The sequence below is a fragment of the Lacerta agilis genome, chromosome 2 (assembly GCF_009819535.1).
Source record: "Lacerta agilis isolate rLacAgi1 chromosome 2, rLacAgi1.pri, whole genome shotgun sequence".
Taxonomy (NCBI): domain Eukaryota; kingdom Metazoa; phylum Chordata; class Lepidosauria; order Squamata; family Lacertidae; genus Lacerta; species Lacerta agilis.
In genome coordinates this window covers 69,671,096-69,916,778 of record NC_046313.1, presented here as the reverse complement: position 1 = coordinate 69,916,778, position 245,683 = coordinate 69,671,096, and the positions used below count along the sequence as shown (strand labels likewise).

The window sequence follows — 245,683 nt, the reverse complement described above, 5'->3', positions numbered from 1 at the left end:
ATGCAAGCCTTTCACTATCTAATTAATGTACAGTATGTGCTCAATAATATATATATAAAACATAACACCCCTTCTCCCGGTGCTTCAACTCTACTCAAAGTAGGTGCCCTTACAGCTGCTTTAAAAAGGCTGGGGGGAATCTGATATCTATTCACTCATTTGGGCCCCTATTGTGATTTCTGCATAGTTTCCCAAATTCTCCACTCTCCAACAGTTTGACTTCACCCCCAAAGGCACACTCCTCCATTGTCTCCCAAGACACATGGACATCATCAGCCAATAATAATACTTAGTTCTTTGGTTGTGCTTTTTCTAAGCCATCAAAACACTTCTCAGTAAACCTCACAATAACCTTATAAGGTTCAGTTAGCATATTTGCAAAAGCTAAACAAGTATCTTTATTTACAATTTACACCTGAAGTGTGAATATGGATCCTGGATACAGAAGTTCCACTTGAAAATGTAAGGGAGTTTATTAATTCAGATTTTAAGGGAAGTTAGTAGGAAATGTAAATACAGATGGCTTGATTATAAATAAAGGCATTCGTTTAGCTTGAGAAAATATGCTATCTTACATAAAACTATATTTCAAACCCTATAAATATCTCCATCATTATAGTAATGACATAAGACACTCCTGTGCATTTAGTCAATAGGGGGTTTGCACATCTAACCCTCTGCACCTGTTTTCCTCTCCCCTGTGGTTCTGCAATCCCTACTCATGCAGAAAGTATCAAATTGCATTCACATGGTGAGGTTTTATTAAAGAGAATAAGATGGTGGTTGTCACATTGGCTTTCCGCATCAAAATAGTGACCTCCTAAAGAAAAAAAGACAATTAAATCTGATTGGTTTTTCACACACTGATCTTGAAGGGATTTTGTAACTATATCCCTAGTTACTAGACCTTCATATTAGATTACCGTATGCTTCATGAGAAATCCACTGGAGATAATGTCTGTCAAGACTGTTGTTTAAAGTGTTACATAAATGTATAGTGTGTATGAATGTACAATTTACTATGTTGTTATTCAGTCTGTGCCAACTCAACCTGAATGGTTTGTCTGCAGTTTGTTCCCTCCTCCAGGTATTTGGCTGTTTAAACAGTGCAGTTTGTTTAGGCACAAGCAGAAAGGCTCTGGATGATAGGTGTCAACCAATGGATTATGGTCCTACTGTGGCTGGGTGGTGACAAGCTTCAGTATAATTTAGAAGAGTTTATTGGAAAGATCTGTGAGGTATTGAGATCACCCTTTTGGAATACACCAAAGACAAGGGTGTCATCCCCTTTTGTTGTTTTTGTGTTGCTTGGCAATGTGTCTGGGGGAGGAAATGATTTAAAAAAAAATATTTATGCATTTTTACAACTGTTGTAAATACATAATACATTGTCAATCACATATCTATTTCCTAAGGACATCCCAGTCCACCTCTCTGTTGCATCCTATGTAAACCCTGATCAACTGCATATCCTGATCTCCCACCCATTTTTATATCAAATCTTCCTTTATTTGATATTATCTGCTGCTCATATATTTACTCCCAATTGCAGGTTGAATTGAATATTATACCCTCCAAGATAGTCTCCAAAACACTTCCACTCTTCTCTTAACTGTGTCTCGTCTTTATTTCTTATTTTTGTGGTAATAGTTGCTAATACTGTTTGGTCTATCAATTTATTCTGCCATATTGCTTTTGCAGGTACCTCTTTTTCTTTCCATTTTTTTGCATAGACTATTCTAGCTGCAGTGGTTACATACAAAAAGAGGTTGAGTGCCTTCTTTGGTAAGTCATCACTTATTATCCCTAGTAGGAAGACGTCTGGTCTTTTGGGAAATGAGAGTTTAAATATATATTTTTAACTCTATATGGATCATTTCCCAGAACTCTCTAGCATATTTACACAACCACCACATATGCATCAGGGTTCCTTCAACCCTGATGTATATGTGGACCCTTTTCTGTACACTTTCACCAATTTGCAAGGTGTCAGGTACCACCAGTACATCATCTGTAGGTTTTCCTTAATAAGATAACATGCTGGAAAAAATTCATGGGTTTCCCCCATAGTTTCTCCCAAGCAGTCATTTTTATATTGTAACCAATATCTATAGTCCATTTAATCACTGTTGTCTTAACCATCTTGTCTTTACACTCCCACTCCAATAACAGTTTATATATTTTAGAGATTAGGGAGGGAATGATTATGGGTGCTACCTGATGACAACTGAGAGCTCCAAGGGTGAGTAGTACGGTATGTTATTTTGCCCCCTTTTAATGTGAGTTTAATTTGGGGAGGCAGCAGCAGTGAGAATACTGCTACCACCAATAAATACATGCTTGTATATTTTGTAGGTAGGCTGGTTATCTCTTGTTTTTCTGTATTTTGGACATGCAATTATGGGGAGCACGGGTGGCGCTGTGGTGTAAACCACTGAGCCTTGGGCTCCCATTGCTCAGCCCCAGCTCCTGCCAACATAGCAGTTCAAAAGCAAGTCAAAGTTCAAGTAGATAAATAGGTACTGCCCCAGCAGGAAGGTAAACAGTGTTTCTGTGCACTGTTCTGGTTTAGCTAGAAGTGGCTTAGTCATGCTGGCCACATGACCTGGAAAAACTCTGCAGACAAACAACGAAATGAGCCCAGAGATTAACCCCAGAGTCGTTCGCGACTGGACTTAATTGTCAGGGGTCCTTTACCTTTTAACTTTTAGTTTACCTAATAGTTCTTTGTGGCTCTAAAATGTGGAGTTTTTATTGTATTTGGCTTTTATTTGTGACATTTATAGGATGCTGCTAACCACTCAGATGTTTATTCTGTTAATGAAGTGGTGGTATATAAATTGCTTAAATAAATGAAATGAAATTATTCTCCCAGAGGCATGCTGTACTGCCACACACTGTGTGCTTCCTCAAGTAACAGTGAGAAGCAGAAAGGGATTAATGGAAACAGTTGCTCTGGTACTTGTGCTGTGGGATAACATTCTAATGTTCCCAAAGTGTGAATTTTCAGTGGATAATTGCTACCCAGCAAACAAATATCCACCAAGTTTTAAGCTACTTATGCTCCTTATCTGCTTCAGGGTACATTGTCCCAGCACATTTAATACTTGCCCTTAAGGAAAAAAAATACTACCGGTATGTAAATATTTCTTTGACCAGTGGTCCTGCAGCAAGAGGCTATGCTATAGGAAGCACAGCTTAGGTGAGACAGCATCCAAAAGAGGATGGCTGCTGTGATAATCACTAAAAGGACCCTTCCTTTGTCTTGATAGATATACATTTTACTTTGACAGTGGCTTTTATATGCCTGTCAACTACAATATGAGTCAGTATTCAAGACAATATCAATTACAGGCATTAGAGGATGTGAAGGTCATTAAACACAAATTATCTCCCTGTCTGTTAAGCTGTTTAAAAAATGCCAGAAAATGCAGCTGGTGAGTTTTGAGCTATCACTGTCTGGTTCTATGCAGAAGTTAGTTCCAATGATTTCATTGTGAATTGCTCCCAAGTAATTGTAAATTGTGAATTGCTCCCAAGTAAGTAAAAAGCAAAGACATCACCTTGCCGACAAAGGTCCGTATAGTTAAAGCTATGGTTTTCCCAGTAGTAATGTACGGAAGTGAGAGCTGGACCATAAAGAAGGCTGATCGCCGTAGAATTGATGCTTTTGAATTATGGTGCTGGAGGAGACTCTTGAGAGTCCCATGGACTGCAAGAAGATCAAACCTATCCATTCTCAAAGAAATCAGCCCTGAGTACTCACTAGAAGGACAGATCCTGAAGTTGAGGCTCCAGTACTTTGGCCACCTCATGAGAAGAGAAGAATCCCTAGAAAAGACCCTGATGCTGGGAAAGATGGAGGGCACAAGGAGAAGGGGACGACAGAAGATGAGATGGTTGGACAGTGTTCTTGAAGCTACTAACATGAGTTTGGCCAAACTGCGAGAGGCAGTGAAGGATAGGCGTGCCTGGCGTGCTCTGGTCCATGGGGTCACGAAGAGTCGGACACGACTGAACAACTGAACAACAACAATTGTACTTAACAATTTCAGGTTCAGAGTCAGTGGTAATTTACAAGCTAGAATTCAGCCACATTTCCATTTCTGTAAATCATTTCAAATAGCTATATGTGAAACTATAAAGTGTCATTCAAGAGAGAACATTTAAATCACCTGTTCCAAATCGAGATAATCAATGAAGTATCCTCCTGCAGAGAAGTTGTCTGGATGCAGTAAAATGATTGACAAGAATGCACATTTGAAATACTGGAAGTTTGTTTCTGCCCAATAAATTTTATTAAAGTTTGAAATAAATTATACATAGGTTAATATATTTTTTATCAATTTTTAAAATCTAATCTAAATAAAAACACAAACCAAAAGGAGGAAAAGAAATACTGGAAGTTATCTGAAGGCTCAAAGGAAATAGTGAGAACTGCAAATGCCAATTGACATCACTGGGATTCATTGAAATAAATGCAAGCTATAAATAAAGCAAAAAATGGCTCCTAGGAAGGTATCGAATGGGTAAATATGATAGACCCCAGAAATAGGAAGAAATTATGAGGAGTAGCAGTGGCAGAGCTTGAGAGAATGAGAGCTTGGAGAGTCTGGAATAATGGTCCATGTTAGTCAAATTTCAGACATGGGAGTAAAATGATGGCCCCTGGGGCTGCAGTGGCAGGCCTGGACTGGGTCTGGAATGGGGCCACTGGAATGGGGCCTGTTATTCCAGTCCTAGAGCCATCATTGGAGTTCCATGTCATAACAACACAATAACCCTGCTGGATCAGTCTCAGGGGCAGGGGAGAATTGCTGTCTCCCCCCCACTCAGCTTCTGCCCCCGGAACGCCCCAACTCTCACCAAACTCAGTAAGAGCCAGGGCATTCTGTACTAAACTCGGTAAGAGCTAGGGGGCAGGGAAGACAAGTGGCAACACCACGCTCCGGAATGGCCACCCTCTTGGCAGTGGCAGCAGTGGTGGGCTGGGCAGAGTGCCACCTCTTGCATTTCCGCTGCCTGGGGTGGGTGCTTCACCCTGTCTTATGGGCAGGCCAGCCCTGATCAGACCAAAGTCCATCTACTCTAGCACCTGGTTCTCACAACCTCACTCTCACTGGTTGTGCTTTCCAGCAACTGGTGTTTAGAGGCACATTGCCTTCAGTTAAGAGGTAGCACACAGCCATTGTGACTAGTAGCTACTGATAACTGTCCTTATCTGCCATTAGGCTGATGGGAGTTTTATTCAGAAACATCTGGAAGGTCAGAGGTTCCCCACCCTTGATGCAACATCTTGTCTTAAGAAGAGTCTGGAGAATTTGAAAACTTACCACATTTTGGTGATGTTCTGACTGGTACAAGTACAGTATAGCTATTGCCCAGTTATGGAGTTTTATCCTGGTAATACCCTTCATTGGGGCTATATCTAGGGCGATGTTCCATCCCTCAAGATAGTGAACACTGTCACAGAGGTACTTACTTCCCTCTAGAGGCGTTATGGGGAACAGTAACTCTGAGCAGATCTACTTGCGAGAGAGGGAGAAGGAGAGAGAGATGGGCCCTGCTATGTGAGCTGGGGTCCTCCTCCGTATGAATAATAGACATGTTGGCAAAAAAACGGACTACCCTTTCACACAGATCCACTTGCAGGCTCTTCCTCTCCTGCTAGCAGGGCAGGTTTTAATGAAGGGCTGCAACTGGCTGGGTGAAGCAATTCGTTTTTTTCATTGTAAGTTTTTTAAACTGTTTAAAATTATTGTAACCCACCCTGGGACCTTAGGGTGAAGGGTGGGTTAATAATAATAATAATAATAATAATAATAATAATAATAATAATAATAATACAGTGGTACCTCGGGTTACAGACGCTTCAGGTTACAGACTCCGCTAACCCAGAAATGGTACCTTGGGTTAAGAATTTTGCTTCAGGATGAGAACAGAAATTGTGTGGTGGCAGCGCAGCGGCAGCAGGAGGCCCCCTTAGCTAAAGTGGTACCTCAGGTTAAGAACAGTTTCAGGTTAAGAACGGACCTCCGGAACAAATTAAGTTCTTAACTCGAGGTACCACTGTAGTAGTAGTAGTAGTAGTAGTAGTAATAATAGGTTGGCTGAAGTGCAGACTGGAATTACTGATTATTAGTTAAGCTTTGAAGTTCCAGTACTTTGGCCACCTCATGAGAAGAGAAGACTCCCTGGAAAAGACCCTGATGTTGGGAAAGATTGAGGGCACAAGGAGAAGGGGACGACAGAGGACGAGATGGTTGGACAGTGTGCTTGATTGAATCTGCTAACATGAGTTTGACCAAACTGCGGGAGGCAGTGGAGGACAGGAGTGCCTGGTGTGTTCTGGTCCATGGGGTCACAAAGAGTCGGACACAACTAAACGACTAAACAACAACAACAAAGTTAAGCTTTGACCATTGGCCCTTTGGGGAAAGCCCATCACTCTGTGAGGAAAGGGCTGTAGTTGAGTGGAAGAACATCTGCTTGGCATGCAGAAGGATCCAGGTTCAATCCCCGATATCTCCAGAAAGTGCCCCGAGAGACCCTACCTGAAACCCTGTAAAATTGCAGCTAGTCATTATAGATGATACTGACCTAGATGGACCGATGTGTTGGAGATTCATTCCCCGTGTCTACTGCTACACAATGGTCTGACTCAGTACAAGGCACTTTCCTATGCAACTCAGTGCACTTGTATGTTCTCTTCCTATGGTCCTTCGCCAGTTGTGCATTTTGGTTGCCTCAGTTTCTAGTCCTGCTTCTAACCATGGAAACTTAGCTTTCATTCAAAATATACTGAACCATGACTCCATCAATGAGTGCATTCATTTGTTCCATCAGATGCAGACATCATTTTCATTTATCCACCGTACTCCAAAAGTCATAGAACAAATTCCACCTTAGAAAGAAAGTTAATTACATTTGCTTTGTTGTATTTGCAAGGGCAATTTCCAATGGTAACGCTTTTTAGATTATGCCTTTGAGTTTTCAGGTGACTTGTGGATGAGCACATTTTCACCAGTAATAATTTATATAAAAGATTGTTTTACTCATCACTTTAACTCATTGATTTCTTTAACCTCTAGCAATCTGGTAGACTAATGCTTTATTATGTGCTTCTAGATGTATTTATTTACACCCCACATTTTTTCACCATTGCCAAAGGCTAATATAATCAACATTTAATTGAAAATATATGCCGTAAGTCCATACTTAGCTGGGACTCAATGGGGCTGAGTTTGGAGTAGATAAAGTACAGGAATGCAATGTGAAACAGCTAAAATATGAAGGGTATACAATCCATTTAGAAGGTTTCTTATGCAAAGCCCTATTTAAATGGGGGATTGCACATTTGGAATAACTGTGTGTAGTTATACACACTTAAGTCCCATTAAAAAAAATATGGGTATGGCTAGGAGAGAACCCAGTCTGAAATTCTGGAGAGCCTTAGCCTGATTATGCAGACAGTACTGAGCTAGATGGACCACTGGTCTAACTCAATATAAGGTAGATTCCTATATTACAAATACATAATATAAATACTTATCTACAACTCACCTACACCACAAAATATTTATTATTATTATTATTATTATTATTATTATTATTATTATACCACCCTATACCTGGGGGTCTCAGGGCGGTTCACCCAATAGCCCCCCCTCCGTAATTCCTTGCAGGCAGGTTCCAGGTATTGCATATTAAAACAGCTTTATCTCAAACTGTAGGTTAGACCTACTTAAGGGGGCACTTTTATTTTTCATTTCTTAAAGGTTTGTAAGCAGTCAAGGCTCAAGGTTTCTCCCTGCTCCCCCCAAATTAATTGCAATCCGAAGGACTTTGCTAAAAGCAGACATAAATCTACAGGAGCATGACTGCTGCATCCCAGTTTCCTTCAACTGGACAAAATGAAGAACTTCTTCACACACAGCACATTGTTAAACTATGGAATTTGCTCCCATGAGAGGTAGTGATAGCCACCAACTTGGATTACTTTGAAAGAGGATTAGACAAATTAATGGAGGTAATCAATGCCTACTCACCATGACGGATGTGTTCTACGAGTATCAGAGGTCTCAAAACCTTTGAAAGCCAGTTGCTGGGAATCACATGCGAGGAGAGTGCTGTTATACTTAGGCCCTGCTAAATGGTTTTTGTTTAGCCACTTTGAGAACAGGATGCTGCCATAGATGGGTCATTGGTCTAAATTGGCAGGCTCTTCCCATGTTGTGGAGATGAAGTGGCAAAGAGAGGAATATGGGATGAAACCGAGAACAGTTCAAGGATGGGGATGAAATTATGTTGGAGGTACCGTATATAAGAGTGAAATGGAGCCAGGAGACACCATGCATTAGATGTAAAAGTCAGATGTGTATAGCAACGAGAATGAGATTTACTATGGTCTAGTTAGTTTTAAGCACAAGGGTTGGGGGCAAGCATGGTTTTAAATTAGGATAGACATTGCGCTCAGATCCTGCTTGAGGGCTTCTCATAGGCATCTGGTCACTCACTGTGAGAACAGGATGTTGGACTTGGTGGGCCACAGCCCAGATCCAGCAGGCTCTTATTATGTACTTATTGCATTAAATAAACAATATAATATTTTCCAGTAATCTTGCAGGGTTCTTAATGAACCAGTGCAGACAAAGAACTAGAGTGATTGTTGAAAGCCTCTAGCATAGAAGTAAGCACTGCAAACTATGGCAGTCCTAAAATTGAGAGGAAGAATTGTTCTGCAAATCAGTTTTAAACCTACGCAGACATGCTCAAGTTCTCTCATCCAAGCTCCTCAAGAGAACATAATAGAAATAGAAAACATCTAGAGAATAGAAAAATGAATGAAAGTCTTAGGTCATCTTTATATGCTAAGAGGCTGAAAAGATGCAAACTATTTAATTCAGAAGGGACATCAATAAGAGCAGGCATTGCAGATAATAAATGAATAGCACTGAAAAGACAAATTGAGTTCTTTTCCTTCGTTTAACCTTTGCATTAATCAAGAGCATAAGGCACATTCAAAACCAACAATGTGCAAAGTAATAAAAGGAAGTTTTAATGGTGTATTTTATAGTTAACCTGTGGGTTGAATTGGGATATGACATTTCAGGGGAAAGTGTTAGTACAGTATATTGCAGAACTGCTAAAACAAGTTACAGGGGGGAAAATAACTTGGAACCTTGTATTTTAAAACAAACATAGAGAATGCTGCCTGCACAGGGAGAAACCTCATTCTATGGACAATAGCCATATTCACAATAAAGATGTTGCATAAGGTAAGCATTGGTACATTTCAGTTTAAGCTCTCCTTGGTTCTTTGATGATAAACCTATCTGGCAATTTCCCTTCTGCTGTAGAAATCCACTTTGGGACAGTTACATTGTCCTTCATAGTAGATCAGTGTCTTTTGGGTCACCCCTAAAACCTGTTGTATTCAGTGTGATTAGTTAAACTTAGGACTGTAACCTTAGTATTTGTGCTCATGGGCCCAAAAAGATTGGTGAGACCTGGTGCATAACTTTGACTATTCTTCTGGGTCAAACTTTGCTTTGCGCTTATAGTCACATGAGTTGTGTTCTGGCCTTATTGTCAGCTCACATCTCATGGGACTGAAATAAAAAAATAGTCCAGTTGCACCTTAGAGACCAACTAAGTTTGTTCTGGGTATAAGCTTTTGTGTGCATGCACACTTCTTCAGATAAACACAAACTTAGTCTAAGGTGCTACTAGACTATTTTTTTATTTTTTTTATTTCGACTGTGTCAGACCAACACGGCTACCTACCTGAATCTAATATCATGGGACTCTTCATTCTCTGCTATGTTCCTCTCAAGTAAAATGCTCTGTCTTGGCTTCCACTTGCCTACTGAATACAGGATCCTTGGCTGAGTCACGTCTCCACAGCATATATTTGTGACTTCAGCTTGTTTGTAGCACAAGGTATGGGACAGGGCAAACCTAATGCCTATGCTATGCTGGATGAGTCTTTCAGGCTGAGATATACTGTCCAGCAAATCTGAAGCTTATTTGACATTTTCTTGCTCTTTGTTTTCAGGCGAATGCCATTTAAGAATAGTAGAGCATGTGGCAGAATCTGTTTCCTGTTTTGTAGGCTCAACAAAAAAAGAGAGAAAGAAAGAAATTTTACCAATTGGCTTTGAGTTCAGGACAAACCTCTCCATCCTTTGATATTAATGAATCTGTATCACAAAAGAACAGCTAGCAAAAGTGTGCTCTGAATACAGGGCTTTATGATACGCACCCACTGGGATATTCTCCTGCTCTCTTCCTCCTTTCCCTCATTGTTAAATGCATGTGTGGCATTAGTGGGGAAATCCACCTGGAACACTTCAGTGCCCAAAGTTTACAAAAAAAATAATCTCATATCCAGCATAATCATTTAAAAATTCATTGTGCACCAATGTGTCTATTGGGATATAAACAACCTATCCTGCAGTATCTTAATTTTCAATGGCTTCTTGTGAAAACCAAAGAAAGAAACATGCTTACAAGAGAATATCTGGCTGCTTTGTGACATCAGAATGGAATCTGGTGATAAAGCACATGTTTGAAGAAGGCAAGGTGGTTGTAACAGAAGAAAAACCAAATGAAACAAAGTCATCTGCCACCAGAAGAAAACGAGTTGCTGTCTTCTCTTAATGCTGAACCAGCTTCATCAGCGTCAATCAACAGGTTTTTCTCTAAAGGTAAATATAAAGTGTTCTGTGAAATATAGCATTCTGCAAACTAGAAACCTTATGGGAAATGTGTTTTCTGCTGGGTGTACTCTCAATAAGGAATCATAGTGAAACTTAGGTACCGGTATTTATCTGACAAGTGCACCTGTATTATGTGTTTTCAAATGCCTGTTTGATGGAGCCACACACCTTACATTTTTAGGCATAAACTTGAAATCCCTGGGCATCTTTGATCTACTATTTTAAAGGTGTAGAAAAGCCCTAGGAACACAGGAAGCTGCCTTATACTAAGTCAGACCATTGGTTAATTTAGCCCAGTACTGTCTACACTGACGAGCAGTGACTCTTGAGAATTTTAGGCAAGAGTCTCTTCTCAGGCCAGTGATGCTGGAAATTGTGTGACTAGAAAAAGTACTCTACTGCATCTCAGAAAATGTGCAATCTGTATGAACATTTAGAACAGTGGGAGTGTCTAGAGATTTCTGATTTGGGAGACAAATGCTTGCATGCTCTCCTTCCCAAAATAATTTAATCTTCCTCTTTTGATATCTCCTTTGGTAATATCTATTTAACTTAACACTTGTCAATCTGATTACACCTCTAGTACAGTGTATGACCTTTATGCTATTATTTTTGCTTTATTTTGGATTCTTCTTCCATGTTCTGTTGTAGTGATTTTTTTCCAAAACAGAAAATTTTGTGCTTCTTCCCATTTTGCACTCATCTCTTTGATTCTTTCAGTCATACTTCATACTCTTCTATTGTTTCTGGTCTAATTTTCTGCTCAGTCTTGATCTTTTCATAGGTAAGGTGTTGCAGCGGGTGATGGCATCTCGGCTGCAGAAAACTGAATTTATTACCTACTTCAATCTGGCTACCAGTCTGGTATGCTCATAACACTTACCGGTATCCCAAGAAGGGTGTAGACTAAGTACACACTTTACATGGCTTCTTCGCCCAAATACTAATGGGAACTGTAGTTTATTTCTCATGGAATTACAATTCCCACTACTGTTAACAAACTATAATTCTTAGGATTCTTTACTAGAAGTCATGTGCTTTTAAATGTGCCTAAATTGTATGGTGTGTAGGCAGCCCTAGACCAGGTCAGATGACACCTAACAAGTTGAAACAATCCAGGCAGTATGGTGGTTCCTTCTGGCAGCAGGAAGTGTTCCAATCTGGATGACTGGTGTTGGGAGGGGTTGCACACCTTCCGAAAATGCAGGATCACAGCTTGAGGATGCTCTGGACCTGGCCTTTGTACATTATTTAGTTCAAAGACAGGCAGAGTTTAGCTGCCTTGGATCTACTCAGTTAGATCCAAACTCCAAGATCTAGCAACCTGGGCCAGGCACAAAAGATACATAGTGTAATTGGTTTTCAGTACCAGAAGTGAACTCAGCTCTGTCAGTTCACCCCAAAATAAAAGCCTGGTTAACCCTCTTCATTTCAGCAACGATTTAGGAGGAAAAAACACACACACAGTTTTGTCATTGGTAACCTAGCAGTTTGAAAGCATGTCAAAGTGCAAGTAGATAAATAGGCACCACTCCGGCGGGAAGGTAAACGCCGTTTCCGCGTGCTGCTCTGGTTCTCCAGAAGCGGCTTTGTCATGCTGGCCACATGACCCGGAAACTGTCTACAGACAGTAAAGCGAGATGAGCGCCGCAACCCCAGAGTCATTCGCGACTGGACTTAACAGTCAGGGGGGGTCCCTTTACCTTTAACCTTAAACAACCTATTGCAAATCAGCCAGAGATCTACCAGTAGATCCCAATCTACCTTCTGCCCAGCCGTCATTTAGCACATGGTAGGTTGGGCTTAGACTTTACGCATTCAGGTGAGCGTTACATGCAGCTGTGGAGCCAGTGCCCATCTCTTTCCTCCGCATCTCTTTGCTAAGGCAGAAGCACTTTTAAAGCGGAATAACGTTGCACTTGGTTTCCCAGCGCCTGAACATTTTCATCTAGCTTCTGATAAATTTTCAACTGCGGTGACTCTTGATAACTTCTTCAGCAGCTGCTCTTCCAGCTCCCGTTTTCTATTTCAAAATTATTTCCTCGACAGCAGTAAGGGCAAGCAAGCTGTAAATAGCGCGCCTTCATCGGCTCCCTCAAACACGCAGCGAGCGGCCTACCGACGAGAGATGCAGAGATGCGCTTAATGGGGACAGGAGACAGCAACTCCCAACGTGCCTTGCGAGAGGAGGGAGCTTGGCTGGGCTCGGCGGCGCACGCGCAGGTAGCCCGGACTACATTTCCCTGTCGCCAGAGCGCGCGCCGTTTCCCCACCCCTCCGGCGTGCGTGCGTGCGAGCGAGCCGATGAGCGCGTGGGAGAAGGGAGGGGGGTGACGGAGCTCTAGCGCGGTGACGAGCAAAGTGTGTGCCCGCCATAGTGATAGCAGCCGCCGGGCCGCGGTGCGTGGGGGGCCGGGAGGAGGCCGAGAGGGGCAGCAGAGACGCCGGACAGGTACGGCGCGCGGGGGGCCGGGCAGAGGGGGGAAAAGGCAGGCCGGCAAGCCGAGGCCGGTGACAGGCGCAGGCCGGGGTGGGGGCCGCATCGGCAGCCCGCCTGGGCGGACGGCGCGGAGGCTGCTTCCTAGCCCCGGCAGCGAGGCTCCCATGTGTTCCTGGCTCCCTCTCGCCGGTGCCCAGGACCGGGAGGTGGGGAGGGAGGCGGGCGGGCGGCTCGGGCCCTTCTCCGCGTTGCCCTCCCGGGCCAGGAGCTGAAGGAGAGAAGACGGCGCTGGCTCTCGCCTTATCTCCCCGTGTAAAGAAGGGAAGGGAGTTTGAGGGGATTGTGTGCGAGGGGGAAGTGCCCATATGGAGGATACGTAGTGATATACCTAAGCTATTGGTTGCGGTCCTGGGCATGTTTCCCGTAAGCCACGGTGCGACCGAGTTCCGAGTCAACGCGCGCAGGGCTGCCCTGTTAGGCGAGCAACTCACTTTTCTCTCGTCTCCACGCGGATCGCCCTGCATCTTTCGGCTTCTCCCCTCCCCCTCTCCCCAAAAGTGCTGGAGGCGGAGAAGAGGGGGGAGGGCGATGGTGGGGAGGAGGGGGGTCAAAGACCAACATTTTTTTGCAAAGTAGAGGGTAGTTTCTTCCTCTGTCCCCCTTCCCTTCCTCGTTTGTTTGTCCGGCTTCTGGTCCTTGCTGATCCTGCCAGCGCGAGCTTACCTTTTCTGTTTTGTTCTCAACCCGCTTTTTCTCCTCCTCCTCTTTGGCCCCCAGCTGTCACCTCTCAGGGTGGGGGAGGGACGCTGGCGCCGTGGCAGCTTTTATATAAACTCTCGGGGGAGGTTTTGTCTGCCCGAAGCTTATTCTCTTCCCCGCATGTGAACCACCTTTCTCTTTGCGACACCAATTGTAGGGCTTAGTTTGAGTTGGGAGGTAGCAGTTAGGAAACTGTTTTCGATGCCAGGATTCAGCTCTGCGAAGTTGTTCTGTCTTTGTGCGTGTGAATAATTCTTTTCCCCAGACCAGTGGGAAGCTACTACCAACCCGGCTTCATACACGTTGCAGTGGGGAAGAAATTTTAGATTGGCTTGAGTTGTAGTATCTTTAATTTTAGAACTTAGCCGCAGATATTGAATAATACAAGGACCACCTGTGATGCTTCTCTCTTGGAATACAGTACTGTATACTATTTACTGATACACCTGCCCTTATGGGCATTGTGTGTGTGGCAGGGTGACAGTGGCTTGCATATTACAGGGACCTCTGAGGGAGTGGAAATCTACCTTGAAGCCCCTGCATTTGGTTTCTTATATTGGTAGAAGCCAGGCCATCCAGTATCAGGTGTTGCGGGCAGTGTTAGAAACTCAGATATATAAGTAAATTGCCAAATGGCGCCTTAAACCTAGGTTACAGTCACCACAATGGTACGTCTAGGTGTTACCCCCTCCAGCAGAGTTGTTATTGTTATTAATATTATTTTCATTCTATACTGCTTTATATTTTAAAGAAAAAAATCTCCAAGCTGTTTACAACACATTAAAACATCAAATAAGACAATACAGAATAAAACAAATTTAAGCTTCAAGTATAATATTTCAGATCCTTCTCTAAGTAACATTTTACTTGTCCCAGATTTATTTACCTACTTATTTTATATAGCTGTACCACAGCAGAAATACTCTAGGAAGATAGTGTTGTGTATTGGTGGTTAGAGTGTCAGTAGGACCTGGAAGATCAAGGTTCAAATCCCCACTCAGTTATGAAGCTCACTGGGTGACCAGTCTCTTAACCTACCTCACAGCGTTGTTGTAGGGATTAACTGGGGAGGGGGAAGCACTCCCTGGAGAAAAAGGTAGGATATACAGTAAAGGCAGTAAATAAACTCTTCTGCTTAAGATAGTTGGAGGGGCCAGCCAGATGGAGATGTTTAGTCACCAACCTGGCATCCAGAGATTTGAGCGTGGTCGCAATTCGACCTGTGCTAGTTGCAAAATGCTCCTGGGGAACACTGGTTGTGGGCAGGGAAGTGGGTAGATCTGGCATTGGTCTCCTGTAGTGGGGATATGTGTCTTCCCTTGTAACTACATCCTGAAGCACAACTCTCTTTCTTTGTTCCATGAAGCTCAATGTAAACTGTTAAAACTTCCCCAATAAGCCTTATCTGCATAGCCCCACCTAAACACCTGTCAGGTTTGCATAGGGAAAGGGTAATCAGACATGCATCTTCTCCACTCTCCCATTCCATCCATGCCCATGGTGGCTGGGTCATACAGTGTCAGGGGTGGGTGGCAAGATTTGACTTGATCACAACATAATACTGCTCAGGCCTTTACATTTCCCCATGTAAACACATGATAATCATTCAGTATATAATGATTAATAATAATAATAACAGCTGCTGGAGGGCAGGAGCGCATCAGATTAGGATTACTGTGGCCGGTGAGAGGGGTTAATGCTTGCCCCTATTTTTAACAACTTGTCTGCTGAAGCTACAGTGGTACCTCTGGTTATGTACTTAATTCGTTCTGGAGGTCTGTTCTTAACCTGAAGCACCACTTTAGCTAATGGGACCTCCCACTGCCGCTGCACCGCCAGAGCACAATTTCTCTTCTTATCCTGAAGCAAAATTCTTAACCCGAAGCGTTATTTCTGGGTTAGCGGAGTACGTAACCTGAAGCGTATGTAACCTGAGGTATCACTGTATTTGCTCTACAGTGGTACCCTTGGTTTACAGACGCTTCAGGTTACAGACTCCACTAACCCAGAAATAGTACCTCGGGTTAAGAACTTTGCTTCAGGATGAGAACAGAAATCGTGCTCTGGCGGCACAGCGGCAGCGGGAGGCCCCATTAGCTAAAGTGGTGCTTCAGGTTAAGAACAGTTTCAGGTTAAGAACGGACCTCCAGGCCGAATTAAGTTCTTAACCCAAGGTACCACTGTACAGAGGGAAACCATAGGTAGTATTGGGTACGTTTTCCCTCAAAGTAGGAAAATAGCAGGTTTATATGTGTGATTTTAGTTGGTGAAATGATGATGGTGGTGATTTTGGGGCAGGGCAGGGGCTAGACCTGATCTGGTCCTGTCTCAGTTTGCTCCTTCCTTATCAGCTGCTATTAATTACAGAATATACTGATCACATACCTATTCTTATTTGGCCTTCCATGGTAATTGTATTTCTGATATACGGTACAAAATACTTTATTTTTGGACCTTCACACTAATCTTGCAAAGTAGATTACTGTAAAAGTTGTTTTTATTCTAAATAAGGAACTGAGGTTGAACAATAGTTATATTGATAATCAACCAAGTTTTACCAAGAGAAGACCTGCTGAAATTAACGGGCCTAGTGTAGTCATGTTCATTAATTTCCATTGGTATGCTCTGAGTAAAACTTAGCTGAATCCCATCCATATAGTATATTATCACCTAGTGAATCCATGGTGAAGATTTGACCCAGGTCTTGTTGGCCACTCTCCCAGGTTGCCACTGAACCATACAGGTGTGGCTAATCTTTCTTTCTTTCTTTTTTCTTTGGCCAGAGGACAGCATTTCGCCATTGCTGATTTTTTTGGGAGCCACAAGCCAAAAGTGGTTGGGGATTTAGGTTTTTTGAAAAAAGATTATGACAATAATTGTGGATTAAATGAAATGGCTGTAAGGTATGGTTGAGGGAAAGGAATGGCTATAAGTATTTATTCCAAGGTCGGGAAGGAGGGCAGAAACATTCTGCTGTTGGCAAGGCAAAGCTGCTAACAGCAAAAGCAATGTAAGGAAGTTAATACATTAGCAGGATTTTTTTTTTTAAACCCCACTTGTAATGTTATGGAGAATGTTTAAATAAAGAAGTAATTAGAGATAGACTTTTTGTTGACATGCACAAATGAAAATAACACAAAGGAACCAGGGGAGGGAGTCGAGGGATTCGATGAATCCCAAAATATGGATTAATATTAAGAGTGAATATAGATTTTTTTTCTTTTTCAGTGTAATGATTGTTTATTAAGAAAATCAATAAAAACTTTTTTATTTAAAAAAGCTGCTAACAGTCATTTATTCTCTCTTTTACATGCACACACATATGCACTCACAGGTGTATGTAGGCACATACTTGCATTTGCATATGTAACACACAGAGAGGCAGACTTAGTTGAAGTTGTGTTCCTTTGGCTTTCTGTATGGGAAAGATGAGCAGGTGGCGCTGTAGTCTAAACCACAGAGCCTGGGGCTTGCTGATCAGAAGGTTGGCGGTTCGAATCCCTGCGACGGGTTGAGCTCCCATTGCTTGGTCCCAGCTCCTGTCAACCTAGCAGTTCGAAAGCACGTCAAAGTGCAAGTAGATAAATTGATACCGCTCTAGCGGGATGGTAAATGGCGTTTCTGTGCGCTGCTCTGGTTCGCCAGAAGCGGCTTAGTCATGCTGGCCACATGACCCAGAAGCTGTCTGCGGACAAACGCCGGCTCCCTCGGCCTAAAGAGCGAGATTAGCGCGCAACCCCAGGTCATCTGTGACTGGAGCTAACGGTCAGGGGTACCTTTACCTCAGGGGTCAGCAACCTTTTTCAGCCGTGGCTGGGCTGGCCCACCGTCCCTCAGGCCACGTTGTGGGCCGGACTATATTTTGAAAAAAATAATGAACGAATTCCTATGCCCCACAAATAACCCAGAGATGCATTTTAAATAAAAGCACACATTCTACTCATGTAAAAACACCAGGCAGACCCCACAAATAACCCAGAGATGCATTTTAAATAAAAGGACACATTCTACTCATGTAAAAACACGCTGATTCCCGCACCATCCGTGGGCCGGATTGAGAAGGCGATTGGGCCGCATCCGGCCCATGGGCCTTAGGTTGCCTACCCCTGGTTTACCTTTACTTTTTATGGGAAAGATGAAGGAAGCCTTTGGGAACAACCAATGTTAGAAATTAGCCAGGTACCAGACACGTGTCCAAATGCAACCACATGGAGATCTCTGGATGCCAGGTTTGCAACTAGGGAAAGCAAGAAGTCACTTAGAGAAGTATAGAAACGAAATGAATAATAATAATCTCCGGGGGGGGGGGGGGAGGAAATGGTGCCTAAATAATTCATTGTGGCAACTGTAACCTAGGTTTAAAGCGCCATTCAGTGATTAGATTATATAGCTGAGTTTCTAACACTGGAAACAGCTGCCTCACAGCACCCCTGTCTGGTTCCTTTGCCCTGTGCCTTGTTTCAAGGCACTCAGTAAGACTTCTCTTATTCCCACTGTAACTATCCTGGTGATAATTGCCAGCTCTTAGGTAAGTGGCAATTCCATTGGAAACTGCACAAGTAGCCCCATAGAATGCTTTCAAGCAAAACTGTTTTTTTAGAAAAGGAAGATTCAACTTCTTCATTGCTTAAAATAATAACTTATTTAGTGTGGGGATGCTTGCAATTTCATCTAATCAGGTCACGTTGTTGTTCAGTCGTGTTCGACTCTTCGTGACCCCATGGACCAGAGCATGCCAGGCATGCCTATCCTTCACTGCCTCTCGCAATTTGGCCAAACTCATGTTAGTAGCTTCGAGAACACTGTCCAACCATCTCATCCTCTGTCGTCCCCTTCTCCTTGTGCCCTCCCATCTGGTCACATAAAGGTCGTCCCCTTCTCCTTGTGCCCTCCATCAGGTCACATAAATGGACCTAAACACCTCCCACTCATTGCAGTGTATACAGTGGTACCTCGGTTTAAGAACTTAATTCGTTCCGGAGGTCCGTTCTTAACCTGAAACTGTTCTTAACCTGAAGCACCACTTTAGCTAATGGGACCTCCCGCTGCTGCTGCGCCACCAGAGCACGATTTCTGTTCTTATCCTGAAGCAAAGTTCTTAATCTGAAGCATTATTTCTGGGTTAGCAGAGTATGTAACCTGAAGCGTATGTAACCCGAGGTACCACTGTAGTGTTAAATGTACAAACATTGGTGTTTCTCCTGTAGCTGTGAACATCAGCTGTGACTATACTTCATTTGATATTGGAAAACTTGCTGGACTAGAGAGTTTACAGATTAACAAAAGGCACCTGTTACCTGTATAATACTTTGGACAAAACATTGCCTTGGCATGGGATTAATACTTTGATCTCAGGGGTGAGTGGATATGTGTGTGTGCGTTGATTATTGTTGTGTGCTGCTTTTGAGCTCACATTCCCTTGCCACGCTTATTTTTTACAGCTGTATTTGAAGCTAGTCTGTAAAATTGCATGATATTATAATGCAAACTATGTAACAAAATAAATAATTGGTCAAGTATATGGATTGATCCTGTTGTCATTTGCCCTTCCTGTTTTTAGAAAGCAACTTGCTTAGCCCAGGGGTTGCAGGGGGAATGAATTGGCAGAACACAGAAGCAAATACTATAGTGTGCCTTGCACTGTTCAGTGTTCAAAATCTTTCAAATTAAGATTCTTGTCTTCCCTCCTCCCTGGTCTTTACCTAAATGACTCATCAGATATCTAGATATTTATGAGTCTTGGGTTGTGTATACTTACTGCTACTTTCTGATGTATTGCCAATATATTCACAGCTGTCTTCTGATTTTGCACGTAGAATAATGTCTGATAAAGTAGGAAAAGGGATCTGTTTTTCGATGGGAAAAGCTCTAAAAAGTGCAGATTGCCTTTCAGGAAACAGTATATCAGTGAAATAGAAAGCTATGCATTGAGTGTGGTTTATCCACCACTGTGGACTCAAGGCTCACGGAGAATGTATAGGATATGCTTAAATTTCCCAGTATAAATAAGAACAGCACAGTGACGATGTTACTGTTAAGCAGAAGGCAAAGTAAGTAAGACTGATAATCACCTGAAAATAACAACCAAAAGTGAGCCAAATAAATTTGGTGTGTGCTGGAGAGCAATGAGGAATTCTACTGAATATCTTCAAGTACACCAAAGCAAGTATACTTACAAAATATGAAAAGTCCAGGGAGTTTGAAAACAGGAAGAGAACAGTCCTAAAAGTAGGATCCAAGATTATTTACTCCATTGAACAGTGTAGTTTCATAGGTTTGGGAAAGTGGCCAGTTGACTTTGCCATCTGCCAGATGAATACATGTTGTATGTGATCACAGCTGAATACTGTTGGATTCTTCAGCAGACTAGGAAAATATTACTGAATCTGTCCTGATTTTAGACAGTTGTGTGCCTCATATTATGGATAGAATCCAACACTGCATGTAGACTTCCAGTCATGCAATGAAAATTCACCTTCTCTCATCCCAAGCACACTTTAAATCTGCCCACTGCACTTCATGTGTGTGAGGAGTCAGCAGGGTTCTAGTTGAAGAGTCTGCACAGATTTGTTTGGAAGAGGGTGATTCTTAAGGTATCTTGATACAATACATTTTTAAAGCCCCAGGGGTCAACAGTCTGTGGATCATAGTCTAAAACCCTTGGTTTAATTTCATGTATTTGGTGGTGGTGAGGAGAAGCAGAAATGGACAGAGCAATGGAAGGAAAAGCAGGGTATTAGTTAGACTTCTAGGAAGTCTGATGTGTTCCTCCTCCAGCAACCTGCTCTGTGGATTGGAGAGTAGGGGTGGAAGAATGAAAAAGTATGGATGTAGTGAGCATGAATGACTTGCTGGGTCTGATTTTCCAGGAAGGGACAGCTGGCATAAAGTGCTTGATCAAGAAGCACACTCAAGCTATCTCTGAGCCCAGTTTTGGCCGGGGAGGGTGGGATGCAAATAAAAATTTATTATATTATTATTATCTACTTGATTCTGAAAATGGGAGTGCATTCTCATCCAAAACAAGTTGAACATTCAATTCTGGATTAGTGGGGAAACCACCACCCCCCCAGCAGTATTTTTGTTCCGTCTGGGTTTTCATGGTGCTGTTAGTAACACCAGGAGTCCTCTGTAATAAAGCCCCTCTAGGTTTTGGTAGCCCTTTCTGTGTGGCACTTGTCAGAAGAAAGTTCAATAGCTTTGTGATGGGCTGCTTTTTCCAATGGAGTTCGCCTGCAATTTTATGAGAGTTCATTTGAGAGAGGCCTTCATGAATAAATGCAAGCCTAATATGGCAGCTTTTTTTTTTAAAAAAAAAGAATACTTAGTTAAGACTGATTTAAGGGCTCAAGTTTTATTGTAATAAACTCCCTTACTATAATCTATTCTCTTCTATGGGTCCACAGTTTCACTTGCTGACATCACCACCATGGCAAATGTTTCCAGCCTCTGATGAATGTGATGAGCTCCAGATTTCCTCTCTGCTTCGAAGCTAGGGAGCATTTATGTGGGGCTGTCCTGAAAGCCCATTATTTATTTTGTATATTAATAATTAGTTTGTTGTTGTTGTTCAGTCGTGTCCGACTCTTCGTGACCCCATGGACCAGAGCACGCCAGGCACGCCTATCTTTCACTGCCTCCTAATAATAATTAATAACTATTTTTATTTATTAAATTAATATACCACCCTCCACCAGCAGATCACATGGAGGTTTGTAGTATAAAAACACAGAAATACATAATGTAATAACAAATAAACAATAATAAAAATAATAACAAAGAAAACAATCCCCGCCCCACTATAAAAGGCCATAGATTGTTTAATTAGCCAAAGGCCTGGGAGAAGAGGAATGTTTTCTCCTGGTGCCTATAACTGTAGGGGCATTTTTGACTCCCTCCCCAGCTCCAAAATTGGGAGGAAGGTTGGAGATAATTGAGTATGTTTCTTAGGAAAACGGGGGTGGGGGGGAGTAATAGTGGTTTACACATATTAAACGTGACTAGAGTATGTACAGTATTTAGAAAAGACTGGAGATGATTTTGGTGCTATGAGTGCCATGAACATAGGAAGTCAAGCCATTGGCCCATCTCTTTCAGTATTGTATACACCAGGGGTAGGCAACCTAAGGCCCATGGGCCGGATGCAGCCCAATCGCCTCCTCAATCCGGCCCGCAGATGGTCTGGGAATCAGCGTGTTTTTACATGAGTAGAATGTGTCCTTTTATTTAACATGCATCTCTGGGTTATTTGTGGGGCCTGCCTGGTGTTTTTACATGAGCAGAATGTGTGCTTTTATTTAAAATGTATCTCTGGGTTATTTGTGGGGCATAGGAATTTGTTCATATATTTTTTTCCCAAAATATAGTCCGGCCCACCACAAAGTCTGAGGGACGGTGGACACTGACTGGCATTGGCTCTAGGGTTTCAGACAGCACATTACCAGCCCTACCTAGAGATCCCAGGATTTGAACTAAGGACCTTCTGATGTTTTACCACTTTGCCATAGCCCTTCCTCATAGAAACATGGTGACAAACTGATGAACCCTAACCTTACTCTTTTGAAAATAAAAAAATAAATTCTTCCAGTAGCACCTTAGAGACCAACTACCGTAAGTTTGTTCTTGGTATGAGCTTTCGTGTGCATGCTACTGGAAGAATTTTTTTTATTTTTTATTTTGTTTTGACTATGGCAGACCAACATGGCTACCTACCTGTAACTTACTCTTTTGAGTTAGTAAGGGAAGCTGGGGGGTGGTAGGATATTATTATTACCGGTATTATTATTAGCCATTGCTGTTCCAAGTGCCTTGCAAGGTAGTGATGAATCAGCAAGATGCAGTCCTTCTCTAGCTTGAAGCTGCTGTGGGGAATAGGGGTTATCCTCACAATTGCACTGGGCTTCCGAGGTCCTTGGCAGGGAAAATCCCTATATGCTGTCTCCAGCTCCAAGCTGGAGGTGAATGCTGGGGCTTGTTTTTACAGGAAGGGTCCCCTCTCCCCACCTGCTTTCCAAAAGTTTGGAACTGAAGACAAAAGCAGGAAATGGTCTCTGTCGTTTGGCGGCACAGTGAAATGTGGCACAATGGGTCAGTGCTTCTGGCTGTTAACCAGAGGTTTGGTGGTTCAGGCCCACCCAAGGATGGCTGTGAGCAGGATTCCTGCACTGAAGGGCATTGGACTAGATGACCCCGGTGTTCCCTTCCAGCTGTACAATTCTATTATATTTTTATATGTGCTGGAAGCCGCTCTGAGTGGCTGGGGCAACCTAGCCAGATGGGTGAGGTATAAATAATAAAATTATTGTCATTTAATTCTAAGATTTGGGAAAGTCACAAGGTCATGGTCACTGCATATTTTTGACTGGACGCCAAAGCCAGCCTAATGTTGTGCATCTCTGTCCTGCTCTTCTTTGGAAAGCTCAGAGATGTTTACTTGTATCTGCCAAGATACACTGTTCATCCAGACATTTATTAGGTCCGCTCAAACTTAATTTAAATGATGCTTTATTTAGTACTGAATACTCCCAGGCGATTCACATTGCCCTTAAAAAACACCACACTTGGACTTTCTTGAACAGTATTTGAGTCTTCAAAGAAACGATCATTGAACCATTTTACAAGTCCAGTTTCTGTCCTTAACTCAAGGGTCCTTTTGAACTCTTTGTCCGTCATTATACAATGTGTCATCTGCCTAGAGTTGTATAATTTTATTTGCCAGTGGCAGAGAAATTGTGAAAATCACCTCATCTACCCAGCTTAGTTTAGTTGTTCTTAGTAGGAAGTAGACCCCGTTAATTTCAGTGCTATTTGCTTAGGGCTGCAGCATTTGTGTGTAAAAAAATGCTTTTGAAAACTCAGATTTTTAAATTTTTGTTTGAGAAGTAATGCCTTTGAGAGCTGAGCTACTTTCCAGTTGGTGCTGATTGCCTCCCTTCAACCTTTAGGGTGAGTCATGACTTCATGTTCTGAACTTGTGGATTCCAAGGCTGAGCTTACTGCTTTGCTGGAGCAGTGGGAGAAAGAGCATGGCAGTGGGCAAGATATCGTTCCTATCCTTACTCGGTAAGTACAGTTGTCCAGAAGTGCAGTTACACAAGTGATGCTATACTCAGTCCTGCCTTACCCAGTGAGGCTTTTCTGAAACAAGGAGGGGCAGAGTGTCATGAAAAAATTATGGCAGAAAAACAAGGACTTTGAGAGTCCTTAGTTGCAAGTGTCTAGCAATCATCTATAATTTTTGGATGATACTTCCCAACATAGAACCCCAACAAATATTAAAGGATAGCAGATGTTACCATAAATGCTTTTTTACTGTTTTCTGGATTCCTGTGTTGGTGGCTGCCTTGTGAGGGCAGACACCACCCATTTATTACAAGGCAGCATAGACCTTGTTTCAGCAGGGTTTAGCACTCAGAGTCTCATTTATTTCCTTTGCTGAATTACTGCTGTGTGTCTCAGTCATCTGCAGTACAACTGGAACGTGGGTGGGTGAGTGGTTTTTGAAGTTATTTAGCAGCGTTCATTCTGGGGGGGATTTCAAGTGGCTCATGTTTCTTCACCCCCTTTCTAGAATGTCGGAATTGATTGAGAAGGAGACAGAAGAGTACCGCAAGCGAGATCCGGATCCATTTGATGATAGGCACCCTGGTAAGATGCGTTGAGAGCATACAAATCCAATGTGACTTCATTCTTGTTCATGTTGTAAACAATAGAGAGGGTGGGAAAGGCCAAGATCGCAGAGATGTAGCTCCACAAAGTTTATCTGCTAGGACAGCACTCAGACTTCTCTCCAATGCTTGACACATTTCAACAATTCCTTTCAGAATTTGCCCTTCCATCTACTTTAGAAATAATGTATATAAAGGGGGGGGGGATGTGAGCATATTGTATTTTTCGCGCCATAAGACACACCCGACCATAAGACGCACTTAGTTTTTAGAGGAAGAAAACAAGGGAAAAAATATTCTGAATCAAATGTTGTACTAAACTGGTATTTAATAAACAACCTGCCCCATCCTCAATATTTTATTAAAGTTGGAAGAGGGAGGGAGGGAAGGAAGGAAGAGAGGGAGAACTCACATTTGTGGGTGACGCTGGAAATCTGGCGCAAGAGGAGGAGCCGCGCACAGCGTCAAGCAAGCGGAGCAGCAGCCGCTTACATGCTGTACAGTGTGTACAGCATGTACTGGTAAGCGACTGTCGCTTTTCTTGCCGTACAGCGAGCAGGGAGGAGGGACGCACGACAGCCCCGTCCGCTCCTCCTCCCTGCTCGCTGTACGGCAAGAAAAGCGGCAGCCGCTTTGATCGCCGCCACCTCCCCTATCTCCATCCCAGGAAGAGCGAGTGGCGGGCAGGAGGAGGTGGTGGTGGCTCTTCTCCAGGGCTGAGCCAGGCTCACGCGCCTGCTTTGCCTGCCTGCTTTCTGAGTGAGCAAGTGAGGAGACAGGCAGGCAGGCAGGCTGAGATGGGGGCAGAGGGGCTCGCACCGCAGGCTGAGGCCGGGAAGGAAAGGGCCAGGCGCTGTGCCTCTTCCAACCGCAGCCCCGATCCCTGCTCTTGTAAGCGTTGGACGGCGCCGGGGGCGGACGGGCGAGCAGCTGAAAGGGCTTTTGGCCTGCCGCTGCTGCCGCCCGCAAGAGATCGGAGCCTGCAGCTGGAAGAGGTGCAGCGCAGCACCTCTTCCAGCTGCAAGCTCCGATCTCTTGCGGGCGGCGGCAGGGGCAGGGGTGGATGGTCGAGCATCCGAAAGGGCTTTTGGCTGCCTGCCCGTCCGCCCCCATCCCCGACACTGCCCCCGTTGCCCGCAAGAGCAGGAACAGGAGCCCGCGGCCGTGCGATGCGCCAGCTCCAGCGGCAAAGGCATCCCTCTGCTTGCAACTGCAGCGGCAGCCGAGGGATCCCGCTGCCATCCAGTGCCTTCGCTCAGAGACGCACAGACATCTCCCCTTACTTTTTAGGAGGGAAAAAGTGCATCTTATGGAGCGAAAAATACGGTACCTCACACAGTGAAAACCCATAGTCATGTTTTTTTGTTCTGACACTTGCTGAGCTTCTGAATCCTTTTTAGCCGCTCAGTCTGTAAGTAGTGTAGCAAAGGGGTGGGGAACCTTTGCATGCACCCACCCCTCATCAAACACTGCTGGTGGCCAAGGATGATGGGAGTTATAGTTCAACAGCATCTGGATGGTTGCATGTTCCTCACTTTCGGTTTAGTGGTTTCTCAGGCCAGTGATATATCTTTAAACAAATTAGGAATAAAATGAAAGCAGACTTAAATTTATTGTGAGAGACCTGGAATGAAAAATGAGAGAATCGGCTGTCGCAGAGCAAATAGAAGGCAGTTTTCCAGCTCATTTAAACCTTCCTACTTATATCTTGTTAAGGTTGATCAAACAAAATTTACAGATGTGCACATACCAGATACCATGAAGATAATTTGAAAGAAATGTGAGGGATTCTACTTTATACTGGAATGGCACACAGGTCAAGGCAATGATACACCATATGAGGTGGGACTGCCTAGCCATATCTTGCTTTTGGATCAGTGTTACCAAGTGGATTAAGTTAGTGTTGCAATCTTCTCTTCCTTTTTCTGTGTATGCTGTACTTTTTGTCCTTGGGGTTTATTGGGTGGTCAGCAGGTTGGATTAGGAGGTGAGATTTAATATGTTGAGAATTTTTTTTATTAGGTCTAGACATTTCAGTTCTTGGATATTTTAATAAAAAGAATGACAGTACAGTAATAATGCATTACTGTTTCCAGCTCAGTTTTCTAAATACTCCTAACATGTCATCTGCCTTGACTATCTTTTTCTGCTTGATTGTTTATAATTTTGTGAACTATGTGCTTTGCATTAAATGTAAGGTTTGTTTTCTACATACAAAACATTTTAAAAAATGTTACTCAGAATACATTTAGAGAAATGTGACATGAGAAGCATCCTTTGACTTCTAGCTAGAAAATTTAGCCATGCCTTTTAATTTGCATGATACATACTTTGCTGTTTATTATTGCTAATCAAGTGTGGTTGACAAACTGATATTCTTGTCCATCTCTTTCTAGGTCGGGCAGATCCAAAATGTATGCTTGGCCACTTGCTGAGGATACTCTTCAAGAACGACGATTTCATGAACGCAGTGGGTTTGCCCTTTCCTTTTTTCATAGATTTGCACATCAGGACTGCTAGGAACTTTTCATTATTCTTTTACCCAGTCATCTTTTTGCCTTGAGTTAGGGGTACCAGAGTGATCGTTTTCTTTTAACTTTGCTGTGTGCTTAATTAGGAATGTACCTTCCAATAATTGATATAAAATCTTTCTAAGCCTTGCTTGTAAAAGTTATGACAGCAAGAGTATAAAAGAGAGAGCCTTCTGTTTGTTAACTTAATATGCATACCTGCAGCAGCTTCTTAAAAAAAAATAACAAAACAGTCTTCGCACCTTGTCTTGCTTTTCCAGGAAAGTGTAGATTTAGTTTGGCTGTTGGAATTACTGCAGGCTGTGTGGTCTGAAAGGATTTGTAGACAATGACAAATATGTTTAAGATTTATTTTTTATTTAAGCTGCTCCTGCAAGCTAGGGATGTTGGGAGTTGTAGTCCAAAACCAGCTAGAGACCCAAGTTTGGGAAACCCTGTTCTAGGGTAATATGGGAGGTGGTGCTGGGAGAATCAGAGAAAAGGAGGAATTGATGAAAAAGGCCTCACCACTTCCATCAATGGGAGCCAACATTGGATCATAGTTGCTTCCATTCATGGAAGGGTAACTCAGGCTCTAAGCCATAATAAATTGGCTTCATTCAGAGTAAGGGAGGAAATCTTTAATATTTTTTACAATCCAATACTGCATGCTTATGCAACTTCTTTTTCTTGGACCATTTTTAAATAGACAGTACTAATTAATTCCCTTTATCTCTTTTCAGCTGGTGAATGCTTATGTGATGACAAGCAGAGAACCACCTTTAAATACCGCTGCCTGTCGACTCCTTTTGGACATCATGCCTGGGCTGGAAACTGCTGTCGTCTTTCAGGAAAAGGTCTCAGATATAAGATGATGCTGACATAACCTTCCTGTTGACCATTTTAGCAGTCTCCACACTCTCTGCTATTTCTAGAGACTTAGGTAGACAGCAACTATCTTTCAAAGGAGTGAGAAATCAAAAATCTGTTTTAGGGCGCCTTGGAGCCATTATGCCAGCTGTGTAAATTATTTCAAAAAATACAGCGTATAAATTTCACAAAAGTTACCAGCCTAAAAAAAGTTTTTAATAGCCTTCTTGTCAATACAGATGTGAATTTCAAATTGTACTTTCATTCTCTCTGTCTCTCTAAAAACAAACAAACAGGTTTTCCATGTTCTGTGGATCTTTTACCATAAGGATGCAACTCTGAAAACTTGCTCACGAGCTGAGGCTTACAGTTGTCTTCTGGGTTGTTTGCAAGTCTCCCAGGAGAAACATTCTCAAACTTCCAAATACATACAATCCCCAACTGCAATATGTAGTGGGTAGCGGAAGTGGATGATTCTTGCATGAAATTCTCGAGCTTATGTGACCAGGATCCAAAGAAGTGATAAGTGGTTAGAGAAAAAACTTCCTTTGCTGCACTTGCTGCAGCAGTTGGTGCTTCATGAAGGAGCAAATGGCTGTTCAGTTGAAAAAAGTGACTTGTCCCTCACCAGTAGGTCATCCCACAGCAAAAATAACAAAAGGCTGCTAGTATCCCTTGCATATGCATATTAGCATTACTTCAGACCTTGATTATATGTACACAGTTCCATTGCTTAGTGGACCTTAGCTATTGTAAGTGTATAATAATAGTGTATTCTACTGTACACTCATATAATTACAGTGCGATCCTTGTGAAGTCAACAGAAGTGCTTCAGGATTACTGTGGAAAATAATCCACATTAGTTGGAAAATGCTGGCTTACACTTTGGAAAATGTAGGACGACTTGAGATATTCCCCAAATCTTGATAAATTTAATTTTTTTCCTTTGTACGTAGGTTGAATTGTTACTTGCCTAGGCTGCGGAGAGGAGAATTTATCTGCTAATATCTGTCCTTCTCCCCATCCCCACTATCTCTAGGAAGGCATAGTTGAGAATCTCTTCAAGTGGGCACGAGAGGCTGATCAACCTCTGAGGACATTTGCAACTGGATTGCTGGGAGGGGCCATGGAGAACCAAGACATTGCTGCTAACTACAGAGACGAGAATTCTCAGTTGGTAATACTCATGGCAAATACATCACACCCATTGTTAAAAGCAAGCGCTTGCAAAGCATAATTGAATCCTAAGACTTTTTTTGGGGGGGGGGGTTCCTTCCTCACAGATGTGATTTCAGAAGTTCCAGTGAATGATGGAAAACTGGAGGGGAATTTGCATGGTTCTGCTTTATAGGAAATTGCCATACTTGTCCTTTGCAAATGGAGGAAATAGATTCATATCGGAGTATTGATTCTTAATGTTTCTGCTCTTGGTAGCATATCTCATGCTTATCTGCCCTGTAGCTGGAAATGTGCTTGGTGTGGTGTGTTCATTTCAAAACCTGGAGCAAATGGAGTGCTTTATTGTAAAAGTTTGGTTAAATTTGTGTACTGTCTGTCCACCAAATGTTGCCTAAGTCACTTTGCAACAATAGCACAAAAGTCAAACACCTATACAAAATAATTAAAAAAACATAAAAACCGGAGCAGAGGAAACACTTCAGTAAAATCTGTAGAACAGCCAGCTAAATGGGGTGTCAGGAACAGACAGGAACAAATGGGGAGTTGCCTTTAGAATATATGTTTTACTGTTGTAAGTCTCTTTTGAGACCTACACAGTGAAAAGCAGGATATAATTTTTTAAAACAAATAAAACAAACAAATTGAAATACTTATTTCACATGTTAGCTGTGCAGATCAGTGGTCATAGATGTATTTGCCTGTAACCACCAAAAGATCACCAGGCCTTTCTTCCCATGTCCATTTCCCCCTGCTCTCCTACAGTAGACAGAAAATGAAAATGAACTGTCTTTACATGGCAATTGCTTTAAATACAAAAACTATTTAAAAAACAAAACAAAAAACCCTGCCCCCCTCCTTGCCTTTGGTCCTGTGTTTTTTTTGTGGGAGAAAAGCACATGGGCTGCTTTTCAAATCAGAAGCCAGGGTAAAAATGCCTTGAATTTCTCCTTCCCTGGTCTCCTGCGGGCTACTTGACTTGTATTTGCTTATGTGAAAGTGCTGCATCCTATCCTTTTTGCAACAGGTGGCATTTGTGCTTCAGCGCTTGAGAGAGCTGCAAGTGAATGAAGTGAACACGAAACATGAAAACAAGCGGCCCAGTCCTCGAAAAGTGCCCTCAGACTCTCTGCTGCCTCTGGATGAAGAAGCTGTGGACATGGATTATGGGGAGATGGCTGTGGATGGCGAACAGGAGGAAGTTACAGGGGATATGGAAATCTCATTTAACCTTGACTCAAATCACAAGACTAGTAGTCGGGTGAACTCTGCCACAAAAAAATCAGGGAAACAACATGAAAGAGAGAATTTCCGGAAAGCAAAACAAAAACTTGGCTTCTCTTCAGAGCCAGAAAGGATGTTTGTTGAACTGTCTAATAGCAGCTGGTCAGAGATGTCTCCTTGGGTGATTGGCACAAACTATACATTATACCCTTTGACCTCTGCTATAGAGCAAAGGTTAATTCTGCAGTACCTGACTCCCCTAGGGGAGTATCAAGAGGTAGGTATACAAAAGGCAAGCAAACAAGCTATGTTTGGATGGCCTCCTTTTATGACCCAATTAAATTGTGTTAATTTGGGGGGGGGTGATGATGATTAAAATTTGTATACTGTCCTTCATCTGAAGATCATAGTTCAGTTCAAAATTCAAAATGAGAATACAAAAAACCAAAAACCAACCAATCACCCCCTCCCACAAATACATTTAAAAGGCCATAGAATGTTTAATCAGTCAAAGGCCTGGTAATAGAGAAATGATTTTGCCTGGCACCTAAAGATAGGTAATGAAGGTGGCAGCCGAACCTTCCTGGGGAGAACATTCCACAGATGGGGAGCCTCCACAGAAAAGGTTGCCACCCGCCAGACCTTAATTGCTTGAAGAGGTGTCCAGAGCATCACACAAAGAGCATGTAAATGAGATAAACGAGATCTTGGAATTGTTTTCTCAGGGTTTTTTTTTTGGTGACTCTCTTGAGTTGAGAGAAGGAGGTGTTCCTCTATAGACAGTGGTGGGAAACCTCTGGCCCCGGGGGCTGAATGTGATCCTCCAGGCTTCTCTGTCCTGTCCTTGAGACATTTTCAGGCCATGCTTCTCCCGCAGGCAACATCCTTTGGTAGGCCTGCTCTGTATTGTCCTTAAGTGCTGTTGCCTGGGTGGAATGTGTCCTTGAACTGTGACAATACCTGTTGCTCCGCTGGCTAGGGAGAATGTGTGTATGTAAATAGAAGCATCTTCCTTTGGCATGGCTGGAGTGTAGCCGCCTGTACAGAGGTAAGAGCTGCCTTCATTGCTCTACCCAGGGGTATATGGTCCCTGGAAGGTGGTCCATGAGGGATTGTGGCTCTTGGACTGAAAAAGGTTCCCCACCCCTGCAATTTAATAATTTGAACATATGAATGAGAGTTAACTATTTAAAAGAAGTGCTGAAAAGAAGCATTTATTAGATTTCTTTACTGCCTTTCCTTCAGTGGCGCAATGCACATTTTGACAGGAGGCTCTTCTTGTCTCCCTTTCTTGGACAACCACCTTCATCTAAAATTGTTGAGAAGGAACTTGTTAGCTGAGCCGTAAGAAATACAAGGTAGTGTTGGTCACTTGACAGAGATGGATCTTGATTGTTGTCAGTATTCGCTTGCCTTTAAACTTAAGGGGAAGGGAAATGATACTGTCGAAAGTGCTCCCCACGCAATTTTTTCAACAGTGAACTAATCTTTTACTTTTCTCAGCTGCTGCCCATCTTTATGCAACTTGGATCAAGAGACCTAATGATGTTCTATATTGATTTGAAACGGACCAATGATGTACTGCTCACCTTTGAAGCCCTGAAGGTAAAATGACAGCAGAGCAAATTGCTTGTTAACCAGTGGTAATTCTGTGCCAGTTGTTCTTTTCTGTGTCAGTTATTGAAGTAAATAATTTTGGACCTGATATCTAGTTAAGTAGTGCCAAAGTTGCATTCAGCTTTGAGTTCATGTGTTTTTGCTCTTAAATTTGATTAAGGCAACCTTCATCTGCTCTTTTCCTAACGGGATCAACGATTATCTGTTTTATTAAATATATTTCTTCTGACTGCTTTGGTCTATTTATTTTATTTATTTAAAACACATCTATACTGCCTTTTATTCAGAATTTCAAGTCAGTTCACAACAATGTGAATATTCATTAAAATCACTGTGTTTAAGGCTACATTTAGATAGATTATTTTTTTAAAAAAATAATAAAAACCTGGGATTCAGATGTAGCTTTGATTCTAATCCTGATGCTGCTGTGCTTACTTGAATGCATTTCTTAACTTCTCAGTGCTTCATATCCTCAGCCTTTCACATTCCGTCATCAAAGTGTTTCTTCAAGGCAAAATAATTTTGCAGTGTTAACATTCTCCCTTTGGTCTTGGAAGCAAGCCAGTCCAGATTCTTTTTGTGGCTTCAAATTTGAGTGATGCAGTCTTATATAAATTTGCCATCCAGCTGCTTTGAATCAGTGAGCTGTTTCCTTGGTGCTGCACCCAGAGTTTCATGTTATGTTGTTGTCTCCTGCTGCTTGTGTTGTTCCACTAAATTTAATGGGACATAAAATGGTGTTCTCCCAAGTTCTGCTACTGCTGCTGCCTTGAGATGAAACCGCAGAACATTGGTGCTATTTTGCACTTTCCTTGCTCAGAATTGTCTTGTGTTTTACCTTTGAAATGTATTGACATGCAAAACAAACTTTTGTATTTTTAAATTGTAGGAAAATATCTGATGGCTGCTTTACAGAGTTGATAAACTGTTTATAGGTGATTGAGTTAGAAGGAATTGTTGTTATACCACGGCCACCTTTTTGCTCTCAGGAAGGTGCAGTCCAAGAAGGCAATATCCTCTTTCCTTTACCACTCTGTGCAAATTGCAGAGAAGAGCACTTCACTGGTATCAGAGAACTCTGAGTGGATTTCTATATTGACTTTGGCTTTCTGTTCACAGTATTTGGCATCGCTGCTGCTCCACAACAAGTTTGCAACAGAGTTTGTTGCTCATGGAGGAGTGCAGAAGCTACTGGAGATTCCTCGTCCTTCCATGGCAGCTACAGGTGTCTCCATGTGCTTATATTATTTGTCTTACAATCAGGATGCCATGGAAAGGGTAAGATTCCATTCTGCTAACTGAAATTGTAGGTATTTAAAATACAGCATTGAGTAGGAGGAAACAGTAAAAATTGGGTGACTTCCCTTGTGCAAGCAAAACAACCGTTGGATACTACATAGCAGGTTCCTCTTGGGGTGGATTCACACAACCACACTTTTCACATGCCAACTGGAATTATTTCTTGATCTTTTGATACGTCCATCAAATGTTGGCTTTTCCTCATACGCTGTTTTCAACATGCTCATGTGGCTGCTGTTTAATGGGATACTGGTTTGTCAGTCATCAATTGACTGCAAGAATCCACCTCAGTTCAGCAAGAGTGCAGAAAGCAAGATCAGATCAACAGGCTCTGATGTCGGCCCTGTTAACTTCAGTGTTGGCAGTCAACTTCATGGGTTTCTTGTTCTGAAGCTAAAGTGGAGGCAAGCCCCACATTCATTGAGCTCAGTTTTTCCATCTGAGTCTCTGTGTGCACACTAGTTTAAACTCCAAAGACGACAATAATCATAAGATACATTGGGTGAGATCCAACATTAGTTATACTCAGAGTAAACCTATTGAAATCAATGGGTCAAATCAGTGGATCCTTTGGGTGTCACCCACACAACGTAACCCATAAATATAATATTACAGTCGTACCTTGGTTCTTGAACACCATGGTACTCGTACATTTTGGCTCCTGGACGCCAAAAACCCGGAAGTAAGTGTTCCGGTTTTCGAATATTTTCGGAAGCCGAACATCCAATGTGGCTTCCGCTCGAGTGCAGGAAGCTCCTGCAGCCAAACGGAAGCCGTGCCTCGGTTTTCTAACATTTCGGAAGTTGAATGGACTTGCGGAATGGATTATGTTTGAGAACCAAGGTACAACTGTACCTAACTTTTTTCAGCTTGGTACATCTAGCACTTTGAAAGGAATTTGAGAGTGATTGCAAAGATCTTTGCTATCCTTCCCAATTGGCATCATAAACGTGTTGCATGTGCTTCTGAATTTTCTCACAACCATTTCCCCAACGTTCTTTGCTTTCAAGCATACTTCACACATGTTCTTATTAAACACCTGAATTGATTTCGTTAGTTGGCTGCTTTGTTTTAACTCTGATCTATTAATCATTAGTTGCTTATCCCAACCACCATCTTAAGCAACAATGCAAAAAGTTTTTTTAAGTGTGACTGCAGCTGAGACTGCAAGTGTGACTGAATTATTAGTCTGTTGCTTACTGTGGGGGGCATTGCTGAGGGTTAAAACAGAAACTATGTGTTGTTTCATGAATGTAAGTGAGGATTGTCCTTGCATCTTCTTGTTCTTAGGTCTGCATGCATCCTCACGTGTTATCAGATGTTGTGAACTACACCTTGTGGTTGATGGAATGCTCTCATGCCTCAGGCTGCTGCCATGCTACCATGTTCTTCTCTATTTGTTTTTCATTCCGTGCGGTCTTGGAGCTCTTCGATAGGCATGATGGCTTACGGCGCCTTGTAAACTTGGTAAGTGTTACAGCAGTTTCATATTTTCAGGTGTTTTCTCAGAACATCTTAAAGTGGAGTTGGGGTGCCACCACCAAGTCTTCTGCCTCAGCTGGTCCTGCAAGGCAGAGGTGGGGAACTGGATGTGGACGGTGGGCCAGAAGTCTTACCTCCCTGTGAGTCATCTCTGATAGGTTGGAGGGGCTGTCAATCACCTGACATCAATATGAGCAGGTGACAACTTCAGAGGGATTTCCTTTCGGTGCCCATCAGATGACTTCATCCCGGTGAACCTCCACTTGCAGCCAATCCCAGCCATGTTTTTACCTACCCCGCACCTGACGTCACATACGATATCAAGTGTCGGGCAGATAGGTGTGGTTTGAGCAAAATAGTATCATTTAGGAAGCTTGCTGGGCCTAACTAGGCCTGCAGGATTGGCAGTTCCTCAATGCTAGTATATAAGGTGTACTGTATTCCCTTTATTTCATCATTTATAGAGTATTCTGCTTCTCTGCAATAGATTGAATGAAGGAGATGGCAGGGAGGCGGCACAAGGCCAGCTTCATACCCTGCTTAGAAATCTGCTTAAGAACCCTTGTTGTAAACCAGAATTCCTCTTTTCTACAAAGCCTTAAGGCAAGGCTGTTTGAAAGTGAAATGAAACTTGGCAAAGCTTCTCTTCCTGGCCATGTGGGCAGAAGAGGGGGTGGGTGCTGAGTCTTAGGCTTTGGTCACACTTGTGAACTCTCACTCCCTAGCCTTAAACCATAGCAGTCAGCTTTCCCTTTTTTTGCGGGAAATTCCCTTATTCCAGCGCCGTTTCCCACTGCAAAAAAGGGAAGGTTGACAGCTATGTGTTAAACCATGTTTTAGCATTATGTGTGAACATGGCCACATTGTGACTGTTACCAGCACCAGCATGCTTTGGGACATCTATATTTCCCCTACTTTCTATCCATGCTTCTCTTCACTGGCTATAACTTATCCTCCTAATCTTGTCATTGGATGAGCATGCGATACTTTGTATGGCACACTGGTTTAACTTTTTCTGATTATTAATTGTTTGTATATGTTTGGATTTTTTTTTTTGTTAAGTCACTTTGATACCTTTTTGGTATAAAGTGACTAACAAATGTAAATAGTAATTAAAAACAACTTAATACATGTAACATTTCTGAGATCCTCAGGCAGTTAATTAATAGCAGTGGTAAAGGTAAGAGTAGTCTTTGCTGCTGTCTTAAGAGTCCTATTTAGAGAGAACTATGGTCTGTGGTAATAAAATGAACAGATTATTGAGGTAGTTTCTTCTTTAGCAATTAAAGTAGAGAGTTTTGTTTACTGCACTGCATGTAAAGGACAAAGCCAGTAAAAATGGAATAACACTCCTTCCCTTGCGCTTCTCCATTTTCCTGATTCAATCTTTCTGGGTATGTTACATAATATTTTTTTTTTAAAGTGAATAGCGATTCTTTAATTGCAAATGAACAAACTGGCTGATTTTAGGAGAGTTGCTTTGTCAGGTTGCCTGTATGTATTGAAAGCTCTGGCAGTTAATGCAGCTTCTTGGCACAGGTTTTCTTTGGCTGATCTAATTCTTTTATTTGAGTGAAAAAAATAAGCCTTCAGGCATGGCGAATAACATAATGGCAAATTTGTTTCTTTTCCCTTGTAGATTAGCACTCTTGATATCTTAAACCTGCAAACCCAAGGTGCGCTACTAAGCGACGACGAGATTTTTGCTAGCCGCCAGACTGGGAAACACACTTGCATGGCCATGCGCAGGTATTTTGAGGCTCATCTTGCCATCAAAGTGGAACAGGTGAAGCAGTCACTCCAGCGCACGGAAGGTGGCATCCTGGTGCATCAACAGCCTCCGTATAAGGTGAGTAGTGTGTTTTGTAGAGGTATAGGAACTTTTTCATCCTGTCACCTTTTAGATATTCTTGCAAAAAAAATGTCAAAAAGTCATGTTAGTCAAATCTGATAAACTGACTGCGCTCCTTGTGCTGTCCGTGCTTTGGTAGCCTCGTGGACTGATTTCTGGCAGGTTCTTTGTGGAGCTGATTTTAAATGGATGTGGGGAGCACATTATGCCAGTTCTTGCTCAGTCACACTGCCCTTAATCTTTTTTAAGGGCCCCTCCCCATTCCTCTTGTGGAAATCGCTTTCATGGGTGGTTCCTTTGTTTCCCCTCTCCCCCTTTATGATTTTCTGCCATCTGTTGTTTAGGCAAGCTTTCCAGCAGCACCCATAGTTTTTATTCCTGGGTTTTAATCTGCCATACTGTATTTTAGTACATTTTTAGATTGTTGGGCTTTAGTGTTTGTGTTCAGAATTCTTTGTGCATTTATTCATTTAGCAGAATGGTAAATCTCAAATATTTTAAACTGATAGATACTAAGCCTGAAGCCCTGTCTTCAGGATTGCTTTCTCCTGCATGAACCCTGAGATCAGCAGAAGAAGCTTTGTCTGTGTCCCAACTGTGCGAGGTTAGATCCTCAAGGTGTGAGCAGGGCAGGACTTTACTTGCAGTGTCACCCTAATTCCGGATCTCCCTTTTCCGAAAGCTACTATCGGGTTTAAGGAGCATACGTTTTTTTAAAGTCACATAAGTAATTGATGATGCTAAAAGACTTCTTGAATGCCACCTTCTCCTTTCAGGCTTCTTCCTACACACATGAACAGATTGTAGAGATGATGGAGTTCCTAATAGAATATGGGCCGGGACAGCTCTATTGGGATCCAGCAGAGGTCTTCCTCAAGCTGTCTTGTGTGCAGCTCATGCTCCAACTTATTTCAATAGCATGCAACTGGAAGACCTACTATGCTAGGTGAGAGAATTGAGCATTATGCAAGCATGCAGTGAGTTACAGTCAGTTGCCCCAGGCGAGTGTCTGCCACATGCACGCTCTTCTAGCCTGGAATGACTGCTGGTGTAGTGGATTTGTGTTATTTTGTGTAGCTGATCTTTGCCTTAAAAGGGTTCCACAACCACTTGCTTTTGTTTTCTAGGAATGACACAGTGCGTTACGCTCTGGATGTTCTGGCCATCCTTACAGTGGTTCCTAAAATCCAGTTGCAGTTAGCAGAGGCGGTAGATACGGTGGATGAGGGCGGAACTTCTATTTCCATTGTGGGTATGTAGAACATTACCTTTTCAGTCGGTTTCCATCCTTCCTTTATAAATCTCTTCACTAGTTGCTGAATTTTTCAGTAAGCGTTAAGCTGCCTCCTATGCTAGGCAGGAGGCACTAGATGCCTTTGAATGCCAATTGAATGCCGATTATGGATGGAGAGGGTGCTGTTGCTCAGGTCCTACTTTGGGCTTCTTGTGGTCATCTGATTGACCACTCTTGAGACCAGAGTGCTGGAGCAGGTAGGCCATAGGCCTCATCCAGCATGGCTCTTTGTAGGTTCTTAAATACCGATGTGTCCTATTTGGATAGACTACTGATTCAGTGTCCTTTTTTGTTAGGTATCAGCATCATCCTGGGGCTTGCCGAAGGAGAATTCTTTATCCACGATGCAGAAATCCAGAAGTCAGCCCTTCAGATTATTATTAACTGTGTGTGCGGCCCAGATAACCGCATCTCCAGCATTGGCAAATTCATCTCTGGCACCCCACGCCGAATGCTCCCCCAAGCACCCAGGAGCGGCGAGCACACTCTGGCCAAGATGTGGAACGTAGTGCAGTCCAACAACGGCATCAAAGTGCTGCTGTCTCTGCTGTCTGTGAAAATGCCCATTACAGATGCGGACCAGATCCGAGCGTTGGCCTGCAAAGCCTTGGTCGGGTTGTCCCGGAGCAGTACGGTCCGGCAGATCATCAGCAAGTTGCCTCTCTTCAGCAGCTGCCAGATCCAGCAGTTGATGAAGGAGCCTGTGCTCCAGGATAAGCGCAGCGAGCACGTGAAGTTTTGCAAATATGCCGCTGAGCTGATTGAGCGGGTCTCTGGGAAGCCCTTGCTGATTGGGACAGACGTCTCCTTGGCACGACTTCAGAAAGCAGACGTCGTGGCTCAGTCGAGGATTTCGTTTCCCGAGAAGGAGCTGCTGCTTTTGATCAGGAACCACCTCATCTCTAAAGGGCTGGGAGAAACTGCTACCATCCTTACCAAGGAGGCGGATCTACCCATGACGGCTGCTTCTCATTCCTCCGCCTTCACCCCTGTTCCTGCTGCTGCCTCTCCTGTGCCTCTGCCTCGTACCCCTCGCATAGCGAATGGCATTTCTGCCCGGTTGACTAACCACCCTTCCGTAGTTCCCGCTGCTTCCTCTGTCCATGCCCAGCCAAGGCAGGCTGCCTGCCAGGGCTCACTTGCTCTTCCAGGGCCATCTCAGGCTACCAGCTCTCCAGTGATTGGCAGGATTAGCTTTGTTCGAGAGAGGCCGTCTCCCTGCAACGGCAGGAAAATCAGAGTGCTTCGGCAAAAATCAGACCATGGCGCCTACAGCCAGAGCCCAGCTATCAAAAAGCAGCTGGACAGGCACCTCCCTTCCCCTCCCACACTGGACAGTATAATCACAGAGTACCTTAGGGAACAGCATGCTCGCTGCAAGAACCCTGTGGCCACTTGCCCTCCTTTCTCTCTTTTTACACCCCACCAGTGTCCTGAGCCAAAACAGAGGCGCCAAGCGCCAACTAACTTTACCTCGCGGCTGTCACGCAGGGCAGCCTTTCCAAAGTACGGCGGGGTGGATGGCGGATGCTTTGATAGGCACCTTATATTCAGCAGGTAAGGAAGATGCTGTTTCTCAATTCCTTTGAATCTTTGGATCCAGCTTTCCAAAAGATAGACTTGAGTACCCATATGCATTTTGGACGAAACCTGTGGCTTTTTGCCCCATTCCTTGTTTTTCCATCTACTGACCATTTTCTCCAGCATCTTCCACGTTAGGAGCATTCATAGATATTTCCGTTCCCTTTAGATGGCACCTGAAGTCATGACTTCCAACCTAGCAATTTATCGCATACAGTTTTTAAGCTTCATCTTCGTTTGGTCATTTGCCAACCCTCCTCTTGCATTTTTAACAGCTCGCTTTCTTACTCAGTTGCGCTTTGATTTCCCAGGTTCCGTCCAATTTCTGTGTTCCGGGAAGCAAATGAAGATGAGAGTGGCTTCACATGTTGTGCATTTTCTGCACGGGAGCGATTCCTGATGCTGGGCACTTGCACGGGGCACCTGAAACTCTACAATGTCTTCAGTGGGCAAGAGGAGGCCAGCTATAAGTGCCACAACTCTGCCATCACACACCTTGAGCCTTCTAGGGTAAGGAAGAGTAACATAGCAGCATGGGCCTCTGCATCACAACAACCTTGTGGTTCTAGGCTTCATGAATGATACAGGGAGGGGGTTAGTCAAGTCTCCCTTCAAGATCAGGATGTGGAGCTAAGCCAGGAAAGAACATAAACCTCTCCTCTAATTTGGGATTGTTTATAAACAATACATGCTTCATACCCCCGCCCCCTATTCCATTGTTCCTCTCACTTTGCCGTCTTGTCCCAGCTCCTGCCAACCTAGCAGTTCGAAAGCACACCAGGGCAAGTAGGTAAATGGGTACCGCTGCAAAGAGAAGGTAAATGGCATTTCTGTGCACCCTGACTTCCATCACTGTGTTCCGTTGTGCCAGTAGCAGTTTAGAAATGCTGGCCAAATGAACTAGAAAGCTGTCTGTGGCCAAACGCTGGCTCCCTTGGCCTGAAAGCAGAGATGAGCACCACACCCCATAGACAAATTTAATTGGACTTAACCTTCCGGGGGTCCTTTACCTTTACATTTTACCTTACTACAGTGTACCCTTTCATTGGGTGTTATGGTGTGAATATATTAGTGTAAGTGGGCATTTTTAGTGATTGCTTTCTGTAATTTGTCATAGGTCTCCAAATTTCCAGTATATTATTATTCAAGCCGCTTGTGAGTAATACGGAATTATAGCAAGGGGAGGGGCAAAATGTTACCTGTCAGTTTCAGTCTCATCCAGTATTTTGTGGCAGGGGAAGAGAGATCATTCATTATGCATGGATACAACAACAACAACAACAACAACAACAACAACAACAACAACAACATTTGCGAGGGAGATGAGGCTGATGTGGGTTTAATATGTATTTAAACAGGAAAAATGCTTTTCTATTAAATCTGAAAGTATGAAAGTTTGTGGGAGAGATTGATTCTAGAAAACCAGTCCCTGTTTGCAAGGCACTCATTTTCCATATTCCACCAGCAGAGGCCACAAATCAATTTGTTAAGGGATACATTTACCCGCTCCGTCGGTAGGGCATGAGACTTTTAATCTAAGGGCCATTCCTGCATTGCAGGGGGTTGAACTAGATGACCCCATGTGTTACCTTCCAACTTTACAATTCTCTGATTCTAAGTGACAGTTATCACAGTTGTAAGCCAATGGGGTGCCGTCCAGGTTTTATGGGTGACAACTTCCATCAGTGTTAGCTAGAATGGCCAGTGGTCAGGAATGTAGTCACGCCATTTGGAAAGCACCATTTTTGCTACCCTTGTTTGAGGTTAATCTTGTGAAAAGCTCACTTCCGCATGCTGCTGTGCATTATAAGAACATAAGAACCCTGTTGGATCAAGCCGAAGACACATCTAGTCCAGCATCCTGTTCTCACAAGTTACTAACCAGATGTCTAGAGGAAGCCGGCAGGCAGGACACAAGTGCCACAGCAACTCTCTCCCACTTGTGATTCCCAGCAGTTGCTGCTGCTGCTGCTGCTGGTGAAGCTTTGCTCAGAACAGGTCATTTGGAGTGGCCACGTACCCCAAATGACTGATCAGATGATCTTTGGATTTACCTGCATCACAAATGTGGTGACATTGGCTGTTAGACTTCCAGTATTGTTACCTACCAAAAATGTTGTTTGCATCGTGGCACAATTAGCAGCTCTGATGACTTTCTTACTTCCCAGAACAAAATGGCAGGGAATTTCCCCCAACATCCTGCTAAATAAGAATACATCCACATGCATAATAACGATACACTTCTACTTCCTTGTGTTGTCTCCCCTAAACTGCAGGACGGCTCTTTACTGCTGACATCTGCATCTTGGAGCCAGCCCCTCTCTGCATTGTGGGGAATGAAGTCTGTCTTTGAAACCAAGTATGTACACTCTTTATTGTGTTTTCATTACCCCGATAGACCAGACCATTAAAGGAGCAATCTGTTAAGTGACTATAATCCTATGGACTTGTTCAAATGCATATTAGGCGGATGACAGATAGATAAAGATTGCCCTAGTAATGAATATAGCTGGCTTTTATAGTAGCAGAGGAGTGACTATATTTTATGATTAGCTCAAGAACCAGTATATTCTGTATTATGTGATGCAATAATACATTAAAAGGTGTTACATCTAGGTGCACAAAATGACTCTTGAGAAACATTGTTGCTTTGATCTCTTACTGCTTATTGAATATTTGATTCTCCTGTGTAGGCATTCCTTCACAGACGACCACTATGTGGAATTCAGCAAGCACTCTCAGGACAGGGTTATTGGCACAAAGGGGGACATTGCCCATGTAAGTATCACTTTTAAAATCTCCAAAGCCAATTTAATATTCTCTGTGTGAGCATGTTGTAGCCATTTAATGCCAGAACCATTTCTTATGGGAAGAACTTTGAAACATTGCATAGAGTAGGGATGAGGAACTCCAAACGTTCTGGGTCCACAGTTCCCATCAAACCTGATAGTTTGCCATGCTGGCTAGGACTGATGGAAGTTGTAGTCTTATCAACATCTAACGGATCACAGATTCATCATCCTTGGCGGTATAGGATTAGATTAATACTGAACAAGTTTGGTGAACTGAAAAAAAAAAATGAAATTCAGTAGCCCAACCATAGCCATTACATAACAGAACAGAAGAGAAGTGCTGTTAGAGAGGGCTAACTAAGCTCTGATGTTGCTTGAAAGATCTAGCAATTAATTCAAATGTGATAGTGCCATGGATGGATCTGGTGATGGAACTCGCTTTATGGAGACTGGATTAGATGACCTTTGACCTCATTGGCTCATTAATGTCCAATGGTGAAACCTGGGCCCCTCCTAGGTGTTATGCCTGCCCTTCCTTTGGGGATCTATAATGCCTAGCCTAGTTGATTTATCATAAAGGACATTTTCTGGATTGTTTCCTAGGACACATTCACCTGGAAATTATCCCCCCCCCCAATATATAATTTAATGTTTCCTCATTGGTTTAAAAATAAATTGTTAGAGATTTTATAGAGAACCTGTACTTTATTACAGGATGAATGAAAATGAACCAGTAATTTTGCTTTTCTAGTATAACATATCAAATATTCTTTGTCCTGAGGAGTTAGAAGCAATCTGAAGGTGGCAGTGTCAAGCAGAGTTAATCTCAGGGACTGTCTTACTTTAGGAAGACAAATGTCATCAAGCATAAATCTATTCAAATTCTTCACAATTTACCTTGGCCTTTTGTTGATTTCCCTATATATTTGCATTTAAACAAAGTACTATTTCTATGTTGCCTTGCTGTGTTCTTTATCTTAGCCTTCAAAAGAAATCTGATCTCACCTCATGATCAGGTCATTTGGGAGGCAACAGGCTAAAAATGTTTATTCTTAGCTTCGGCAAAGGGAAATTAGTGTTTAAGAGATCCTGTACATAAAATGTATCTGAGAGAAGGGTAAAGGAAACAAATTCAAATGTTCAGATTATGGTTTGATTTCCAGTTAAGCATCTATATGAAAATAATTTTAAAGAAAACAAGTCTGCAAAAATCTTTTTAGCATATATGTCAGAATAGTAACTTTTCATTTTGTGACACTTTTTCCACCATGTGGTACATGGAATCCTTTATGGTAGTCTCTTTATTTCATTACCCACAGTCCCTAATATCAATTAGGGTCGCCCCCCCCCCCCCCCCCGTAATGGATTGAGACTTTGCACCACAGTTTTCTGAGTAGCAGCCTTTACTTCTTGGTCAGTTTGCACATTCTCTGGCAATTAAGAAAGAAATTTCCATCGTAAATGAGCAGTAGTGGATGCGCTCCTCAGGTTACACTGCTCTAGAAACCTCATGCTTTGCCAGTTTGGATAGCTTATGCCACTTGTGAAAGGTTGTTCTTGGTTGACTCCTTTAAAATTTGAAGAAATCTCAGGAAACATTCCTGTATTGAAGCAGAATGTACAAACTGGCAATATTACTATTTAGTATCAGCTGTGTGCGAAGTGCTACACAGAGCGCAGAAGTAAAAAGCAGTGAATCTGCAGCAATTTATGAAAAGCATAAAAATAAAAATTAAATTGTTTTCTTAAATTTACCTGCAGCATGTTAAAAGACTAGCGTATTTTTATGGCATAGGCTTCTGTAGACTAGGATCCATCTTATAAAAGCTTATTCCCCAATCAATAGTCTTTAAGGGTGCTGCATAATTCTTAACTGATTTTGCTGTGACATGCTAACATGGCTACACCTATGGAACAACACAGGTTTGGTCCTTTGTCCGATAGGCTTGCATCTTTAGTTATTTTTTTTAAAAAAACCCAGTGTAGTGCCATTTTACAGTGTTTGTTTATTCTTTTGCTGCTTTTTTAAAAGAGGATTGTGTAAATTTAAGGGACACTTGGTCGTTGAGAGTATCAAGGTATAGTAAAAAATGATTTAATTCAATAGTTAGGAAATAAATGCAGGGGACTCTTAGATACTTGTGAGGTTCCTACTACTCGTTTTCCTTGATTGGTGACTGTGGGAATCTAGGAAGAATCAACCCTTCTTAGAATTCTTAAAATTTTTACTCCTAACACTGTAGTAGGTAGCAATGCAAATAATTCACCTACTGTTACATAAGCTAGCAAAGGAAGCATACCACCTGCTTCTTACCCTTATTGAGTGGCTGCCTTACGAAAGGTTTATGTTTTATGCAGCACAGTGCTTTATGCATGCAGCACAGTGGACCCTCAGGTTACGTTACCTTCGGGTAACGTAACTTTCAGGTTGTGAACACAGCAAACCTGGAAGTGGGTTTGCCACATACACAGAAGCGCTCTGCACAGAAGCACTCTATGGCGCCGTGTGCATGCACAGAACAGGCACCTCCGGTTACAAAGATCCTGTTCGTAACTGGAGGTACCACTGTAATGCCCTTTGATTTCTCTCTAACCCAGTAGTGTCTGTAATGATTTCTGTGCACTGATCATGAACTTGTAAACTCTTTTCAAGGCGAATGAGCAAACTCAGGGCAGGTGGTTGTCTGCAAAAATTGATTTTGACATGATTGCACATACTTTTGTTCTCTTTAGATACAAACGAATTGCAGATCTTGACTATTTTCTTTTCTTCTTTTTAATCCAAAAGATCTATGATATTCAGACTGGCAACAAGCTGTTAACTCTGTTTAATCCAGATCTTGCAAACAACTACAAGAAGAATTGTGCCACTTTTAACCCCACAGACGATCTTGTCTTAAATGATGGCGTCCTTTGGGATGTCCGCTCTGCACAGGCTATTCACAAGTTTGATAAATTCAACATGACCATCAGTGGTGTTTTTCATCCAAATGGGCTGGAAGTCATAGTCAACACAGAAATTGTATCCTTTGTGCCTGAGCTGTGACTCACACAATGATCTTAAGGAGCTTGGCGTGCTGAGCAAATGATTGCAGAATGTAGTGTAATGTTTCTTGTCCTATCAGATGAAATGCAATAATAGGATTCTTCAAGATAGGGCAGTAGCTTGGATTAGTAAGTTTGTTGGCTGTGCATATTGCAATGCCAAGTTGGGCCCTCCTGTTCAAAGTGGCTAGGACAAAGCGCTTTGCTAGCAATATTGTAAAGTTGAATTCAGAGAGTCATTGTTGTCTGATTCTCAAATATTAATGAGGGTGGCAGTTCAGAATTGGGCCAGGGAGGAAGATGGGACAATCAGACCTAGTAGACCAGCCTTCTGTAACCTAGTGCCGTCATCCCTGATCTCATAATGCAGACCATTGGCCATGCAGATTGGCACTGACGGGAGTTGTAGTCCAAAACAACGACACTTGCTTGGAGAAGGTTGGGCTAGAGGAAGTCCTAGATATTGGGAAGTCCTGCTTGATCTTGGTGGCAGCTGCTGAATCAGTGCTGACAGCTTTGCCACTGGCATTTTCTGTAACATCTACCAATGATATATTTGGCATTATTCACATGCTAATTGCTGCTGCAGGTGTTGCAATAGATGATTGCGTGGATTTTTCCCTAACACGTTCCCCAGTGGGACCTGCGAACTTTCCACTTGCTACACACAGTGCCAGCCTTGGATCAGTGCCGTGTAGTCTTCAACCATACTGGAACAGTCATGTACGGAGGTAAGATTCCCATTAGTAAGGTGCCTGTTCCTATGTTACTTTGTGGTAGTTAACAAAAACATACATAGCCAAGGCATGCAGAATTGCATGTTTTGTCACTAAAAAAAAAAAAGGCTCCTGGCTCAGCTGTGTGCTGGGTCTCAACAGGGTGTGCAAAGTCTTCCTGTAGAGTTCCAAAGGTGGGCTGAAACTTTGCAGCGGTTTGACTGACTGGTTAGTTTCGGCTACTTGTAGAAATACAGAAGGGATGCTTGCTGGTTCCCGGGGGCCTTGCATAGATGCTCTGTTTGGTTCCTCCTCTCTCCTCATTTTCTAGCACTTCTTGCTGTTACCCTGATATCTTGTTCCCTCTTCCAGATTATCCGTTTCCCCACTTGTTCCTTCCTCTTCCTGCCAATTCAGCCTTACTCACCTACTCAGTTTTCTTTTTTCTCAAGCCCATCCTTCCCAACTCAGAGCCTATGCATACTTATTCAACAGGTAGCTCAAATTCTTCAGAGAAAAATGCTACAGATCTATATGCTTTTTCTGAATATGCCACTCCAATGGTCTATGGCAGCCTTCTTCACTTGGCGCTCTCAAAATATTTGGGTTACACTTTCCTTCAGCCCTAGCCACCATAGCCCAAGGGTCAGGGGCTATGGGAGTCATAGTCCCAAACATCTGGAGGGCACCAGGTTGGGGAAGGCTGCTCTAGTTGGTCCCATTCTCCATGTTTCAGTGTCACATGTGCTTTGCATGCAGAAGGCACCAGCTTCAGTCTCCCACATCTCCAGGTTGGGCTGGCAATGCCACCTGCCTGTAACCATGGAGAGCTGCTGCCAATCAGTGTGTACAGTACTGAGCTAGATGGACCATTGGCCTGGCTCAGTAAAAGGCAGCTTCCTATGCTCCTGAAACAATTTTAGACCATCAGAAACTGCTTACTTAAATACCTTTTCCCCTTGATCAGCAATGTTGCAAGCTGACGATGAAGATGATCTTCTGGAAGAGAGGATGCGGAGTCCCTTTGGATCATCTTTCAGGACTTTCAATGCAACAGACTACAAACCAATTGGTAAAGATGGTGCTTGTGCTTACCTGAATTTATATTGAGCAAAACTACATATATTACTTCACTTTCTTTGCAGAAAGCTTCTAGCTTGCTTCCTGGAGAAATGGCCATAGATGTCATTACACCTCCTTTTCAGAATGCAGTTGTGGTTCAGCTTCACTAAAAAGGATTTCCTTGTGAACAGCTAGGGAAAGAAGGGGTTGCACCAAGAGGACCAGAACCCTCCTCCCCTGTCTATATATGTAAAACAAGGCAATGCTTTGAAATGATGCTCATCATGGAGAGATTTGTTAAAAGGTTGCACTATGCCTGATACGTTTTTGCCTGTAGCTTTGAATGAATCACCCTGTTAGTGCAAGAAAAATGTATTTGCCCTGAAGAAGGTGATAGACTGTAGCATGGTTTAGCTTAGTTGTTGTATTTTAATCTTTGTTGGATGCTGTCCAGAGTGGCTGGGGAAACCCAGCCAGATGGGCAGGGTATAAATAAATAAATTATTAATAATAATAATAATAGTCAAAGCATAAGATTATTAATCTCACTGAGTTGTGGATTTGAGCCCCATGTTGGGCAAAAGATCCCTGCATTGCAGGGGTTTGGACTAGATGACTCTTCCAACTTTACAATTTGATGGTTTAATACATTACTCAACTTTTTGAGGTTTTGTTTGGTTCTTTTTTGGCTTTCAGCATCTTTTGTCTTGGCTAAATGTGGATTAAAACATGTGTTCTTTTCCAGCCACCATTGATGTGAAAAGGAACATATTTGACCTGTGTACAGACACAAAGGACTGTTACTTGGCAGTGATTGAGGTAAATGTATTTTTCTTGCATTACAAGAACCAAGCAAGGTAATCAAACAACTGTTCAGTTGTAAGCGTAGGTGTGTAACTAGGATGGAGAGATGATGATGATGATGATGATGATGCAGATGGTATTGCTCAATTTAAGTCAGTCCAGCATGTTGGATGGAAGCTAACCTACCATACTTGGTATCTGGTTCCTGTTTCAGAACCAAGGAAGCATGGATGCCATGAACATGGATACTGTCTGCAGGCTCTACGAGGTGGGCAGGCAGCGTTTGGCGGAAGATGAGGAGGATGAGGAGGAAGACCAGGTAGCATATACAAAATGTCTCCTTTGTTGAACTTCTTAGAAAAGCTTTGAAAATAGCTTTTAAAGGTGGTATCCAACTAACATCTTGGGAAGGAAACCTAGAACAGATTTGTAGGGTGGGGTGCAAGGAGTTGTGCAAGTGGGGATCCCTGGGCTGATGGAACACACTGTGTAGCACTACACTGGGTGCAACCCTAAATCTTTATCATATGTTATTTATCTTACGTGGTTTTGGTTTGTTATAACAGATAGCACACTAAAGCAATTTTGAGTTGAGTTCTGATGAGTGAAGTAGCTTGTATTTGTTGAGCTGCTAGCAGGAACAGTTTTTTGGTGTCCTTTTTTGCAGTAGTGATATTATTTGTTTGTCTTCACTTTTTTTGTTAATTGCTTTTACTATGCTAATAGGTGATTGATTGTATGAATCAGTCGCAGCATGCCTAAACTAAGCAACCAAATGGATAGCTCTGTTCAGGATGTGAATGAGAAAAGAGACAGTTATTAATATGTCTTCTCGTGGTGATTTATGGATTTTCCTGGCACTCACGCAGCAGCTACATTTCCAACAATCAAATAGGTAGAGTTCCCTTAAAAGTGGGCCAACACATACTGTGGAAATGAATCCAGAGCTGCTTAAGAGATTCTGCTTTTTTCTTGTGTATTAGGACCATTGTTTCACAGATATACTCTATTGTAGTTAACTCTTAAAATGGCTAAAATACTGTTGTTGCTTAGGGTTGCAGAAAGTAATGTGACTTCCTAAGTTTGTGGTACATTTCTTTGTGCCAAACTGTCTGCCAAATGATCAACAATAATGATTCTGTATGGTTGTTGGTTGGTTTTTGCTTGTTTGTTCCAGGGTAGAAATACCATCAGTGTTTACAATAGAAACAAAGTCAAAGCTGCAGTCATGGCAGAGGAAAGTTGAAACCTTTTTCTTTTTGCTTAACTCAGAATAAAATTACTTTGCTTGGTTTCAAGGTATGTTATTTATATTAGGATGCACGAAAGCTTTCCCTTTGGGCAGTTATTTGCTCTTTTATTGTAAGGAGGGGTGGAATCAAATACTTTGTCTGTTCTTGACCCCATGCAATCCATTTAAGAGAATGCTTATTGTGACACCCACCCACCAGAAACTCCTAAGTCCCCAGTCCTAATGTGAAAGTTGAACTCAGGCAGCAGATATCTTTACATTATATGTTCAAATGCTGGTGTTCCAGTTTGTTTTGAGTCTTGGGGAAATTGGCTCTGTGTCTCTCTTAATTAATTTTTCCAAGTACTAGGTTGTTGCTTTAAACCATGGTTGTTCAAGCAATGGAGATATGAGATAGAGCCAATGCTGGCTCCCCAGAGGTGCCTAGACCTGGTGGCACTTCTTTGCTTTACAGCAGTGATCTTTGCGCCCTCGCCTGTTCATGCTTGCTTGCTTCCTGCAGAATAAAAGGACAAAATGAGGTGTCAGATGCAATGAGTTGTCAAGCCTGGAAGAAAGTCTGTCCAGCTGTATAGAAGCCCCTCTCATTTGCTAGGGGCATGCTGTAGGGTAGGCCAAATAATAAAAATAAAGAATGGTTTGAGCAAAATGGTGTTGTATGCAGGGAGTTGGATGAGATGACCCTTAGGGTCCCTTCCAACTCTACAATTCTATGAGTCTGTGATTATTTATAGGAAATTGGCAGGTTTGTGTGTAAGGCCACCACCCCATTTTAGGCTATATTAAACCCTTCATGGATCACTGCCTTGTCGTGGCGAAGGGGCTTGAAGTACTCCGGAAGCTATGGACAGGTCAAGATGGACAGGTCATAGTGGAGAGTTTGGACCAAACGTGATCCACCTGGAGTAGGAACTGGCAAGCCACTCCAGTATCCCTGCCAAGAAAACTCCATGGACAAAGACAACAGGCATATAAAAGATATGACGCTGGAAGATGAGCCCCTCAGGTCGGAAGGCGTCCAACATGCTACTGGGGAAGAGCGGAGGACAAGTACAAGTAGATCCAGAGCTGATGAAGCGGCTGGGCCAAAGCCGAAAGGACGCTCAGTTGCTGATATGCCTGGAAGCGAAAGGAAAGTCCAATGCTGTAAAGAAAAGTATTGCATAGGAACCTGGAATGTAAGAACCATGAACCTTGGAAAGCTGGATGTGATAAAAAATGAGATGGCAAGAATAAACATTGACATCCTAGGCATCAGTGAACTAAAATGGACAGGAATGGGCGAATTCAGTTCGGATGACTATCATATCTACTACTGTGGGCAGGAATCCCGTAAAAGAAATGGAGTGGCCCTCATAGTCAACAAAAGAGTGGCGAAAGCTGTACTGGGATACAATTTCAAAAATGATAGAATGATCTCGATACGAATCCAAGGCAGACCTTTTAACATCACAGTAATCCAAGTTTATGCACCAACTACCAGTGCTGAAGAAACTGAAATTGATCAATTCTATGAAGACTTACAACACCTTATAGAAATGACACCAAAGAAGGATGTTCTTCTCATTATAGGGGATTGGAATGCTAAAGTAGGGAGTCAAGAGATAAAAGGAACAACTAGCAAGTTTGGCCTTGGAGTTCAAAATGAAGCAGGGCAAAGGCTAATAGAGTTCTGTCAAGAGAACAAGCTGGTCATCACAAACACTCTTTTCCAACAACACAAGAGACGACTCTACACATGGACATCACCAGATGGGCAACATCGAAATCAGATTGATTATATTCTCTGCAGCCAAAGATGGAGAAGCTCTATACACTCAGCAAAAACAAGACCTGGAGCTGACTGTGGCTCAGATCATCAGCTTCTTATAGCAAAATTCCAGCTTAAACTGAAGAAAGTAGGAAAAACCACTGGGCCAGTAAGATACAATCTAAATCAAATTCCTTATGAATACACAGTTGAAGTGAAGAACAGGTTTAAGGATTTAGATTTGGTGGATAGAGTGCCTGAAGAACTGTGGATGGAGGCTCGTAACATTATACAGGAGACAGCAACGAAAACCATCCCAATGAAAAAGAAATGCAAGAAAGCAAAGTGGCTGTCCAATGAGGCCTTACAAATAGCGGGGGAGAGAAGGCAAGCAAAATGCGAGGGAGATCATGAAAGATACAGGAAATTGAATGCAGATTTCCAAAGAATAGCAAGGAGAGATAAGAGGGCCTTTCTAAACGAGCAATGCAAAGAAATAGAGGAAAATAACAGAATGGGAAAAACCAGAGATTTGTTCAAGAAAATTGGAGATATGAAAGGAACATTTTGTACAAAGATTACCACAATTAAGGACAAAAGTGGAAAGGACCTAACAGAAGCAGAAGACATCAAGAAGAGGTGGCAAGAATACACAGAGGAATTATACCAGAAAGATATGGAGGTCTCATACACCCCAGGTAATGTGGTTGCTGACCTTGAGCCAGACATCCTGGAGAGTGAAGTCAAATGGGCCTTAGAAAGCCTCGCTAACAACAAGGCCAGTGGAAGTGATGATATTCCAGCTGAACTATTTAAAATTTTAAAAGATGATGCTGTTAAGGTGCTACACTCAATATGCCAGCAAGTTTGGAAAACTCAGCAGTGGCCAGAGGATTGGAGAAGATCAGTCTACATCCCAATCCCAAAGAAGGGCAGTGCCAAAGAATGCTCCAACTACCGCACAATTGCACTCATTTCACACGCTAGCAAGGTTATGCTTAAAATTCTACAAGGCAGGCTTAAGCAGTATGTGGACCGAGAACTCCCAGAAGTGCAAGCTGGATTTCGAAGGGGCAGAGGAACCAGAGACCAAATTGCAAACATGCGCTGGATTATGGAGAAAGCTAGAGAGTTCCAGAAAAACATCTACTTCTGCTTCATTGACTACGCAAAAGCATTTGACTGTGTCGACCACAGCAAACTATGGCAAGTTCTTAAAGAAATGGGAGTGCCGGATCACCTCATTTGTCTCCTGAGAAATCTCTATGTGGGACAAGAAGCTACAGTTAGAACTGGATATGGAACAACTGATTGGTTCAAAATTGGGAAAGGAGTACGACAAGGCTGTATATTGTCTCCCTGCTTATTTAACTTATATGCAGAATTCATCATGCGAAAGGCTGGGCTGGATGAATCCCCAACCGGAATTAAGATTGCCGGAAAAAATATCAACAACCTCAGATATGCTGATGATACTACCCTGATGGCAGATAGTGAGGAGGAATTAAAGAACCTTTTAATGAGGGTGAAAGAGGAGAGCGCTAAATATGGTCTGAAGCTCAACATCAAAAAAACTAAGATCATGGCCACTGGTCCCATCACCTCCTGGCAAATAGAAGGGGAAGAAATGGAGGCAGTGAGAGATTTCACTTTCTTGGGTTCCATGATCACTGCAGATGGTGACAGCAGTCACGAAATTAGAAGACGCCTGCTTCTTGGGAGAAAAGCAATGACAAACCTAGACAACATCTTAAAAAGCAAAGACATCACCTTGCCGACAAAGGTCCGTATAGTTAAAGCTATGGTTTTCCCAGTAGTAATGTATGGAAGTGAGAGCTGGACCATAAAGAAGGCTGATCGCCGAAGAATTGATGCTTTTGAATTATGGTGCTGGAGGAGACTCTTGAGAGTCCCATGGACTGCAAGAAGATCAAACCTATCCATTCTCAAAGAAATCAGCCCTGAGTGCTCACTAGAAGGACAGATCCTGAAGTTGAGGCTCCAGTACTTTGGCCACCTCATGAGAAGAGAAGACTCCCTAGAAAAGACCCTGATGTTGGGAAAGATGGAGGGCACAAGGAGAAGGGGACGACAGAAGATGAGATGGTTGGACAGTGTTCTCGAAGCTACTAACATGAGTTTGGCCAAACTGCGGGAGGCAGTGAAGGATAGGCGTGCCTGGCGTGCTCTGGTCCATGGGGTCACGAAGAGTCGGACACGACTGAACGACTGAACAACAACAACAACAACAACAACAAACCCTGTTTTTACAAGGTGTAGTTATAATTTCAGCCCTGCATGTTTTTGGTACTTCCCCACTGCTGCTCTGCAAGGTATCCAGAGTTCTTCTTAATTTTAAGAGAGATGTTGTCTTTTGGAGCCAAAATGCTAAGAGTTGTATCAGAGCTTAGTAGTTTCTCTTCCTGCTTTTTTGCTAGCTGTTTTGCTGTCTTCCACTGCCAATGTAGAAAGCTTAGCTACTGCATTGCCTAGGGATGATTATGTAGTGTAGAGCTAAACTGGAAAGGAAGAAGAGATAAGACATCACAAAATAGAGGAGCTGTGTATTGTGAGGTGGGTTCCCTGCCGCTTGCTGCACAAATCTTTGGAGCTGTGCCAATTCTTCTAGCTCTTAATTTGCCATTTGGACTGCCAGGGATGAGAAATGGGGACTACCAGTGTTTCTGAAACTTGAAAAAAAAAGTGTTCTGTCTGGAATCACTCTTGGTCTTCTTCCATCAAGTAGGCCTTGGGTGGATGAATGGTTCCTAGTACTGTATGGCTCCCTTAGTTGAAGCCCCCCCCCCCAACTAACCTCTGTCTAGCTTTAAGGTACAGGATTTCCCCGTCTTGCTTTATTCACTATCTACAGTTGGAGGTATTTGGGGTCAGGGGAGTAGGTCAGTAAAATTGCCAGCTTCAGGAGAGAGGCAAGTGCTGATGCTTCTTCCACCTTAGATCTTTCACATCCCTTGGAGACACCTGCCTCTAAGAGCATCATGTCAGTGGCCAAGATCAACCTTTTCCATAGTTCAGCTATTGACACGCAACCTGGAAACTGGATAATGTTCTGTCTGTGGAGGGAGGTACGGGTCTTGGCCATGACCACCGTTCTGTTTAAATGGTTGCATCAAGTATCCAGTGCCAATTGGAAGCAAATTCTTTGCCTTAGAAAACTGCCCTGTTCTCAAGAGTGTGGGATAGCTGGTTACTAAGTAATACTGGAAAGGTACTCTCCACATGTTCAGGGCATTCTCAGCAGAGCCGTGTCTTAGCATCCAACTTGTTCTGGAGTGAAGCTCAGTTTGTGTGGTGCTCCCATAGTGGCAATAGTTGGTGTGGCCACTCTCCCGCAATGGTAGATCCAGCCACTCTTGCCTGTCAGTTTTGCTGAACGTGCATAATGCAGTGTAGTTAAGTGGCTGAGGCAGAGTGGGGGGCTTGTTGGCAAAAAGGGATGGGCCTATGCATGTGGCTTACCTGACTTCTGCCAATAATTCCTTCCTTTGTAGCACGACATGGTCATGTTTTACAGGGCTGTGATGAAAGTGATCAAGAAAAACCCAGGTCCTACCACCTTTCCTATAATAGCATGCTGTGGGTTAAATGGTTCTGAATGGTCCCATCCTTTTTATCATCTGCTAGAATGGAAAGGTAGCTAATGTAGGTAGCCTTGCAAAGAGATCCAAATTATTTATAAATACAACTATTTGAGGAACTTGATATGGATAACTGCAGGTGAGTCTAAAATCCCTCTTAGAGCAGAGACCAGGTGGTCATCTTAAGCAAGAGATGCACTCACTTGTGACAAGTTGTTCTAGTCCACAATCATTTTCAATGCACAGTAATTCAAGGCTTCTTTTCCTTTCACCCACGTCATTCTCATCGGGAAAATTGAGGCATTGTGCTTGGCGCAGCACGATAAGACTTTTGTGAGGGTTATTGTCATCTGAACTGTTTGATTATGGACCTTAATTGCTTGTTACTTGTCAGTGGATGTTTTCTTCTCTAGAATGGCGACTTTGAATACTTAAGACTTTGCCTTTCTGAAAGGAAAACGGTATAGCACCTCTAAAGGGTGGGCCTGAATGTCCGCAGCAGAGTGGGATGCTGTGAGGCCTGAGGGCCACGTGCAGCTCTTGAGACCTTTTGGGGCAGCCTCTGGCAACATTTGACGCCCCTTCCCACAGCTCTCATGCTGCCTTCCCAAAGCTGGATAAATGAGGCACTGAGTTTTGGGAAGAAGGAGGTGTGAGGCCTCCAACCCAAGGTCCTAGAGTCCTCCTGCCTCCTTTCCAAACCTTGTTTAGCTGGCCTTTGAAGGTGGCGCAAGGACTGGGAGCAGGGGGCTGTCAATTTTTGGGCTCCCCCCCCCCCCGGTGCATGACAAGGCAGTGTGCAGCCCAAGGTTTTGTGTCAAAGTACTCTTGTGTCCCACTTGCTATGCCCCCCCCCCCCCGACATACACTCTTCTATTGTGCATGTGGTATGTGCTCTGAACCACCACAGGCAACATGCGGCTAATAATGTGCTGACAAAAAATTACATTGTTTCACAATTCATAAAAACAAACAAGTAATGCGTTCATAAAAGTCACAAATAATAAGAGTCAAATAGATAGGCCATAAATGAAAATAGTAGGTGTGGTCAGTCACTATTGAAGAACCCTATGAGGGAGGCAAAATGCCTTTGCAGTCAGTCTCCTGCAAATATGTGGTGATAGGAGCTCGCAGCCGATAACAGCAGAACAGTTTTTCCTGGATAGATGAACTGTTTCAAGGATGATTCTTCATCAGCTGACAATAAAATAAAACCCATTGCATTCAAATACAGTACAGAAATTGAAATGACATTCCTGCATACAAACACCCAATAATAAATAATAAATGCATACCAAATAAACTGTCCCCACAGGTACGTAAATTAGCAGTTGATCAGCAATCACTTAACAGTGTAGTAAGCTGATACTGTTGGCAGAACTCTAATGGCATTATAAAGGCTATCCACAGGTGTACTTAATACAATTTCAGGAAATTTAAAGATACAGTATCCAAAATCTAACACAGTATTCCAGCGACTAGCTCACTGTGGATCACTTGGTACACACAATTAACTATTACTTTTAAAAACTGAACAGATTTATCGCGTAGCAGAGTTTCAGTATGAAGGCATGCCCGACACATTTAACAGAAGTGAAGCTAGTAGTGTAGGACTTTTGAAAAATGTAATTGGTTTAGTATTAATTTATTAATTATGAGTGTGTGTGTTTTTTGGGGGGTGGGGTGGGGGAATAAAAGGTTAGCCTTAAGTTTGCCTTGTCCGGGAGTATCAGATGCTGTCGTATATCAGATGAAGCTATTTGTCTGGATAGCTCAGTACTGTCTGCGCAGGTTGGCAGTCACTCTCCAGGGTATCAGGCAGAAAGAGCTCTTTTACCTTTACCTGGTCCTTCTAACTGGAGATGCTGCCTGAGACTGAACCTTCTCCAGGCAGAACAGGCACACTCTGTTTTTGGGCTAAGGGTCACTACCCAGGGGCGTTCCTAGACCCTTGGCTGCCCGGGGCGGGAAGCCAAGAGGCACCCCTGGGGGCGGGGGCATCGTGGCATGTGCGTGCATCATGTCATGACGCACGCACACGCGGCGACGCCCCGCCCCCGGGGGATGCCGGGCGCGGGCTTTGGGAGCCTCTGCGGGCTGCAAAGAATCCCGAAGCCGCTGCTATAGCACAAAGGGGTGCCAGGCTGCGACTTCGGGGCTCTCTGCAGCCCGCAGAGACTCCCGAAGCCGCCGCCCGGGCCCTCTCGGGGGAGCGCAAGTGGGGCAGGGAGAGGGGTGGGTCAGCGAAGAGGGGTGTCACCCCTCTTCGCTGGCCTGCCCCTCTCCTTGCCCCGGCTCCGCAAGCCAGCCAGCGGCGCGAAAAGCTGCTGGAGGGCGGGGGCTATTTTCGGCGCTGCCAGGGCAGAGCCGCAGGGGTGGCCAGCGAGAGGGGTGACACCCCGACTCACTGGCGGCCCCTGCGGCTCCACCCCGGCAGTGCCGAAAATAGCCTAAAAAGAATTCGAAAAAAAAGAAAAAAAAAAAAGAAGCCCAGTGGGCGGGGCCACCCCGATGTGTCACCCCCAGCAGGGGTGCTGCCTGAGGCCCCCCCGCCCCCTCTGCCCCCCCCCCCTGCGATGCCCCTGTCACTACCTAAACCTGCTGCCTAGAATAAAGGCAATACGTGTGTTACATATCGAAACAACTTTTGCAACTTACTGTAGATAAGTGGTTACTGTTTTAACTGGCTAAAGCTGTAGAATGGCAATAACTGTGTTTTATCTCTTCACCCCAATTTGGCACCTATGACAAATTGTTTGCTGTGTTGCGTGTGTCCCATCTATCCATGTCTTCTGGGTCTGCATAGAAGCCTATGGTAAGAATCTTGCTTAATGTGTACTAATATGCCTAGTCAGTTCTGCGTCTTGCTTTTGATGACCCATGAGGAATTTGCATGTATACTTGGATTTTGAAAGCTAAAGGGGGAAAAAAGCCACTAAAATATTTTTGTCTGGAGCACATTCTATAATGTGCAAATGAACTCAAACTTGGTGTGGGGCGAGGAAAGGATTAGGGATAAGGTAGAGTTGTGAAGGTTTGCAGGGGGTGGGGGGGACTGTTTCTCTCCCCCACCCATCCCCATTTTTTCCCTGGGTATTCATGCCTCCACAACAAGGTTTGGGAAAGACACAGGAAGGAAAGTAACAATAAGTTTCTTGTTTAGTATTGAAAAAGCAGTAAGACTATTCAGAGAGGGCATAGTTTTATTTAATACATTTCTACCTCACCTTTTAGGGCAGCCATTAAGATGAACATACATTGTGATTAAATGAAGGATAACAAACTTTATAGGAAATTCAGTTCATTTATTGCATAATAGTAAAAACACCATCTGTGAAGGAACTCCATTTATATTTTATGTATAGATATATACAGGCTGGTACACACAGATGTGTATGTCTGTAAAAGCAGAATAATTGGTTTTACTGGCTGCAGATGGTTTGGATGTAGCAATAAACCATGGTTTACAGTTACATTCATGAACTTCGGGCTTACATGCTCTCCCTCTCACCTCTCTTTCTCCAGCATCGTTGCAAGGCCATTGGAAGCTTTCAGTTCTGTTTTCAGTTAACCACAGTATTCCCCAACTTTGGGTTCCCTGATGTTGGACTGCAGCTTCCATCATCCCTGACCCTTGACCAAGCTGGCTGAGGAGATAGAGGTTATACTCCAACAACAACTGGGAACTGATGGTTGAGGAACGATGGTTTACTGTTATGTTTGAATCCTAGCCTGTAGTTGATCTTAACTATGGTTTATTGAAACACAAGGTTTGGATTCGATTTGTTTCAGGAAACTCTAGTTAAGACTAATCACAATTTGTTGAGGTTTGGACATAACATTTAATGGCCACTCACTGAAAGTAGAAGCAAAAGTGTTTGTCTCTTCTGAACCTGAGGCCAAATATTAAGTGGGGGAGGATGGGGAGATAACATGCCTAAACCCGTGGCTCACCTAGGCTTCTTCGTGTGAGAGTCACCCGTAGTTTATCATGCACTGGCCAGCATATATTATCTCTTCTCCCCCAATATATGATACCTATTAAGGGGGATTTTATTGCATCCCTTAATTAAAGAACTTAAATTCGGAAGTGACAAAAATTATCCTAAATGGGTAGGAATAAAATTAAATATAAGCCCTATACCATATTTTATTCAGGCTACTGTATCCATAATAATACGCAATATATCATTTTTCAAATAGGAACCAAAATATTCTTATCTCTGGGCTTTTGTGCTTTGATGAACATTGTGTTGGCTCCAGGGCTCCAGAAATGTTGGGCATGGAATTATTTTTTACAAGCACCAGCAGCTGAAAATGCATTTCCAGAAGAGTAGCAGTATTAGTCTCTTACAGCCAAAGAAGTCAGAAGAAGTAAATTCGATATCGATGGGCCCAGGCACACTTGGCACTAACAGGCTGGGTCTCAGTTTGCACAAGATTGCATGTGAGAGAATTATTGTTTGTGTGGGCTTACCTAACGTAGACCACAAATGAAGCCAGGTGAAATTATGGTCAGATGTGTTGAGGAGCTTCTGTTCCGTTGTTGTATGTTCCATCTGCTGTTAAGAATGTTATGTCTTCACTAGAGTTCTCAAGAGACTAAAAGGGTGGAAAATGATGCTTTATAAAATAAGAGTCACATTCTCATAAAAATAGTTTAGCTTTTCTGCAGCAGAGAACAGTTAAGTTATAGAAGGAATATAGACTCAGTATTTACAGAATAATTTAAAGCCCAAGTTAATGGAGGGAAACATAAATTAGGATAAAGGAAGAGGTCATGGTAGAAAGGGAATTGATTTTCCTGAAACTTGGTATTTTTCAGGAGCTGTTTGACTAGAGAAACTCTCGCAAGGTGACTTTATGTACATACTATGGGTTGAATGCAGAGTTACTCATACATTGTAGACTAGTTGAAACCAAAGCAAAATAAAATAAAAAATTCCTTCCAGTAGCACCTTAGAGACCAACTAAGTTAGTTCTTGGTATGAGCTTTCGTGTGCATGCTCATACCAAGAACTAACTTAGTTGGTCTCTAAGGTGCTACTTGAAGGAATTTTTTTATTTTATTTTGTTTTGACTGTGGCAGACCAACATGGCTACCTACCTGTAGTTGAAACCAGTGAGACTTAAAAAGCTATACTTTACAAACTTAAGTTTCATTGATTTTAGTGGGCTTATGTCTGGATCCAACTCTATGTCTGGATCCAACTCTGTGTCTGGATCCAACTCTATGCTGCTATAGGGTCTAGAAGAAACGTAAAGGAACTATGAAGACTTCTTATTCAGATGTATTGGGCAGGAAATGTTTGGGAGTGCTTGGGAGATGTACTATACAACATGTTATTTGTCGCCTATTGATCAAAAGCCAGATTTTTTTTTTTTTAAGCCAGATTTTTATTAGTACAGTACAACTTGTGGTTTACCTGTAGGCCTAGGAAGATAAGTTTCTCTCCAAAGAGGCATCCCTCTCCTCTTCCAAGACATGGATTCTAAAACATTTTCTTCTACGAGCCAGTATTGTTGGGATGCATTTCTAGTCTGAGGTGTTCCCTTTGGTTAATAATTTTGTGATTAGGACATGCTGTTTTTTGCCTTGTGAGATGGTCAGTTGTATGGAGCAAAGTATAGGAATATAATAGTGTGGGGATATCTGCTTTCTTTTCATCACCTGAGGCATGCTTTTCTTTACAAATGCATTCCTGATTCTTGTGTTCTTGAGGATTCAGGATGCAATATTACTGGATGGGAGGTCCTTGACTCAACCCTGTTTCTCTGCAAGCTGAAAAAGACTTGGCCAGGTGTTCTTCCACAGAGGGTGCCAGGCAAATTCTTAACCAGACAAGGGTGTGTTTCACTGAGAAACTTGTAAGCTTGTTTAATCGGAATCTCCTTTCTTGTAACATCAGAACGAACTTTCTGGTAGTAAGAGCTGTTCAACATTGGAACTGTCTCCCTCAGGAGTTTGTGGACTCTCCTTTCTTTGAGGTTTTTAAGCAGAGGTTGGATGTCCATCTGTCATGGATGCTTTAGCTGAGATTCCTGCATTGCAGGGGGTTGGACTAGATGACCCTTGGGGTCCCTTCCAACTCTACAGTACTATGATTCTAGTGTGCATTTGTTGAAGGCTTGTGAGATTTGAATATATGCTATAAATAAATCTTAAAGAACTAATAATCACTATTTGCAGTCATTGACTGTACATTACTGGATTGTGCTTCGAGTATGAGTTTTGGAATACATAATACCGATCTCTTCAGTATGCAGTCTTGAAGAAGGTGCGTGCTTAACAGGGTGAAATGAAACTTCAGGTGTGAATCTTTTAATTACAATAGCCAGCAATTTACACTTATTTTTCTTAGGTGGTTGCAGCTTCAGGCGGATTGCAAACAAAGCAAGCAAGCAGGAGACCCTTGCTTCCTGGGCTCTGGAGGCTTTTGTTAGATCTCACAAGGCCATATGAAACAACCTTTTCAAAATAATATATATATTTTTATTAAGAATAACATGCAACGGCGGAAACAGTTTTTCAAGCTTTGCTTCCAGGGCTGTGGGATGGTCACACAAGGCCTCTGGGGTGCTCCAATGAAATTTTGCACGGCTGTCTCATGAGATCTTGAATGGCCCTGATCTTGAAAGATTTCAAATGGCAGGGTGATTTTGGGTGTCATTCTGACTTTGCACAATGTTGCCTTTGCATGTGGACCACCCAGAATGTACGTTGTGGGCCTACTATATTCTAACAAGTCCTGATGATCTTGTTGAGAAGAAGTGGCATTGGGAACCTAGTTCTAGGAACCCTTATCTCTGTTAGCAATTAATCTTAGCAAACGGGTGGCATTCAGTTTGTGTGCATGTGGATTGTCTTTTCTTCTCATCAGTGGGAACTAGCCATGTGTGGAAAGCAAAAGAAATTTGTTAGTGCCTATCTCTAGTATGGTTACTTTCCTCATTAGGACAGAACGGAGATCAACGATGACAAAACCCACACTCCGGATCACCCTCTCATTCACAAAACCTATCTCTTATTGTTTCACCTTGAATGGGATTGATGTTATGTAGGGCAAAACCAGATTAAGCTCCTTATGTTCTTTGCCAGATATCCTGTTCTGTGTTGTCTTTTCTGAATTGCAAATAACAGCTTTTAAAATATTGTACTGACTAGTTCAAGGTAGTCAGGCTTCTGTTGAATTGAGAAGCACATACAAAGGCCATGTGGTGCTAGCTAATAACCTTTTGCTCGCGTAACCATTGAAGAGGGCTGTTGTTCAAGAGGAGCCAATGGCAGCACACTTATCTCTGTTACGTTGCTTTCTTTCAGCCTGTTCAGTTTTTGTTCATTCTAATGGGTTTTCTTGATATCTCTTCAGGAGGAGGAGGAACAGGAAGAAGATGACGATGAGGATGAGGATGACACAGATGACCTTGACGAGCTGGACACCGACCAGCTTCTAGAGGCTGATCTGGAGGAAGAGGAAAACAACGAGAATGCGGGAGAGGATGGAGAAAACGACTTCTCGCCTTCTGACGATGAGGAGCTGGCCAACCTGCTTGAAGAGGGAGATGAAGGAGAGGATGAAGACTCTGACGCTGATGAGGAAGTTGAGCTGATCCTCGGTGATAGTAAGTATATATAAGGAGAAATTAATTCTTTGGGGGATTCCAAAGGGTTAAAAGGTCCAGGGCAGACCAAAGATACCAATCTGAAGAAGTGTGCATGCACACAAAAGCTTTTACCCAGAACAAACATAGTTGGCCTCTAAGGTGCTACAGGTTAAAGGTAGTGTACGCACTGCACTGCCTAGTGTGCGGGTCAGATTCTTTGGTCCCAGATCCCTGAATTAATTTTAACTAACTCTCATAGGACAACTCCTCAGCTCATGTGACAAGCCTACAGGTTGTTACTGACTGCATGATGTTTGTAGCGTACATGTGCCTTAATTTTTTTTTTTAACCTATGCTACTAAACTGGAACCCTGTCCAGGTTCCCAGGCACCTGGAAGTGGCTGTTTGAAGATGTGTGGTGTGGATGTGGCTCACACTTTACGTATTTGTTGGTGATCCCGCAGTAACCAGGTTTGCCATGTAATTGTGAAGTTTCCCATTGTTTTCCTGAGAGCATCAACTGTAAATTGTTGGTGAATGAGAATTGCTGAGGTGCTCTAGCAGTGGAGCTATGGGAGAGCCTGGGGCATAGTTTTTCCAGTGGTGTGTAGTTGTCAGTTAGTGGGACTTATTTCCATGTAAACATGCTACAGGCTCAAGCTGCAGTAATCCCCCAATCAATACTCCACGCAGCATGGCAGAAGCAAGTCAAATATAGCCAACGCTATATTTGGTTCCTTTAGCCTGCCTGTCCCTGGCTTTGTAAAATTAAGCATGCAGCTACACAAGAGTTCCCAGAGGCTTGAAAGCAGCATGAGCCAGCAGGTTGTGTTGCTGCCTGACCGTCGTCTGTTTGAAGTTGCTGCATCCGCCCCGTACTGCCCCCCTTCTCTCCCCCCCTCATCCTTTTGGATCTCCTGTTTCAAATGATGTCTCCAGTCCAGCTGACCTACTGCAGCTCTTTCTCTCTAAAAACATTTTCTTGAAGATCAAAAAGGGATGGGGATTGAGAGGTGCAAGCGATGGAGCTTGAAAGTGGAGGGAAATAGGGTTATTTGGAAAGTGTCAGGAGCAGGTGTGTGAGAAGACAGTACTGGATTGGATAGTTTGTGCTTTGGATAACAAACTTTGTTCCATCTGTATGGAACAGTGGCAATGGGGATTAATCTTACAGGGGAGCCATGCTAATGACCTGAAAACAGCCCCCCCCCCAAAATCCTCACTGATGCTTGTGGCTGTTTGTTAAGGGGACAGATAACTGTTGCTCAGTGAAGTGGGTAGGCATTCAGTACATGCTCAGAGGTGGCTTATTTATTAATACAGCCTGTATTCTAGGATTTAACACTGGTAAACTGAGACACAAATTAAGCACAGGGCGGGCATGGGCATCTGATGGAAGGGAGTTAAATGCCTTTTCATGTGTGTGCTGAGGACATGGGTGGTGATGGTGGAGTGGACTTCTACATTGCAGGGATAGAGTGTTTCTTTTGTATAGAAAGAAGATGCAACAGTGCTTTAAAAAGAGGGTAGGAGGGGGAAAAGGGGGGAAAGGGAAGAGATCGATAGACATAGACAGTGAGAGAAGGTGATCAGGCTTCCTGAAAGCTGTGTCACCTGTCCTGGAATCCTCTTTCCTGCCCTTGGATTGCATGTTTCTCATTGCAGGCAGCAGTTCCTCAGTTCTGAGGGAAATGCAGTCTGCTCATTCTCAGAGGCACTTTGTGCATTACGTCACAGCAAGAAAGTTAATCTTTATGTTGGAGCAAAATTCTTAAATTTCATAACTGGGTGCGTGTAATCTTGGAAATTTAAGGTAGTCTTGGTGGGGGCAAGCTATGGGTGTGTGTGGGGTGGGAGAGGCTTCCCTTCAGTGAAATCGCTGGAACCTTTGCTGTTAATTTCAGCAGAGGCAGGACATCGGATGCCTGGAAGGTGACTTGTTGCTGGGACTGTTTGAGAAGACAACCCTCTGTCCCAGTCTGGTCCCATTTCCATTCATCCTGAGCTAAAATGCTTTTGCTAGCAGACTCATGTGTGCTCTTCTCTTGTTTTGTTGTAGTGCAGCCCTGCTTCTCTGCAATCAGGCACATGAACCTGGGGGCAAGCACCCTGTCAGGTCTCCAGCAATTTTCTTGTATATTTGTCAGTCCTCTATGTTCTTAATGGTGGTAGGTATTTTGTCCACATCCCACCAGGACATGTTGCAGAGCTCTAATTAAAAGATGGATTGTATCTAAAAAGATGCTGTGGAATTGTTGTGCATTACTGGGGGAAATAAGCCCATTAGAGGGTTCTGGATTGCAGCTGGGGAAAAAGTAGCCTGTGCATTCCAGCAAAAGCTAGTGATGCCAGAAGGGAGCATTACTGAAAGTATTTATTTTTTAATAATTTCATTGCATGGTTACCCTGCCTCTTCTCACATCTAGGCAGCTTCCTTCCAAAGTCTCACAATATGCAAACACAAATAAACAGCTCCACCTTCCTGTTGTCTCAGTTCTCATGCAGAACATGTGGCTCTGTGGATCTGCCTGTTCCATATCACAGGTCCTCCCAGTTGCTTCTGTCTAGCATCTGCCGTGCAAAATAAGTATTTGGCTGACATTGCTCTTCTGGGGACTTTTTAGTGTGAAGCATCAAGAAAAACATGGGAGGTGGTGGAGGAGGAAGCCCTTTCAAGAAGGGGTGGTGGTGGTGGGGAAATGTGACGTTGGTGGGGGCATTTTGAGAGGAGTGTGTGGAAGCAGAGGGCAGGCATTGATAACATGCAGGAATAGATTGGCATATTTTCACTTCGGGAGGATAAGTATGTATTCTGCATAGTAAGCAGATGACACACGCTAGAATGCTCACCTCATGCTGATGCCACTTGGTTGCTGAACGTTTAAAGATATTTAAGTGCTCCTATTCATCTATTATGACCCTCAAATGAAGGTCAGACATCATCTTCCTTTAGCAAAAAGGCATCCAATCTTTTTCCTTGGGATTGGTTTGCAGCCTGGTTGTCTTTTATGGGGGCGCACTAGCCAGCTAAACTGTGTTTGCTGTTTCTAGTCCTCATTTTGATGACTTTTATCCAGCATTAGCTGTGAGCCGGGTTTAAGTCCATTTCACACATGCCCTCTCAATAACTCTTTATGTATGGATTTGATTAGTTGGGTGGAATGGAAGAGAGGGAGAGAGTATGAGAGAGAGAGAGAAATAACAATACATTGCATTCATTATTCAGATGAAGGAAAATACTGGATTCTAAAAGTTTGTGATTAGATCTTAAAAGTGCAGATCATGTAAGCTGCAAACACATTTACAGTGCAATCTTATCAATGTGTACTCAGAGAAAAAAATCTAGTTGAGCTTAGTGGGGCTTTCGTCTAGGTAAGAATGTAAAGGACATGTTAGACTCTGATTTAAAAATGAATACTTAGAGCTATAACCGATACATGGAAAAACTAGTAGAGAACTAGGGATTCATGGTCCACAAAGGAGTTGTACCCTCACATTCAAAGGAATAGAGATGAAAGAGGAGCTCAGATGGACCCCATCTACAGACATTCCAACCATAACATTAAAACGAGGCTTTTCCCTTAAAAAAAATGCTGTGTAAATCTGGTGTGTGTGTTTGTGTCCCCCCCCCCACCTTGTGCTTTATTGGTACCTCCTTCTCAGAGTTAGTGTCTTTCTATCTGCCTTGCAAAAACACTCTTCTTTTCACCGATGCTCAAATCCCGGGGGCATCATCTTATGTATACAATGGTACACACTTCATTATTGTACCAGATTCCCGAACTGCTACTTTCAAATATACCTTTGCAGAGTTCCCTCTGAAGAGCTCCATCGGCCAAAATCCACTCCATATACCCTGAAAAAGACCTGCCTGGTCTTTTTTCTGCTGGTATTCTGGCAGGAGGTGATTTTTGTTGTTTTCAAGAAAGTGTGTCCTTGAAAATCTCATCAAGGACTCCATTAGGAAAACTAGGGGTTAGGAATTGCTTGTGAATGTGCTTGCATTTCTTCAGAGTTGTTTCAGTGGGTCCTGCTGATGAAGACAACTCTTCCATATCCTAGGCAGATTCCACAAGAGCTAGGGAAACAGGCCACCTGAATGATCACAGAGTGTTTTTCCCCCCCTGTCCTTTGAACTGTGGTGTGGTACCAATCAACTTACCAAGAATCAAGTGCTATTTTGAAGACAGTATTAACACAAATATTGCACATAATTCACGTCACCCAGTTGCCCTCTGGTAGACTTTACTGTATCCCAACAGCAGCTTCCCCTGTGGCTGGTTTACCTTATACTTACTATATGCTGGGTGAGGAAAGTCGCTCAAGGAAAGAGGCACTCTCTTCTGTTTTGAGCTGGGCCACTTGTGCTGATTCTGCCCCCCTTCTCCTTGTGCAAAAAAAAGGGGTGCACAGGAGCAGGGTTGTACAAAACATAAAGCCCCCAAGCTCATTCATTCCTCTCCCTTGTTTGGAAAGCCTTTAAAAACTTCCATTGTATTTAAAAACAGCCCTGAAAGTTTCTTGATATAATGTATAATAGAAATAAGCAGTTACTTCAGCTGGGTTTGGGGGTGTGAAGGACAGCTGATTGTAAGGTGGCAACTGCTTGTCTAAATTGACTCTCCTTGGTAGTCATTCTCCTCTGGTTGCATTGGTCAGTTAAATCCTGTCCTTGCCTTTCTCCCTAAATACTTAGTATACGCTTCAACTTAGGAACAATATATTGCACCCATGCTGTGTCTCTGGAAACTCACCTTGTTTTAGTGCCCATTGCATCTTTTACTCCCACTACAGAGGGTTTTGGAGCTACATACTGATTCTCTAGGGTGTTTTCAGTAATTCCTGAAGGCATCTCACTTGGGTGGTAAGTATTCTCTTTATAATGAGGAGCTGTGCCTTGGCTTGTGGTGAAACAGTCCTGTTTTGCACATTGTTTATGGTTTCTAGATGGCATACCACTCAAAGGGTGCCTGTGCGTGTTCTTTCGTATTTGACTTGGAACAAGTTACCCTGCTTGGTGTCTTTTTAACATATCAAACTTTGCATTGCTCAAATAACCCATTTGTCCCCTTTCCAGCTGACAGCTCAGATAATTTGGATTTGGAAGATGACATAATCTTATCTCTGAATGAGTGAGGAGTGGCCACCCCACAGGATGTTGGCAGCAGGAAAGCTCCGTTCCCAGAAGCCAGGAGGCCAAATCCAGGAGGTGATACTGAGCAGCCGCTCATATCCTAATTCTTGGGAGACCCATCTAAAGAACTCTAGCCCTTCTGACCTTGCAGTGGACAGATGCAGGCTCCTGACACATCTGGAACCTTCCTACCAAGAGACCCAGGGGCTTGACCTTTATTTTTCTCTGCCTTTTTATTTTGGGTTTTGAGGCTGAGACATGACTCTCCTCTCCACGGGGAGCTCCGAAGATATTTCACAATATATTTTCTTTGTATAAAGTTCTTTCCTAAAGAACAGAAATAGTTTTATATGAAACAAAAAAGGATAAAAAAACAAAACAGGCAGGTATTATAAAGAGGGTATGGATTTGTAATCTTCTAATGTTTAGTCACTATGATGAGTTTCTGGGGGATAAATAAGTTTAAAAAGGGCATTTTTACTGAAAAGCGTGGCAGGCAGGGTGGGATTGAATCATGGATTGTAAAAGCTGTAGGTGATTTTTATTTTGAACATAATTTTTTAATGGATGTGTTGCTACCTGCTGTGAAATGTTCAGGTTTTTTTTTTTTTTTGTCTGATGACTCCTGACAAAAGCCCTGCGAGTTCCTGCAGTAGTAGCCATGGCAGAAGACTAGAGATCCCGTTCTGTCTTGCTCAGAATCTGCCATTGCTGGAGATGAAGGACTCTAGTTTACAAGCTCCCCGCCTCACTCCCTTCCCACATATTTTTGTGTTTGGAATTTAAAATTTTTATTTTTTCCCCTTTCCCTTCTGCCCGTGTGTGAAAACTACAAATCGAAGGCCTTTTTTTTCTTTAATGTAAATTGTATTTATTAAAAAAATAAATAAAATCCAAGTCCTGTCTGTTTGTAGCTCCGAGTTGCCGTAGTATACATTTGTTGCCTTTGCTGGCTTCTCAAGCCTTTCAAGCTGCCTTCAGTGCTACTTTGCACCAGAACGCATGACCAAGGCAGGGTTATTCATACAAGAACTGTGACTGCACATGCATGAATGTATCTGGACATTCAAGAGAGTGATGCTATCAGTACTGTTCACACAAGATTTTTAAGAACAGCGGTCCATACGTTTATCCCAGGAGGATCATGTTCAGTGAAATAATGTGAGAGGTATCCCACAGTTCTTCTGGGTTCTGATTCCTATATTATCACGCCATGATGGATTGCATCACTGGGAAGGGAAAGAGAATATCTATTTTCATACAAAGTTGGGTAGTTGCTTGAACTCTGTAACTCAGGTGTGGGGAACCTTTGGCCCTCCAGATGTTACTGAACTACAAATCCCATCAGTCCCAGCAAGCTTGGCGCAACGTGCAGGGATGATGGAAGTTATATCTCAGCAGCAGCTGCTGCTGGAAGGCCAAAGGTTGCCCACACCTGGTTTAAACAAATAACTACAATACTAGAAGTGTATTGTAGTTCCCCACACCTGGTTTAAACAAATAACTACAATACTAGAAGTGTATCTGAAGAAGTGTGCATGCACACGAAAGTTCATACAAAGAACAAACACAGTTGGTCTCTAAGGTGCTACTGAAAAGAATTTTCTATTTTGTTTCGACTATGGCAGACCAACACGGCTACCCACCTGTAACTACAATACTAGCGGCAGATATAAAGGTAAAGGTACCCCTGACCGGACGACTCTGGGGTTGTGGTACTCATCTCGCTCTATAGGCCAAGGGAGCCAGCGTTTGTCATGCAGCCAGCATGACTAAGCCGCTTCTGGCAAACCAGAGCAGCGCATGGAAACGCCATTTACCTTCCCGCCGGAGTGGTACCTATTTATTTACCTGCACTTTGACGTGCTTCCGAACTGCTAGGTGGGCAGGAGCTGGGACCTAGCAACGGGAGTTCACCCCGTCGCGGGGATTCGAACCACCGACCTTCTGATCGGCAAGCCCTAGGCTCAGTGGTTTAGACCACAGCGCCACCCGCATCAGATATATATGCAACTTTATTTTGGTGAAGTGCACCTTTAAGCCCAGAGGTTGGATGCTACAAGGGGATTTAGAGGCCACCAACTGCTGGTATTGCCTGTCATGAACCTATTTGTTATGGGGAGCACTGCAGGATGCAAAACATCTGCTGGATCGGCCTTGTTTGCCACTCACCCTCTCACAGCAATTGGAGTAAAATAGTCACTATGATGGTTGCATTTATTAGAAAGCCCTGCTTGCAACCCAGTCATGGAAATGGATTTAACTACCTTCTATCTACCAACATGAGTCTGACCAAACTGCGGGAGGCAGTGGAAGACAGGAGTGCCTGGTGTGTTCTGGTCCATGGGGTCACGAAGAGTCGGACACAACTAAACAACAACAACCACCTTCTATCCTTCTTCCTGTGGCTCCACTCCATTTATAACTGAGCAGATTGACTTACTGCATTGCAGGCCTTAGAAATAAAATTTAGACCACGTAGGTGGTGGTAAAGGTTGAAGTAATATTCACAATGGTCTTAGGTCAGTGCTTGATAAAACTGTAAGAGAATCATACCCTCACCACTACTTTCCTTTGGCAATGCTTGTGTTTCATGGGACTAGCAAGTCTGCATTTAGACTTCCATTTGCTTGTATCAGATCAATGGTCCCACATTTTTCTGTTTCTTCCTACCACCTGGTTAAAATTGTGTTTTGTATTTATTTTAGAAGTTTAGAAACAAAAATATATTACGAAGTTAACTTTTGCAAATAGCATTTGTGAAGTGAATATTCTTCAGAATCTAGAAAAAGTTAATGTTTTTGCTGAAATTGTATGTATATACATAATCTCCTTGATTTTACTGCATCACATGTTGACTACTTTTCTGAAGAGATGTTTAGAAGCACACAAACAAAATACATCTATTTAAACATTTTTGAACGGATATGGAGAACCTTTGGCCTTCCAAAAGTTGCTGAAGGATGACTAGCCATTAGCCAGGCTGGCTGGGGCTGGCGAGTTGTGGTCTAGCAACATCTTGAGCGCCAGAGGTTCACCTACATCTATCTTAGAGCTGTTCAGAACTATGTTCTGGACCCCTTTTGATTTTTAACCAATAGTAGACCAAAAACTGCATACATAAATGAGACTTCTCCTCAGTACACCCAGGTGTTCCCTTTTTACAGTAGAGTGGACAGAAGACTACCATTAAATAACATTTACTAGCATCGTTTGCTGTGCAAGAGAGGGCTCTAATCATCTTAGTCACTTGGTTAGTAAGACTACTGGAAAATTGTATTTTAACAACTCACGATGTGGTTAAAAATAATAAAGAACTAACACTAACAAATGAGATAGGGTGGAAGTTCGCACGAGACCAACCTCTCACAAGCTGGTATTTCTTGCAGGTAACCTTTCAGAGGCAAAATTTAAAAATTGTATTCGTTGACAACTTACCTTTCTTGGATGCTTTAATACACATCCTAAAAATGTTTTAAATACCACATGGCTGGCTTAGAAATAATAATTTGCTAATCATTAGTGTTGTCTCTGCTTCCATAATTTCACTGCACAAGAGAACTGGTAATAGTTAGAGGATAGAGAAGCAGAGAATGGCAAAGTCTCAGGATTTATGACCTTGGTCTGAACAGTGTTGCAACCACGGATGGGGCTGTGTAGGGTCATAGCAGTTAACAGGATCAGCACCCCGTACACTTCATGTCAATCCAGAATGGGATACTACACTATATGGGATGTTACACTGTAACCTTATCAAACTTACTTGTCTTCAAACCTTTCTATCATCCTCCCTGTCTATTATTTCAAAACGTTCCACATTCCTTGAAAAGCAAGCTCTCGGAAAGAGAATTATGCAAGCTAAGTGAGTGTGCATACATCTATTTATTAATTGCATATTTTAGACACAAGTGGGCATACCCTGGTGCAGAATGTGGCGTAAACTCTTACTGCAGCATACAAGCACGCCTCCTTAAGACTATCTCTTACAGTTCATGCTTTCTCCTTTTTACCCGAGGATCACTTCACATAAAACAGCTTTCCTATGTACACCCCCTGTGACAACTCTAGCCTGCTGCATGTGTACGGACACACTGCTAATTGCAATGATCTGTTCATGTGAGAAAGTGTTTTGTGTATTTGCTACACATCACCTGGTATGTCAGGGCTGGGGAACTGGTGGCTCTCCAGCACCCATCAGCCCCAGCCACCATGGTCAGCGGTTAAGGATGAGGGGAGCTGCAGTTCAACAAGATCTGGAGGTCCACGGGTTCTCCATCCCTGAGTGCCATTTTCTGTACCAAAATGGTTATGACCAAAAAAAAAAAAAATGCTATCTAGGGAGGTGGGCCTCATAGAAGGAGGACCTCCTCATACTCTGTGCTAATTAATCCCAGAGCAATGCCAGAAGACGAAACTGTATATAACTGCAATATAGGACACACGCTATACGCAGGCAACTTGGTCAAGTTTTTATCCTTTATTTTTGCCACTGGAGCTGATGAACATAATCATTTAGATTTTGTTATCAGATCCTACTCAACTGCCTGGTTATTTGTCTTCCTGAGTAGCCAATAGTACTGAACAGAAATCTAAGAGTAGCTTTGAATCTACAATATAATCAATCCAACAGGAAACACAATTAACAGAGGAGTTGGGGGGCGCACCCATGGTGCAGCCTATGTTTTATTGCACCAAGAGTTGAGGACTGCTAAAACTTTTTAGCTTCACAGAGCTGTTCTTTGGCTACAATCATCTCAAAAGCTCTCATCCACCAAGAAAAGGTTGGTCCAAAAATGGATACCATTACCTTTTCCACCTTTTAAAAAAATTCTGGCATTAACTACCTAAACACAGAGAGAAGAAGCAAGCAGATTTCAACTATCAAAGAAATCAAAATAGCACAAAACTGATATAATAGTGTTGAACAGCAGTAAAAGGAAGAACTGTCTGTACGTTATTTGCTTTATCTATTGGAACCAGCCATTGGCAGACTACAGAAACCAGGACACTGCACAAAGTTAAAAATCCATCAGTGAACAAGGCTTTACTGACAACTTTCCATACATTTAAAAAATAAGAACACAGCAGACAGTGTCACATATTAAAACAAAATGGGATTAAAATGGTATTAAAATTAGAAACTAATTAAATTGTAGAATTTTTTGGAGGACTTTTGGAGCCTCGCTCAAAAAAATTGGCCTTAAAAGCAACCAGGCTGTGAGATACAAAGAAATATGGAATCAGCAAAGAGGGAGGAAAGAGAGGAGACAGAGAGTAAATACTAGGCAGTGTCTTTGACTATCACTATCACCATATGCTCTTCTTCTAACTTTCCCAATGTTCTTAGTGCGGACTGGAGGTACTGCTGAGAGAATTCACAAGGAGGGAAAGCATAAAGCATGCCTGTGCTGTCTTTACCCTTCGCCCCTCCCACAGGAAGGCTGATCACCCCAGCAGCCTGTTTTTGTTTCAAGTAAGAGACCAGATTCCTGAGAAGCCGTCTTTGCAAGCCAGGCTCTACCACAGGGACGGCCCCTTCAGTGCTTGCTCCTTGAGCAGTCTGGGTAGCCAGCAGCACAGCATAGCCATTAGGGCTTCCTTGCTTGATACGTCGAGTTACTTCATCCAGCTTGGGCTGGTCAAGCCGAAGTCTCTGGGCAATCTTGAGCTGCGTGAGCTTTCCACCAGACAAGTGGTCTTTCAGAAGCCCATTGATAACCCCCAAGTCGCCTTCAAGGATGTGCATAGATGTAGGGAAGCAGCTGTTTTTCAGGACAAGTAGCCCATTCCAGGCAAGCTGCAGCGTGTGGGCATAATCTGATAAGCTTTTTAATTTCTTTGTTTCAGATTTGGACTCTTCATGAGTCTTTGATTCAGCCTCAGCAGTTCGATGATTGCGTTCGCTGTCTCTTTTCTTAGGCTGAGGATCAGATGTTTCACGGTGAGGCTTCTCCTCTGATGCATGCCGGTTGTTCTGCAGGGAGTTATTCTGCTCTTTCTCCGTGGCAGACTCTGTGGTGTGGTTCTCCTTCCGAGCCCTCTCTGGGCTGCGATCTAAAGCTGGCCCACCAGGTTTTGTCCTGCCTCTGTCCTCATACGGCGAATGGGCAGTTCTCCCCCGGTCACTGGAAAGGCTACGGCGTTTACGCCTTTCCTCCCATGGTTTGAGCACGCTTCGGTCACTATCGCTGCCCCAACGTTCTCCACTTCGGCTGCGTGCTGACTGACTGTAGGTCTCCAAATTATTTCTGCGCTCTGCATTTTTGACAGGGCTGGTCCAATCAGCCTCTAAGAAGCCCCTTTCCCGGTCTGAGTAGAGGAGATGAGGAGGAGTCCTGTCTCTCACCCTTAAGTCTTGCTCTAGACTCCTGTGCCTGCTGTAGCCTTCAGGTAGCAATTCATACGGTACAGGCAGTGGTGCAGGTTGATACTGCTGAGGGTAGCGTGCCTCCTCAGCTTTGGCAAAATCCACTCGAAGTCTCCTGTCTGGCCCACCCAAAGGGAAGCCCCTCATTTGTGCACAGGCAGCCTGGGCAGCGTCTAAACTTTCATATTGAATGTAGGCAAAACTGTCCCCTTTCACATAGTCAATAGTCCTAATGCTTCCAAAGCGATCAAATTCCCTAGCAAGGGCAGCTAGGGAAGTACTTGGACCAAGACCACCCACCCAAAGTCGGGTTGTGGGGTTGGCTTTCCCATAGCCAATTTTGATAGGGTTCCTGCCAACAACCCGGCCAGACATGGCAACCTTGGCTCGATGTGCCATGTCCAGGTTCTGGAACTTTAGAAAGGCATAGGCTCCACCTTGGCCCCTTGCAGGGCGTTTGATCACCACTTCCTCAATGATGCCATATTTTTCAAAGGCACGCCTCAGTTCTACCTCAGAGACGCTGTGGTCCAGATTGCCAATAAAGAGATTACGAGTTGCTCTTTGATCATCCTCCGGCATAAGATCCTCTTCAGCCACTATGGGATAGCCATAGGGACGGCCGCGCTCGTCGTACAGTCCATAGTAATCCAGCACTCTCTCCCGCTCCCGAGAGAGACCCAAGGCAACAGCTTCCAAGGCAAAGGCTGCAGCGGCAGCATGTCGTGGTCTGGGCTCTCTCAGCAATGGGGTGGCAACAGGAGAAAGAGATCTCTGTTTATAAGGATAAACACCATGGATTCCGGGCAGGAAAGCCATGGGTTCAGGGGACGGGGTAGGTGGGGGCGTGCGGCTTCGTCTGCCCCCTCGCAGGTACACAGGCTCCACCTTGAGGGGGCGATCGTAGAGGAGAAGCTGCCGGGCTCTGGCATGCCTTCGAGCATCTCGGGCGTCCGCCGGGTGCCTGAAGTTGACATAGGCAACGCGGCCGAGCTCGGGGGTATGGGAGAGTTTGACGCTAATGTCACTGGCGCCGCCGCTAGCGAACCTCTGGAACTGGCGGAACAGCCCGTCCTCCAGAAGCTGGTCCGGAAGGGCCGGGCCCAGGCCGCTCACCAACAGGGTCTTGTACTCGCTGGAGCCGGGGGGGTCCCCGGCCAGCCCCACCCCGGCCGTCAGTCCGAGCCCCGGCGCCAAAAGCAGCGACGGCGCGGCCACCGCCGAAGGCCCGCCCAGCAGCAAAGATGGGGCGACCACGGCGGCCAGAGGCACTTTGGCCTTGGCGACCCCCAGAGCCCGCGAAGAAGACGACGACGAGGAGGAGGATGGGGGCGGCGGCGCCGCGGCGGAGGCGGCTTGGCTGCTGCTGCTGCTCCTGGTGCTGGACGAGGCGGCGGCGCGGTGGTTGGAGTCGCCTCCGCCTCCGGGCCGCTCTTCCCCGCGGTGGCTGCGTGAGCTGGAGCCTCCCGCCGCCGACTTGTCCCGGCCGCTACGCGACGAGGCGGAGGCGGAGGCGGACGACGACGAGGAGGAGGCGCCCGAGCTCCGGTGCGGGCCCCGCCGGCTGCTGCTCCCGCCGCTGGCGCCGCTGCTCTCGCGCTCCCGCTCGCGGGGCCTCTTGGCCGAGGAGGCGCCCCGCGTCCCCCCGGACCCCGCCGGGCTGGAATCCCGCTCGCTCGCCCGCTTCATGGCTCCGGGGCCCGCGATTCAGGAGGCGCCTCTGGCGGCAGCTGCCATCTTGGACAAAAGGGAACGAGCGAAGGCTCTGCCCAGTTGCCGCGCCGTGCGCGCCGACGACGTCATCAGCCCGCGACCCCGCCCCGAGCCAGCCGAGCGACGGGCCGCGTCCATAATGGCTCCGGCTGGACGCCGCGGTCGCCGCACAAAAGCCCCTCCTGCTCGCGGGCGGCCGGCAGAGGACGGGGAGGCGAAGAGCAAAGCCCCCCCGTGTTCCCGGCCGTGCGCTGCCGCCTTTCCCGCTTCCACTTGACTTACCTGGCGCTCAGCCTGAGGGAGGAGTAGAAAGTGCATAGCAAGTGAGAGCAGGAAGGCGAGCGCTTGAGCGGCGTGTTGCCAGCGCTTTCCCCCTTCCTCTGCTCCTCTCCCTTTTCTTTAAGTAGAAATAAAGCGGATGCCACTTTCCCTCTCTAGGCCAAAGCGCGCCGCCTCCGACGAGCGGCGGTTTGACGGAGGAAGGGAGCAACCGGCGATCGCGCACACGTGCAAAACTACTGGTCTCTGAGCTTTGAAGGGCAAACTTGCATTTACAAATAGCACTTGCATTACATGCCGTTAAAATAATATGTGCTGGCAAAACAAGGAAACTTTTATATTGCTGCAACGGTAGTTAATATCCATGTTCCGTTTGCAGAAAGTAGAAAAGATGCTGTTTTGCCTACAACTGCACAGGATAAAGCTTGTTAGTTATGTAAAGGAGCCACGGTGTCTTTTTCATCTATTCAGACATAGTGTTAGAAACAGATATGAGAACCAGAAGCTAAATGGCACCTTAAACCTAGGTTATGGGTGCAACAATGGAATGTCTAGGCACATTTTTTAAATAACAAGAATACAAAGCTGAAAATGAACCGCAGCTAAAATATTATGTTCATTTTTCACATGGACTAGTCCTTCTGCCCACCCCCCTAATATTCTTTAAAGGGTCTCTTCTCCAGTCTTCAGAGTAGCTGGAAGTGGGGAGGCAGATAAAGGTCCTCCTTTCCTTCCACTTTTAATCCTTCAGTTTTAATCTGAAATCTTAGGCACAGTACTGCACCCAGAGCTCAGAAACGGCTCACACTAAAGAAATTCATTGTCACAAAATGCACCTAGAACAATGGGAGTTTCAAACACTGGATATAGCCAAGGGTAAGCTTAAAAAAGGGGACTCAGGTGGTGCTGTGGGTTAAACCACAGAGCCTAGGGCTTGCTGATCAGAAGAATCCCTGCGATGGGATGAGCTCCTGTTGCTCCGTCCCAGCTCCTGCCCACCTAGCAGTTCAAAAGAATGTCAAAGTGCAAGTAGATAAATAGGTACCGCTCCGCCAGGAAGGTAAACAGCGTTTCCATGCGCTGCTCTGATTCACCGGAAGCGGCTTTGTCATGCTGGCCACATGACCCGGAAGCTGTACGCCGGCTCCCTCAGCCAGTAAACACGAGATGAGCATCACAACCCCAGAGTCAGACATGACTGGACCTAATGGTCAGGGGTCCCTTTACCTTTAAGCTTAAAAAAGTCAAAATCCTTTCATTTTGTATTACCTTGATTAAAAATATATACTAAAATAATAATGCAGGCTCATTCAGAACCACCATGCTGTCCAGTTATTTTGTCCTAGCAGAGACCAGACATGTAGCACATATAACAATAAATGTGCATGAGATTGTGCTGTAACAGAAGTTTAAATATATGCTGTACTTTTGAAAAACAGTCTTTTCTGGGGGGTGGGGGAGATTATGCAGGTGGGTAATCTGGCAACAGTAACTGCCCTAATGTTCATGTTTTTAAAACATGTAATTTTTCTCAAGAGGAAGAAGAAGAGGAGTTTGGATTTGATATCCCGCTTTTCACTACCCAAAGGAGTCTCAAAGCGGCTAACATTCTCCTATCCCTTCCTCCCCCACAACAAACACTCTGTGAGGTGAGTGGGGCTGAGAGACTTCAGAGAAGTGTGACTAGCCCAAGGTCACCCAGCAGCTGCATGTAGAGGAGCGGAGACACGAACCCGGTTCACCAGATTACGAATCTACCGCTCTTAACCACTACACCACACTGGTTGTCCTGTGCCTAGAAAGCACAGATCCAACCAATTACTGGTTTCCCCATCAGCTTTCTCTGGAAAAACCTGCTGAATCTGAACAAATGCAATCTGTGGAAAGCCCGATTGCTGTTTGTTCCGATTCATTGGTAAAAATCAGGTTTCTTCAGGGGCAAGCAGCAGAGCAAATGGAAGTGTAGATGAGTCCTAAATCTCAAAGCACCAAGTACGAAGTAAGGATCTGTGTTGGCATCAGCCAGACTTGCATAAAAGTCATACAAATTCTATTAATGCAACTGACAAGACTGGCTTTCTTAACTTTTATTTCAAAAATCCCATACATACGTTGATGTCTTAAACATAAATTGGAGACAAAAGAAATTAAAACTTGAGACAGAACGAGGCAGTTGAACCAGCATTGCAAGAACCGCTTCACTTTGACACTTGAAACCCAGTTAAATAAGTTACAAAAACAACTTTCCAGAAAAGAAAATAGAAAGATTAACATAGTTTGTGTGTGATTTGCTAATGATCTAGAGGCCACTATGGTGGTCAGAGGTCTGTCCGTGAACTGGCTGCTTTTGGTGCATACTGAGGCATCAGTTCATTGATTTTCCGAATGTAATCAGACTTTTCTGCACAGCCTTTGCATGTTTCACCCCAGTCATCTAGAATCTTCTTCAGTTCTTTGACTCTCAGTTTCTTCAGGTCCACAGTGCTCAAGTCAATCTGTTTATCTGATAAAGAGAAGGGCATATTACTGAATGAAGCATTGTTAGTCCACAAGTTTAACTGATCACAATTCAGAAATTTCAGGAGGACTTGTTCCCAGTTCAAGTATCATATGAATGCAGCCTTAGACACAAAACATGGCTATTACATAACTGAAATAGTACAAGTCATAGCACCTCCTAGAGACTACTTTCATTAAGAGCACAAGTTTTCACAGATAATATCTATACTTGGAGAAGATAAGACACTGGAATGTATAGTAGGAGTCAAGAACAGAATGCAGCTAACAGGCTGTACCCAGAGCTCTATTGCAGATGAACTCAGTGATGGAGCTGGAATATAAGAGGTCAAGCAATCACTGAGGTATCTTGCGTTGAAGTTCTTCCTGGAGGAAAGGGAAATAGCCTCCTAGTGGCCCTTGGATCAGTGGCTGATGTCAGAAGCAAGTGTGTGCTGCCCTTCATCTCTGACATCCCTAGGCAACAAGCGAACAGCCCCAACTGGACACAACGGTCACGTGCAGATTATCTTTCAAATATGTACTCCAATGCTCTGGTTTGTGGCAAAGCATACTTTGCCTGGTTGGAATATATTAGCAACTGTGGCTTGCTAAAATGAAATGAAAATGCAAGTCTGTTGGTGGGAGCTGGCATATAAACCATAATTTGTTTGTTATATGCAACTTAGCTCAACCTTTTGTCTGAAATCTGATCAGTCCATGGTCACAGTTCAGCATCCTCACCATAAAACTACTGTCTATGACAAACCCAATAGCTAGATAAATTAGATTATGTTCCTCTATTTCAAGGCGGAAATCTGTGGCCTTCCAGATGTTGTTGGACTCCATCAGTCCCAATATGGCCAATGGTCAAGAATGACAGAAGTTATTGTCCAACATTTGGAGGGCCACAGGTCCTCCATTCCTGCTCTACGACCTCCATGTTCCTCTCAGCAATATTCATAACCAGCCAATAGTTCTCAGCTATATTTGTATCATATTTTCCTAGGAACGGTGTTGGGTCTTCTATTACCATTTTGCTTATCTTTGTATGATTGGGGGCAGGGGAAATGGAGAAAAAGTTTTATCTAACTGATATGCATAAGATACTGTCTTTTACTTGGAAGTAAGTTTCACTTTCTCCAATGGGGCATACTGCCAGGCTAACTCAAGATGACAGCACAAGTCATTTCCTCTCTACCACAACGCAACCAGTAACTTTAGCACTCTTGCTCTTTTTACGAAAGGAAGATATCAAGGACCAAAGTAACGATCACTGGTAATCTGCTTATACTCACCATATTTCAGGTCACAGATCTGACTATCTTTCTTCTTCAGTTTCTCGCAAACCTTGTCAACAGGGATGTGATTACTTAGGGGTTTTGACACCTCATTAGTTATTTTAGTGGCTGCATCACTGGTTGCTCCAATGTAATAGCACTTGAAGGGAATGAATAGAAAATGAGAGGTCAGGCAATGATTTTTAGATAATTTCTTCTTAGTTGAACCTTTTCAGAAGAATTTGTCTCACGCAGGAAAGTGCTGGCTGTTAGCTTAATTAGTGCTCCAAGGAGTTGCTGCTTTTTCTTTACAGGAAATATGCAAGATCAATCACACCATTCAGAGCCTTTCTACCACCTAGATCTGGAATGGGAACATGTGGTCCTAAAAATGTTGCTGGACTACAACTCCCATCATTAGTGACCATTCGCCATAGTGGTTGGTGCCAATGGGAGTTATGGTCCAACAACGTCTGGAGGTCCACAGGCTCCCCAATCTTGGCTTGGAGAGATTTAACTTTGTCTTAGAGGCAGCACAATATCCTAAAGGATCAACATGACTTATTTGATTATAGGTCACCTGCCTTTTCCAGACTATTTTTTTTAATCTAAAAAGGATATATTTGTGAGAGCAGGCATCATAGATACAACTAGATTTCCCGTCCTTACAATTCACACAAGAAGTTTATTTGGCCTCAGAACCCCAAGAGAAACACACAACCATTCTAACCCAGCCCATCTCTGCTTCTGCCATCCCACTTCATTGTCTGCCACTTTAGAATCACTGAGCATGGGACTGACCAAGCCCTCTGAACTATTTCCCCCTACCTTTGCAGGCAAACTTTGACAGGCTCCAATCACCCAACATGATTACGATGCTGCATGATTCGTAGGTGGATGGTCCTGCTCACCTATAAAAATTGGCCCATGGGGCTGGACTGGGAGAGATTTAAGATCTGGCCCGTCAGGGCCAAATGATTCCCCACCCCTGCTCTATGGAGAGGGTGATCATCTGCTCTGTACACAGATGATCTCAGTTTCAATCTTTGGTGTCTCTAGGTAGGGCTGGAAATGCTCCTTGTGTGAAAGCCTGAACTGCCACTACCAGTCAATGTAGGCTTGAAGTGGATCTGCCTAGTGGCTGGGTCCCTTCCTCTCCAAAGGTCAACTTGGACAGCTGGGCCACCCACCAGTCAATTACCTGATGCGAGCAATGGGGTTTGCCGAGTCCCTTTTATGGCTGTCAGCACCGATTGGTTATTAATGAGAAGAGCTCTTTTTTGAAGGAGACTGCATTAGGGAATTTCTGCTGGGAACTTCCTAGTGCAGCCAATCCCCCATGATAGTGGTCAACAATGATCAATCAGGTGTACTTTAAGCTTCCAAATGTTCCTTTGCAGCTACTATCTTTACATGCCCGACAGATAATGCCACATATGATATCATATATGAGGCAAGTGGCCATGGTTTGGGGGGGGGGACCTCAGGGGCCAAATTAGGGCCCCTGCTAGGCCTAATTAGGCTCACAGGGTAGATGTTCCCTACTGCTGTAAACAATACTGAGCTAGATAGATAATCAATCAATTTGACTTTGTGTAAGGCAGCTTCCCATATTCTTCCTCCCCTCATTGCAGCTTGGTGGTAACTGGAGAAAGAGCTCGACCAATTACACACCTTGCTGTACCACAACCACATTTACTTGTCTGTCAATAGAAGGGGGGGTGAACCTTACATTGTCTTGAGTTGTACCTAGTCCCAAGCAGTATCAAGCCCCACTACTTGGTTATAACAAAGACATCAAGCGGACATATTACACTCCATGGCTTGAGGCTACTTGCAGTTAATTGCACAGTCCTGGCTTTGCCTCATGTGTATGCTCGTTTCCAGTGCAACCCACTTTCTACTTTGTTGTGGGTTGATTTAATGAGCTACTGACTCAACATAAAAGTTATGTTCAAAGTGGACCTTGAATGGAAATCAGTTAGGTCCTGACTTGGCATTTGAAATGAGCAAAGAATGTATGAATCCAGTGAAGGGGCCAGATTCAAACTAACCAGTCCTGCTACTAGAAACCCACACAGACTTTTGCTAGTGCAACAGGTCTTCCCCAGCCTTTCCTTCCAATTGGCTGTGTGTTTAACGGGAGAATCCCCAGAACAGCACATTGGGGTCCAATGGAGGAAGAGGGGAGATTGTGCCATCAGGCAAGCAGAAGTGCTTACACTAACAAAGTGTTCACCTTGGTCTGGGTACTGGCATACACACCAAGGTTGACGTTTAAAATTAAAATGGAAAAGACAAAAGAGCTGTTGGTTAAATAAAAATGTTTTCAGAGACAAGGTATAGAATATATTTTTCCCCAGGGCTATTAGCTCTTGGAAAAACCAGGTCCATGTTTGGGAGGCCTCTTGGAAAGAGCATTGCTCTCAGATGCCCAGGTGGTGACTACTATTAGAGAAGGACTTCTGCACAGGCTTGTGTGGCAACTTCACTCTTTAACAAAAAAACAAACAAAAAAAAACAGGTCTAGGCCTTGTTACATATGCCCCACTTACATCTAAATTGGATGACTGCAACAAACTTTTCTAAATTTTTTAAATAAAAATTTCTTATAAGAATCTCAGTGGTGCTTGTTTGAGCACAATACTTTGTCAGCGCAATACAGGTGTCTTATAAGAAGCTGTGCATTTAGTATTGTGGGCCCAACTCTATGGAACAACCTCCTGGCTGAGATCAGATAGGCCTCTTCCCCACTAAACCTTCAGTGCTTAGTGTGAAGCCCTTTTTATTTCATCCAGCATATTAAGCAAGTTTTTTATGCCTAATTTGAACTGACTGTATCTCTTCTGTATCATTATTATAGGCTGCTTAGAGTTTACAGTGTGAACCTGTTTATAAATTGTTGGAATATATATACAAACAGACAGGTACATTCACTATTTCCTCTTTGTCTTAAGTTACGTTTTTTATTCCAATTATGACCAGAACTTGACCAGCTCCAATGGACATTCCCTCCTTCAATTATCACCTGGCATTTTTTTTTAAAAAAACTAAGCCTGTGCAGAGGGACTCTCTTGTTTTAATTAGCTGCACAAACTGCCTTTTCAGCTGAAGAATGAGGTTAAAATGTTTTAAATAAATAACCCGGTTACAAATACTTACCAGACGATTCTCTTTGCCTTTTGCTTCTTTACAGGATTTTAAAAGTTCCTTTTCAATACTGTTTGGTGTGAACTCAACATTCTTCTCCTTTAGGCTCTGGTAGAATCTTCCCAAGAATGAAACACACACTATAAAGTGAAGGAGATATAATGCTGAAATGAATTTCTTCCCCGAAATTCTCCTCTCTTCTTTTTAATTTACACAAAATGAAGTACAGTATAGCAGGTCGAAAACCAACACACTAGTGTAGAAAATGAACTACTGGGCATATTTATGACAGCAGACTACCTTGTAAAGGGGCATGTTTCATACAACATGGCAGTCCAAATCCGTTCTTAGCTGCAACAGGGGTAGCTACCTTTTTCATATTAATATTTGGGCAGTGTTGGGTGTGGCCACAGTTTTGCACCCCAGCCTGTCTCCCCAGCTGATTCATGAAGACCAGCTTTGGGGGGGGGGGGAGTGTCATCACTTCTTCTCTGCTTATCAAATATTTAATCCCATGACTGGGGTAGGAGCAATTTGCATTCTCACTGGGGTGCTAGATCTAGCCACCCCAATGTATTACCTTTTTTTGTTGCTGCTGCCAAAATTAATGGAGAATTTTTTTGGGGTGGTGGGCGGTGCCAGGCACCTGGACTGGGGCACCACCTCTGCCTTGTTTTTGCCTTGGCTGAGCCATATTCTCTCTGTTAAGATCAAGAGACTATAGCTGAGAGGTGCTTGGTTTCTGAAATGCAGAAATTCTAGGGAAAATAATACAACCCAGAAGCCCTGTACACAGAATGGTTGTGTGTTATCAACCATGCATTAGCATCACTCTGCACATGATTAAAAACACTATTATTCCTTGTGTTCCAAGGATGAAACTTTGTATTGAAAACTGGTTCCAGAAACAAACTTTGGCTTCACTCAAGTCATGAAATAAATATACATAAATAAAAGCAGCTCCTCAAGCTGCTGCTCATTCAGTTAAGGGTTGAACAATTAGAAATCCTGGAACAGAGTCTTCTGCATTAGTGTGTAACCAGGAACATAAGTACTGTACTGTGGACGAGACCTTCAGCCTGTGGGTGTAACCATTTACTAAGTCATACAAGGGAGGACCCATACATGCCATTACAATTATAGAAACTACATCACACTGTAGATATAATTCACAGCATATCCTACTTAGTATCAATCAGAAAGTCACTATTACAGAAAGGAATGAGGTAAGAGTTTGTTTAGGCAACTTATAACCCACATCCTAGGACTTCTGTACAGGTCACAATAAAGCATAGCCTGTTTAAAACACATATCCAAAGGGAAGAGGGGAACACATTAATACCAAACATAAAAAGCACTAATGCGGCGGAGTCTGAAAAGCCAGTCTGATTTCCACCAGGTGCCTGCGTGCCAGTAGTCTGTGGCAGTAAAGGAATTTCAGAAGGAAAGACATTCCTGAGCTAGGGTGCCACAGCAGAAAAGGCCCCCACCCACACACCAGTGTCAAGTGTACAGTTCCCAGCAGCAGGAAGTTGAGGGGGGCGGGCATCCCTGGAAGCTCCCAACTCAGGGGCAGGAGCATACAGACCAAAACCTGGCACAATCCTTTTAACTGTCCTTCCTTCGCTAGCAGCAGCAACAACAACGAATCAACCCCACTTCTTCGTTATGGAAGCAGGACCCTGACAAGTACCATGAGCCCCCGCTGCAGTAGTGGTGACCTCAAAGCTACACCCAGACATGTGGGTCCATCCCTACTCCTCATATAAGCAGCTTCTGGGGAAACCCCTTTGCAGCTGCATCTTCTCAATGGGCTTCACAGCGACAGAGCAAGCAGGACACTTGAACCCCCCCCCCTTCATCTCCTTCCCCATGGCAGCCTTGCGATGTGGGGGTCCAGCGTCCCTCCCATTTAAAGGAAAGCTGCACCGGGCCGGGGAAAGAAGCGTGCAAGCAGCGGCTGAGGGCAAGACTCGTATCCAGTTTCCAACCCAAGGGGAGGCCGTGTTCGTGAAGGGGAGGCGCCGTTGCCACCTGGCCACCCGAGCAACGCGCTCCCTCCCTCCCTCAGCTAAGCCCTGGGGGACCCCTTCCGCCCTCCGCGCCCGTTGCTGCCCAGACCATCCACGCGGGGACGGCGACTCACCTTCGCAGTCTCCTTCCCGCAGAGCGTGGCTCTCCCCAGGGAGCAGGATCAAGGCCAGCGCCGCCCAGAGCCCGTTGGCTGCCCGCATCCTACCTCTCACCGCCCGCCTCGGCCGCTCGCTCGGCTCGCACTGAAAAAAAGCCCCTCCACAGCCGGCACCTTGACGACACGCTCGCCGCCCACTCGCAACTCTATTGGCTGCCCTGCGCCTCTTCCTTCTACGCAAGAGGCTGCCATTGGAGCACTCCGTTGCAAGTCTCCACGCTCCTTTTCCTGGTTGGCCAGGCGGGCTTTCGGGACAGTAGAGTTGGCGGCCGCCGATTGGACAAGACGCCTCCGAATGAAACGAGAGAGTCGTCGCGCACTTTTAGCGCGAAGCGTGCTCAGCGGCGGAGCCCTAGCGGTTTACGGCAAAGGTGTAAGGAGGCGGAGATCGCCATATTTGTTTCGGGCAGTATTTCGCGCCGTCACCACTGCCGGTGCTGACCACCGCTGCCGGCCCGCCTTGGGCTGTGCTTCCGACGGCCCTTGAAGCGCTGAGGGGCAAGTGCACGTGTGGAAGAAAGGGCCCACCCCCGAGCCGGAAGCTGGCGATTGTTAGGAGCCGGCTCTTCCTCTTTACGAAGGAGCAGCCTCTTGCTTAGGAGAAGGTGGCGCTGCAGCAATAGGGGCGCAAGTGGGACCGCAGCCCATCTGCGGGAGACCAGTGGCAGCTCCGGGCCTCGCCGGTAAAGGATAAGGCCCGCTTTAAGTGAGCTGCCATTAATCCAAAGGATGCACAAGAGTCATACAAATCGTGAGCTCAGGATTTCAAAATCAGCCTGCCGTAGCGAGGAGAAGAAATTTGTAGTAGCGGCTGTAGCAGCAGCAGCAGCAGCAGCAATAAACACTGGTCTGAAACGGGAGATCTCCCACTTGCGTGGCAGCTGTGCCACGTCTAGAATGTGTATGTGTTGGGCAAGAGGGCACTCCCACTAATCTGTAAGATGCAGGGCCTGCAGACCAGTAATTTTCAGGGGTACCTAGGAATGCATATTTGTTTGGCAAAGGCAATTTACAAGCGTATTTGAGTGACACTCATTTGGAGCGGTAGAGCCAAACGCTAGAAAGGGAAATGTTTTAATATACAAATTATAAGCCTCACATGGTGGAGACATAAAAATCCTTAGTGCAGTGTGGGACCTTTTAAGTAAAGTGTGCAACACACATTTTACATTACATGGGTATTTCTTTGCAACATACCTGCACTCCTTTTAGCTGGATTTAGATTCAGAATTAAAAGGAAAGTCACCAGCTTTATCCGCTCTCCACAGTACAGTATTTATTTGTGCTACACAATACCCATGAAAGTAGAATGCATCACTACGCTGACAGATAATTGCAGCAAAATGAGATTATGGAATAAATAAACAAAAAGTTAGCTTTTGCATTGGTATGTATACACATGAATAATTAGCACTATTTCCCGTATTCTCTGTGTAGGTTTCCTCTTTTCTCACCAGATGTTGAAACCAACTTTTTGCTAACCCTGGAGGAACTGGCACAGCCCAACTTTAACTTAATGTAAAAGTTGAAGCAAAAATAGGAATAGAATGCAGCTTCATCTTGTGTACTTCAGGAGAATTGCCTTGTTTTTCCTTGCCTGGAGTGGTTATTGCTGAGTTGGGTCATGGCATGAGAGTTAAGCCTCTCCTGGCACAGAGTTCTGGTATGTGAGGAAGATGCTGAATATTAAACAGCCTATCAGCTGATCATCTATAGCCGTATCTTGGTTAAGAGTGATGAAAATGCACACCAACCATAATCAGAGTATTTATTTATTTTTAGCACAGAACTTATTTAAAACCAACAATTGGTTCCTTAAACTGTAAAATCAATTACATCTTAGATTAATTACAGAGTATCTAATTTCTGCAACCCATATTTAAACATTTTACTAGATACATTTTGGAAAAAATATATATCCATATGTATATAGACACACTCAAGTCATTCACATGTGCTGACAAAAGTCTCTTCTCTATGTAACAGAATGAAAATGCAGAGATGCTTCTCTGTCTTTCCCCACAAAGAAGGAAAAGCGGAATGAGAAGGGGGTGGGAGAGACACCCTCCTTTATCACTCGCTGCATGTTTCCCCCATAGCCAAAAGTTGCTTGGGACAGCATCCACCAAAAACAGTACTTGGCTTCGGAGGCAGCTTCTGGTTCTTCTGCATCTTTAACCAAGCCTACCTCACCCTTTTATTTCAACCCTATAAAGTCCTCCACATTCTAGCCATTCTTATGCCCAATAGATTTCTGCTTGATATAGTCCATAGAAATGCTGAAGTTAGGATGAGATCAGTTTAATAGAGAACCTGGAGATGTTGCAAGGTACTAGATAGAAACTGAGTGACTAAAGGTTCCTACACCTTTGAAAGACATAAGGAGCACAATTCCACTGAATCTTAACAATTTGTACTATTTATATGGGCTATTCAATAGCAGGCAATTGTCTCACTTCCTTGTTGCTAAATGAGTTGGCTCCAGAGACTGCAGCTATAACTTAAATATCTCAGCCAAATCCTTTTTATGTTAAGAATGGACCACTTACCTTGCATTCGTTTTCTTAACTTAGCTGAGCACTGCCTCACTTTATTTTTTGCTAAAGGACATACTTAAAGCTTACTGCACCTGCCTTTAAGGTTAACCTGTGGTGCTCCAGATGTTGCCGGGACTCCCAACTCCCACACAAGCACAAAAAGAAAAAGTCAAGGCTAAGGACTGATAGGAGTTATAGTCCAACGGTATCTGGATGGCCAGTAGTTTGTCTAGTGGATAAAGAGCTTACCTTCATTCTGTGGAATGGTGCTCTGATAGTAACTTTCAAACTTAAGGCTTGCCTCCATGTCTAATCGCCCATCAGTGAATTCAGGTTGAAATATCACATAGATCAAGGTAGATACTATAGAGCTTTGTGTTTACATGGTTCAAACTGCATCGCTTTGAAGATGTAGTCAGGCAAACAAGGTGTGTATAACTTGTAATGCCCAGAGAATATGCATCTTCATACAGTGCAGGTTAATGGGAAACGCACTTAATGGTGCGCATCCTGTCTTAGTTGGTCTTGGTGCCTATATGCACAGATGATAGATACTTAGATTTATCCTTTTTGCACACAGGAAGCAATCAGAGGTCTATACTGTGGCTGATCTGTGCATGTAACCCTCTCTCCCTGCTACCCCCCTACACAGAGAAACTGACTGATGGATCAATTATTTCCATTAACTGTAATAAGTTATCTTTATTGTAAGTATTCTAAATAGTATTTGGGCCTTGTTAGACAACAACCATCACCCCAGATTTCGTTATGAAAGAAACACATATATGGGGTGGCCAAAGTACTATTTCTTTAATGGGAAAAGTGCGTCCTGCACTGGAGTGGAAGAACACACAGCCTCCAAGAACTCCTTGGGAAGAACAGCAACTGAACAGAATGAAAAATGGTTGTGAAATGACATGGCAATACTTTGTGTGGTGGGGAGATGACGGGAGGTGGATCCCTGCTCATGTTTGGCCCTTTTATTATATTTTATCTTTTTATTAATTCATATTTTAACAGAATTACAATTATATATGATCAAATAAACTATACATTCAACAGCATTAAAATAGACAATATTCACATCAGTAGTAATATATTAATACAACAATATACTCAGAATCAGTATGTTGACATAAAAAAGGAAGAAAATTAAGCAAGTATTTTAAGTTGCTGTTAAAGGGCTTAAAGAGTGCATACATGTTTGAATGGGAGAATGCTCAGCCTCAAGACGAGATTGGGGAACAAAATTAAAGGTTACAAAATGGCGTACAAAGGAGCTGCAATAGGTACTTATACTTGCATAACCACATTCTACATAGCACTCACTATTATATCAGGTGGAGGTAGGGGGAAGAGACAATATCATCTCAGCAACAAAATAATCATTGTTCTGAGTGCTGGGAAATGTGCTGAGGAAAGATGTTTGATGGTGTGTGCATCTATCTGTATCTGGAAAGGACCTCACAATCCCCCTGAATAGGTTTTGGTGGAGGTGGTCTGCTTCTGAATACCAGTCGCTGGGAATTACAAGTGGAGAGAGCACTGCTGCACTCAGGTCCAACTTGTGGGCTTCCCATGGGCATGTGGTTGGCCACTGTGAGGACAGGATGCTGGACTTGATGGGTCTTTGCCCTGACCCACCAGGGTCTTAGGTTTGTAGGTAGAGTGTGTTCAACTTCCCTAAGACCACCCCATTAGCAGATGTGCAGCAGGGTCTCTTACATTCAACATTGCACCCTCACTATACTCATCAGCTGGCTAAAGCTTAACAAAAACACCTGAGCCCAGAAAGAAATCCAAAGTTGTCTCACATATTACGCCATCATATTTGCTAAGTGACGGGTTGAGCTGCTGTTTCTGTTCCATTTCTATCTTTCAGCCATTCAATCCGACTCAAATGGTATTAGGCATGCCTGCTTTCCATGTGTTGCACATGGTTTTCTGCTTCTGAATTTATCTGCAATAATTCTCGTTATGTATTTAATAATTCACCATGAGTGTGATGGGGTATTCCCTATTCTGGTCCTTACACTGTTTTTTCCGTGGGTAGGAAAATTGCGGCTAACACTCTAAATCCAGCTCCAGAAGCTGCTTCCTGGTGTGGTTACTGCTCCGATGTAGGGCATGTTTCTGTTTTGATACAAGAGGAGCCTAAGGCAAAACCAATGCAGCTTGTGATTGGGAACAAACGGGGGGCATGGCCAAGCTATTTCAATGAACTTGGACACACAGTGGTAATTGGCTGTCACAGAGTGCTAGAACATTAGAGAAAGCCAGTCAGAAACACTGAGAACCCATGAGTATTCTGCAGGGCCTTCAGTTCACTAGGTGTGGCTTTATTCTACCTCTTTGGGTCCCATAAAGCAAGATGGAAACCTGTTCTAGCGAGAAGCAAGTATCCCCTTTTCTTCTAGCAACAAGGTTTCATCATCTAGGGATTACTGGTTACAATGCTTTTTTTTAAGGTGAAAATGGTACCCACAAATCTTGGGGAAAGTATTTTTAGTAAGGGGTAATACTGCTAGGTAAAACACAGTTAGTTAATAACAGATGGTCATATCAATTTCCCTACGAAGTAGATTGCAGCATTCTTCCCATTTTCCTGATTTTTCAATAGTTTCCCACCCCTAAACTTCTTGGTGTGTAATTTCAATTGACAGCTCCTGAACAGGAAATGTAGGAGATCAACAGCATGAGAGTGTACTGAGCACCAGCTTTTATATGTAAGATACATTGTGGCATCTGAATAAATATCTCATGGGTACCTTGGAGCATCTGCTCAATGCTTTTTAATATCAAGTATTAATTTTTAATTCCACATCACAGCAGTTGAGTGAATGGGGAAGGAAAGGGGAAAAAATCCAAAACAAAACAGCAGATATTTACACCTAAAATTCACATCACTTATTTGTTGGTTCCAGAAACATGCTATCACAATATATACAATGAAATATCTTTAGGACTCTGGTACAAATATTTTGTTTTCCTTTTAAGGTATGCTTTTCCTTACAGTTATGATAGGTTTTCCAAACATGAATACACAAAAAGAGAACTGGTTAGGGGGGGGGGGTTGTGGTCGCCGTTGTTTTAAACAACAACAGATTGCCATAGGTTAAAAATACATTTGCAGGGCAGAGTACCAGTCAGACATCACAATCTATACATTTTTTGCTCAATTTCCTGTACAAATACACAGCATTCATGGGTTATTTACATGAAACATGATGGGGAAACAAATTAAGCAACATGATATCACCTCCCTAAATTTCCTGCTCACTCGTTCTTCCTCAGGAAAGATATGATTTAGTCCCCTTTTACAGAGTAAAGGGGGAAAAAATGAGTGTGGGGATGTTTGTGAGGGAAAAAATCCCTATACCTTTGCTATGGCAACAAAATCCAATTATATTTCCTACTACAAACAGGAATTACTTCTTCCTATCTTTAAACCTTCCTTCTACTTCAGGCAAAGGACAAGAACACCATATTTTGGAGCAGTTTATACCTATTCCAAGGTACCATGATTGTATGTGCTACTTTGTTGTCCAAAGATATAATATACTATGTTTCCATTTTGCTGTCTGTGTCCAACTAAATTATTACATTTTTTTAATAGGTTGGCTTTCAAAGCCATGTCAGCACACATCCCCACTCTCAATGGGGCTTGTGCTGGTGGCCTGAATATCTAGTAAGTAATTTTAGTAATGCAGCATAGGATACCCAATTCAGCAACTAGAAATCCATCCTGATTTATCGGATGCTAAGTTCTCGCCAATTGCAATACAGTGGAAACTCATTTTAAAATTGCATCCATGTACACACATAGAGAATTTCCTTTTAGAAAGCCACCAAAGCACACCAAACATTGCGTAGAAATTGGAATGTTTTAGTTGTTACATCTACATTTGCTTCCCTCAATGGAATCTGAAGGTTGAGTGTTATGAAAGTAGCTGATATTTGCTTACATCTGCCAACTCATTACCTTACTTGTAAAAAAAACAAAAACAAAAAACACCCAACCTGCTTTCAGGTATCAACAGCAAACACCCTAGCTATACTGTGGGTTGCAATTCTCTAAGTAACCTACTATAAGGAGAAAGTCCTTAGGCTTGTACTTCTAGTCTCTCAAGCTCCAAAAAAGATGTTACGTCTTTAAAAAAAAACTTCCTGGAGCTCTAAGTGGGTAACATTTATGTTTGACATTCTAATCTTAACTGGAAGTACAGGACCTGCATTTAAATTGTGCCTGGCAGGAGATATTTCTTTCTGGTAGCACTGCAAAGCCACTTTGACCTAAGAGAGGGAAATGATGGTTGTGGATCAAAGGAAAGAGGGAATACAAATGTATTTTCTATCTAGTGCAAACTCAAAAATAAAACTAGGCAAGTTTTTAATGCCATGGTGTTTTGTTAAAATATAAGGGCAGAACTACTGTGTGTTTACATTGGACAGAGCTTGGGGGGAAATATATTAACAGCTTACCTCAGAAAAAAGCAATTTCAGTCATACAAGGTACATACGGTTCTCTTAATTTCTTTAGAAATTTTTTTTTTTGTTTCTTTATAATATATATAGTAACTGATTGAAGAGTGAAACCAGAACTTTGAGCTTCTATATGTTTCTGTCATTGGCTGTTTTGGAAACTGACTCAATCCTTTACATTTTCTGTGCTGCTTTCTCATTTAGTATAAAACATTTCATAATGTGCTTCTGGGTATCACTACAAAAATTGTAAAAATAAACAGATTAATTTTTATTTTTTTTAGCCATCAGTGGGGAGGGCTGGATCTTGAATAAAACTGGATCTTGAATAAATATAACTTTGCCATTATTAAGGTGTTGGGTTGACACGGATTTAAAAAATGCTGACTAAAACCCTAACAACATTCAAGTATTGTTATCTTGCATTATTCATTTGAATCTGTGAATCCTTGCCATATTGCTTAATATGTGTTAATATTCCTTTTCATCTCATATTTTCCAGCACCTTTCCCAAACTTAGCTACATTTCTAACTCATATAGCTTAGGGTAGCTTGTCCCACAGTTCCTTTGGTTAAAATGTTCAACTATGGCATGTTAATTGGCTGCACTGGTTCTTGAATATAAATATAAGCAATGCCCCTTTTCTTAGGTTCACTAACAGTCAATCATGATTTTACATACCATAGCGCACCCTTAGTTGTCTCCTTTGTAAACATTTCAGAAACTTTTTATTAAAAAGGATCAAAATATCCCCCCCTCCACCTGCTTCTACAATTTTTACATAGTGGACATTTTCTGAAGACCACTGTATTTCTATGACACTGGAACAAGGATGATACAACAACAGATAATAGTTTGGACTATGCAAGATCGTCAGCCTTAAAGCAACTGTCAGGTGTGTGCTCAAACTTTCCTTTTATTCTAGCTTAGTTTCTTAGTTGCTCTGGCATAAGATACTACTCCTTTACTCCTGGATTGGAATTAAAATGCTAGTGCCAACAACCAGAGGCACAGGGAGGCCAAGACTGGGCTATATGTCCCATGGTTAGGCGTTCCCCTCGTAACGTTGCATCAATAAATACAGATGAATAACAATGGAAAAAGCAGGAAATCAAAAAGTCTATGCCAAGCCAAGAAGAGTTTGTGTGAAATGATGCCTTAAAATAGAAATGGCAGCCAGTCAGCACTGGTTAGATTGCTTCAGCACACCTGAGGCAATGCAAGGAGACCATTGCAAAATAAGTTTATATGCCTCAAGCCTGGAAGATCTCGTTTCTTCAGTGCCTTTAAAACTCTGCACCTTCTGGCTTCGCGGAATCCCTGAATTCAAAATTAGCATTCACTTACTACAGCAAATAAACACATTCCTAGTGCAACTGCTTCAAAACTTGTGCGCATCTCAAAACTGGAAGGAAAGCTTGTAAAAATTCCATGCCACATCCCCCCACCCTCCAAATCCTAATGCTTTTCAGTTTCTGCAAGTGTCTATAGCTAATATCACTTCCTGCTGTCTGATAAACTGTAGAAGGAATGAAGCACCCACTGCAAAAAAATTAAAAATTAGACAAAACCCCCAAACACTAAAAATCTTAAAAGTATAAAATTAAATAAAAAGGAAAGCAGCAACTGCACATGCTGGCCCAAACACTGGCTCCAGTCATTAACTCTCAGCAGCAGAGAATAAACCAGTTCACTTTTCTTTTCTCTGAAGCCTCCTATTGTACATCTCTCTTCTGGTTTCACAGACCTGGAATGATCATGCAAACTGTCTTCTCTCATACTTCTGCCTACTGCTCGCTGATGCCATGCTCCCACGCTACCCTGGCTTGCTCCTCTTTCACACCGCTAGTTGGCTGGGAAATTTTGCGATGTAGCGCCCGGTGTTTTTCATCCTCTTCCAAGATCACTCCCTCCTCATTTTCCATGTTTGGAAGGCGGGAGTGATATGGTTTAGGGGGCAGAGCTGGAGGGTCCACAGCGTCCTGAGGAATGACTCCCGATGGAGCAGAGTGGCTTCGGCACGGCTGGGATTTGAGTGTTTCCAGAACATCAGGCTCTGAGAGACTATACCTGACGGGGAGGTAGGGTGTCTCTAAGTCTTCATCAGTATTCCATGCCTGGCTAGGGACAGAATCCATAGTGTCTGTTCGAGGAGGGGGCTCGGACGAATGCCCAAAGTTACTTTCACTTAACGAGGAGACGCCACTGCTTGCACTCCCTGAAAGGGTAGAGTTGCTTCCATCCAGGCCAGACTGGGGGCTTGTGGGTGATGCAGGAATTGGGTGAAGTGGTGACTATTTAAAAAATGACACAGAACATACATACTTATGTCAAAACGTACAAAGAAATATTTCTGCACATCCGTGGTTAATTCATCCCACACCGACCACAGAACATTAATTACTGTTTTATAGATTTTGTGTTCAAATATAAACAAATATGTATTCCCTGCCTTCTCTAGCTTTCCAAACGGAAACACCCGCAGTGTAATAATACCTTGAGGTGTGGGGGAATTAAATTGAACCAAAACAATCACAATTGTGTTGTGGCTAACTCTTGCCTTCTTGATATTTACAACAATAAAGTGATCAGATAGGAAGGAGGGCAAGATTTATCTGCCTTTAATTATATAAAGTGTAGGGTATTTAAGCTGGTGCAGCTATTTCACCATGAAAAGCTGTACCCATCAAAATTTCCTCTTCTACACAATTGCTATCAATACATAGAAGTCCTGCTCTTTGCACCAGTCACTGTATCCAATATAGCCTATAGTTATGTATTTTTATATTGTAAATTGCCCTGCGATCCTCAGATGAAGGCTGGCATATAAAGTAAATAAAACACTCCCCTACATAGTATTGTCTGCTACCCTGGTATACTCAGCTATTCCAAAATCAAAGTACTTACTAAGAATAAACATATACTTCCAAAGTTAATTTTAATTTGCAGCAACAATGCAATTTAGAACAGATTTTCAAGGCAGTTAGCTTTACTTCAACCCCCATCCATATTGTGCAGCTGAGCTCTCTATCATTACAATTTCACATAGTAAGAACAGGATGAATATTTTGAGTATTGGTGCATGTACATAGCAACAGATTTTACAGGTACCACATGCCGCTCTATGTCCACTTATAACTTTTAGTACTGGGGTTTGCAAGAGGCTACTTTTCTTCTCTCTCTCTTCTGCCCTTCTAAAACCTGTGTTGTGGTATAGTACTAAAGGGCTCAGGATTGAGGCTGGCTGCTGTTGTTATATAGCTGCCGGAAGTGAGGTGAACAGTGTGGGAGGACAACTTCAAGGAGCACATCCCACCAATCTAAAGCTTTCCTCTGGAGTACAATAGCTGTTGGGGAATTAAGGAGGCCAATTCTTTCTGTTTTCATTTTCCCACCTTTACCCTCCAGACGTTTTAACTGCCCTAAACCATAGACCAACCTGCACATTCTGGCAGTTTCTTGAAATCCCCGAAAATGGGGTGGATGAGCAAAATTTCCTCAGAGTTTTCAAGCAGTAGCTGAGGCCTCCCAATGCTTCTTTAACTTAAAAAAACAAACCCTTTTGAGTATTCATAGCAGTGTGAATCAAGGCCATATTTCTTTGGGGGTGGGCCATTCTCAAAGCTGCAAGAAGAGTGCTTTGAAAGTGCAATTCCTGCTGGCACAGACTGTGCTTTCAAAGCACTCTGTTCTCCCTGTTTGAGCTGGGAAGGGGCTTCCCCCTCCCTATCAAAGCAGGTACAGAAGAGTACTTTGAAAGGGTGGCTCTGGATGGATCTACACTTTCAAAGGAGACCCATGCTTGACTAGGAAGAGCATTTTGAAAGTCAATCAGGGAAAGTGCTTTGAAAAGGCTCCCCTTGCTGCTTTCAGAGTACCCTAACTCTCAGGAAATGTGGGCTTACCACACAGTGCTATAACAGCTGGAGGATCTTTTAATTGTTTTAAATAAGCAAGCAGGAGAAACACCCTTTCCCACCTCATCAAGTTTAGCAAGGTGATAAATCTCCCGGTAATATCACAGGGCGTACAGTAGAGTAAAGATAAAGGGACCCCTGACCATTAGGTCCAGTCGCGGATGAGGGTTGTGGCCCTCATCTCACGTTACTGGCCGAGGGAGCCGGCGTACAGCTTCCAGGTCATGTGCCCAACATGACTAAGCCGCTTCTGGCAAACCAGAGCAGCACACGGAAAAGCCGTTTACCTTCCCGCCAGAGTGGTACCTATTTATCTACTTGCACTTTGATGTGCTTTCGAATTGCTAGGTTGGCAGGAGCTGGGACCAAGCAACGGGAGCTCACCCCGTTGCAGGGATTCGAACCACCGACCTTCCGATCGGCAAGCCCTAGGCTCTGTGGTTTAGACCACAGCGCCACCCGCATCCTCCACAGCACCACCTGCTGTGTACAGTAGAGTAAATCAGTACAAATAAACAAAGAGGTGGGTTACAGAATTGCTCTCAGTATGCTGGCTGAATTAGAGGGTGGTTCTGCAATTTGAGATATAGTTTTACCTTACGTAGCGTCCGTGCAGGCAGTGCTGGGGGGGCATCACTAAGGTGGTGATGGAAGGCATCAAAATGCAGCGAGTAGTGACCTTAAATGAGATAAATGGAAAAAGTTATCTGCGAGCAGTAAGTCAGAAATAGCATTTCCAACTCTTAAATGTCCTGTGATGCTAGTTAGACAAATATGTCCTGATAGTGCACTGTCAGTTTCCTAGAAACCAATTATTTTACATAGCAAATTGTAACTCAATGTACACAACAACAAACAGCAAATGAAGGCAGCAACACAGTGTAACACACGCAGTTGTTATCATATCAAGGCTCCCGTGGCAAGACAACAGGCTCTTTAGCATTAAATATCTGAAACCTTAATTTATCTTCAATAACTGGAGCTCAATGTTTTATTTGTTAAACTTAGGCTGCAATCCCATACACGCTAACCTTGTAGTAAGTCCCATTGAACTCAGTGTGACTTACTTCTGAGTAAACATGTATGGGATTATACTGTACAGCTTTTAGCAAGACACTGGGCTAGTGTACATCACTCATAAGCCCAATTCCAGTCCCAAAGCACATTTATAGTACTTGTTTTTTATTTTTTTATGATTTGTGAAATCGTCAGCCAAGAGAGTTGGTGTAGCCTTTTCTTCCTTTTCTTCCTTTTACTCCTTTTTCATTTTTCAGAAGGCAAACAGGTGGCACTGTTTGCTTTCACATGGTTTAATTGGGCATTAGTGCAGGATTTCTTCTGCAGACCTACTGGCCATTTCCTTACCATGGGGCAGGCTTCGGGGAGGTACTGGTGGGGCCAGGATGCTCCCAACATGAGTAGACAGGAATGGCAAGGCCTCTCTGGTTCCGCTGTCCAGACTCCAGCTGCTTGGTGCTGCTGGAACAGCTGAAGGATGGAAACAGATTGAATTTGGGTAATGCTGTAATATTTGATGGGACTGAAGGCTGACTTTTTAAACTCACTGAATCGAGTGAGTTTTGGAACTGGCCCCAAGCTGTTAGGTTATGTCCTGCTCTGAAGGCAGCAAGCGGTAAGAGAACTGTGCACTTTTTGATCATGAGAAAATACGAGTTGTACCTACCTGAAGTGTCGTTTTCCCATTTCCTAGTGAAAGGTCAGCAGAGTGGGGCGATGGCTCCACCTAGTGGTCACAAGGCAGACAGCAACATTTTGGGAGTTAGGACTCCCAGCATGCATCCAGGATGCAGACTTGCCAAGCTCGATAGCCACGATAGGAAGGATAGGAAGGATAGGAAGAAGAAGAAGAAGAAGAAGAAGAAGAAGAAGAAGAAGAAGAAGAAGAAGAAGCACGCTACCTCTCAATGTCAATGTGACTGTGCTAATAACAAGAATCCTGTAGCCAAACCAACTAGGGCAGGGTCTGCTGGCCTTTCATCAAGAAATGGAAAGCTACGTTTCAGGTAGGTACAACTGTACTTTCCCCCATTTCCAGTGAAAGGGTCAGCAGGACACACAGCAGCTAACCTTTCTAAGGAGAGAGTGCAGCTTCAGGAAGTCATAGCGGGAGGACCTGTTGAAGAACCCTTCTGCCCAAAGCTGCATCTGAGGGTGCGTAGGCATCCAGGCAGCAGTGCTTGGTGAAGGTCCTGGGTGCTGCCCAAGTAGCTGCCCTGCAGATCTCCTGTAGAATAGCAGGAGAGGAAAACAAACCCCTGGCTGCTGTGGCTTTTGCGGAATGAGCCATGGTGTGCTGAAGGGATAGGAAACCACTGCACCTCGTAGGCCAGCGCTATACATGCCCTGATCCACCTAGAAAGGGTGGAAGAGGACATCTTCCTGCCCGGTGACGGTGGGTGGAAGGATACAAACAGGGTTTCAGTTAGCTTATGGGCTTTAGTTCCCTCAGTGTAAAAATCTTCAGGGTTCTGCAGGCGTCCAGGGAATGTCAGGCCTTTTCCAGAGGATGGAGTAGAGATGGACAGAAGCAGAGAAGAACCATCTCCTTCCGGAGATGGAATCTGCAGGAGACACTTGGGGGTCTTGGTCCTTAGCGCTACTCTGTCTCTATGGAAGACACAGAGGTGTTTGGCAACAGAAAGAGCATTCAACTTGGAGACTCTGCAGGCTGAGGTGATTGCGATGAGGAAGACCATTTTCAAAGAATGGCGCCACCTTGCTGAGAGGTTAAAAAAAGAGGGTGTTGAAGCACAGAGAGAACCCTGTGAAGGTTCACAGGAGGAGAATCTATGGAAAATCAGAGGGCATTTAAGAGATGCTTCCTGGGGAAAGTGTTTCAGGAGTGGGTGAGAGGAGAAGGAAGGAGAGTGCAGCCTTGAGAGAATGGAGGAGACCACTGCTGCCTGTTGTTTTAGCACACTGGGCTTCAGGCCTTTTCTGTGGTCGTCTTGAAGGAATTATAAGATGGTAGAGATACTGGGGTTATTGACTCTACAGAGAGTCAGTAGAGCACCTGAGGAGGAAAGATTTCCAGGTGACTTGATAGATATGTGGAGTCAAAGACTTTCTGCAGTGCAGCAGAATACCTATGATGTCTGGAGTGAGATCCATCTGTCAGTCATTTCTAGTCAAATACCATGCAGTCAGATGCAATCAGGCAGGATCTGGGTGAAGGATCAGACCTTGAGTTAGGATGTCTGGTAGCTGGGGGAGTCGCCACAGAGAGGAGAGTGCTAGGCTCAGTACCTGTGGAAACCAAGGATAATGCGGCCAGAACCGAGTGATGAGGCGTACTCTTGCCTTTTCTTCCCTGATTTTCCTGAGGACCCATGGGAGTATGGGAGTTGGAGGAAAAACATAGAGTAGACCCTGTGGCCAGGGGGAGAGCAGAGTGCTCCAGGCCTCCATTGATGGGGTGTGAAACCTGGTGAAGAATCGTGGAAGTTGGCAATCCCTGTTGGATATAAAGAGATTGACTTGCCGTTGGCTGAAGCATTGTTGGAGTAGTAGGAAAACAAGTGGGGGGTTCAGGCTCTACTCTGCCTGGTTTGCCCGAGTGTTAAGTCCGCATATGTGTTCAGTTGTGACTGACTGAATGTTGATCTCTGCCTAGTCCAAGAGGAGGGTTGTTTCTTGCTGCAGATTCGGGGATCAAGCCGAGCCTTGCCTGTTGATGTTTCATTTGGCTTTGGTATTGTCTGTCCAGATGTACATACATGTTCCAGAGAGAGATGTTGTGTTAAGTGCAGAAGGGCTACGAGGGTGGCTTGATGCTCCTGGAGGATTCTGCTGCAGACCACTGACCCTGGATTGAGAGAGGCCAAGGACATGTGCCATCACTGTGATATTGGTGTGGATGGGGGCTAAGGCTGCACTGTAGATTTGCTTTTCTGAAATCTTCCTAGGGCTAAGGAGATGAGGCTTTTGGTGGTGTACAAGAGTTCTCCAAAATGTTTTAGGTGATGAGTTGGGGAGATATGGCTTTTTTTTTTAAACTGACCAGGAACCCATCAGTAGTTATGAAAGGACTGATTGTAGAAATGTGGAGAATGGTGCCTATTCTGCCGCTTGTTGTCCATCTTGTATGTTAGGAATACCTTCCACTTGTCATCTAGACTAAGATGTCCTTTAGGGCACCCTCCCTGAAAAACTTGCCTCCTGCATATGGCACAATGGAGAGGCTGACATAAGAGTGTCTACATCCCAGTGTTTGAGCCATTAAGTGCATCTGGTGACCACATCTGCTACAAGGGCTCAAGAAGCATACTAAGAGGTATCCATAGTAGCATCTGCAATGAAGGCAGCTGAGCAATGGATTTTTAGTAGGATTTGACATGTGCAACTTGTATCCTGGTTTGATGGATCTAAGGGCTCATCTAAGAGCTAATCTCAAAGACGTTTAGATAAAAACAGAGGCTGTTCCATGCTGCTCTAATGGGCAGGGTGGGGGCTTCATGTGTTTTATGGACTGCATAGTTCAATCATTATTCAGTGGTGTCCTTTAGTTGTGAATCCGCGCCTCTGGGAAGTAGATTTTTGGAAACTAAGAGAGAAATACATGCTAGGGGTTTTAAGGGAGTCAGTGAATTCAGTTTCCAAGGTGTAAAATGTATTCGCAATAGGTACAGCCTTTTAATATATTTTGGGGGATGCTCCCATTCTGCCTTAGTAGCCTTCTTTAAAGGAGCAAGCACCGCAACTCCGTTAGGGGACTGTAGGGAAACAAAAGGGAACATGGCCACTGGGAAAGAGGACTATTATTAACTCCTAATTTTTCCCCTCTTCTGTCGCAGAAGAAATTCAGAGAGAAAACCTGAAAGATCAGTGAGAGCAGTAGCGACTGGCTGCACTTTGACCAATGGCAGGAGCAGAACTGGATACAGTGGTACCTCGGGTTACAGACGCTTCAGGTTACAGACTCCGCTAACCCAGAAATAGTACCTTGGGTTAAGAACTTTGCTTCAGAATGAGAACAGAAATCGTGTGGCGGCAGCGGGAGGCCCCATTAGCTAAAGTGGTACCTCAGGTTAAGAACAGTTTCAGGTTAAGAACGGACCTCCAGAACAAATTAAGTTCTTAAACCGAGGTACCCCTGTACTTGCTGGGAGTCCTATCTCCCAAAAGGTTGCTGTCTGCATTGTTACCACTAGGCGGAGCAATCAGCTTACTCTGCTCACTGGAAATGGGAAAGCAGTTTAGATAGATTAGCATTATTAGGAGACCAAGAAGATACCTTTGAGACTACAGATTTTTTTAAAAAGCAGGATAAAGGAAGTAGTAACAAAGAACAAGGAACAGACATTTCAGTATGCAGAACAGAGCCTGTTACTGTGCCGCGATGACCAAGATGAGGTAAGTTTGTTTTCCTCTGGTCCCAAACTTTTTTTTAAAACAAAAGAACAAAACAAAACAAAATTCCTTATACACTGAGACAAAACATGTAGAAAAGAGTTACATTTTCCTGGTAAAGATAGCACACTTATAAAATTCATGGTAGCAATAAAACAGAAAATAAGAGGCTTAAACAAAATATATAGCAATGAAAACAATCACCAAGACTTTGCCCAGACCTTTCCTTAATATTGATCTCACTGCTAAACATCAAACATAATCTCACTGACAGGGGAGTTCTGACACAAGACTTGGCAAAAATTAATACATCAGCCTTGGTTTTAGAGGAGAATGCTGTGGGTTATAGTTTGGGGGGGGCGGCTATAACCTCCACAATGAATTAATTATGTTTCCCATCCCAACATTCACCTTGTTATGAAGCTACTATTCACTGTTTGTTTAACAGGCCTTCTTATTCTGTTCTCACTGAGAACCTAAATCCACAGAGTCCGAAGCAGGCATCATTTTCACTCAGCCTATACTGACTTCCTGCTGCTGCCACTGGATGAGCAAGTTGTGTGCATTCTTTGAAACTGCTCTAAACTGATCACTATATATCTGAAGGATCACTATATATCTGTATTGAATACACATGAAAACCAGAAACAAAACACAGAATATATTAACTGATGGCAATTTCGATACAACCCCCCCCCCCCCGCTCTGTGTCTATCGTATTTTAGACTATTACTAAAATGCCTGGGAAACCTGGTGTGCAATTCTGATGTTGGATGGTTTATCCCAAATAAAGGCTTAGCTCATGCTTAAACTATCTTTGAAAGTCCCTACTGCCCTGTAGTGGCCAAACCATCGGCTGCAGAGTTTGTCTTTAGTGATTAGATTCATCAGCAGAGAAGCTATAATTTAAAAGATTTTGCTTTAAGCTGTTCAATGTCACTCTACTGTCAAGAAAAATCAGTGTTAAAAAGGGGAAGTGACAGTTCTCCAGATTTACCAAAACGTGTGCTTTCAGCAGATTAGAGAGAGCATGCCAAGCATCTTCAGATGTATATGTTGTACAGTTGATATATACACCAACTCCCCCTTTCAATGGCCTATGGATTACTGACCTTTCCAAAGTGCTGCTTCATAACTGAAGTTTTCCCTTTATGTAGATAATCTCTATGCAGGAAGGAGACTGTCCTATTTGAAACATGACTCACAAATGTATATATTCTGCTAGGAGTATATATGGATTGGGCAGTTGCTGTGTGATTAACTGCTTCTTCTAAATACACATGGTTTTAAGAGACTATAGTGATAAGAATGAACATAAAACGAGACAATAAAATTAATCAATAGTATTTAACAAAAAAATTATATACCGCTTGATTGCAACGAAACCTCTAAGGGTTGACAAGAAATTAAAATTATCAGCAAAGTAGTTAAAAACAAGTAACTAAAACATTTTAAAAATAATTTATTTATTTATTTATTTGGTTTATTGAATTTATTTACCGCCGTTTACCAGGAGGTCCCAGGGCGGTTCATAGAATTTAAACTAAGGGGGAAAAAGGGTTGAAAACAATTTATTCAACGTATGTACATCTGGATAGGTTTGCCTAAACAAAAATGTTTTAAGCAGGCATCAGAAAGAATACAGCTAAGATACCAGTCAACCTGATGTAAATTGGCAGGGAGTGCCAAAGTTTAGGTCCTGCCGCGCTAAAAGAACAATTTCTTACAAGTTCTGCAAGTGGGTCAAGAGAGGTCAAGTGGGTACATATGAAGTAAGGAGATCCTGTAAATAAACTGGCTCCAAGTGGTTAGGGCTTTACAGGCAAATATTAACATCTTGAACTTAGCCCACTAACGCAGATCTCTGAGCAGAGTTTCACACACGTCAGCAACCACGCTGCAGCATTCAGCGCCAGCTGTAGATTCTGGATCCAGCAAAGCAGCAAAAAACAACGCCTGAAATAAGTGTCACAAGTAAATAATGTAAAATAGGGCAAGGAATACCTTTTTCAGCAACAGAAAGGTTGGGATCGCTGCAGGGTTTGCACGGTCCAATCACTTGTTGGAGCAAGGCTCGCTGGAAATTTGGGTGCTAAGAGAGAAGAAGGGCAACAAACACTTGTACTTCTTGAACAACAGTTTTATATCTTGGCATATCAGGTTTGTAAATTTATATTATTTTTGAAAACAAATAAGAAGATGTACCAAAGAAATAAAAAAGAAAGGCAGCACAGGACATTAAGAACAAACTATTTGCCAGTGCAGAAACCTAGGATTAGATTTCTGGGGTTGTGGTGTTTGTTTGTTTTTTGGGGGTTTTTTGCAGTAGGATACATTACTTCTCACACAAATGTCACCATATTACCACCAACCTACTTTATCATTATAGTACAAGCTTTTGTGGGGATGGAACTATTTCATTTGCCTAATACAGAGGTGGCTAACTGTTAGTTTGGAGGCCTCATCCTGCTCGCTCCAAACAAGTTTTTTCTGGCTCTCCTAGATTCCACCTGTTTTGACGGTACAGGCTGTGTGCATGTCTGGTGTTTCTGTGCACGTAAGAGTGTGGGGTGCTTCATACCCACTGCTAGCTTGTGGTTTCCAGGAGTTGGCCAAGGGTGAATACAGCCTTCAGGCAAAAAAAAAAAAAAAAGGCCAGGAACCTTTGGTTTAGCAGAATTAAAACCTAACTGGGCCCCTGCACCATACATAGGTGTTATTTATTTATTTAAATTAAGCAATAATAAATTAGCTTATAAATCAGTGGAATGTGTAATTATTGTCACTCAACTCTAGATATTATTTCTGAACTTCTCTGAGATAACAAGTGAATTAGAATTCTAGAATTCTGGCTGTTTTCCTCACAAGAAATTTATTTTAACTATGCCGTTTGACCTCTCCAACAAGATTCACAAGATATCTGATTGTTTACATTTGTTTTTATGTTACAAGGGCAATCTCTGTGCCTATGCTATTATGACTGGTTATAATAATAATCTGAATGAAGGCAGATTAGCCTGGTAAGAGTAATTTTCTTACCATAAATACCATGCTCTAGGGAGAGTAAGGAGGGCATTGGAGAACTTTCCAGTTAAGCCCCTTCCACCAGTAAGAGACAGGGGTTGGGGTGTAACTTGATTCCTCTGCTGGAAGGATCTCCCACATCGGAGACTGGACTGGAATGAGCAGGAACACACTCCAACCCCCAAAGTGCCTGCTCTACAGATCTCCCTGAGAGGAGCACATGCTCAGGGTGCAGAAGCTGCAATTTCCTTTATTGAATTTGCTCAGGAAGCTGACAGGTACAATGATACAGGTGCTGGTCAAAAGCATGGACCTGTCTGCCCTCAGCTATTGCCAATAAGTTTTGCCTGGGATTTTTAGTGCATTATGACTAGGGTAATCCCAGCCTCGCCAGCCCTGGTGCAGCCACCTACGTGCTGATGCCTGCTGTTTGAAATGTCCATCAGGTGGCTGCTCTGCCACTCCCTTGGCCAGGAATCACTAAAGTCATCCCCCTTCCTGACTCACCTCACCCACATGAATCCTAGCTATGGGATTCAGAACCCCTTTCTTCTCGCCCACTCTCTTTTTCTGAAGGGAAGACAGACAGGAAAGGTGGGCCAAATGTGGTAAATTACAGCATTGCCTGGTAGCCGAACAACAGCCTTACAGGAGCTGACTGTGGACAGTTATCCTGCCAAGTAAGGTCAACTGCAAGTTCCTCCTTCCCATTAGTTCCCATTTCCAAAACACTCGTCCTTTCCTGTCCAGAGAACGGATCTGTTTGCTAATTTCATGTCCTGGTACATTTAGAAAAAAAATAGTAATACTGAAATTGTTACCTGTCCATTTTCCATGATAGCTGCAGGGTACATGGCACTGCTAGGTCGGTCTCGGTGCATCGGTAATAACATCATCAGCTCCCGATTATGACGATACTTATCTGGTAGAGAGGGAGAGCCTGTAAACAAGTGAGAACAATCACGTACACATGACAAAACACAACAGAGATGCTCTTTGGCCCAGTCACCTTGTCTTCCTAAGATGTATGAGTCACAACTATGAAACATAACATTTTAGTGTACAATGGAAATGAGCTTAATTAGCACATAGGAATCACTGCTCTAGTGTTCAATGCAAAACAAAAACAGCAACACAGACAAGCTGCTGGGTCTGTAGCATACTGCTTAGCAGGTCAATGAATGCATTCTGAAAGCCCCATGTTACCAAAATAAAACTGCCTTTGGTAGATCCATTCTTCTGTGGAAAGACAACAACTGCTGGTGTAAGAACATAAGAAGTGTGCTTCCACAAACTGTATAATTAACAAGCAGTTAAGCTTAGTATGACTAACATGAGTTTGGCCAAACTGCGAGAGGCAGTGAAGGATAGGCATGCCTGGTGTGCTCTGGTCCATGGGGTCACGAAGAGTCGGACACGACTGAACGACTGAACAACAACAACAACAAGCTTAGTATGAGAATATGAGAACACAGAGCGTCTCAATATATATATATCCCATAAGGGTTTTGATTCCTATTGACATATATTGCCATTTTGAGGAACGTTTGTTTGGGCATTGCATAGTGTATCAGTGCATTATGATCTTCGATGGGGGAAAATCCTACTCATTGTGGTACTGGTTGAAATGCACAGCTGCCTGAGGTAATGATAACAATGGAAACTATCTCCCCTACTGGATGCATTAATGTGCAGAACCTGATGCACAAATTGAAGCTGCTAATAAGGGTCTTAATTTGTGGCATATCTGTGCCACAAGCATGTATTTAGAGGACAAAGGCAAACAACACATTTTGCAGCTGCGCCTGCTACTGGGGTTGACATGGTCCCCTCTGCAAACTTTCTATGACCACACAAATAATATCTGACCACACACAAATTTAAACACAAGTGTTATTTCTAGTCAGTACAGAATTCACATGAACAGAAGCATGGCATGCAGGTCATAGACTGAGATTTAGCACAAAAGGAAGAAAAAATATGGTTAGCAGTGCAGGAGAAACCCTCACACTTTCTAGAGTTTCCCTCAAATTATTAAGCTCAAAGAAATTCAAACTCCACTGTATGATTAAATGTTTTGGGTTTTGTTTTGTTTTTTTTACTAATTTTTACCACAAACACAGAACACAAATAATCTGAACATCCTATCATTCGCAATGTTCATTTAGATAAGCACTAATGTTTTATACTGTCTCTTTTACTCACATGCATATCACAGATAGTCCTATTTCTGCATCATGAAATATAAAATACTGATCTTTTAGGAGCACCAGTAAATGCATCATGGCACAAAGCACACTGCTGATTTCCCCCTTTTAAAAAATATTCCTCAATTTATCCTAGAAATACAGATGAAGCTGTTGGGTACCATCAATTTGGAAAAACACATGAAAACAATACCTTTGCTGCTCATCTAACACGGTTGACAACAGTTGTTTCCTGAAAGCTTTTCTATTAATTATGTGACTTCAAGTCACCAACAGAGGGAAGTATTTGTCAAAAGCTCCTTTTAAAAGTTAAAGAAAATTGTGAAAAATGCACGTTACTGTACTTATTTGTAACTGTCAGATCTTTGGAAATTCTACCTGTTCAGCCAAGCTTGTAGGAATAGTATCTTGGCAGACAAAAAGTCATACATCCACACCTTTCTTTTTTGTTTGTTTGTTAATATGTCTATCTGCATGTAGGGTATCATGGTGGTGGCTGTGTTTGTTGTTTCATTTAGGTGCTTGTGGACAACTTCCAAATATGCAACTGACCTGCTGAAAGCCCATTAGTCTAGTGCTTCTTTACACATGTGCACACCCAAAGTGTGTATTTCACATGACATGCTTACAGTATAAACATGCAGCAAAAGAGCAGCAGTCCCACATTTGGAATGGTGTGCTCTGCCTTTAAAGTACAGGGGTACCTTGGTACTCAAATGCCGAAAACCCACCATTTCCCTGCACCAGTGGTCAATCAGATTCCCTAAAAAGACCAAAAGGAGGAAACGAGAACAAGAGCCTGCCCTTGTTTGTCCCTCAAAACTTAGTAACTGGAAGTATATGGTCTCTCTACTGAGGAACCGTGAGTCTATTCCTCCCTAACCATAGATGTGCTAAAAAGGATACTAGCCTGACTGTGAGTTGTATCCAGTGGTGTCCTTGTATTCACAAAAGGCTATCTGATCCCTCAAAGACTTCCATGCATAGAATGGGGGAGGGAGGTGATTCCCCCAAATGTCTCCTTTCCATTGCAGCCCCCCCCCCATACCATGTCCTGCACTGTTCAAGTGTGTACCCTAAGCCCTTAGAGCAGATTGAAAGGGAGCACTGGTAGCGGAAGAGGAAATGAGAAAAAAATTCCCTCCCTCCCTTAAAGGTAAAGGTAAAGGTAAAGGGACCCCTGACCATTAGGTCCAGTCGTGTCCGACTTTGGGGTTGCGGTGCTCATCTCGCGTTACTGGCCGAGGGAGCCGGCGTACAGCTTCCGGGTCATGTGGCCAGCATGACTAAGCCGCTTCTGGCGAACCAGAGCAGCGCATGGAAACGCCGTTTACCTTCCTGCCGGAGCAGTACCTATTTATCTACTTGCACTCTGATGTGGGCAGGAGCTGGGACCAAGCAACAGGAGCTCACCCCGTCATGGGGATTCGAACCGCTGACCGTCTGATCAGCAAGCCCTAGGCTCTGTGGTTTAACCCACAGTGCCACCCGCATCCCTTGGAAATCCCCACTGGATCAAATAGTTTTCTGTAAATGTAAGGACAGCACTGGATATAATCCACTGTGTTTTCATTTATTAAGAGAAGGCCTTGAGTGAAGCAGCTGTGCAATCACAGTTCTTCTTGAAAGTCTTGCAGGAGAATAACATGTTGCGGGATTACCACTCAAAATTGAACTTCAGTGTCACTGTTTGTAAAACCATGTTTTGCCGGGGATGCCTATGATGTTCATTGGTAATAATTTCCATCAGAGCATATTACTCTCACACTGAACTAATTTTTCAGAAGGGAAAACAAAGCGTATGGAGAACTGGCAAGTCTCATCACAACACTACAGGGTTTTTGAGGAAAGAAATGCAGTATAAACTACAAAAAAGACTGATTTTTTTAGAGCTGCCTATTTACATCGTGGGATGCTGGAGCCAATGGGATGGGCAATGCCCTCGTCATGTGACGCTGTGGCAATCCACTATCTCGGTCTAAATTCCCACTACCCTGTTATGTAATGTAGGGGAAATGATGGTTTAATTCACAGCAGGAGTAGGGAACCTTTGGCTCCCCATATACTGTTGAACTACAACTTGCATGGCTTCCAGCAACATCTAGAGCAGCCTTTCTCAACCTTGGGTCCCCAGATGTTTTTGGCCTACAACTCCCATCATCCCTAGCTAGCAGGACCAGTGGTCAGGGATGATGGGAGTTGTAGTACCCAAGGTTGAGAAAAGCTGATCTAGAGGGCCCCAGGATCCTCACACCCACTTTACAGAGTGATATAAGAATTACTGCCATAATATTATATATGAATTACTTTAACTACTAAGAAAAAGTGCCATCTGTCACAAATTAAAAAACCAATCTTGTGGTATCTCATAAAAGTATTGTGAATTACGATACATTCTAAAGTTGTAATCCAATGCACACTTACCTGAGAGTAAGCACCATTCAATATAGGACTTATTTCTGAGTAAACATGCAGAAGACTGTACTGCTGATATTTCTAAATAATTTGCATGTAACCCAAATATGAACTGATTTGTTCATCTTTGCTGAAACCTTCTAGGAGCTTGATTTAACTTCAAAGTCCAATGTTTAAATGCTATTATTATTCAGTGTTGATTAAACAGCTGTGACTTGCTGTCCAAGCAGAGAAAAAGAGAAGTCTAAACTGAACAGCAAGATTGACCTGACAGCTCCTACTATGAGTACACAGCAGGGGACAACCTTCAAAATGCACTAAGCACAACTAAATATAGGCTCCAAATGGTCTTTTAAGTATATTTACTTGGAAGGCTTTTGTATTCTCGCCAGGTTGAGAAATGTGATAGACATAATCTAAGGAAATGACGGCTAGTGTCTATCTGGCAAACATCCAGATTGAATACTTGGTGAGAGATAAAACATCTCTCCTTCACACTTCAATGTATTCATGCAGCGAACACAGCTACTTGAAGTGTAAACTGGCCCTAAGCCTATTAACAGCTAGCATCCAGAAGTGGACATTGTGCTCTGCTTTTATATATAAACAAGACCAACATTTGTAGCTAATTTGTGTGTTTATAGCTATGTAATGAAAAGGTGGAAGCTTTCACAAATACGGCTTGTACTATATTACAGCCAATGATGCACTCTGTAATGTTTACCCTAATGCTCTTCTCCAAAAAGAACTTATATGACTGTGATCAGATCTTTGTTTGGAAATAAAATCTTAAGCATATGAATCTGACCATGTATGATATATTTATATCAACAATTTAGAAGTGGCAGTATGGGGGTGGGGTGGGGGGGACAGAAGTGTGTAAGTGATTCTCATATCTACAATACTTGCTTAAAAGAATATTTAAATTGGTCTTAACAATGAAGAGAAATCAGCTCATTCATGGAGCAGAGCCCCGTAATGTGTCTACTAACCCCTCAAAAGGTGCTTTATGACATACTACTGTACCGAGTTAAGAAGGCAGCATATTCCTACAAATGTTTTATCATTTCAAAATGAAAATGCATGTGTACGTTTTTCAGAGAGAAGGTGCGAGACATTTCAGCTGATTATATTTACTTTTTGTGTTAATTATATTTGAGTTTTACTGTTCATTGTGAACAAAACACAGTAGTTTATCTATCTATCTATCTATCTATCGATCTATCTATAAAAAATCAAAATCAGAGCCATATGAATGGGAGGCGTATCTAGATATTCAAATTATAGTTGCATCTCAGTTAAGTTAGATCTCAGCTCATAAACAAGAATACAGGAGGTTTAGCTGGAAATCAGGCTATTGACTGAAATCAAAGCTGCTGAAGTTTGGGCAACTCTTTTTTCATTTCTAAGACAAGCTTTGAACCCCGAACAGTGCAAGTTGGCAATTATTCAGTAAATCGAGGTTCCAGTACAACTCCTCACATCGGTGTGGAACCTATCACTGCCAAGTAACTGCAGTGAAACACACTGATGAACTTGGTGCACTTCCTGACTGAAGGGTGTCTAAGTCTGCCACTACAAGCTGGTAACTCTGTTGGCAATCTGAGCAGAAAGGCCAAGGACTGTATGGGTCATGGAGACCAATCTATCCTCTCACCTCTAGAGGTGGTTCCTCCAGGACAGAGATGAGGCACATTGGTGGGGGCAGTGTGGGGAAGCCTGCACTGCTGCCGCCCGTGCTGTATCTGTTCTGTGGATAGATAGAGGGCTTCAGCCTCCAGTGTTGTCAATCCAGCACCTTTCATCAGCACTAAATTAAAAAGAATATAAATAAACGTAAAAAAGGATTGAAGCATATTGGCAGAGCTAGGCATGTGAATTTTGCACTGCAGCTTGCTTTAGCGCCAATGCTTGTCAATCTCTCATTTCCATAGAATAAAACTTATTTAAATTGGGGGGGGGGGGGAGGATGTATGCAAATAAATAAATAAATAAATCCCATGTTATTTTCAATACCACCAGGCTTATTTTCTGCAAAGCAATTTCATCCCCGTTGGAAGTTTCACAACAATTAAATTAATAATTCACATACTGTGAAGTATCAAGAAGATTTGGGGCTTTCTTTTTCTAGTGTGCGATTCATGGAATTCCAAACAACTTCTCCATTAATTTAAGAAAATTAATTCAATTAGTTTAAGAAATCTGTCCAAGAATAAATGAAGTTTTCCAGAATGATCAGAAATGGTCAAAAACAGAAATCACATGTAGATATGACAGTGCTTGTTCAAATATATATTTGCTAACAGGAAATGATGTATTACTTATTAATGGGTTGTCCTTTAACATCCATCACCAGCAGAGATTCTAGATGCAGGAAATGCTGTTGAGAAGTCAAATGGCAGCTCAGAAAGCTGGATATCCACAGTATCACAGATACTATGAGTACTGTGAAATGCTGCAAGGACCACCATACCGTATTTTTCCTCCCCAAAGTGCATACTTCATAGAGATATAATTAGCTGACACAGTTGACTCTAAAGCAGTACAATCACATACCGGTAGTCATTTTCCTGACAATGGTCACCACCTTTACCATCTTTATTCAGCTCTGATCACAACTGCTTTCCCACCAAATTTGGTAATTATAAAATCATTTGTACTTACATACAGTACTATGCTCTTCAGCTTAGTGCAACAGATACAATAATGAAAAAGATTTCACTGAACATATGAAGCTCCCCATGTCATCTTTTCTGCTGTATATAAAGCTGCAGTATGGTGAGTCATATCACCCATCTATCTAGCCCAGTGTAGTCTATTCTGATTTACAATAACTTTCCAGGGCCTCTGGCAGACAATATTTTCCAGCCCTACATCTTGAGATGGAGAAGTCATGGATTTAATATTGCACCTTCAGCATGTAAAACATGTGTTCCACACTGAGTCCCCTTCTCCCCTCTTCCTACCAGAGATCTTTTAACTATCGATAAACCTGCAACCTTTTGCACAAAAAAGTATGTGTTCTACTACTGAGATATTGTTACTCCCACTGTATCACTACTGCCAAGGATATTTGAGCTCTGCAGAAATGGGTTCACCAAAAATAAGTGGATAGGGAAGTTCTGTTGTTCTGCAGCATACACAAACAGTAGTGCAATTTGGTTTGAGAGTCTCTAAGCAATAATTTAGCACCCAGTTCTAGAGAGGCCACTGGTAGGGGTTGGGAGAGTCCCTGTGTCTTGTGAAGAGAAGAAACAACCAACTTTGCATAGTGTCTTTTATAGGGGGGAAAAATACTAGGGAGTGAAAGCTATTTCAGATATTTTTTCTCTCCCTTTCTTCATTTGTAACTCAGGCAAAGAAGGCAAATTTTGTACACCTTGTTCCAATTAAGATTCTACACTCTATGTTCCTTTATCCTGATTTCTTTTCCTTTGAGACCTGGTATTTGCCTTTGTACTCACGTGGTTACTGTTTTCAGTGTTGTTTCTCGGACTGTTTGCTTTAGAATTGAAACAACTCGTACAAACAACAGACTGGATTTAAGTGAATGGGCTCAATGCTTGGGGAGCCCATTGGAAACACACAGTTAAATTGTCTTAAAATAAATTTTATAACAGAGAGAAAGTATACCAAACTGTTCTGAAAAGATGACACACTTAATTGGGACATTGTAGAAGATAGTCTTGAATAATTCATTGTTGCAATAATGAAGCTATCGCTTATTTCAAGCAAGGAAGCAATTCAACGTACAATCTAGAATTTTTAAGGGCAAACATCATAGCAATTTGTAGAACCTTGCATATTTCTATCTAAGTGGCTCATTCTTACCCCGTGCGCTAGGAGGTGCAGAGTTAATCATCTGGGATGGTGCAGAATGGGTAGAGCTCAGGCTTGAGGTGGAAGGACTGGCCTAGGAAAGAAAAAACAGATACAGTATTGCTGATTAGATTCTTAGGGCAGGATTCAACCAACACGTCCCACCCAGTGGAAGCCAGTGCAAGGGCTCTCACTGGTACAATGGGGTTTTCACCCAGCTAACATTAAAAATTGTCTAAGTAAACTCAAATATAATTTAATAATGAAATACCTAGAATTTTAAAGTATTTCTGAGTGTTCAAGTGTTTCATATTATTTTCATGTTATCCTTATAGCAACCTTGTAAGGAAAGGAGTGTTGTTGTTATTCTCATGTTGTAGATGTGGGAGGAAGGCTGAGAGAGGGTGACTTGCCTAAAGCCAGCAAGTGAGTTCAAGACAGAGGTAAGATTTGATTTCCTCAGTCTGTAAGGCACTATATTATTCTAGCCTTGTCTACAGGTACTGAGTAGATCTCAGTACTGACCGAGATCTTAAATGCAGGGCCGTCTTACCCATAGGCGCTAGGGGTGCGGGCTCTCAGGGGCGCCAGGCCGAGAGTCCGGGGCCTGAGAGTTGAGTCCGGGGAAAAGGCCGCCCATCAGTCAGAGCACGGCGGTGGGCTCTTCTGCTGCGGGTGGCTCTGCGCCGCGAGTTCAGGGGCGACCGAGCCAGCAAGACGCTGAGGCGACTGGCTGGCTCCGCCCTTCTGCGCACCTGGGACTGGGCAACCGGGGGGGGGGCGGCTGGGTCTTTGCACCCCGGCGCCGCATATGCTTAATACAGCCTATGCTTAATACAGCCCTGCTTAAATGCATCCTAAAATCATCTTTAACACTGCATGTTCCTGATAAGTTACAGTCATACCTGCATGTGGTACATATCCTCTGCTGTTTCTCCGACAGAACTGTCTGTTAGAATAACCAGATTCCCTGTTTCACTTGATGTATGGGAAGAAAGTGAAGATGACGAGTGTCGGACTGTGCCCAGCATATTCAATGGGCTACGGGGGAGAACAGAGAACAGTAAGATAAAGTAATATTTTGTTTTCATCAGAAATTTTTATTTAAAAAATGCAGAGTAATTGCACCTCGTTCACTGGAAGCTACTGTTTCTGTACCTCAAAGCATATTGAAGTAAAATGCACAGACAAGCCTTTCTGTGTCTGTACATTTTCAGTTAGATAAGGCTCATCGCTATATTAAACAAGGATTTTCACATTTTGCCCAGCTGCAGAGCAAGTTAGCCATTTGTCAAGAAATGTTAGAACATATCGGAGAAACCACTCTTTTTTTTTTTTTAGTGCCAGAAGTCAGATTGTAAATCCATGTTGACCTAAGTGGCTGTTCCTGTGCCTCTTCTATCTATTCAAATATTTATTTCTGTAAAATATTTATATCCTGCTTTTTTTACCATTTGTTCAAAATAGCTTTCAAGAACAGAGAAGAAAAACGACAATCACCTAAAATAAATAAAGAACACAATAAACGTATACAAACTCAGTAAGCACTAATGTATAATTCAATGGCCAATTGTCATACTTTTTCACAGTTGCATCAATTTAAGATGCACATGGAACTAGTGAGCACTCTGACCCACACAAATTCTGCTATTTTGGATTTGTAAATATTTGGGGAAATCATCTGCATTTTGAGGGATAGACAAGTGTTCATCAACCACTATTTCACAACCCATGAAATTATTTATATTGTATGTTTTTCAATGCATAGTTTTGTATCTGCATTAAAAATACGTTTGATACAAAATGATGCCATAATAGTATCTTAGTGTGAATCCCATGGCTAGAGCCGCATTTTCAAGACCCCTGCTTTGGGCAGGATGAAGAGGCAACTGATAAAACTGTAAAACAAGCCTGCTACCAAATTTTGATGGTTTTAAAAATACTTTTTCAGATAACACTACTGCCATTTGCAGTTTCTGTATCAGCTAATTCTGGATATTGCAACCTTTTATTGAATGAAAAATTGGTGGCAAAGAAGCAGCAGAAAGGTTAGCAGATTTTAACAGCTGAAGCAGCAAAGAATGGAGGCTTTTATGACCATTCTCATAAAATCATTTCCACCACACAATACTCTAGATAAGGTTTAGAAATTAAAACTGCTTGAAGAACGAAAAACATTTCCACTACACAATTTCAAATGTGTGGATTTTAGCTTGTTTTCATACTTCCATGTTTCTCGTAGGTAAGCACCCCCCGAAAATTGGAAGTTGTTTCAGGTCCTTTACATATTAGCTGCTGAAGCATATTAAAGACCAACACAGAATGATCGCCCTTTCACAAATGAGTCATTGCCCGGGTAAGTTAATATGAAAGTGTGTTTTATTTATTCCTATGACTTTGAGTAGACCTAAAGCACCTCCCAGAATCTATACACAGTAGCTACATGAGCTACTTTGCTTTAGACATCAGTTGGAAAGACTGGTATAGATTAGAAAGACCTTTCTTGGTTAGATAAATACCTGTGGCGATGCACCAGCTTGATACTCTCTGGACTCATTGGACTATGTGATACAAGCATATTGCTGCGTGGTGTGCTCGTTCCTGAGCAGGCTGGACTCAGTTTATCCAAAGCAGGCAACTCCTGTAAAGTACATTCGGATGGTCATATGCTGCCTTAATAATAAGCCAATAGGATTGTGCCTTATGGTCTCACACAGCGCCTTTCATAAACCATAGCTAGTATTATCTACATGAGCTAGATGCGGGTGGTGCTGTGGTCTAAACCACAGAGCCTAGGGCTTGCCAATCAGAAAGTCAGCGGTTCAAATCCCTGCAACGGGGTGAGCTCCCGTTGCTCGGTCCCTGCTACTGCCAACCCGAAAGCACGTCAAAGTGCAAGTAGAAAAGTAGGTACCGCTCCGGCGGGAAGGTAAATGGCGTTTCTGTGTGCTACTCTGGTTCGCCAGAAGCGGCTTAGCCATGCTAGCCACATGACCCGCCTCCCTCGGCCAATAAAGTGAGATGAGCGCCGCAACCCCAGAGTCGTCCGTGACTGGACCTAATGGTCAGGGGTCCCTTTACCTTTACCTGAGCTAGAACATTACCTGTTATCCTTCCTGTTGTCTGTCCCTGTACAACTAGCATCTGCTTTTAATATCACAGAATCCTGGCTTGGTATTACTGTATTTTTCCGTGCATTAGATGTGGTTTTTTGACTCAAAAATTGTGTCAAAAAATTGGGGTTGTCCAATACACGGATAGTGGCATGGGGGAGGAAGTGGCGCGCCTGCCAGCCAGCTGGTTGGCGGGAGCGCAACCTCCCCTGATGCTGCAGCAAGCGGGAAACGATCTAGCGAGTGTTTCCCCCGCGCAGCTGCGGGGGGGGGGGAGAAGCTCAACAACTTCGGGCCATCTCTCCTCATTTTCTTAAAATTGAGTCCCCCAAAATAGGGGGGTCTTATACATGGGGTGTCTTATATGTATGAACCAGAGACTGTGGTTTAAAACAAGCTCTGATTAGTTACAAATCAGCTTCGTAATCCATGGTTTGAAGTACGCTTGCTTAAAAGCTGTCCAGAATTTGTTTTAAACCACAGTTCTGTGTAAGCTGACATTCTGTAAAATTAGCAAAGTTCCTCTCCTGGTCAGACAGGAGGAGAAGGGAGCATACAATTCTGAGGCTTCACTCAGGTTCCTTCCTGCTCACACACATAGTACTACTAAACAACGATTTAGCATAATGTGCAAGTGTAGCCCATGGCTTAATATCCTGGTTGGTTCCACTCTGGACAAAATGGGAAATGACAGCTAACTAAAGATTTTCTGACTTGTTGCTGGCTTGTGAAAAGGGAGGAGGAAAGGGGTTGTGTGCCATAAGCCTCGCTCATATCTTAGCAAATACAATCTATGAGACCTTTTCTATATATCATTATTGCTAACTAATACTTTTGTCATCATCAATAAAGAACCATCAATATTCAGATAATAACATGTAAAAGATTAGTTGGCAATGGTTCACAAATGAGAAAAATGTGAAGTACATATGTCTAGCTTTGGTGCAGGCTTTTATACAAAATGGATTTCTAACACTACATTATTTACTTCTCCTCTCACTGTGTACTCTGCCCTTAAGTAATGCTTAAAAGCACACATTTATTTATATCCTATTTTAAGCAAGCAACTGAAGGCAGAACTATACATTATGTACTCTGCTGTTATTCTTTTTAGGGAGTTAGAAACCCCAAATACAGTTGCTGAGATTGCAATTTGAAGATGAAAAACTAGTACAGGGGAAGAGGGGCTTTTATCCTTTCCCCTTGTGGCATTTTCCAATTTAAAATAACCTTCTTCAAGCACATTTTCCTTGAGGCTTTATGTTCAAATTGCATCCTCAGATTAAAAGATCCCTAATCATAACATTTCAAGCAATGTGTAGTTTTTTTGTACCCTTTTAAAAAGATCATATGTGATTCAAATGATAGGAGCAATGACTAGACAAATGAAAAATCCAGATGTTCATTTCCTCATATTTTTCTGGATATCCAATTTATTTTTGCTGAAGAATTCATTTTGCACTCATTCAGCATTCTCCAGTTCACATGACTATGCCATAATGGAAGAATTCAAAATACTGCTATGAACTGGAAACAAAGAAAGAAAAGTGTTTATCTACTTACATGGTACAAACTAGATCGCATCATCTGGAACTGGTCAATTAGTTTCTTATGTAGAGGGCGCATCTCTGGGTGTACAAACTTCTCATGTACTGCAAGACCCACTCCTAATATATGTACCTATTAAAAATAAAATAAAAGCCTATACATACAGCCCAAGAAAGGCTGCAAAATAATGTTCTATATACCACTCATTCACTGAAGGGTAACTCTCTCTAAATACTCGTAGCTTAGTTTAGCTAAATCATTCATGCCAATAAATCTATGTTCAGATTATATAAAGAAACATTAGAGAGCATGTAGCTGATTACCTAACAACCACCCATATGATTCCTGGCCACCTCTTCCTGCAAATGTCGTAATAGCAAGAATGTGAGTTTGAAATGATAGCAGTTGTTGCTAGACTAGAGTTGCCATATGTCCAGAATTCCCCTGACATAGCTGGGATTCAGCTGTTGGAAACAAGTGTTGGAAGTGTAGATTTTGGCAAATTTCCTTTAAAATAGCTGAAATTTTGTTGTTGAGATCGTGCAAAAAATCAAGATCTCAACAACTTCTGTGTCTGGATTTTCACTTCTTGAAAGATGGCAACCCTAAGCTAGACCAATAGAGAACTGGCAGATATCAATGAAGTGTTTAGAGTTTTTCAAAATTGGGAGAAGTTCATCAATACTTACAATTTTGTTTCACATTTTTCTAAGTTGAACCCCCCCCCCCTTTCCTTGAATTATATTTTTATTATCCTTCGTGATCCACCATGGGGGGCTTTTTTTTTTTTAAGCCAAAAGGCAGTGTAGAATTAATCATAACATTTCACATAACACCATCTAGTACTATGGACTCTTTTCTCAAACAGGGTAAGATGCCCAAACTTTGCCAGATCAATTTTGTAGACCACAAGGATCCAGGCACTTTCAGTGCTGTGTGATTTTCACATACACTGTAACTAGTGAGAAAGAAAGAAAGAAAGAAAGAAAGAAAGAAAGAAAGAAGGAAGGAAGGAAGGAAGGAAGGAAGGAAGGAAGGAAGGAAGGAAGGAAGGAAGAACTTTGTGTACAAGCATACATGAGAGCTAACTTAGGCTCTGGTGAGCAATAATGAGTTCAAAATTTCCCCAAGTATCTGACTGCTAGCTAGAGGGTACTATTGGCACTCACTGATAGGGTGTTTCTATGTGGGAGTAGTAATGTATGGAAGTGAGAGCTGGACCATAAAGAAGGCTGATCGCCGAAGAATTGATGCTTTTGAATTATGGTGCTGGAGGAGACTCTTGAGAGTCCCATGGACTGCAAGAAGATCAAACCTATCCATTCTCAAAGAAATCAGCCCTGAGTGCTCACTAGAAGGACAGATCCTGAAGTTGAGGCTCCAGTACTTTGGCCACCTCATGAGAAGAGAAGACTCCCTAGAAAAGACCCTGATGTTGGGAAAGATGGAGGGCACAAGGAGAAGGGGACGACAGAGGATGAGATGGTTGGACAGTGTTCTCGAAGCTACTAACATGAGTTTGGCCAAACTGCGGGAGGCAGTGGAGGATAGGCGTGCCTGGCGTGCTCTGGTCCATGGGGTCACGAAGAGTCGGACACGACTGAACGACTGAACAACAACAAAATGTGGGAGTCAGGATACATCCACGTGGGAGTTGTCTCTGCCTACCGCTAAAAGCAGGAAACGCTAAGCTAAGAGGAAATCTGACCTCTTTCTGCTTGTTCCAGTTTCTTTTTAAAAACACTGTAATTGTTAACTCCGGTTTCTGTTCTGTAGTAAAGCTCCTTGATTGAGCTTAACTTACACAGAGAAGAAATAATTATGGGAAAGAGGAAAAAAAATATGACTATACCCCCAGGGTATCAGACTGGGGTGGGTGTGCTCTTCTCATATTCTCTTAAACAGAGATGATTGGGATTCAACCCGTGTCACCACACATGTAAATCAAGTGCTCTGCCACTGAGCCACAACCCTTCCACCAAGACAGACTTATTTATTTTCCTTGAATTAACGCCTATGGTAGGTATCCAGTTCTAATCATCACACCGACTGCTTTGGAACTAGTGTTCCGCCAGTGAAAATAATTACAAAAGGCCACTACCATGTCAAGCTTTTACATAAAGTGAGATTGTGGGAACAATGTAGACACTGATCATGGAAATTTTTAAAATTTGCCCTAGTTTGGGTAAAATACTTTAATGGAGGGAAGGAAGGAAAAATGTCTGAAATCACCAGAATTTTCACTTTTAAATATTTTACATGGAAATGGATGTATTCAGAATCTATCTGTAGACTAACTTAGGTTCCTCTTTTCATTTTAGGTCAGTGAAATGTTAAGTCCTGGAAAAAGTCCTAGAAGGCAAATTTACATTGAGCACAATGTAAACTTCGTCATCTTAAACACTGAATTTCAGTGTATCTGAAGAAGTGTGTATGCACACAAAAGCTCATACTGTACCAAGAACAAACTTAGTTGGTCTCTAAGGTGCTACTGGAAGGATTTTTTTATTTTTTATTTTGTTTTGACTGAATTAGAGTGCAATAGTAATCATATCTACTGAGAAGTAAGTCCTATTGTATTCAGTGGGGTTTATTCCCAAGTTAAGTAGTGTGAGCACTGTAGCCTAAGCCTATGGAATCTCTGTTACTGGATATATTGTTGAGGAAATAAAATGTTATTACAATACAGTACTGTTCCTTCATCTTTAAAAGTCCAGGGATACCTGTTCATGCATTAGCTCTTTCAGCTGCGTGATTTTTTCTGCATCTCCTGGGTGAGTAGTAATATAATCTCTATCGAAGAAAGCCTGGGGAAAGACATTTTTTTTCCACTTAGAAATTCAATAAAAAGTTTCTTAATAACCACAGGAAGAGAAAAGACCCTAATAGAAACCTAGGATGCTCTATCACCAAGAAACACAGAAACACCATTTACTTAATCTCCTCTAGTATTCTAGAATATGCAAGCAGTCAAAGCACCATTTTAATGGCCTATGCAATTCATTATCAGACTTGGGATTCACTTCTACCTGCAACACGGGACCCATTTAAAATATTTCACCATGTATGGTTGCCTTTCTATTTTCTCTGTTCTCTCTACCCCCCCCCCCGCTCTCCTCCTTCCCTTTTCTACCCTGTTTCATACTTTGTCTTCTCTTCTTATATTAAAACAAAAAAAGTAGTGCTTATGCTGTTGGTGCAATCCTCCTTAGGAGCATGGGTTCAGAACTCAACAATGCAGACAAATAGCAAAAACAATGCCTTCTTATACAAAGTAATTGCTGTTGAGTAGTGCTGGGAAGACCTTTCCAGGACCTTAAAATAAACCTGACCTAAGATAATCACTGCATCCCTCTTAGACCATGTCTTGAATTTTTTATACTTTCTGTTATTTGTTTATCTTCAGCAGCTGTGGGAAATGAGAAACATCAGAAATTAATAATATAAAAGGTGAAGTGTGTTTCTTGGGTCTTCATGGCGCAGATGACCCAGAAATGTAGGTCAACATATTTTATAAATGAACTTTTAGCAACATACATTTTTAACTAGTATTTGCCAACCAAACTGTAGAGAAGAAGTCCCTTTAAGCCTATGCTTTTGTTGAAATTTAGTGAAGACAAAGATAATTCTTCTATATATTTTTTTAGAATAAATGTTCAGCATTAATAAGAGAATGAATTTCAGCACTTTCTAAGGCATCACTCACTACATTAGCTTCCTAAAATTCAGTATTTTACATTATGATCACTTGCTTATGCAGAATGTTCACACCCCCAACATAAAATGTTTGTGGCTGTCTAGATAGAACAGAATGTAGACAAACAGTTAGGCACAATTTTAATAAAATTCAATCTTGTTATGAAAATTTGACACAATTTTCTATGCTCTTTCAGGTTTTAAAATTCAATGCAACTGAAAAAAAATGGTACTGCAAAGAGCTGCTAACAACAAAACAAAACAGAATCAACCTCCATTTACCTCCTGATAGCGTGCTATGCCACCATTCACAGCAGCATCAATAACTCCATTCAGGCACATACTGAGCAGGTTGATATTCCCATGCATCTGTTTGTGTTGGTACTGGCTTATCAGCGTTCTTAGCTCCTGGTTTTTGTTCTCCACTACTTGAATGGCATTTTCCAAAGGGCTGACTTCAACCTGCAAGACAGCAGAGTCCACTTCAATACCATCAACATTCCTGTACTGTAACATTTTGTTAAGAGCCTACATTTTTTAGTTTCTCTTTCTTGGTGGAGCCCTGGGCAGGGTACCTCTCTTGGTACAGGCCTTAGGGCTGAGTGAGCCACACAGCTCTCCAGAAGCTCATGTATGAGAGCAGTAGAGAGACACGTTGAGAAGGCACTCAAGTCTCTTGTGTGTTGCATGGAGAGCAGAACCAAAGGTGGACTGCAAACTGAGCAGTTAAGGTTATCCCCCCTCCCCATATTAACCACTTCCAAGTCCATTACACATTCATCTGACATATGTCACTGATTTGCAGCATGGGTGTTTAAACCACTTGTCCAGCCACTACAATATCTAACATACTGACTGTGAACAGCTGACAGGCCCTCTTTGAACACTTGGTACTGCTATTCTGATTATAGCAGTAAGATACATAACATGGATGTTTAACCCACAGAGATGCCAATAGGCAGAAAGTTGCTCATTCTTTTCATTTTAGCTAGCCATTCATTCCTTAAGTATAATACATGTTACCAGTTCTCTTCTCTCCACTTCAAACCACCGAGAGATGCCAGGTAAACTGTGAGTCAGGGTTAGAGTTGTGCGTTCAATCCATAAACTCTGCAAAGCAAGAAACATAACAATATATAGAAAATGCAAAATCCATTGGCCACATTCAGACAATCATATCTCAGCTCAACAAACTGGGGAATAAATGAACATTTTGGCTGCCTATGCAACTTTTCCACTCCTCCCTTTCTGCAAGTTATCAAACAAACCAGGCAGTCTTCCATTAATTATAGTTTCCCATTTTTATGGAAACCAGAAAACCATGGTTAATGGTTTCAGGGTATTAAACTAACTTCATGTCGTGGCTTAATTTTCTAAAATTAATATCAGGTGGTTCAACCAAAATTGGGAAATGATAGTTAATGGAAGACTTCCACATTTGTTTGGTCACTCACAAGAAGGGAGGATGAAGGATGAAACAACTGAGAGAAAAAGTAATTCCCAAGCCTACAATATTCTTAACATACTGAACTCGATAAAGTCCATGGTTTAAGCAGTTTAATATACTGGAGGAAAACATCAAAAACCATTCCATTCCAATGTTACTCTTTTATTTTATTTTTACAGCAGTATGAAACCTTTAGTTTTTTAGTGTTTCAAGCAGCTGCTCCTGGGGCTATTTTTATTGGGCACTTTAAAAGCTCCTATTTAGGTTGTTTCCAAGAAAAGGTAGAATTCTGTTGTGCAGGGGAGAACAGTACACAGGCTGGAGAACACGACATGGATTATGTTTCTTCTGAAGAACACAGAAGTATACTCATTAATATACTTTAGTACGTTTAATAATAATGTATTATTTGCACCCCGCCCATCTGACTGGGCTTCCCCAGCCACCCTGGGCAGCTTCCAACAAATGTTAAAATACATTAAAATGTCACAGATTAAAAACTTCCCTAAACAGGGCTGCCTTCAGGTATTTTCTAAATGTCAGACAGTTGCTTATCTCTTTGACCTCTGATGGGAGGGCGTTCCACAGGGTGGGTGCCACTACCGAGAAGGCCCTCTGCCTGGTTCCCTGTAGCTTTGCTTCTCGCAGTGAGGGAACTGCCAGAAGGCCCTCAGCGCTTTTTGAATCATTTAAAGCACAATTTCATGCATGTCTACTCCATGTAGTTCAATAAGGCTTATTTCCAATAAGACATGCATAGGATTGAATTATTTGTTTTTATCAACTTTCAAAGTTTCTTCTTAATACTCTTTTTTGACACAGGACTCATTTAGATTTAGCAAGTGCTTCATATAGGGGTCAATGTATCCAGTATAAAGACAATGTTGCCATATTACAAAGCATTCAACCTTAAATTCATTTTCCTTGTCTTTTGGGCCTTTATGGAAAGGTCTGTCATAGCGGAACTTCCTGATGTTGTTAACTCTATAAAAGCTCTTTATGCGATCAGGGACACGGTCCATTTGCAGCACATCAATATTATCTGGAATGGGAGTCACTGCATAGATCTGCAAATCTGCAACACAGTCCAGTCAAAGAAAACAAACAAACGAACACATAGGCACCAAACAAGAGCATCCAGGTAAGTCTCATTTATGACACTAGCAGCAGATACAAATTACAGACCCTTGTTGCATATCCTTTAAAATACATTTTAAAGCGATGCTTGTACCTTATGGTGCAGGGGAGCCCCAATTGCCAGCAATTTTCTGTGATGGAAATTCATGCAGCTTTTGAATATGTCAAAATTACTGTTTGTTTCTTATATTTTTATTGCGGTCTCCTATGGCTTTTAAGAATAATGTTTCACTCATTTATCTAGTTATTTAAATCACACCATTTTAGCAGTTATATAAATCTGTAAAATGTGATTGTTGTTAATGTAGCATTACCAACTTATCTATGCCAATATTGTATGAAATTCAAGATTCCCTTTTCTTTCCATGCCTTGGTACTTTAAAGCAGAGGAATCAGTAGCTCCATTAAGGAATGCAAAAAGGGGATGCAAAAAGTTGGAAAATCAAAATGAGGTATTGCTTTTTAAAATTATTTAAAGACATTAACTATCTTGCAATTAAACAATTTCAGTTTGGGTCCCTCATATTATGACACTGATCTGGCAGCCGGTGTCTTAACTGGAACTGTGAACTGCTGTTCATGTTATGCTCTGTCAACTCCTTACCTCATCTTTAATTTGTTTTCAATATTACAGTAATATCACAGAGCACAAATCTATGCTGTTTTCTAAAACTATTCCTCATCACGAAGAACTTGTTGTTACTTTGTGTACCTGAATGAAGATAGGGCAATGCATGTGGCAACCTTTAAAAAATAAATAAATCTCCTTATGAACTAGGGGAAAGTTGACAAAGGTAGCAGTCCAGCTTTATGGGTGTCCCTCATTTCACAAGAATGCTAGTGCTCGCACAACTCAACTAACAATGACTATCTTTGATTTTCATTCAATGATGATGAAAAGAGACACTTTTGTGCTCAATTTTTCTCAACGTCTAAAAGGGAAACGGTGAACAAGATCAACATTCAGATATCCATTTGTAGCTGCTTTATTAACATCATAAACTTTGATAAAGGATACACTGGGCATCACATTGCAAGATGCTGTCATCTGGGTGGTTTGGATGCTGCATTGCAATGGCTTGTGGGAATTCAGTGAGCATTCTTTGTTGGAAGGCCTCCAGTCTCTCATAGTCATGGCCTCGGCAAACATACTCTTTGTTCTACAAAGGAAAGAAAGATGTGTGGAAGCCAATAAATCCCTACTATGTCATCTTTGCTTTCTTTTCATTGTAGGTAACAGTAAATTATTTGAAAATAATATTCCTATATGACATTATGGTAAACCAAAGCATTGAGCGATCCAGGAAAAAAATGTTTAAATGCTATTGTTTTATTTAAAGGATTTCATGCCTGGCCCTAATGATCACTCATCTCAGGTTAAGTTACATATAATAATGTTAAACAACATAACAGCATCAACAATAAAATCTAATATACAGTTCAGGGAGGTCAACTAAAGACTCATTCAGACTTCCTTTGGTGCTGCTTTCTAGGCATAGGTCCACATTAATAATAATAATAATATACTGCCCTATACCTGCAGGTCTCAGGGCAGTTCACAGGATAAAGCTCCGTGTGCAAGTACTCCCCCTCCCGCAACACTTTCCTTGTGAAAACCTGTTCTTTACTGCTGCATTGAAGCAAAGAGCAATCTGCTTTGATACTAAACTGAACAAAAACCTAGGAGATATTTCCTACTTGTCAACAAATAAATAAAAATCAATTGTTCACAAAACTCCTTTATTTGTAAATTGCAAGTATAATTCATACATTAATGCAAATGTTGAATGGGCTTACCCGAAGGAAGAAGGGAAATTTCCTTCCATAAAAGCCAACTCTGAAAAATTCAGGCTCCAACCGTTGCTGTTCCATTATATTATCATAATAGGTAGCTTCCATTTTCTGTGGATAGGAATTAAAAAAAACAAACAACGTACTGGAAGTGCAATTACTGTTACAACAGGAATAACCACCTGAAAATACTTTGGTATCATTTGGTGCTCTCCATCAAAGATTTTCAAAACACATTAAGGAGTAAACTATGATAATGTGAAACACCAAAATTATTAGTCACATATACCTGGAATATAAATCTATAGAGGACACTGTTTTTTCATAGGAAAGATGCTGTGTGCAAGTACTTTTCATTTAAATCACCTGAACAATTAAAGTGCAATCTTGCTTACTGTTAAATTATTAAATACAGATCAATATCATTTCCACCTACCCGAATCCAGCTGAGGCTTTGATAATCATATAAGCTTTCATATTGAATAGCAAGCTCTCTGCACAATGGAATTCCGAATTCCCAGCTCTGAAACAGGAAAACGAAAAACTCAGGCCAAGTTGGATTTTCAGACAGACAAGACTTACAACTGAAGAGTTGTAAACTTTAATAGTTTGTGAGCCCAAGGATTGAATATAGACCCCCAAAAGTGGGGGGGGGGGGTCAGGCATTTTCTACACCATCACTTCTATCCATAGGCCAAAAGTAACAGTGAAGCTATAGAAAAAATAGTATTATTTTTTGCATACCTTCCCTTTATTAAAATAGTGGATAATTTTTCGGCAAAGGTTTTCTTTACGCTGCCACTCAGTCTGAGAAGGGTAGTGCAAGAACTCCCGAAGAGGCCTCTCCTCCCACTGAAGCAGCTCACAGTATAAAAGCAATGTAAAGGCAGCCTCTGTCGAAATAGCAAAGGAATAAACAGTGAACTAAAATATTCAAATACATTTCAGTTCAAACACAATATTATGCACGTGATCATAACCACTGCAAGAAAACAAGTTCAGTAAAAAAAAAATCTAATCCTCAGTGCATCATTGACTCTAAGAAATGCAAATCAATGAATTCATTGTCATGAAAGTAATTAACTCCGAAATTAACAAGCACTGGTAAGTCTTGAATTAGTATAAACCATGCCTTGCCTTATTTATCTATTGCTTTTTCATACTGTTATCATTGTAGGTATAGTTTATTTATCTTGATTAATGTTATGAAATCTTCACCATTCTCAATTATTTAAGAAACTAAAATTAGTTTTAAATTAGCAGGATCCATACAAATGGTGCTCATTGTTGAACATATTGCTTACTTCTGTGCTACATATTTTTATGTAGATACAATGGTGATTTAAATGAACGAAAAGGACAATCAGTTCAAAAGTGCTTACAGAAACTCAGAACTGTGGCATTTTCCAAAGTCATCAAAGCACCCTTTGAAAACATGATACACAGGCTGTACACTTTTGATTTTAACTCCCTTACTCACTCATACAAGATCTGCTATAGAAAGAAAAGTTAATACTGGTCATCGTGATGTTGTTCAACTAACAGTAGCATGTTATTATATGCATATGCCATGTGACCAAGGCTTGATTTAAATATTTGCAATTTAAAATATTACTTAACTTCTTTTCTAATTGCAATTAACCATCTATTCCACAAAGGATTTAAAATACATATTTAAAGATGACAATAGAGAATATCTGAAGAAAGCTTCCTTCCATACTTACCTGTGTAGTTTTCAGCCTGCAAGTGCATATCACACAACTTGTGGATGTAGCGAATATACATTTCTTCCTTATTAATTTCAGATTTATAAAAGTTCTAATGGAAATAAAAAAAATTCACAAAAACCACTTTCATTGTTTAGTATATCTTTAGAGATCAAAGCAGTTATCACTCTGGCTACACAGTGCTATACCATGTTTTAGCTTGGTGAGGGTTGAGCTCATGTGTCAGTCCTCCCACCATATAACCTACTTTCATGAATTAGGGAAGAACACCAACACCTTCTCACTTTCAGTTTTGAATAATCCACAGTTAAGTTTGAACTTGATACGTTGTGATTTATTATAACTGTACAAATCAGGATTGGAAATCAAGGCATGATCCTGGTTTGTTCAAACTAACCACTGCTAAAATTAACAAGTTTACCTAGTTCAGACGTGATGAAAAATTGCTATTCATTTAAAACTAAAAGTGGATGTTTTCAGTGTCCTTCTGCTGCGCATGAAGGAAGTGTTAGGAATACATTCTTCCCAAAACAGATTAATAGTTCCTGGAAACTTTATAAAGCGTTCCAGAGTTTCTTCAATGTATGGGAGTGGCACTCCAGTCTTAATTGGTGTCAGCTGGAGATGCAATTAAAAGGAGGAAGCTGAGTTTGCAATTTGAGGCATGAGGAGAGCACACATACACTGTTAGTACGCATACTTACAGTTAGTTTAGACGTATGGTAAAGTGTGGTGCTGATACTATGAGTTTGCGGTATCAGGACAGTTTATTACTAGACTGAAAGTATACCGTGCAGAAGAGAGGAAGAAGGACTGTAAATAGCTTGTAGATAGTAGTAAAAGAAAATGCTTGTATAACCAAATGCTTGCATAAAGTAATTCGTGACTGCGCATTTGAGTGTGACTACAGTTCTTGTTGTCTGCCACCAGGGAAACTCTGCTAGACACTTTGGGAAGCAGCTATGGTTGGTAACCTCTAATAGGAAGAGAGCGTGCACAAGGCTTGCTGTGACGTGTTCTCATAATGCTAAATCATGGTGTAGTGTTATATCTGAACTGAAGTCTCATTGAAAAAGTACTCTAAGATTTATAATTTTCAGGAGATTAAATGCTAATCTTAGCTCAGTGTAAAAACTAAATTATTCCCATTGCGTTGCTTCTTCTAAAATGTGATGGTGTGGTGAAGACTCGTGTTTTTACCATATGCTGAGCTAGGGCATTAAGGATGTTACACTGGGACTCATATTGTATACTGTTAACAAACTTGAGCTGGGGAGTGAGTGGGCAAGAGATTTGCAAGGATCAACAAATTCCTAATAAGACAGTAAATGCTATTTTTCTAATTACACTTTTGTTACACTTCCATCAAGGATCATAAGGTATTTCTGTTGCGTATACTTCATACAGGCCTCTAATCTATGGTCAGCCTGCCCTCTGGCAGCATAGAGGCAGGGTCACAGAAGGAAATCCTAGGCAGATGTAGCCAACATGATGCCCTCCAGATGTTGCTGAATTGCAACTCCCACCATCCTTCATCATTGGTTACGCTGGCTAGGGATGATGGAAGTTGTAGTCCACCAACATCTGGAGGGTACCACATTGGCAACCCCTGTCCTAGCACATGCGAGTTACATTTCACCTTGGCATTTGATTTCCAGAAGCACTAATTCCATGACTATGAAGAAGTGATTCAAGCACATGCCCTGACAGTGCATGGCAACATTTTCTGAATGTAAACAAAAACATTCCAGAGAAAATTTCTTTTGTGGTTCTAGATCCAAAAATCTCTGATCACATTTCTCTGGCGGGAATAAAAGAAGCACTAGCAATTGATAAACTTATGACCACTACTGGCTCAAAATCATTGAAAGTCAAATGTGACATTCACTTTCTCAAGAAGGCATCACATGCCAAGTGCATATTGACTAGTCTATGTCAGTAGTTTCACACAACCACCTGAACATTACACTGAAGCAATCTTAATTATTTATTTTTTTGAAACAAACGCATAATTTAGCAATTTTCTGCATTGCTACTTTAAACCTGAAAAAAGAATTATGTTAGAATGAACAACAAAAGCAAAATAAAACTCACCATAAGGTTAACAGTGCAACCAATTTTCTTGTTCTCCGTTTCATCTCCTTTCATACAGTCCCTAAAAAAAAGACAATAGTCATATTTCAAAATTTATGTTTGGGGAAAAATGGATACGTTTTAAGACAAGGGAGAGCTGGGAGATGTAAAGCCTAAAAATAAATTAATTTTATTATTATTAACTTATTACATTCATATCCTTCCTTCCATGAAAGAACTCAAGGCAGTCAACACAGGGTTCTCAGGTGACCACCAATTCAGACACTAACCCTACCCATGCCTTCTAGCTTCAGAATGATTGCCTCCAAGATCATGCCATGTTCATAAAGTGCTCTGAAATGGCAAGGCATTGCTTCAGGAGAGATGAAAAACTTCATTGTGTTCTCCAGTATTTTTGTTTTTGTTTAATTGTAGAAAATACTAAAAAGTGACAACTTCTTGCCTTATTAAGGACTGACCTTTTTATGGCATCAATTAGAAATGACGATAGATCAGCAAATAAGCTGAAATGAACTGTTGGATGAATGGAGGGGCTGAGAAGGGGGACAGAGACCAGATATCTAGGCTCCTTCCCCAGGAGGTAATCAGCTCTTCCACTCAGAATATACGAGTACCCACCCTGCCCACAGCCACCACAACTGAAGAAGCATTAGCATAGATAGCTCTGCTCATGATCCCCTCCAAGAACTCTGCTTCAGACCAGGGGTGGTAGGCACTATAGGAAAAGGATGATGAATGTGAGGGAGAGGGTGATAAGAAAACAGAGTAGAGGCCAAGTGATGGAGCAACCCTCCTGCCTCTGGATGAGCCTGACTGCAGTTGAAGCAGGAGTCCCTCAGACTTCCTCTCCTCCACCTGTACTGGTGGTGGGCTGTCAGAGTGATATGCCCACACTCCAGAGGTACTCACTTAGCCAGCAATTAAACAGTACCCTAATAGTAAAAAGAAAACTTAACTGCAGGCAAAAAGCATGGGGGGGGAAACAATCAGGCAGAGTATCACACAGATGAAATCAGACAGACAAACATAAAATACCCAGAGAAGTTAAATAATCACATTACCTGTAGTCAAGGAGACGTTCCATCAGACGAGTAACTGATGTAACAAAAGAAACACCAGTCTCTCTCCAAGTCTCTTGCTCAATCTTTTCCAGCAGGCTGTATGGAATGAAAGTGTATAAGATTTCCTTGGGAATATTATAAAGCTTCAACAGCCCCAGGAACCATTTTAATATCAAATTCACGTCCACATCGAACTTGAATAATTCTCTTACCTGGGGTAGGGCCCAAAGAGCTGTGTTCTGATCCATGTGGCATGAAGCAAAGACAAGGAGAGTACTGAATTAAGATGATAAGATATCACTACTTCATACCAAGGGAGTACTATGCCAAGAGTCTGTCCCTATTCTGCTGCTAGTTGATTAAAAAATGGGCACACTATTTTCTATGTAATCCCAAACATACATAAACAAATATTTCCTTTTCTCAAGCAATGTCTTGGTTCTAATCTTGAGTAAACCATTTCCATATCTGTTACATAATTTTCTGCTGATGTAACACACTTGTAGAGGTCCATTTGAGTTTTAGCTCTAAGAGGTACAAGAAGACACAAAGAAGATTTTCTTCTGTTTGGAATCTTTTCTAAAATTGCAAGATATACTCCTTCTTTCCCAAAAAAGAAACCACATACTTTTTCTTTTCTTGATCTGCAATTCCTCAATGGCCCAGTTTGTATATAACATTATGCCAAACCATGGTATAGCATGAATGAGCAAACATGCAGGCTTAGTGTTACATACTGCTTTGATTTTTCCTGTAATGAAAGGCTCTATGGAAATAATTTTTAAAAATAAATGTATCCATCCAGAATCATACATGCTCTGGTTATCTCCTGCTTGGACTACTGCAATGCACTCTAGATGGGGCTACCTTTGAAGGTAACTCGGAAACTACAACTAATCCAAAATGCAGATTGGGAGCGGCTACCAGGACCATATAGCAAAAGTCTTAAAGGATCTACACTAGCTCCCAGTACTTTTCTGAGCACAATTCAAAGTGTTGGTGCTGACCTTTAAAGCCCTAAGTGGCATTGGCCCTGTATACCTGAAGGAACCTCTTCACTCCCATCAATCAGCTTGGACACTGAGGTCCAGCTCCGAGGGTCTTCTGGCAGTTCCTTCACTGTGAGAAGGGAACCAGGCAAAGGGCCTTCTTGGTAGTGGCACTCACCCTGTGGAATGCCCTTCCATCAGATTTCAAGGAGATAAATAGCTATACAACTTTTAGAAGACATCTGAAGGCAGCCATGCATAGGTTTTTTAAATGTTTGATGTTTTATAATGATTTTATTATTGTTGGAAGCTGCCCAGTGTGCCTGGGGCAACCCAGTCAGATTGGCGAGGTACAAGTGATAAAATTATTATTATTACTAATACTATCATCATCATCATCACCATCATCATCCACCTCAATCTGGTCTCCCCCAGCCAACCCTCAAATCTTGGTTGCAGCCCATGGTTTGTCTGGAGCAAGACAAACCACCAGCTCAGGTTTAGATGTAACACTAAGCAAAGTCAGTCCCTTCTGGCGAAAAGCTACAGATACTATCCACTGTGGAGTGGCACCTGAAGTTACAAAGATAAAACCTCAGAAATAATGGACAAATACAGCCATCTATTATGCAAATGTAATTCAAAATAGGTTAAACTTTTTAAAAAAAAAGAGATATAAAAATAATTTATGAAATGGAATACAATCTCTTTGTTCATTTCATATATATGCCTTATTTTGATTTTTCACTCTAATACTGTATGTGTTTGTAAAAAGGTTTCCTGTAACGTTAAAAGTAAGGCTTACAGCAGACTGAAGAGCTCTCGATAGTTCTCGTCTCCTTTTCCTTCCGATACCAAGCTGTCAAGCTTATCAATCAATTCTGCTTCCACCTGTATTAGATAGGAAGAAATTGTAAGAAAGTAGCTGCCTTTATAAATTCCAAACATCAAGGAGGCTGTGAAAATTATATTTTATGGTTCATCTCTTATGCTCTGCAGGAAGCCTGCTTTTATGAAAGGATGGATGATTTCTGCCTTTATATAAAAACATTTCCAAAGCAGCACTGACCTAATTTAAATGTAGTGAAACACTAGCTCAACCTGGAGAATAGCTTGCCTCATTTGTCTCTAACACTGTCACACCACAGTATTCAAGGTCTTTTTTGACTGAGTCAAAAGTAACATGGGCTTGTTTTATTTTTGTAACCTTGTCTTATTCCCTGGGTTGCTTGTTTATTTATTTCTTGATTGAACAAGTGAGGACTTAAAAATAAATAAATCTATGGAACATTTATTCTACTGCTTTGAACTATCTGCTAGCAATAGAAGACAAATGCTCTGAAAGTAATTCAATCCTTGCCTTCATTTCTTAGCTAGATGTTTCCCTTCACTATTTCCAAGGTACCTTCCCGTAACATTAGTGAAAATTAAAGGGCTATACTAAATCTCAGGATCCCTCTAGACCAGGCTTCCTAAACCTCGGCCCTCCAAATGTTTTGAGACTACAATTCCCAGCATCCCTGAGCACTGGTCCTGCTAGCTAGGGATCATGGGAGTTGTAGGCCAAAAACATCTGGAGGGCCGAAGTTGAGGAAGCCTGCTCTAGACACTCAGTTTCTTCTATGAAAATATTATGCATCTGTTCAGAGTATTATTGTGTTCATTAAAACTCTTTTACTATTTTTGGCAAATTACTATTTCATCAAACCACTAACTATAGCTTCACAAACAATTTCCAGTGAGGTAAGCAGCTCTTTTGATTTCATAGTCTACGAGATGCCCTGTGACATTGCTTACAAGGCCCATCAATAGCCCTTCCCACATTATCCTGCATAATTTGGAACTGCCTGCCAATAACATACTTTTCCCAGGCACCCACACACCTTTCCAGGACTCCTATAATTCTTTCCCCCTGTCCTAGCAGGACTATATGTGCCCCTTCTCATTATATAGGAACAAGGGTTATCATGTCTGAGAGAAATGGTGAAAAAAACACCTGGAAAGTCTGTATATGTGATCCACTTTCCTTATGAAATTTTATTTTGTTCTTCAGCAAGTTTTGTGGTATTCTTTTTCCTGTAATTGTTTTTATGCACAACAAGCAGTAATAACAACAATAAAGAGAAAGAGAAAAGATCAAAGCAAGAAAGGAAAGATATGAGGACAGATGCAGTAGTATGCCTCTCTTATTGTGTTTTTTTCATATAGGTTTTATTTTGTTCTTAAGGGGAGGGGTTAGGGCTGCCTGGGAGTGGGTCCCAGCCAACAAAATGGTTGGGGCAGGTTCCACAAGGGGGGGATGCACTGGGACAACCGATCTCAGTGATCACGGGTAGGAGGAGGAGTTACGCTAAGACCAGACCATGTCATTGCCGAGGAGGCAGGTTTAGTCGTTGTTTGAGGACTATCCCTGCCTTTGGGTCTGGTCCTGACCGGATGGATACTGGAATCAGCAAGGGATACCAACATGATCTGAAGGTGCTGCTATGCAATGCCAGGTCAGTGATGAATAAAACCACTGCCATCCACGACCTGATTGTGGATGGAGGACTTGACCTGGCATGTGTAACAGAGACTTGGTTGGATGAAGCAGATGGGCCTGTCCTTGCTGCTGCTTGTCCACCAGGTTTCTCTTATGCACAGCAACCCAGGCCTTGTGGGTGGGGAGGGGGGTTGCAGTGATTTTTAGGAAGTCATTAGTTTGCACCAGGCGTCCTATTGGGAAGACCCAGTTCTCTAAGTGCATGTTCTAGAAGTTGGGCAATAGGGGCAGTACAGGATTCCTTTTTGTGTACCGACCTCCTCACTACACCAAGGATTCCCTGCCTGAGCTGCTTCAGGTTGTGGCGAATGTTCTCCTGGAGACACCTAGTTTGGTTGTCCTAGGGGATTTTAACATCCATGCCAACACAACCTTACAAGGGGCCGCTCGGGACTTCGTGGAAAGCATGGCCTCCATGGGGCTGTACCTGAATAAGTCTGGCCCAATTGATAGTCGCAGACATGCCTTGGACCTGGTGTTCACATCTATGGATGTTGGTGATCTGACACTAAGTAAAAGTGAAACTAAAGAAGTGCCATGGTCAGATCACTTCCTGGTGCAACTGGACTTCTCCGCAACCCTTCCCCTCTGCAGGGAGGTGGGACCGATTCGGATGGTTTGCCCCCGCCATTTAATGGATCCAAATGGTTTCCAGAGAGTGGTAGGGGATGCTTTATCCCATGTTGATGGGCTTTCAGCTGATTCCCTGGTGGCCCACTGGAATGTGGAGTTAACCAGGGCTATTGACTGTTTGACTCCGAAGTGCCCTCTCCAATTGCATGGAGCCCGGACAACCCCGTGGTTTTCCACAGATCTGAGGGCAATGAAATGTCGTTGAGACGGCTAGAGTGCTGGTGGCGGATAACTCATTCTGAAGCTGACCGGACACAGGTTAGAGCTCAATGTCGAGCCTACCAAGTGGCGGTAGCGACGGCGAAGACTTTCTTCACCACTTCTATTGCATCTGCAGAAAACAGCAGCAGGAGACTTTTTCAGGTGGTTCGCAATCTAGTGGAACCACCTGCTCTATCAGGGCCCAGTACGGGTCACATGATCTCCTGCAATGATTTTGCAAAGTTTTTTCCAGATAAAGTCGCTCAGATTCAAGAAGAGGTAGATTCCACCGTGGGAGTAGGGCTGGGGCGGGAGAGTGCTAGAGTCCTGTCTAGACAAGTTGCGTGGGATCAATTCCAATCTGTTACCTCCGAGGATGTGGACAGGCTGCTTGGACGAGTGAAACCAACCACCTGTCTCCTTGATTCTTGCCCATCCTGGCTTATAAAAGCTAGCTGGGAAGGGCCGGGCGATGGGCTTCACGGGGTGGTGAATGCTTCTCTCTGTGAGGGAGCCTTCCTAGCCCCACTGAAAGAGGCGGTTATTAAACTGCTTCTTAAAAAACCATCTTTTGATGCGGCCAATATGGCCAACTATCACCCAGTCTCAAATCTTCCATTCTTGGGCAAGGTGATTGAGCGAATGGTTGCTGAACAACTCCAGGCATGCCTGGAAGAAGCGGACCATTTGGATCCCTTCCAGTCGGGATTCAGGCCTCATCATGGGACTGAAACTGCCTTGGTCGCACTGGTCGATGATCTCCGGCGGGCTAGGGACAAAGGTGAGAGCTGTTTCCTAGTTCTGCTGGATCTCTCAGTGGCTTTTGACACCATCGACCATAACATTCTTCTGGATCATCTAGAGGGGTTGGGAGCTGGGGGCACTGTTATACAGTGGTTCTGCTCCTTCCTCCTGGGCCGTCTTCAGAAAGTGGTGGTGGAGTATGAGTGTTCAGACCCCTGGGCTCTCACTTGTGGGGTGCCTCAGGGTTCTGTCCTCTCCCCCATGCTTTTCAACATCTGCATGCAGCCGCTGGGAGAGATCATCAGGGGGTTTGGGCTGGGTGTTCATCAGTATGCAGATGATACCCAGCTCTAATGCCTTCAGCAGTGCTGTATGGCAAATTTATGAGGGTTCCAATGCCCGCGTGTCTCTGCCCCTGCATGTCTAACAAGATAGAATCCGTTACTCACATCCTTTTATTTTGCGAATTCTATAGTGCAGAACGTGCTTGGTTTATTTTACCCCTTTTAACAAAATTTATACCCTTACAACATTATTTGGAATCCTTCCTCGAAATTTTACAAAAATATCTTCTAGAAGATTCCTCAAGTCTAGTATCATATGATGTGGCCAAATTCTGCACTTTAACTATCGAGAAGCGCAAATCTCTTTTACTGAATAACACATTGTAAAGTTCCTCTGTGTAATTGTTTTATTTCTGGTGATGTTATTGCCAATTTTATTCTGTTTGGATTTATGGTTTTCTGTGCTGCTGGCTTTTGCCGTAATAAAACTGACTGACTGATACCCAGCTCTACCTCTCTTTTAAATCAGAACCAGTGAAGGGGGTGAAGGTCCTGTGTGAGTGTCTGGAGGCGGTTGGAGGATGGATGGTGGCTAATAGACAGAGGTTGAATCCTGACAAGACAGAAGTACTGTTCTTGGGGGACAGGAGGCGGGCAGGTTTGGAGGACTCCCTGGTCCTGAATGGGGTAAGTTTGCCCCTAAAGGACCAGGTGAGCAGCCTGGGGGTCATTTTGGACTCACAGCTGTCCATGGAGGCGCAGGTTAATTCTGTGTCCAGGGCAGCTGCCAATCATGTTCTTTTGCTTTAATATATTCAATAAATGGATGTCACACTTTAGAAAACCCGCACTTCATTTCCAGATGGTGTAGGGTTCAGGTATATTTTGTTACCAGTTTTGTGGTATTCTTATAAAATATCTGTTCATGCAGATTGATTATGTAGCTAAAATTAGCGGTTCAGATATAAAAGTAGCTATTCAACCAATTCTTTTGCTTTCCTGCAGCTCTTAAATAGCTACTGTTCTATTAAGATTGGAAAGGAGACAAGAGAGCAAACTGCACACCTCCAGTTGTACAGGCTTGTTTAGCATAGGACTGCACGCTAGAGGTTGTGTATGGAGCTCTCTTTTCCCCTTCTAGGCACAAAGCCCCCCCTGAGCCTGGAAAATAGCCCTGCACTCAGCCTCTGTGATCAAGAAAGCCAAATACAGTCTTTTTCTCTTTATACTCTCTCCTTTCTCTGCACCAGTCTCTAAACCCCCACCTCCTACACCCCCCTTCTCTGTTTCCCCTCCCACATGTTTCTCTGCAACCCTAACACTTTATTTGCTGTCTGCTTTCTATGTGCATTGCCCTCTTTTACTCTGCTTCCATATCCCACATGGCTTTCAGTGCTTCCCCAAACGAACCCTGTTTTCTGTCTGTGTTGCTTTGGAGCTTTCTGATCCCATCCCTCTGTTAATCTTCCATCCTTTTCTCTCTTCACATCCCAAACATTTCTCAGCAACTCCCTTGTTGCATTCCATGTCACTCTTCCGCTGTTTCCCCCTGCGCATTTTCCCTTCTTGCTTGCTGAGTTTTCCGGCAACAGCAGAACACTCTTCCAGCAATTCACAAACAAGAGAATTTCAGATGCAGGTGTCCCATGCAGCGTGAAAACTAGAAAACTGGCATCGCAACATGCCTTGGGACTCCAGTGAGAAGCAGCAGTGCAGATACAGAGCCAAATTTATTCCCCTGTTTCCATTTCCACTTTTGGTAGCTTTGCTCTTGCCTTTTCTGTTCTCATTTTAAAAAAGTGCGAAATAGCAACCAAAATGGATTTTAGAACTCCTCCAGGAGATTTGCAAACAGCCCTATATTGTGCGTATATTTATTTGTTCATACATGCTTAATATTTAGAAAGCTATAATGCTTCCCTTTGTAGATGTAAAACTTTCTTCCTGTAAATCAATCATGAAGAAATAAAAAAAAAACTGTGAGATTAAAAGAGCCGAAGAGACTTCTTACCTGTTTGAAGTTGCCATTTTTCCTCTGCTCCCAGTCCATCATGTCATGAAAAATTGGGATCATGATGTTACGGACCTCTGGCTGTGGGACCAGTGTGACACCAAGGAAGGGGCCAATCATTCCCGGAATAAAGTGAATTTTATGTTCACCTGGTAACAGAAAAATATAAATACATTTATACCATTTCCTTTTTTTAAATAAAGAATTTATTGGTATTTAGAGAAAATACAAAAAAGAGAAAGAAAAATACATACAAAATACAGACTACAAAATACAAAACAAAAAAGACTTATACAAAACATAAAACACATCTAAAACAACAAAACACCAATTTAACTATCTTAATCTTATTTAAAATCTTACTTAGGGGGACTTCCTCATGTCCTCTCTTCTGCGTTCATTTCGAATATACTATAGTAACTTTGTAACTGCTTTAACTCTACCTTTACAACTAATATTAATCCTTATCTATCATCTTATGTCTATCGCCTTATTCTTAACAGAAATACAAAAAATACAAAAAATCAGAATTTATCTTCTTATATCCTATTTTAAACTAACATTTTAATGCTATCGCCTATAATATTCACTGATTTCAATTTCAGATATCCAACTTTTCACGTTGTTTCAAATATTCTTTAAATTTCTTCCAATCTTCTTGCACCTTCTCCTCCCTCTGGTCTCGGAGTTTCGCGGTCAGTTCTGTGAGTTCCATATATTCAATCAACTTCATCTGCCATTCTTCCACTGTTGGTAATTCTTCAGTTTTCCAGTTTTTAGCTATTAAAATCCTTGCAGCTGTTGTGGCATACATAAAAAATGTTCTATCTTTGTTGGGGATCTCATGATTGGTCATGCCCAGCAGAAAGGCCTCTGGTTTCTTAATAAATGTGCTTTTCAACACTTTTTTTAAAGCTCATTATAAATTTTCTCCCAGAAGACCTTTACCTTTGGACACGTCCACCACATGTGATAGAAGGTACCTTCTACCTGTTTACATTTATACCATTTCCTTTGCACCTTTTGTCTTGCCATTCTTGTACTGACCATCATTCTGCCAATTTAAAATATCCAATTATTCAGGCAGTGCAAGAGGTCAATCCATTTGCTTACCCTTTAAAAAAAAATCTGGGTGTTTTTAACATGATCACAATGTTGCATTCCAATACAATAAAAGAAAGTAAAGGTTTGAAACTTGTTGGGTCAGCATATTTTTTATTTGGATTTCTATGAGTTGTTGGCAGAGATTACTGCCCAAAGAACACATTCCTTCTACCTGACACTGGATGTCAGGACGTCACGTATTTGCCATACAGAGCAGAACTTGCATATTCAACATTTCAATCACCTTGGAAAGATATAATAGTTTCACTTCTGCAGTTACATTAGGATGTATCAGAGGGTTTCTCCTGGAGCACTGCTGATATCAATTCAGACTACCAGCTGTTGAAACTCTGGAACATACAGTGCTGTAGTGCAGTGTATATAATTGCCCTAGGCAGAAAGGAATGAGCCAAATCCCATATAGTTGATGGATGGCCAGCATGATTTAGAATAATGAAGGTGGATGAAGAATGTCAGATAGCAAATAAATTGTCTACTCTGCTGTTATAGTGTTGAGTGTAATTGTAAATGAGTAGGATCTCTTTTTTGCTGTGTGTGTTATTGTGATAGCGTTACAATTTTTATAGTAGAAAATATTGGATATTGTAATGGATTGTACTATTATTTTGTTTTAATTGTATTTTAAGTGGTATACTGTATTTTATTGTACCATTGTATGATATACTTATATACTTATACTAATGGCTAAACGATACATATTTGGAATAAATATAGACCTTAGGTTAAGATAAAATTGGAAGGCGACTTTACCTAGATTCTGCCACATACTGAACAGCTCGTACGCCATCATCACCCGCATGTCACCATACCTGGAACAGAGGCAAAGACACAGACCTTGAGAGAATTAAATGCAGCAAAGTATTAGCTATTCAAAACAGTTTTTCTTTAATGGACAAGCAATATTTAGGATTAAAAGCAATGGTGTCCACACACAAGTGGAATGGGCTCAGTAGGAATTTCCTCTCTTCCTTCCTGCAGCTCCCCCTCCCTCCATTTGCTCCAAACACTTGGCAGCAAACTTGGGGAAGTGAGGGAAGAGAAAGAGGGGAAGCCCATTCAAACAACATTGGATTTGACTGTTAGACTGCATTTTATGGAGTCTCAGGTCTTTCTTGGTTCTTTTTCTCATTCTTATATATAAGAAATAGGGTAATAAATATGAGCCTTTTTTCCCTCAAACACTTGAGTATGGAAAATAAATGTCCTTACTTGTCCAGTATCTTTTTACGCTTTGCCGGAGTAACAGATTCCAGTTGGAGGCTGGGCTGATTTATGAACAAGACTGACAAACTGAAATAGGAGTTCCACACCTACAAATCAGAAAAAAATGATTACTCATAAAAGACAAATATGTATACTGGATATAAACTTTGGGTGGTAGCCTTGCTAGTTCTACTCAGAGTAGACCCACTGAAGTTAATTGCCCTAACTTAGGTTCATTAATTTCAATGGGATTATTCTTTGCAGGACATAGCTGAACACACCCTTTATTCACAAACATGCAGCAAACAAATTTTACCCCCAAATCAGTTTATTCTTCCAAAGGTGTCATACGGAATCATAACATAATCAAAATGACACCAACTCAGATGTAATGATTATTTCAAAATATCTGCTGTTTCTGGAAAGAGGTGCAATGCTAAGGATGTGATAATATTACAAAGGGGTTAATGGCATTCCTTACCTTAAAATCAAAATCTGTTTCTGTGAAATTCTTGTGCAGTGCAGGGGACAGAAACTGAACTGTTGTAACTATTATACTGTAATAAGAAAAGAGACCACATTGCAGAAACGTTTGTAAACACACAGTATGCTTTATTTGAACCGACATTTAAGATTTTTTTTAGGCCATTTGTCAGACTATTGGTATATCTAGCTCTCTACTGCTTGACAGCAGCTCTTCAGGCTTTCAGACGAGAATCTTCCCGAACCCAACTTGGAGAAGGTGAGACTGAACCCGAGACCTTCTACATGAAAAGCACGTGCTCTACCACTGAGCTGCAGTCCTTAGTAACCTGAAGGGATGTCACAAAACAGAAGGAGACCATGACTGAAAAAGTTCCATTTCTGTTAATGACTGCGATGGCACACAAACTTGGGCCCATTTAAAGATCACAACTCGGGAGGGCACATGTTAGAGAAAAGTCTCCCTAAGGTGTATCACCCCCAAACCTGCTAGAACTTTAAAGGTTACAACTTTAAAGCAGGGGTGGGTAATGGGTGACCCTCCATATATCCTTAGGCTACAACTCCCATCAACCTAACCAACATGGTCTATAGGCAGGGGTGATGGAACTTGCAGTTTAGCAATACTGGGAGGGCCCCCCACAAAGGTTAGCCACATCTGTTTTAAAGGTTTAAAAACAGCACTGTGAATTACAGACAAGAATCCTGCATCTGGAGAAAAAGCACATCATTTTCCAAAAAACAAAAAAACATTTAAGCATTCTAAAATACGTGTGTACTCACTTGCTGGTGAGCAATCTCATCACCATCCAATCCCGAGGAAAAACACTCATCTTCATCAGATTTCGAAATACGCAGAAAGTCTTTAGCAGAAATTCCTAGCAGAAAGGAAGAAACTGTTGTATTTTCCCGTGTATAACACGACCCCATGTATATGTCGTTCAGTCGTTCAGTCGTGTCCGACTCTTCGTGACCCCATGGACCAGAGCACGCCAGACACCCCTATCCTCCACTGCCTCCCGCAATTTGGCCAAACTCATGCCAGTCGCTGCGAGAACACTGTCCAACCATCTCATCCTCTGTCGTCCCCTTCTCCTTGTGCCCTCCATCTTTCCCAACATCAGGGTCTTTTCCAGGGAAAAGGTCATCAGGGTCTTTTCCCATGTATAAGACGACCGCTATTTTTGGAAGCCCTCAACAGTTGTTGAGCTTCTTTTGTAAGTTTGCTAAAAGTCACTGAGCAGCTTTTCTATGATCCCCCGCTCTGGCTGACGGAACTGGTGCCATAATACACCGCATACTGGCACTCACCAAATATTCTTCCTAAGCTGGAAAGAGTGTGTAAGCAGCCTCCTCTCTGACATTTCCCTGCTACTGCCATAGCATCAGCCCTTGCATACTTACCATATTAATCCACGTATCAGACAACCCTCAATTTATCACAAAAAAATCAGGAAAAGGTAATCAGTGGCAGAATTGTAGGCAAACAATTATCCTATTTGCTGCTATTCTATCTTTCTTGTTTGACTACTACAACACTGCTACTCATATAGGAGAAGGTGGCCACCTGATGTGCCTGTGTCACAATATTCCTGTGCAGGACAGTCCTTCAACTATTCTCGTTCTAAACCATTTCGGTCTTAAAAAGTAGCAACTAGCACTTTGAATCTAGATTTGAAATCAGTGAAGCCGATATGAAAGAGGAGCCACATGCTAAAAAAACCTTTTTTTTTCTTTTTACCAGCTACAGTTTCTGATCATTTCCAAAGGCCCCTTGCAGAGTGTGCAGGAGTAATTCGACCTTGATTCAACTAAGGTTTTGTACCATGTTCAGCACTTTCCTTCTCCAGAAACATGCCTGGCTGCAGCCACCACCTCAGAATCCAGGAGCATTCCTTTATTGCTAACCTAATTTTCAAGGAAATAGTAACCTCTTCTAAAAACAAGCCACATCTCTATCACTGAGTTCATCATTCTACTTATCAGAAGCAATTGTCTCTTGTTGGGATTACATTTCAAATTGTTAGTGCACATCTAATCTATTGCTATTCTCATTAATAAGATTCAGAACCTCCGCAGCCTCCCTGAACAGGAAAAAGAGTTGGGTATCATTGCTATATTGACGACATCATATTCCAAATGTCCAGAGACTTTTCCCAAGTTGTTTCATGTTTGTCAGAGGTGAGATAACCCCACCCAACAAGCTGGATGCTGTTGCAAACAGATTTCAACTGGCCCTCTGAGTACCCTCCCAGTCTTCACTTCTGCAAGGGAAGGGAATCTGGTGCTAGGCAAAGTGTGAAAATGCAGCTCCTTCCTCTGCAAAAGAATTTGTGGCAAGAAGATCAAAGCAGAGGGGGAAATGTCTCAGCACACCTACCTTGCAAATATGCTGAAAGCAAGCCAGGCATTTTGCAATTGCAATTGCTCCTGAAAATTGCATACGTGAATTTTGAAGTTATAGTTTGTGTAACTGTAAGGTAAAGGTAAAGGAACCCTGGACGGTTAAAGTCCGGTCAAAGGTGACTATGCAGTGCGGCACTCATCTAGCTTTCAGGCTGAGGGAGCCGGCGTTTGTCCACAGTCAGCTTTCCGGGTCATGGGGCTAGCATCACTAAACCGCTTCTGGCACAACAAATACTGTGACAGAAGCCAGAGTGCATGGAAACTCCATTTACCTTCCTACTGCCGTGGTACCTTTTTATCTACTTGCACTGGTGTGCTTTCAAACTGCTCAGTTGGCAGAAACAGGGACAGGGCAATGTAAGCTCACCCCATTGCATGGGTTTGAACTGCCGAACTTCTGATCAGCAAGCACAATAGGCTCAGTGGTTTAGATCACAGCACCACTTAATATGCAACAGATAAATATTGAAAATCATTCTGAAAACTTGTGATATAGTCAACTGCTGCTATTTTTCATCAGCTATATTGGTAAAATATATATGATTAGGGTTGGTTCTTAGCTTACCTTTAATTCGTCCTTGCTTTGGAAATTCTCCAATAAATGTTGGAAATGAGTGTCAGACATCTGACGAAGTAGAGACAAAAGACAGGACACATATTCCCCCTGCCAATCCCAATGAAGAATTATTTTATTAGAATGATCACATGTTCAATTCATATAACAAAAAACCTTTGGGGTAGAGGGAAAAGGAGTAAGGGGTGAAAATGTTTCAATAATTGTGAAAGCAAAGCACATGTGTATGGATTTTAAACTACTTGTCTTGATCATTTCAAATAAGATTTCTATTTGGTAAATTCATACTGAGTAGTCTATTCTGTTGAAGAGGCACAATGTCAATTAAAAAACAACATAAGAAATTATTTAGCCCAATAAATTCAGGATGGGTAAAGTTAGGGTGAGAATTTGATTTGCCTCCCTTCAGTGGAAAAGGGGGGAAATGGAATATAATTTCTCCCTGCCACCCCCACACAGAATTTAAATAATCCAGCCTCAAATATTTTGCAATTCTTCCTAAATTAGGGCTCTGGTGCTTTCTATAGCCTTCTCAGCATGTGATGTACTATCATTTTCTCCTCTATAAAGATTCATAATTTTGACTAATTGGAAAAAAGGACAAACTGTATAAAAGCTTTCCAGGGATAAATGGGATAATAGTATCCTTCGGTGAGGAATTACTTAGCATTTTATTATGGTGCCCACTGATAACTTTCAATTATGGCAGCCAATGACTGGCAACTAATTCCCAATATGATCTATGCTCTTTTGAGTACCTAAATAAATGAGTAGCACCATGACGGCTGTGCTTAACTTTACTGCTGGAATGAAGGGCAAGGTTTTCAGTTTTGAAGTAGGTAAAAGTTCATGCAGGAAAGGTAGAGTAAGGTGAAATGCTGTGTTGAGGGAAAGGGAGAAGGTTAGATAAGCAGGAAATAGAACCTGATTGTTAGTTACTAACAGTGATTTCAGCTGTGCACTGTGGGCAACGTTGTCCTCTTACCGCCTCCTGAGATTGTGATTTACTCATGATAGTAAGTAAAGTTTGTAAAAGTACATCCAGGAGGCTCTCCACCATCATTTCTACCTCCTCAATGACATCTGTCTCCTACAGTAAGTAGTTAAAAAAAAAAAAACAGTTATCATCTTATGGAATGGAAATTGTATGCCAAATTTATTCAGTGGGTCCAAAAATGCTGCCCACAGATTATTATCTAAGATGGTCCAGTTGAATCTGTAAAAGTTGCTTAATATAGATCCTACAGAGTTTGTATCCAAACTAGTTTCCGAAATGTATATCTCAAAGCAGATTTTCTTTCTGAAAATAGCAGTCAATACATTAACTGGATAATTTTAGAATAATCATTTTATCATTGCCATTAATTGTTATCAGTAAAACTGAGTACAAACTGGACCCAACAGTTTCATGGACAATTTTGGAACTAATGCAGGAACTTAGTAGAATGAATGTCTAGGGCAGGCATAGGCAACCTTCGGCTCTCCAGATGTTTTGGCCTACAACTCCCATGATTCCTAGCTAACAGGACCAGTGGTCAGGGATGATGGGAATTGTAGTCCGAAACATCTGGAGAGCCAAAGGTTGCCTATGCCTGGTCTAGGGCATAATGTAGTTTGAATGCTGTGTGTCCCAAACATAAAATCTTAGCAATGTCATGATTCTGCTAAAGTAGCAGCACAATCCTACTTTGTTCAATGGGACTATTCCCTGGTAATTGTCCATAGCATTGTAGCTTTGGGAAATCTTTTAATGGATCAAATTTTCTTTTCAATGATAACAAAAGCACTGATCATACAACCATACATATCTACAGTTTCGCTGCTGCTACTGTGTTGTACTGCATATGCACAGCCCTCACAGGTAATAATTACATGGCAAATTGCAACTTGATGTCCCAAAATTCAGTATACACCTGTGGAAAGTAGGCCACAAATAGCTGTACACAATTCACAGTTCAAATTCTTAGGAGTATAATACAAAGGCAGGCATATAATTTACCACAGAACTAGTTTTGATGATGGAGAAGATACTACTGAGGATTCCAGAGCAGATAAGCAACTCTTTTTGCTGTCTAAGGTGAAGATGAATATGATGAAGAACCACAGGTAACAAGATGCGCCGGGATTCTAGAAGTGGGAAACAAAAGGCAACATTTTCTTACGAGAGAGTTTCAGCTATTGGTATAAGAAGCCTCATTGTTATTCAAAGGCATGCATGTAAAAATGAAAAAGCTAGCATTAATAATAGACAAAGGCACAATAAAATTCACTTAATTGGCCCCTTTATAAACAGCATGCCAGCTTAATTAGGGACTGCCAGGAAACAAAGTTTGAGTGGAATCCATTTTTTACTCAATTTCTAATTCGAAACAAAGAATTAATTTACACAGTTACAAAAGACATGGATAATTTCCATTGCAGTGAGTAGGATTAAAACCACATGTGAATTGTCAATTTACTAGTGGCAATAACTTGCAGGAATGGAGTAATAATAATACAGGAGAATAATACAGGAATGGAGTAAGCCAAAGGTCATATGAGACAGCAGCACAATAGATGGCACTGGCAACTGTCTACTAGACCTTAAATAGAAATGGCACACTGGCTGCACACAAAGTCAAAACATACCAGGTGAATTAATTCAGGTTAGGTTGGACAAACCAATACACACCTTATTAATAACACTCCTCTGTTACCTACTTATTTGAACATGAGCATTGGCAAGTCAACTGATATCTTCTGTACAACACTGACAAGTGTATAGAATGTCTAGCGTATAAAATGTTTTACAATCTTTTGCTACATTGGCTCCCAGTACATTTCCGAGCACAATTCAAAGTGTTGGTGTTGACCGTTAAAGCCCTAAATGGCCTTGGCCCTGTATTCCTGAAGGAGCATCTCCACCCCCATCATTCAGCCCAGACACTGAGATCCAGCACCGAGGACCTCCCTGCAAGAAGTGAGGTTACGGGGAACTAGGCAGAGGGCCTTCGAGGTAGTGTCGCCCGCCCTGTGGAACGCCCTCCCATCAGATGTCAAAGAGATAAAGAACTATCTGATGTTTAGAAGACATCTAAAGGCAGCCCTGTTTAGGTAAGTTTTTTATGACTTATATTTTAATGTATTTTTAATCTTTGTTGGAAGCCACCCAGAGTGGCTGGGGAAACCCAGCCAGATGGTTGGGGGTCTAAATAATAAATTTTATTATTATTATTATTATTATTATTATTATTATTATTATTATTATTATTATTATTATTATTATTATTATTATATCTCAGATACAACAACAACAACAACAACAACAACAAATTTTATTTATACCCCGCCCTCCCTGGCCAGGACCGGGCTCAGGGCGGCTAACACCAAATATATAATACATTAAAAACACAAAATCAAACAATTGACTAAAATACAGTTTAGAATCAAATTAAAATGAAAATGAAATTAAATGGCAACCCACGAATCAGCGCCATAGGGGTAGGGAACATTAAATGTTCACCAGGCCCAGCCACTTGTGCTGGTCCCATATGAGCCAATGGGAAGAGCCAAGGAGGCTACTTACATATAGGGTCCCATAAAAAGGGGGGGGGTTAGACTGGACCCAGAACAAAGGACCGGTGGAACAGCTCAGTCTTGCAGGCCCTGTGGAAAGATGTCAAATCCCGCAGGGCCCTGGTCTCTTGCAACAGAGCGTTCCTCCAGGCTGGACCAGGGCCGAAAAGACCCTGGCCCTGGTCAAGGCTAGTCTAACCTCCTTGAGGCCCAGGACCTCCTCCACGGGGCATACCAGGAGAGTTGGTCCCGTAAGTACAAGGGTCGAGGCCGCATAGGGCTTTAAAGGTTAAAACTAGCACCTGTGATCCAATTCGAGTTTTTGTCCACATTTAGTTGCATTTATATGTAATGAATTAGATTATTAGATGTAAATGGATTAAAATGAATAATGCTCTCTTACCTGAGAAAGAAAACAAGCGACTATCTACAGTACGAGCTATAGACTGCAATTTAACGACATCCATAGATTGTCCAATATGCACTGTACTGGGCATACTCCCAAGCGTTCCCCGCACAAACTCTGCTACTTCCTGTACTGTGAACATCTGCAAAAGCTCGTCAAATATTGCAGGGAAGGAATTTAACAGAGCTGCCTAAAAAGAAAATGAAGAAATACGAGACCTGTAATGCACAGATATAAAACATCATGGATTTTAGGGAACACAAATGATGCTACGTATTTGAAGGTAAAGCATGAAATCCAGACTAAGGCTCCATCTCTATATAGCATTGTTATTTCTAGGACATAAGTATATCTGGCACATAAAATCAAGTTATCTTCTGGCAGTCTGGATATAGTAATGCATGATCACATGGGTACAGCATCTCCAACTAAGGTAAGAGGAAGGAAATGAAAGACTGCCAGATTGCTTCACCTGTTTCTGGCTGTTTTCAGAATGCACATTAAGAAATCTGTTTTTATGGATTTGCTAATTTCATCTTGGATTTATGCTTTGATAGAGACCATGGAGACACTTGAATTCCCCCCAAAAGTTTATAAAAAGGTATACAAACTGTAACTTAGCTGCAACACATTATTTCGCGGGAGGTTTTTCCCTCTCCTTGGGTTCAAGAAGAGAGCATGTTTATGTGGCGTATGTGTCCAATCATGCAAATAACAGGCATTAAAAATACTTCTATGGCAATGCAGTATTTTCAATTTGTACTCTTGTCTCTAAAATGGTTGCAAGATCTCCAAATAAGACAAAACAATCACATAAATATAGAATTCCCGTGAGTAGAATTCTGTTCATGAAATACACCCACAGGAGTGTTAAGATAGAATGGGCAGTATCCAACTAACTTGTTCCATCAGTACAAGATTTTCCACTTGCAAAATGGGACTTCCCCCTCTTCTCCCTTTCCTGAATTTCCTCCTACCTTTTGGAGCAGATCTGAGGAGAATGTGGGATGCGCATGGGGAGAGAAGTTCCGTTGTGCAAGTGTAAATCTGCACCGACCTAAGTTAGTTGGATACTGTCCATTAACTTTCTTCCTATTTTTTTTTCAATGTCCCCAGCATTCTTCCCCCCTTCTCCCACCAACTTCTGTCTCCCAGTCCACCTTTATTCAGTTCCACATTCTCTTCCTACTTCCGCCAGTGCTGCCCAATGTCAGTTTGCTCTTCTGAGGCAGAACAGGCAACCATCACTACTGAATCTGTCAGAAGAGGCTTCATTGGCTTGGCAAGAGGCCAGAGGGAGGAAAGAGGACTGGATGCATGTGTGTGGAAGAGTCCAACCAAACAGCTACAATACTGCCGGGAAGTGGGGTAGATGAGTGAGGAATGGGCTGTGGTGTTGAGGCCCAAATGAAAATGTAATGAAGTCCAGTAGTGCCCCATGCTTTGAGAAACACTGATCCAGCGTTTGCCGTGAGAACTTTTCCTCTTTCATGCACCAATGCAGTTAGTAAGTAAATCCAACACATTGCCCTTTAATTACCAAAATAATAATGTAAACCCAGTTTCCAGTATTTTCCACTTCTAAATGTCAGTTATACATTCTTTTACCCCAGTCTTTCTTTCATTTTCTTTCTGAACTTCAGTACTTTCCTTTCTTCCATCCTTTTACTATCCACTTGTTCTATTTCATTCAATCCAATATAATATCGAATTTCCTCCTCTACAAGACTAAATTTTCTTCAAAGTTATTGCTGCAGTTCTCCTCCACTAGAAACATAAACAAATTTCTGGTGCTTATCCAAATCTGGCATCTAATAAAATTGCTATCATATTACCTCCTGCAATTTCTGTATGCCTGTCGGTCTTTGAATCCTTGCACAAGGAGAAAAACCCTGGGAGGCTGAAAGATGGTGTCCACAGACCATAGACACCAAATCTGCATACAGCACGAATTCTGAGATCTGAGTTTTATATAGGTATGCATGGTCTGCAGGCAGGATAGATTCTAAGTACCTCTCATTTAAGAATTCAGCCCTGCTTCTTTATCTACCAACAAACCTGTGCTTAAACTACAATGCTAGGAAGTCTGAGCACACCTGTGATCCATGGATGTGATAAAAGGATTAGTTTTGCCTGTGGCTATTGAGATCTAGAAGAACCTAGAAGATCTTTGGACAGCCAGTAGAGTGGGGGTGTTCTCAAAGGATGATGTCCCAAAAAAGCATTGTACCTTCCTCCCGGAGCCAGGCAGAAGCTTCCTGAGCTTTGGGAAAGGGGAACATTTAGAGAACTAGCCTAGTCCCCCTAGTCCACTGACTACACACCACTGATGCCTAGATACTCTAAATCGGGGGTGGCCAACTCCCAAGAGACTGTGATCTACTTACAGAGATAAAAACTGGCAGTGATCCACCCCCTTTTTGGGGGGTTCAGGTCAAAGTTGTGGAGTTTTTTGGGGGGAGGAGGAAAGCCCTGTTTTTTAGGCATTCAGGTCAAAGTTGTTGTTGAGCTTTTCTTGTTGTTGTTCAGTCGTTCAGTCGTGTCCGACTCTTCGTGACCCCATGGACCAGAGCACGCCAGGCACGCCTATCCTTCACTGCCTCTCGTAGTTTGGCCAAACTCATGTTAGTAGCTTCGAGAACACTGTCCAACCATCTCATCCTCTGTCGTCCCCTTCTCCTTGTGCCCTCCATCTTTCCCAACATCAGGGTCTTTTCTAGGGATTCTTCTCTTCTCATGAGGTGGCCAAAGTACTGGAGCCTCAACTTCAGGATCTGTCCTTCTAGTGAGTACTCAGGGCTGATTTCTTTGAGAATGGATAGGTTTGATCTTCTTGCAGTCCATGGGACTCTCAAGAGTCTCCTCCAGCACCATAATTCAAAAGCATCAATTCTACGGCGATCAGCCTTCTTTATGGTCCAGCTCTCACTTCCGTACATTACTACTGGGAAAACCATAGCTTTAACTATACGGACCTTTGTCGGCAAGGTGATGTCTTTGCTTTTTAAGATGCTGTCTAGGTTTGTCATTGCTTTTCTCCCAAGAAGCAGGCGTCTTCTAATTTCGTGACTGCTGTCACCATCTGCAGTGATCATGGAACCCAAGAAAGTGAAATCTCTCACTGCCTCCATTTCTTCCCCTTCTATTTGCCTGGAGGTGATGGGACCAGTGGCCATGATCTTAGTTTTTTTGATGTTGAGCTTCAGACCATATTTTGCGCTCTCTTCTTTCACCCTCATTAAAAGGTTCTTTAATTCTTCCTCACTTTCTGCCATCAAGGTAGTATCATCAGCATATCTGAGGTTGTTGATATTTTTTCCGGCAATCTTAATTCCGGTTGGGTATTCATCCAGTCCAGCCTTTCGCATGATGAATTCTGCATGAGCTTTTCTTAGGGAGAAGGAAATCCCTGCTTCTTTGGGGGAGCCAGTGATCTACCAGTGATCTACCACAGACATCCAATGATCTACCAGTAGATCATGATCTACCTGTTGGACGTGCCTGCTCTAAATGATGGTGCCCTTGCTCATGGAACTCTCCCTCCCTCCCTCCCTCCCTCTCTCTCCCCCCTCTCTGTGTGTGTACAATTGCTAAAAAAGTCCAACATAGTCACATCTGAATTCAAAAAAGGAATCTTCTTAAAAGCAAGGAGATTGGTAAAGAAAATAAGTTGAAAAGGAAACTGAAGAGGGTCAAATATCTCCAGAATACTTGTTTTTAACCTCCCAGCGAACATGGCTTAACATGAATGTGCAAATGTGCAGACCCCTGGAGAGGTGATCACGGTCATTTTGCTCCTCCCTGATCATTTTGCTTCTGTGCTGAGCTGCAGTTCTGAGAGAGATAAACCATGTGCCTGGGTTCAGATGACATATTAAACCAAACTACAGTTTAGCTCAGTGAAGCACAGAAGCAATATGATCAGGGAGGAACAAAGTGGTTGCAATATTCTCTCTGGGAGCTTGCTCCTCTGAGCTAAGCTATAGTTTGGCTTAACATTATGTGTGAACAAGGATACTGTCTCTGTTCACAGACTTTGCAGGACTTTGTAAAACCCACCCAGAATGACAAAAGACAGAAGTGTATACAAGATACACAACCATTCCTCAATTATAAATTACTTCTTCTCAAAGAACAGCAGTCAGAGAATCACATTTATTTATTTGCTGCTGCAAGCTATAATTTGTTCAATCACTACTCTGCAGCTTAATCAACTGATAATCACTGAGGGAGGAAGTTAAGGGCATTCTTTCTATTTATTGAGACCATTTTAATAGTGGCATATTGGTATAACAGAGAATTAAAAAAAATATCAATGATGGCATTTTATTACAATAATTTAAAGTTCTTTGAAAAAGGTTATATTTAGGTAAAATAATATACACATTTATTCAATACAGAACGAATCAGTTAAGGCAATCATTCATTTAATGAAAAGTTCTTTAATTAGTTGACAGTCCTAGTTTTTAATGTGTACCCAGCCCTTCTGCCAAAGGGCTTGGAGCATCATCATTTACAGACCCATAACAACCCTGTGAAATAAAGTTGGTTTGAGAAATAATGACCTGTTCCAAGCCTACTGATCCAATCCCACTTTAAGGTTTATCTTCATATATAATACATTTCTCTGTTATATGCCACGTGAAAAAGCAATTATGGAAAATTAAAAAGGAATCAATATTACATAATCCAAAAACAATTGTATAAGGTTATTCAAAATGAAATGAAGATAAATAAATACAAATTTCCATTTCACCTTGCATCCTACATTCCTATATGAATAATCATTTTATTCTATAATTTCTTATACCTTGGAATGTATAAGGGTCCTACAATACATTCACAAATTATATTGTTAAAATAAAAGAACAAACTGAAGCTAAATCCTGCCAAGATGAAGGCACTCCTAGTCTAAATAGAGTTTAGGAAGGAACAGATCAAAAGTCCGCAGGTACCCACTGTCATTTGAGGCAAGGGCTCCCTGCTGCAAGCTTCAGCTGGTGTCCCCAGCGACAAGCCATTTCTAAATTGGGAAAGCCTTGCCATGGGGATCCAAGCTCTTCTAATCTCATGTTTAGTCTACTGCAATGTACATTGTGCTTCCTTTGAAGGCACTCTGGAGGCTGCAGCTAGTGAAAAATTATTCCATCTGATTGTGGGCTGGTACTTCTGTACACAGTCATATAACCCCAATTTTGCAGGATCTGCACTGGCTCCCTATAGTCTACTGGTCTAATTCAGTGTTTTAGTACTGTATTAGAATACCGAAAGCTCTTAATCACCTAGAACTCTGATGGGCTTTTGTTGGAAGGTAAAAACATTTATTTTTCTCCTGGTCTTTTGAAGATAACTCACACTAGTAGCCAAACTACTAGTTGTATGGTCTCATGCTGTTGTTCTAATACTATTTTATTCATTAGGCTTTTCTAACATCTACTATTTTGCAGTTGTTTGCTTACTGTGCATTTGGACACCTCTTAATATATTATAACCATATTTTGCATGATGGTTTCTGAGACCCAAGGCAAAGCCTTTGGTCTGTATATCATTTTAAACAAGATGGCACACTGACCCTTTCAAAACTGCACTGATTTGTTGGTTTCTTAAGATTTTCAAGCACTGCCAGGTACAAGGCTGCTGGTTTGTTTATAATTTTTGCTCATGCTATATTTGTGTATTGTTGGAAACCATCCTAGGATCATGTTGACATGATGAAGGGCAGTTTACAAGTTTGGGGAAATGAGTTAAATAACTGACTGGGCACATTCCAGACCTTCCTCCCCCTTCTCCTACGCAGACAGGAAAGGGACTTTCCCAATGTTTAGTTTCACTTCCCCCTCATCTCAATTTTGGCTTGTTTAACTAACAAGGATGTACATAATATTTCAAACATTTCAAGGAAGTTTAGCTGAAAGATGGGCACAGACTTCTGCTAAGGTTTTGATTTATTTATAACATTTCATAATATTTTTCATTACATTTATTATTTTGAAATGACCTAAATGCAGAAGAAACGCAAAAACATAACCAAAATAATGCAACAAGATAACAACTAAATATTGTAGTAGGTAGTCAATCCCTTGACTTATTAAGTGCATATAGTATAACATATGCAAAATCGAGTTCATATTCATGAGAAAAAGGCATTATCTTCAGTGGTTTATGTATTTAGAAATTGTAGCACCAGAAGAACTGTAATTAGAGAGAACACATTGCTGTTTGGTGCCAACACCAAAGGAAATCTTAATATAAAAAAGGGGGGGAGAGAGGGAGAGTCCAGTCCAATATTGATTCCCCCTTCGTTACAGTTTCTTGTGACTAAATTAATATTTAATTATCACTGAGAATAAAGTATAACCAAGATTCAACTTTTCTGGTCTTCCAGTAACGATTTTTGTTATTATGGCTTATCATGCCCACGCCACTATTAGACATTCTTTGTACCATGAGATGATGTCCAGTAACCTATCACAGCGGAACCGTTATCTTCTCTCTAATCACTGGTTCTCACAATCAAGCTGATTCATGCACAGCTGAGTGCCCTTTATATTTAAATTTCCAGTGCTGTGAAAACCACCTGGTAGTTGCAAACATCGAACTGTGCAGTGTATTTGAGTTCTAAGTGCAGAGAAATGGATTGGGTGGGGGACAACAGTCACTGGGTACATCCATGATGAAAGGTTGCGCAGGATATGGGGGTAACTACTTACAGAATTAAACGACGGCCTTGAAGTACCACCACATTTTTGTGGGGTACATGTCCCTGCTCCGCTCACCTGTCCTCCAGGCTGAGGGGCCTATGGGGCAGTTAGGGTCAAAGGGCAACACAGTGGCAAGTGGGAAACAAAAAAGTAAACTTTTGAAGTACGGTATTTAAACAGGTCAAGTTTCATGAATATATAACCTCCTCACGTATCAATGTGTAATTGGTGAAAAAGGCAGAGTTAGCAGAGACCAGAGCCATCAAGAGTTGTCCCTTCTCAATGGCTTCAAAGCATAAAATAACAAATATACAGCTATTAGGACTCGTATTGGTCATGTTAATGAGCATGTGATTCAAGCACATGGCTAAAGTGGGAGATACCAAAGATCCTTAAGAAACGTTTTCTCACAGAGTTCCATCATCATTTTCACTTACAGCCCACCCTTCACCAAATGGTCCCCCAGGGCAGCTTGCAGAAATACACAATTAAAATAAGTACAATTAAAATCATAAAATAACTACAACGACAACCAAAACCAGAGTAATAAAACAGTGGCACAGATTCGTAGTACAGGAGGAGGGAAAACATAGCTTCAAACAAAGGTCTGGGGAAAGGGGTGTGTCTTGAGCAATTGTTGAAAAATGTATAATGATGGTGCAGGATGCACCTCTGAGAAGAAGTCATTTCACAACCTAGGGACCACGATGCCATTGTTTCATTGCTCAGATATTTCAATTGTGAGCACTATTGCTCAGACATCCATCACAGCTTGGTGGTGTTTCTATAGAGAAATATTTGCTGAAGACAAAACATTAATAGGACTTACATACTTGACTAGTATTATGTCTCAACATGTGGTAAAAAACGAACAGTTGATTTAAGACTGATATATATATATGTATCCCATTCCTTTTTTTTTTTTACTTCAACCCTCCAGAGGTTTAGCATTTAAGAACATATATTGTGTATTGCTATACTGGTTCAATGTACTGGTATAGCCAGTGATTATATTTAGTTATACTTTTGGTAGCCACAATATTTTAAACCCAATAGAAAAATAGGCATATCTTAATGCTATGGGTTTTTTTGTCTTTTTTTTAAAAAAATGATTGTTAAATTGTTAAAATAACTGTGGTTAATCTCAAAAAAGTGATGAAATTACAGATTATTCTGCAAGGCAGTTGTTTTCTACAGTTATTTCTGCTGTATTAGTATTTTTATGAATGCTGGCTGTTAACTAGCAAAATTGCTCTGTTGCTGCAAACAACACCTTCCCATTGTTGAAATAACCTCTCTCCTAAGGAATGAATGATATATGTACACTAAGCTACACCTGCTATACCAGTGGTGACGAACCTTTTAGAGACTGAGTGTCCAAACTGCAAACCAAACCCCACTTATTTATTGCAAAGTGCCCAGAGTTGTTGAGCTTTTCATTGAGGTATTTTTTTGGGGGGCTCCTCAAAGTTGTTGAGCTTTTTTGGGGGGGTCGCACAAAGGTTGCTTTGCTTTTTAGGGGTATGCCCCAAAACTGCTGAGCTTTTTTTCCGGGGAGGGGGGAACAGAAAGAACACCCAGCACCAATATTATCATCTGCCAAAGCGCCAAAAACCCAGCACAATAAGGGTTAAAGCCACTGACGCAGCAAATTGAAAAACAGACCACAGGTGCCATAGGTACTTGTTACAATAAGTTTACTACACATGTAGTGCCTCAGTTCGTAACAATTTAGCAGTACACCATAGGAAGCTAAACTACATAATGTGCTGCTACTTTAAAGCAAGAACAGAATAATCTGATACTCAGTAATATTATGTAACAAATATTATAGACAAAGGATGTTTAGACAGAGGATGATTTTATGGGTTTATAATTATCATACAATGTACAACTTTCCAATAGCAGTTACTATAATGAAAAGCTTCAGTCTGAACTACTTCTGCTTTTGTCATTACTGATTACACTTCCTTCATGCCAATTCTGAAACTTTCCTACAAGCAAGGCATTAAATCAAACACCAAAGGGAATTAAAATGCCTGCTTGCCCCTACATACTTTAATGTAAGGTAGCAGCTCTCCATCTCTGAACTGGTGCAGATCTACTTCATAAAAGGGTTCCAGTACAATTTGCAAGTAAGGCTATTAACTGAGCAAAGCTTGCAACAACTGCACCCACATGCACAAACTATTTGCCTGTTTCACACACAGAGTTTAACAGAAGCACTGAATATTTCCAACCTGTGTAAAGATGAGAGTCTCTGAGCTCCTGCTGTCCAGACTAAGCACAAATCTGATTGATTGGAAAAGCTCCTGGATGCTGGCTCTGAACTGTTCCTCCTCCATTCCACAAGTTGCTCTGGAGTAAAGGATCCGAGACTGAACAATAAACTTGAAAAGATATTCCAAGGCCTTAAGGAGTAGGAAGGGAATCAGTACAACAAAAGAAAAAGAAAAGGAGCTTAGAAAGAGCCAGAGAGGGGAAAATTAGATATATTTTTAATCATTCTTCATTTTCAAAAATTGGTTACATATTTCATTAGTTAAAACCTGTAAAGAAAAAGTTACTTTAAAAAGTTAGTTGTCACTGCCCACCAAAAAAAAAAACAAAGCAGCAAAAATAAAACAAAACCCCCAAAACTGTTATCAAACACCCATAAGAACACTCTAAAAGGCCTGGGCAAATAAAATATTTTATACCGGCACCAAATAATTCAGGTTCAGTTCCAGGCAAACCTTCTGAGGCAGAGGGCAAGAGGGGACATTCCAAAGTTGGGCCACAATGGTGGAGAAAGCCCTTTAACAGGTTGACCACAACCTCACCACAGATGACAAAGAGCCCCAAAGAGCAGCCTCTGATTAAAATCTTAGTAACAAATCAAGATTTATATAGGAAAATCCCTGGGATAGCCTAGTTTCAAGTCATAAAGGCTTTAAAAGCAAGAGTGGCTAACATTCTTCAGCCTGGTTGCTGCATTCAAGGCTGGCCAAACTTCTGAGGGCCATATGTAAGCAGTAATGGTGGCCAAAGTGCATGCTCTCACATGCATATAGCACACACCTATACAGGCTGCATTTATCAGTGTTGGGCATAGGAGAAATTTCTCCACTGCAATCCAAGCTTGAGAAGCCCACATAGTCCTTGCTGTGGTATGTGTGATGTCTTCCCCACCAGCCTTTTCTGGGGGTGCACCCTTCCTTCTCCATGCAACTGAGAATAATCTCTCCACCAACTTGCATCAGAAGAAAGAAGAGACTCCCCCCCCCTTATTGCTGCAATTGCCTACTGAATCTATATTATTGTTAGGCTTGTATATGTATATCCTTTCTAGTAGTATGTAGGTTTTTTTGATCAATATGTATCTTAAAAACGAACTGCCTTCAAAATTAAGTAATAGTTGACCATTTTGACATATATATATATTTGCCAGTCATTTCATCAACACCAGTATGACTAACTCAAGTAGCTATTTCAACAAAACCTACTTTTAATGAACAAGCAGTGCACATTTAGAATACATACAATTAATATGTATTTATTTCAAAGATTTCAAAGATCTTTCGAGACAGATTTTCAGTCATTCTTTCTTCATAGGTTTTCATTGTCAAGTTCAAAAGATGTACAATCAATTATGTACATTCTCAAACTCAAGGAGATAAGTTTTACTCTAAGATTACAATTGGAACAAGATAAAAGTATTCATCCCCCCCAGATAATCAATAACAAAAATCTATTCAAAGCAGAACTCTGCACAACAGGAAACTCTTCAGTGTAAGAGTCATTTTAAACATACCCGCATTGCCTCCTGAATATGGTCCTGTCGTACAAGTTCAGCTGATCGGTCCATGTACCACTTCAAACATCGAATAAGTTCTCTGAGTAAAAACACAACATACTGATACATTTCCAACCCCAGCCATGCTCACATCTACAGATGTTTTTAAATATTCTTTGCTAGCAATAAATTAAGTTAGGTTTTATATCATAGTTTGGTCTATTGAGATTTTTAGCACATATAATTAAGTGGAAAATTGAAATACATTCTTGGTGACCCAAAATTATTCCCCCTCCATATTCTACAATGATTGAGACAGACAAGAAGAGATTCGGCATGGAGATTACAGCAGATACTACTCACAAAACTATTTTGTTTTAAAACAAAACAAAAACACTGCTTTACATTTCTTCAGAGTTTTTGTAATCTTGAGAGAAATCTACTGGCCTCAGTTTATCTCTCCCCGCCCTGAAAAACGAGCTTGACTGTCTGTAAATAGTGCTCTTCCAGATTAAAACTAAAGTGATCATAAGAATGGTAAAGTGATGGAAAAAGCTTTTGGTCCACAAAAAAGCTACAAGATGTCTTAGCTAAAGAATAAAAACAAAGTCTGATTTTTAAAAGGTCCAGTTTGACTCCACCCTATTTCCTTCAACTCTTATGGCATATTCCCTCTCAGAAGACCCAGAGGGAGAACATCCCCATTTAGGACTGTCATCCAATTTTTTTAATTGAAAAAGAGTATTTTGTTTCTTGTTTTATGCCACAAACTGTTATTCAGTAAGATTGCTTCGTACTACTGGATGTTCTACTAAACAATAAATTAGAACTGTTGCTATCCATCTCATCTGAAAGTGACACTCTAATGTACAATGGTGGTAAAATAGAACCTACTTGTATGCCAGCGCTCCTGCAAAGTGCTTTTGGATGTAAGTGTCCATTACAGGTCGAAAATGAAAATATTTGCTATCACGCAGGAGGTTTATGATGAACACCTGCAGAAGAGAGAGGGAAAACCACACCTAAAGACACAGATCACTGAAGCTTACAAAGATTGTAAAAATAATGGATGAAGGGAAGTCAAAACTGTTCATCCCTCAGAGGTGTGCTATGCTTACAAGAGACTGAAAGACCAGTAGTCCATATTTTTCTGTGTTGTCATCCAAAATCACAAATAATGTGTCCAAGATATCCTGCAAGAACTGGAAAGGCACAAACATTCAAATGACTTCTCCTGGTAAACAATTCTACCGAAACACACAATTTATAATGTGTAAGAAAGGGAGATTCAAGACTGCCCCTAGTTCTCCAGTGTAAAATTACTTAGACATAGGGTGGGTATACAACCAAGTCATAGAGTAGGCACATTGAAATCAATGAGTATCACCTAGGTGATGACTATTGCCTTATATAGCATTATTTCACTTTCATTAACATGCTAAGGTAAATACAAATCCAAGATTATCAATAAATTGTAATGGTTCCTAGCTTTCTCAGAGGTCCGCTTGCACAATGAAAATTCCCCCTCCTCTCTTCCTCCCTACAGCTTCTTGCACACCCTCAAACCATAGCTAAGTGTAGGGAGACCCTCTGGGGCACATTTTGGAGTGGGCAGGGGCTGCATCAGGGAAGAGAGGAAAGCTAAGCCCTGTTATGCAGTGTTAGATACACACCTAAGAGTATGGTGAAATGTCACACATTATGCATTTCTAGATGTTGCCAGAAAAGAGAGGAGGAGGAGAAGATGCGGCTATGTAGCAACATCACATTCTCCCTACCATCTGGTTGCAAAACTGGTCCCATGAACCAATGATACATTGCTAACTCAGCATTTCTTAAGTTTGTGCTTAAGATAATCACATCTTGACTTCACCTACTGATCGAAGACAGAGCAAGTAAAGCAGAGGCTTTCTTCCTCAAAGACTGGCACTAATTGTCACAATAGCTGCACATTAATAACAACTTGGAGGGGATACAGCACCTTAACAATTTCTTCACCACTGACATGCCTCAGTCTTCCTAAGATATCCATTATACGATCTGGATATGCCTTCCATTTCAAGAGAGCAAGCAAATCCACTGTAAATAATTGAAAGAATAAATATAGAAACACAAAATATAACATACTAAACACATTACAATGGAAAAATGGCATAAGTAGAATTATCAGAGAAGACAGGAGTGCCTGGCGTGCTCTGGTCCATGGGGTCACGAAGAGTCGGACACGACTAAATGACTAAACGACTAAGAATTATCGGATATCTGTGAACAACTGACAATGGTTAAAAATTATTTTCAGAGAGACAAATTTGTAAATCTGCAAGATTTAGTGCTCTAATCCTATACATGCTTACTTGGGAGAAAATCACATCCAAATTCAGCACAGTAAGACATGCTTAGTGAACACGCTTAGGATTTGATTGCATAAATGCATAAGTATAGCAATCATATCACCACAAAACAATACATCTTAGACAATTAAGTAATATTATTCTTCATCTTTTAAAATGTTCTATACTATGCCAAACAAAAATAGCAGGAAGTTAGTTCTGACAAGCAATATATGCCAAAAAAAACAACAACCCATGCAAAATGTTTCTTCCGAGTCATAGAATTGTAGAGTTGGAAGGGACACTGAGGTTTTAGTTATTTGATAAAAAATCAAGGTAGCTTTCTTTAGCTTTAGTTATTTGATCAAAAATCAAGAGATGGTAGAAGGGAGGCTGCTGAAGCTGTCTGCAGGAGCAAGCTTTTACGGTAGTTCCCAAAATGGGAATGCTGGCTATAGCAGAGAGCTCGTTTAATAAATTCCTTTGGCTTTTCCTTAGAGTATTTTCTTAATTAAATAAACAAACAAACAATGATTGCCTAGTTTAAAAATCAATTGAGAAGGGATTTTACTCAGCAGAATCTCTTCTCTTCTATCCAGGTCTCCTGAAACCTCTTTCTGATCTCAATGCTTTGCCCAAAATGCATGCTTTTCCTCACCTGTGATTTCAAAAAATCACCCCCAGCGGTTATTGATGGCCTTTATAAAAAAACATTCATCATAATTCAAGGTAATTATCTGTACACTCTAAAATATTGTAAACCCTGCAGAAAGGAGGCTTGAAGTTACCACACAACAGCTGGGATCCACAGACCACCAATTGGGAACCACCAGTCTAAGGTAAGTATTCCAGCCAGCAAAATAAAAGCACCCATGGGAGGTATAGAGCAGGACCAGTGAGGGGCATGGCTTGGAGAGGGTGGGATAAGAGGATTGGAGAGCTGGATTTGGCCTCTGGGACAGAGGTTCCTAATCTAATTAGATTTTTCTAATAATTTGGCTTTTTAAAAATTAGAATTTTATTTAGAATTTTATTTTATCATTATCATTATTACATTTATATACCACCTTTATTTTCCAAGAATCTCAAGGTGGTGTACATCGTTCTCCTCCTCTCCATTTGATCCTGAAGACAACCCTGTGAGATAGATTAGGCTGAGAGATGGTGACTGGCCAAGGTGAGCATGGCTAAGTGAGGAGTCAAACCCTACTCTCCAAGGTCCAACACTCTAACCACTACGCCATACTGCTGTGCCACAACTGTGACTTAACTTGGAGAGGTTAACCACAGCTAAAGGTTTTTTTAAAAAAAATTGAAATTACCTTTTACCTCGTATGTCATTACTACATTCATAAGACACACACCTCGCCCCGAAAAGCAGTCTTTCCAAATTAGATACATACTGTAGGCAGCTACAGCCACTCAGCAGAGATGGACTTTGGCAATATGGTGCCCTGAGCGAGGCCTAAATGCTTCCCTCCAATTTCTTATTTTCACAATGATTGCTTTTGGAACAGAGATTGATAGAGCACCCTCCCTCCTTTCACCTTCTGTTCTGCACATGCTCTGAAGTGCACTATTTTGCATCCCCTCAGCACGGCGCCATGTGCAAGAGAACCACCCACACCAACCCTAAATCTGGCACTGCACCCAGAGCCCCCTTTCTATGTGAATATATAGCAAATGTTGTGATTATTTATTTATTAAAGTTGTATACCGCCCTTCACCCGTAGATCTCGGGGTGGCTCTCGCCACATAAAAAGTACAAGATTAAAAACAGAAAATATGTAATAAAAACCAAAACAAGCCAACAACCCCCCCTCAAAGGACCACGCATTGCATTATTTCAATGCAATATACAAAGAACCCCCCTCTCTCTTTTTTTGCATCCCATGATTTCTTGAAATGAAAACTGCTGTACCATTCTGGGTGAGTTTGGTAGAAGAGAGCTGAGTAGAGATTGCAAATGACTCTTTGGTGCTGCGCTGGAAAATCAGGCTTGAAGGAATGTTGGGACAACCGTTATAGTCCTCTTTGCAGCATGGAAGACCCAGGTAGAGGGCATGGTTATTGAATGTGCTGTTTTCATCACACTGTAGACATAAAAAAGGACATCTGCTTTAGCTGGGAAATTATATATGCTTTACTCCATGCATTGCTGTGCCACTAAACAGAATATGGAGGACTTTATATGGATTCTAGGCATGCAGACAGTCTGCATCCTGAATATGTATGCTACTCATTCAAACAGCACACACTTTAGAAAACAGCTTTCTATCAGTTCAGATAGATCAAACTTCCTCAGTTTAGTGCCCTCTAGATATTTTTAACAACTCCTATAATCTCTGACCATTTGGCATGCAAGCTGGGACTGATGGGAGTTGGAGACCACTACAAAAGTTTTGTAATAATTAAAAAGCTACATGCACCTTCCATTTCAATTAACTTCCTATTAAATAGCTAGGTTATACCTGGTAAAAATAAAACACGTCTGTTAGGAGTATATATAAAGTATAAAATAATACATCCCTGTGCTAAACATGATACTACAGCAGAATAGATTTTATTAGCAGCCTGCTTCTCAAGGCTTCTAAACATAACCTCTATTTATATCCAGATATTAATTTTCAGTCAAGCTGATGGGTTGTGCTGTTTATAAGCCTCTGTAGAACACCTTATTCCAGTGGTTTCCAATCTATGGGCTGCAGACCCCCGAGGGGCTCCTGAGTTATCCCAAGGGGTCTGCTAAGCATGACTGGCGGCAGCATTAAGGGCCCTGATTGCGGACTCAGGAGCTCAGAAGGACCCATTCCTGTTGCACCCAGTGCCCCCACTCATTAGCCACCCTCCTCAAGGACTAGATAGGGGCATAGGAAGGCATGCAGTCTTCAGAGGGGAGGGGAAACTTATTTTTTCACCCTTTTACAATGTTGTCCCAGGATGGTCTTAGTGTTGTGCAAGAGAGAGAACATTTTCTATGATAATTTTCCATAATTAGTAAGTTTAACTTTTTATTTAAAAAAACTACACCGAAACAAAATTAAATAAAATTAAATACAACTGTGGACCTTTCATGAACTGAAGTGTTCCCCACTCCCCAGCAAAATTCAAGATTGTAATCATGCATGACATCTATCCTGACCCCAAATATAAAGCAGGATACAAGTATAAAAACATAAGGAAGAGAAGAGGAAGAGGAAGAAGGAGGAAGAGAGGTGGGGAGAATATTCTAAAGAAAGATTGAGAAAGTTAAGATGTTTGTGAAGGTCTATCTGCTTGCAGTATCTCACAATTCGTAATGTAGTGTAATAGACGAATCAAGATCCGTACAAACACTTATTTTAGCAGATCTGGACCATTACAGATTTACTCTACATAAACACTGTGAACAATGAGATGAATTGATGGTAGACCTATAATATATGAAGAGTGAGGAACTATCGTACCTTATAAACATAAAGCTCATGAATATCATCAGAAAGGGTGGTGCCATCATCTCTCATTAGTGGTGTAAATGCAAAGCCAAAAAGCTTCTTTTCACCTTTGTCTTTTGCTGCAACAAGAAACAAAATGTTTACATGAATTCTAGTAACTACCAGATTAGCGTTTTAGCCTGTCCCTGTAACTTATAATAGATAGAGAAAAGGTTTTCCATGATGCCTATTTTGCATTTTCATAATTCTGATTGTGATTTCTACAGTCATAAAACATTCTACATCATGAATCAGACATAACAGCTACAGACCTATGTCTTCAAATGCAGATTATAAAGCCGAGGGAAGAGCAAGTTTAGTAGAGATATGGAGAAGGGGTGCTGAACCCTTTCCTCCATTCTCTTCCCTTCTTGCCAGGCCATTTTTTCCTAGTCAGGCTTATGGCAACCCCTTTTGCAACACTGCACCTCTATATATATATCTACTCAGAAGTAAGTCCCCTTAGGGAAGAAACAAAACACAACCCCTGGCTTACCATTATGTCTTAACCAGGAAATGCAGTCTGTTTAGCTCAAACAAATCACAACAGCAGGTCATGGTTTCCTTGGAGCAAAACAAAGCACAACCCCAACTTCTGACATGGGAACTAGGCTAGTGACTACTACACTGATTTTTTGTGACTATGCCTTTCAGCATTAGGAGAATATGTAAAAATCAATATCCCTATCACAAAGGAAGAGTGTAAGCCATGTATTTTGCTAAAAGAAACAAAGCTTCAAGTACTGCACAAACAAAGAAAGACCATTTACTTTGGAGTGGACCTCAAAAAAGGGATGCTCCTAGACGAACTCAGAAAGGGAACGAAAACAGAATATCTATGTTTCTCCAGAGCCCAAATTCCATTTTTTGCTTAATCTGTAACAACTAATTTGCTAACATATCTTCCAGCCCTCAACACTTTATGAGGGATTTATCCATTGCCTGTTCAGGATCTGACATTGCTACAAATTATCCCAAACAACTGCCTTGTTAGAGGTTGTTGCAGTTGTTTTTACTGCAACTATCAATGGCTGAGACAGTAATGAGAACATGCCCTAATCACCATATGTTTTCAAGCTATTACATTCTCCTAATCCTTTGCAAAATCAGTACAGAAATAATCTACAGAAGAAAATCAGCCTAGGAAAATTAGGTATCTTCCAGACAGAGAACCATGTTGCACTCACTGGAACAGTGCCTGAACTCAAAACGGAGGTGAGAACCACGGAACCTGTCTATGGGAATGGGAAGTTTGATGACTTCTCCCCAACGAGGGCTGTTACTGTGATAGAGGACAAAGGAATGATATAGACTCCTACTTGGCTCTCCCGAGCCTAAACTGATGCAGTCCTGAGGGGGAAATGAAAAAGAATACAGAATAAGAATAAAAGAATATCACATTACAAAAGATACACAATAACACCAAGGAAGTATCATGTTAAGGATGCAGAAACGCAGCATACTGTAATTAGTCCAATTCATATCCAGCTGCTAAACAATGCCATGGACAGATGCAAAACTTTGAAATACAGAACTCGAGAAACTCAAGAAGTGGGGAGTCTAGATTTGGAAGGAGGAGAAATCTGAGGAGCAAATAGGGAAGGATGTTTCTCATATAATAAGTGCTTTTTTCCTGAAGACATTTCTTATTTTGAGAGATACAGACTTCAGGTATGATTCTGAACTCCTAGGAATTATTTGCCTTTTTAATCAAGCTTCTGTAAGTGAAAAGTGGGAATCCTTAGAATAGTCTGTCCTATTTTTTAAAAAAAATTAACAGAAAGAAGAGTTTCAGGTGAATATCAACAAAAAATAAAACAGCAGCTAACTCCCTACTCTGAATTACTATAAAGCACCAGGACTTTGTCAATGATGTTTTAACTTAAGTACAGAACAAACCCACAGAGCCATATATGTCATGCAAGGTTTGTACATTTTCATTTGTGATGTGAGACAACTAATTAAGAGTCAAGAATAGTTTTCATTCATTCATTCATATTTGTTTGTTTGCTATACCACCCTTCATCCAAAGATCACAGGGCTGTTTACAATATAAAAACACAAAAATATATCCCATAATAGCAAACAAAACAAAACAAAAAACCCACTCAGTTTAAAAGGCCATAGATTGTTTAATTAGCCAAAGACCTGGGAGAAGACCAGGCCATCAGGCTTACAAACTAATAAGTGAGATAGAGAGAAAATGTGATAACTTCATTAGGTATTCCAATACACCAGAGAAAGGAGTCCGATGGATGCTGGGGTGTGAAGTGTTCCAGTGATGGGAAGTAGCAAAGAAGAGATTTCACAGCTAAGTAACAAAGGATATAATATTGTCCTTGCTTAAAACATTTATAGGTTACCTTTCTATACAATTAAAGCAGTTTACAACATATCACATCTACCATAAAACTAAATGACATAAGAATATTTATTAAAACCAACTCATTAATCAAACTAACACAGTGGATGATCTTGGACGAGTTACCATTCCTCAGCCATGTGAAAATAAAATGGCAGAAAATTATGTAGTCTGCTCTGAGATCCTTGAGGAAGGAAGGGGGAAAGGTAAAAATGAAATAAATGGGTCCTCTCAGTGTTAGTGCTGGACTGAAAACAAATGTGATCAAATAAGCAGCAATGAAAGGCCCTTTCATCAGAACCCATCTATAGACAGATATTTTTCCTGTTTGAGATTTTTATTTACTTTCATTGCTTCACAGATTCATGCAAGTAACCACTGTAATAATTTTGTTCAAATAACTGAACAGAAGAAATTAAGTTTTTACAAATTTTACAAATCTGAAAGTAAATGACAGAACTAAAGTGATGCTACATTGAACAGAAATTATATCTATTTACCTTTAGAATCTCTCCATCTGCATAAAGAACATACATAGTCACTTCAATGTTCTTCTGAACACTTTTCCCACCTCTTTCAAAGTCTCCTTTCTCTAAAGTCAGGTACAAGTCATTGCGTATATCACCTACACAAGAAGAAATAAATATATTTTTTTTAGAAAATGAAATAGAGGACGTGACAATTCTGTGAAAGCCAGTGATGTTTTATTCACAATTCTGATGGGGATCCAACTCATTCCAAGTATAAAATAAATAGTTAATAAAAAATGAACATTTTAACACCAGTGCATTTAAGTAGATGGCTGTTAGTAATGCTTTATGAAGTCTGAGAATTCAGTAAATCACTTAGGAGACAAAGGTGAGGGAGAGGAAGTAATTGTTTCGTATTGCTTTGCTAAATTCTCTGGTTAACGGATAAATTATCAAAAACACTCCTGAGCATGAGCAGCAATGGCTGAGTAGCCACCTATAGGAAGCACCCAGCCCCTGCTATGATTTCTCTCGCCTGTGGGCTGCAAGCAGCTGGGCTGCTCAGCAATATTCATCAAACAATTCTACTGCAAAAGCAATGCCAAATTTCTGATATGATTGGCGCTTCTCCTAACACAAAATGCCTTACAAGGCCTTTACATCATTGCCAGGAGGGTCCTTCAGCCAGGAGCCTGGATTTCCCCTGGAGCAGGCACATAGTTAATGGGGGCAGTAGTGACATCAAGAGATATCTAGCCCCCAAACAGTTTGGCAAATAACAAATAATATAGTTATCCATTTAGTTACCTCTAATGTCAGTGTTTGAGTACTACTTTACCAAGAAGAAATCTCCTCGCATCATATACTTGTCTATAATATAAATTTCAATTCAACTGAAATGAATGAAAAATATCACAAGTTTCCTCCTGGATTCCTGCCTAGCTTGCAGACCTTGTATGAGCTGCAACAGTGGGAATGCTTACCCACTTTTCAAGCCATTCCAAGAGATTCCTGTATCTAAGAAAAGCAGTAGCTAAGTGCAGAATGTAGCAGAATTTCAGCCCCTTGTTGATTTAAATATGACTGAAAAGTGTTTCAGCATGAAATAAGAAGATGTTTTTTCTGTCCTACACGGAAGACTCTTTCTACTACAGTGCTAGGAATAATGCATGAATTTAAACATGAAACACTATTTTCTTTCAGACAGAGAAATGATCTCATTTCTAGCACAACTGCAATTTCCTCCCTTGTAGTATGCTTCTCCAGGCAATGCAGTAATTAATTCTATTCCTATTTTTCTTCCCCACAAGTATATGTACTGTGATTCCTGCATTGCAGAGGGTTAAACTAGATGGCCCTACAATTGTATGATTCTATATGCATGAAGATTAGCTAAAAAACCCTTCATTAGCAATAATTACAAAGAGTTATATTTTATTAGCACGTTATCGGCCATTTCTGAATCATATTCTTGCTCCACTACTCTGGCTCTGTTGGCATTTGATTGCATACACAATGTTTGATTGCATACACAATGTTTGCATACACAATTGCAATCAAATGCCAACAGTGCCCTTCAGCATAGGCCAAACCCTATGCCAAAGGATAAATGGACATAAATCTGATATCAGGAATCACAAGACAGAGAAACCAGTAGGAGAACACTTCAATCTCCCAGGACATTCTGTACAAGATCTCAAAGTAGCTGTCTTAATACAAAGAAATTTCAGAAATAGACTGGAAAGAGAAGTGGCTGAATTACAACTAATCACCAAACTTAAAACCACGGAGAAACCTGGTCTGAACAAAGACATTGGATTCTTATCTCATTATACATAACAAAGCTATCTTTAGCCATCTCACCACTTGCCTTTCCCTGCAAGACTAATTACAGCCGTTAGGAGTCGTCAACAGGTTTTCCACACCTATCAGCTGATCACCCATTCCCACCACCCTTCTGAGCAATACCCCTCCCCACTCCCTCACTATATTTAAGGATCTGGTGACTTCTGTTTCAGTGTATCTGAAGAAGTGTGCATGCACACGAAAGCTCATACCAGGAACAAACTCAGTTGGTCTCTAAGGTGCTACTAGAAAGAATTTTCGATTTTGTTTTTGCTGAAGTGTGTGTCTGGGAGGGGTTCAAGGAGGGATGGCACAGGTGTGAGAATTCTCAGGTTACCTCCTCTGATCATCCCAATTTGTGATGTAATTCTGATGTATGTATGATGTATGGAGGGGTGGTCTTGAGCTGGAGGGGGGCAATTTCAAAAGTCTATATAGGAGCTTGCACTCCATTGTTTTAGGTCTTTTGCTTGAAAAACACCCTGCTGCAACAGTTTCTAATAAACAAGGCCTTGCTTTGGGAGACTCTGTATTGTCTTTGTCTTCGTGCTGTGTTGTCGGGAGGGGGCTCTTAAATTATAGCGCTCTTCCCAGGGTTATGGACTCCCTTCTGGAGACGGACCCAGTTACAGAATTTTTTATAACAGCTGCATCCCTTTTTATACCTATTGTACACTGCTTAGAAACTGCAGTATTCTATGCATTATTAAAATAAACAAATAAATAAGGAATGCCTACCAACCAATCTTGTGGGATGCAAGTGGTTTTGAGTTTCAGTTCTGTTCCCCATTCAACCAGTAACACAGCAACTGTTGACCCTATATCTAGATATTGTCACATGCTGCAATGTACACACAGCCCCAAAATAGTTTGAATACATGTTTTTATCCACATATTAATTACCGCAACATCTGAGTATTCTAGGTAACTATCAGGACCAGTCCGATACATTTTGATTACTGAAAAAGTAAAGGATAATATTGCACTCCCACTCCCACTCAAGTACAGAAGCTGACTTAAATAAGCTGAATCCAGGCTTCTCTCTCTAATCCCGCCGACTATCGCCAGGGACGATGACCGCATGAAATATCTACTGGTGGATGCCAACCCCTTGGTTTCACATGGAGTGGCCATCTACATATTACAGGCCCTGAAACTCAGGACCACCTTTTTGGCCAACTTCCCTTAGCCTTAGTCTTATGTATATTCCCAACATGGACACTGTCGTCACGCCTGCTAGTGCTTTTTATTTTTATTTTATTTGTTTTAACCTTCTCGATTTTACTTCCAATTGTTTTAACTGTTGTATTCTCTGCATAATCATGTCAAGCTACTGCCTGATCTTTTACTTTGTGCTATGGCCATAGGGCTAATGCAATAAATAAATTGATTGAATAAGCTGAATCTTATTTACATATTGGCAATGGAATAGTGTCCTCCTGAGAGCAGCAGGGGACCTATGAGTGTAGAACAGGCCAAGTGGCACACATAGCTCTGTCCACCAAGAGCAGGCTACAGGAGGAGCAGACTGGGGACTGTGAAATGACATGCATGTATTCTGTCTGCTCCTGTGTCTGCAGCCAAGAAGGACCAGAGTGCAGGGGTGCAAAGGAGTGCTGAAAGATGATTTATCACTCTCACACACCTGGCTATCTCTTTCCACCTGACTTTTCAGGCTTGGACAGCAGAGAGCACAAGAAAGAGAGCCTCTTTGTCTCTTTCTATAGAATTTCAGACCCATTTCCCTGCTTGTAAAATCAAAGGGAAAAGAGGCAGATGGGCACAGGGGGAAGCAAGTTATTGGTTCAATTTCTCTTTCCAAAGATTTTTTTTTTCTATTTTGGAAATCAAAAGAGAAGAAGTGGCAGAGAAGCTCAAAAAAAGATCATCTTTCATTTCAAACCTCCCTCTTTCTCTCCTCCCTCACCTCACCTTACTTTATTTTCCTGCTGTGGAAAGCAAAAATATGAGCAGCAGAGGTAGCAGCATGATGCATGAAGAAAACAATTGTGTTCCTGCACTTTCCTGTCTGTTTCATCAGCAACTAATGTATAGTTAGTACAAAAATGCTTTCTTCGATTTTGTTAAGTTAGTGGGCACACTGACTCCCTCCCACCCTTCTCCCTGTCCACAAAGTGGTAAAATTAGTTGCTGACAAGGGATATAAGGAGATTAATACATCCCTTTTTCAAATAAATACATTATAAAACTGATGGAATACATTGTTTCAACATCAACTCTCACATGATTAGGATTTTTTTTATGCAATCCAATGTGAAGAAAGTTCAACATTTTCATTCTGCACTTAAAGAAGAATATTTTTATGATGGGAAAATACAACTAGTGGGGGAGGAAAAAAGACTGTTTGTGTTAGTCAAGTCATCCGTGTCTTTTTTGTTTCTGCTCCCCTACATCTTATTTTTTAACATCCAGCTTGCTGAAGGGTTCTAGGGAACTTGAAAGTTTAAACATTATTTTATAACATTTTGGTTGACCTAACAAAGGTACTGCCCTAACACAGTGTTTGGGATTTTTCATGTCGGCAAACACATCTACCTTTACTCTGAATATAATTGTCTTGCTATGAGGTTGTGACTTCTGCAAGCATAGCTACAAAAAACGCTCTTGCTTTGAACTTAATGCTCCTCAAAGTTCTGTCTGAAAAACACAAGCATAAAGACTGAAAGGAACACACGCCTTTATATAAGCTACTGTGATGGAAAACTTGTGTTTGAACTAAACAGCATTGATTTTCTGTAACACTGCTTTGTACATTGATGGATCTTAGGGGAACGAGGATTTCCTGTTGCTACCAGCCTTTATTTTGTCTGGGATAGCAGTAGCTTGGGAACTTTGAGAGGTGCTTATCAAATGTAAATGGCAATCATCTAAGAAGTCTGATGGCTTATTCAGTTCTTTGTTGTGCTAGCGAGCTCCTCTAAAAAAATTTGTAGGAAATTAAGTTGTAGAATCCTAGGTACCTTCTTTCCCCAATAACTCTTGAGTCACAGCCCACCTGGGCTTAATTGGCTTGAAATTCCAAACTCTTCTAGCATCCATTTTGAAAAAGTTTTGATGGATGCCTATATCTCTGGACTTTACCAGACTGGTTTTAATATGGTCCCACAAATGCTCAAAGATACTCCACACACCTAGGTAAGTTACTTATCTGTGAGGAGTGGGAGGTTGAAGAAGGACTCATAGCCTTGCCCTTGTAGCATGACTTCCAAAGTAACCCTTCCAGAAGTGCACCTACCTTGGGGCAGAAATGTCTATAGGGGTGGGAGCAGATACATGTCTCTGAATATGACTCAGGTACTTAGTTTTAGGTTTCACCCACACTTCCACTTGTCCTGTGGCTAGAAAGCAAGGGTCTAAGCAACTTTCCATTTGTCCTGTGCTTTCCAGCACTAAATCGGACCAAATGTCAACCCAGAAAAAAACCCAGTAGAGGTTTGCTCTGATTCATCTGTAATCAGTGGGTTTTCCCCAGGGAAAGCGGTGGGATGAGCAAAGTGTGGATGACCCCTTAGTCAGAATGAGCCAGACTCCATATAAAGGGGGTTTGTGCAACCCCTCAAGTGAGAAATGCCCAGCATGTAGTCTTCCTGCAAAGTTGTTGATTTGTTATCTTGATCAGCCTCAAGCATTCCATGAAAAGTATGATGCAGGAATGGGAAAACAGCAAGCAATAAATGGACAGAACACAGTAAAGCAAAAACTTACACCCAACTATCTTCATCTCTGCGCCATTAAGAAAGGGGAGAGAATGAAGGGAAAGTAAACAAAGAGCCAGGAAACTTTAGACAAGAGAAAGAGAAATAAAACCAAACATCACTCACATTTAAAAGATGATACTTTTCATCAGACACTCAAAGTAAGACTTCAAATGTGGCAAAGAGAAGAGATGTTATTTTGATAAGCAAACTTGCTTGTAAGGTAGATTGACCAGAAATTTGTGTTTATACATAGGGCACAAGCAGGGATCAAAGAGGCACTTTGCACAAGACTAAGAATTTGACATTATCCAATGGATTTTTCTCCCTTCTTTTCTTTGAAGTAAATCTTCAATGCCCAGTCACAGATTGGATTTGAAATCACCCTTAGTTTTAAAGTTGTTTGCCATGCAACATGGGATGATGCTGTTCAAGGAACCAATGTCCAAAAGGACCCTTGCATGCATGGAACAAGTTGTAAAGCAATTTGAATCCTGAACACAGTTCAGAAGGCATATACTTCTTTCGTTGTTGTTGTTACCAACATACACGGATCCAAATCATATGTAATGCTAAACCATAGTTTAGTGTTAAAAAGACAAAGCACAGCAACTCTTGAATGTGTACACTTCCCCATCCCTCCTCTGGTGCAGCCACAATGAGATGGAAAACTTTTGCTTCCATTTTAGATCAATCACAGTTTAGCATTATGTCCAAATCCTAAACCGTGATTAATCTTGGCTATGGTTGGTGAAAACATGTCAGCTTCATAAACTAGGGTTTAAATTTAGTTTGTTCCCACTAACCATAATCAAGACTAAGCTTGTTTCTACTATCCAAATTCCTCCTCACACTCATGCCAGAGGAGGTGGGGAACAGGGCATGTAAGCCAGCTGTGGTTCAATTTCCTAACATTAAAACACGGTTTAAATTTATGTGTGAACACAGTAATACTCTAGTTTTTGTATTTCCATTGATCAGAGAATGAACCATTGTATGTTTTTATGTTTTTGCTTCCAGAGGCCTTGGTGCAACCCAATACTGGAATAGCAACTAACACAATTTCATCTGAATGTGTGCTACCTCCTCCTTCACACTATCTTAACTCTCTCACAAGATAGAGCATATGGCTTTGCTACCAGCCAAATATACATTTTCTCTTTCTCTGCCCCCACTCCTTTTTGCTTTGTTTACCATCTAGCATGATGGAGAATTCTGGAGAACTTGAAAGGTTACACATGATTTTGTGAGATTTTGGTTGGTCAAATGAAGGTATTGTCCTCATGTAGGTTTTTTGAACATACCTACTTTCTTCTAAAGGGAAAAAATATATTTATAAGCACCAAAATATTTTCTATTCTTTCTATTCAAATTCAAAATATTTGAATTTCTTAGCTGTCTTGAAATGCTAGGGGAAAATTGGGATTTTTTTTTATGATGAAGCAAAGTTGCTTGCACTAACTCACTAGAAATTTAACTTTTTCTTTGAACAGTTGAATCATGTGTCAACTCACTTAGTTTCAAAAGTAATCTGCCATGCAGCATAGGGGAGCTGATGTTTAATAAAACAAGTATACAGCCACCATGGGCTCAGAGAACTAATATAACCCTGGCTGATATAAGCTCTCTCACAATGCTGCCTAACTTTGCCTTAAGGAAAAATGGTCTAAGAAGAGCTTTTCATTAGTCCAAATACAGTCGTTCCTAATTTTAAAGTATTCTAGTGCATGGTCATGGCAATTATAAGTAATGGCTAGAAGAAAAAAAGTACTGCACTAGATTCAGAGTAGCAGCAGCCGAATCCTTGGTTTAAGACCATCTTTTTGGCTTCTAATCACTCCACACATTTTGCTTCAGGCACTATGCTATCCCTGTTACCCCTCTCTTCTTTCCTTATACTACTGGAGGAATGGAGTAGCAAGGATCATGAACTCCACAAAAAATCTATATAGAATAATTAGAGAGGGAGATATTATATTTATGTTCAAAATTGCCTTAAATTTTGAATGTAAATATAATTACTGCCAGTGTACTGCTATACAACCAAAAAAGAGCACTTTCATACAATACACATTTGTCACTCAAATTTATTATTTGGGGGTGGGAGAGAGAATAAAACTGCTCATCCTATTGCCCTACTTTCAGTGACAATTATCATGGTTAAAGTATTGCAAACAAATGAATAGAATTTTCATCCACTTACCAGGCATGATAACATCTGGAAAACCAATTTTTCTGGTAACAGCCACCCCTCTGTTAAAGATCATAGGATACTCCCTCCGAATCTGCTCCATTTCTCCACGAAGAAGCTGAAGAGAAATGATAAGTCCTGCAGAAAAGATGTATAAATATTTTATTAAAACATAGTGTCAATCCCTACCAAAACAAATAGAAAACAATATTTGATGGTAAGCATGAGTTTATGCCGAGGACAGTAAATACAGTAAAGTAATGGGAAATGGACAAAAAGTTTCTTTCTGGAAGCTGAACTGTACAGGAGCAGGAAGTCTGACACCCAAAACACAGTGAAGACAGACAAAGCATTGGTGTCAAGCAGCTTGTGACTAAAGGTGAATCCCGTCTGCTTCTGCTCAAATGAAAGCTCCAAAGCTATCCAAACTCATCAATAATACAAGAGCAACCTAAGTAATTTGAATCAGGGAGATCGTGAACTTAGAGTTTGAGCAATAGTAATAAAAAAATGGGACCTGAAACAAAATACTGCACTGTGGAGTGTGCCCTTTCAGGATTAAAGACAGTCAGCTATGTCCACTTCCAGAATGCTCCTTTTGGTTCTTCCTCCCCTGTTTTTCTCCCCTCTTGCATGACCACTGAGCATTGTCAGTCCCTCATTGAGCTGTTGAGGAATGTCCCTTAGGTATTTTTTGTTGGTGGAAAAAATAGGTATATAAAATGAGAATTCCCTGGACACCAAGATTCAGGTTTAGGACACTCATTTGTGAGAGAACTCCAGCAGAGATTTAAATTCACAAAATACGAAGCAAAATAATATATGGAAATATAGGCCGTTAGACCTTTAAAATATCCTCTTCTGAATTCCTTCCGAAGTTCCTCTCTTCCCCTAGCATAGGAAAAGACTACACATTTGGTAAGGTAAAATTTGCTTTACTTACAAACTCCCTAAAGGTCAGGTTCATGTGTTTCCCCACACATCACTCATAAAACACAGGCAGTAAAACTTGGCTTAGTTACAGCAGTGAAAGTTCCAAAATTATTGGTATAGGCAGGGGTGAGCGAAGGCTAACCAACACCCAGTGTGCGGCAAACCTCCGGCTGTGCACGCGTTGCGCCGCTACGTATGGCACATGTGTGGCATCGCTACGTACAATGCATGCGTGGCATTGCTACGCAGGGCGCATGTGTGGCGTTGCTATGTACAGCACATGTGTTGTACGTAGCGGTTTGCCACCGGCAGCGCCTGAGCACCATATGGTCAGTGGCGGGATCCTCTGCTTATGGCGGCGACAGCACAGGGATCCTCCGCTTGTGGCTGTAGCGGCGACGGAGGGATCCCACCGTCATCCATACGGTGCTTGAGCAACGCCGGCGGCAAACTACTATGTACAGCGCAAATTTAAATCCCCATCAAAATGGCTAAAAAATTATGGAACAGAATACGGTATGCAAGTAATTTGTCTGATTTTCATATTATCTCTTAAATTCATTCAGCAGGGAAGCAATGGATTATTTAGTCTCGGCAGAGCATCAGATTTCCCTTTACTTGCTCATTGTACCTTTTAACCTGCTGCCATAATTTGCTAACAGCTTAATTTGCCTTTAGCTGTTCTTAATGCCTTTTATAATACAGACTCCTGCAAATGTGCCCAAGTACCTGATATGTGCAGGTACAATGAAAATAATGCTGCTTTAAAGCTGTTAAAACTGTGCATTTTCTTCTGAACTTCATACTGAACTTCATACTGAACATTATTATTATTATTATTATTATTCCAAGAACAACGGCCAGCAATATTTGAAAAGCAACAGCAAAGGTAACTATAAAACAGATATGGCTTGTACATATTGACTGGAGTGTTGCATGGGGAGGGAAACAAATTAAATTTCATCATGGAACCTATCTCTAATTGGCTATTAACACAAATGGGAGAAAGAGGCAATTCTCCCCAAACAATTTCCCTTTACTATTTGTAAATGGGCCCACTGGGACCATATACCTTGTAATGAACTCTGATTCTTTAATTATTGACTACTTCTACACCAAACTAGGTTCCACAGCATGGATTTGCAGGTAAAAAAAGCTAGTGGTCACCTCTATTAGGTAGGTTTTGTAATCTAAATTTGTATACTGAATTTTCTTCCCAGGAACAAAATTAAGTTTGTAGCATCTAAAGTTCAACATGTTCCTCTAGCTTTAGAATTGTGGTTTTATTATCAAAACTAATCAAAGTAAGAAAGTCTACTTAAATGAAACCGAGACATTTTGTACCAGTTCAAGTTTTCACATCTCACTACTGCTGGCTGGGGCTGATGAGAGTTCAGCAACTGGAAAGGCAAAGGTTTCCCATTCTTGAGGTTACAAAAACATTGTTCCATGTGAAATCAGCTGTTGGTGCAGCATCCTTTATTTCAGTTCATCCTTCAACTAAGTTCAAGGTAGAGCCGGTGGAATACTAATATGAATGGGGACTCCCACATTTCAGGAGAGACAGCACTCCATGTTACAACAACTGATAATTATCAGGCCACAGGTTTCCTTTGCTGATTTTAGTGCCCTTTCTGGTTTTTCACGTAACTTCTATCTGAGTTATTTAGCATTTTATATGTACATACCATGACCTTAAAAATGGCTCTGTGGCTAGCGGGCAGCTAGTTTGCCCTTAGCACTGGCATAGTAAGGAGCACCAGTGGCAGCCTCTGAACCCTGCAGTATCCCCTGTAGTAGCTCTGCTTATAGGTTTATGTGAACTGGGTCTCTGTTCCAGTATCTTCTGAAAGACCTCCACTTTGATTTGATTTCGAGAGGCTACATTTCTCAAGTCCCAGCCTTGAGTAAGAGAACACACACTTCTATGTGGATTGCTCACATGCCAACCTGAGAAGAACCAGCTCTCTTCAATATGTGGGACTAGGGAGTGTTCCATTTAAGAAAATGAAAAATCATTGATAGTCCGGAATATATCACTTTTAGAAAGGAAAACTATTAATAGACCACCTACCCAAAATGTTATGAAAAGTTATCCCAAAGTGAAACTATAAAACACTGTGGCGAAGGTCATGGATGACTCATTTTCATTTATGAAAATTCTGTAATGCACAGGCTTTTATAAAATTTTCATGATTCAAAGTATCTGCTGCAAATAAATTATGTATTTCTAATAGAAGTAAAGTTAAATATTACCATAGTTTGAGCTGGGTGCTGTATATTTGGTGCTAGATTTGCGAATAATATTTTCATGGATCTGATACCATTCATTTTCATTGTTGCACCTGAAAAAGTATAGACTAGCGTTACCTTTATGACTTTACTTTATGACTGAATGCATACATACATAGTCTACACACTGGATCCTTTTTTAAAAAACAACTTTGTTGAACAGCAATACATTATCAGAAGGGGGGGGGACCACGCAAATCTTAAACAGTATAGAAAATATGATAAGTCTTTTCCGTGCCATATGCTTGAAGCTCGTGGAAACACTACTGATATTGAAAGGCACCTGAAGCTTCTTGGCACATTGCATATTTGGAGCTGTGCTTCCCCTCTTCACGCTTTAGAATCACCAGTGTACTTGTGCAGCTACATCCATAAGCATCCACAAAAGGGATCCCTGCCCCCAGATTAACAATGTTCCCCAGATTCCCACCTTTCCTTTTAAAAGAACTAACTTTCAAGAATATGTGGAACACAATTTGTAAGGCAAAATGCGCAGGAGCTATTCTCTTGACTTTTTGTTGTTGTTGTTGTTTGGAGAAACTAGCCTGTACCCACATTTGAGTGTTTTTAGCCAACAAATGAGTTCACAACAATGACTAACATTTAGCAAAGCAGAACTAGCCAAGTATATAAAAAGAGAAGGCTAAAATGAAGCACCCATTGTCTAGATTCTCTGTATGTTTTTAAGCCTTTTTACGCTGGTCTTCCATAATAAAGAACTGTTTGGTGCCTCTTAAAAAACAATCCATAATTTTAGTTTAGCTTGACTGGGGAGTAATGTGTTAACTAAAAGGGGAGGAAAGGGGGGGGGGAGAGTAGCAACCAAGTTAGGAGTTTGTGGTCTTTCTAACTCAGATCTTTATCCATACAAAGAATGTCATCTCCCCGCCCCACCTGAGTTTGTAAATATTTAAAAAAATTACCAGTGCCAATACAGATAAAAGTCCATCATTATTGCAAGGACCAGGGCTAAGAGAGAGTGTGTTAGGTTAGCCTTGCAAAATAACCCAGTACTGTTATTCTGCTGGTGGGAGAGGGGTTCAAGTAGTGTATGACAACCCTGAAGTTTAGTCCTCTTGTGTAATCATGGCATGTTGGATATTTGGGGGGGGGGGTGTAAAATGTCGTTTCTGTATTTAGTTAATTGTACAAGCAGTGCAATTAATTATGGGCTGAAGGGTGTGAAGAAAACTTGGGAAAGAACTGGGCATTTCAGCTGTGAGTGAAAAGACATTGTCTTGATGCTAGGTCCATCTGTATATAGACGACAGGTCTACTAATTAAGAAACAATGGAGGGGTAGACCTGGAATACAAGTTTCTCAGACTCCAGGGCTGCCCAGGCATCACCACCATTCAGTCACCAGATCTATCAGAAATGGTGGACCTGTACTCTGATATTAATTATCAGTATTTATTTATTTATTTATTTGGGCATATTCATTTTGCTCCCCTTGGAAAAAGGGGGGTGCCCATGGCCACATCAATTGTGAATCAATTCTTAACATGTGGTGGACACCCCATACTAGATTCAAATTCAAATTCAAATTTTATTGCGGCTATAAGCCCATAAAACCCCATACTAGAAAATAGTGCTGTGTTGGTCCTCTTATCTGAGACCTTAAAGCAAAGACTTTATGAGTTTTTCATATTATTGTTGGTCTCCCATCAGCCTCAACTGGCATAACCAATGTTTAGGGATGATGAGAGTTTGCAGTCCCAACAAAATCTGGAGCGCTGCAGGTTCCCCATAACTGACATAAAGGGTAATAAGCACCTTTTAGACTAATAGCTTAATTTTCTACATGCACTTTCGTAAGTAAAACCAACTTCGTCAGGTAGAGTAAGGAACAGAAGCAAAGTTGGAAAGTCAGTTCATGGGAGATAGGAAAAGACAATTCCATTTTAATTTAAAGAAATATAATGATCTAACTCAGTATAAGGCAGCTCCTTCCACTCCAACAAAGAGATCTGCAAATATGGCTAGTATGTGTCTATCTCTTCTTCTCCTCATTCTGTGGTAGAATGGTTTGTTTGGTTATTGGTTTGTTATTGGCTTTGTTTTATTATGCATTTTGTATTCTCATTTTGTTTTTTCCTATTGTTAACAGCCCTGAGATCTTCTGATGAGGAGTGGTATACAAATTTTAATTTTATTATTATTATTTAGGGGGTTATGAGGGGGCTGCAGCAGGGAAGGACTTGCCAAAAATGGCCTCTCCTGTTGTTCCGCTGAGGGATTTCATCCTTCATTGATCAGACACCAGTAGATACCACAAGCATGTTTGGCAAACCCTCACCATGATCAACTCATGCCCCATAACCTATGTCCCCACTGTGGGAGGACGTGTGGATCCAGAATTGGCCTCCACAGTCACTTGTGGACTCACAGTTAAGACCATGTTCATGGAAGACGATCTTACTCGGCTAGGAGTGATCGCCAAAGAAGAAGAAGATATGCTTAAAATAAATAAGAAGTTGGATAAATTATCAATCCATTAAAATAAAGGAATTTTAAGATTTTAATGGTATTATACCATCAGAAATATATCTAAACTTTTATCTTCATGAAATCCATGGTAATTTCTCAGGTCGCCTAGTTAACAATGTATTTCACATAGCTATATTTTGCCTACCTGATCATTAGGTAGTGAGAGAATTAACCAGTTGCCTTAGTTGTGTGCTGCTCCAAATAGAATTCTGGTACAATTTCTTAAGGCATCCAGAGTAGCCTATGAATAATGATAAGGGAGATGAACTGCTAGACCCTGAAACTCACTTGGTTGTCTGGCTAAAGTGGTGATTATTTTTAAAAAATACTACTTTTTGTAATACTACCTGAATTTTCAAAACAAGGTAACTGCTGAGCTAAGAAGGACTCTGGCAACTGTCTCCAGCATATTTAAAACAAGCGAGAATACAGAAATAACTTTGATGTACTACGAAGGAGTTTTGAGATTTTATTTTTTTAAAAAAAAACATCCAAGTGAAATGTAAACAGGGCTTTAGTAAAGCATTGTTGATATGGCTGCCAGGAATTTCAGTGAAATGATTTGAGTGTTACAAACCCTACAATTCATTGTGTTTTAATTAGTGGATTATTGGAGCTTTTTTACATTTGCTTTTTATCTGTAAGCCACTTTAAGCAACTCTGTGGAGGTCAAAAGTGAGTTGTATCGTTAAATAACTAAAATAAACATATTCACCCCAGAATCTGCTATTTAAGAAATTCAGCAGCAGCACTAAAAATAATTTCTTGTATGGCATTAGTTCAGATTAGAAAATACAGTGAGACTAATATTACAGATACACTGGAAATTCCAGATGGACTCATATCTGCAATCAGACTCTGCATGCAAAAACATTTGCTAATAATATTTGCTAACAAAAAGTCAACGTTTGACTGTCTGTGTCGCCAAACCATAAACAGATGCCGCCATATTTTTTTAAAAAAATATTGATGTGAAATAGAAAAAGGAACTTAATATTGTCATAACCACCTCTGGTTCAAACCACAATCACATACACAATTACTTCAGTTTAGAATATACATAGAACAAGGTCAATCATCTACGGCAGGGGTAGGGAACCTTCAGCCCACAGACCAATCTTCCCCCCCCCCCCGGGCAAATTGGCTCACCAGGCCATTTCATCTAAAGCACACCTGCCAACCAACTGAAATAATTGGTGATATCAGCTGATGGGTGGGATTACTGGGTTCAACCTTGCATTGACTGTGTAATCCTGTTCCCTACATAGAACGAGAGGCATACATTCCCAACTGTTTCAAGAAAACCACAGGTAAAGAACCCAAGAAGGGCAAATTTTGGTTTTTTATTATTTTTAAAAATCTAAAACACGGTTTCTGGTCAAAATTTAAATCTGACATTAAATTATATTAACATGTTAAAGTCTCACCACACAAAAGCCCATGCATAAAAAATATTGTGATACTGACAAACAATATGCTTGTTTCTTTACTTTACTTTCTCCCGATACGTGATTATAATTTCTGGTTCAAAATTCCAGATTTTGTTCTCAGGGCGAAGTTCAACAAAACCCCAATTAGCAATGGTGTTAATGGCTTTTTAAAAGTAAAGAGCAGATATGCCCCTCCCAATCCACATCACCTCTACCCCTATAATCTGCTATCTGCCAGTTCTAATCTGTGCCAATCAAAGCTAATTTGTGAGACTGGGACCTCATTTTATTTGCCTTCAGTAATCTGTAATCAATATTGTCAGGGAACTGTCCCTGCTCTCCCCGGTGCAAGGCAGGGTGGTGGAAGGGCTCTCGGATGCTACAGAGAGCCCCAGCCCCACCTGACCAGCAGCACTTCTTCCTCTAGTGGGGGAAACAGCGACGTCTCCAGTGGGGAGGGGCAGGCAGTTCCGGGCCTTCGGAGCAGAGGCTCTGGGGATGCTGGAGAGACCCTGCACTCCCCTTGCTCAGCAGGCGAGGAGGGAGACACGCCAGTTCCAGTGCCCCAAATGCGTAGAGGGGTGAAACGTAGGGAAGGGAGGTGAAGATTTGGGATTCCGAAATTCTTATGTTGGGGTCCCAGCCGGAAGGGGCCACTCCTGGATTCTGCGAGTGACTGATACAGACATGTACTTGTTGCTCTGCACTGTAAATAGTATGCACAATAAACCTGTTAAAAGACAGGTTGGAGTCTTGCCTGGTTACTCGTGAACAACCACCCCACGGACCTTACAGATATACTACTAGTTTGGTTCTTGTCAATTCATGTCTTATTCCTGTGACCTATTACATGCACTGTGGGCAAATCTCAGACTAAGAAGACACCTTCTAACTCCCATGCAGAACCACCCTCCTGTGACCAAACACAACAGTATAGCCACAGGAGCACAGAGGAAGGTGGTTTTTCCTCACATACTACTTCAGTCACCACTACAGAACTGAGCTGGAGGTAGAATAAGGGGCCACTCAGCTTTCTCTATGCTGATTTCTTCTTTTCTTGCCATCTACTACTACATTTGCTATCAGGAAACCCGCTCTACATCGAGGAGCAGTATTTTATTCAAGTTCTAAAAGCCAAGCTTGGCAGCCACTGACAACACCATCAGTAACAAAAAGGAAACGTATAAATCCTAATCAGAGTTGACTTTCAATGAGTAAGCTTAAAAATAGCTTGGCTCACATACAGTCAGCAGGAAAACACAGCACTGAAACCGATTGCAAAACAAGGCTCTGCAGGGAAGGGGGAGGGAAAATCAGACAGCAGTTGTTGTTTTTCTATCCTGCACTTTGCTTACCTATGGGGAAAGTGTCAAGTCACGTTGGTTATTTAAAGAATTGTGCATTAGTATCACCTAGCCAAAGCCAACAAATTAGAAAGTAGGAGAGTTAGTATAATGAATGCATTAACACTCCTATAGGATACTGATCTACTTACTTGGATATAAAATCAGTTGGTATAACCTGTTAGAGATAGGAAGACACTTTAACTATTTGAATTACTTTTATAAATACCTCATCCTAGGTTAAGGTGATGGCAATCATGTTTTATAAACCAGCAAAATATCTGACGTAACACAAACAACACATATAGTTTTTTTTCTTATTCCTGCACTAAATAACTTACGTGTAAACTTTAAGAACAAAATCCTTTTCTTCTTTTAATTCAGAAATTGATGGAATCACATCCATGATACTTAATACAGCACAACCATATGGACGTCGGTAATGAAGATGAGAAGGACCCTTTCTCGAATCATTTAGCAACATGCGCCCTAAAACAAAGAGTTATTGGCATTATATTCAACTTCAGTTCTCAAACACCTAAACATAACTCTATAAATAAAGATAATGTTACTTTAAAAAAAAATCCAGATTAAACAGTAAAACGAGTATCTTGCTGAGGAACAGGTGAACAGCTTCCTGTGGCAACTATGCAGAAATTACACTTTCACTCCTTTAAAATCTACCTTATTTATTAAAAAAAAACTAGTCAGAAATCCTACATCCTGCAAAGATATAACCACCTCAGCAGCTGGGTCCGGGAGTGCCCATGCCCATCTGTCTCTATCAAAATGTTGTCAGGGAAGGCACCTATAAGATAAAGGTGTCTAGTACCATTTACTCTTACTGGGAACATTCCTCTGATGATTTCACCAGAGACCTTTTCTGCTACCTCAGATATTTTAACTAGGAAACCTAGGGATTGAACCAGAAACTTTACACATGTAACCATGTGCTGCAGTGCTGAGCTATGACTCCACCCCCATACCATGATGCCTCTTGGGCAACCTTTCATTTCTTGATGACAGGAGCACTTGCTTAACTGAAAGCAGCATAAAACTCTTTTGTATGCAGGCGCTCATCCAAATAAATGAGAGCAACTTGTGCCAGGCAATTGTCCAAGAGGCACAGTTTGTTGTGCTCCCAATTGGTAAAACGGGGGAACCTATGGTCCTCCAGAAGTTGTTGGAGTACAATTCCTATGGCTATGCTGGCTGGGGCTGATGAGAATATCTGGTTCCTAACCTCTGGTGGGGAAGGTGGGCCTGTGACTCATGGACTGCTAGGTGGCCATCCCTGTCCTGCAGATATACAGCAAATTATGAATTAAAACCTGACCTGCTGGACTAGTCAGACTTGCTGCAATAGCTAAGTCTTACTCCACACAAAAAGTACTGTTATCTGCACTTCTGCTGAAATGACAGTTTAGCAATTACAATTTGTTATGAAACAATGCAATTCCTGGGTCTTTGAAGCTGCACTTCCTATGGAAATGAACACACATAATCACTGTACTCAACAACATTATATTGGTCGATTTGCCTTATTTAGTTTATTTATATAATGCTCTTCCACAATGAGCTATGCCCAAAGATTGTGCATAAAAATCTAAAATAAATTCAGTAAGTGTACTGTACCTATCCGAATTACATGGGCAACTATGTACAAGTCTTTCTTCATATCCTTGCTGCTGAGATCCTAACAGAATTGGGGGAGAAAGTAAAAATCATTGTCAAAAACATTTATATTACAAGTATATTCTACTTTCAAACAGAAAAATACCTCAACACATTTCTATCATTGTCACAGAGAAGTGAAGGCTTGGAGTAGAAAAAGATCCACACCCCCCCAGGAGGATTTCTACCCTATTTTTCTGGGGGAAGTCTGCAGAAAATTGTGGGGGTGGGGATCCCATGTAATATTTACTATTTCAGAAAGGTGAGTGAAAGTAGTGTATACTCATAGTTAACATTATACATTTACATTTCATAAACATGACCAACAATGAAATTCTCATTGCAAGTTATTCATTGCTGAGGTTGGCTGTGGCTGAATATCAAGCCCTGCAAGTTATCTGAGTTAAAGTGCTTGTAAGCTTATAGCTGCTAGCAAAAAAAAAAGGGGGGGGGCAAATCTGGAAGTTGCAAGATGCTGAATGGATAAACTGGCTTAGCTAAATGAGAAGAGTAAGGAAAGGAGAAAGGGGAAGTGATATCAGATGCCCCAAGAACATACAATTTAGGTGAAAAAGCAAAGGTCTCATCCATTGAAATCTACTATCATAATCATCATCATCTTTATTACGGTCACAGACCAGCATAAGTTAAAATGGAAACACGCAGGAATTTTGGAAATAAAACAAGATAAAACAGGTAAAAGGAGTGACTCAAAAAAGGGGGAGGATGCGTGAGGGAGGCTTAAAATCATCTAGAGAGTTAAGAGCAAGCAGTTGCAAAAGTAACTATAAAAAGGAGGGTGCAAGAGAGGGGACAGGTCTTGCGTATGAGCCTTCAGTTTAGGTCTGGTGCGTGACCTGAACCATTCTTTGGTGAATGCCCACCATAGCAGTGCAAAATCTGGCTGCTGACTATGTTACATCTGGATTTCCATCTTGAAGTAGCAAGGAGATAAAGAGATGCTCTGTCCGTCCAGGGAATTTGTGTAGAATTGGCAGGATGAACCTGACTCATATGTCTGTAAAATATTGGCAGTGGAAGAAGACATGTTCAGTAGTTTATAGCTGCCCTGAGCCACAGGGGCGTTTCCTCTCTTTGTATGGTACCTTCCTAAAACGGCCTTCCTGGATAGCTGAGGAGAGTGCCTGGCATCGGGCCAAAGTGAAGGCTCTTCGCTGTTTTGGTACTTTTAGGTTGGTCATATATGGCATTTGGGAATTGAGGTAACTTTTTGTTTCACTGATGAAACAATTTGGGGATCTGGCTTAGACCTGCTTGATGCTATATGTCTTCCATATGCTATCCAATGGGTTTATTTTTGGCTTTTTCGTATCCCATGTCAAGTAAAATTTACAGGGTAAAACCTGGGGTTGTTATTTTGTTTAGCACTGCCTGTTTCCAAGTCATTTGGAAGTCACCCTTTATAGTTACGGGAGCAAAGCCACACGGGAACAAGGATAGTCTTGCCAGTAATTAAGTGTGGCAAGCCACACTCTAGCCTCAATTCTTACCAGTCCAGTTTCTAGGCATAGGGTGGCATTGGAAACATTGTGGGGCACTTGTAGGACTGATCTTAGAAATTTAGATTGTACCAGTTCCAGTGTTGCACAGTGTTGCACGGGGGTGGGGGGTAGTTTTCGGAAGTGTGTCTCCTAGGTTTTTGCCGAGATGTGATAGTCTGTCATTGGTGGACTACTAGTATGGGTGAGTGTTATGGTCTTCCAGAAAAGGGCAGGGTTGTCAGATTTGGCTTCTTGAATAACCTGTGTCCAGTTCTGTTTTGTTGCTTCCTTTCTTCCAGGTCAGCCTTTTGTGATATAGGAGATCCACTGCGCCAGCTGGGGTTGTATTGGAGGTAAAGGCTTGGTATGAGATGTTAAGGGCTTTTTTGGCATTGATACAGTCCTTGTCAACCCATGGCTTGGAGTGGTGTTTTGGGTATCTCCTGTCAGTTCTGTGACTATTGCTGAAAGGCTAATGTAATTCTTTGGTTAGGTCCTTGTAGGCCATCAGGAGGGCCTCAGAGGATTGAGCTGTTATCAGGGTGGTTTGGAATGACCAAGTCCAACCATTTTGATACTTTTTTATTTAGTTGAGAGGTCCATTTGGCTCGGTGGTAGATTTCTTCCACTGGTGTTACAACAGCCTGACAGTTGTTTACAGCAGGGAACTTCTGAGTTAGCTCCTCTACTTGGAGTGAGACCGGGAAACGATCACTCTCAAATCTTGGTTTGACCTCTAGGTTCTTTGCATGTGGGAGAAGGTTCTCAGAGACAATTATATACTCGATGATGCTCATCCTAATTCAAGACAGGTAGGTGAACTCAGCTGGGTGGTCGTTTCCGTAAGGCACGATTTAGAATGTGAAGATTCAGTCTGAAGGTCATTTGTGCTAGGTAGAGACTGTGATCTTTTGAGGCTTGCGTTGTGATTTCCACCCCCAAATATGGGGTTTTTGCAGTATAAGGTCTACAATGTACCCTTCCAATTCATCCAATCTAGCTCTTATCTCAGATTTCTGGGTCTACTATTTTGATATCAAACACTAGCTCAGAGAGCTGGCATTTATAGCATAGAATTATTTTAAGTTATTAATTTTTGGCTGAGTGAGGTAATCACAGATGCAAAGGTAAAAGAAGAAACTGCTGAGAAGTGAAACTGTCAAGACCGACAGAAAAACTATGTACATTTACAGACATGATCTCAAATTGTGGTTTTGTAGAAAATGTGGCCTGAGACCTATATTTCCTTTCTGGGCAACCTTCCAACAGCCACGAGGATAGGGAATGATGCAAAAGTGGGTGGATTAATGAATATAAATTTTGCATTTAAACAGTAGGCTATTTTCTACACACACACACACACACACACACACACCTCTATCTTCCATCCACACAAGAGAGACATTATCAAATTTTAACAACACAGTCCAGCATGGCGAAAACATTGGAGGTGTAAAGCAGAGCCATTGAGCGATGTGGAGAGGTTTGTGTGGCCTGTGCGAGAATTCCAAGGGCCAAACAAGTGGCCTGGAGAACTGTATTTGGTGGCCAGGCCTGAGCTTCCCTACCTATGCTCTAAAGCTCAGAAGTCCAATAGCAATAACATCCTTACAGATAAAGAAGAAAGGAATATCAGAGAAACAAAGCTTCATAAAAACATCTAAAACACAACCCTGTTCCATTTGTTGGAGGCTGAAATCAAAACACATTTATGCAACCGCTCTCTCAGTACTGGCTGCAGTAAATATAGTCCAAGTAATTACTCCTTTCACCATAGTGATATTTTCAAAGGGTGTTTGTCTACAAACACATGAAGGAAGCTAAAAGACCATTCTCATTTCATGCTTCATTAGAAATCAACAGGCAAAACAAAAGACAAACGAAAGACAAATGCAGCACGAAAAGGAGTGTTTCCACATCCACTTTTAAAGTTAATTTTAATTTACTAATGCTCATTTATCACAATACAAGTAATTTTTTTAAAGTCTTTCACTTCAAATTCAGCATAAGAACATAAGAAGAGTCTGTTGGACCAGGTCTATAGTCCCATCTATTACAACATCCTTTTTTCACACTGGTCAGCCAGATGCCTGTGGGAAACCCTCAAGCAGAACTGAGGCACGAGGGCCTTCTGGCGGTTCCCTCACTGCGAGAAGCAAAGCTACAGGGAACCAGGCAGAGGGCCTTCTCGGTAGTGGCGCCCGCCCTGTGGAACGCCCTCCCATCAGGGGTCAGAGAGATAAACAACTACCTGTCATTTAGAAAATACCTGAAGGCAGCCCTGTTTAGGGAAGTTTTTAATCTGTGACTTTGTATTGTATTTTAATATTTGTTGGAGGCCGCCCAGAGTGGCTGGGGAGACCCAGCCAGATGGGCGGGGTATAAAGAATAAACTATTATTATTATTATTATTACAAGAGCATCCCAACTCTGGAGTCAGGGCATAGCCATCATGGCTAATAGCCAATGACAGCCTTATCCTCAATGAATTTGTCCAGTTCCCTTTTAAAGCCATCCAAGTTGATGGTCATCACTGCCTCCTGTGGGAACAAGCGCCATGGTATAACTATGCGCAGTATGAGGAAGAATTTATTTTATCTGCCTGTATATTTTCAACATCCAGCTTCATTGGATGTCCACCTTAAGTGTTATGAGAGGAGAAAAACATTTATCTCTCCACGTCATGCAAAATTTTATAAACTTCTATCATGTCATCTCTTACTCATCTTTGCTCTGAACCAAAAGGTCTCAAACACTGCAACCTTTCCTGATAGAGGAGTTACTCCATGAGTATATAATTATGATTCTCGATATAAAGCATAATTTTGGGGAGGGATTCAACTAAATTGCTGTGTGCATAGAATGAGGTCCGCTTGCACAGCAAAGCTTCTCTTACTTCCCCTTGTGCACCCTATGCCCCCTAAATCTGCTCTGCAGAGTTGAGGGAACCCCAGAACAGGTTGGGGGGGAGGGAGGGGAAATGTCTTATAGCATGTGAAAACCTTGTTCCACGCAAGCATAGCCCACACCCTTTATCTGACAATATTTATCTTAAAACCAGGCTGGATTTAGATGTGACATGCAACTATGGTTTAATAGCTAAACGTCTGCCTGCAGTATGCTTTATTTGGAGTCAAATCAGGATCTGAAATTAAAAAACCATGGTTAGGTCATTACTCTGTCTCACGAGACTGCTATACCATAGAAATGGGAATATACTTATGAAACTGAGTCATGCACAGAAGTAAACAAACAGCTCAAAATCGTATTTGCATTTGGGACACCTGGATGCTCAAACTATGGTGTGATTAGAACAAAATATAAGCTACAATGGAACCTAGTCTCAGTCTGCAAAACATTCTCGCTGAATGGTAAAGAAAATGAAAAGTGTTTCATACTGTGAAAAGTGCACACATTCGATCGATCTTCTCTGGATTCTTGGGGCCCCCATTCTTGTTTAAGCGTACCAGAAACCTTTCACTGAAACACAAAAGATAAGAAAACACTGAATTACCAATAGTACATACCATCCATACTGCATCCTGGTCAGAACTTCTAAACATTTATGGAACTTTATTCAGAGATCCAGATTCATCAACCATCAAACTGTATAGCTACATTGAAAATACAATGGTTCTTTTGACAATACTTCCAGGTACTTTCTCACTAATCATGGTGGGAACGAATTAATATCTTCTTACATTTGATGAAATATAGGAGTAGCACGAGGCTAATAAGAATTTAACATCCCTACACTCAATCTTAGACATAAAAATAATTTTGTTAATTGTTTTATGCAAAATAGTATAAATTATTCACTGGAAAGTGAATAATAACTGGAAAGTTAAAGAGATAAGTGGCAAGTTAAAAAGATGCAGCACTCTGCCACTAAACTGCAATAATGTGTTTAAGAAAGGAATATAACTGATTACAAAATAACAAAGACAGGAATTCTAACCCCATACTCTGCACTGAGTTGGGATTCAGTATGCTCTGTTAACTGTTTATATATATTTATCTAACTTTTCAAAATCTAGAAAATCTGTCTATATTCCTAGGCAGCATATTCCATTGGTCAATTGTTTTACTGACCATAAGCAAATGTAACAAAAAGGAAATGTTGGAAGTAATATACTGTACGGCTCCTTTATTCTATTAAATTTATAATTCTCTGAACTAAACAAATATACCCTGTCAAATGTTCACTTCCTCCATATCAAAAACAATTCCAGCTGGACTCACATCAGTACTGGTTCTTCCTACCAAATGAATCAAAAGAGTTTCCTTTTTGCACTATTATACTTTCCTAAAGGCAGAAGGAAACAAATTCTGGAGGTCGGGATGAACTGCTCAAAAATATTTACTGTAAGCAATGTCTTGTCTACAATGTAAAACCTAAAACGGGGTCTTACCAATACTATTACTTATTAGTTGACGTTTTCCACAAATTTGAGGAAAACTAGTTGGCCATAGTAAAAGTATACTTAAGAATTATGTTAGGGAACCCCTTGTGAATATGGATTAACTGCCTTTACAGGCTGGTGCTGGACTCCTGGCAATCCTTTCAGAGATAGTCTTGCCAAAAGGGTAAAGCAGGGGTCGGCAAGGTTTTCCGGCCATGGGCCAGATCATTCTCACGGACGATTGTCTGTGGGCCGGCCATGTGCAGCGCAACGCCGAAAATGGCGTCTGCGCATGTCCGCAATACCGGAAATGGCATCTGCGCATGTCCGGATGCCGAAAATCGTGTCTGTGCAGAAGCAATTTTCGGCGTCTGGGCATGCGCAGTCATGATTTCTGGCATTGCGGACATGTGCAGACGCCATTTCTGGCACCACTCGTCAAGTCCCCGTGCCGCAACGGTTTAGGGCAGCGCGCAGGGGAATTGCCAAGCGGACGGCTTGTGGGCCGGTTAAATGGCCTCCATGGGCCGCATATGGCCCATGGGCCGGAGGTTTCTGACCCCTGGGGTAAAGTTTGTCTCTGCTAACAAGGTTGCAAAGGCAGAGTATCAATTTAAAGTGAGAAAAAGCAGAGCTCTCCAAGGTGCTGGAATTGTGGTGTAAGTCAAACTTTCAAAAATAGTTCTCAAACAATACTGAGTAACTACTACAGTGTGTTCTATTACAATAGTTGTTATAGTGACTTAGGTATAATTAAAATGCTGTGTTTTCTTTTATAGGCAGAAGTTTAGATCCTTAAAAATGGGTGGTTTTAGATCCTTAAAAACCTCGTAGTGCTTCTACAACTCTTTAATAAAGTGTAGTTTGCTTCTCCTTTCATACCCAGAATTCAGAGGCATGGAACCTAGTTCCATGACCTCATAAGAACTCTAGTTCCATAAAAAGAGTTAACAATATTACAGATGTTAAAACAGATTTCTGACCAAAGGACCAGCAATCTTTTACGTGCTCAGAAAAAGCAAGCAAGGGGTTTGCTTCTGACTTACCTGATCTGTTTGCCTTCCCGGACATCATACAAAAAAAAGAATACATCTGCATCCTCCCCAATTGTATTGTAAGTGAAACTTTTTAGACTGAGAAAGAAGTGGTGAGGTACTGGCAGACGACACGCTTCTCCATGACGTGGGCGTATTGTATCTACCTAATTTGGAGAAAGAAATTAAAGGGACTTTATTTTCTAGACATATATTTCATAGTATCATACTCACTGATACCATTTAAAATGTAAGTTGCTTGGTAGAATATATACACAGATCCTAATCATTTTATCTGCACAGATCCACATGTAGTGCCTAGATCCCTCACCAAAATACTGTCAGAATAAAGCAAATTGTATACGAGTCAACACCCTTGATTAAAGTTGCTGCAAAAAACAAACAAACCATAAAACAAAATCAATATACTGGTAGGGCTGAACAGTTGTAAATAGCAATAAAAACCAGTATATTTTATGAGTTATTTCATGGTGAAGAAGAGATATGGCTTCCTTCTGCAGTTTATCTTACCTGTGATGTGCTCTGTTGTACACTATGTCTACTAGATAAATGCTGTAAAAGAAAAAGAAAAAGACATGCTGCATTACTTCTGCTCAAAGATGCTGACATTTCTTCCTCACATGACTAAACATTTTCTTTTCATTGTTTTCAGATCTGTTTTAAAAAGATGCAGTAGTATACTAAAGACCGGTTCCTATTAGCCGACACAGAAGCATTCATGATTTAGCACTGTCCAGGTTCCAAATCAAAGTGCAGCACCATTCTATTGTACTAGACCAGGCATGGCCAAACTCGGCACTCCAGCTGTTTTGGAACTACAACTCCCATCATCCCTAGCTAACAGGACCAGTGGTACTGTAGTCCCAAACAGCTGGAGGCCCAAGTTTGGCCATGCCTGTCCTAGACCAACATAGGATTTTGTGGTGGTGCAACCGGCTGGGAAAACAGAGAGCTCTTCTACACAAGCAACTGCTATCCCAGTTCTATACAATGTAGCAGCATTACACACAAAGCACAGAACTGACCAGGGAGAAGAAGAAGAAGAAGAAGAAGAAGAAGAAGAAGAAGAAGAAGAAGAAGAAGAAGAGTTTGGATTTGATATCCCGCTTTTCACTACCCGAAGGAGTCTCAAAGCGGCTAACATTCTCCTTTCCCTTCCTCCCCCACAACAAACACTCTGTGAGGTGAGTGGGGCTGAGAGACTTCAGAGAAGTGTGACTAGCCCAAGGTCACCCAGCAGCTGCATGTGGAGGAGTGGAGACGCGAACCCGGTTCCCCAGATAACGAGTCTACCGCTCTTAACCACTACACCACATTACAGCTGGCTACTCATCCCATCAACACCCTGAAAGCCTTTTAGCCACGAGATATAATAATAATAATAATAATAATAATAATAATAATAATAATAATAATAATTTATTTCTATCCCGCCTACCTGGCTGGGTTTCCCCAGCCACTCTGGGTGGCTCCCATACCCTTGAAGATGTGAAATAATGTTTCAATCTGCTTATTTCTGCAAGGTTGATACTTTGCAACATGGTTTGTGCACTCTTGTGCATTTGTTGTACTGTTTTATTGGGTTAATTTTCTACAGATGATCCCTGGCTAATTTATTCATAGTGTTGTTGTTACACGAATTTTGTGCAGTTTCATCTCCCTGTTTAAAAAAATGCATTTTTAAAAACATGCTCAACGGAGGACCTGTGAAAATAGATTTGTATTTTAGGTGATACGTATTTATTGCAAGTAGCTACTTCACAAGCCTTCTTCTCCCCAATCTAATTTATATGCACTCTCCCATTCCCTGCAGTGGAAAGTATTTTATGACAAAGTACAGAAGCAACCTCCCACTACATCTACATTTGATTTACCAAAAAACCATTCCTTGCTATACACAGAACATGGCCTCAAATGAAAAGTGTAGCGACTGACTCAACATAACATTACCGGTAAATGTTTGTGTTAAAAAGGAGCAACATCCCCAATTCTCTAACAGAGAGGTTGATCCTGTTTTCAAAGCCTCTCATGCTGAAGGCTAACATTAACAATCAGAAAATTGACAGTAAGTCTCTTACTGTTCCTATTTAATCTCCAGAGGTAAGATTTAAAAAGTAATCCAAATTGAAACGGTTTCAAATGTGTTTTTTAATCATATTTTCATATTTTGTTTTATACTTATCTATTCTGCAATTTTTAGATATTTGCAATGTTGGGTATCATTGATATTATTATTTTTATTAGGTTTCAGAAGCTAAAACTTAGAGAGACCCAAATAATCCTCCATCTCTCAAACCTAGGAATATAAAAATATATATTTCCATAGCACATGATCAAAACCACATAGAATTCAAACATAGGAACAGCCCTCCTTGACCAAACCATGGTGCCTCTAGTAAAGAATTATCATTCCAACAGCTGCCAGCCAGATGCCCTTGGATGCTCATAAGCAAGTTATGAAGGTGATAAGCACTCCATGTTTGTTGATTTATTACTTCTAAACACTGATATTCCATCTAGCTATCAGGATTATTAGCCACTGACCAATTTGTCCATCCTATCCAAAAGTGGAGAGAATAACCAGGGCATTGAATCCACATTCTCAGATTTCAAAAAAGCTCAATTAGTGCACCATCCCACATCCCTTGCAGCAAACACTAAGACATTCTGCTGAAACCCGGCAACATAGAACAATTGCTGCAATCCTATGGGAACTTACCTGGGAACATGTGACATAATTCTCAACTTAATCCAACACAATATTAATAGACTGATGTGTAGCAGATGCCGAGTCCCTTTCAAATCCATAGGACATACCCAGCTATGTGCAAAAATAAATGAAGGCAGGCTCCCACAATATAAGCTCAATCAGTGGTGCCTCTTAATCTCAGGGACATGGGTTCGAGCTCCACGTTGGGCAAAAAGAATTATGCCACTGCAGGGAATTGGAAAAAGGGCCTGCTGTTGTGCTGCTACCTTCTGAACCTCTCATCCTCACCCTATCAAATAATTGAAGCATCTTACCATCTTGTATAGATCAGAGACACTTATCTGATCTGAATCCACCACCTCAAAGTCCTTTCGTGGGACAAGATCCAAGCCCAAATGCCTGTGAAGGGGAAAAAATGCAATAATCAGCAATAAAATGTATTTATTTATTTATGTAGTATATATAATTACAGTGGTACCTTGGTTTAAGAACAGCTTAGTTTATGAACAACTAGGATTAAGAAGTGGGTGTTTTGGTTTGTGAACTTTGCCTTGGAAGCAGATCATGTCCCACTTCCTGTTGAGTGTGTTCCATTTGTAAATCGAGTCCCCCGCTGCTATGGGAAAGCACGCCTTGGTTTAAGAACACTTTGGTTTAAGAACAGATTTCCAGAACGGATTAAGTTCGCAAACCAAGGTACCACTGTACTTGGGAACTGAAAATAAGGCATATGCTTAAAACTATGTAAAGCTTAATACCTGATACAGTTATTACAAATATACCTTTCATAACATTTACAAATATAGCATCAGCATTGCAGGGCTTGTTGCAGCTAATGGCAGGTCAGACAGAGTGGATATTCTAAAGCTTTTGGCCCCACACAGATGATTTGGCTTGACTCCCATATATGTGGCTGCAGAGAGGCAACATTTCATAGCACCAAAAGAAAGTTTGTACTGGACGCACTTGGTTCAAGAACTCGATCACAGAAGCAAAGCGTAGGATGGAGAAAACCCAATTGCCTGTTGTGATGTAGTTGTAGTCCTCAATATGGGACTGGGCTTCAGGTGTCAATGCCAATGCTCAGAGCTAGGCTTGGCACTAGAGGGTAACAGTGCCTACATAGGCCATAGGATTTTCATCTACTGGAATACTCCTCCAGGAGACTCAGCAGATGTCCTCTATATTGACAGACACGTTTGCTGAAAACTTTTTTTTGCTCACAAGCTTATGTAGACAATTAAAATAAACGCCTTCTGTAAAAGTTGATCAGTTTTAATTTTGTATGTGTTTTTATTATGTATGTGTATTTGTTGTAAACCACATAATAAAAAATGCAATTGCAATATAAAAGTATCTAAGTAAGTAAGTAAGTAAGTAAGTAAGTAAATCTGACACTTTTCTCTGAGAGTCCACCACCTGGTGAGGTGTGGCAGGTAGTTAACAGGGAAAGTGCATTCACAGTGCTGGCACCCTAACTTTGGAGAGATCTCCCCAGAAAGGTTGACATAGCACCTACCTAGATGCCCACTGCCAGAACAAATCCATTTTTTCTCTCAGGTCTTTTAATTTGTTTTAGTGCCAAATCTGATGTTTTAAAAATCTGCAATGTGTTTTTTATGCTGCTTGTATATTTTAATATTCACTCATTTTCACCTTGGGGTTGGATGGTGGGATATCAATATCCGAAACAAATAAACTAGCACCATAGGGGCAGCAGTAGCCATCAAAATAAGAGCTGCTACCAGAGAAGAGGACATCAATGCTAAATTTGTTCAGATTAGCAATAAGCATACTGAAGATAGCAGACTGGGAGACTGCTTCAGGTGAGACAGTGGTGGATCTGCATCCATAGAACAAGAAAAAGTAGTAGAAACCCTTATAGGCAATGAGTGCTGTTCTGCTGCAGTATCAAGAAGAACATGGAAGATGGTAGATGATGGAAGTTGAGTTGGGATGTGAAGGTGGCATGTGGTCTTGATGCTACCCCATCAGAAAATGATAAGATGAGTACCTACAGGATTCCTACAATCATAGCATGTTTCCAGTCAACAAGCCAATCTGGGGCTCAACCTGGCAGGGAATAAACCATGAGTGTAATTAAGAGCATGGGTGCCTGTCCTCTCTGCCGTGGTTGAAACTTCAATGATTTCCACAATAAAGATTGGTGGGAGCAATCAGTGGTAATTCCAGCCTAGAGACAAGGATCATGAGCAGTGCTATAAGAAACTGTTGGGAGTAGCAGCATGGTGGAACCACCCTGTGGTTGAAATGACAGAGGGTAGAGTGGTCCTGTTTCATCCTCTGAGACAAAGCCAATGACTTCTGTATCAGTAAAAATCAACGACATTTCTGCAGCAGGCCTAGGCTGGTCAAGGGAACAATGCTTGTCTAATATGGACTAGGGTGGTGAAAGTCTGCAATAACATTGGTATGTTAGGAGCCTATACCACTTTCATAGTAGTTTCACCTGGCAGGGTCTAGAGCTGTGAGTCTGGAGTCAGAACATCTGAAGTGTAAGGTGATCAGTTATGTGTCATACACTTTTTATGTAATGAATCCACTTTTTATGTGGCTGATCCAATGGTGCATCACAATAACAGACCCTTATGTCCTCTGAGCATTCAGAGCTGGAATGCTTTCAACCCAGTGCCTTTGAAATGGAGGCTTGAAAGGTACTTAGATCATTACTGAAATGGGTATAGCTGGAGTAGGGATTGCTGGAAGCACCCATCTCAATTAAAGTGTAGTTCAAGAGGGAGAAGGAAACTTGGGACACAGAAAGCTTGGGACACAGGATGCACATAATGAGCACAGTGACTATAGAGAGCTTCTTGATTATTTTTTGGAAGTGAACACAGAAGCAAAAAGGCATGGGATCTGCTCATTTGGGCATGTGTGTTAGGTATAAACTGTGTTCCCTACTGTCAACAACTTGAAGGCTTAAATTTTAGAATGGTTCAAATGTTGCTACATGTTCACATTGCACCTCATTTGTGTGCCTCCAGAGAATAACACCGAGGCAAAGGCAGGGTGTTTTTTATATTATTTTGATCACTTCTTATCCATTTATTATTTACTAGTGGTTTAAGCCCGTTAAAAAAACGGGCGCTAGAACATATGTGGAGGGAGCTGGCGCCCCACCCCCACCCCCTGCCAAAGCCTGCTTTAGAGGGAGGTGGGGGGGTGGAGGAGAGGCAAGCAGGGCTTTCTCCGCATTAGCCCTGCTTGCCCGCCCCGCCCCCCGCCCGCCTGCCAAAGCCTGCTTTAGCGGGTGGTCGGGGGGGGGTGGAGGAGAGGCAAGCAGGGCTTTCTCCGCATTAGCGGAGAAGCCCTGCTTGCCCGCCCCGCCCGCCCGCCTGCCAAAGCCTGCTTTAGCGGGAGGTGGGGTGGTGGAAGAGAGGCAGCAGCGCCATGCAGGCCAACGGGGCAGGAGGGGGTCAGCAGCAACAGGCTCTCCTTGTAGCGGCGGGAGCAGCAGCGTGACCTCCCTCTTCGGCTTCCCCTCGTCCTCTGCAGCCCGGCGTTCCATTTCAACCGCCCCGCTTGAACTGCCGGCGCTGCTCGTGGCCCGATGTCTCTCTGCTCCAATCCCTGTGTCCCTGGGGCACATGCTCAGTTGCGCAAACCCAGAGACACACGGACTGGACGCAGAGACACTTGCATTTTATATATATAAATAAAATTTCTATACCATCCTTAATCTGAGAATCACAAAGTGGTTTACAATATAAAAACACAAAAATACACAACATATTAACTAACAAAAATAACAGCACACAGTTAAAGACCATAAATTGTTTAATTATCCATCAATTTATGGCACACATATTTTTTTTCCCTGAAGAGTAGAAGGGGGACATGATTGTTCTCATAAAAATAATATTGTACTTCTCATACTTTTAAAGTCTTTTGGAGTTGTCAATATCAGTATGCAAGTGATTTCCTCCATTTAATAGCATTCATCACAAATGGACTCTGTAACAGTTACCTTTGAACCTTATCCGATATGCTAAATTTAGTTAAAATCCCCTAACACCATGGATTTTCAGCTCAAAGGATTCTCATTCACTAATGCTATGTTAATCCTTCATACTAACTGCCCCAAGCTACCTGTATGTCATGTCAAAGCAAATGAATAAATGTTCAGCAGCAACAAATACAGACTGCCATAAAGTCAACAGGACCTCCTTTCTTGGAGATTTTCAAGGAAGAGTAAAAGCAGCATCTGCAGAAGATATCTTATAGCAGACTACTGAACTAGCTACCTTCTTTGACCCAATCTATATTTTCCTACTGGCTCATTTGGCACTGTCTTCAACACAAAATTCTGTTACATAAAAATTTGATTATATTAATTTTATTTACTCAAGGACTAGCTGCTTAATATGTATGATGGCACTCCATATTCAAAATAAATGATTTTCTTCTCAATCCTTCCAACCAATCTAATTTAAAACCCTTCTACAACTCTTTCAACTCTAATTTTACAGTGAAACCTTTGCTCCAGACAGTTCCCTGCTGTATTTTCAGAAAATGTATACAAAAGTACTCTACGTTCTACAGTACAAGGCCATTTTTTCCAGCTTAAAATATCCTGTATTTGGAATACATTTCTTCTTACTGAACAAGACATTAAAAGCCACTATGCAGAGCAAGAGAGACAAACATGGGTTCACACTTTATTCTCTCCCCCAGAAAGATTACTTAGCATTTTTTATTAAGGTATTTGTGACATTCAGTTACTTGACTAGCAATTACTGTCTAGCCATTTCAAAAGAAGCAAAGAATGTAACAAGCAAGTGCAAGATTTGAAAAATGATCACTTCTTATGCACCAATTTTACAACTCAACTAGTGATGGGAAAGTGCATCTAGTCTCAGCTCAGAAGTTGCTCTAAAGCAAAAAAAAATATTTTTTTCTAAGAGTATAGGCAGGAACCATTTTGCGTGGGGGTTCTGTTCCTGGCCCCCCCCCCCCACACACACACATTGGTGGAGCATGCGTATACCCGCCTTGCCCTGTTACACCCTCTTGGGCATCAGCAGTCACGCATCAATTGGACACACACAAAATGGTTGCCGCCTGTACTGTACAGGCCCAAAACGCTTGAACACGTGCACTGATTTCTGTTCAACACTATGAAGATTGGCCTATGGAAGGAATGGAAAACCTGTGGCCTTCCAGATGTTGTTGGGATCAAACTATCAGCCTCCGTCACCAATGTTCAGGGATGATGATAGTTCTCATCCAATAACATCTGGAGGGTCACAGATTCTCCATTTCTGGCATTTGGTGCCCTACAGGCTTCCATCCTGTCATTCATGTTATCACTATCAGTAGAACCACTTATATGCCCTCTTCCTTACACCAGCTTCCAAAGGCTCTTCTCTTTTAGCATTTGCCCTGCCAACCTATTTATGTTTTAACCTTTGTTCCCCCTTAATTTCTCTCTCTGCCATTTTCAAATCTCTTTTTACTTTTTAGCTTGTGGTTTTATAGTAAACATTTCTGTCATGGCAACCTTGCCATTGGTGTTGCTGTGAGATAACAGCCGGCTCGTTTCTCGCTTTTGAAAGCATTTTATTATCCTTACTAATTACAGAGCTATAAAGCACTTCTGCATTCCATTATGACAAACATCCTAACTGCTATCTTCCGTTTCGCGCCTCTTCCAGCACAATAACCTCCGGGTGCTTCGGAAGTGACGCGTGAATTTCTTCCTCCCTCTCTTGCTCCCCTCCCCCTGTTTATTACTGGCGTCAGCACTCCCCCTTTCTTCTGGCGATACCTCTAAGAGAGGGCTGTCATCATCGTCGGACGTATCTGTTGAGATTAATGGGACCGGTTCTCTATACCTCGCCCCCTCCCCCTGCCTGTCTGCTTTGCTGCTTTCCCTCACTGTTCCTCCTCCCACGCTCCTCTCCCGATCCAGGCTTGTCTCCGTGACAATTTCTTATTTTATTTGTTGTACGCAAAACGTTGTGTTTAAAACAGTGTTTATGTTTTAAATAAACACTGAAACACGTAATTAAATCAAATGCATCCAAGAAAAACTACTTCCACATAATGAGGATAATCTCAAAATCCTAATGAAATGCATAGGTTTGAAATCCTTAGCTATATATAATTAAAATTCTTTAAATTTCAGTAAGTTTTAAGCACACTGATGTTCCAGATTCCATTTATTTGCCCCAGACCAGGCTTACATTTTTACACAAACACACAGAGAGAAGAAACTCTAAGGCAAACAGGAGCAGTACATGGACTGTCACCTCCAATGGTTGTAGCTACACACACAGTTTACCATCAGGGAACTGGTGCTGTCAGCTTTGACAGGGCTGATCGATTTGGTCAGGGGGAGACTGAATTTAGACCTCTCCCCTACACACAGCTAATCAGTGCTTAGTTACGCAATTTGATATGGCACAGCACAATCTTTCTGGCTTGTGGTCAAGTTGCTTTGTTGTTCTTTTAATCAAAGTACCCACTTTTTTCAGTCATGCCTCCAAAGAGAGGTGCTATTAATTATTCACCTAGGCCTGTTTTATAATATTTTTATAAGAAACTCTAACAGCTCTGGCAGAAGACTGTTACAATAGTAGGAGTTTAGCTACGCTACAATGGAAAACAAAATCACTTGGTTTAATTTTGTCAGTTTATTTTTCAGAAGCCTTGTTCTTTTAGCTGAGGGGAAGACTAAATCCAGACCAGCACCCTTGTCACATTTCATTTCATTTCAGTTTTGTGCCTTGCTGTCTCAGGGCCCTTCTTTTTGTATTTCCCCCCTTCACTTTCTTATCCCAGAATATCAGAGTTTGGGTTTTAATAAACAAACAAGTTTGCTCTGAGAAATGGTGGCAATACAGATAAGAAAAGAACGTGCGTATGGCCAAAGCAAGTTTTGGGCCATACATTCCCTTTATATCCAGTTTCTCTGTTTCTTGTGATCATTTCTTATGTACCACACCAACCATTACACAAAACTATTTTAAAATTTGGCAAGCATATTGTGCATGCTAATATGAAACCCAGGAATTCAGTAATTAATGACAAAATAGTCTTCTAAGCTGTTTACAAAGTATAAAAAAGTAACACAAACCACTAGCACCAATGAGCACATTGCCCTTTGCTGAGCTCGCTGTATATAATTCTTTGCAATGGAAACACCAAAAATGAAACAGACTTTACTTTCATGCATCAATTTACATGTTTATGATTGGGATAAAAATATATGAAATTTCCCAATTCTTATTTGTATCAACTTTTCCTCCATAAGGGGCATTAAAATCCATATCTGGCTGCCATCAAGCACATTCCAAGCATTTCAAAGTTTTTTTCCCATAAGAACCCTAAATGCTTTAAAACAAAATAGTACTCATACTTACTCATTACCCCAGTCCAAGCGTACAGTGAGGTGTCTCTTGACTTCTCGTACTTGGTCCTGGGTCAAATGACCAGATAGTAGCTGTCTGCGAAGATCAATCAGTTCATTCATCACATGACGCAGTTTGTAAAAGAGATCTATCTTATGTTTCTGTAAAGGTTTTATTTGGGAGTGGGAGTGGGGGGAGAAAGAAAGAAAAATAAACACTTTAGCTGGGTGATTTAAAACCAACTATATTATATATACAGTAAATGTAAAACTTTTGAGTGCATATGTGTTGCAGGAAAAACGATTATTTCCAGAGGAGTAGATGCATTAGCCTGTCATGGGGGGCGGGGGTAATACTGTGGATCTATAAACACTAACAGATTTACTGCAACATAAGCTTTTGTGTATTGGTCCACTTTATCAAATGCATGAAGTGTTAACGTAAGCCAGCAGGTGCACAAGGAAAGAAACAATATTGCTATGTGCACCCCACACTCTGAGTTGCGGAATACTCCAGCATTGCCAGTGCTTATCCAGGGTTTGGTTTCCTTTGAAGGAAGCTCAATGGAGACTGTGGCATCTTTAGACTATATGGTTCCATTTATACATATATACAACTAGAGCAGGCACGTCCAACAGGTAGATCGTGATCTACCAGTAGATCACTGGACGTCTGTGGTAGATCACTGGCTCCCCCCAAAGAAGCTCAACAACTTTGGCTCCCCTTAAAAAGCTCAATATTTTTGCCCTGTACCCCGAAAACTGGGGCTTTCCTTCGCCCTAAAAAAAAACAAAAACTGAACAACTTTGATCTGAATGCCTAAAAAACGGGCCTTCCTCCTCCCCCCAACAGCTGAACAACTTTGACCTGAACCCCCCAAAAGGGGGTAGATCACTGCCAGTTTTTAACTCTGTAAGTAGATCGCAGTCTCTTGGGATTTGGCCACCCCTGAACTAGAGCATAGGATGCAGGGGTCACAGCATTAACACTCCATTAGGTTTCCAGGGAAGCCCCAAGCTCACAGCTTTGGTTTCAGCACAGAGCATACATGTCACTCTCTCTCCAGACTCCAGCATCAACCAATCTCTCTAAATTCTCTTCTACGAATTCCCCTGGCCTATTGTTCTCCTTCCCAGGATGACACATCATCCAGCCAGGTGAGAGGAGTGGGGAAATGCTTACCCCCCCCCCAGGAGAGCACCATCACTTAGTTGTTGCTATGGCAACATAGCTCACTCTTTGAGAAGCTGATGAGAGCACTTGGCTAGTCAACTAAGGCCATTAACTTACAATGAGACTGACTGGTTCAGCAGCAGCTTCTACTAGATTTTAAGCCTCTCTGCATACAGAGAGAAATGCAAGCCTTGAACGGACCTACAAATGTCATTCACAGATTCCAGACTACACCCCCCCCAAAAAACACCCACCCTCTAACAATATATATTGCACATACACACAGAGAGACAGATCTAGGGATTACTGGGGGGAGGGAGAGAAAAGGGGTCAAATGGCAACGAAATGCAACAAGTACAACCTGTGACAATTCTCACATAAGCAAAGTGAGTGATCATTCTCTACAGCTATAGTTGGTGATAAAACGATCATTCCAGCTTTGCTAAATAACACCTGTAGTAAGACAGGAAGCGGTTGTCTTTATTGGCGCCTAAACAGAATCAAACCTTGATTAATTATAATTCTGGAGTCCCCCTTTGCTGAAGAATGACAATTTTCAGGTCAGCAGTCCTGGGAGATTTGTATGTTCTCCCTTTGATTTCTGAATGTTGCCATTTCTAACGTTAGATTGTTTATTATGTTGTGTAGCAACTAGCCTGCTTTTCCTATGTAGAACACAGAAGGGCATTGCTGGCAGGTGACAGCATATATCATAATGGAAGATGAGGAAGAAAATGAGCTCCTGATGCAGTGGCTGGTGCCAAATGTTTTCTGAGCAGCCTTGCTTGTATAGACATGGGGGAAGATTTGGCATCTGGGTTTACTGCAACCTCTGGTCCTTGCTATTGTGCTTTAGTAAAAGTGGTTATTCCAGGTTAGGGGTAAGCAAAGGCAGATCTACTACACAAGACCAGGGACCAGGATGGGCTGTACAGCACTGATGTTATGTAAGGAGCGTTTTTGCAGGACACTGTAGGTCAGAGGTAAACAGATTCAGGCATGTTGGATCAACTTTGTTCTTTACTAGAACGTCAGGATCCACTACTTAGAGACATATACTTAAAATTTAAAAACAGGGTGCAGATTCTGGATGTAGAATTTTTATTCAGCATCAGAAATGACCTACGACTGCAGTCTTTTCATGCAAAGTCTACTCCTGATTAGCTCTGCTCATTTCACCTAATTTAGGTGAAAAAAGCAATTTTGTTGCTTCTGTTGCTAAACAATTGGGAGTCAATTTACTGCAGATCACTCAGAGAGATCTACCAGTAGATCCCTATCCACCCCCTGCTAATTCCTGCTGTTAGGTGACAAATACAAACTCAGAAGATAAAGTGACTATTTATCACCTACAACTCCCTGTAACAACCAGTCTTTACAAAATAATGCACTGCATTTTTAATTTGTTCCTTGGCTTGTTTTGTGGTTGCCATATAAGGTAGATAAAACACTTTCCACAGTGTGAAAGAGAAGGAAAGTTAATGGTGCCATGCACAATGTCACTCATCTGGTAGCAAGGGCCGTGCAACTCTCACTTCTAGGCAAATAACAGATCTCTCATCCTTTATTAATTTCTATGTTAAATTGTTTGATGCTCATTGCCACAAGCAATGAGTTTTGACATCTTTTAATATCACTGCAGGGGCTGACCTCTGTAAAAGGAGTGTAACTGGTATATTTCAACAGAAATTTATTAAGCTCCTTAAACAATTTTATTTTGCCACATCAAATAAAAACAAAACCTATCAATGTGAGGGAACACTATGACAGTTGGTTTTCCCCATTTGCTGTACAGGAAACAAATTATTCAGTCATTGCTTTAGAGGAAAGCATGAAAATTACCACGGGCTAAGTACATGATTTATATGCGTGTGAGGGCTAAAGCCCTTTAACAGCTTTGGCGCAATTCAACATGGAACAGACATGTGAAGTAATCCTGTATCCTCTCCACTCCTTTACCTGGCTAATTATCTTTACAGTGATCTAAAAGCAGCAGGCCTCCTTGCTTTTTCCCAGGCCCAGAAGAGAGTACAAGAAGCCTGGAATTTCAGGAGAAAAGCTCTGTTTTGATAATCAGTAGTCATTTCTTCTAAACTTCAGTATTACATTTGTTCTATGTATGAGCCAGGGATAGCCCATTATGGTGCCCTCTGTTATGTTGCTGGACTTCCATCATCTCTGCCCATTGGTCTTGCTGGCTATGAAAACTGCTTAATGACTTGAACTGCAGAATTCACAAGCCTTTTTCCTAATGTCAGTGTTATTTATACATAATGTTTAAACCCCATCTTTTTGAGGAATTTAAAACAACATATATGTGACTCCTAGGATAATCTCATACCCAGGTACTGTACTGATGTGGCCTAGATCGACCTTGATTCAGAGATGGAGCTATTACAGGAATCTTCTGTGGTCCATGAGAATAGCCTTAAGGTGTATGATATAGATTCCCCTCCTTCTCCTCCTACCTAATTCTAGCCAGTAAACAAGGAAGTAGGAATCCAGCAAAAAGCACTCATTTTTTCCCCATTTTCTAAAAGCAAGTAAACCAGTAATAAATGAAAGCAACGCAACGCAACAAAAATGAAAAGTGTACTCCATCACATATGGTGTAAAATGTAAAATAAAAGGTCAAAAAAATAAACATGACAAAATGTTTTAAAGAAAAAATATTTAAAGTAAAATTCCAGCTACAAGGTTTTCCTACAGCTATGATGAAAAAATGAGCTAGTAGTTACACAAGCTTGTTCTATTTCTAGAAAAGTCTTCCTATTATTAACATGTATTTTATTTTGCACGTGTTTTATGAAATATGTAAAGAAAACCTATGTTAAATAGTTATAGGATAAAAGAACATAAAAACTGCAATCTTAAATGAGAAGTTTTTATCATTCAAATCTGACTTCGTGCAAATCTGTAACTAAAAATATCATCAAATATTAAGGCATCAAATAATTAGCAAGCCAAGAACAGTTGCTCACCGGTGGAGACATTCACTTTGCCAACCAGTCTACAAATACAGGCCGAGGCCCCAGCTCTTATTATTTATTAAATTTGCATCCCTTCCTACACAAAACTCTCAAAGCTACTAACAGCAACAATGAACACAAAACAAATACAATAATACAAATAAATCAGTTAAAAAAAAGTACACTAAAAGTTCACCCACACAAAATGCTATCACAAGGCCCAGTGTGAAATGCATACAACCCTTGACTCTTGGCAGCTAGTCAGTAAGTTATATGTAACCATACATCAAGATTATTTATACGTATTATTATACCTATTTCAATTCACTTACCACATATAACTGTTTCCAGAGGACAGCCCATTCCTGGAGTGTTGCTGTAACTTCAGTGATAACAGAATCTTCAAGTGGAACAACTGTTTCATACTGCCTGTAAATTTTACCAAAGCTCCCATGAAACTATTGTAAAGATTATAAGACACTTTGAAAAATTATTACTTCCACCTTCTCCTGGTTTTAAAGGAGTACTCACAATTATTCACATTGCACTAAATTGGATCCAGACTAAAAAATTAGTTGCATTCAGTTATTACTGAAATCAGTGGGACTTAGTTCATCATTAACTTGTCCCATGGATTTCAATGGATTCAAATTCACCTAATGTAGGGCACAATCCAAGTCTGCTTTGGACCCGTGTCTCTGTGCCCAGCTGTGCTGGCCTCAGCTGGCCTCTCCCTGCAAACTGATGCTGGTGTCACCCTGCCAGCACAGAGTTCAATATTCTGCCTGCTTAATGGGTGGGCAGAAATGCTGTCGGTGGGTTTCCTGCTGGTGGCAGTCAGCAGGAAGTCCTGAAATGGGGTATTCCTGAAGCAAGGAGGAGGTAAGCAGGTCCAGGAGCCATTGGACCCTGAGCCGGTCCCACTGCCATCATGCAATAACATCAGGCCAAAGCTAGGCTTGATCAATTCACCTGCTGCCCACCACCCACTCCACCTTCTACCTCAGCCAGTGTTTTATTTTTATCTGCTGCTTAGTGGGTGGGAGCATCATGTAGTTTATTATTAGTGTGCTGGCAAAGTTTTCTATCACTGTTTATGTGGGAACTGGTTTTTGTTTTGATTTTTAAATATATTGTACGGTATGTTGATGTTTTATATGAATTTTTCTTTCCATTCTTTTTTATGGTATAATTTATTTATGTTTATGACTTTCAGTGTAAGTTACTTGAAGATCTCTTAAAGTGGCAAGCAACAAGTTTAATAATAAGCAAATAAATTTAATTAATTTTAACTGCAGAGCACATTAAATAATTGCAGTGAAAACCTGCTCATTTATCAGGATTGTATCTAATTGTGGGTTGTTGTTGTTTTTTTTAACCACAAAGGTATCACAATTTATTGATAATCAGGAAGCATACTCACCCTCTGTTGCTGACAACTGCCTTTTTCAAGTGAATATAATTAATAGGAAAGATCCCCTGCAAGAAATAAAAAAAACACTCTACTTAACTGAAAAAGTAAAGGAAGTGCAATTTAACAGAACCTACTCAAGTATCAATTTGCTACAGAAAATATGGAATCGTTAACAACTTTCAAAAATGATATCGATTTTGAATCAAACATGAAACTTATAATAATTCCTGGAAAGTTGCAGAACACAACTCCACATGTTTACTCTGCCAAAAATGGTCATGTTCAGTACACATACCTCTTTAATAATGTGCCGGGGGAAGTACAAGCCTTAGTTATTAACAAATATTTACAGTGGTGCCCCGCTAGACGAAAATAATTCGTCCCGCGAAAATTTTCGTCTAGCGGGGTTTTCGTCTTGCGGAGCGGCAATGGGAGCCGCGCTCTGCAAAAACGAAAAAAAAAAGACGAAATTTTTTCGTCTTGCGAGGCAGCCCCATAGACTTTTTCGTCTAGCGGGGCAGCCTCCCGCTAGACGAATGCTTTCGTCTAGCGAGTTTTTCGTCTAGCGAAGCATTCGTCTAGCGGGGTACCACTGTATTGTAAACATAAATGTCCGGTCCAGCAAGGGGGTCATTCCGTATCAAGTGATCCAATTTTTAATGTTTTTTTACCTCATGTCATCCAATTTTCTTAAAATTTTGTATGCTTGTTGAACGATCAAAACTAAGTTAAAATCTAAAAATTACTTTGAAATTTCAAAAAGTTGACAATTTTGGCCTTAAAAGTTCAGTCCAGAATTGAGATATTACCAATCTCTTCAGAACTTCATGGGCTTTAATATGATATGGCACAAGATGGACTTACTTTAAATTATAAAGTTAAGTTATAACATTTTAAATTTCCAAAAGTGGTTTTTAAAATATGGTTTAAAAATTCCAAAAAAGTATTGATTATTTCCTCGAAAAAATCATCTTGGGATCTCAGTAAGATCACATTTCCAAATATATATTTTGCGCATACACGTCTGCCTTATTGGATTCCATTTAGGATAAGTGGGTCTTCTTGGAGTAAAATATAACAGATTAAAGGTAAAGATAAAAGGTAAAGGACCCCTGGCCAGTTAAGTCCAGTCAAATTGGACTATGTATGGGGTACGATGCCCATCTCCACTTTCAGGCCGAGGGAGCCGGTGTTTGTCCACAGGCAGCTGTTCCGGGTCATGTGGTCAGCATGACTAAACCGCTTCTGGCGCATAGAACACCGTGATGAGTGTCAGAAAGCACGGAAACACTCGCGCTGGTATGCTTTCAAACTGTTAAGTTGGCAGGAGCTGGGACAAAGCAAAGGGAGCTCACCCCATCGCACGGATTCCAGTTGCCAACCTTACGATCGGCAAGCCCAAGATGTTCAGTGATTTAGACCACAGTACCACCCAAGACTTCAAACCATAATATCAGTTACTTCGGGCATTTCTTTTAAAAGTTATTCAACTAAAAGGTATATGCAAAGCTGCAATATTTATCTGGCCAAGTAGTTGCCCTACATATTTCCCCAAGGACAGTTCTTTTTCAGAAAGCTGAGCCACGATTCCCCTGGAATCCCCCCACTTCAACAGGATTTTGTGTTGTTGTTGTTGTTGTTGTTGTTTTGTACCCTGCCCATCTGGCCGGGTCCCCCCAGCCACTCTGGGCGGCTTTCAACAAATATTAAAATACATTAAAATGTCACAGATTAAAAACTTTTCTAAACAGGGCTGCCTTCAGGTATTTTCTGAATGTCAAGTAGTTGCTTATCTCTTTGACCTCTGATGGGAAGGTGTTCCACAGGACGGATGCCACTACCGAGAAGGCCCTCTGCCTGGTAAGCTTCACTAATGCACTCCCACAACTATCTAGCTATGGATGAGTTAGAGGCCTTTGACCCTAAAGAACCACATAATGCTTTGGATTTCCTAGTGGCTACTGTTTTATCCATGTAAAAATGAAACCCCCTTCAGAGATTTACGTTATGCCATACTTTCTCCTAAGTAGGTACTCAATTGGAGCAAATAAGAGGATGACTTCCTAAGACTGAAATATTTCTGGCATGAAAAATGTAGCATCACCTTATCTTTATTAAAAAAAATAAAACACACCACAGAGGTCAGGAAGTGACCCCAACTCAGACACCCTCCTGCCAGATCACAAATAAAATAGTCTTCGGTGTAAGTTCCTATGGGGAGACTGTAGCCATGGGTTCAATGGGAGGCCCCAGTGGGGCACTTATGACCCAGTTCAAGTTCCAGTTAGGGGAAAAGTGGACTGGTGGATAAAGCAGTGCAACTCCTTTAAAAAACCTATATATGTGAATGTGGTAAGAAACAGAATCATCGTCACTGGAGCCCAAAACAGGGTGTGCAGTGGCTGTCTGCCTCTTCAAGGCACTTGTACTGAAGACCTCATTAACACAGTCCTGTAAAAACTCTAAGGAAAGGTGTCCTCTAGCTTCATAGTCCACCACTATCATTGCTATCCATGTGCCTCCACAGACTTGGTTCATCAACCCCTTTATGAAGCAAGCAAGATTTCCAACATCCCCTTGATATTTGCACTGCCTTAGCTACAGCCTCTCATCCAGCTAACTAGATGTTCTGCAGATCTAGATGTAAGAACTTGGATACTGGGCTAGCAGATCCTTACTGGCTGTAAACTCCAATGCTATTTACACAGGCATCTCCAGCAGCTCTGGGCACCACATCCTCCTTTGACACTGCTATCAGAATGGTGTCTGTTCCTTGATGCTTGTCTATTTGAGCACATCTACAATAGGGACTCGGGTGGCGCTGTGGGTTAAACCAGAGCCTAGGACTTGCTGATCAGAAGGTCGGCAGTTCGAATCCCCGCGATGGGGTGAGCTCCTGTTGCTCAGTCCCAGCTCCTGCCCACCTAGCAGTTTGAAAGCACGTCAAAAGTGCAAGTAGATAAATAGGTACCGCTCCGGTGGGAAGGTAAACGGCGTTTCCGTGCGCTGCTCTGGTTTGCCAGAAGCAGCTTTGTCATGCTGCCCACATGACCCGGAAGCTGTACACCGGCTCTCTCGGCCAGTAATGCGAGATGAGCGCCGCAACCCCAGAGTCGGACACGACTGGACCTAATGGTCAGGGGTCCCTTTACCTTTACCTTACAATAGCTTGTTGAATAGCTTTTTAAAAAGACATAAATATATATATATATTAAGCATTTTGCCTCCAGTGCATTTATGTCTTCTGTTTCCAGTCACTGGAATCTTGACATAAACCTCTGGACCCACTTGCTTGAATGGCTCACAAATAGACCTGTCATTGGTTTCTTGAAATGTTTGTCTTAAAAGGTCAGTGGGTACAGAGTCTGCTCAAAGTCCCAAATGGTCAAGCATCTCGGCTCTTCTTGTTCACCTCAAATCCATGACATAATCAGGAAGCATGGTCTGAATGTCATTTAGACTTTGGCTCCTGGACTTGGAATGAATCTGGATGTTGTCCAAAGACTCCTTTTATCTTCAAAATGAACCGTCTTGCTGACCAGCACTTTGGTGAAAACCCTGGCAACTGCATGCACTTAAGGACTTATCAAAGGACTCCGGTAAAAGAACAACAAAGTTTGCCTGGTCCCTGAGGAAAACTACATTGACAGTATCAGGCTTCCCCTCCTTGGTATCAGTCTGTGGTTAGCTGTAAGGTCTTGACTTTCTTACAGATAAGTCTGGTGAAAAAGTTCTTGCTTTTGTTTAGGTTGTTCCTCTTTCTCTTCTGAGAGCTCTCCCTTCTCCATGTGGGAAGTCTCACAGGTGATGGACCTAACCAAGTAGGCAGACTATGGAGGAACCAAGACCCCCAGAATGACCCACTCCCAAACCAGAGGAAGGAGGAATAACCTGAATACAGGTTCCCATTTTAGCCAACTCATCAGAAATCCAAGGAAGCAGCTCCTTAGGAGACTTCCAAGTGTTCTTGTGTCTGCAACAGCTGGAACTGGAATAGGAGCTATCCGCACTATCTGAGGCCAAAGGTGAGCTGAGGAACCTGTACTTCCTCTGGAAACCAGCCCCTGGAGCGGCTGAGTACCTTTCCTCCCATTTATTACTTCCTGCAGGGACAGATTTTGGTAATCTTTGGTAATATGATGCCCTGTAAAAGGTAAAGGGACCCCTGACCACCAGGTCCAGTCGTGTCCGACTCTGGGGTTGCAGCGCTCATCTCGCTCTATAGGTCGAGGGAGCCGGCGTTTGTCTGCAGACAGCTTCTGGGTCATGTGGCCAGCATGACTAAGCTGGTTCTGGCGAACCAGAGCAGCGCACGGAAACGATGTTTACCTTCCCGCTGGAGCGTTCCCTATTTATCTACTTGCACTTTCACGTGCTTTCGAACTGCTAGGTGGGCAGGAGCTGGGACCGAGCAACAGGAGCTCACCCCGTGGCAGGGATTCGAACCGCTGACCTTCTGATCAGCAAGCCCTAGACTCTGTGGTTTAACCCACAGCGCCACCTGGGTCCCTATGATGCCCAAAATTTGGTGCCCCCAAATGGATATTCTCAATTATGGATCTTTTCAGTTTTGCACTCCTTGGCCACCCACAATGCCCTAAATCTGATGCTGCTTCCTGCAGGGGGAAATGGAAGCTCTACTGCAACATGATTCCCAATACTTTCCTGGTGCCTCCTGCCCTGATGGGTGTGGAATCTTCCTTTTGACAATCTTGAGAATCTTGAGGATACCCATGTGAGACCTCTTCCTCCAATATTCTCTCCTCCCTCGACATCCTACCTGGATCTTGACCACCCTGACCACCTGCTCAGAACAAAGAATAAAGCAAAGGACAGCTCAAGCACCCTTCTGCTATTTGCCTGGACAGAAGGAAAAAGCAAATGGCAGCAAGAAAACCTTGGGTGTTGGTATGATGCAGTATCTGCTCCACATGGCCTGCAGGTGCACATTCTACCTCACTCCTCTTAGCCCAGCCCTGTGAAGAAGGTAGGAAGAGCTGGACTGGTGCAGGAAATATGAACACTGTAGTGTACACAAAGATCAAAGGCCCTCTCAGGCCTCACAATTCCTCAGCGGGGGCAAGGTCTAAGGAAATGGCCAGCAAAGGAAAGGATGGAGCAGTAAACTGCTTGCTTGTGTGAAAATAGGGGCCCCAGTACTGTTCAGCCCTCAAAGTATAGCTGTGTGGGTGGGGATGCAAAATTATTTCCCCAAAGTCTCATGCAGCAGAAGCAAAGCTGAGGCTGGAGTCCTCTCTCTCTTTTCCTCCCTACTCAGCCATGTGGAGGCTGGGAAAGGACTGGAAAGCTGACCAAAATTACTTCCACCTCACCTGTACTTGTAAACCCTCAATCCTCTAGAGGGCAATTGGAGAAAAGATCAGAGGAATAAAGATAAGAAATAGGAAATAAAAGCACAAGCACTGTGTGTAGGGCTCTGGGGAAGCAAGCACAGATAATTCTTTCTAATCCAGAAACAAGGCCAGTCTGGGAGCTCTGTCCCAGCAGAGAACTCAAATTGTAAATCTGCCCCATCTCCTGGTGATTGGAGGGCGGCAATCCTGAAGGTACTTTAAATGCCCTCTTTTAAATATTTCTTTTTTGTGGGCTCTGGCAACATAGGTTTGTGTGGGCAGGCAGTGTAGTAAAATAAATAAATAATATGTTACAGTAACTTTATAAATGTTTATTTGTATTGCATTTGTTAAAACAGAATCTAGACTCACCTTTACATTAGGTTTCTTTATTGAAACTCCTCTGTACCATCCTGAAATACAACAAAATATGCCAGATTAAATTCTTTCTGAAGTTAAAAATAAATACATAGAGCAATTAAGAACTCTCTACTGCTACTCACCATTCCAAGGCAGTACACAACTTATTCTGACAGTGTCTCTAATAAGGTATTTGGACTCTTTCTTTTCTTTTCTTATATTTTTAGGGTTAAAATTGATCCAACCTATTGGTTTTAGCTTACAGAGCTTGGCAGGCATAGGAGGATCCAGGCATCAGACTACTGTTTGATGGAACCATCCAGACTGTATGTTGGAAAATGTTGGTGGGAGGATGGTGAAGTCTGCCACTACATCATCATCATCATCATCATCATCATCAATTATTTTTACTCCCTTTTCCTCTGATGGGACTAGATGGATAGATACCATAGGTAACCATCACAAATTTGGGTGTATCAGGGGCATGTCAGCCCCCAAAATCAACAGAACCCAAGCAACACCAGAATCTGCCATATATTGAGTCATCCAGCTAAATATTTTCTGCTGATTGACAGCAACTTTCCAGGTGTTTCAGACAGGAATCCTAGCCCTACCTGGAGACACCAGAGCTTTTTGCATGTAAACCACTGAACCATACACTCTCCTTACAAAGCAACACCCCAAGAGCCCTTAAATGGATCCTCAGTGAATAGCAGAAAGACTCCCTCACTTTCCCAAGCTATGCATCATGCTTGATGTTTCCAGTACCAGCCAGAAAGCCAATATCATAGCAAAATAAAACCAAGCACACCACGAATATATTGTTACGAGGAAGGTAAAACCACCAGAGTGCTGAAGTTCAAAACATCCTCCTACTACTCACTGTGCACAGCTATGGCTCTCTGGGAAGCAGGGAACCAGCAATATGTCTCTGCAAAAACTGACCATTGGATCTGCTTGAACATAGGAGAGTTTTAACCTGTCGTTTCAAGTAGCAGGCTCCATCTCTTCTCTTCTTCATGAATAAAATTCTTGAACAAAGTCCTTCCCCACCTACCCTTTCACATTGTACACAACAGCCCAGCTCCTGGGAGAAGTCTGAGTAGTGGGCATTTAGAAGAAGTACTATAATGCACACAAACCATCTCTGGAGAGAGAGGAATACAAAAAAGAGGCTTAAAAGAGGAAGAATTATTTGCAATCTTGGATGGAAAACTTTAAATGGGTAGTCTGGAATATCACTCAGCTTTCTAGAGAAGGATCCGCCTGACAGAAGTCTAAGGTACCTTCAATAGCTAAACCAACCTGGGGGACCAAATGGAAGTGACATTGCTGATGAGTCACAGAAAGTCCCTTCCCCCAAATTCATTTTGCCTTTTGCAGATGATTGGCAGCTTACAAACTCTACCACCTGCCCAAGTAAAAGAAAGTCATTTTCATTTCTCTTTCTACTTGATACTCTGATTCTCTGCAATTATTCAAAAGGAATCCCTACACATCCCACATTGTATAACCAAAAAAAAAAAAACCCTCCAAATAGCCAACTCTCCCCCCCCCATCTCTGAAAGCATTTGAAATTATCAAGTGGAGCTCCCCACTTCACTCCCCCTCTCATGGCAATGAAAACAATGCAGTTTAAATCCCTTCATCCAGATTTTCTATCTTGCCACCACTTCCCCCATAGCTCCTGACAGTTCACACTATCAATTTCTGATATCAAATTGATCTTCAGAAGGGTGATCATCTTGGCAAAAGGGGAGATGACCAGAGTCCTTTGGAAAGTGCACAAGCTCTTCAGAGAATGCCATGTGGTTCAAAAATGCTAAAGTGCTTCTCAGGATGCTCAAGTGCTCTTGAGCGTACGCAGGTGATGTACAGAATGCAGAGCACATCTGAAAGCAAAGCAGAGGGGCAAAGGTGGAGGCGGACTGAGCAGTGAAGCTGCACATGAAAGGCTGTAGGTGTTGAATGCTGCTGGAGTGGGAATGAGGCAGGGCCTCTGAGGAGTTTAAGGGTTTCACAGGCTGGCGCCAGCCTGCAAATGATCAGCTCCCCATCTCTGTTTTAAATAGTCTCAGGACTTCTTCAGGGTTGCTGACTGAAATCAGAGAAATGTTGACAAGAGAAGACTAGATGAATTATTGGATTGAGAAGCAGGTCACTCTTCAAGCCAGACTCAAGAAGCTGACAACCAATCTATTTCTCAAGAGCCAGCAACAGAATCTGGGCAAATAACCAGGGAGGAGAAGATAACAGGAGCAGGATAGCTCAGGTAGAAGCATCTCTTTGCCATAAAATAGCAAGCTTGAAAGCTCCTTTACAACTCCAGGCTGCACACATTCCAGACCAGCTGACCCATTACTGAGTGGGTAAGTGCACTCAGGGTACCAAGTTGCCAGCTGGTTTTCTGCAGCTATCCACCTGCATGAAAAATAGGAGACTCTGGGGCATCAGGGGCTTTGTTCTTTACTATTCAAATGTGGTTCTCTTTTATTTATTTTGTTGAATTAAACATATGGCTGATATTATTCACTCCTGATATGCGAGCAGCATGACAAATCACCCAGTCAAAATTGGTTCTTAGGTTTTCGAAATGACAATTACACAAGCAACAAAAATATGGACATGTTTTGCTTATTGCAAACGTCATGTGACATTGGACTATTTTCAATAACATATGGAAAGTTGTTATTGGAAGCAATAGCAGTATGGACATATCTAACATAATTCACTAACCAATTTAGATATATTTCTGAAGTCAGTTTGATCAAGGTTCTTGCTAGACGATGTTACCACAAGATAATGAGGCCAGGGTTCAAATATTTGTAGACAGATGGTTAATAAACATGGTGACCCCCTTTCTGACTGGATTACAACCAATAATGCTCCAGCCATTATAATAGAAAGTGGGTCAGAGTAGGTTTTAGTAAGCATTTGAATAATCAGGGTTCCCAAATGAGTCATTGAAATATAGGTTCTCAAACTGTGGGGTTCATCCTTCTCTCTCTCTCTCTCTCTCTCTCTCTCTCTCTCTCTCTGTGTGTGTGTGTGTGTAGATCTCCAACAGGACACAAAAGAGTTGGATTTTCCCTACCTGTTGCAAAACAAGGAGCTACAGAAGCTGGAGTTTGCTTTATTCTGTATGATCAGCAAATTAGGTGCTCAGGAGGATGCAAAGGAACACAGCAAAAGGCAAAACAGATTCTCCTATGTCTGAATGGGCAATACAAATGAAGCACCCACCCCTCTGGCTGAACCACTAGCCAAAAAGCAGAAACATTGCAACACCACTTCATGCATTGCCCCTTTCTTAGCTTGCCTTTTTTCTTCTCCATTTGGCTGCATGGAGGAGGGGAACAGCTGAATGAAAGAGAGAAGGGCTTCGCTGCAGCACAGCTTACAGCTTTCTCCATTCAGTCAAGTAGAATAGATTCAGCAGAGAGAAGACGTATTATACGCTAGGGGTTGTACAAAGGGGGTCTCTTCAGAGAAAGGAAAGGCTCTAAAGACGCTGGAGGATAATGTGGCACAGAAACATGTGGCATTAGATTCATCACATCAGTATAACCATTTAAATGCAATAGCTGAGGCAGGAAACTCTCATATAAAGTAAAAATAAGCTAAATTCTGGCTGCTGCAGCAGCTATACCTCTCCATTTTCCCTTGCCCCCAGAAACTGGATCAAGCAAGTACATGTGGGAGGAGTGCTGCTGCTAATTTTTTTATTTGGGGGAGGGCAGTCCTATATTATGTAAGTATGCATACAGTTCCAAATGTTATATTTCACTACACAGATGTTTGCTGTATGCATGTCCTACTACACAAGATCCAGGTGTGCTCACAGGTACCTCTAGGTTGGGAGTTTAAGAAAGGTGAAGTTAGTTCATATGTGAGTGAATTCAAAGAGTTTGATAGGTACTACATTATAACCAAATTACTTTGAGTACATCTTACTCACCTTCACATTTTTCCAGGATCTGGACAGTTTCTCCCAGTTCTAGAACCAAGCCTTGTGGGACAGGCCCTCGAAAGCTGCATATAACTGGGGGGGGGGAATAGAAAAAGGTCAGAGGCTGAGTAGCATTATATAGTGCTACATAAAAATAGCAACTACATTCCTGTTTAAATTCTATTTATCTCAAGATTAGCAATGCCTTTGTGTCAAGATATTAGTTATGAATAATATCCCACCTTCATTACTATCACATGCATTTTTTAGTGGACACAACTAATTTTAAGACTCACAAAATAATAATTAATCTAATTCAACAATATAGGCATAGAAATTATTGCTAAAATACAAATTTGTTGTATACTGTATTCTTTATCAAAACCAAGCATTTAAAAAGGAACAATGTGATATTGTATATGCAAAATCCAACAATTATCTCTTGGTTTGCATTACTAAACTAAATACCTTTAAACCCTGATTCATGGGCTTAGTGGTGGTGAGGATGAGCCACAGATATGAACTCCCTTCAATTTTACTTTTGGTTTTCCGTTTACTGCTAACCATAGTTTGCTACAATGATGAAACCAGCAAACTATGGTTTCCGTAAAGCTGAATTATAAAACAGCACTTTGGAGGATCATCTAAATCAGACCTTACTAAGAACTTAAGAAAAGCCATGCTAGATCAGACCAAAGGCTCATCCAGCCACAATATTGTTACCAGTGCAGTCAACTAGATGCTAATGTCAATCCCACAAGAATGGCATTAATTGAACAGCACTCTCATAATCTCCAGCAACTAGTATTCAGAAGCATATTTCCTTTGATCCTGGAGGTAATATATATTCTATGACTAATAGCTATTGATAGCATTATCCTCTATGAATTTGTCTAATCTTTTTCAAAACTACTCACATTGGTGGCTATTACTATATTTTATGGCTGCAAATTTCAATGTGCACTATGGGAATAAATAAATTTTGCCTGTCCTGGGGCTTCCAACATTTAGCTTCATTTGGTGTCCATGGGTTCTAGTATTATAAAAAAAAAATGGGGGAGAAACCTCCCTATCTGCTTTCTTCGCACCATGCCTAAATTCATACACCTCTACCATGTCCCTATACTCAACTTTTTTCTATCATTCCCCTTTCACTATTTTTCTGAACTAAAAAGCCTCAAATACTGTAACTTTTCCATACAGAAGAATTGTTCTGCACACTTGATTGTTATTATTGTCCTTTTCTGAACCTTTTCCAGCTCTACAATATCTTTTTTGAGGTGCAGAGTCCAGAACTGTACACATGATTCAAAGTGTGCTGACACCACAGGTCAGAAAGCAGTTATGATATTGGCAGTTTTACGTTTAATCCTTTTCCTAATGATATCCGATATGGAATATACTTTTTTTCACAGCTGCTGCATTATAGGTCAGCATTTTCACCGTTATTCACCATGACCCTGAGAATTCTTTCCTAGTCAATGACAGTTCAGACCCTATTCATGTATATGAAGTTAGGTGTTTTTTTTTGCCTCAATGTACGTTAACCTTACACCTGCTTACACTGAACTTCGTTTGCCATTTTAATTCCCATTCACCCAATCCCCTTTTTATTTTAATCACTCTGAACAATTGGGTAACATCAGCAAACATGACTAATTCATTGTGGCTCATCTCTAACTGCAGAGCAAGATATGAGCAAGATAAAAAGCACTAGTTCCACTAGAAATCCTTGGAAGGCCTCCAGGTGTGTGCATTTGTGTGTCTGTACAACCAGTCCACTAAACACAACAATGGACTTCTGACTTCTAAATCCGAATCTCAGCTCTGTCATGTCTCCATTCAAAAGATTACGGTGAAGTTAAGAAGATAATGGCTGCATTCGGACATAGCACTAAACCATAGCTTGGTGGAACATGAATGAAAAACAGGCTCATGGGCTTTCCCCTCCAACTCTGCCGTGGCTGCAAAAGAGTAGTTTTGAAGCATCTGCTTTCATTTTCAACTAACCACAGCTTGTTTTATCAAAGCAGCACAAACTGTGGTTGCTGTTAATTACAGTTCAGGTTTATTAAAATTTGTACATCACTTCCCACTAAGATGTCCCAAAGTGATTTAGAAATAAAGTTATATATATATATGTGTGTGTGTGTGTGTGTGTGTGTATCACCACATAAACATGATTAAAAACAAGAAGTCAGAATAAAACCACAGTTTGTCCTGATTTGAGACAAAAGGACTAACTGTGATTAGTTGAAAATGGAATAATACGTTTCAGATTTCCTTCCGACAACCATGCTGTAGGAAGAGGAGGGGAGGAGGAAGCCCAAGCACATAGCACTACTCCATGGTTTAAGTGTTACATTTGAATGCAACCCATGACTATAGTCCACACTATTTAAGAGTAACCTTGTAAACCAAACCCAAGTTCAAGGTATGAATGTCCCCTGCTCCATACACTCAAGGTCTTGCTCCCGCTTCTTAACCTCAGCCTTCCTGCTCCAGTTGCCTTCAACCAACCCTTGCCATTCCCCCAACTTCCAAAATACCAGAAGACAGGAGGGGAACCAGAATGGAAAGCTGGCATCATAAATTGTTTTGCACTATGATTTCATAGAATTGTGATAATAGTGGCTATTCTCTGTCTTCCTTCCAGACTTATAGGAAGCAACAGAGGCTATTTATAGGATACAACTCAAGTTATTTTGGTACACAGGACTTCAGCCTAGTCCTCAAGATTGCTCCTATGGTGAAATCTCAATTAAGCATTTGGAGGGGGGGGGGAGGTGGAATCATACCATGTTAACCTTTTATCATTTACTATTAAAAAAATTGGCATTCGTTTTATACACGTTTATGTTTGTGGCACTTCAGTCCTAATAATTTAAAGCAGTTACATCTGTGTTCTAATAGTTTTTTTATAGTCACATAATATATTTCTGGTATAAAACACCTAGAGACCACAGAAAGTAAAATAATGATGGGTTTATTCAGCCATAAAAAACAGACCTATGCTCCAAGGCAAAGGCTCCCATCAGCTGCATTTGAATCTCTTAACAGATGCAACCATCCAAAAGATCAAATCATACACGACCGCATGTGCTCCAATACAATCATACCCATCAATATTAGCATCAGGATTTTATTTTATTACATTATTGACAGAATCCTGCTTATTTTAGGAAAAAAGGCACTATAAATGTTGTGTCTCCACTGAAATTCAAAGCAACACCACAAAACTGAGATTACAGATCAAATTTTCCTTGATCTCCATCCTCCAAAAATCAACCTGAATTTGGAGCCCTGACACCATATTTCTAAGTAATCCATTAGCCTGTTGTGTTCAAGTTGTTGCAACAAGCCTACATTCCTTTCCTTGGGGCCCCTCTTCTACACACAAATTAAGAGAACACTTTACAACTGCATAAAAAATAGCACATGGTAGGGAAAGGCTAGCATATTCCTTTTAAGTATACATGGTGCAGATTAAATAAATTGTTGCATACCACAGCCATAATTTTTAAACATGTTACAACCTTCAACAGCAATGTTTCAGGTTGGGAAAGTGAAAGTGACCTGTTCCCTAGGGCCAAAATACTTTGAGCTACTTTGCCCTGGTTTCCAGGAAGCAGACTTCCATGAGTTGGCTCTGCAATTTCTATTGGAATGTTCCTGCTCATGGCTCTAGCAGCCAGCTAGATATGCTTTCTTCCAGCCATGGTTTAGCACTGCAGAATTTTTGGAAAACAACTCAGAAACTGACTTGTATTCAGTGTGAGTTACGCTGAAGTGCTGTAATATGCCATTTTCTCCCAGTCACAGCCCCTTCTAACCTGCAGTATGGTCAATGAACTGCATTTGCTTTGGAATGAGCAATAGCAAGGTAATTTAAGTTTCACACTAAATAAGAACAGAGCAAGAAAAAGAGCAAGAAGCCTTCTCTTTGGGGATTTGTAGAGTGGCTGGGGAAACCCAGCCAGATGGGTAGGGTGTAAATAATAAAATTATTATTATTTTTCTTGTATGTAAACAAAAGCCTACAGTTACAATTACTTAAAAGAGAACCCATGAACCTTTATCAGACATATGAGCCAAAACAAACAAAAGAATGGTGGCACCTTAACAAACCTAACAACACTTAGCATTATGCCTGAATGCTTCTTACTAGGCAGCAGTTATGCTACCTCACATCAGATCGCGAGACAAGCACCTTGCATCCAAGCTGCTTCTAACTCAACACTCCCTCCCTCTGCTCCATGTCCCTCTTTGTCCTAAACTGCTGTTTCTTCACTAACAGTAGGACTCATCCACCCAGGCTTTCTAGACACAGGTCCAAGAGGTTTCTCATTTGACCCACCTCTTTCCCAGGGAAAACACACAGTTTGCCACTGAACAGAGGCACCAAGTTGCGCCCAACATTTGGGTGGAGGGGTGGCCGTGCATGTTTGAGATCACACATGCACTACCACCCCAACCTGCCCAGGCTGCTTCGGCTGACCACTTAAACTTTTTATGCAGCCGATAGGCTGAGGCCACCTCCTCTCCCTCCGCGAGGCCTGCCAAGGTGCTTTGGCACTTTCCTCTGAGATCAACAGGACACCTTCCCAGAAAGCACCCTGGAGGTCCACAAAAGGACATGGGCCATACGTTGGACTATGATTCATTAGGTATGTTAGCCACATCTAAATTTAGTAGAATGCTACTGAGATGAAGGCTGCTTATTTATGTAAAGAAAGAAAAAATGAACATTATCTGGCTTGAGATGAAGCATTATAGAGATGTATAGCCCTGATATGGGGCTTGATATGGGGATCTGAGTGTGGGGAATTATCACAGACAGGGTGATCCAGCCCTTAAGTGCAGGGCATGCCACCCCATATTTAACCAGGAAAATCCACAGATCCCAACTGAGTTATCTTAATACCCCTATTTGATATTATTTAACAACCTTAGATGAGCCGTAGACCAGATTCTTGGCAATGCTGTGTTACTTGCACTTGCACCTTCACTCCCTGCACATATTTAGTACAACTCCTCTGTAGTTCAAAACCCTGTTTTTCATTGCAACATGAATCTTCAGTCTTGTCCTTGATATTTTCTCACTGTATCTGCATCTAAGTCTCTCTAAACTCTACGCCATCTGTACAAACCCCTTTTAACATGTGCATAGGCCAAATGACCTTTCAATTTTGGTCCTGCTAAAAATAAACACCTTTGACTTGTTTCACTTGCTAAGCCCAGCTTCAGATATTGAGAACAAAATGTCATTGCTAATATGTCAGGGTCTCACTGGTACAGGTGTATTGTTTGGAAGCAGCCACCATGTGACTTCCACGTTTAAAAAACTTTTTGATGGTTCCATCATTCTTTTAGGCACTGCAGAGAGGGTGCCTGCAAAAGACTGCACAAGGCCCTTAAATAGGTTTTGCAACTGTCACATGTTTGGTTTTATTGGCTACCATTTAGACTCTGTTTACTGTACCTTTTGGAAGTTTGATGGTTTATATTCAACTGTATTATTTTTGTTCTCTGCCTTGAGGATTTTGAATTTAAAACTCTGAATCCCAGACAGATAGGTAGAAGATGAGAGTATCAATAGCTACTAGTCAAAATGCCTATGTTACCTCCAGTATCAGAGTCAGTACACCACTAAATTGATGAGAAGCACAAGTCGGAGAGTGCTTTTGTGCTCATGTCTGCCTTGCTGTCCTCTCAAAGGCATATGCTTGGCCACTCTAGGAAAAAGAATGCACAGGGATAGAACTATGGGAAGCTGTATTATACCGAATCAGATCATTAGTCCATCTACAGTCTACAATGACTGGCTGCAGGTCTCCAGGGTTTCAGACAGGAGTCTCTGTCAGAGCACTACCTGAAGATGGCAGGATTGAACTTGCGGCAGATGCCCTATGACTGAGTTTACAGCCCTCTGGTCTGAGCTAAACAGGCCTCTGGTCTGATCAGATTCTGCTTATGTGCTTACCTCGGGCATCTGGTTGGCCACTGTGAGAACAGGATGCTGCATTAGATAGGCCATAAGTCTGATACAGCAGCCTCGTCTTACCTTCTTGTATAGAGGTGCTGAATGTGGGCTTCCTACATCCACATGGCTGTTTTAACCATTTTAGCTGCATATTATGCTTGTAATAGGTAAGGCCAGCCTCAGGTCTGAATTTGGCAAGGCATTTACGTCTGCCAAGCTAAAAGACTGGTCTTAGTTTGACATTACTTTGAATTTGAAAGTGAACACAAGTATTGAAGGAGGAGATTCTGAGGCTCATGTTGACCCTACGCTTCAATGTGTGCTTTAAATTGCAAGCTGAATGCAGCAATCCTATACCCACTTACCTGGGGACCAACCCTTATGAAAATCAATGGGACGTTCCGAGTAGAGCGATAGAGGATTGCACTCTACATATCTACATGTGTAATTGACACTTCAAAATTTATACGGAACTATCAGAGTATATAGGCTCTTCATGCTATTTTTTCGAATCTCTATAAAGCCAAATGTTTGGATACTCTATAGCAAAAACCCAAACTATACTCCAAAGCAGGGCCGGCACGTCCATTAAGGTGAACTAGGCAATTGCCTAGGGCGCCAAAATGGAGGGGCGCTGGCCAGGCTTGGGCGGGGCGGGGCGGGGCGGGGCGGGCTAGCAGCAGCTTCTCTGCTGTAGTGCAGAGGTACTGCTTGCCCCCTACACCACCCCCCAGCTCCCGCTAAAGCAGGCTTTGGCGGGGGGCGGGACGGGCGAGCAGCAGCTTCTCCGTTACAGCAGAGAAACTGCTGCTTGCCTCTCCACCACCCCCCACCTCCCGCTAAAGCAGGCTTTGGCGGGGGGGGCGGCGCCAGAAGGTGGTCTGCTTAGGGCGCAAGAAACCCTAGCACCAGTCCTGCTCCAAAGTATGGATAATCTATAACAAATTTTAATGTGGAATTCTCATAACCTATCCTATTCAAAGCACAGTGACTCCCATGGCAATAAACTTTTCTCTATTTTAATATTACGTATTTTGATATATGATATATTACGTATTTTGATAGGTTCATACCACTAAGATAATTACATGTTCTACGTAAATAAGAACAACCCTACTACTTACTCAAGCATTCTTGTAAAGATTGTTTAAGGAGAAGACTGGTGTGCAAGTCAGATATTGCAGACAGAACCCAAAATTGAAATGAATTTATATTTTCAAGTTGTTCAAAAAATGTGGGCTATTTGAACAACCACTGGAGAACCCGAATATTCTTCCACATTTATTTGATGAACTGAAATGCCTCAGGGTTGCCTATAACAAAATTTAATTCAGAGTAGATCATTCAAATTAATGGACTTAAGTTAGTTTTCTCCATTAATTTCTAAAGGTTCATTCTGAGTATGAATAACACTGGATACAACCCACAGAGTAGAAATACAGCTAGCAGCTGAAGCTACTACGGTATGCAACTGCGTTTGCTCTTTGGCACTAACACCTGCCAGCAACACCTATTTTACTGACCATCACTGACCATCAAAGGCAACATAACAATGTCGAAAACAAAAATCAAATTGTAGAAAGGCAATCATATAATCTCACTGCATTGTAGGAGAGTCCCAGACCAGCACACTATTAGAGAAAACACACTCCTGACGTACTTCCTCCGAATAACCTCCGTGTCCTCTGCCCCACTTCCCCACTAAGGAATTAAGACACAGATCATTGCAAGTGGTTTCTGCAAGAAGATGTTGCACTGTAGAATGCTCCTGCTCAGGATCCCAGCCAGTCATTTCCTCTTGCAGGGTGCTCAATTACATCCCCCGGGTTTTCTATGCCCCCCCACCCTCATCAAGCTAGCATTCCACAACCACCAAGCAATCTTCTCATTGGGCATTTTGGGTTCCACCCCCTTCTTTTTAAAAAGTGCACTTCTGCAAATCTTCAGTTTTCTTCAAACCTGCTGATACTTACCACTTGTGCATGGATAAGAGCGCAAGTATCACAATGGCATTATATAAATCTCTGGCACAAACATATTTAGAATATTGTGTGATTTATTTAAATTTAATTATATTGTTTTTACTAACAGGTAGGTAGGGGCGTAGCAAGGGGGGCGTAGGGGGCGGTCCGCCCCAGGTTCCATAATGGAGGGGGTGACAAATTATCAAGGAACAATTACTGCCCTACTAGGGCGGTTCATAAAAAACTTTTTTAAAAATGCCTGCTCCGAAGGTCTTATCTTACTATACTAGGGATTATATAGCTATATATGAAATTTCATGCATACTGATTAATATCTTGACCCTCCTCCACCAAAATAGCTGTTTACTTGGCTGTTTTCCTATGTCGTGAAGGCTGAAATTTCAGTTCAGTGGAGCACTTACTGTTCCCAACTCTAACCCTGTGGAAAGCCATCTAATTAGACTTCAATTTGGTTTTGAGATGTTTTTAGGAGGTAATTTAATTATTGTTTGATTTTATACCAATGTTATGTATCTGATGTTAGCCACCCTGAACCCAACTTCGGCCGGGGAGGGCGGGATATAAATAAAAGTTTATTATTATTATTACTTGTTATTATTCGTTTGTAAGAAAATATGAAATAATGTAAAACCATTTTTGCAGGGGGGGAATCAATGGGGGGTGGGGTGACAATAAATTTTCCACACCAGGTATCACCTGACCTTCCTACGCCTCTGGGGGGGTGTCAAAAAAATGTTTGCCCCCGGGTACCAATTTACCTTGCTACACCCCTGCAGGTAGGTAGCCGTGTTGGTCTGCCATTGTCGAAACAAAATAAAAAATTCCTTCCAGTAGCACCTTACTTAGTTGGTCTTTTTTATATTGTTTTAACTGTTTTGGTGCATGCCACCCTGAACAACTTTGGGAGGAATGGTAGAATAACAATATAATAACAAATAATAATACACAAGCATTTACTATCCGAACTGTCTTCCAAGGCTGCTCACATAAAGAGGAGGAGAGGGACAGGCTTACAAACTAAAAAAAGACAAGACACACAAAGAAAGGGGAGTGGAAGGAAAAGCTAGATGAGAAAAATCAGTTATTCATGGCCAGAACAGAGTGATGAGATGCAAGCAGACATTTTTACCAAGCTTAACAAGCACAACACACACACACACACACACACACACACACACACACATATATATAATTATTATATGATATAATATGATAACTCATATGTAGCTAATTGCAAAATGTAAACTAATTGTTAACTGCACTGAATTATGTAATGTAATGATCCATTAACTCTCTTAAAAATAGCAAGATTATATTTAAGCTACCGAATAAAATTTATATTAAAAAGAATTAAAGAGTATATTCATAGCAATTTGTATAAGGGCTCCAATGGGACCAGTGGGAGGTTCCTCCCTGCTCAGAACAAACCCCTTGGGTCATCAAATACTTACCAGGAGGCTGAGAAAATGCAAGGAGATCAGTCCTGCCGCTACCAACAGAAATATGCTTAAATTGGGGGCAGGTATGAATAGCCTACAATTACTAGTAGAATAGCTACTAAGGTTTGGCACTCGGCTAACCTTTGCTTAAATCTTCTGTAGCCAACCGGTAGTATAAAAGCAATTATAACTTTTCTATTACATTTACATCCCACCTTTTCTCTAAGCAGCTTAAGGCAGTATATATGATACTTTCCCCATTTATCGTCATAATAACTCTATGAGGTAGATTTAACTAAAAGAAAGTGAAGGGCCCAAGGTCATGCAGTGAGCTTCAAGGCTGAGAGAGGATTTAAAAGTGGGTCTCCAGGAATCCTTGTCCAATACTAATCCAGCCACTACAAAAAAGTGTTTTCACACATTTTGAGTTTAATTATACCCCCTATAGAAAACATAACACTATGGGCAGTATCTATCAAAGTGGTTCTATTAGTGCATGAGTAGGCAAACTAAGGCCCGGGGGCCAGATCCGGCCCAATCACCTTCTAAATCTGGCCCGTGGATGGTCCGGGAATCAGCATGTTTTTACATGAGTAGAATGTGTGCTTTTATTTAAAATGAATTTCTGGGTTATTTGTGGGGCATAGGAATTAATTCATCCCCCCCCCAAAAAAATAGTCTGGCCCCCAAGGTCTGAGGGATAGTGGACCGGCCCCCTGCTGAAAAAGTTTGCTGACCCCTGTATTAGTGCATGACTTCCTTTTGTGCAATGGAACTTCCCTCCACGTTATTCTCCCTGTGCACCTCCCCATAAATTTCTGCCCCCTCCCTTGAATCCCACCCCCCACCCCCGGTTCTGCCACTGCCAACTCAGGGGACAGCCAACGGCACTCCTGCAGATGATCCCAGTGATTAAGTTGGGATATAAGGGTTTAGGTGGTTCAAAAGATAATCTGCACCTTAATTGTTCAAAACTTTATAAATGGATATAAGGACCTTGAATCTGGCTTGGCAGTAGATGGGCAGCAGTTATGCCACTTGATCTCAACTTGCCTACATTTACCTGAAGAAAACACTCAAAAGGAGTGTAAGCTTCTTACAATAAATATATGCTTCCAAGAGATTGGAGTAGGGTACCCAATTACATTTATTTACATTTATTGAAAGGTTGTAAAACCACTTTTCAAAGTGGCACACAGAATAACTGCATAACACAACAATATGTCATTAGATCCTGTCCCCTACTATGTCCAATTATTATTTTTCCCAAAATGCAGAAAATATTCCAGTCTCAGACACTTAAAATCCATATGTAATAAAGGGGTTCTTGTATTTTTCTGTGCTGATTTAACTCATAAAAGTTCACATTTTCCCCTTTCTGATGAACTATTTTAAGCACACACAAAAACACTCAAAAAGAGGAAGGGGGGAAACAAACACATGGGGGGGTACTCTAATACCCTTCCACATGTTCAAATCGATAAAAGATAAATACTTTTAAAAAAATTAAAAGCTTACAGGAAGACCTACAATTACAGTTTCCAGATAAGTAGCCATATTAGTACATTGAACCAAAAACAAGTCATATGTCAACTTAAAGTCTTACACATTTATTATGATGTAAAATTTCATGGACTACAGTTCCTGCATCTGATGATATGGAATATAGTCCACAGAAGCTAGTGCCAGAAAAAAATATATCCCTAAAGTACCTGTGTTCCCCATCTCCAATTTTAAATGCTTAATATAAACCAGGAATTGCTGATTAAAAAGGTAAAGGTAAAGGTACCCCTGACCATTAGGTCCAGTCGCGGACGACTCTGGGGTTGCGTGCTCATCTCGCTCTATAGGCCGAGGGAGCAGGCGTTTGTCCGCAGACAGCTTCCGGGTCATGTGGCCAGCATGACTAAGCTGTTTCTGATGAACCAGAGCAGCGCACGGAAACACCATTTACTTTCCCACCTGAGTGGTACCTATTTATCTACTTGCACTTGATGTGCTTTCAAGCCCTAGGCTCTGTGGTTTAGACCACACCACCACCCATGTCCTTTGCTGAGTACTCTTCCCCAAAACTTGCTTTCCAACCTGGCAGAGCTCAGCCATAGAACATGTCAAGTAATAAACTAGGAGGTCTCTAAACATGGACATAGCCAGGATTTGTTGGGGGGGGCAGGCATTATGTGGTGGTGGTGGGGGGTAAGAACAAAGTTATTTGCGACACAATTGGTCAGTTAGTTAAACCTTTTTATTTACTTACTTTATTTAGGGGGGGGCAGCTGCCCCCCTGCCCCCTTCTGGCTATGCCCATGTCTCTAAGCATATAAGAATACCAGACTTCAAAAAGTACACGTAAGAAAGGATCTCCATCATCACCACACTTGAGTAAGGCTTGTATTCCAATTCTCTCTTCATAATCCAAGTAGCCTGAGCTAAAAACATCAATCTCTTCACATTTTAAAACAAGCAACTGCTCACAGCAGAACTCTGCAACTGAAGATGGACATTCTTCATGCATTAACAACTCATTACTAACCTTTGCTAATGACTGAGCCTCAGGGCAAGCAAGAGCCTGACAAGAGATAAGAGCTTGTTCTAATGCTGTTGCAATTAACTGGATTTCAGTTACTCTGGAAAGATGAAGCCATTGTTTACAAAACAAAGCACGAGACTTCTGGCAGGAAGCCTTTCTCCATTTTGGGTGGAAGTATTGCAAGCAAACTTCCAAGCAATTTACACAACCGTGGAAGTTTATGCCACAGGGTTTTTTGAGTCTTTAAGGTGCCACAAGACTCTTTGCTGCTTTCACTGCAAGCTACTGTACTCCTCTGGAAATAAGACTCAGATGTAATCAGAAAGCTGATGAACCCCTCATGCTCCTATTTTTAAGGGGTAGGTTCACATGAGAGCATGCTACAAATCAATGGCTGGAAACTTATCACTTGGGTCATGTAGTACTCCCTTGAACAGATTATCTGCAAATTTGAACCAGATATAAACATTTGAAATGAACTTATGGTTCCTGAAAAGGCCTTTTCTAAAATTTAATTGATAAGGCAGAGATGGAAAAGGCAGAAGTTGTTTTGAGTTTATAGGTGAACCGGAGAAGCAGGTTCTGGGTTGCTAATGTTGTTTTGTGACTACTTCTACTTACTTGCAGACAAACTAAGCATCAAACACACACCCTTAAGTTTCCAGTGCCCTCTCCTTCAAAAAGAAACAAACCTTGTAAAATGCTAACCCACAAGTTCTTAGAAAGGTGAAACACAAAATAACATTTAAATATATAAAAATCTCTCTCTCTCTCTCTCTCTCTCTCTCTCTCTATATATATATATATAAATGTTCCCATTGCGTGTGCGGGTGTTACCAACTTGCTCCATAACCGCTGGACCAAACAGCATCAAATTAGGACACAGCATTCCATGACCATCAGGGAATAACATAGGATAATTGAATTTAAAAAAAACCACACCTGACATACCTAAAATAAAAATAAAGAATAAACGCCAAAACGCTTATTAGATGTCACCAGCAACAGCACTGACATCACAACCAGCAACCAATAGAAAGGCGCCACCCAATTCCTGAGGTGACAACTTTCAGCCGCCGCCTCAAACGCCTGTCCGCCATTTGCAGCCTAACTTTCAGCCGCCGCCTCAAGAGGCCTGACAACGCATAACAAGCAGGCAGCTGTTCACAGAGAGGCAGGGGGGTGGGGTGGGGTGGGGTGGGGGGCGACAGAGCTGCTACTACATGACCAAACCTCAAGAGACAGGAGAGAAGCCGGGCTTTGAGGCCAGGCGGCGTTGCAAGGCCAGGTTGCTATGGTATCGCGGGGCAAAAATGGAGGCCACCAACCCCCGAAAAAGCCGTCTGCGTGTGCGTGCATGCCTTCCCAGGCCACAGCAATGGACAGCTGCTTTCCAGAATGCGAGCTCCATTTGCAATTATACAGCAGTAAGCAACAGAGTTTTGGGGTGACCAGGGAAAGTGGGGGGGGGGAAGGTAGCAGGCAGAAACGGGGGGAAAGATGGAGAGGAGGCAGGTGGAAATTCAACGGGAGAAGCTGTGTGGAGGCAGTCAGAAACGGGGGGAAAGACAGAGAGGAGGCAGGAGGAAATTCAACGGGAGAAGCTGTGGGCATGGACAGTTTACATTTACATATATCTTCCTTTTCCATTTCACAAAAAAGCCACCGCAACGCGTGGCCGGGCCAGCTAATAGGTAATATTTTAATTTTGGGAGGCTTGCTTATTGGTGCGTGGTAGCTTGCGTGTTAGTAAGGGGAGAGTGTGATAAACTGATCAAGGTCTTCTAGATATAATATGATATTGTAGAATGTGAGTTTGAAGTTGAGCAGGGGTTGCCAACCTATAAGGAAGAGGGGGAACATTTTGAATTTTGAGAGTGCTAGGGGTTCCAGTCACAAAATAGCTGCAATGGGGGCATGACATAACACTAAATTAGAGGGAACACAATCATGGTGAAAGTTTCCCCTTAACTATTTCTATATGAAAAAAGGCTTACCTGTTGAGTTTTTGCCTAGAAAGTGAGGCAACACGCATTAAAGGGGAGGTGGGAAACAACAGCTCTCTGGGACCCCATTCCCTAGTTTCTAAACAACTCACATCGATATGAAACCACTGGTAGGGTCAGGAGAAGCTGTGCAAGATCTGGATCATTGTCTGGGTGCTGTGGTAGACAATGAGGGTGAATGAACTGAACTGGAACTCTGCGAATGTGGAGGCACTATGGGTTGGTGGCTCCCATGTCTGGGAGATTGGCCAGTTGCTTGTTCTGGGTGCGATTTTACTCCCTCTGAAAGAACAGGTTCAGAGTTTGAGGGAACTCCTTGATCCATCTTTGTCCTTGAAGGCCCAGGTTGCCTCAATGGTTAGAAGTACCTTTTACCAGCAGTATATAAATTGTTATAAACAAACAAACATTTTAACCATCCCAGGAAAAGCCACCCACAAAACATTAACATTTTGTATCACTACTATGCAACAAAAAGTTGCAATTTGAATGCTAACTCGTGATTATATAAGACAGTACTGTAAAACATTAGTTTCTCTATACCAAGATATAAATTTAATGAGCAATCCTATTCATGTTTATTCAGAGGAAGGTCTGTGTTTAATAGACAAGACAAACATGCGCAGGATTGCAGGCATTTTGCCTTAATATTTTATTGTTTTGTCAAGAAAATATGTTATAAGTATCCTAGTTTAATATCAATGTGAGCTATAATATAAACTATGTAAACTAAAACAATGCAGTGTTCTAGACTTAAAGAACACCAAATTACAAATGCATAGCCAAGGTTCATTTGGACATCCATTACTAGAACTACACTCATCTTGATCACCATTGTAGAGAAGATGTGAACTTCAGCTCTACAAAACAAGTGCTTTTGTCTTTAACTTTTAAAAGGGGAATGAGGTGAAACATATTCAAAGACTTAGAAAGAGATATGGCTCACAAGAACAGACCAAGCATCCTGTTTCCTCTACTGACCAATCATATTGAGGAACTCAAAAGCAGAGCATACCAGCATGGTTATTCATCAGCAATAACAGATCTAACTTCATGAGTTTTTCTGATCACCTTTTGAAGCCATCCCAGTAGATTCAATAATTATGCAATGTGTGGAGTAATCTAAATGGGTAAATGCAAAATTATCATCCTGCTAAGATTTCCAAGTAAGGATCAACCAAGTTTTCCTGAGTATTTTGAAATATGCATTTTCAATGGAGGATTTCTTTCTATTTAAAAAGTAGACACACAGTCCTATTTTCAGAGGCCTATGCAGAAACACCTAAAATGTAAGCCACAAGGTCCAAGGAAGCTACCAAATCTTAATGGGGAAGACCACGACCCAAATGATCTAGTTTTTGGATGTATCTTTTTCACATACAGCTGCCTATAACACTGAGTATGGGAGTTTCAAAAATATCTGTGGTGTGGCACAGAGATCAGCTGTTCAAAGAAAAGTCAAACACTGCACTGCAAGCCTCTTGGGCTCCTGCAAGCCTCTTGGGTAATCTTAAAAAACTCTTTGGAACCAAGCCTAGGAAAGGATGCAGACCCTGAGCTTACTTCATAGTTAAAAAAAAAAGCTCTGAAATGCTTCCTTTTACATATGTAGTTGAAACTCCTCTCCATCCTATCCCTCTGTCATACATATTTTCTATATGAACAGTTGAAAAAGAAGAATATTCATTCATGCAATTCCCATACCTTCAATCTGAAATGAGAATAGCCCAGTAACAGCTGCAAAATGCACCTTGGCTCATTGTGTAGCTCAACACTTAGCAGCTGAAATCATATGTGGGGGTAATATTTATCTTTATATATCAAAGCAGGTTTTATGTTTCAGAAGGAAGTCAGAACTTTTTCATTACAAGCTCATTTACTTGAATCTTAACTGCCCTAATTTGAAAATAACAAAGTTCATAATCACAGAATGTGGTGTTCCTGTTTCCCAGCCCCTTGCTCTCCTTGGGTTGGGGGACCTGTGGGAATGGTAAAAGGGGCTGCAGATGGAAGGAGGAGTTGGCAGAAATTGTTCACTCAGGAGTGCAACTCTGGATGCTAGGCATTGTGAATATATGTCCACATTAAAAATATCATGTCTTAAACTTCCAAGCTAATAGCCATTGCTAACATATATTTTTTACATACAAATTTGAAATATTAAATGAATTTACAACCTCTCCAAAGGGAGCCAGGGGCATATATAAATAATAAAATTTAATTAAAACAATTTAAAACAGCACTATAATGTATTGCAGAATGCAGTTAAATCCAGCAGTGTAAAAACTTCAGAAAACTATCAACCAAAGCCTGGTTAAATAAGGAAGCATTACATATGGCCCAGATGCAGGTGAAAAGGGAGACTGCCTGTTTTCTCTTAGGAGGGATTATAAAAAAACATCAGCAATGTAAACTATGGGGGAAAGATTTTTGTTCAGCAGCAATCAAATTATACAGACCAGTACATTTTTTTGCTGAGTTCTGATAATTCATTTTTGACCCTTTAGTACAGCCTAAACCAGAGATTGCAGAAAGCTAGAAACTGATGGCTTTGCTAGACTCTCTTACAACACATAGTATTAATTTGAAACTGAAATCATTTTTCAGAATTCAACTGTCTTTAATGGGGAGGGCTAGGAAGGATAATTAGATTCCTAGAGGATATTGGTATAGTCTCTGTGTTGTATGGAGAGTAAGAAACAAAGCAGGGATAATTTAAAAACAAAGAAAAAGGCACAAAATTGAGAATTTCAGCCTCCAAAGCTAGTAGAGAATCTTTAACACTGCATTGCAACATGAGACAGTAAAAAGAATAGTACACCAAAATTCAACATCTTGAGAAAAATGTTTCTAAATAAACTTTTTAGATTTAGTATTTATTGGGGCTGTTGAAAATAAATTGTATATTTAAAGTATGGCTTTAATCACTTGTTATTCTCTTTTATGAAGGTCAATTTATCAACTGTTTGTGGGCTGAAAGAAGTAGCATGATGTTTAGTCCTCAGTATCTTTTTGACTACCTTATGTTAAAACTACCATGGTCATCACTGGTAGGAATGTCTCAATTTTTATTTTCTTGATTTTAGCCTTTAGCTATGCAGTAACAGTTTGTCTTATGGAGTTATTACAGTGCTGACTAATGTCACACTGTACGATTCATTATGCTATAGTTATGTTTCCTGCTCATCCTGCATGCTTCCTTAAGTTCAGCTGTTGCATTAAAAACTGCATCTCCTTGGTATTAGTACATCCTGGATTTTTCTATCATTATAAAACAGAGGATATTTGAATATGAATGATTACATGTGATTAACCACTTACTGGGTAATAAACAGTAAATGTTATTGATGCTCTAAATCAATATGGAAACATTTACATATCCAAAAATATAATTTACCTAAGCAAATCTTCAGGAATACAGAAACCAAGTAGGGAAAAAACCAGGGAAAAATAAGTCATCTGATCTACTAAGCCTACAGCACACAGCATCATAATTTTTATTCTCTTTTGCCACCTGCATCATAGCAACATTCGGTGTTTGCGTTTTAAAACCACCAACTGAAACAAGAGTACATTGAAAGAGAACCCAAAACTAAGGACACCAGTCCCAAAAATAAACTAAAACATGCATACGTTAATAAAAATGAGCCTTTTAATTTTATATAGGGATGGATATCCGTGTTAGTTGATAAGACCAGCCTAAAGTACTGTATAATATATTCGCCGTAATTCTGTATCCGTTGGCCAAATGACTTTTTGTTGTTTGCACGCTACTGGTTTGTTTTTTTTAAGTGTAGCAAGTTGCGTTTGGGTTATCCAGCTACTGACTCAGAGCAGGTGCGTGATTGGCGCCCCCTAACGACGATACAGTCCAAATTCCTTATCTTCAACCCTCACAAGAAGCGTCCTAGACCACCAATAAAAAGACGGGCATTGCACGAATAAGTGTGTTTAAAATGATGGGACTGGATTCCTGCTTATTTCCTGAACACTGGCTAAGGCAGCCTGCATTTCACCCCTCCACAAATACGCGAATACAGTACACCACACGGCTGATTTTCATATCCCAGCTGCTACGACACTGGTCTGGAGCAAGAAGCCTACCCGGATTCCCACCGAGAGCACCGATGTCCATCTTTATTTCTGAAACGCAACCTGTTCAACCAACGCGGAAAATAAAAGGGCTTTTATTTTCTCCTTCCCATCCCGCCACAGCCGCTTTTTTTTTCTTTCCATCTTGCGATGGAAGAGCAAAGAAGCCTAATGGGGAGCAGAGAAATAGAGAGAGAGAGAGGAAGATAGGAAGATACGGGCTGCAGCAGAGAGACGAATAACGCTGCACACGCCACGGTTTCCAAAAAGGGAGAGAGAGAGAGAGAGAGAGAGAGAGAGAGAGAGAGAGAGAGAGGCGCCTGGCTGCTCAAGCCATCCAGCAGCAGCAACCCCGCATTTTCTCCGACACCCCCTCCTCCGAAATAAAGACACCATCCCCAAAACGCCATTTTCTGACAAAGAATCAAGTTGGGCTCGCCTACACACACACACACACACACACACACACAGAGAGAGAGAGAGAGAGAGAGAGAGAGAGAGAGAGAGAGACTCAAAAGTGCAAGGCGGAGGCAAGGCGCGCAACAGGGAATACGCATCAACGCCGCCAACTACCCCGCCCCCGCTCTGGGAAATATCATTATTCTACCTCGGGAGGCAATATCCCCTCCCCACCGACCATCCTAGCGCGCCGCGGGGGGGGGGGGTGTTGTAAGGAAGAGGAGGAGCGGGGGCCGAAGGAGAAGTGCCCCGGCGGCACCTACCCACGCCGTATTTTTCCTCCTCCGTCGGGGTCCACATGCTGCCGCCCCCGCCGGGTGCGCTCCTGCAGCCGACTGTCCCCTGCCAGAGCGGCGGCGCTCCGGAGCCGCGGTGCTCATGAGCGAGCGGAGGCGGCTTCTCCTGGTGTGCCCGGGGACGCTGCTCCGCACAGCCCCCCGGGCACCGCGGCTGTGGCGGCGGCGACGTCTTCCCGTCTTCCCACAGGCCAGGCAGGTGCGCTGGGCGGCTGCAAGGCGGAGGAGGGCGAGGAGGAAGGAGAAGCAGAAGCGCCTCTTCCCTGGAGAGGCAGCGGCTGATTCCTCAGCGCAGTGCCCTCCTTCCCTCCCGCTCTCAGGTCGGCTCTCCTCCGCCTTTAATCCACTGGGGGGGGGGGCTTTCCCTTCTCCCGGCCTCCCCTTCTTCCCTGCGACTGAATAAGCCACCGGCAGTCCCTCCGCCGCCTCCTCAGCTGCCTCCGCCGCCGCTGCTGTTGTTGTCGCCACCGCCGCCGCCGTAGCTGCTGAAGGGCTCGCGCGCCCACCCACTTGCCAGGCGGGCGCATGCGCGGATGCTTTCGATGCCAGCCTCCCCGCGCGGCCTCGGCCAGCCTCTCCTCAGGTACCTGCTGGCGAGGAGAGGAGCGAGAGGGAGGGCGCGCGAGGGCGCCTTCCCCGAAGAAGCGCTTCTGGCTCGGAGGCACCGACGACGACGCTACCGTGAGGTAAGCTGGCGGCCGGGTGAACCGTTAAAAATCTATGCCCTCCCTTCACAGACATCATGCACAAGACTTCGTCTCCTTATACTGTACAAGCGAGCCAATGAAACACAGACTTGGAAGGGGGGGGGAGATAGAAATTAATTCAGGACGTTTGTTTGTCGTGGCAAATCCTTAGACAGCAAAAGTTGGCGGGGCTTTCCTTAAATGTCATTCTACGTGATAGCAGTGCATCTTTTAAACCCTTGTGGGAAAATGCTGTGCAGCACAATTACCTGAATTTCCAAGACGAATAAAAGGAAGAGGGTCGCTTCAACAGGGCCGGAAGGGGTAACACTACTTGCTTGGGGTGCTGTGGCAGCACAGGTGCCACTGGCACAGCCAGTGAAAACACCCTCTGTGTGTGATAGAGCGAAACTAACTCACCAACCAATGTCTTGAGAGAAACTGGGCACTCGCAGTGGACTGCCACTGAACAGAGTGCCAGCGCAGCGCTTAGTGTGGCATAAGAGCATAGCTGCTGGCATAGCAATGAACAGAGTATGGTTTGGAATAGCAGCATCCGGAATATATGGACAGAACAACAGCAGGCGTAACAAGAGTTCATAACACAGTGTGTGGAATGGGGCTTGGATGAAGTGACATGGTCAGATGTGAAAGCAGTAAGAATGACTAATCTAGAATAAAATTGTGGGAATTGATGAAGAATGCATGAGTAGTATTAAGTGTAATGAAAGCATCTGGAGTGGAACTTCAGTGTGGTTGAGGGAATATGAGGAGCAATGATGGTTTGTAGAGTGACTCATAGGATTTTCAGTGGTGCTGCCAGGGTAAAGCTTATCTAGAATACCATGTTACTGGAGTTCTGAAATGGAATCCGAACAAAATGGCAGGGTATATACAGTGGACTAACATTTGAATGGTAATTTCCAGTGTGATATGGTTGTTGAATGTCAGCATTTGTAGAGTGGTGATGCCTATGATTGACCAGGTATGAGACCTTGGGATCATAATGGATAGCTTGATGAAGATGTTGATCTAGTGTGTGGCAGCTGTGGGGAAAAAAGTAAATTCCATGCTAAGGATCATTAGGAAAGGGACTGAAATAAAACTCTTGATATCATAATGCCATTATACAAATCTATGGTGTGAACACATTTGTAATACTGTGTACAATGCTGGTAATCTCACCTCAAAAAGAATATTGTAAAGTTGGAAAAGGTTCAGAAAAGAGGAACCAAAATGATCAATCAGCAACTCCCGTATGAGGAAAAGATGCAGCATTTGGGACTTTGCAGAAAGAGGTGACAAGATAGAAGCTGTGTGCCATGGAGAAGATGGTTAGAGAAAAGTTTATCTCCTTCTCATAACATTAGAACTTGTTGAAATGCTGAATGTTGAAAGATTCAGGGCAGGTAAAAGAAAGTACTTCTTTGCACAGCATAGAGTTAAACTATGGAACTCACCCCCACAGGAGGTGGTGGTGGCCACCAAATTGAATGACGTTAAATGCTAGCCATAATGACTACAGTACAGGTATGCTCTGCCTCCACAGTCAGAGGTGGTATGCTTCTGAACTAGTTGCTAGAAACAGCAAGAGGTGAGAGTGCTGTTGTGCTCACCTCTTGCTTGTGGGTTTCCCGCAGGTATCTGGTTGACCACTGTGAGAACAGGATGCTGGATTCGTTGGGGCAGGTGCCTGGTCCAGGAAGGCTCTTCTTACGTTATTTTTTTTGTGTGTATTTTCTATAATATTTTTTTTTTTAGAGTTTTCACATTATTACACTTGTTATAGCCTGCTCCTAAGCTCTAATAAATGTAGTGCTTAAATTATGAGAGAAAGGGTATGGGACCCTTTAATGAAATCCAAAAGGCCAGACCCCACTCCACCCCTGGCACCCCTGTATTTCAGCCACTGATTAGAGTCAAAGCTTTTGATGAATAATTGGCTTGGGCCTGATCCAAAGATCTTCTATCATCAGAAGATCAGTTGTTGAGAGGGTGTGTGTGGATCCATTATTCTGTCCCTGATTATCAACACTTCCAGAGCTGAAAGTGCTGATAGTCAGTTCAGAGCAGCTCTCAAAGTTTGGCATAAAACCACCATCACCATTATCATCTAGTTGGTCTCATCATGGGTCAGATTTGCTGAGAATTTTTACTAGGTCAGCAGCAATATTTTTGGCCTCCTAGTGTGCCATCTTTTAACAGCGACAAAAAAATAAAAGCTTGCATACCGAAGGAGAATTATAAAGCATGCCAATATCAGAAAAACCGATGAAGATGGAAAAACATAGCATGCTTGTGAAGCAAGGGGAAAGCATTGTTCCTGAGAATGGCTCTCACCCCACACAAGGGCAGGTGTGAAGATCTGCCTCCCATCTGTCCCTGACACAACATAAAGAGGAGTATGAAGTGGTTCTCAAAGTTCATGTAATGTTTATATAGTTATTAAAATAACATTAAACTGCATAATCCAGATGTTGTGTAAAAGACCACACAGTGGCCTGCTCAGAGGTTAAGTGTGGGCAGCAGGTCAGACAGTAAGACAAATCCTTGAAGCTCCCTGCTGGTTCTTCATGTGCAGACCAATACAGTCAAATAATTACAAACCCACGGCCATTCAGTACTGCTGATGGAAACAAGAAAATCAGAAACACATGATTTCAGCCAATGCCCTCTGGTTTCAGACTAGCAACCAGCAGGGTTGTTTGTTTGTTTGTTTGTTTTGCACTGTAGCTTCTGAGCTAACTCATTGTGAATAAAAAAAGATGCATGCAAAGTTTATTTAAGCAATGGGAATTTCAGCAGCAGAGTCCATATAGCTTTATTATACGTAGAATTATGTAAATGTGTTTAGGATTGACTAAGGCACATAACTGTTTTTACCCACTCTAGATTTTACCACTCTCACACCTTTGGGTGCTATCCAGGGTCTGAAGAAAGTTGGGCAAAGAAATAGGAGTCTGTCCTAAGTATAGAAATAACTAATTGTGGCTAGACACCATTATTCCCTGTGCCTTTTTACTGCTGCTGCTGTTCTCCTAGGTGACTTCAGCATCAACTGAATCACACTGGATGCTGGATAGATCAAAGTGACCTCCAACAAGGACTTGACATTTCCTTCTCTTTATCCCTGCCAGGGTTGCTATTTGCAACCATGGTGTTAAATCTACATTTGTCAAGATACTCCAACTTGTTGAATAGAACTCCAATAACACCCAGAATAGTTATTGATCCTTAAGCTTACTCAAGAATACAAGGCTATTCATACATACTCATGAACAATGTTTTTGTCAATCTTGTTTTCTGATTTTCTTCCATTTGCAACTAATACCAAATATGAAATAAGCATGTTTGAATTCTATGACAAAACTTCTATTAAACGGTCTTATTTCTCAACTGTGCTTGTACTTTCTGAAATATAAAAGCTTTATTGCAGTATTACATTGGATACAGAGGGCAGAAATAGAATAATCTGGAGGCTGTTTTGCCCATCCCACCCATTAGGCACTCATTTGAGAGCTATTTTGGCCAGAGGCTGGTGTGGGGAGGACAGAAGTGGAATCACCTGGAAAATACATTATTTCAAACATGAAAAAAGCAAATAAGGATTGCAGTAAGACTTTTTGTTACATTGATCATTAAGCAATATGAACCAGATGTGGGAAATTTCCAATCCCCTAACTTTGGTATTCTGATACCAGTCGTTAACACCAATCATAAAAATGCTTAACCATGCACTTAATTGATTTAACTGGGCTTGTGCATAAAAAGACGGTGTGTGTGTTATAATGTTAGCTTTTAAATTTTCCTTATTACAGAAAAGACCAATTACACATCCTCTAATAAGTGTTTTATTTTAATGCTGATTCTAGTTTCACCTTTGACCTCTTTATACCAGATAACAGATAGATATAGATTAGATACTTTGTTATTTAGATTTAATTAAGTTGCATTTAATACTGTAGTACCACAACAGTATATTCTTTAATTTATTGTATAAGGATTATACTCATTATATATTTACTTTTACTAAATTCTGTAGCATTTTTTTTTCATTTTGAATACTGTAAAATTTGCTCAGTAGTTATTTCAGAAACCCAATTTAGAGACATATACTTTATTCCCCCCCCCACAGCATATATGTTCTGCATTTATATAATGAACAGAATGAAGGGTACAGAGCTCAGTGAGGTTGCTGTGGAAACCTATTCTGAATCTTTGTGCTACTGAAGTTCCCTATGATGCCCTAATATCATTTAGATTTGAAATGCAGTCCAGTTTGGATCTGCTGAAAAGTGCAAGATCCCATATTTGTGCAGAATTGACTTTAATTAATATGGTTCTACTGCAATCAACCCCAAGTTCCTAAGACTCTGAATTTCTAAAAATATTTTGTTGCTATTGCCAAGTTTGAGCAAAGTAGTACTTATTTCTTAATTAAAGAAAGATTTGGCTATCAATAACTTTCTGCCATTCTGTAAAGACACTTCACGTTCTGGCAAGCCTCTGGTAGTTTGCTCATTCCTTCATTTCAGCTAACAAGGTTCAGAACTGACAAGGGAATATTTGTTTTGGTTTTCTCACCGCCCACTATTTGTTCTCATCAGCTGTTTTGCCCAAGCCTTCATGGTGTTCAGTCTTACCGTCAGCCTGATGAAGACCAACATCCTGGGTCAGGACATCACCAACACTCTATGTAGCAGCATTGGTGCCCAGATGCTTGAGGTGAAAGGTGATTTTGTTTACCTGGACTCCTCCATAACCAGCAATCTCTCCACAACTCTGAGATGGACAAGCATATTGGCAAGGGAGCTATGGCTTGCCTCTCTGAAAGGGTATGGGAGAATGTTATGCTAATGACCAATGCCAAGATGAAGGTCAGGCTTGCGGGTGAGATGTGAGGAAGTTACACCTGCCAGGAGCAACACCTCAATGCTTTCCACATGCACAGCGTCAGGAAGATTTTGGGCATCAAGTGGCAGAACAACGTCTCAAATACGTGCTCTCCCAAGCCCACATCCCCAGCATGTTCATACTTTCTTAGTGATGTCTAAACTTCCTTGGTCATGTCCACATAATGGAATATGGCAGGATCCCAAAGATGTGCTGTATGAGGAGCTGGCTTCAGGCACAAGCCCAATGGTGGACTGACTCTTTAATACAAAGATGTCTGCAAATATGACATGAAGCTTGGCAACATTAACCTCACTGTGTGGGAATCTCTTGCAGATGACCGCAGTGCCTGGAGACAGTCAGTCAAGTTGTGTATCCACAGCAGAGACCAGAGGAGGAATGATTGCTGGGAGGATCGCAGAGAGAAGAAACACCATGATCCACCTGCATCATCACAACCAGACACCTTCATCTGCCCCAGTTGCAACAAAACATGACTTTCCGTATTGGTGTCTAAAGCCACAGTAGGCACTGTAACTCTCCAACAGTTTTACCCAAAGGCACAGTCTTCCTGAAACAGACATATGCCAGTCAACTCTTTATTCTTCTGAAAGGCTACACTTCCTTAATATTTATTTAATTTAAAACAAGATTTTTGGAATTGATTTCAGATTTCTGAGAATATAAACTTGAATTCCAGAATGTCCTTTGCTTATAGTTCCAACACTGCCTTCTTCCACTTAAAATGGTGTATATTGTAAAGATGCCATCACTAATGCAATTTCCGTGTCTTAGAGGGCTAGGTCACATCAGTATCGGTGCCACTGAATTTCTTCCACATTGATTTAGTAGTGTGCCACACATGTGAATCATAGCAGGGAATACAGAAAATAAAATTTCTTTTCAGCACAAAATCAAGCAATCTCCAGGCACTAGTAGCTGTGTAATATAGGATTTTATTATTTAGAGACATGGTGTTGAATTGTACTGTAAAGATGCAACAGGTGTATTGAATTTTGCAGTGGATGCAAAGGTCACATAATAATATTTTCTCATTATTGTGCTGTCACTTGTGCCTCTCTCTTTCACATGTTAGTCACAGCAGTCTTGCTCCTAAATTAAATATTCCATGGTAGTTATTTTTAGATAAATTCTTCATTATCCTGGCTAGTACCCTGAATGTAGAAGCACAAACCATTCTCTAAGACACTAGACTACCAAAATAAAAGTGTTAGCTGTATAAATTATTTGTGTACCAATTTCACCAGCTCTCACAGAAATTATAGAAAAGAAAATCAGCACAGAGCTCTTTGTGATCATTATTTTCAGGGCAAAAAAGATAAGCCACAAGGAGCTGTCCCTGGTGCTGGCGTGCACTAAGTTACTAGCACACGAAAGCTCATACCAAGAACAAACTTAGTTGGTCTCTAAGGTGCTACTGGAAGGAATTTTTTATTATATTTTGTTTTGACTATGGCAGACCAACATGGCTACCTACCTGTAACTTCACCGAATATGTAACAAACCAATGCTGCATATTGTAATTCTGCTACTTTGATGGAAATGGAACAAACAAATAAATAAGAGCAACACATAATCTAATTGGTCAGAACCTATAGGAAATTCTTATGTATTCCTGGGATCAGATATAGGCCTTCTGTCTTGCTACATACAAAATATTAATAAGACATTTTAAATCAGCAAAAACATATTTTCCCCCAGTAAAAAACCATGTTATTGTTATTTGAAAAGGGCATGTATTTATATTATATGAAATGTGGCTGATTTTTTTAAAAAAGAAGCTTACCATTATCTTGATACAATAATTGGCTCCTTCAAATTTTTTTGATTGGTTTGATTGATGAAGAGCACTGATTTAAGCAGCATGTGGCCACCATTGGATCCAACCTTCCTTTATGAATCCTGCACATAGTGATTAATAGGAATTAAAATACATTTAAAGCATCCAAGGCCAAGATAAAGCCCATTCTGATTTCATGGAACATAATTGACATCCAATTAGCCCATCATACTTAGTCATGACTAACTTAAGTATTGATTTCTACTTTGATTAGGCCAGATGTGGAGGTTAAATGATTATGTCCATTTTTAAAATTTGATAGTATTGTATTTAGTGGATGATGAAGAAAATGAGGTGGGGTTGTTGTTGTTTTTACATATTTTGTAAAATTCAAAATTAAGGGTTGTCCTGTTCCTGCAAGAAAGTTTGCTTGCACAGCAGAACTTCCACTGCCTCCCTCCTCTTTCCCCATGCATCCCTTGAGCACCCTCCCTAAACATTCTTCAGAAGGTTGGAGAAAACCCCAGAACAGATTTGGGGTGTGCCTGGGGGAGGAAAGCAAATTTCCATTTCATCAGAGCAAATTCTTGTGTGAAAAACAAAACCCAAAACTTCCACTGCTGCAGTAGTTTGTATTTGAGTGAAATCTTTATTATCAAAGATATCTACAATTTGATTCAGATGCACCTATAGTAAATAACTACTCTATCAACAGGAGATAGTATGTCACAACAGTGCAGCCTCAGCAGTAATTATGCATCAAAACATTTAGATAACCCCTGAACTAAAAACTGGAAATTTGATATAGACCTATAATCAACTAATCTGTAGTCTTGAAATAAGGAAGTTCTGTAAGAATTGAAAACATTTCTGCTGTAGAATAGCAAGAATTCCCAAACATTCCGAATCACTTGATGATGCTATTGAGGGAAAACAACCTGGATTGAAAATGACTACTACAGAATAATAATTCTGCACTTTGAAGCTGAAACAGATGTTGTTAATGAATGTAACATTACCTCCTGCATTTTACACTTAGATCCCGCTATCCGAACGCAATGTGTTCTCAGCAAACCATTAGTTGGTGAGCATTTTCATTACAAGTCAATAATTTCCATTGATTCCTACAGGGAAATTTCTAATGCATTCCTAACCATAGTGTTGACCTGAAAATGATGAAAAAACCAAGGAAAATCCTCAAACCTTGGAAATGGCAAACAAAGAAGGAAAGAATGCTCTCTTATTTGTCCAATCTCTCCCCCTTCCCCCTCCTCCTGCCATGGATTCTGGCGAAACGGTTGCCACGGACCAGCAAAATGCAAAAAGGTAAGGCTTGTTTAAAGTTGCTTGTTTACAGTACTACACACAGGTCCAGCTGTTTGGATATTGCAATCTGCAGAGTGTACGGATTCCTTGTGTTTAGATAGGTGAATTTTCTTAGAATGAGCATTTGGATAGTGGGACCCACGTATATGAATTTCTCTTACTCAGGGATGGCCCACTTAAGGACATTTTCAGTAGAGGTAATGCTGGGTGAGAGTTCCTTTGGGATAGGCAAATAAAGCAAATTGCACTGGGTTAATTGGGAAGGTTGTGGAATAGATAGGAAAGAAGAAATGGGCACTAGAGCTTCTGGAGAGATCTAGAAACTAGTGATGAAAGAGAGAGACTGTCTAGATTGTGAATATTGGCTACAGTGCTGTAGAGTAATACTTAAGTCTTTCACTGGTCATTCAGTCCAGGTTCTCTGTCACAGGCTCTAGGAGTGTTTCAGGTTTTGCTGTGCTAATAAATCAATAATAGTTTGGAGAATGAAAATGTAGAGGTTGCTACCCTAATTATGGTGGAATATATTTTAGCAATCCATCAATATGGTGGTGTGTAGAGATGCCGTAACACAAAACTTGAAGTGGATTTTGGAGTTCTGCTCAGGTGGAAATACCTAAGGGATCTAAAGTGAATCCAAAGGTGTTTTGATAATACCGGAGGAACTTCACTAGTCTATGAGAAGCATACAGTCTCTTCCCTCCATTTGTTGGAGAGTCAGCTTTTGAAGATAACGTCTTACAGAGATAGCTTTCCCTGGTGCAAATGTCTTTCCCCCCCACCCCTACACTGTTCCCCCCCCCAAGTTGGCCTCTGAGACTTGACAGAGTGTTTGTTGTGGGGGAGGAAGGGAAAGGAGAATGTTAGCCGCTTTGAGACTCCTTCGGGTAGTGAAAAGCGGGATATCAAATCCAAACTCCTCCTCTTCTTCTTCTTCTTCTTCTTCTTCTTCTTCTTCTTCTTCTTCTTCTTCTGTACTGATGTCTATTTCCCCAGATGGCACATTTGGATAAGGGTCACCAGTGCGGCACTTGTGGACACACTTGTGTCCACAGAGGCCTGTCTTCATATTCGCAGCGTCCCCTCACTACCTTTACTGAAATTAGGCTTGAAAGAAGCATTCTATTGTAGTCAATAGAATGGGTTGTGTTTGGTTGTAGGAATCGATGTCTGTGGTGCCCACAATAGTTTATCGTGTTTGCAGATGTGTCTATGGGTCCAAAAAGATTTCCAACCCCAGGTCTAGGGTGTTGAAAGAAATTCAAATAAGGAAAGGATGCATTCAATTTTTTGCATAGTAATTCAAGAGAGGAGAATTAGTTTGATAATTTTTGTGCACCTTTGTTTTAACTCTAGTGTTAAAACTTGGCAGAAAGCTATAACACTGGAACCTGACTTACAGAAAGTCAGACTATTTGGCCATCTAGCCCAGTACTGTCTACTCTAACTAACAGTAGCTAGTATATAGATTGGGTGAGGGTGGGGAACCATAGGTATGAAATAATTGAATTTAAGAACTTATTAATGTATCATATCATGTAATTATATCATGCCCTTCTGCCAGTGAGTGCAAGGTAGTATACATAGTTCCACACATGCTAATCTGTGGGGTAGGTTAGGCTGAAAGAT

The 245,683-nt window shown here is 41.7% G+C and overlaps 4 protein-coding genes across 10 annotated transcripts; 1 reads left to right on the top strand and 3 right to left on the bottom strand.

Moving 5' to 3' along the window:
* Positions 1-10,600: 10,600 nt before the first annotated feature.
* Positions 10,601-68,153, top strand: DCAF1 (DDB1 and CUL4 associated factor 1). Of its 7 annotated transcripts, none has more exons than XM_033140630.1 (25): positions 10,601-10,709; positions 23,865-23,982; positions 24,491-24,567; positions 26,984-27,057; positions 27,841-27,954; positions 29,007-29,144; positions 30,171-30,644; positions 31,871-31,972; positions 33,104-33,262; positions 34,574-34,750; positions 36,405-36,614; positions 37,394-37,563; positions 37,745-37,869; positions 38,208-39,468; positions 39,804-40,002; positions 41,769-41,851; positions 42,186-42,270; positions 45,073-45,306; positions 45,967-46,060; positions 47,013-47,117; positions 47,853-47,926; positions 48,126-48,230; positions 57,319-57,327; positions 61,883-62,135; positions 64,177-64,424. In XM_033140630.1, the coding sequence occupies exons 2-25, from the start codon at positions 23,873-23,875 to the stop codon at positions 64,278-64,280; spliced, it is 4,536 nt and encodes a 1,511-aa protein (XP_032996521.1). In that variant the 5' UTR covers positions 10,601-10,709; positions 23,865-23,872; the 3' UTR covers positions 64,281-64,424. The 7 variants fall into 7 exon arrangements, with proteins under 7 accessions (XP_032996521.1, XP_032996523.1, XP_032996519.1 ...); XM_033140632.1 differs by lacking the exons at positions 10,601-10,709; positions 64,177-64,424 and adding exons at positions 13,037-13,173; positions 67,195-68,153; XM_033140628.1 differs by lacking the exon at positions 10,601-10,709 and adding an exon at positions 13,037-13,173.
* Positions 68,154-72,264: 4,111 nt separating this feature from the next.
* RBM15B (RNA binding motif protein 15B) lies at positions 72,265-75,401 on the bottom strand. Its single transcript, XM_033140627.1, has one exon. It carries the CDS (start codon positions 75,305-75,307, stop codon positions 72,533-72,535), a length of 2,775 nt encoding a protein of 924 aa, XP_032996518.1. The 5' UTR covers positions 75,308-75,401; the 3' UTR covers positions 72,265-72,532.
* Positions 75,402-77,682: 2,281 nt separating this feature from the next.
* MANF (mesencephalic astrocyte derived neurotrophic factor) lies at positions 77,683-84,823 on the bottom strand. Its single transcript, XM_033140626.1, has 4 exons — positions 84,683-84,823; positions 82,549-82,676; positions 79,405-79,546; positions 77,683-78,113 (listed from the first exon to the last, which is right to left on the bottom strand). Exons 1-4 carry the CDS (start codon positions 84,768-84,770, stop codon positions 77,929-77,931), a joined length of 543 nt encoding a protein of 180 aa, XP_032996517.1. The 5' UTR covers positions 84,771-84,823; the 3' UTR covers positions 77,683-77,928.
* Positions 84,824-90,029: 5,206 nt separating this feature from the next.
* Positions 90,030-235,658, bottom strand: DOCK3 (dedicator of cytokinesis 3). Its single transcript, XM_033140625.1, has 55 exons — positions 235,316-235,658; positions 216,568-216,651; positions 212,622-212,662; positions 206,905-206,960; positions 205,814-205,910; positions 201,352-201,500; positions 194,278-194,362; positions 191,764-191,805; positions 191,245-191,399; positions 189,194-189,275; positions 184,255-184,315; positions 182,961-183,108; positions 177,322-177,410; positions 174,145-174,270; positions 166,411-166,535; positions 164,736-164,898; positions 163,522-163,628; positions 161,997-162,168; positions 159,727-159,824; positions 158,864-158,947; positions 158,640-158,740; positions 157,764-157,845; positions 156,211-156,381; positions 147,267-147,459; positions 145,308-145,435; positions 144,252-144,398; positions 143,300-143,398; positions 141,112-141,206; positions 140,327-140,402; positions 139,852-139,952; positions 139,393-139,451; positions 137,518-137,666; positions 131,908-131,993; positions 130,326-130,352; positions 130,114-130,209; positions 129,053-129,113; positions 126,956-127,049; positions 125,976-126,124; positions 125,668-125,754; positions 125,238-125,342; positions 124,459-124,600; positions 123,212-123,378; positions 121,880-121,966; positions 121,139-121,318; positions 119,884-119,967; positions 117,176-117,292; positions 115,019-115,140; positions 113,405-113,540; positions 112,512-112,593; positions 110,338-110,490; positions 104,880-104,998; positions 103,039-103,126; positions 97,030-97,152; positions 96,261-96,343; positions 90,030-94,041 (listed from the first exon to the last, which is right to left on the bottom strand). Exons 1-55 carry the CDS (start codon positions 235,350-235,352, stop codon positions 93,535-93,537), a joined length of 6,297 nt encoding a protein of 2,098 aa, XP_032996516.1. The 5' UTR covers positions 235,353-235,658; the 3' UTR covers positions 90,030-93,534.
* Positions 235,659-245,683: the final 10,025 nt, after the last annotated feature.

Bases quoted from the DNA above. Each gene is read 5' to 3' on its own strand.
- DCAF1 (XM_033140630.1), top strand. From the start codon at position 23,873: ATGACTTCATGTTCTGAACTTGTGGATTCCAAGGCTGAGCTTACTGCT. The intron at 23,983-24,490 runs GTAAGTACAGTT...CCCCCTTTCTAG, and splicing joins ATCGTTCCTATCCTTACTCG to AATGTCGGAATTGATTGAGA. The intron at 42,271-45,072 runs GTAAGTATCACT...TTAATCCAAAAG, and splicing joins CAAAGGGGGACATTGCCCAT to ATCTATGATATTCAGACTGG.
- RBM15B (XM_033140627.1), bottom strand. From the start codon at position 75,307: ATGAAGCGGGCGAGCGAGCGGGATTCCAGCCCGGCGGGGTCCGGGGGG.
- MANF (XM_033140626.1), bottom strand. From the start codon at position 84,770: ATGCGGGCAGCCAACGGGCTCTGGGCGGCGCTGGCCTTGATCCTGCTC. The intron at 82,677-84,682 runs GTGAGTCGCCGT...TTCACTTTATAG, and splicing joins GCGGGAAGGAGACTGCGAAG to TGTGTGTTTCATTCTTGGGA. The intron at 79,547-82,548 runs GTAAGTATTTGT...ATTCCCTTCAAG, and splicing joins AAGGCAAAGAGAATCGTCTG to TGCTATTACATTGGAGCAAC.
- DOCK3 (XM_033140625.1), bottom strand. From the start codon at position 235,352: ATGTGGACCCCGACGGAGGAGGAAAAATACGGCGTGG. The intron at 191,806-194,277 runs GTAAGATGCTTC...TTTCTTTTACAG, and splicing joins TCTCTGATCTATACAAGATG to CATTTATCTAGTAGACATAG. The intron at 141,207-143,299 runs GTAAGCTAAGAA...CCTTTCTGCTAG, and splicing joins AAAGCAAGGACGAATTAAAG to GAATTTCTGCTAAAGACTTT.